The sequence below is a fragment of the Pimephales promelas genome, chromosome 14 (assembly GCF_988280905.1).
Source record: "Pimephales promelas chromosome 14, fPimPro1.hap1.1, whole genome shotgun sequence".
In the NCBI taxonomy this organism is placed as follows: Eukaryota; Metazoa; Chordata; class Actinopteri; order Cypriniformes; family Leuciscidae; genus Pimephales; species Pimephales promelas.
Window position 1 is genome coordinate 11,287,138 of NC_142782.1, and position 288,358 is coordinate 11,575,495.

The following is a 288,358-nucleotide window of genomic DNA, read 5'->3' on the forward strand; positions in this document are numbered from 1 at the left end:
CTGAAAGCGATGAACTTCCACACTCCCACACTTGGAGCGTGAGACTCGCTGGCTGTGGTTGCAACACAGCAGTAATGAAGCAGGTAATGCATGCTTAATGAAGCATAAACGCATTTAAACACAGCTACACAGGAGAGATTAACAGCTTGTATACTCACATTATACACCCACTCCAACATTATTACAGAAACAATCTCTCTAGTTTCCCCTCACACACACACTGACTCCTCAAACACACCTGTGAATAAACCTTCAACTGCTATGATAGTCTCTTGCCATCTGTTCATCTCTGCCCCGCTCTCCTCTTTCTGCAGCTACAGCGCTCACAGACGATTGATCGGGCTGATAATAGACAGGGCAAACGTCCTCAGTAGATTTGTTTAATGTTTTCACTACTATGGGCCTTTGCCTCTTTTATTAGACAGAGATCTTGGAGAGAATGGGGAATCGGGAGTGAAAACAGGTTGCAGGCTAGATTCAAACCTGCATCACTCAGCACTTCATGACTATGCCTTGGGTTAGTTCACCCAAAAATGTGACATTTTCCCATAATTTACTCACTCTCAAGCCATTGTAGGTGTATATGACTTTCCTCTTTCAGCTGAACACAATCAGTGTTTTAAAAAAAATAAATCTCTTCCCAGCTTTGTAATGGCATTGAATAGAGTTTTTGAAGCTCCAAAAAGGCATCCATCCCCATTCTCACCCTCAAGGCGCCTTGGGAAGCATTTTGACTTCAATATCTGACGCTTTAGGCACCCTTTAGCGTCAGTTAGATGACGCCCTAGGATCGCGTGTAACCCTACCCCCACCCCAGTCTAAACCTAACCGCGTCGCCGTAGGATCGCGCCATGTAACTGACGCTAAAGTGCGCCTAAAATGTCAAATATTGAAGCATGGTCAAAGGTGACGCCTTGGGGTGAGAATGCGTTGTCCATCCATCATAAAAGTACGATTCATTTAGGTTGTTACGTGTTTAAAGATGTAAAAGGGGATGATTACATAACATTTATGTGAGACACTGTTGCCGTGTGTGGATGCAGGAAAGACAACCAGAAAACATCATTTAAACGTTAAGGAAACGTTTATTCTCCTGAATGAATGAATTAAACATGTTCACTTAAATTATATAACAAATTCGTTAGAAGAAAAATAAATAAAATACACGAGAGAAAAGAAATTAGGAAAAACAAGAGTGTCGCCAAATTAATGAAATAAGCAAAACATAACTGATAACTAATTTTACGAATACCCACTAAACTAACTGCACAAAAGGAAAATGTAGAAAGAAACCCGAATTCTTCAGCGGAATAACGCCGCCTTAATTAAACTACGCTAAATAAAAACAAAAATACAATAATGGCGGACACTCCACGCATAACTAGCACACGATGATTCCTACCTCCCGTTCTATGATTTCGCAACAGAGAGCTCAATGCTTAAGATGTAATCAGATCAGCTAGGCATCTCTCAATGTCTTAGCAAAACTCAGGTCCAGGCTAAAGCATTTACTCAATCATTAATCATCAATCATAAAGACATAGCGTAAATCGTGATAACGTTTCGACAATGTGCTCAGAACGCGCAAGTTGGATGAGATCTGGCGAGGATCTGACTTCATATCTATGAATGGGCCTTTTAACGCCACAGCAGAGCAGTAGATTGGTTGCGCAGATGGTGACGCCACCCACAATCACGTCATGTACCCGCAAACAGCCAATGTTCGATCACCACCTGAAATCAATGAATGGAGACAGAACAGAAACACACACACAAAAAAAAAACAAACACGTGGAACGTAACAAGGTTAATAAATTCCTTCTGGAGCGAAATAATGTGTTTTGTGAGAAAAATAGCACTATTTATAACTTTATAAACTATAATCACTGGCTATAATCAAGAGAGATTCCAGTTCCGGCGGAAGGGTGACCTCTGACGTAGCTCCTCAGACAGCAACATAGTGTCGGCCAAGATCTGATGGAACGTGTGGAATTCCAACCCGATCTCACGACCTCACTCGTACGAATTAATACGATTTTGCTAAATCGTACATATTTTACGAATTGGCCAATTCGTATGAATTCGTTCGAATGACCTACCCCTTACCCCGCCCCTAAACCTAACCATCACGTGGGTTTAGAAAAATCGTACGAATTAGTACGAGTGAGGTCGTACGAATTAGCCACTTTTTAATCATGCGTCGAATTCGTACGATTTGGTCGTGAGATAGTGTTGGGAATTCACATGTACCGGATCTGATGTGGGCCGGATCTGGGCCGACACTGTTTTTGCCTGATCCTCTACTTTTATATAAAAAATCCTCCTTTGATTTCCAATTCATGACTGGCATTTTGTTTTGCTCTATCCTCTGCACTTCTGCGTTCGTCAGTTCCTCCTACGTCAAACGTCGGATCAGAGATCACGTTTCCGCTGGAACTCGACTCTCTTCGTAACGTGCGTACGGCCTTTGCCGGAAGCCAGTGGTTAAAGTTTATAAAGTTTTAAATATGGATATTTTTTGTACAAAACTCATAACTGAGACAGCGCTGCGGTCAAAGTGACTAATGATTAGTTAATGGCTTCTGATTCTGGCGTCTATCTATACTGATTCCTCTTGATCTTAGTGCCACTTTTGACACTATAGATGACTCTATTTTAATCAACCGCTTAGAGACCATCTTTGGAGTCTCTGATTCTGCATTAGAGTGGTTTAAGTCCTACCTCTCTGGTCACAAGCAGTTTGTTGTGATGGGTGATTGCAAGTCTGAGGTTGGTGTGGTGCACTCTGGCGTTCCCCAGGGATCAGTTTTGGGCCCGTTACTCTTTAGTATTTGCATTTTTTCCATTTGGCCAACTTTTAAGAACATTTGGGCTTAACTTTCACTTTTATGCCGATGACACTCAGATCTATATACATTCAAAACCTGGGGCTCGTTCTTCGTACGTCGCTAACTCAGTTAGCTGGATTTGATTGTTGGCGATTTGCCATGATCTTGGATCGTTTGGTTCTTCGACGCTCATCCTGGACTTGCTGTCATAGCAACAGGTCCGTCAGCTTGAACCTGCTCGCGAGCAGGCTTATTTCATGTAAACAGGATTAGATCGCGGCTGATACGGGAAGTCCTTCAGCGCAGCGCGATAGTGTAGCTTAATTTCTGAGATTTATTTTTGTTTTCTCGTGAAACGATCGTCGTGAGGGTGTCGTTTAAATACATTATTAGTTTGTTGGAAATGCACATTAATGTTCGATTCGATATCGGGCTTCAACAACAGCACAAAATGTTTGCATTGCCCTAAAATTATTTGCGAGTGGCTTCCTTTACACTATTGGAGATGCGGAGAACTTGATAAGCTTTCTGTCGTGCCATTCACAAAGTAGTGCTCTTAGTTTTTTTTTTTTTTTTGCCAACTTAGGGTATATTATAATTTTTAATGAAGATAATGCAATCATGATGACCATGCCGATTATGACTTACAGTCCCTCAGGCTTAACTTACGTGATTGGTGCCATACACTATAGACTACACACATGTTCCCATCAAGGCCTCAATGAAGGGATTTTGTGAGCAGAAAGGGGGCTTATACAGTGCAGCCAAATTACTATTACAATTTTTAATATTCCAGATTTGGAATATTATATCACTTTTTTAAAAAGGCATTTGACTGAGTAAAATCTTTTAGATGGTGTGTGACCATGTTCTATATCACAAATCAGTGTGAAAGCAAAATGGCCAGGATCTGTGCATGACTCAAGAATTTTAAGAGATTCACATTTATGAACATTATTTGAACATGGTAAGGAAAATTATAAATATCAAACTCACGGTATTACATACACTTATGCTGAGAACTGCATTTTTCCATTAAACAGGTGATTACAACAGGATCCTGCATGGAGACAGGTGTTTCATGACCCCATTCCCTGACCCAAACCCCAGACCAGTTACAATGCAGCTCTAGGACAAGGGCACACAATGACATGAGCTTTGGCCAACTAAAGGGAAGATTTCAATGTCTAAAAACCCTGAGGGTTGCACCTGACAGGGCCTGTGACATTGCATGTGCCATATTACACAACACTGCCAACATCAGAAAAAGAAAAGAAAAAAAGTTTAATTAAGCCTAAAATAAAAGACAAGACAAATTTGCAAAACTCTGTTTGCTTAGAGTTTTATTTCAATAGTTCTTTGTAAAGAAAAGCCAGTTATTCAGTCATCTTTTTAATAAAAGATATTATTCAAGGTCAGTAATAGTACTCTGTGTGATTTTACTCTGAAGTTTATTTTGAAGCAACTCTATTTCTAGTGCAATTTTTTCTTAGTCAAGTTCTGTTTCTCCCCCTGATTTTTGTTTTTTCAAAATACTCTATTTTCTGTTGAAGACTCATATAGGGAACAAATGCAACAAATAAAAAGCAAAAGTTGTCTACACTGCCCACCCCTGTATCACTGCTGTGTGCAGACTCTTCTGTAGGCCTTTCTGTACATGTGGACTCCTGTCAGAAATAATAGGTATAGGCACAAGTAGAAATCAATTAAAGACATCAATTAAATTAAAGTACTTCCTCCAAAGGACAGTCATCTGAGAAGTTTTCTTCACTCTCCAGTGCAATGTGATTGATAACTCATGGCAAAATATTTTTTACATTAACATAAGTTTATCAGTTTTTACTTTCACAAGACAAAGCAATTTATCATTACTCAAGATTTAACAGTTGAAATGACTAAACCAGCCAATTTGGATTATAGGTCTACTTCATTTAATGCAGCAACAAATTATTTCACAGTGTACAAAGATAATTAAAATTCATTTCCCAGTAATGAAAGGTGTTGCTGCTACTGGTCCCTGATGTGGGTCTGGAAGAGCTGAACCCAGGGATGCCCTTCACAACAGGGCAATTCACATTCAACCCAAGGGTCAGCTCTTCTGCCAGGGTCAGGAGAATCATTATTTTTTTTTTCTCAGCATTTTTCCTGTTTGCTTTTATAAACAGACAATCATTTATTTAACAGTGCCTTTTTAAAAGAGACTAGTAGGCCTATAAGGCCTAATTATATGCCTAATTACCATTAAGTAGAATATTTTTGTACTTAACTTTCACCATGTCCATTATTATAGTGTGGTGACTCGACATTACAATGAACAAAGTAATTATGAAATTATGAAAATAAAAATAAAATAATAATAAGTTATTAAAACATCTAACATGGCCACCACAAACGCATTTAATTTGTCTTCTAGTTTTGCCAGCACTCTCTCCTGGCTTTTGCACACTTTGAGGTGTTCCTGGCGTTTTAATTAAAGACTGAAATTCGGCATAACCTTGCATTAAAAGCGCTTGCTCTGCTTGGGAGAAAAACTGGGCGTGTTCTTTGGCCATGCTGAACAGCCAATAGCAGCGCTGCTGATCACTGGTTCTGCTATCGATACATGTCCCCTTTTAAACCAACGCGAGAACGCGCAGTTATCTCAGATAACTCAATCCAGCGATACTAATCATAAACAACAGGTGTGTTCGAAGAACCCAATTAGCCGGATCATGATTAGCACGATGATATCATCTTAGATGTCTCATTTGATCTCGGATGTTTTAAGCAACGTACGAAGAACGAGCCCCTGATGTCAATATGCCCTTGTCTAAACAGTGATAAGACTGAAGTAATGCTTATTGGTTCACCTCATCAGTTGCGTAAAGCAGAGTCCCTAACCCTAAGTGTGGGTGGCTCTGCTTTGAAATTACAACTAAACTAAAAAAATCTGGGGGGGGATATTTGACGCCAATTTAACATTTGATCATGTTCGTAACACAGTCAAAACATAATTTTTTCATCTCAGAAACATTGCCAAATTACACTCTTTGTTGACCTTCTCTGTGGGTGAAAAGTTAATCAACACTTTTGTTTTTTCACAAATTGATTTTTGTAACGCTTTGCTGGCTGGGGTTTCTAAAGCTACCCTAAGTAAATGGGCTACATGCACCCATAAGTTCTGCATTTGACGCAAGGACGCTCTTCCGTTTCCGGTTGGGGAGATTAAAGCGGAGGAAAACCAAGGAAAACGGGATTATGGCAGCGTCTTCAAAATTTACTGTCCTCCCGTCTTTGAAACGAAACTTTCATACGTTTAGATGTAATTTTATATATAGTTATGTCTATTTAATATAATTTTAAAAAGAAGCATAAACACAACGAGGGGTGTCTGTCTTGTCTGTTTTAGTGACTAACGTTTCTTTAACCATGGAGTATAAAATTCAATATAAATTCTCGGTATTGCATTGAACTCTACGATCGGCGGAAGTTATCGAGCATCCTCAAACCTTCACCGGAAATACCGCCGTGCATAGAGCCCATAACAGTTGGTACAAAATTCGGCTGCTAGGGTTGACTGGGACCAGTGCAAGGGAGCACATTACACCAATCCTGGAAAAATTGCACTGGCTTCCTGTTAGTTTTCGTATTGATTTTAAAATTCTCATGCTCACCTATAAGGCCTTGAATAACTTGGCCCCTCAGTATTTGTGTGAGCTCTTAACTCCCTACACTCCTACACGTGCTTTACGATCTTCCAACACAGTCTCATGAAGATGCGTATCTATACCACGAGTGTCATTTCTCGTGGCATTTATACGCCAAAAGTGTTTTTTTCGTGTATATGGTACGCACTAAAAAACCCTGGGTTAGGTTTAGGGGGGAGGGGGGTGGGGAGTTCGTGCGTATTATACGCAAAAAAGTGCGTATCATATGTACGCGAAAATCGCGTGCCAAATACACGCAAAAACTGTTTTTGGCGTATAAATGCCACGAGAAATGACATTCGTGCCATAGACACGAACTTTCATGAGATCGGGCTGGATCTTCTGAAGCTGGTCTTTTAACTGTCCAAACAACACGGCTAAAAACTATGGGTGATCAGGCTTTTTCTTCTTTAGCTCCTAAATTGTGGAATTCCCTGCCCTCTGAGATTAGGAATGCAGAATCCCAGAGTTTTTAAATCGTCCCGTAAAACGTACTTTTTAGGGTGGCTTTTATTTGATTCGTGTGATTACTGTGATTGTTTTTATATTGGCCTTCTATTTTATTGCTTGTTTAGTTTTTACTGCCTTGACTGTTGTGTAAAGTGCTTTGAGATGCTACTTTTAAAGGCACTATATAAAATAAAGTTAATTATTATTATTATAACTTCAGAAGGCCTTTGTTAACCCACTGGATTAACCAGGATATTATTTAATATAACTCCAACTGTGTTCATATACACAAGTCATACACCTAGGATGGCTTGAGGGTGAATAAATTAGAGGATCATTTTAATTTTAGGGTGATCTATTCCTTTAATGAGTGGGAAAAACAGCCCAGATACTGCAGGTTTAACTTGCGTAATCTGTACATCGTGAGTTTAACAATTCGGTTAAAGAATATATCCATTTATGAAAATATTGTGTTTTTAAAAATAAATTGGATGTCATACCAAAACAGTGAATATTTGTCTCACTCTCAGGATTAAACCTTCCAGTAAAAAAAAAACTAAACAAAATGAAGGTAAAGAGGATTTCATGAAAATTACAACATGGCGCCCTTTAAGCACACGTGTGAAAAAGTGCAATAAAAGTTGCCCCCACTCTGTGCAAAGTGTGCTAGATGAAAAAGTACAAGTGCCACAGCACAGAGGGGGTGCAGAAAGCAGACTTTTTGATTAATACTCCTCTAAATTAACTGTTTACTCTACAGACTCTTAACATTCCCAGATTATGATAATTTTGTGACAGGCAGAGAGATTGATGTTTGAGAGCTTGTTTTAATTAATGGTTTTGTTTGTCTCCGGAGAATGATTTTTTTTTTTTGTTCTTTTCATGGTTGCTTTTGAACCCTTTTTTAAAAAAGAAGCTTTACAGCGATGTAATGGGACCCCCATGTGTGTTTTGAATAGAAGTGAAAAAGTGTCTACAACGATTATTTCGTGTTTGAAGGAGAGGCTAATCACACATGCCGTCATGTTTGCTTTTTTTACTTTAATGCTGCAGTGTTTATCGCATTTTTATGACTTTTGAAATGATCAAAAACAAAATTTGATTGTTTTTGAGTGTGTGCGTAGCGCAATTGTTAAAATCTCTTATGTATGTGTTTATCGTCGAATGTACCATATTCCCTCAAAGTTTTAAGTAACTTTGTTTGAAATGCACTTAAAGTAACATTATTTCAAATCTTGTTTATGTTCTCATAATCATAATGAAGGCTTCTTATGCCATTTCTTTATTAAAATGCACTTACATATAGATTTCGAGATGAACAAACACATGGTTTAGTCTTTAATCTAAAAGTTACCTTAGATGACTTTTGGTTTGATATTTTTTTAATGCTATGGATCAAAATGGGAGAGTCGCAATAAATTAATCTGTAGCCTATTACTTTTACTCTACACTTTCTTATTGTGACATTATCATTTCAGTTTGTTCCCTTTAAAGCTCACAAACAATGCATTTTGAAAAGTGACTGCAGATTTAAAAATAGGCTACTGAATTATGAAGGAATGTGAAGGACAGAGATGTTGTCGCCTAGATATCTTGAATAATTTTCTTTTAATCGTTAACACATTTGAAGTCGTATTGTGAAACATTACAAAAGTTTATTGTGTGGTGAATGACACTCGAAAATAGCTAATTTCATGCTGAGATGTTCTCTATACTCTGAGAGATGTTGAAGAAAGAACTTTATTTTGTTTTATGTCCTTCTAGGTCATTCCGCAGGAAATACTGACAGACACAGATAAATGGAGAGGTTGCCGAGAAGGCAGGGAGTGAGGAAGAGAGTAAGGGGGGAAAAGTAAAGCTGACAGGAAAACTGTGTGCAGCCATTGCATTATTACCATCTCTAGGACAGGATCGTTTTTCACCACAGATACCCCGATGAGAGCTCTGACAATATCTGGTCTTGATACCCGTCTTAACACTCTCCTAAACACACGCACACACACTCATGTTATGTGAATCTCTCTGCCAGCTCTAGTAATGGTGATACCTAAACACAGGGCCTTTGTCAAAGACATTCAGTAATGTTAGAACCCCGTGGTATCATTGGGCCTGAGGGTCAAGACGACCACCCATTAAACAATTTGAGTGATACATCTTTATTATCGAACAAAAAATGATTTTTTTTTTTTTTTTTTGTGCCAGGAACACATTTTTATTCTGCCTTATAACCTCTCTAAATATGTCATGTTTTGTTTTGTTGTGGTTGTACATTCTCTCTCTGCGGGCCCTCCACAGGTAACGGCTGTTAAACAGTGAATTTCGGCTTCTCCGACCTGCCATCATTATGTAGAATCGCCTAAGGTCCAAACTCCTGCTCGATAACTCATGCCCCGTGCAAATTCCCATGCAAACACAGTCAATGCAAAACACATTTCCTGCTGTCAACAACATCGCTGGCGAGAATCAATCAACCGTTCATCCATTTACACTCTTTGCATACCCTTATGTCAAAGAAAAAAGCGCTCCGAGACTCCGCAGCTCTTCTGAGGCGATCGTTCCGTCGTTCTGAAGAATCCATCAAGCCGCGTTTGATTGATAAGTCTGTCTGCGCGCACAGCAGTACAGCTACAGCAAATGGGGTGGCAAAGCGCGAGCTGACATAATGCAAGTCTGCGCAAGTTTGGGAGACAGACTGAGCACGTCCGTGGGGGGTAAAAGTTTGATGCGACATGCTACAAGACACACAGCACTCGTGATGGCACACACACAAGCTGCCCCCCTGTCCAACCCCTCCACGAACGCGGAGTTCAGCATGTCTTTTGGAAAAGTATTTTAGCTCTTGACGCCATTGTGGATTTTACGTTGGGATTTATTTTCAGATTTCACAAGAGTGTTTTATCAGTTGTGGCGCAGTTGTTTTTGGAATAGACTTTTGATGCATCCAGCTGCTTTACAACATGGACAATTATATAAAATAATAAAAAGTGACGTATATACAGCGCAAACAGTAGAAAGGACTGTATACAGTACAAGTAGGCTACAAGGACGACTATATTACATTTTAATAATCGTTCTATGAGTGCAGTCTTCACCACAACTATAATAACGCCAACACAGAATAGGTTACAAAGGGGAAGCACCTAATGAAAATGTGATTTTCACTAGGTACTTGATTGCAGGAAAAAAAAAATATTTTGAAAAAATATATATTTTTTGGTTCAAAAATCTTATATGAGGTGGATATAAAAATCTCTCTATATATATAAATGTCCTAGTTAATATGTGTTCAAAACAAAAACTTTAGCAAAGTTTGTAGGCTACGATTTTCTGTTTATTTTGAATTTTAATTCATTTTTGTTCAATAAATATACTGTCATTAAAATATAGGCTAGTAATAACTATATAAAATGTATTTTAAAAATACAGAAACAAAATTCTGAAACCATTGGAGATCCCATAATAGTTTAATATAGATTTACAGTAGTAATAATAAATTATATTTTATGATATGATTAATTTCATATTTTTTAATAAGGTTTTATTATAAATATGGTGGTTAGCCTATCTCTTAGGTGGGTCTTGAAAAGTGAATATTTTGGAAAGTTCTATCAAGTTTTTGTGCAATAGTGGTTTAGAGGAAAATAAAATCAAAGGTGTCTTTCACTTTATCCCCCTTGTAATACAGAAACCACAGAATAAAAAAATAAAAAGGTAATTGCGAGATGTAAACTTGCAATTGCGAGTTATAAAGAATTGGGAGATTTAAAGTAATGACGAGTTGGCTATCTCACAATTCTGACTTTACAACTCACACTTGCTAGTTTATATCACTGAATTCTGAGAAAAAAAGTTCGAGTTGTGAGATAAAAAGTCGCAATTACCTTTATTATTTGTTATTCAGTGGTGGAAACAAGCTTCTATAGAATGATGATATCATTGGAATCACTTTCAGAAAATCAGAGCTTGAGCATTTAAAGCGGCAGGCGACAGAACTTCACTGTGCATAAACAGAACGTTATAGGCCTGGGTGTGGATTAGTTATTATCATCTTAAATTCAGCATTTAATGAAAATGCATGCTCTCATTCTTACATTCATTTTTTTTTTAAATCAAAAATGTCATAACTGGATCTTCTACAGACTTATGATGACATAGCCTATGCAGGGCTTCTCCAATCATTCAGACGTTAAACTGCACCCTTAAAGCCCAGACAAATGGAGAGGTTCTCTTAGTTGAGGACACACAATATTCAACAATATTATTGATTTGACTGCGCTCTTTTTGATGAGAACTGAACTGAGCTGGATGATGACATCACTGTTTTTCTGCAGAACTGCTTTATAGATGAAATGAACTCACTTATGTTCTTTAAAACAGAACAACAGAATCAACACTAACACTGACTTCAGCTGATCAATGAAGGTTTAGGCGACTTTTGCAATTCGGATGCACGTTTCAAAGAAACAATGTTAAGTCATATTTCACTCTTAACAGTATATTTATAAACTGTACATCCACACGTTACAATGTGTCATTTCGATTTTGACGTTTTGAACATGGCTTTCCTGCAAAAGCTCTGACAAGTTTACCCTTGTTTTCCAGAGATCCCATAACATCGTGTTCAACTGACATCTGGGCAAGTGCGGCCAGTCTTTCTTGCATCATGGTGGACCGCAGGTATGATTTTATTAGCCACAGGCATGAGATAGAAATATAGAAAAATGAAATTATTGGAAAACATTTCGAATGAAACTAAAACTGCCAGTGGGTGCTGGCAAATCATTGTCTTACCGAGTGAGCCATTGGATCATTCAGTTTAACGATTTGTTTAAAATGGCTGATTCTTTCAGGGACAAAGTAACTAACCATCTTAATAAATTTGAGTCATTACCAACGCTTTCTCACCCCAAGGCGTCACCTTTGACCATGCTTCAATATTTGACGTTTTAGGCGCCCTTTAGCGTCACTTACATGACGCGATAATTTTTTTCAAAACCGCGGATTGATTCAGTAACTAAACATCACTGTGTTGCTCTGAGACACGCAATGGCTCTACACTCTTAGAAGAAAAGGTTCTATATAGAACCTTAAAAGGTTCTATTAGCGTTACGTATTTGGAACCCCTAAAAGGTTGAACCTTTTTAAGGGTTAAATAATAAGAACCCTTTAGGGTTCTTTGGAACCAGAAACAAGGTTCTAAATGGAACCTTTTGCGTTCATTCATTATCATTTGTGTTGTCCTTTCCGGATTAAATATTTCGTATTGACAAACTTCCCTAAAAGACCCTAAAATGCAGCCCATTCTCACCCCCAAGGCGTCACTTAACTGACGCTTTCCTTTAGCGTCAGTTAGATGACGCCGTAGGATCGCGTCATGTGTGACGCTAAAGGGCGCCTAAAACGTCAAATATTGAAGCATGGTCAAAGGTGACGCCTTGGGGTGAGAATGCGTTGATTTATGAATGCATGTGAATGATCACAAAACTCCAGATATAGAGGTTAGAAAACATATATATTTATATCATTTTATTTAGTTAATCAATATCACACGAAGAGTGCCATTTCAGTTTTTTTTCCCTCCAAAAATCAGCATGATTAAAATGTGATATTAAGTTACAACAGTTTAATAAACAATCATTTAATTACAACTACAACATGTTGCAGAATAATGTAAAATATGTATGAATAATAGCCTATAAAGAACCTTTTTGCCAAAAGGGTTCTTTCTTGTCATTATATAACTTTTTTTTAGCATAAAAGGTTCTCTGGAGTTGAGTAAAGAACCCTATGCTTCATATAGAACCCCAATGAACCCCTTTTTTTCTAAGAGCACAGTGGATTTGTTTGAAACTATTTTCGTTGGCAAAATAGAGCAAAAAGAGTCTAAAATCAATATAGGTCAACTATATTACTGTCTTGTTTATTGAACCGTTGTATAAAATCAGCATAGTCTATCACATTTGCAATCATGCTGATATTTGGGAAAACAGCACTATATATCTTTATATTTATACATAATAAAAACAAGAACTCTAAAGGGACATTTGTTGCCCTATATCTTGAATTTTTATTAATTTTGATGCCGTTAATTTTGAGCCCCTATTTTCCAACCCTGGTGTGTGTGCATGGGAGGCTGGGCTCTTTTCAAGAAATGGGTGAAAAAAAAGGGTGAAACTGTCAAAATCCAATCAACAGTTTATAGCCTACATAAAGCCAAGTTCCCACCCTACTTTTTTTCTGGTGCTACTTCTGTTTCATCATGACTTTAATGGTAAAAATTATTGGTGTGAATGGGCCAAACCTCATTATGGAAAATAATGATTCATAAAGTTGGCATTAAATTGAAGTCGCATTGTCCATTCTTTCCGTCTAAGTGAAACTGCTTCTCGAACAAGAAAAAATGTAGGGGGGACTTATGTCCATTGGAAATTAATTTGATCATTGTCGTTTGGTATTGCTGCAATCTCATGTGAGGGACAGGTTTTCAGTAAGCAGAGAAGAAAAGAGATGTCGCTGCAAATGGAAGGGGAAGTTATTTTAAGAAGAGCCTGTTGTTTTTCAATTAGTCTGAAATTCCGCCATGTTTAATTTACAGCATTAGCAGAGAGAGAATTCATTTCTGTAAGCAGAATGATCATTTTAAGTGAAGTACACCCAAATGAATCATAATCTGAATCTAACCAGTCTGAATTACACTGGAATCAAATCTATTCACCCTCCGCAGAAGTTACTATTAAAATGTCAAATAATAAAAAAAATCATACAAGATTAACAATAAAACAATAACTGGCTGTCAAGTTCAGCCGCATGATTTCCCTGATTATCACCACAAGGACTTTGGATTAGATGAAAATTTTCCAGTGAATTTCACCACTTCATTTTGATTTCTATCAGCAAGACACATCTTAATGACAAAGGTCCTTAAAAACAACGCGATCTTAAGGCCAGCGTAATGGATCTCACACTAGGGGCCAGCTGCACACAATGTTACGCCCCCTGTGTGGAGAACCGCCCCCCTGCGTAAAACACATTATTCTTCGGGGGGTATGTGGAAGCGACACGACCCATTCGCCTGTGGGACCCGAGGGAGGAATATGGGCCCCCTCTTCAATCTGAGTCCCTAGGAGGGCCACCCAGCACCTGCTAACCCAGGGCAGTACTCATCAGAAAAGCATTTAGCGCGCTTGCTAACTCCAGGCCATAATTAGGGTGGGTAATTATTTACAGGCAGCACTGGGCAGAACTGGCCTAGCATAAACAAACAGGCGGCTTGGAGACACATGACAAACATCGTTAGCTCTTCGCTCATTTTCGCCCAAACGGCAAAAACACTAGCAGCATGTAGACTCACTCCCGGGGAAAAGAATACCCGAAAACTTCTGGTCTGAAAAGCAATCGTTTCCCAAATAGCTAGCACATTTGAGACACACAAGTAGGCTTATTGTAACATCTGTAATGTGCTACGCACACACACACACAAACACACAGATACACACTCAGACTCACACGCTCATGAATATGATAACGTGTGAAATGACAGATTTATTTGTGTGTGGCTCCAGGGTTTTATCTCTAGCACAGTTCATCAACTCCTCAGCACGAGGACTGCTAACCAACGCAGCGCCTGCACATGCTAATTACTGGACCATGGTTAGCTTCGAACCTCGGATCTGCTCCCATCATAATATGTGCCCTGCTTTTTGCTTTTATGAGATTTTTATCTATCTGTAAGAATGTGGGGAAAAGAGTGAAGGTTTGCGTGAAAGTTTAAATTACTGAGAGTTTCTGCGGTTTATGCTAAAATGCTAATGAGCTAACCGCATTGCCACCAATTTGAATGCGCTCATTTTACATTCAAACTTATTCTGTTTTTCATGTTTAATCGCAATTAACAGATGAAATGAATTTTCATAAAGGTGAATGTTAACTTTATTTCATTAATCTATAATCATTAATCTAGTGGTTCAAGCTCAGGCCAATATGTTGTGAACATTTTCCTCAGACTGGAAGGATGACTGTGTACAAAAAAAAAAAACAATCTTTGGTTAATCACCCCCGTAACACACTGACGCAATAATCGTTCCAAGGACTGTATGGTTATCAATTACACAGTGTGTGCTGTGTACATAGTGATAGTTTGACTGTAACTAATCAGCTACAATGAAAGGATTTCATTGAGTGTTTTAGTAGGCCTGGTTCGTTGTTTCAAAATCGCTGGTTAATTCTATTTGAAAGTGCAACACTATTCACTAAGCTGTTTCTCTTGTGCATATTTAATTTCACATAAGATAGAGAGAAACGAGAGGGGTTGCGAGAGCTCCAGATGGCTCCAAAGCTCCGCAGAGAACTAGGCCTCATTGTTTGATTTTTTTCTTAAGTTTTAATTAGCTGCAAGAACAAGAAAGGAAAAACTTGTATGTTTTCTATAAAGAGTGGGTGACTGACTGTTGTCAAGTAGAATTTGTGTTCTCATTACCAAGTAAAAAGTTAATAGACGGTGAAGATTTGTTCAGTATTGGTTGATTGATACTGGAGATTGTTCATGCTTATTTATTCTATTTTTACTTTTAGATTGCTTTTTATATTCTCGTAACGCTCACTTAAATTTAAAGGGATAGTTCATCAAAAAATAAAAATTCTGTCCTCTTTTACTCACACTCATATCACTCCAAAGCCTTAAAGGAGTAGTTCACTTTAAAAAAAACTTTTGCTGATTATTTACTCACCTCCATGTCATCCAAGATATCCATGTCTTTCTTTTTTCAGTCGAAAATAAATTAAGGTTTTTGATGAAAACATCACAGGATTTTTCGATCGGACAAATTATAACGATCGGTCAAGTGTTATAAGCACAAATGTTCGCCTTGCTCTGTTCGCGACTCGCCTATTCAAACTCGTTCATCAAAATGAACAAATCTTTTTTCGAGTCGAACAGAGCAAGGCGAGCATTTGTGCTTATAACACTTAAACTTTTTTATTTATTTTTGAAATGACTAGTCGTTTCGCTAGATAAGACCCTTGTTCGCCGTCTGGTGTCGTTTAAAGCCATTTGAAGCTGCACTGAAACTCTCATTTGGACCTTGAATCGTTTGGTACCCAATGAAGTCCATTATATGGAATATGCCTTAATTTCCTTCATTTCTTTTGAAAGAAAGAAAGACATGCATATCTTGGATGATATGGGGGGTGAGTAAATTATCAGCAAAAGTTTTTTAAAAGTGAACTACTCCTTTAAGACATTTGGGTAACACTTTATTTGGTGATGTGACGTATAGTTACACATTACATGTATTTACTACAAGTAACTAACCCTAAAGCAAACCCTAACCGTGACTCTCTAGTAAGTTAAAGAGATATGTAGTTAAAGGGTGAATTTTGTCCTTATTTACTCACTCTAAACTCGTCCCAAACCTGTTCTGTTATTTATTTTGAAAACTTTTGACCAGACAGTTTCATAGTAGAAAAAATTACTATGGAGTAGTTCACTTTTGAAAAATGTTTTGCTGATAATTTACTCACCCCCATGTCATCAAAGATGTCCATGTCTTTCTTTCTTCAGTCGAAAAGAAATGAAGGTTTTTGATGAAAACATTGCAGGATTTTTCTCCATATAATGGACGTCAATGGGAACCAAACGGTTCAATGTCCAAAAGAGAGTTTCAGTGCAAACTGTTTAAAGGGCTTTAAACGATTCCAGGCGATGAATAAGGGTCTTATCAAGCGAAACGATCGCTCATTATTTAATAAATAAATAACAAAGTTTAAGTTTAGATAAGACCCTTGTTCACCGTCTGGTGTCATTTAAAGCCATTTGAAAGCAAAGGCAAGGCACTTTTATTTATAAAGCACGCAGCTGCACTGAAGGGTGAATTTTGTCCTAATTTACTCACCCTAAACTCGTCCCAAACCTGTTCTGTTATTTATTTTGAAGACTTTTGACCAGAAAAATTACTAGACTTCCAAAAATTACTATGGAAGTCTATGGGACCAATCAACATTCTTCAAAATATCTTCTTTTTTGTCCAGCTGAAGAAACAAACTCATACAGGTTTGGAAGAATTTGAGGGTGACTACATTTAACTATATGTCACCTTAAAATGAACCATCTTTGGAACACAAATGAAGATGTTTTTAATATTCTCTCATCATTTTATATATTCATTCCATTAAAAAAACAACAGACGTCACATGCACTTTTGAGCTTTCATTTACCATATCTGATGTGCGTTAATCAATGTTTTTTATTTGAATAAATGCCTGTTAAATCATATATTGGGTCTTATAGATTACTTTTACAATATCTTTATGAACTTCTTGAAGCTTGAAAATGTTAATTGTGTGAATAGATTCAATGGATAGACAAAAATGATGAGCGAATATCAAAAAAAATCTTCATTTGTGTTCCAAAGATTAAAAAAAGTTGAATGGGTTTGGAACGACGTGAGGGTGACTATCATGATAGATTTCTTTGTTGTTGTCAAACCCTTAAATCTTTAAAAAAATGTGTCTTTAGCAGATCTCAATTTGGATTTTCTATATTCATACAGATATTTTCATGTTTTGGTGCCTAAATTGACTATATTTTAGTTGATTTTTTTTTAAAATGTGTTTAGACAAAATACTATCAGCAATTTATCAGTTCTCAACATGAAAATATATATCAGCTTATAGCGGTATCAGTGAATCCTACTAAGAAACAAAATACTGTCTCAGCTTAGCGTGTTTTATGGCCTTCTAAAGTACTGCGATCTTGAGACAGACTTCCATGGTTATTGTCACACTTGACTGAGCAAGTATCATTCTGCACAAACACACATGAACACACACACACACATTCATGCACTAATCAAAGCAAGCTTATTTAGTCCTTTGTAAAGCATTTACAGCCTGATCCTAAATGCTGCGCTCGTGGCTTTGTTCTCTTCTCAAACACAATTAGAAGATAATATATAAATATATACATACTGCAAATGACATGCATATGACGGCTTCATTTGAAGCCCGCTCAGGTCATTAGTAACCCAACAGGGCGCTACAGAGCCGCCGGTCCCTTTCTGCCAGTCGACCAGTGGAGATTTATTTGATATTAACTCCCTAATGGCCTAGCTCCTTTTCTGGTAAAATATGCACAAAAAAGTCCAACACGAACACTGCCATTCAGTTGAATGCTTATTTATTCACTAAACGAGGATCTAATGTTCAATGTTCCCTGGACGCTAAGGTAGTTCTGGGGGAGGAAGGCTTCCCCCTACAGCTATATACATCATTTATTTTACACATATCCCGGTATCACACACTGGGCAGCGAGAGGAGAAGAACGACTTTATGAAAATCAGAACAGTGAGTGTTACGGGGGACATTAGGAGTTGGAGGGGGAGAGCTGTGAATGGAAGCGGAAGAGGGGCGAGCGAGAGCATCTTCGCTGGAGAGAGACGATGTCTCTCGCCCGCCACCCACAAGCATAGCGGGGCCGCGCTCGACACCCCTCGGATAGGAAGCGGGCTTTCGCTCACCGTCTCTCTTGAACTCTGAGGCCCTCGCAGCCCCGACAAATGGTCGTTATCGCGCAGTTCTGTTTCCACATGAACTTCTTTAACGCATTAAGAAGGATGTCTATCTTTCGCGCTGTTAAACACATTGTTAATTTAGTTGTGGCGCTCGTGGTCGTGAGGCTGGGGGGAGATTGTGTCGAGTTGTCTCTGTTTTCTTGTGTTTACCCAAGTCTGTTATTCCACATGTATGCTAAGCTACTGACCTGAAATTAAAAACTCTCATCAGCTCTCGTTTGTTTCTCACAACCTGCTAATGCAAACCTTTCCATCCATATCATTGATATCAAATATAGCCTCTACAAAAATAGCCTGAATATAGCCTATTTTTTCTCAAACAATAACCATGTCACCTATAAAGCTCCATTAACCTTGAGTACTATACTGATACTAATTTTGATTATTATTCCAGACAGCAACATAATGTCAGCCCAGATCCGGCCCACATCTGTACATGTGTTTACCAGATGTGGGCCGGATCTGGGCCGTCACTTTGTTGCTGTCTGAGATATTTAGTGTCCTTGCTACACATTACATGTAGTTGCTAGTAATTATTACTATAAATTGTGCATAATCACATGCAACCAACCTTAACCACAAAATGAATGCGCTTTATCTAATCAAAAAATTGTGGCAACAGATTACAAGCAATATTATTCATTCAATTTAACACATTAGAGAATTGAGTAATAATTAATCAAATTTAAAATGAGTTAAACTTTAAAAAAAAAAAACTACACTTAAGTCACCATTATGGTGATCAGTGTTTGTTTTAGGTTTGTTTTAAAATTACGGTTTTCTCCTACAGTGATTCTGCTTGTTAAAATCAGGTGTCTTCAATATTGGCGATATAAAATAAAGAGCTCTTAATAAATATTTTATGTCTGTCTGTTATACAGATGTTTTTGTTTATTTTTTGTGTAAACTTTACTCATCTTAAATGGATAACTTTTAAGGAATAATTTGATTGATTATTACTCAATTCTAATTCTCTTGTTCAATTTAATTAATAATATTGCTTGTAGTCTGTTGCCACAATTTTCTTGATTAGAAAAGCAAATTAATTTTTTCAATAAGTAAATTTTGAATTATTATTAATCAGTACTTAAATGTATAATTACAGTGTAACATGACACCATGAGTGTTTATAATATGAAATAATGCATTATTATTATTATTATTATTATTATTGCTATTATTATTAAAATATTTGTTTTTTATTAAGGGGTTTGATTCACTACATCATATAAAAACAACACAATAAAGTTTTTTTTAATCTCAAATAATAACACAAAATAATAAGCCTGTTCCGCTATAGCTTGAAATAATAGTAATTTATTGCATTTTAATATAATTTATTATATTGTAATATAATGTTGCTTTTTGAAGCTCTATGGCTTCAATGATATATACTGTAATGTAATATATATTATATTATGGTATAGTATATTATTTTATAATAAAATAATATATGAATAATAATATTATTACTAATATATATTTTTAATAATATACTATAGTATAATATTATGTATATCAAATGCTATTATTATTATTATTAATAAAATAATATATTTTTTTTTATCTGCTATAGCTTCAAATATTGGTATTAATATAATATAATTTATCTTAATAGGTTACACTAGGTGTCATTGTTACAATGTAATTATACATTTAAGTATTGAGTAATAATAATTACCAACATGTACTTACTATAGGATTAGGGTACAATTAGGATTTGGTTTAGGGTTAGTTGCATGTAATTATGCATAATTTACTGTTATTACTATGGCAAGTACATGTAACCTTTGTAACAAATATATGATTATTATCATTATTAAAAAAAATCTTTCTTTTTTTACAAGGTTTGATTCACTACACTTCACATACAACATCATAGATTTTTGAAGGTCTGTTGGGAATGAATTACAGCAGGTATGAAAATAGCAGGATTATGTTGATGCAGGTACAAAATAATAGTTAATGAATTGTGGAAGGTAAGGAATGGATTGCTAAAGGTAAGGAATGACTGTAGGGTTGTGTTAGGTATGGGACCACTGACTGTGGGACCCTTTGTGTGTGTGTATGTGTGTGTGTGTGGCGGGTGAGACAGACTCTGCCAACTGCACGATTCACTAAGCTCTCACCAGGGGAGAGAGATAGATAGTTTTAATGTGTATGTGTGAGTGAGAGAGAAGCGAGTGAAAGAGAGAAAAAAATACAAATACAGAAAACCAAAATGTATATTCCATATTAAGTATGTGAATGGGTTTTCTACTCAATTGTGTATGTCGGCCTGATCTGCAGGTAGGAAGATGAATGAGTTTGTCTGTTATAAATATATAGACCAGAGGCAATGGAAAGGAAGGACAATTATCTAAATCTAGCCTACTTCAAGTGCAGCATCTTGAAGATATCGTGAGTTTATGGACAGATAAAGCATATTAAAACCTTGCTTTAGGGTTGATTCTTGAAATATATCTCTTAGCGTTTCACACACAACTTTTGCTTTGAGAACCCAGCATATGCCCTGATGCAATTGATCAAGGATCTATCAACTTTGAAATGCAGCACCATCTTAAAATGAAGACATTAACCAGATCACCTTAACTTATGGGAGGACTTCCTCGTCACACTTAAAGCGATCATATGTTAATCGGCATCAATAAATCATTTGGTGGCCATGAAGTCTTCTTGCTGGTGCCAAAGTCTCATTTCCCAATAGGACCACTCTAATTGATTTAAATGCTTCGTCCTTGCGGCAACGCTATGCTCACTTAGTAAGGGGTCTTTAACATTATTATTATTACCACCGTGATTGCGGGTTTCGACATTTCCCATTGTATTGACGAGAGTCAGAATCTCTCGCCCAAAGCTGAAAAAATAATTATTAGCATCTTGGAACAAACAGACGAAACACCCCCTCGACCCCCCACCCTCGCCTCGCGGCCCAGAGCCGACCCCCTCCTCGCGCGCTCATCTCCCCGTCTCCGTTTTTGCCACGTTCACTCCTTAATTTATGCAAAATTAATTGATATATCTTTTATAATTGATGTGCTGTAAAATTAATGAGTAATTTATGTAATTAGTCAATTAAGGCTAATTCCAGCATATGTTCAATATGCCCAGAAGGTGCACTTTACAAGTTGTTATTTGTCCAGGAGTTGAATGCAGCGAAAACCCGCTCTAATTAATTTCTTATGCATATCAGCGTGTTGTCTACTTAACACCGCGCTTTGTGGGAGCAGGTTTAATATTGATCTAAACAACACGGTGAGGAGGAACACGCGCGCGCTCCCACTGCAGCCGCGCGCAGAGAGGCCTTCCGGTGCCGAGCGCTCTGCATGATTCGCGTGTCAAAGGCGCGTATAAACACACGTTATTCGTCAGCGGTCCGGAGCTAAAGTTGCATTTCAAAAGACATTAAGCCTGGGGGATAATGGCGCCGGGTGTGAAATATGCATGCGCCTCGTTCGCCGGTGACCCTTTAAACTAGAGAAACACCGGAGCTCTTCAGGAACAAAATGAGAAAGATCTGTTGGCTAATTAATTGACACGGTTTTGAATATTCATCGCTAATATAACCACTACGCCTTTAATTATATTGTTGGACATCTCTCTCAGGAAGGTAAATCACTGAAGGCTTAATTAATGTAATGTATTCGCGACCCGCCGGGAACCCGAGTAAGAAGGCGCCTGGTGGGACCGTGCCGTGACACCTGGCCGCACAAGAGCGCCGGAGCTTTTGTTATTCTGTTTACCGGAGTACCTGTTCTCGGGGGCTGTGGGGAAGTGTTTATCCTTGTGAAATACGAGCAAAGAGCAAACAGCTTGACAGGTTGAGTCTGACTCCGCTCAGCTTGGTGAAAAACTGGCGCGCGCTTGGCGCGTGCAAACGCTTGCGCTTTCAGCTTTTGAATGATTGGTTATAAATGTTTTACCTGAAATGACTCAAGAGAAAGGAGTTAAATAGTATATAATAATAGCAACGTTTTTATGCTGTTGTCAAGCTATGACAAGGTTACATTTTATGCACTTAATGGGAAGCAAAATTATGGATATATTTTTAAAAATATATCTTTTATATTTTATTTTATTTTTTTATATTTTATATTTAAATTTGTTTACCCTTTCTCTCTCTGCTATCTCTCTCCACATTTCAGCTACTGGAAAAATTTTATTTTTATTGTGTTATGACAATTTTTTTTTTTTTTTTAACACCGTTTAGCTTCAGGGATGAGAAAAGGCCAAAACTACCAAACACATGTATACAATTTGCTTGTGAGCACAGAAAAAAAAGAAAAAAAAAACCTTTATTTGATAACTTGTGTGTATCAATCTTATAGGCTACAGAACTGTGAAAACTTTTGAAATACTTTAAAAGTTGCCGGACAATGTTGTGCAAACTAACAGTTATTGAACAAAAATATTCATCTCTTTCTGAAGGTATATGTATATAGATTTTATGAATATCATAATAATAATGTTATTTCAACTTGCAATTAAGATTAGGCTACATGGCCTAATTTAAATAGATTAAACTTAACAAACTGAAGTTTGTGCAATCGTAATAAGATATTATGCTGGAGAAAGTGTATGAAGAAAAATGTAAAAAAAAAAAAAAAAAATTCTAAATGAGCATAGACTCTACTGCCTGGTTCGTTTTATGTTAAAACATCTTTAGAACAAATAATAATGAGAAACCCTCCTTGTAAATCCTTGTCTCGTCTATAACAGAAAAAATAAATGAATGGAATTTTCGTGACGTTATATTTCATAATCCTACTGTAATAACACAGGTGGTATAATGTAAGTTTATCCCAATCTCTTCAGCAACTGTGTTATAATGAGACAGAGCACAGTTGCTCACAAAAACACAAATTCCCATGAAGTTCATATACATTAAAATAATGCAGTACAAAACAAACACTGTTAAATGCAAAACAAAACTGAAAGTGTACATAACTGAAAAAAGAAACGATTTAAAAAAATAACATAAATAATATATGTTTCCATTACACAGTTTTTTATTGTCTTTTGTACGTTGAAATTAGCTCAATATTTTATAATATAATATTTGAATTATACATTGAAAACAGTTTGACATTGCAATGACAGCGAACAACACACGTTAAATATTAAAGGCTATTCTTGATTAGCCTAAGTAAACTTCCAAAAAAGTTCGATTTGATAGACTTCGAGACGTTTAGAACAATTCTAATAACTCTCCATAAACAGTATGGATATTTCACATTCACATCATTAGTCTTGCAGTGTGTGTTATCATTATCAGACTCATTAGTGCGCGCGCTGCTCTTTGCCTCTGATTGGTACAGATGAATAGGACTAAACGCATATGAAGTCAGACCCTCCCCCTATTTACCCCTTATTCGTCCTAATGTCAGTGTCATCATAATAAAACGCAACTAGCGGGGGGTCTGGACCTCTGCCATTCTTACAAAAGCGTCGCGGATCTTCTGCGAGTCAAAGCCGAGTGCGCGCATCCTCCGGGAGAACTTCTCGCGCTCAGAGAGGAAGCAGGTGTCGCGCGCGCGTGCGGAGTATCATTCAGAGAGGTAACTTTCAAAACGGTCCCGTTTTCTCTGACACAGCTTTGGCTTTGCCTTAACCCTGTGGATTTTGACTTTTAAACTCTTTCCGTGACTATCGTGTTATAAAGCAGATGTAAACATTCAAAACAAACAGATGAAGTAAATCAAAGCAATAGCATGTTGAATGCCTTTCTATTTTAATTGAAATGGACGATATGCTGGCTCGCTTCTGAGTGTTATTGCACAGTTTTTAAAAAGCCATGCCTCGGCCAGGCAAAAACTCCTACAGTGACCAGAAGCCCCCGTACTCGTACATCTCTCTGACTGCCATGGCCATCCAGAGCTCCTCGGAGAAGATGCTCCCCCTCAGCGACATCTACAAATTCATCATGGACCGCTTCCCGTATTACCGCGAGAACACTCAGCGCTGGCAGAACTCGCTCCGGCACAACCTTTCCTTCAACGACTGCTTCATCAAGATCCCCCGGCGCCCCGACCAACCGGGCAAGGGCAGTTTCTGGGCCTTGCATCCAGACTGTGGAGACATGTTCGAGAACGGCAGCTTCCTCCGCCGCCGCAAGCGTTTCAAGCTCCTGCGGGTGGAGCATTCGGCTTGCAAGAGTGGCCCCGTGCTGCACTCCTACCACTCTCACCATTCCCAGCACCCCTTGCACCAATCCCACCACCATTCAAGCAAGCTGGGCGTGGGACATCCGGAGTACCTGGGCACCATGGGCCGCCTCTCTCACTTCCAGAGCTACACGCTTGGCGGCGGGCAGAGCGGCGGCTTCAAGCACCCGTTCGCCATCGAGAGCCTCATTGGCAGAGACTATAAAGGAGTGATGGCCAGTGGGTTGCCCATCGCGTCGGTCATGCATCACCTCGGCTATCCCGTGCCCGTGGGCGGCATGGTCAACTCCGTGTGGCCGCACGTCGGCATGCTGTCCGAGCCGGTGTCGTCAGACTACCCACCGTTCAGTGTGGCGGTGAAGGGGCTGTACCATCACCACCCGGGAAGCCAGAGCATGCCCGCCGTGCCGGTGCCCATCAAACCCACGCCAACCCTGGGCACGGTCCCGTCCTTGACTGGCATGACGCAGGGAGTAACGCAGCTGTGCCCGAGAAGCGCATCACTGATGGAGAGAGACCCAACAACTCTCGTTGAGGAAAAAAGCGGGTCTCTCCATCATGCTCTCCTGCAGTCCTGAGCCAAAAAAAAAGGACCGGTGGGTACGTAGAGCGTGCTTTTGGGGACGGCTGTGGACTGATTTGAGATGCCAAGCCATTTTCCAGAAGATCTGCACTGTCCTTTTAAAAAGTGTTAAGTAAGCTTTTATGGCTGTGTATTTCAGGCTATAGTTTATGCAGAATGCAGGTTGTCATATGCGGCTCTGCGCTTTTCTGCTTTGTTGAATGATGAGGTATGTGTACATGTTTGAACTTCTTTTAAAAACTGTGTGCTGTACAAAGGACTGTATAAACCGCTATAAGGAAAACCATGTATCTGATGTACATTTTTTTAAACATGTACAAATTGAAGCCTTATAAACATTAAAGATACACAGACTGTAAAATGAATTTAAAAATGTTGTGTTTGCACACGACTACGGCTTGCATGCTTGTGTGACACTGGTAAAAACAGTGTAGAGGATTTCTGTCTGAGAGAGAGAGAGTCGTGAAAAAAACCCAAAGTGAATTTTGCTAAATTATTGTATTTGTGTAAAATAGAAAATACATTTACGTTATAATGTTCTTATGTATTATCATAAATGTTATACATGTAAATATGTGTAGAATATAATCAATTTCAGCATTTGAATTGCACTCGTGGTATTTACTAACACAACATCTTAATTTTTTATGAAAATATAACAATCAAATAGACAGTTATAGTCAACAAAAGCAAGTGTGCTGTTTTCAGGTGGCATATGAGATAAAAAAAAAAAACAGTAGAATTGTTTAAGATTTGTAAATGAAGTATTTTTAGAGTAAAATCATACTTCAATCCAGTTTCTGTGCAGTGGAATGTCTTTTTTTCTGTGACTTTTTCTCATTTAGTTCTCCAAGCTGTATTTACTCTTATATTTATATATCTTGTGTAAAATTAAAGACATATTAGCTACGCATATGTGTAAGGTAGTAGCTAATATATAACATTCTTTAAAATATACTAAAATGAATGTATGTGTGCATTGATTTTGTTTAAAACATGAATAGGAAATAGTTTTTATATTTTTTTAGTATAATATTTATTTGGTGCTTTTACACAATATTGTGTTCTACTTTGTGAATTCTTTCACCAAATCCACATTTTGAATGGTGAATCCTGACAGACAGTTGAACATCCACAAGCATAAAGAGCTTAATAGTAATGGATTCGCTTCCTCGCCATTTTCGAACATTAAGACAATTGTTGCTCCAAGGCACAGAGACGAAAGTGTCTATTTGCCAAACTACAGAAAACATGGTGCCGTCCAGCAGAGAAGCATTTTCCTCATAATCCATCCTGATGTTAGTCCTGTGTTCACATGTCTGATCTTCTTTTGGAGTCAATTCATTCGCTGAGATCAGTTTTTTTTATCCAAATTTGGCCCCCCACAATTGCACTGTAAAATATATGTTATGACAACATATGTTTTAACATTGCTTTAACTCATCGAAATAATTCAAGCCATTTTCAACTTTTTTCTATGGTCGATTTAATATAATTTAAGTTGAAATGACCTTAAAAATTTAAGGCTGCAACTTTTTCACAGTAAAGAATACTTAACCTGATATTAAAAAAGTAAATCGTGTGCAGAAATGTTTGCGCAATATTCCTGCATTTAAAGTATCAAACATTAATCTAAAATGAGAGATTTTTAGAGAACAAAAAGTTAAATTAAGTCGAATTAAAATAGTTTCATGATTTGTAATCACATTTTTTCTTTTCTCAAATCAACTTAGATAATTTATGTAGTTCAGATAACAGAATATTTTGAGTTCCTGATGATTAAACTAATCTTCATTGTATTAACTCAATTTTTCCATTTCAATCAACTTAAAATTTTAAGGAAACCGGGTTACTTGTTTTTTTTTAAGTTAAACCAACAATATATTTTTACAGTGTATGAACTTTCGAGAAGCAAACATTTGTTTTGTGTTCTAGCAAAATTCCATTTCAGTCTGTTCATGTAACCGTGGCCCGTTTTTTGATTGCCTGACACACATTACATTACATTTCGTGAAAATAACATTGATACACTGACCACGAACTAGGATGACCATAGATTTTCTTTGCCGAAAGGTTATTCTATGTGTGTGTGTGAGTGTCTGTGCTTCACATTAAGCGCCGGAGGAGACGGCCCCAGGACTTCAAAAGCAGGCGTTTGATAAAGTTGTTTTGTCCTGCTCGTCTTGACATAAATTTCACCTTTGAAGTTGAGAAGCTGGTCCTCTTCACAACACAAAAGCTGCCAGTTGGGAGGCCATTTAGAGTGTCACTGTTTAGCATGGCAAAGGCTCCTTTATACGTCTTCATACGCGCGCTGCGGCACACACTCGCACCAGGAGTGAGCTGAACCTGCCCTCTGAACAAATAAGATGCACAAGTGGCATCTGATGTGAAAACTACACCCACATCATATCTAGTCAATGAAAATGATCCCATCTTGCGCTTGCTTTCCTCTCTCTTCATTACTCTCTGGATGCATTAGTCTGACAGTTGACATCTGAATTTCTTGGCATCTTAAAAGACATCAAATTCATCTTTTCCCATAAGCAGCAGTGTAAATTTCAAACAAAATGGGACATTTTGCATATGTAAGCGCCTGTTGAAAATCTAATTCAGTGCACAAGAAAATCCTCCCGTTTAAAGCAAATATGTGAACATTTCTTATCGCAATTTTGATTGTGCTGACTTTTTCGATGAAAAAGATATGCAGATTTTTTTTTTTCAACTCTCGAGTCTTTAATATGGATTATATGGAAAGTATGATGAATAGGAATGAGGTCATCGTGAAGTTGCTGGTCTGCGGCTTGTTGAGGAGCAGAATTTGATATGAGGTATTATTGTTAATTACTCTGACTTCAACAGGGGTGGAGGTGACACATTCATGCCCGTCTTAATGACTGCAAAGACCTAGCCTTCATAATGAACCGCTTAATTCATGAAGCTGCCCGGCAACCGCACAGCAACTTAGTACAACTGTATTATTCTTTGTAAATGATAGCCACAAATCAAGTGTGGATTGATAATATTATAATTGATATATTTTCTTAAATTTCTCTTAACACATAATTGAACTGACAGATTCAGTGTTTAATCTGTCTGTCTCTAGAAATCTTTATATTAGGGGATTTGTTTTTACTGCTTTAGTGTGAAGGCTGTTCGTTCACATTTAGACATAGTGATGAACAGATAACACACACCGTTAAATTTACACTGTTTGGAGTCAGGAAGATTACGAATAAATCAGCAAAATATGATCAAAAGTGACAGTAAGCACCAGTGTGGGTAATGTATTACAAGTTACGTAATCAGATTACTTTTTTCAAGTAACAAGTAAAAGTAACAAGTTAGGTTTTCAACAAAATATATAATAAGTTTTTTTTCCCTGTTTATTGACTGACAGCTCTCCTGTCCTCACGTTGAGAGACATTGTAAGTGCAGAGGCGTTGTGTGTAAACATGATGGTTATTGTAGTTCTGCTAATGTGAACATGGATTTCTTCTCACTTGGACAAAAACGGATTCAGTATTCCTCAAAATGAATAAAATCTGTGAAATACAAACTCAGAATATTGCGCAAACCTGCAATCTATAAATATGTTAAAATACACAAATATACTTGATGTATTTAATCTCACAGGTTAGTCAAAAGTATCGTACACTGTAAAAAATGATTTTTTGGTTAAGTAAATACTAGTGAAAAAACCCAATGTAATTTACTTGAAAAAAGTTAGTTCAGGCAAGAATTAAAAAAACTAAGTAAATTCCATATCAGTACTTATTTCAAGCGAGTATAAATGAAAGTGTAATATCAACTCAATAAAATTAAGTAAAAATTACCCAACTTTTCTGATACTGGGGTTCCCATCATGCACTGGACCTTGAATAATTAATGAGGTTCATTTTTCACTGGTTTCCAGCTGTATTTACACTGTTTTATCATTGATTTTTGTTTTCAGTATTAGTAAATTGCCATTTTGTGACATTTCGAGTAAATTTTTTGCTTAAAACGACACATTCAAACACAAAAACGATCCATCAAATGTTACCACCATTGTGTATTGTCTACCAAGTATTGAGGTGTTTGCATTCACATAAGGCTTAAAGTCTGACATGATGTATATATAAATTACTTAGATGATCTAAGTAAAGAACATACTATAAATGACTAATAAAATTCAAGATAATTGTTTTAGTGAAGTGTAATACAAAGGCAAAGGAAATCGGTATTAATCAACCTTTTACAAGCCGAGTTAAAATTACTTATTTTTTGTAAAGTTTACTTAATTCCACATTCCAAGTAAATTTAACTTAAAGATTTCTAATTAAAGCTACTGATAAATATGTTTAGGTTTTTACTTGGCAAATCTTTGTAAATTTACTAGCATTTTCTGAGTGAGATTGTTTAGCAAGGTTTTTTCAAGTAAATCCTACTCCAAATTTTTTTACAGTGTAGGTTACTTTCCATGAAAAGTAACTAAGTAATGCAATTAGTTACTTTGTGAGGGAGTACGCCAATATTGTAACGCATTACTTTTAAAAGTAACTTTCCCCAACATTGGTAAAGTCATTTATAATGTTACAAAATAAATTGACTTTATTCATCAAAGAATCCTGCATTTTTTTTGTATAAAAATATATCATGGTTTCCTTAAAAATATTAAGCGGCACAACTGTTTTTAAAGCATTATAAGAAATGTGCTAGCACCAAATCAGCATATTGGCATATTAACCAGCAGCCATATCACCCTGTAGCCAAGACTGGTTGTCCACTGAAGCCAAGCAGGGCTGAGTCTGGTTAGTACCTGGATGGGAGACCTTCTGAGAAAACCAGGTTGCTGCTGGAAGAGGTGTTAGTGAGGCCAGTTGGGGGCGTTCACCCTGTGGTCTGTGAGGGTCCTAACCCCCCAGTATAGTGACTAGGACATTATACTGTCAAAGAGCACCGTCCTTCAGATCCTTCAGGTCTTGACTGTACGTGATCATTAAAAAATCTTCAGGATGTCCTTCGAAAAAGAGTAGGGTGTAACCCCGGCATCCTGGCCAAATTTGCCCCTTTGTCTCTGTCCATCATGGCCTCCTAATCATCCCCATACTCATTGGCTTCATCACTGTCTCCTCTCCACCAGTAAGCTGGTGTGTGGTGAGCGTTCTGGCGCAATATGGCTGCCGTCGCATCACCCAAGTGGATGCTGCACACTGGTGGTGGTTGAGGAGATTCCCCCCCCTTCCATGTAAAGCGCTTTGAGATACCCAGAAAAGTATATAAATGTTACAAGGATCCTGTGACACTGAAGACTGGAGTAATCCCATGGAAACGTTCTCAGAAGTTTGGCTAATGTTTTGCAAGGTTCTCTCAGAGTTATGAAAAAAATGTTCTTCCAGTAAAATTAATTGAATGTTTGTACTCAGTCTTTAATAACATTTTCTTTAACAAAAACGTTATTTATACATGACAAGTTTTTTTTTTGTTGCACGTTTGTCCATTTTTTACTTACCGCGTTTTAAAAATGTTCAGCATAAAAAAGCTATGCTCCTACAATGTTTGCCAAATCTTAAATTGGAACGTTCCCTTAATATTTTATTAACCTTTGCATAAACACGAAAAAAAAGTTTTTTTTTTAAAAATAAGAACATTTAAAATAATGTTTTCATTACTTAAAGGGTTAGTTCACCCAAAAATGAAAATTCTGTCAGTATTTACTCACCCTCATGTTGTTCCAAACCTCTATGTGTTTATTTGTTCTGCTGAACACAAAGGAAGATATTTGGAAGAATGTTTTAATCAAACAGATCTCATTCCCCATTGACCACCATAGTAGGAAAAAATACATGGTAGTCAATGGGGATTGAGATCCGTTTGATTCAATTTGACATCACAAAATTACTTTTTAAAATATATATTTTTTTCAAATTGTAATAATTCACGATATAACTGTTTTTACTGGGGTTTTTTCCCCTTGTTGAGCATACTCTAAGTGACCTTTCAAAAACAAAACAATCTTACCAATCCCACACTTTTGAATAGTACTTGTTTTAACATTTTTATTTTTGCTAAATCAAACAAATTTCAACGTTTACTTTTATTATATTGACCGTCTTGGCAACTTTTGTCTAATGTCTTCATCCTTTATTTTTGGTTCATTTCAGATAACTTTATTTAGATGTACTTGCTTTTTTATATTTATTTTCATTTTTAGAATGATTATTTTTCATTTTTAAACTAATAAACAGTGAGCGTAATGAATTGACAATGGTGTGTGTTAGGTCGGAATAGATCTGCTACGCTGATGCTGCTTTTATTTCTACTGCTGCTGTTGGTTATTGCTGGATGGTTATTGGTTATTATAAGTACGGGACTTGCTACTGCCAATACATACATGACACACTGCTGTCAGCAAGTAAGACATACTGCTGCTGTACAATATAGAGTGCCTTGTGCGCCAGAGAAACAAGCGCGCAGCCATCTTTAGAATATTGTCTTTGAACTTCCGCTTTTGCGGTCGCTCTGTATATTTCTATGGCATTGCTGCATGTCAAAGAGTAATTCGCTGGTAAAGTGGATTTACTTATTGTAAAGTTAAGGTGGAGGGTTTCTGAATGCGAGCTGCACTGCTAAGGCAAATACTACCGATGTATTTGAAGGTTGAGCACGCAAGCTCATCGGCTACTGATAAAGCAGGAACCAATCAGCTGTGCCCTATTGATAATGATGTGATTACAAGCATAAAGGTTGATGACCTATAGACCATTTCACAAGATGTAAACAAGACAGGTCCAGAAGCACTTCCTGTTTCAGTTTGTAACCGTTTTCTTTATTTCACATGTAAAGAAAACATCTTAAAGATGTTTGTTTAACTTTTTGATTCAGTTTTAAATGTTCTGTTGGTTGTATTTTATCTCAGCTTTTATGTAGTGTTAAAAAACTGAAACAGGAAGTGCTTCTGGACCAGTGTTGTTTACATCTTGTGAAATGGTCTATTTGCCTGTGCAGGCCATAGAGTTTCATGACAGAACATTGTATTTATTGTGTGTTTCCCCCTCAAATTTCAACCATCCCTTAGTTTGAGACATCATTATACAGTATCTGCAACCAACAATATTACTACTAATTTTGTTTTAAAGGGGTCATCGGTTGCAAAATTCACTTTTATATGGTGTTTGCACATAAATGTGTCACAGTATGTGGACACAACCACCATACAATGACAAGAATCTATTCACTCCTTTTTTTAGCCTCAAAAAGTCTAAACACATAATCAAGCCGTTTGGACTTTTTGAACAGTATGATGTCATATTCCTCATGCTCCGCCCACGACCACTGATGGACTGTCCTGTATTAGCATATCTCCGCCCTCTGGCATTTCTATACTGTCCACCAAGGCAACACGTGTCTTGTTTGATACACCCCACAAAAGAGAGGGGTGGGGTGAGCAGTTGCTCATTATCATTTAAAGAGACATGCACCGTGAAAAGAGCTGTTTCAGAGGAGAGGTGATGTTTTACACAACCATTGAGGAATTTTTACCAAAGTATGTTGCAAACTTTACTTGAAGACCCTAAAAGAATCACACATGAGCATCCGATGACCCCTTTAACACAAACTGACATGTTGACCACAATGAAGTAGTAAAAATGACAGGTATTCAGATTTAGAAACTTTCTTCAAGTATCTGGAAGTGATCATCTTAAAGACATTATGCGGTAGTTTCTTGTTCTCCATGCTTTTAATTCATGGCAGCTTTCAGGTGCTGGAGTTCAACGAAATCACATTGATTTGTTTCTTTCAGGGCTGAGCTTCATTACTTGGCATGTGCCTTCTGCCTTTCCCCTTCAACACACCTCGAGCCATAAGTCACCGACTCATAATAAAAAGCTCATCTGCCATGCATTAACAAAAGATGAGTAGAGGTCACCAGAGCTGTAGTGCTGATCACTAAATCTCTCTCTTTCTTAGTGATTCACGAAGAAAAGACAGCCACGTTTGGACTGCCCTCTGGGCTAATTGAAATGGTTGGAGGTTGTCCTTTTAACAAGGATTGTTAGATGCAGCCAAGTCTCGTGTTAATGGTGCTCAATATAGCAGATTGTCTGGGGCTTGACTACTTCCTCTGATTACTTCCATGAATTCTGAAGGCATAGTGTCAGTGTTTTTAAGGCCTTTATGAAGTTTTTAGGTTTTTCACAACTTTCAGCTGTCTTAAAGAACTGTACTGGGGAGACAGGAACTAGTTGTCTCACTACAGTAGCCTAATTTTGAAAAAAAAAATGTTACTACAGTAAATATTTTTAAAAAGGGACATATCATGAAAATCTGACTTTTTCCGTGTGCTATAATCGGGGCAATGGTGCATCTACCAACCCAGAAAACGTGAAAAGTAACAACTTAGTTTTGGTAAAAACCTCTTTCTCTGCAAGCATGTCAAAAAATAAGCCAAATAAGATTTTGCTCCCCTTCTGATGTATAAGGGCATCTTATTATAATATTACCGCCCCTTAATCTATACGTTTCCACCCATGGCGCTGTCATTTGGTTTCGCAAGCGACAACTGTGTAACCACTTCGAACACAATGGCAAATATTGGAGCAAATCATGCACTGTTCTGTCGTCGGCTGCACAGACGAATAACACTATTACCAAAAAATGTCACAGCTGTCTATATATAAAGACCCCTGGGAACTGTCAACGTGTGTAAAAGTTAAACATGGCAGTACATGCAAGTCGATCAGAATGAATCAATGTAACTACAACTAGGACATTGCTTTTTTGCTCTCACCCAAAAAGGGGCAAATTTGACTAACTAAAATAAATCTTGGGGGTATTTTGAGCTGAAATTTCAGATACATTCTGGGGACACCATGTTTTTGACATTTTTTAATGATTTTTTTATTGGTATTGCTTTTTTAATTAATTCATTTTAAAAGTTATTGTTGTTATCAATTCTGTATAGACACGCTCAATAGGCTATATGCACGCATAAGTTCCGCATTTGACGCAAGGATGCTCTTCAGTCTCTGGTTGGGGGGGATTAAAGCGGAGGATAACCGAGAAAAAACGGGATTATGGCAGAGCCTTCAAAATACTGTCCTCCCGTCTTTCAAACGAAACTTTAATACGTTTAGATGTAATTTTATATATAGTTATGTTTATTTAATTTAATTTTAAAAAGAAGCATAAACACAACGAGGGGTGTCTGTTTTATCTGTTTTTGTGACTAACGTTTCTTTAGTATAAGGAGTATAAAATTCAATATAAATTCTCGGTATTACATTGGACTCTACGATCGGCGGAAGTTATCGAGCATCCTTAAACCTTCACCGGAAATACCGCCATGAATACACATTCCATTAAACAACCTATAAAAGGCCTTTAAAATCAATATATATAACGACACACACACACACATTTTGAACAATAACTACTTTAATTAATAAGCAGAAAATTATAAAGCCAAATTATGTATCATTGATAAATCATATTTTGTAGCGTTTAAAACATGCCTAGCCTGACATTTATGAAAAATATCTTTATGCACACAGTTTAACATTTTAGTTAACATCTGCCTTCAATTTTTCACTGACTTTTTGTCTAAATGTTTGTCAGTGTGGTTTTATTCTTTTGATTTAGCAACAGCAAAAATATGATGATTTTATAATTTTGTTACCTTTCACAAAAAAAAGAGAGAATTTAAACTAAATGTTTGAAAACACAAAAACCACCACTAGAAAACATACATTTATGAATTAATTGGACTTTTGTCTCAAAACCTCATAGTTCCTGAGATTATAAACCTTGTGACATGATGACAACCTGCCCCGGTCTCCCTTGACTGCTTGCAGTGTGGTCTTCAAGTTTACCATTTGTAACCAAACGATAAACCTGAAAAAAACTCCTTTGGTACAACAATTATATTTATAAAGTAAATATTTTTTTTCTTTATTTGAAAAAGTACAATTTATTTGTTTCAGTACTTAACAACTATCTGTAGTATATAAACCAATAGAAGTCTATGTGATGTCTCCGTTTAGATAGCTAAGTGAACGTGTTCATGTGTGTGTGTCCATGCGTGCAGTCTCATTTTTGTTCCAGTGTCTGATGAGTGTTCAGAGATGCACACACTGCTCATTTAGAGTTAATTGGCTGTTGACAGCAGTTAAAGGAAAGGTCCTGTGCTGCCTCCCTGCACATTTATCTTTCTATTAGAGCAGGCACTTGGGTTTTTATTGGACCAATTAAGACTCTCTTTCTATCTGCTTAACACTGGCCTTACAACATGTGCACTCCTGCAACGTGTTTGTGTGTGAGAGAGGAAACGAAAGTTCATACACGGTACACCTTTGTAATAATCATCTCAATTAGTCAAACACTTTGGCCTCTGTTAACTGGTTTTCATTCTCCTTCCTGTAAAGATCGCACTCAGAGTGCTTGAGGAAGTCAAAGCTGAGATGTGACACAGAAACCCACACTCGCCCTCTTGTGTTCAGAGATTGTATTCAGTAAATGAATAAGGGCAAATTGTCACATTGATAAAAAGAAAGCCATGAAATAACAAAATACATATTACACACACATATATATATATATATATATATATATATATATTAGTATGTAATGTAATCATTTTCTGACAAAGTATAATAAAAATACTGACATTCAAATCGGGGTCAAACAGGTTCCGAGTGTGACAACATGCCCCACCAAGGTCATTTACACTTTCCGTTTGTTACGAACTAACAATATTATTCAATAAGAGTGGAGTATCCAGATCGGAATCATTCATCGGTGAGTGAATCTATGAATGTGACAGACATCTGATGAATAAACCAGTGTTGTTGTTATCTAAAACGTTTACAAATCTGAAGTTCAAGAAAAATTACTAAAACAGAAACGTTAAAGCTGAATAGAAATAAACAAAAAAAATCTAATAAAAATGACAATAATTAAAGCTAAACATTTAAATTAAAAACAAAAATGAAAGTTGAATATATTTTAAAAAAGTTAACTTCTTATGGAAAATTAATAAAATCTTAATAAAATTAAGAGTTGTTTCTTTATTAAATAAAGATGAGCTACAGTAATGCAGGTAATTTGAGGACAGTTATACAATGACATACAATGAAAATCTTTGTATTGCAGGTGGATTGGAGATCGCGGATCGCCGTCTCGGTGTCCAGCCTCTTCCTCAAGGTGTTGGACGATCTGGGTGAGTCTCACAGTAGGTGGCAAGGAGGGCTGGATCTAGGAAGTCAACCCATGTTCTTCAACCCAGTACTCAAGATACCAAGTCGAATCCAGAATCCGCTGTGGAGGTGAGTGGTCGGGTTTCAACAGGGAGACATGAAGGGTGAATTATGTAGTGCAAAGCTAACTTTAACTGGTAGGTGACTGGGAGGTGATCTGACTGTCACAGTATGGGTTTGTGTTTCCCTGGTTCACCATTAGAGGTCCTCTTCCTCCATGGTGTCACTCACATTAGAAACAGCATTTCCCCACAATCCTTGTCTGTTCTCATCAGTGTTCATTGCACCCAGCTGTCACCCATTATGATTGTTCAGCCCATTCTCATCCCAAGGTGTCATCATGTCATTTTGACCATCCGACGCTTTAGGCACCCTTTGGCGTCAGTTAGATGACGGTATCCGAGTGGTCTAACCTAACACAGTCTCATCCCAAAAAGTCATATAACTGACGTTTTGGGACGTATTTTGACCATACGTCAATATCCGCCTTTTTAGGGCCCCCTTAAACGTCGGTAGATGGCGATCCCGGGCCGTCATACAACTGACGCTTTACCTTTAACGTCAGTTAGGTGACGGGTTAGGTTTAGGGTTAAGTTTAGGTATGGGGTAGAGTTAGGATCCCATAACCTCATCTACCGACGTTTAAGGGGGCCCTAAAAAGGCGAATATTGACGTATGGTCAAAAGACGTCCCAAAACGTCAGTTATATGACGATTTGGGATGAGACCGGGTTGTCTAACCCTAACCCTACCCCAGACCTAAACCTACCCGCGTCATCTAACTGACGCTAAAGTTAACGCCCTAGGATAGCGTCATCTAACTGATGCTTAAGGGTGCCTAAAGCGTCGGATATTGAATGGTCAAAATTGTCAGTTACTGTAGATGATGCCTTGGGAGGAGAATGCTTTGGATTGTTAGTCTGTGTGTATAAGTACCCTGCTTGTTTAGTGTTTGTTAAAGGACAACTCCAGTGCAAAATGAACCTTTGGTCTAATTACACATTGTTACCTAGTCAACCGTTATCTGAGATTTGTTTTCATGATTGCCGAATGTAAATAGTTTTATCTATAAAAACAGTTTAGCCTATAACGCTATTATAACGTTAGTAGATAGGGCATAGAGTAATGACAAATAAAAATCGCTTGTTTTTACCACTAAAAAGGCTCAAAATAGCCCCACACTAACACGGTAGCATAATAAGGGTCCCTACATTCAAACCGAAGCATTGAGAACTTTGTCAGTGTCCATCAGGGGTGGAGGAAGTACTGAATCTCAGTACTTAAGTAAAAGTACAAATAACCACATAAATGTTTACTTTAGTAAAAGTAGAAGTAACACAATGACAACCATACTTAAGTAAAAAGTAAAAAGTACCTGATTTTAAATGTACTTTAAGTATTAAAAGTAAAAGTACTTGCATAACAATTATTCTCGTAATGTCTATTTTCTAATGATTAATAAAACATTTAATTCTAACTCACTCAACCTAATACTCCTATAATGATGTTCAATAATTATGGAAAAAAAATGTTGACAATATTTCTGAAACAAGCTTGCAATTAGGCAAATGGTTATCCTTACTATATGTTAATAACTATGTTTGGCAGTAAACGCAATTAATTTTTGGTGTAATTCTGAACCTCTTGGCTTGCCATAATCCTAACCAAACGTATATTACACACGGTGCGTTTCCTATGCACGTAAAAACAAATAACACACTGCGTGCGAGACCCATTTAGTGTGACCGGGTTGATATATCTATGGCAACCAAACCGTCCAAACGTCACTGGTGAGACAAACGTGCAACAGAAGGACGGTCAGATTACGTTTTGACGGGAAAAACTGATCAGAAAATGTAATGAAAAAGTAACAGAAGTTGTAGAAATGTAGTGGAGTAGAAAGTATAATAATTGCTGCAAAATGTGACGAAGTAAAAGTAAAAAGTATGCACTATTTATTCTATTTAAGTAAAGTAAAAATAGGTGAAAAATGTACTTAAGTAAAGTAACAAAGTATTTGTACTTCGTTACATTCCACCACTGGTGTCCAAACAGTTTAATAAGAAGATATTTTATACACACAGTCAACTTCGCGAAAACAGGAAGAAGCCATCTTTGAAAAATAGTCTCTACCAGTCGATCTACGAACGCCGATCCAAGTGCGCTGGTGAGATGTGAATAAGGTGATAAAATGAGTGTGAACAGTAGGCTACGTGTACATATTGAAGAGAAGAAAATGGTTCGTGTTTGTGTTTCATCCGGAAACAACGGACCATATGAGATTCTGCACAGTTCAGCGCACTTGGATCGGCGTTCGTAGATCGACTGTTTTTTATTTTATTTTATTTTTATTTGTGCTTTGGCAGATACAGGCTTTAACACTAGAAGTGCCAGAATTCCAAAACTACTAGAACGGCCACAGACGGTCATTTTGACCGTTAGATTCAAAACAGTGTTGACGAATAATTTTCGTAATTATTTTCGTCAACCACATTTTTTCAAAGACGAAAACGATATGATAACTAAATAAAAACTAGGTTTGAATGACAAAAACTATGACGAAAATGTTAGATAGTGACGATTTGCGAAGCGGTCAAAGGACTAGCAGAACTAGTGAACAGCCCGTGCAGCAAAAGAAACAGCGCAGGATAGGGCAGCAGAGCTCACCAGGATCATCCGACATGAATGAAACATCTGGATCCGCCGTGTCTGATGATAGCAGCCGTCTCTTTTTCCTTGATTTGGACTCTGACTCTGAATCACTCTCTAATGAGGAGGAAAACTTGCACCCAGGAAACGTCGCTGTCACTTTCCACCTCCGATTGTTCCCCTGCATCCGAATCATCACTCATCAAGTTCTGAAGCATCTCTAGGGCCATGGTTCGAGTCATGTTCCTCCTCATTCGCTCATTTATTTTAGACATTTTACCCTTGCAATATATATATATAGGCTATATAGCCTATAGGTAACGTAAGTATTATAGATAGGCTAACTGTAGTCTGGTTTTATTTGCTTATTTCTGATCAACAACTAATGTAGAAATTATTATATAGCAAACACTGAGGTGACCAGACGGACCTTTCTGTTGGCAGTTGAGAGAGAACACGATCAACCGCGGGATATTTAACAAAAAAATACCGCAAAATTCAGTGCGGTCAATATGACCGTCTATGGCCGAAATAGGTAAATATGTTCATTTTTTTTGTTTTGCCTTACGTTTACGTAACTTAATTTATATGAAAAGCATTTTAAATGAAAATACAGACAATTTTAGGAAAAGTCAGGTACCAACAGGATTTTATTATTTTTTTCAACAAAGTTATTGTAGATATAAAATTCAAAACGGTCAAAATGACCGTTGTGGCCGTTCTAGTGTTAACAGTTGGTGGCCTGAGAGCCTATCGTGATCTGCAGCTACTCAGAACTAAGAATATGGAATAAGTGACAATAAGCATCAAGATATCACAGTTTTTTTGCTAAGGAGATGTTTGTTTAGTCTCTTCTTGAAGGCCTGAATATTCTTTGAGGTGATTTCACCTACTACAGTAGAGGGGAGGCAGTTCCAAGTTGTTACAGCCGAATGAAGAAAGCTCCTTCCCAAGCATTTTGTGTTAGACTAGGGTAATTTTAGTGCGTGACTTGCTCGTGCTCTTCGAGTGGTTCGGCAGACGAGATCTGGTGGGGGTAGCAGAGCTTTGAGATCCTCTGGACAGTTTTCAGTGTGCATTTTGAAAAGCACAGTTTGCTGCAACAGTTCTCCGATGGGTGGTAGAGACTATTTTTTAAAGATGGCTTTTTCCTGTTTTTGCGAAGTTGACTGTATGTATAAAATATCTTCTTATTAAACTGTATAGATGGGTTGTCCTTTAAGGAATCCTTATCTATTATCACACCACGTCTGAGGTCTGTTTCTGTCTACTCATTGTTCTTTGTGTTATGGATTGCTTATATGGATGTTGATCCCTGCCTGGATTGTTTTGTGAGTAACGGATTTCCCTATTAAAAACTTTCTGTGTTCCTTGTGTGGGGATCGTGACACTGACAGGTGATGGTGAAAGGGCCAACGTATCTGGGACTCAATTTCTTGCAGGGCAGGTGCATTTCGATGTCACGGGTAGAGAGCCAAACCTTCTGTCCCTGTTGGATTTATCCCTTTGGTGTTTGGTCTCTCCAGACTTCCTGCAGAAGCTGATATGATACTCTCACTCTCTCGGAACCAATGATCGACTGATGGGACACCACCTTGGGAACAGTGGAGGCTGGTAGCTGAGTTCGCACTTGAAGGGACTGACTTCAGTGATGGTGGCAGGCTGACAAATAGTTCTGCGTGTATTAGGCCCAGCCTAGGAATTGGTTCCAAGAGTTCTGGTGGCCATGCCAAAAGGTTCTTTGGAAGTGCCCAATCTCCTGGATCTTCCTCTCGTCTTGCCCGTTCAACCGAGGATGGTGTAAGAAATTATAGTCTGCTCCGATCCAACTTCCACTCCAAGACATATTGAAATGTTCCTTCACTTAAAAGAGCTTATTTATCATAGAGACAATTCCTTACAACCTCAGTAATATGTAAAAAGTATCACAGAGTCATGGTTATCACCTATAGCGTGGGAGCGACCGCGGGTTTTCGAGAACCATCTTGATTAGGGGGCTTCAAATAGATGTTATCACCTTAAATATTTGGCCATTCTTATTTGAAAGAAGATCAAAGAAGATTGACTTAAGTCAATGAGACCAGAAACTGTCTGGTTAATGATATTCTTCTAAATATCAGAAAATCGTCTAAATACATTGGAAATGTATTGCTGTTCCACAGGGCTGTCAATGGACGTCATGTTCACCGGAAGTGGCTGTACTGGTCGAGGAAGATGACGGAAACATCCTGGGACACAGCTATTGTCTCATTTCAGGACTTCAGGTCCAGGATAAGTCTGGGTCATGTTGCACTAGCCACGGGTGCCCTAGAATACCAGTGGTGGAATTCGCCAGAACCATAAAGGGGATTGACTCACTGTAAAAAAATCAAAAAAAAAATCGTCCAATTTGCAACTAGAAGGCTCCAACTGTCTATCTCTTCATGGTTTCTACAGATGGGTTTTCCAGTTATTGACTGAACTTGGTAATGGGTTTCGGTGTGCCTCTTCTTGAGGTTAAGATGCATGGCAGAGGCTCCCAGAGATGAAGTTTCCTGGCTGACCCAGAGTCGATGAGAGAAAGATACATCAGAGGCTTCAGTGATAATGAGTTGCACATCCTGAAATTATGTTGGTGTGGTCTTGTTGCCGAACTGATGCTCAAAGCAGAGACGAAATCAAGAGGTTTTTCTTTATTTAACACAGATGAACAACATGCAATGCAGGTGAGTATATGCAGACATATATAGTTTGGTGTTGAATAATTGAAAGACAATGACAGTTTTGCTGGCGTGAGGTAACACACATTTCGGGAACTTGGAGACAACAGGTAAGCAAGTCCTATCCTCGGACGAGACCTGGGGATCAGTGCTCTGATAATCGACCTCTGTGATTGGCTGATGGTGGAGCCTGACTGATTTGTGTGACAATACTATACCATTTATAAAAAGAATATATAGCCGCTTTCCGACCAAGTAGTTACAGGAACTTAGTTATAGGAACTGTCCACTTCTAAACAGTTCTAAGAACTACTCCCCCCAAACTCGGTTTTGCTGCTTGCGTTCGCACTGGCCAAGTGGCCATAGGAACTGGTAGGAGGGGTAACGCAAGCACAGCGACGGTCTTTATAGCGTCATGCCGTCATCACTAGACATAGCGCGGCCACATACAACAACAACAACAAACCAGCATGGAGGAGGCTATTGCAATGTTCCTGGTGCCTGTTCTGCCTTGCCGGGACCTAAATAACGGAGAACGAACGGCGGCGTTTAAAGATTATGCTTGAGTTCTGTACAGAGAAACACAGAAGACGAAGGCTCCAGCGCAATATGATATTAAGTAATATGATGGAAGAAGATAAAAGAGCAGAGCACAGGAGGCAAACAAAACGACGGGTAAGTTTAGCTATTATTAGCAATTAGCTTGTTGAATGCGTTATGTTTGTCTTAATCCTCGTTGTAATGTTTTGCAAAAACACACAGCGTATGGCAGACAGCGCGCTACAAGTTCCGTGTTCACAGTGGGCATGATAAGTTGAACCAATCAGCGTAGACCTAGGGAACGGGAACTAAAAAAGTCCTCGCTCTAGACTGGGTACTGAAAGAGTTATAGGAACTACGGTCTGAGGAACGGTAACACTTTATAATAACTACACGCTAATAATCATTAGTTAAGCATGAGTAAACCATTAATTCATTATTCATAAAGCATTAATAGACATTAATAAGCAGTTCATAAATACAGCTATAAAATGCTTTCTTCTTGATTTAAAAGCATATCTATAATTTGTTTAATAATTGTATTTTCATCCTTTATTAATGATCAATTTATCATTTCTAAATGAAGAATTGCATTTTTTATAAACCAGTTATTTAAGAGTTGTCCGTGGTTCATACGATTACTAAGAGCGAGTAAGTAAATGATTAATAAACTATTTAAATGTACATTCATACATCTTATTATTCAGACATATAGTGATGGTTACTTAATGTGTTAATAAATGCTTTATTAACATGTATTAATGCTGTAATTAAGGATTAATTTGGGTAGTTATAAAGCATTTAGTAGTGGTCAGTTAACTATTTTTGTGACCTAATCTAACGTGAGGACTAGTCATGCCTTGTAAAGCATTTTTAAAGGCTGTTAAATATTTCTATGTTCTGTATCACTGCGTTGTGTTTGTTACATTTTACTGTTTAGAAGATTGACGAGTCTTTAAATCGCCTTTATAAATGCTTTACAAAGCATGAATAGTCCTCACTTTAGATTAGCTCACAAAAATAGTTAACTGACCACTAATAAATGCTTTATAACTACCTGTATTTACTACATTTACTTCCACTTTCCAAGTGGTCTTATACGTAAATGACTGACAACTCTTAAACAACTGGTTTGCAAATAATGCTATACTTCATTTAGAAATTATTAATTGATCATTAACAAAGTATGAAAATACAATCATTAAACGCATTATAGATATGCTTATAAATCAAGAAAAAAGCATGTATAGCTATATTTATAAACTGCATATTAATGTCTATAAATGTTTTATAAATGATGAATTAACTGTTTACTCATGCTTAACTAATGATTAGTAGCGTGCAGTTATTATAAAGTGTTACCAAAAAGTCCTCGCTCTAGACTGGGTACTGAAAGAGTTATAGGAACTACGGTCTGAGGAACTAAAAAATCCCCAATTTAGTCCGGTCGGAACACAAGAAAAAAAAGGGTTATAGGAACGTTATTTAAATGTCAGACACTAACACATACAGTAAATACTCAACACAATAAAAAGCAACACAAAGTACTTTTATTTGAGAAATTAAAAAGATGTATTATTTTACAAATAATAATTTCCGACTGGTTGTAAAGGTTATTTTTCGATCTTATAAATTAATAACTGTCAAACACAACTGTCACAGCTCAAAACAAGCATGTAATCACCTAGCATGGTAAAACATAAAGATACAACTGAGCTTTAAAACTATGGAGGCCCTAATGGCACATCATGTTGAAAAAAAAAAAAAAGAATTCTTGGATCATGCGAGCCTTGATAACCAATCACTTTACAACCTTGACATCATTGAATTTCATTCAGAGATGTTTGACAGTCAATCACTGTTTGCGGATACCATAGAAATGAATGAGAAGTGCCGTAAACTGAATCATACCTGTCAAGCAATCTGTGACTTCTCTTATAAAACAGCATTTTGTTCAGTGTAAACTCTATGGAGCGTGTTTCTTTGAGTGTTAGTGTCTCACAGTGGCAGTAGCTGACAGAGAGGTTTGATGACAATTCCCAGCACCACTCCTCTGCCCAATCCTGAGGCCTTGTCCAGCACCTTCAGTCTGAGGGCCAGATCTCCCAGAATGCCCTGCTGCTCCTCTGGTTCCTGAAAGAAGAAGTCTTCATTGAACACAGGGTTGCGGCAGTTCCTGATGATGGCGCTGTGTTGCCTCTGCAGCTTGCCTGGGGTGAGGCTTAGGGTCAAGCTGCAGGTCAAAGGTCGGGGGTCACCAGGATCTCTCAAGCCTTCCACCGAGATTACTCGGATGCGAATTGTCATAGAGCACCTGGCTGCACTGGACCTGAAGGCAGAAATGCGCACTCGGCCTCTCTGAGGAAGAGGAAGCACGTGTTCCTGGTGGAAGCGTTCCTGGCAGTGCAGCATGTCCAATGGGAATTGGATGGGCGGGGCTAGTTTGGTGCAATGGGACGTTTGAATAACTTTAGCATGGTGATGCACTTTTGACATGGACGTTTTGTCAGGTACGGAGTGATCTTTATTTTTCTCATTTTTAGTGGCTTGAATATCTTGCTGAACTGGATCTTCAGACAAAGACTGTTTGCTGGTGAAATCCTCTCTTCTGATTGGTGGAGGAGTGGAATAAGGGGAGGAGTCAGCAGAGGGCGTGTCACTCTCAGTGCTGGCTGCTTTCAGCATTGCTCTACAGGAAGATTTGGGTGTTTTGATGGTCATTCGTTCTAGTGTGTAACTGGTAAACGTCGAATGGAACAAAGACTCTTTGCGACGTGTGTTCGGACTCTCGAATAAACCGTACTCGTAGCATTTCAGCGAATATGGAATGGGTTTGAGTTTGTTCAAGGCTGCTGTAGATTTTTTTAGACTCGCTCTTAGTGGCTGGGAAGTACCGGGTCTTGACAATGATGTTTTTGCTGAGCTGGGAACTTTTTTTTCTTCATTCAGACATTGCACAATTTTTCCTGCGTCTGCCATGAGGGAGTGCTTGGTCAGCTTGGGCGGCAGAAAAAAGTCAGGGATTTTATCAGGCGTGAGGACGTTGCAGTGCAGTTTATTGAGGATGCTGGTCTTGGCTGAAATCTCCTCTTTATGTTTGCTGATGAGATGATTAATCTGCATCGGAAGACTTTCTGCTCCCGCCTGTACTTTCTGAAGGATCCACATTGTGATTGATAATACTAGGGGGGGAAAAAACAGTTTTAAAAAGTTAATACACGTTTAATACAATTTAACATATAACGCACTATACACTACACACTTATATTAAGTTTATTTGGTAACACTTTGGAATACAGTTCTGTCATTAATGAAAAATTACACGGGAAGAAATGAGTAACGCACTATTAACATTCAAGTAACTATTAAAGGAGTTCACTTTAAAAAAAACTTTTGCTGATAATTTACTCACCCCCATGTCATCCAAGATATCCATGTCTTTCTTTCTTAAGGTCGAAAAGAAATTAAGGTTTTGGATGAAAACATTCCAGGATTTTTCTCTATGTAATGGACTTTAATGGGAACTAAACGGTTCATGGTCCAAAAGACGGTTTCAGTGCAGCTTCAAAGGGCTTTAAACGGCACCAGATGATGAATAAGGGTCTTATCAAGCGAAACGATCGCTCATTAAAAAAAAAAAAAAAAAAAGTTTAAGTTTTATAAGCTCAAATGGTCGCCTTGCTCTGTTCTGTGATGAGGGTTCGTGACTCCTGTTTAAACTCGTTCATCAAAATGAACAAATCTTTTCCAGAGTCAACTCGTTCATTTCATTTGTTGAATGAACCAAATGACACGAAAAAAGATTCATTCATTTTGATAAACGAGTTCGAACAGGAGAGTCACAAACCCTCATTATAGAACAGAGCAAGGCGACCATTTGTGCTAATAAAACGTAAAAAAAATAAATAAATAAAAAATGTATGAGCGATCGTTTCACTTGATAAGACCCTTATTCATCGTCTGGTATCGTTAAAAGCCCTTTGAACAGTTTGCACTGAATCTTTTGGACCTTGAACCGTTTGGGTCCCATTGAAGTCCATTATATGGAGAAAATCCTGGAATGTTTTCATCAAAAACCTTCCTTTCTTTTCGACTGAAGAAAGAAAGACATGGATATCTTGGATGACATGGGGGTGAGTAAATTATATAGTTTAAAAAAAAAAGTGAACTACTCCTTTAAGTAACAAGAAACTCTGATTAACGAATCAGTAAGTAATTGCACTCAGTTGAATGCGGTAGTTCACTATTACAATGCTAACCAATAACTATACATCTCAGAGAACTTCTAAGAATTACTACAGGTTCATAATTAACATCAATAATGCATAATGCATATTAATTCTATAAACTGGAGGTAATGGTCATCCTCTAGTAATGACTCAAGTATTACTAAATCCTTCAGAAGGAATTACTAATGATTTGGATCAGTATTATAAAGTTAAAAGCATGACCACTCTATTGACTGAAGTTATTATACTTGTTGAGGTTTTTGTCAGGTTTTAAATAGTAATGACTTGTCACTGCATCTTTAAGAAAGAACTACTAATTATTTTGATTACTCTCTAAAAAATGCTGGGTTGTTTTAACCCAATTTTGAGTCAAATATGGACGATCAGCCATTGGGTTTTTTAAATTACATTTTTAACCCAATGTTTGAGTTTGTTCACATTTGACCCAAAATTGGGTTATAACAACCCAGTATTTTTTTAGAGTGCAGTAAAGTGAATATCATTGTAACACATTAACACACATTGACACACTACTTGCACTATTTGTACTACAAAATGATATAAAATAGGGCATAAATACATGAATAAGGATGCACATAAAAAATATTAATCAACAATATTGTTATAACATTTTACACCAACATGACCATTTCTACAATCCTCATTTGAACAAATATATTTTACCTTGTGCAAATTATAACCAGCTTAACTCATAAAATTGAGCTAAGTTTTGCATTTTCCTTTATAAGTCACACACTAAAACAAATCTAAGAAACATGTACACTCTAAAAAATGCTGGGTTGTTTTAACCCAATTTTGGGTCAAATATGGACAAACCCGAAATGTTGGGTTAAAAATGTAATGTAAAAATTTAACCCAACGGCTGGGTTGGTCCATATTTGACCCAAAGTTGGGTTAAAACAACCCAGCATTTTTTAGAGTGTACCTACTGTAATGTTGGCCAATTTATATTGAGAAAGACTGTATCATTATTTAATACAAGTATTGTTACAGGTGCCCCCATTAGAGTTGAAGGCAATTAACTAAAAAAAAGATTTCTATAAATTCACTGTATCTAAAATAGGAAAGCCTAAAATTATTGAAAAATGGTTATATAGTAGTTTTAATACATGCTATTTCTACTGAATATTTTATGGTACCAATTCTTTTTAACCACTCATTCATTATTTTGATTGCTCTTGACTTATCAGTTGATAAATACAGTATTTATAATACGGTATTTACAGTATTTTAGTAAAAATGTATTACTAAAATAATGAATGCTTTATTTGAATACATTATTTGAATGATAATGTTTTTTTTTTTACTAAAATACTGTATTTATAAACTCATAAGTCAAGAACAATCTTCAACTTGACAATTAAATAAAATAATGGTCATCACTAAAATCAAAACACAATTCTTATTTCATATTATAATCACAATTTACTGTTGCAGTTCTCCTAACTTCACAGTCACAAAGTGACAGCTGTTGTCTGTTGTTCATACAGTTTTTAAATAAAATTTTAACCAACAACGTAGCAATAAAATGCAAGTAGAAGTCAAAATGTAAACGTTACAGTACTTATTAATCTACACTAGCATTCAAAAGTTTTTTAATTAATATTTTAAATATTTTAATTTTTTTTTTAAATAAATAATAAATATTTTCAGCAAGGATTCATTAAATTGATCAAAACTGTGAGTAAAGGCATTTATGACCTTCTATTAATCAAACAATACAGAAACATGTATTGCTTTCCACAAAAATATTAAAACAACTGTTTTCAACATTTATAATAAGAAATGTTTCTTGTCAAATCATCATATTAGAATAATTTCTGAAGGATCATGTGACACTGAGGACTGGAGTAATGATGATGAACATTCAGCTTTACCATCACAGGGATAGCCTAAATTACATTGTCAAATATATTTAAAAAGAAAAACATTTTCATAAACTGTAATGATATTTCAAAAAAATGCAGCCTTAGTGACATAAGAGACTTATTGAGACTTATTCTTGATCTCTAATGCATTAATAATAATTAATGTCAACAAATTATAGTGAGCTGTAACCAAACTGTATTGTGATGATTTTTTTCCCTTACCTGTTTGGATGGTGGAGGAGGTGGTGGAGTTTCTCATCTGTGATTAACTGAATGTGTGAGTTTTAATGTTCGGTTTGGTCTGTTCATCCTCTCTTTCAATGCACAGTGTCCAATCACAGCACATTTAATGTCCTATAAGCCACCTCTCTCTCCTCTGTGTGTAGCATAACAAGAATTGTTTACTTTTAGTCTAAAATCCCCACAACTGGTTTCAGATAAGCTCTCGCACCCACTAACCTACCCCAAAACAGTTATATCACAGAGATCCACACTGTTCTCAGATCCGATGTGGATAATGATTTTCCCCCATAACATTTAAAGGTCAACAGTGGCATCATTTGTGTCACTTCAAAGATTAACCTTTCCTTAGAAAACAGTCTGGTCAGGCTCTGTTCTCTGGTTTAGCCTTCATGTAGAGGTCAGAAGTCCCGCTTCACAGCTGACCCGTTTAGTTTCCTGATTAAAGGTTGACGTCAGGATTTGTGTGGGTTGAATTATCCACAAAATTTGCTTTCTTGTATGCCAGTCTGACTCTAATGAAAATTTCATTTTCAAATTTTTTTATTTGGTTAAATCACTGATTATGTGTTCAGGTGCATCTGAAGATGTGTTTCAAGAACTACCTGTTCTGGCCGTGTGACCAGTGACTCCCAGGAATAGAATGGATGCCAACCAGGAAGAGGCTGGTGACTACTGGAGAGACAGTTGGAAGCTTGGGAAGACAGCACTAGGGGTGGGATGGGTTGGCAGCCCAAACCACATTTTCCGAGAGGAGGAACCCTTTTTTGAAGCTACAGATCGACCCATGGAAGTATACCCCCAGGGGAGCCCGAGAGGGGGGAGAATGAGAACCCCAATCTGACAGACCCAAGGTTACCGACTAATGGGAATGGAGAAACGACAACGGCCGCAGTATGCAGGTGCGGATAAACCTGCAAAAACAGCCGTGGCCTAAAGATCCACCAAGCCAGGATGAAGTGTTTGGAGAACGAACATGTGTCACAGCGCACAGATGTTACATCTGATGAGACGCAGGAGGAGCCGAGCCAGGAAGCACCCCATAGCACTCAGAGCCTCCGTGTGCCACTAACCGTCCCCCAAGTCTTCTGCCCCAGGCAAAGGTGCGAATCAAGTGGCCACAGGCCTGTAAGACGGCAGTCTGGAGGCAGTTCGACGAGGACGTTGACAAGGTGCTTGAAGCAACAGAGAAGGGAGATGTGGATCGAAGGCTGCAGACAATGACGACCATCATCTCCAGCCTAGCGCAGGAGAGGTTCGGTGCCGAGGAGAAGCGATCAACTCCAACCACCTATTCCATGAACCACAGAGCAGCGAAGATCCACAAAATCCGGCAGGAGTTGAAGTCCCTCAAGAAGCAGTACAAGGAAGCCAGTGAGGAGCCCCCACCTGGAGGAGTTGAGAGCTGTCTTGAGGAAAAGGCTGATGACCTTGCGCAGAGCAGAATGGCACAGAAGGCGTCGAAAGGAGAGCTCCAGAAAGAGAGCTTAATTTATTGCCAACCCCTTCGGCTTCACTAAACAGCTCCTGGGACAGAAGCGCGACTGCAAGTTGCTCTGTTCAAAAAAGGAAATTGACCAGCATCTGCACAGCACTTACAGTGACCCTCTCCGGGAGGAAGAGTTGGGCCAGTGCAACATATTATAGATCCACCTCCCCCCACCAAGAGTTTGACAGCAGGGAGCCACTGTTGAAAGAAGTCCAGGAGGTTGTGATCTAGCTCTGCCCCTGGACCAAGTGGAATCCCATACAAGGTCTACAAGAACTTCCCCTTGCTACTCAGGCAACTCTGGAAGATCATTCGAGTCATTTGGAGAAGAGGAAAGGTGGCACAACAGTGGAGATTTGCTGATGGAGTCTGGATCCCCAAGGAGAAAGATTCCAAGAAGATCAATAAGTTCAGAATAATATCATTGCTGAGCGTGGAAGGCAAGATCTTCTTCAGTATAGTAGCAAGGTGTCTAACCAACTTCCTCTTAACTACCAACTATATAGACACATCTGTGCAAAAGGGAGGAATTGTTGGAGTCCCAGGGTGCTTAGAACACACAGGAGTGGTGACTCAGCTTATCCGGGAAGCTCGTGAACACAAGGGAGACCTCACGGTACTGTGGTTAGACCTAGCCAATGCATATTGCTCTATCCCCCACAAGCTGGTCCAAACTACCATGACCAAGCACCATGTGCCACAGCGTATTGCAGAATCTGATCTTGGACTATTACAACCATTTCAGGATGAGAGTCTCTGCAGGAAGTGTGACATCAGATTGGCACAAACTGGAGGGTGGAATAATCACATGCTGCACCATCTCTGTGATCCTATTTGCGGTGGCTATGAACATGATTGTCAAATCGGCAGAGCCTGAGTGTTGGGGGCCCCAAAGCAGAGGAGGGGTCTGCCAACCGCCAATCAGAGCATTTATGGATGACCTGACAGTCACCACAGAGTCAGTGCCAGGAGGCAGGTGGATACTCCAAGGGCTGGAAAAGCTCATCCGGTGGAACCAGCCAAGTCCCGTTCGCTAGTGCTGAAGAAGGGCAAGGTCACAGACAGGTTCCATTTCAGCATCAAAGTAGTAGAGATACCATCACTGTCAGAACAGCCAGTGAAAAGCTTGGGAAAGGTTTTTGACAGTAGCCTCAGAGACTTCACATCAGTCCAGTTAACCGTTCAGGAGCTGGACAGCTGGTTAAGAGCGACAGACCGTTCTGGCCTCCCCGGCAAGTTTAAAGCGTGGATCTACCAACATGGTATACTGCCAAGAATACTCTGGCCGCTACTTGTGTATGAGGTTCCCATATCCACGGTGGAGACCTTGGAACGAAAGGTCAGCAGCGGTCTCAGGAGATGGTTAGGGTTGCCCAGGAGTCTCAGCAACATCGCCCTCTATGGAAACACCACAATGCTCCGGTTGCCTCTGAAATCCCTGGAAGAGGAGTTTAAAGTGACTCGGGCTCGCGAGGTTCTGATGTATAAAGACTCCGACGACCCAAAGGTGGCCCAGGCAGGAGTGCTGGTGAAGTCAGGGAGGAAGTGGAGTGCCCAAACCGCTGTGCTGGATGCACAGGCTTGACTGCAGCACAAAGAGCTTGTGGGAGTTGTGGCCCGAGGCAGAGCAGGCTTGGGGATGTTCCCAACACCTCCTCGACATAAAGAGTTGAAGTGGAAGGAGAAGCACAGGCGAATATATGAAGAGGTCAGAGCTACTATGGAGGAAGGAAGGACGAGCAGAGCTGCTGGAATGGGGCAACAGGGGCCTGGACCAGGTAGGAGCAGGCCATGGACCGCAAGGTCACCTAGACAGAGCTCTGGCAAAGCGAGCCGCACCGCATAGCCTTCCTGATTCGGGCAGTGTACGATGTCCTGCCAAGCCCAGCAAATATTTGTACGTCGGGGAAAGCACACACACCAACTTGCCAATTGTGCCCAGCTCGTGGAACGCTGGAGCACATTTTGAGCTCCTGCCCAACAGCGCTCGGCCAGGGTCGTTACACTTGGCGTCACAACCAGATGCTTGCGAGATGCATGCCTATCGAGGTTGGCTGCAGAGGATTTGTGGGGCGCTCCCTCCACAAAGCCTTTACTGCGCTGGGCATTGCAGGAACAACAAGGAGCAGGGCCATCAATAACACCACCGACGCAGCAGAGAGAGCCTCAAGATGGCCCTGGATCCATAGAGGAGCACCATGGGGGCAAGCGAGTGCTACCTGAACACAAGTCGTGGTCTGATCAGCCGTAGCTGGGTCGCCTGGGAGAGGGTGTCTGATGTTGAAAGACCCGAAACACTAAAGGACCCCAGGTTACATCACTGATGATGTGTTTAGGTGTATCTGAAGATGTGTTTCAAGAACTGGTAACACCATCTTGACATAAACCATAACATCATAACCTGTCAGTGTCTTTGTCATGACAACTTGACATAAAATTAAGTTGAACTGTCATGTGGTTGTCTTTGACATAGGCTGTCATGAGGCCATTATAACTGTGTCATGAATATTTTTCGTGACCTCAACTACAGTTGTACTAAATATAATATGTCATTAAAAAGTTATAATGGCTTCATGACAGCCAATGTCAAAACCAATAAAGACAGGTGGTTTCTTAAGTTTGATAATTAATCTGCTATGCCATGTTTATGACAAGTTGTGTTGTCTTAGTAATGTCAAGTTGTCATGACTGGTTTCCACTGAAGCCAAGCAGGGCTGAGCCTGGTTAATACCTGGATGGGAGACCTCCTGAGAAAACCAGGTTTCTGCTGGAAGAGGTGTTAGTGAGGCCAGTAGGGGGTGCTCACCCTGTAGTCTGTGTGGGTCCTAACGCCCCAGTATAGTGACGGGGACACTATAATGTACTATCATTTAGATGAGATGTTAAACCAAGGTCCTGACTGTCTGTGGTCATTAAAAATCCCATGGTACTTCTCGTAAAGAGTGTGTGTAACCCCAGTGTCCTGGCACATTCCCTCAAATGGCCTCCTAATAATCCCCATCCATTGACTTGGCTCTATCACTCTCTTTCCTCTCCACTTATAGCTGGTGTGTTGTGAGCGCACTGACGTCGTTGTACTGTGGCTGCCGTCTCATCATCCAAGTGGATGCTGCACATTAGTCCTGGCTTAGGAGAGAACCCCTGATATGATTGTAAAGCCCTTTGGGTGTACAGTAGGCCTACATATGAAAGCGCTATATTGCCAATGTAAAAGGGTGTAAACTGAATTTGATCTGGACATTAAGGCACTTTAAGGGTGCACCAATATGGATTAGGCACCTCCTTAGCCTGGCATTGGTTCACCCTCCGCTTATGGGCTCTATGCACGGCGGTATTTCCGGTGAATGTGTAAGGATGCTCGATAACTTCCGCCGATCATAGAGTCCAATGTAATACCGAGAATTTATATTGAATTTTATACTCCATGGTTATACTAAAGAAACGTTAGTCACAAAAATAGATAAAACAGACAACCCTTGTTGTGTTTATGCTTCTTTTTAAAATTATATTAAATAAACATAACTATATTACATCTAAACGTATGTACGTTTCGTTTCAAAGACGGGAGGACAGTAAATTTTGAAGATTCTGCCATAATCCCATTTTCCTCGGTTTTCGTCCGCTTTAATCTCCACAACCGGAAATGGACGAGCATCCTTTCGTCAAATGCGGAACTTATGCGTGCATATAGCCAATTGATCAGCGCTTTAAAGTCCCCGTGTGTGAGTGAGTGGAGGTGGTGCTAATTTGCATTTTCATGGAACCATGTATATTACTCAGCCCATTCTCACTCCCAAAGCATTTGGACATGCTTCAATATCTGACGCTTTAGGCGCCCTTTAGCGTCAGTTAGATGACGCCCTAGGATCGCGTGTACCCTACCCCCACCCCACACCTAAACCTAACCGCGTCCTCTAACTGACGCTTTCCTTTAGCGTCAGTTAGATGACGCCATAGGATTGCGTCATGTAAGTGACGCTAAAGGGCGCCTAAAACGTCAAATATTGAAGCATGGTCAAAGGTGACGCCTTGGGGTGAGAATGCGTTGGTATACTAAATGAGGCAAGGTTTTTTTCAAGAAAAAAACTTTTAAATATGTAATTTGGTGTTCAAAGGTGAGTTTTAAGGGATACAATTATTGACTGCAGGGGGATTTTAATTCTAACAGCCTTTCTACGCAAACTCCGTGAAAATAGGGCAAAACGATACATTTTATAACGTTCCGCTGTTTTTACTGATTGAAATACTGCAGCCGCAGCAGTTGCTGCATGGATCAAAAGTGCCCAAACCTTGCATTTTGTTCACATATTTTTGTGTTTAAGATGGAGATTGACATGCTTGTGCTGTTCTATTTTGTTCTATTCTATTTCTAGTTCTATTTTGCCCGGCCAGGACTCCACGACAGTCATGTGACTGTAAACTATGAATAACAGCAGCAGCAGTGTAGCAGATCTATTCCAAAAATACATTAACATCCATTACCACACCAAACACGAGAGTTGTCATGAGTTGCCAAGAGTTGTCATGACAGAAATGATGTTTATTATTAGTGCACATTGGTTTACATGCCTCACACATACATAGGCCTACGTGTTTAGCTATGATATTTAAATTAATTAAGCAATCAGTAATACCCACCAAACGTGGATATTTTTCCACTTAGAAATGAACATTGTTATTATGTTTTGATTTATACTGTGAAGCTGCTTTGATGATATTGCGAAAAGGGCTATATAAATATACTTGACTTGACTTGACTACGATATCACTCATGATATGATTAGGCCTATTGTAGTTCATTTGGAGGTTGTTTTATTTCTATCTTTGTGAAACTGGATGTAATTTTTTCACAAAATGACATCAAGTCAAAACACATCAATACAGTTTCACACAACCACACATTTGGTTTATATGATTTGATTCCTTTTTAAAAAAAAACATTGTCAGTGACTCGTGTACTATTACCAAAAGGTATTATATTTAGCTGACATTATGATTATTATGGACATATGTCTTTGGGGCAATTATAATGGCAATCGAATACAGTCCTGCAGCACCACTAGGTGGATTTTAATGTTCCTATGTCTTATGAAAACTGAACTGTTTTCAAATTAATAATAAGACTATCTCTGGTAGGGCTGGGGATGTGACTTGGAATTTGCCTGTTTATTGGTAATAACACAAATAATACTTAATAATGAATCCATTTAATATATTCAATGTCCATTTTACATAAAATAGTATTGTAGTTTCTCTGTCATTGTTCCGAGTGAATAGGTTTTCAACCTGTATAGTGGAAGCAGCACAGAGAACATTAAACCTATTACTTGTCTTTAACAAGTGCTTCTCATGATTAACCAAACACATCTGTTTGTGATTAAAAATAAAAAATGTGGTAAAAATATTTTAAAATAAAAATAAAAATATTTTTAACGAGTTCTAGGGCAATTCTGAGCATCGATGCTATATATATATATATATATATATATATATATATATATATATATATAGCCTACACACATTGTTAGATACCTCATTAAAGGTTCTTTTATCCGCCATATCAGGTTCTTTTATCCGCCATATCATAGCCTATTTGCAGATGCGCAGGTGCTAAATTAACAGGATGAAGACAACACATCTTGTAAAGTAACACAACATTAAAAATTACCATAGTGAAAGAAAAAAACCCCACAAAAAGTACCATAGTAAAAACATATTATTACATATTAAAGCACAAAACAACACATTCTCTTTAGTAAAAGGTTAACCCATCTCTTCGGGAATTTAAATCTCGGCGGTTTATTTCTTTTCTTTTCTTTTCTTTTTTCTTTTAAATATCGGCAGTTTCACAATCAGCTCTGCGCAGCTCTGACCGTTCCAACATGGCGGGCTCGTCGACGTGTCTTGAGCAGTCGAATTTTGAATTCTACTTACATATTCTATGCTCTAATCGCCCCCTGGTGGAAAGTATCCGTCTGCCTCATGTAAATCCGTTACTGGTGTGGTCACGGACACGCGTCAGTTTGTACGTCACTCACGACATGCGGATCTTCTGTTTTGCATCCTTTCCGTGACAGTCAGTTCTGCCGGTGTCGGGTAAGCACGATAAATACGCGCCTTCAGCTTGAGAACGAAGCAGCTCCATAAAGCGCCGAGTAAGTGTTTTTTAATAGATACCAGCACACGTGATGCTAGGATGAGCTCGTCTGTGTAAAATGATAGGCAAAAAATTCAGACCATCCGCCTCTGTTCATCCACCAACTAGCTGAAAGCTTAAGCTGCCAGAGATTACCTGCTCATAAAGTCATCTAGTCAAGTGGATCAAGTGTTTCTATTTTTTAACAGCGACACAACATTACAACATGAGGCGTAAGTACTTGTCTTGAGTAATTGTACTTCATAACAAGGCTACTGCTGCTAGTCGAGTACTGTTGAAACTGATTAGTTGTACTCTACGTTTCTAAGAATTGTTTTAACTAATCAAAATTATATTTCGATTATATGGATATATATTTGGTTATATGGATAGTTTCGTCTGTCATATTTAGTTGACAAGCTGACATTAATTTAATCCATTCATTTTACTTTTTTTTTTTAAACAGCCAGTGAATTTAATTTTTGGAAATTATGTGTAATTTATGATGTAATTTAATCAAATTAACTGCATGCATTTTCTAAAAAAATGATTAATAGTGATTAATAGGGTTACTTTGCATAGTTTAGTAACTGTTTGTTTGTGCTTCAAATTTACTTAATTGAAAATCTTAATTGTGTATCTCAGTTTTCTTCAGTTAGTTTCAGACAGTGTTTGTATTATTTAAATACTAGTATAGTATTTTATTTTATTTAATAGTGTAATATTTTCCTTTTTTATTTTATATTTCCGTATAATTATAATTTAAGTATAATTTTGTTATGTGCTTTTGTCGTTTCCATTTTATTAAGTCATTAAAGTTATTTATTTTAGTCAGTTGTCAAGGCAGCATTTCTAAGTTTTGTTCAAGTTTTAAGCAATGTTTAAAAAAATCTAATATTTCTTTTATCTATATATTTAATTTAATATTTTATTTCAACCAAAAATAAATTGTTCTAGGGTACATTAATATTTACACAACGACGATGTAATAAAAATGTAAAAGTTTTTCGCGGTTTTTGTGTCAACTTGATTCATAAGGATCTGTGAAAACAACTGAAAACGCTGTATGCTGTATATCACTTTGTAAAGAAACACTAGGCTACACGCCTATAGACTTAACACGCATGTGCATGATGTCACTGTTCACAAATTCATGTTTTTGTAGTTTACATGGAGACAATAATAACAGTATCGGTTTCAAAAACTTGCACTTTGAATCTCGTTTTTCAAAAGTTTGCTGTCGTGTATGTCATTATGGGGCCACTGGTTTCAGATTACTTGTATATTTTTATTTTTAGCTGGATACTTTCACCTATTAGAGTAAAATTTTGACATTAGATGCATTAGTCTAATTCTCTTCTCTTCTCTTCTCTTCTCTTCTCTTCTCTTCTCTTCTCTTCTCTGTTATGTAAGTGTGTCTCCCACCACTGTACTCGTGAGAGCTCAAATATCTCCTTGTTTGAGATCCGAGTGTAGCTTTTACTGAATGCAGGCCACTTTGTTTGGCTTTGTGATCAACCTGTTGCATTTACTTTGGTGGGTCTGTTTGATTTCGGTTGTACTTGAGTGAACTGTAATCCTTTATCTGTATGTTTTCTTTCCCATTCTCCAGGTTTCTTCATTTCAGAGCTCTGAGGGAAGAGCTGTCATGTTCTCTGAGTCTACAGGGATCTGAAGTTGCAAAGTTGCCAATGTATAATTCATTAAAAGCGAAGTAAATCGCCGCCTCACACACCGAAAGATTTGTTTGCCTCATCCAGTTGTACACTAATGGATATGACAGACTTTATAATGTCACCAGTCTTTTTTATGGACTCATTCCACATCATGCTCTGGAGACTTTGACCCTAAAAGTGCTTGAGAAAGTTGGCTTTTGGGGGTCCACTTCCCTTTCCAATTTATTTATTTTCTTCTTGAAAGAAACTCAAAAAAAATGGGCCCTTTTATTTCTCCTTTTAGTAATCTGCTATGCATGCTGTTGGGCATTTCTTTCACTTTGTGGATCACACTGCTTTTGGTCTTCATCATTGTTCCTGCCATTTTTGGTCTGTCTTTTGGCATCCGTGGACTCTACATGAAGACACTGCTCAAGGTGTTTAAGGTGAGTTGGAAGGTCATCTTGTTCCATTTCAGGATAGTTCACCCAAAAATGACAATTCTGTCATTAATTACATTGACAGCTCCACAACTACCACTTTGACGCTTCAAAAAGTTCATAAAGAGATTTTAAAACTAATCCGTATAAATTGAGCGGTTTAGCCCACATTTTCTGAAGAGACTCGATTGCTGAACAGATTTGATGAACAGATTTCATTTAGCTTTCTAAACATTGATCAGCAAACATAAACAGAAGCTCAACCGAACATGCTTGACACAAAAGAACAAACCTCATTGGTTCTTACAGAAGCTCAAACTTGATGCGTAACACGAGAATTAACCTCATTGGTTCTCGCACATCAAGCGAACATGCTTGAGCTTCCGTTTAACACAACTGAGTTGTGAGTTGATTTATGTTTATATGTGAATAAAAGTCTAAATTCAATCTGTGTATTATAAAAAGCAATCAAGTCTCTTTAGAACATGTAGACTAAACCGCTTATTTCATATGGATCAGCTCTACGATCTCTTTCTGAACTTTTTGTGGAGATAAAGTGGTAGTTGCGTAGCTGTCAAAAGCAAGCGTGCCTCACAAGCCCTCAAAAGTGAAGCCAAAACGTCTTGATCGCCCCCCTGTGACCGGACCTAGTATAGCTCATAACCCGCGCCACCCCATGTTATTCAATGGGACGCGAGACCAACTAAACAATTAAATTACACTTCACATATCCTTGTTACAAAGATAGTTTCTGTCGTTTATTATAGTTTCTATCACGTTGATGTAATTTCAAGTGTTGGTTTTTAAAATAAGTTTGTTTTTAGTTAGTTATGTGATGATAAAATAACGGTGCTCTGACATCATGATTGACAGCTGTGATTGACAGGTTCTCTGTGCGAGGTAGTCACTGAAGCACCAGCGGAATTTTTTTAATAATGTTGATTATGTGGTTAGTAGTTGTATTTACCTTATTTTAACGAGGTTCTGCAACCACCAGACATTGTAGAAAAAAACGAAGCAGACAGAGGCCACTTAATGAAAGTGCGGGGCGTGTGCTTGCGTTTGATTCAGCGAGAATGAGGGCGCGGCCTTGATTTCGCGCCTTTACTTCCTGCTCACGCATGACTGGTCCCGAAACACGCAAGTGCGCAGACTCAAGTCCAAGATGTCAGCGTCATATCGAGACACAGGCGGCTTCAGTTCACTCTGATGGAAAAGAGCGAAGGGGCGTCGTCCATCTTTTTTTACAGTCTATGGTCAAAAGAGGGACATAAAGCTCTCAGATTTCATCAAAAAGATCCTCATTTGTGTCCCGAAGATGAGGGTAATAGGTTTGGAATGTCATGAGGGTGAGTAAATAATGACAGAAATTTCATTGTTGGGTGCACTATCCCTTTAAGAATATTGTTCTTTAGACTTTTTTGTTTTGCATTTGTTAATCAGATACTATAGAGTTGACAGTAAAGTTGGGGTGAGATATCTTTTGTAATATTTGCTAAAGATTACATATAAAAGCGTTATTAAATTATGCAAGTTTTGAAATATCAACTTTCGTCTGAAAACCGATATGATATTACACCTCGATATGATGTATAGCCAGTGCCAAGTAAACGTAAGCAGATGATGAATCTACTCCACAACTACCAAAACAACTTGTCTACACCCAACTCGAGTGGCGTGACCCGGAAAAAGCAAATAGAACCCATTATAATCTGTGATGCAGTCTACACTGGATGCGACAAATTCCAGTTGGTGGGGGGACTTGAAAATATTTTACTCTACAAAAGGGGGGCCTGGCAGAAACAAAGTGCTCTAATGTACATAAATTATAAGGTATATAAAATAATATATTAATATGGTACTACCTTGAGGTACCAACATGAATTTTTTTTAAACGTTCTATTTATGGAGTGCATTTGGTAGTGTGAACTTCTCATGTACTTCCAGTCGGGCTGTTTTCGACTAAGGATTTTCATAGTCGAATCTGATTCGTTAGATTTTGCCGTAGTCGACTGATAGTCGAACCTTTTTTTTAGATAGGTCTAGCAGCTATGTTTTTTGGTAACACTTTAGAATACGGTTCCTTCGTTAATGAATAACTACACAAGAACTAATAAGTAACACAATATTAACAATCTAGTAACTATTATTAACTAACAAGAAACTCTGATTAATGAACCAGTAAGTAATAGTGCACAGATGAAAGTGGTAGTTCACTATTAAGTAATCAATAACTACTATTTTTTAATACTTCCCAGAGAACTACTGAAAAAGTTTATTAACAATCTAGTAACTACTATTAACTAAAAGAAATTCTCATTAACGAATTAGTAAGTAAAAGCTCACAGATGAAAGTGTTACTAGATACTTCTGTGGGAATTACTAATTATTTGGATCCGTATTATAAAGTGAAGATCATTGGAACTAACTAGTAATGACTCAAGTGTTACTAAAGACATTTTCTAAAAGTATACTAAATTTCACCAAAAATCTCAAACGATTGCACAAATCATGACTAGATCATGTAGTAACACTTGAGTAATTACTAGTTAGTTCCAATGATCTTCACTTTATAATACGGATCCAAATAATTAGTAATTCCCACAAAAGTATCTAGCACTTTCATCTGTGAACTACTTACTAATTCGTTAATGAGAATTTCTTTTAGTTAATAGTAGTTACTAGATTATTAATATACTTTTTCAGTAGTTCTCTGGGAAGTATTAAAAAAATAGAAGTTATTGATTACTTAATAGTGAACTACCACTTTCGTCTGTGCGCTATTACTTACTAGTTCGTTAATCAGAGTTTCTTGTTAGTTAATAATAGTTACTAGATTGTTAATATCGTGTTACTCATTAGTTCTTGTGTAGTTATTCATTAACGAAGGAACTGTTTTCTAAAGTGTTACCTGTTTTTTTCTATTTCAAACAAAAGAGATGGACGTATGCGCATTAGGCTATTCGTTCTGTGTTTTTTTTTCTCTAAACAGTTAGGCTATGTTTAGGTAGTATTTTTCATGTTTTTATCACGCAATCATGTTTTTGATGCGGTGGTGAGCTTGTAACTTGTAACTTAACGCTTTAGCCTAAGGGTAGCAGCGGCGCTGCCGAAAATAAAAAGCTGTCACAAAGAACAAATATAGCAAGGAGACATTTTAATTGTTTATTAATAAAGAAGTTGAAGTTGACGATGCTGCGCGATCTTCGCGTAGTGCATGCACCAGAGAGAAATGCACAGTTCATTTCATAAGCAGAGAGCATTACGTTTTCTTTCGTTTTGAATCGTTCTATTTACAAGTAGACATTTCAATATAGCCTATGTTTCAGGTCTGTGGAGTAGACTATACTTATACGCTGAGTGGCGGTAGCTATATTTATAAGACGAGCTCCAGTTCACACACATCGGTGCGTCCGTGTCTTGATTATCAGTAGGCTAGCCTAATTGTCTGCTTTTCCTTCTTATTTATTAAATCCAGACAATTGGTTGATGAAACATTAATTAAAATCAAGAAAAAAATTATAAAAAAAAAAAAAAAACTCACTTTAAAGTCCCCGTGAAATCAAAATTGAACCTATTTACTTTGTTAGCGCATATTACTAGTCTTGTGGTGTACAATTAATCCGTGCAAGTAAAAATATATATAAAAAATGTTTTACCTTGGTAATCTTGAATCAAAATCTGAAAAGTTACTTCCGGTCTGGAACGGTTTCTTTTTCTGATGACGTAGGTTTCACAACTTGGGTGGGGAAACGCTTAACCACTCCCCTCAAACCGTTAGTTTGCTATGAGCGAGAGATGGAGAGGAGGAGCGCTAGAGTAAAACCCTGCCCTCTGTTCAATATTCCGTTTCACTTGGAAATACGTCACAGCACTGGAGAAAAATCGTTTGCAACTTCCGGTTCACGGGGACTTTAAAGAAAGGCTTTGTGCTTTTCTGTTTGAGGTCTGTGAAAGTTTTAAAGCAGTGCTGCTTCAGAGCGCTCGTGTCCGTCGGAGAACTGTCACGTCTGTAACATTGTTTTTTCCTCTGTGAACATGAAAAATAATATTTTATGTTTTGTGGAGAGCCAACGCTTCCTCATCTGATTTGAGCAGTGTAATTCACAGAATTACAAAAAATATATTTTGCCTCCTAAAACTTGAAGATTTTTTGTCACGCATGAATGCTTGTCTATTTCAGGCCAGTGGTGGAGGAAGTACTGAATCTCAGTACTTAAGTAAAAGTACAAATATCCAGATAAATATTTACTAAAAGTAAAGTAGAAGTAACACAATGTAAAAAAAAGTAAAAGTAGAAGTAACACAATGACAACCATACTTAAGTAAAAAGTAAAAAGTGCCTGATTTTAAATGTACTTTAAGTATTAAAAGTAAAAGTACTTGTATAATATATTTTCTTAATGTCTATTTTCTAATGATTAATAAAACATTTAATTCTAACTCATTCATCCTAATACTCCTATAATGATGTTCAATAATTATGGAAAAAAATTGTTGTCACCATTTCTGAAACAAGCTTGCAATTAGGCAATATGCACATCATGCTTATCCTTACTATATGTTAATAACTATGTTTGGCAGTAAACACGATTAATTTATGGTGTAATTCTGAACCTCTTGGCTTGCCATAATCCTAAGCAAACGAATATTACACACAGTGCATTTCCTATGCACGTAAAAACTAATTTTCGCGTATAAATTGCACGATAAACCAAACGCACTGCGTGCGAGACGCATTTAGTGTGACCGGGTTGATATATCTATGGCAACCAAACGTCACTGGTGAGACAAACGTGCAACGGACGGACGGTCAGATTACGTTTTGTCAGGGGAAAAACTGATCAGAAAATGTAACGAAAAAGTAACAGAAGTTGTAGAAATGTAGTGGAGTAGAAAGTATAATAATTGCTGCAAAATGTAACGAAGTAAAAGTAAAAAGTATGCACTATTTATTCTACTTAAGTAAAGTAAAGATACGTGAAAAATTTACTTAAGTAAAGTAACAAATTATTTGTACTTCGTTACATTCCACCACTGTTTCAGGCTAAATATAAAACGCATGTATTTTCCGCACTTTAAGGCGCACTGGATTATAAGGCGCATAAGATAATGCAGTCAAACGTTTGACTGGGTTTGCGTTATGCATCCAGATGTGCTGGCAATGTAGCGAGTGCGTGGCACCGGGGGTGAGGCGTTTATTAGTGTGAGCATGCTGGGGCGGGCACGTAACTTACGTTCGCAGCTAGGGTTGGGAACCGAGAACCGGTTCTTTTCCAGAACCGGTTGTGTTTTTGAAAAAATACCGGAACCGTGCAAAATTCGGTTCAAAAGTTTCGGTTCCGAAAACGGTTCTGATGCCGATGCGATATCATTATGTGGGCGAAGTGCTGGGAGTAGAAGACGCCGTCTTATTCCTAAATGACAAAAACTTCACCACTGAAGTTGCGATTTGCTCTCACACGCGCTGCATTTGTCACACACAGACACACGCACGCTGCGCGCGCCGACCGCCGAGTCACTCTCTAGCCTACATTCAAATCAGTTTGCGCTGAGAGAGAGAGAGAGAGCAGTTGTCGATATGAAACTGCTTTACTATCACACAGTCTCAATATTTATTTGTTTCACATATTCAAATGATTTCCGTTACAGAATTAGTGAGATTATAGTTTGAGTAAACATTGACGGTAGTGGTCAAAACAGATGCAGTCCGTATATTTTTTGTGTTCAGAATTTACAAAATATATACAATGAGCGAGTGCATCTTAATGTTTTTTTTTTTCAAACCGTGTTTCTGTCTTATCTTGAATCACTACGTAAAGTCTGTAATAAGCGTTAATACTCGGACTTGTTTAGACTGGCCGGCGGATCGCAGCTGCTGCGGAGTAGCCCAATGCCTGCGTGACTCGTCATGGACATAAACAGAGAGAAGTAGCTCCGGCAACAATGTTCTTTCGCAAGACGCATGCAGTTCTGTTTATTAACTGCTAGAGCGCCGATTTATCCAGTAATGAAATAAGTAAAGTCTTAATGAATCAATCATTCAAACCGTTTTAAAAAATAATCTGTTCTACACACATATGTGTGTTAAAGCATATTCTACTCCTTCTGAGAGGGTATTCTTCACTGTTGGAGATACAATAAAGGAGAGGTCTAAATTATTATAGAGAATGCAGAATTTTTTAATTTCCTTTATATATATATATTTTTTTTTTTTTGCAAAGATTGCTTAATAATATTTTGAGTTTGTTTACATTACCAGTCTGTTAAACTAATTTGTCAAGTACTATAAGAAATAAACACAAAAAGGATTGTGGATTTTTCTCTTACTAATATTTTTAATTGAATGGGAACCGGAACCGGAACCGGAATCGTTTGGCGGAACCGGAATCGGAACCGGAACCGGAAAATTTCTCACGATTCCCAACCCTATTCGCAGCCTTACTCATATGAGTATTCAATGTGCGGCGGCTCGCTGACAGCAACGGCTGGCTGTTTTGAATGAGACGACCCGGTTACTGTGAACAGGGAGAGCTATGAACATTCTGTGATGCGCGAGCAGCGCCAGGGACAGTGTGTCTGTTCGTGTGTCTGTTAAGAGTGAGCGCTCGTGAGCGGGAGGCACGCATAACCTGATTTATATGAGGTTGAACTGGCTGTGTACTATTCCAGTGTTTCCCAACCCTGTTCCTGGCGGCACACCAACACTGCGTGTATTCTTTCTCTCCCTTATCAAACACACCTGATTCAACCCATCAGCTCATAATCAGATGGGTTAATGAGTTGATGAGTTGAATCAGGCGTGTCTGATTAGGGAGACAAAGAATATGCACAGTGTTGGTGTGCCGCCAGGAACAGGGTTGGGAAACACTGTACTATTCGACTATAACGTTCATAGTCGAATCAGACCTCTACGAATCGAATCGTCGAATCCTCGACTATTAGAAGTCAGCCCTAACTTCCAGAACACAATGATATTTACATTTAATCATTTAGCAGACGTCATTATCCAAAACGGCTTACAAATGAGTAGTGCAATATAAGCAATGAAACTAACAAAAGGGCTGCAATAGGCAAGTAGGGTGACCAGTCCCAGTTACACATACTGTAGCAAGGTTTGTGTGTGTGTGTGTTTTAATAGATTAATAGAATAAATAGTAAGTGATAGTATTAATGGGTTAAGTGTTGATGAAAGAGATGTCTTCAGCAGTTTCTTGAAAATGGCTAAAGACTCAGCAGCATGGTTTGAGTTATGGCTCTTTCAGACTGCACGATTTTCAAAGTAGTCAGGTCGCTGCTCTTTTCACACTGCATGACTATCTTGGCCAGCATTCAGTCACTGCTGTGTTCACACTGGACGATGGATCGGCGACAGAAGGTTTCACACTGCATGACTTTAGAAAAATCGCCGACAGACTCTGTCTAGCACGCTGCACGCAAACTACATTTCACAACAAACACGCGTGAGATATGAAAAGGAAACAACGCGCGACACCACACGTGCAAGACCGGAGTTCTCACGTGAGACTTTTTTTTTCGACCCGGTTGTGGTACAGCTGGTGAAACAGACACGAGTGCTCCTGCCAAATTTCTACTAATTTTTCTTCCATTTATTGTGTCCAAATAGACCGAGAAGAAGCTTTTTTTGTTGAAACAATGCCATATCATGTTGATATGTGATCTATAACTCCTCCCCGAACTCCCTGCTGCTCTGTATCTTGCTCTCTCACTGGCTGCCGGTGATCGCCGATGTAGTTTTCAGTCAAAACACTTTTCACACAGCAGGATTTTGAATCGCCGACAGGTCCAGATATTTAGCATGCCAAATATCTCACGGGCGTCGGCGACTCGTCGGTGATTCTCTCAGTTCGCGTCTTTGTTCATTCACACTGCGTGATTGTCACTCGCGTGAACGAGCGCCGATTTGCCTGTGATTTCGGGCATTTGTCGGCGATTTCTCAAAACCTGTCGGCGAGCCAAAATCGTGGCTAAAATCATGCAGTCTGAACTCGGCATTAGGCATGTCATTCCACCTGCTTGGAACAGTCCAGGTAAATGTCTGAAAATCAGGTTGTGCCTTTTTGAGATGGCACCACAAGGCACCGTTTACTTGCAGAATGCTAGCTTCTGGAGGGAACATTGGTCTGAAGTAGTGAGTTTAAGTTTGGGGTGCAGAGCCAGTGGTTGTTCTGTAGGCAAACATCAGTGCCTTAAATTTGCAACCAGTGCAAGTTTATGAGGTGAGGTGTGACGTGGGCTCTCTTCGGCTCATTAAAGGCCACTCTTGATGCAGAATTCTGGATAAGTTGCAGAGGTTTAGCAGTGCATGCTGGAAGATCTACCAAGAGAGCATGCTGCTTCACTCCAAATGTGGTTGATTTATTTCAACATTACCTCACATCCGTCTGAAGCTGTTATGGAATTGATGTGCAATCTCACTGCGTGTGGCTTTCTTTTTCTGCCTGACACTATGGCTCTTCTGCAAACTACTTACTTCCCACAATCCTTAAATAAACGGGTTCAGTGACGTAGAGAAATGCTTGGGTATTAAAGGGCATGTATTATGTGCCTTTTCACAAGATGTAAAAAGTTTCAAAAGATGTTTCTCTGATGTCCCCAGAGTGTGTATGTGAAGTTTTAGCTCAAAATACCCAACACAATTTCTTTTACAGAATGTTTAAATTGTCACTTTTTATGGCTGAGAAAAACGCATCGTTTTATTGTGTATCCCTTTAAATGCGAATGAGCTGCTGCTGCCGGCACAGAGGGAGGAGCCTCACAAGCTCACACTTCAGTGCCAGGAAAATCTCATCTCACGCAATGATAAACAAACTCTCAGTAGTAAACTTTATATTCTTAAAACTACTGTATTAAATTGCTCGCTCTCCCTTCCATTACTGCAGTGTGCAGTAACGTTAGGCCTATTGCTCCGGAGACTGTAAGCTGGATCACAAACAGTAAAGATCCATCCTTGAGTAACAACGGGAGTAAATGAAGATGGCCATGTTCATTCTTACATCTTATTACAAAACACCTTAAGCCCCGTTCACACTACACGCGACTTTGTCGCTGCAGGTCGCCAGTGGCTGCGCTGGAGGGCGTTCCCCACTACTGGTTGCCTGCCTAGTAATGTTTGTGAGTGACATTCATGGAAGTTACTCTAAGTTAGACAACAAATGCGTTTTATTGCCGCTACAAACAAATATTTTGGAAGGAAAAGTCTAAATATAAATGGAATCAGTACATAAAATGTATAATATTAAAGATGAACAAGAAACAGTGAGTGCTCTTTGCCATCGCAATCGCGGCTATTTAATGGGTTCCCTGAAACCATTCAGTCACGGAGTCAGTATGGGGAACACCACTGTATGTACACAGAGATATATCATATATTATTGGACAATTTCTGACTGCTAAAATTAGCTTCTCGTTCAACTTGCCTCGGTCAGACTCAGCACTGAAGAGTGACGCGCTCCACTGACTTCACTCCTATTGGTTGTCGCTCGCAAAAATCGCTCTTCATTTGCATAAAGTGAAACATTTCTCAACTTTGTCACGCCCCTCCGGTTGCGACCGCGCGTGTTGCCGGAATTCGTAATATATAAGATTCGTCGTCTTTTGGGAGGTGATGGAAACTACAGTCGTTAGCAGGATCACTCTGATTTCGTTTTCGGCTTATGTTCAAAACCTCTATGTTCAAAACAATCACGTTTAAGTCACTGAATTAGTTTAGTCCGGTTATACATACAACCGCGAACAGCACATGTTGTCCCTGAGCTCCGTAACGACATCTCTCATAAAGATTTGCGTCTTTAAATTGTAAAATAATTCTCAGAAAAACAGCTAGCCTCTTCGCTAACTAACACACACATTGGAATGCTACTTCCGCAGCCTCACCGGAAGTTTCAACCACTTTATTTTTTACAGGAGCGCCCCTTGGAAACTTGTGGATACCTATTCAGTCTATGGGCGCATGTTTCTTTACAAAGTGTCATCGCCAACTACTGGCCTGGCGTGCATAAAGCGTTTTTAGTCATTTTCACGGATCTGTGTGATCGGGGATCGTTTTGACAATATTATCGTCTATGCAAAAAAAAACGCGAAAGAAAAACTTTTCCGTTTTTAGCACATCATTGTTGTTGAAACAAACGTACCCTTAGGATTGGAAAGTTTTATTGTCCCTTGAGCACCAGGAACAACATTGACAATTTTTTGTGATGTGTACATTCTGTCCTTAACCTTAAAGTATTGCATATTAGAAGAATCCCTGGTTTAAAATATGACATTGAAGCATTGATGTTCAAGCAAAACCTGTGGTAAATTTTGTAAGATATCAATACCAGCCTTCAGTGTTTACTGATTCTTAGTGCAAGTCAGTTGTGTGTATTGTGTGCTCCACATGCCTGAATTAACATGCTGACATTATTCCTCCTCCCACAGCTTTTCAATAAAGTGCTTGTTGTTCCTTGGGAGAACATTCATTGTGTGTGTGTGTATGTGTGTGTGTGTCTGTGCTGCAGTCCACCTCAATGTGTTTTCAAATCACGAAATAGGCAGTTTTATTTTAAGGGCCATTATGATGTTATCCACAGAGGAAGTATAACTGATTTATTTTGCGGTTTATTACTTATTAATGACTGATCTGCTATATTACATATTATATTTCCCCCCAGAATTAGATTTTCATGTATGATCAGAGAGTTAATATGAATATAAATATTTTAAATAATAGATGTATTTGTATACAATTAAATATTTAGATCACCCCTAATTCTTTACTAATTAAGATCATTCTTAACTAAAAAGTATGTAGCAGTGATAACATTAAATTGAGTTTGTTTTTCCTTTTTTTTTCTCCAGTGGGCCACCGTGAGGATGGAAAGAGGAGCCAAGGAAAAAAACCATCTTCTGTACAAGCCTTACAGTCTTAATAGTAAGTAAACACTGTACAATTACACCTATGGGAAATATCTATTGTTCCTGTTTGCTCATGTGCTTGTTAATCTGAGTGACATTGCTTGTTTCGGTGTGTCTCCTGTGCTTGGTTGTTCTCACAGGACATGGTTGTTTTTGTCAGTTGACCAATCCGCAGAAAGATCGGGCAACAATGAATTGCGGTCACACTATTTGTGTCCAATTTGCTTGTGTTTGGATTTGCTTGAGATCATTATACGTTATATGTCATTATATAATGTTTTTTTTTAGATTCAAAGATTTTATTTATTTACAAATTATTATGGAAATACAGTTAAAGACCCAAGAACCAGACATGATTAATTAAGACCAGGAATTAAAAGTGCAGTCAATTTAAGACAAGAGACAGAATTATAATAAATTAAAGAAAAGTTTTACTGAAGATATTTTGTAGTTTCATCAAGCGGAAGTCAGCTTCAAGACTCACAAGGTGTCCATAGGCCGCCCTGTTACAGTTACAAAGATCACAGCCATTATACCCTTCACCAAAGTCTAAGCTACGTCATTGCTTCAGGTTGAGTGATTCTGATTGGCTAAGAAATAGATAAACATAGTTCTCAGCTTCTTCAAGGTTGGATTTGGTCGGGCTCTAACTTTAAACAGGAGATTGTTCCCAAAACATCAAGATAACATGTTCTTTCTCTCAATGAGAGGGGGCTTTAATAGAGCATCACAGTCCGCCCACAGCCCGAGAGAGTGCTGGTGCCGGAAGTAAATTTCCCATTCATTTCTCCCATTGACATTTTGTAAAATCCATATCTAAAGAGTATTAGAGCATGTCTGAGGATAACCAGCTACGGCTGAACTCATAAGCATACAACATATCATTTCGAGTGAAAAAACTAAGAGAAAATCCAAAAAAAGTTAAAGGTACAAGCCTGTAGGTACAAGCCTCAAGGAACTACTCCTCCCATAAACCACCGTGACTCACTGAAGTCTTCTAAAAGCCACCGTGAAAGAGCCTTTTGAGCGACTTCCAAATCTGACGACGGCCGCGTGAACTTTTTCCTCCAGTGAATTTATATAGTGAATGTGCAGGGAAACTCCTTTTCCTCGATTTACTGAAGCTTATGCACATGCTAAAACATTGAGCATCAGGCTCGCTCATTGGCTGTGTTGCGGCTACTGTATATCCAATGGTGCGGGGTCGTCTCTGAGGTGCGACCAATGAACTTAGCCCTACGTCATTACGCAATCTTCAGTCTTCACGTACCTTCGCGGGGTTTTAGACACGTGACACGACTTCCACCAATCAGATGCTTCACTGTGGGATTGTGGGATTGTTCAGGATTGTGGGTAATGAAGTACTTATCCAATACATCGCGAATAAAAGGGATTTATCTTAAAACAAGGTTAGTGCCCCATGAACTTTTGGCATTTATATGAGCATATACAATCGCTTAGTACAGCCGTAGCTGGTTTTAAGTCTACCATGTATGGTTACGTTTTTATGGCTTATATCCCAAATGTCAATGGAGAAATTGTATTGAATTTTTACTTCTGGCACCGGCTGTGGGCGGGACTGTGATGCTCTATATAGAACAATGGGCCAGACCCTCAGTCAGTTCTCAGATATTTAATACGGACATTAAAGTATACATGAAAAGAACATTTTAGTAATCACACTGGTAACTTCTATAACAAACTAAAATCTCATAAGCTTAGAGAAGTCATTCAACTCATTTGATATTTAAAGGGACATTAAGAATTACTCCCATCTGGCGGTGAAATTGTATATTGCATTCAAACGAATTGTGTTCTCCAGCGTGTCGCGTTTTCAAATGCGTGTGGCATCTACGGTAGCCGTTATGTACCAAAAAGCTTTGACAGGATGTCTGCTAATAGCACTTTGTTGAGTTTTTCTTCGGGTGAACAAGTTTGTTATTTCAAACAAACTTCAAATTGACACAACGAAGAAACGAATGTTACAGTATGAAGTAATGAGTGACTATTATAATTAGTAGTTCTGCCTTGTTTACTCGTTATATTTTTTTGAAGTACGTGCATTGTTAGATATTATCATCAGATGATTCAACAGTAGGGAGAGGAAGAAGTAGAGGAAGGGGACAGAGAGGCAGTGGATCAGTGGGATCTAGGCGAGGCGGTGGACGACGAGTAAGAGGAGGAGAGCGAGAGTCAATACAACGACAACAAAGAAGCCCGGCAGCTACAAGAGACGATCTTGATAGAATTGAAAGTTTCCAAAGGCAGAGAAGAGAAGCGACTCATCATAGAGCCTGTTTAACTTTTATCTGTAAATGTTCTTCTTGAATTGAAAAAAAGCTTGTAATTAAGACTGTAACATTGACTTACCTGTCGAGGAGAAAGCAGGCAACTTCAGCGTCTCTTTTGAATTCTTTCTCCTGCATTAGCTCTTTCCACCGGGAAAAAGCAATCCTGACATTAACTCGTGTTTTTTGTATCCTCCGGTCACATTTCGTTTTACGATAATTTTTGGTCCGTTTTGGCAAAGAGGATTTCTTATCCAGTGCCTCGGCATAGGTATGGTCCGCCATTAAAGGAGAATGAACCTTTGGTCTAATATAAAACATCGGTACCTACTTAACTGTTCTCTGGGATTTGTTTTCATGATAATCAAATGTAAAGAGTTTAATCTCTAAAAACGGTTTAGTTTATAACGCTAGTATATGGGGGCATTTATTAAGTAAAAAGAAATCGCTAGTTAATACCAATAAAAATACCAATAAAAAATAAAAAATGGCTATTTTGAGCCATGTTAGTGATTTCTTTTTACTTATTATATGCCCCCATATACTAGCGTTATACGCTAAACAGTTTTAGAGATAAAACTTTACATTCGATTATCATTCGAGAATGGTCGACAAAGTACCAATGTGTTCATTTTGCGCCGGAGTTATCCTTTAACAATAAAAGTGACAAGCGCCTCTCACTGCTCTGCTCCTCCGTTTCTGCTGCTTTCAGTTACGTGACGCTGGCTCTGAACGAAAACGTTGTGGAAACGCGTTGGCATACTTTTTGTCCCTCTCTGCTATCATAGTTTTTCAAGATGGCGAAACTACATGGAAGCCTCCATAGATTTACCCGTCCCATGTATATAAATATAATCAATTCTTCGTTTACGTGGATAAATCTGATAATTGGCAGAGGTATTTGTACACCATTGGGGGCATATTTATAAATAAATATATTGATTTTAGATTATAAATGACCTAAAAAGTTACTTATAGTCCCTTTTAAAGGAAAAATATAGATGTACTGTATACCTTGATAACAATCACTCATTAGATATACATCGAAGCAGCTGTGAATTCCAGAATCCACTCTCTTCAAAATGTATTTATTTACTCTCTACGCTCTGACGTTATGTGCTCTGTTATACAATGTCCTGAATTTTGCTCTTCACAAAGACACTATGTTTGCATTGTCATTTTCTCTCAGGCATTATCGCTAAAGAACCTACATCACTGGAAGATGAGCTCAAAGAGATTCGGCGTAACGGGAGCAGTCGAGAGTTGGATGCTTCCGCCTCCACCACCACAGGCCCCGCCCCTTCCTCGTCAGAGTTTGAAATGTCAGACACCTTCTACTTTTGCCGCCGTGGCATTGAAAGCATCGTAGATGATGAGGTTACCAAATGTTTCTCGGCAGAAGAACTTGAGTCGTGGAACCTGTTGACCAGGAGCAACTATAACTTCCAGCACATTAGCACCAGACTGACAGTGCTGTGGGGTTTTGGCGTCATCATCCGTTATGGGTTCCTGTTGCCCCTCAGGTGAGCAAGAAGAAAGATGGGACTCTATAAAAATCTAAAATTCAGGCTGCTGATGCTAATTATTATATTCTTTTTATTGCTGATATTATAATTCTATGGTGTTTTGTCTAACTAAAATAAACATACCAGATTAATCACCAAATTCAAGTAATTTTTGCATCACTTCGTTTTAATGTACAGCATGAAAAATGGATTACCAAACATTACTTTTGACAATGTTATGAAATGACAAATATAAATATCCAATATTGGCAGGTATGTACCCAATCACTCATTTTGATAATACTAATGGATGTGATACCAATATATTGTAAAATAATGGATGTGATACAAATATATACCTAGTAAAATAATACAAAAAAAACTTATTTATTTAATTTTTAATCAAAAGTGAAAATTAGCGAGAAGAATTCTAAAATAAATAATAAAATGAGGCCAATGCAAACAACAAAGAAGTACTAAAATGGTTGAGATACTGCTGTATTACCATTGTTTTTGACGCATGTACCATGCTAATATTATCTTGCCTGAAGTACATTGGTGTGTAAAGTAAAACCATGGTATAAAACTAATTATTATTTTATTGCCCTGACTGAGCGCTGACTGCCACAGTATTTTTAGACAGTATGAATACCAAAAAACTATTCAAATTAGAAACGGCTGCTTCATGAAGAAAAGAGCAGAGGGCACTGCTGTTACTCTCATTTACATGTCTATGGAAAATACATAAAAGGTATATGGTATAGGTGGGTACATTATTAACTACTTTTTGAGGTCCACTGTATGTAATATAGCAAAACAAAAATATATCTGCAGCACTTGTGCTTTTTTAATGGCTTTGTAGAGTGCTGTCAGAATGTATATTAAATATTAGGTTTGGTTGGCTGATGTGACATCATTCTAATCGGTCCATTCTGAGACATTTGCTCTGCTTTGGCACACAAGTCTGAATTTAGTGTCTTAAAATACAGGCTAATTCTGCTGCCCCTCAGGGCCATATGGAGCTTCTGTTGGATTAATGTCAGTCAGGGCAATGGCCTTAACCCACATCCCGTAATAGAAACACTTCACCATCTTGTGTGCACATTTGAGATGAGGAAGAGTGCCTGATATCTGAGCTCTGTTTAATCAGATGTGCCCACCTGGGTTTTGTGCGATTAATTGCACAACTGCATCCATTAGGTCAAAGTTATGTTGTGCATGTGCTCCTGGAGTTATGATCATATAACTAACTAATGTGAATAGGTGTATTCGACCTGTGACAAATTCCAGTAGATTGGGTATTGTTTGAAAATGAATCAATAGCCGCGTTTCCACTGCCGGGCCAGGGCCGGGCCGTGCTAGTGCGTGCCAGGGCCAGTCGCGTTTCCACTGTCACTTCCGGGGCTTGATCGGGGCTTCCTCAGGGCCAACGGCCAGGATTTCTGGCCCATCGAATACCTTGGGCCAGAGGGGGCCAAGCTCGGGCTAGAGGCGTGCTCAAAGTAAAAGGCGGAGTTTATCGGTGTTATGGAACTTTATGATCTGAAGCAAGATGCACATAGGGGTGTCCATGTTTAACCGATTAACCGATAAAACTGTAGGCCTATGCCAAATGCTGCGCAAAAATATATAGGCTATACATATCGACGAATTTTCAGATATTTGTTTGATTTTTTTGCCCCTTGAACATTTAAAATATTTGACAAATTAATATGAAAAAAATATATATTTTACTGGTTTTCTGAGGCCAAATTAGAACCTGGAAATGATATTTTCCCCGCAGTGCTGAATGAGAAGAGCCGTAACCACAGCCTACAGAAAGGGGATTATAGGTGATTTATAGGCTATAATAAATGTGTCTGATAATAAAATAATATAAAATAACGAGGCATTAATTGTTTATTAATAAACTATTGTTTTCTAAATGATTTTCGGCTAAAAACATATCTCTATCTCCGGATGCACATTTAGAGAGAAATTAATTAGCTACATAATTACATAGTCAGAAGATATTGGCTTTCGATTCGAATTTGTTCGTTTTAAATTGGACATTTAAAGCTTTAATCTACTGTAGACTAAAGCTTTAAATCTCCAATTTAAAACGAACAAATTCGAATGCGGTGGCTGTTTCAGGTCTCGCGCTTCAGTTCACGGAGATCATGAAGCGCGCCTTGATTAATTGTTAAAGCACAACGTTTTCTTGTTATTGTGAGTTTACGCAAATAAATGTATTTGCGAATAATGTATTATTATTTTCTGTATGACCAGAAATGAAAGAGTATTTTAAGTTGTTTCCACTGAAAGAAATGCAATGAAACTGCAAGTGTTCACATGGGCGTCTCGCAGCCATCAGTGCGTGCTCCACACACACTGGATATGCGCTGATATTCGTCAAAAAAAATATTGTGTTTATTTGTGCTCTGTTCCTTTTTTGGATAAAGGCGTCTTCTACATATGCAGCCTAATAAAATGTTACAATAATGATGATGATGGTTATTATTATTATTATTATTTGCAGACACGGAGTTTTTGTGAAATGAAATGGACGTTTTGCTTATTTTCAATTGGCAATTTCAGTTTGAAGGGTGATGGAAATGCGGCTTTAACTGCTCCGTACTTGCCGCGTTTTATTTCTATAAATTAATTTTGTTTCAAATGGGGTCCAATCAGTTATTAAAGGTGTTAAATTAACTCTGTATCTCGAGGTTGCGGCGCGCACACTATGCACCGAGTATTAACCGATGGGCCTCGGTTAACGGTTAATGAATAACTTGAAAACGTGCCCGCAGCCCTACTTGTTATATCGCGCAAAAAATCGCTGCTTGAAATAGAGAATCGCCTGTACTGGTCTCGTGACACTATTGCAGCCACTGCGGCAGGTGAGTTAATATACATACTATCTTCCTAATTTAAAAAATAAATTAATTCATAATACCCGCTGAAATGGATTGGGTTTTATGACGTTTGATCCAGAAAGGCGTGTTAGGGGTGGGGTCTGGGGCAGCGCTGTGGGGCTACTGGCCGGGCAGTGGAAACGCAAGCCCGGTGCTTGAGGCCCGAGGCCACTAGCTCGGCTCGGCTCGCTGTTAGCTCTGGCCCAGCCCTAGCCCGGCAGTGGAAACGCGGCTATTGCTATATGCTAATGCTATCGGTATATGCGCGCTTGTTTGAGCACACAGCTGAAACGCGCGCTAGTATTGAATTCTTTGGGCTTAAACGGTCCAATTCACGCACACTTATGTTTCGAAATGTCCCTCTTTTCAAGTATCCTCACACACACAATCTTTATGCATTAAGTGAACAATTGCGAAAGAATGCGCATATCAGTATATTAGATCTGCGCATTCGGTCTTAAAGTGGCAGCAGTCACTGATTGCACATTTGATTAATGTTAATGTCTCATCACTCGGGTCTTTACTGAATTACTTTTGTCACTTTAAAGGCACACTGCGGAACATTTTGGCCACCAGATGGTGCTCGACATGTAACTTTCACGTCTAACGTTAGCGTCATTAGAGGCCACAAGCTTCGCAGCACTGTCACAAATTAAAGTCATCAAACAGTCAACCGGTCAGCCTCCCGTGTCTTTAGATTGTGTGTGCTTTAGTGTTTGAGGTGGGCAGCCTTGCCTCGCTCGATTCCCTTATAGCAGTCGACCGAGAGAGAAGAGCCCCGTGGAGCTTATCGTGTCTGTGAGTGAATGTGGGCGCGGGACAGCGGGCACACAGCGGACACATTCGCTGCACTGAAAACACTGTCGGCCAGAGCTGACTGTAACGTTATGTGTGTTGGTTTGTTTTTACAGAAACCGTGGGACATGTGGTGTGTCACATGAGTGTTTGTGGGTACTACGCAGTCGTGGGCACGTTCACTACATTTAATGTAACGGTGTATTTGACATGAGTCGATTTTATTAGTGCGAGCACTGAGCTGTGACCCTGCACTGAGCTGTGTTTTTAGAAATGAACACTGGGCTGTGGGCATTTTATTACACTCATAACACCATCGGCTGTGGCCGGAATACCAGAATACTACACTGCTTATATGAATTTATCTGGGTTACCTTGGAAACGGCATTTGTGTGAAGGAAAGCGTCCGGATCGGTCGAGCACCCCTCCTCCTCCTTTAGCTCACGCCAGCGAAAGCTAGACCAATGTGTTAATCCTCGACCTGGCTTTTAATTTGTCACTCTCCCCTTTTCTTTTTTTGGTTTCCTCTGATAAAACCGTTGCCTTCTTCCTTGTAGCTGTTGTTCAGGCATGACGAAAACATACAGACGGCAGTCAAACGCGAGTTGAGCACTAACGTCAGAATCTGAGGAAGTTGTGGGGTGGTGGGGGAAGTGACGTATGCCGTAAAGCGGTCGAATTTTGTAGTTCTTTTTGTGCTCGGGTTCCTACCCGAAACCCGAAGTTACAAAGTGTTAGTAAAAGTGATACAGACACCTTCAGGATACGGTAGAAGTGTCATTCAACCTATTGTAAGTCGATCTACCATCTCAATGGGTTTTGGTAATATATTATAAAGGTTGAAGAGTTCCACAGTGTGGCTTTAATAAGAATATATAATATCATGTATGTTTGATTTACACCGTGAAGACAATGTTGTTTACTATACTTAAATACAATTATAAATACAATGTAGTAGCCTTTTTCTATAATCCTAAACATAGAAAAATATGTTTTATTCTACATGGAGCGTGTTATACCAGAGAAATGCAAAAAGGTTTAAAGGGGTCGTGAACTGGCTTTTTAAATTTTATTATATTGTTGTCTAAGGTCAACTTATGAAGTTCGCTTGGTTTTTGCATTCAAAAACATCAAAATGAATAAGTAATAGGCTATTTTCTACCCTAGTTTTAAGCCTATCTGAAAAACCCTCGGTTTTTATGGGTGTCTCGCACTGAAGACTTGGAAATAAACGCCCACTGCTGCGAGTGGATAACAGTTTTGCATATTATAATGAGTTTCAACTCACCCGTCAGTGTTCTGAAAACGTCCAATGTTGTAAAATGGCAACCAGAATGATTCGCGCATACATGTTCGACCCAGAGTCCGTGTGTTGCACCATTCCTGGCAGATCCACTATAGACGGCACAGCACCGTTCTTTAATCTTAATCGGTCTGCAAATCCAGTCTTGTTTACAAAACAATCCTCAATGAAATGAAGCGAACAGATGGACAATGTTTTACCTCATCAGCTGGAACGTCATTAAAAATAAAGTTTATCCATGCAGTCTTATAGGAATCCAGAGGAAGCTTATGCAGCGACCGTCTTCTTCCACAACCACAATATTTCGTATTGCTCGGTAGCTCGATCTGGTTTGTCATCACGAGGTAGGAATCTATGTTATTTAGCTATGCGTGTAATGCACAAATTTTTATTTATGCGTGTAATCGGTGGGCGGGGCTAAACCGGCCGTGTTGAAGTAGGCGTTGATCTTCTTCTGCGGGGGTGGTGTTTATCCTCTTTGACGTCATAGTTCCCCACTTTGAAAAACGAGTCGTTTACAGAGTCTGGTGTCAATAAAAGCTTTTATTGGACTAACAAGGATGTTTTCAGTTCTGAAACTTACAGGATATTCTTATATGATGACCTCTTAGATGTCAAAAGCTCGAGGGAAATTTGATTTCTCAGTTCATCACCCCTTTAAAGGGCAAATTGTGTAATGTTTGTTCCAATGTTTGAGTTGAAATGTCTTGTTTTTTGGTTTATCAGGGTAACTTTAGCAATCACTGGAATAAGCTTATTGGTTGTCTTCACCACCATTATTGGTCATCTGCCCAATGGAAGGTGAGAAACTTGATTTTAAATTTAAAAAAGGATTTTTTAGTGCTTAGACTAGTGCTGAACCAATCTGTGAGACCAATAAGTTGTCGGATATTTTGAAGTTAGTTATAAGTTTGTTCAGGAGTGTGATTTAACATGGATGTTAACGCGTCCCTGTGTGTGTTTGCAGGTTGAAAAATGTTCTCAGTGAAACAGTGCACCTGATGTGTTACCGTATCTGTGTGAGAGCGCTGACTGCTATCATCACATACCATCACAGGTAAAACGCCACAGATCATACGCATGCTTTCTGGAAATCTCCAACCATCAGGAGCCTTGGCATTATTGGTCAATGTACAATCGCAAGGTCACATGTTTGCAATCACACACAATCATGTACAATCAAACAAACATGCACAATAATACACTCACCATCACACCTGAAATCACCCTATGAAATCCATTTTATTTTTTCCCAAATTTAGTTTTTTCCGTTTTAATTTTTGGGAATTTGTTTTATTTTATTTAATTTTTTTGCCTTTGACTGTTATTTTAGTCGTAAAAAGATTGTGCTTTTAAAGTTAATGATTAAATTGTATACAAATAAAATAGGAATGACCTTTAATTTATTGATGTAACAGACATTTACTCAGTAGCCTTTTCAGGACAAATACTGCATGATGCAACATAACACTGCACTCTTCAACTAACAACAAAATATGGTTATGAGCTTAAATAAATTATAGAAAATTATATATATAAGTTTAAATGAAGTCATGTCTCTCTCTCGCCCAGTGTCGCTCACAGAGTTCGCCACGCTTTTGTCCAGTGTGGCGCTTCATCGTCCGACGCGGTGTGCAAGGAGTTGTGTGTGTGTAGCCTATGCGAGAGAGACGGAGGGAGAGCGGGGAAAGGAAATAGAACTGAAAGAATACGCTGTGTGTTTTAAATAGCGTTAAAAAAAATGAATGAAACCCAATATGTGGCGGCCGGTGTTGATTTTGTGGCCGCGAATTAGTTTTTGTGTGGGAAACACTGCATAAAAGTCACATGCGAACTGCTCGGCACTGAGGGCTTGTAACGTTGAGTTTCATAAAGCACAAGTTCTGTATTTTACAATTAAAGCCCTGTTTTAAGATCGTTTCTGATGAAATAGAATGGTTAAGATTGTTTTTTAGACAGATGCTGCTGTCACGAGAATTTTCAGTTTCTGTGGCAGCACCCCCACACCTCTACAATGGTAGCATAGGTGAACAATCCTTCATAAAAACGCATAAAACTTTAGTTTACAAAGACTTGAAACTCACCGAGTGTTCACTGATATGCTCACACAAAAATCGCTGCAAAGGACGCTTAAAATAAAAGACTTTATTGTCTTATCTGAATGAGTAGTCAGGAAGATTTTCACATAGTTTTGGAGCAAATACTCTAGTCTAGGCTATGTGATACATGTCAGAGCATGTCAGAACACCTCCAGGACCCATAAAACAGCTCAGACCCCTAAGGGATAAATATGAAGAATCTTTGTTAGGCTTTGGGATTAAAGTGACCAAGCCCTGACTTCATGGAGTTAATTCACCTTTTTTTACACAATCTTTGAAAACTTCCAAAACAAGCTTTTTTATGTCTTGGTAAAAGACATATAAAATTACATATAAAATTTCCTATAAAATTCAAAAGGCAGTCCATCTGGACCAGGGCTTTTATTGAGGGGGGCTTTCTGGATAATTATATCCAGCTCTTCCATAGTCAAATCCATCTCACAAGACGACCGATTTCCATCTCTTATAATAGGTGTGAATGCTTGAACCCTCTCAAAAAAAAAAAAAAATCTTTCAGCAAACTGAGGTTTAAATGAAGAAGAATAAAGCTGTGAATAAAAATTGTAAACAAAATTAGAAACTCTAGCTTTTTCTGTGACCAAATTGCCCTCAATATTTAGAGAAAATATTTTCTTAGACTTCCCTCTTTTCTTTTCTAAATTAAAAAAAAGCTGAATTTTTTTCTTTGAATTCTAGCCACTTTTGATCTAATAAAGGCACCTAAAATTTGATTCATTTAATTTAATATAGAGGTATAATTTAAAGATTTTGCCTTTGCTAACAATATTACTAAATAGAATAGAGAATTTTCTACACTCATATTGAAACATTTCCCACTTAGAAGATATTGAAGCACCAGGTTTTGCTTTAAATTGTTCAATTATGCTCTTAATACCTAAATAATAAGAGGGAATCTGTTGTAGAGAAAAATTTAGTTTCCAGTATCCAGGGTTTCTGTGAAAACCAGTACCAGAATCAGATAAAATAAGCATGATCTGTGAGGGGAGCAGGACAGATTCTTCCAACGTTTATGTCATCGAGCCAAAACTTTTTTGCTTGCTTAACCGTTCCGTACAGCCTGTAACGTTTACAGACGTATGAAACTTAAATAGCAACTGTGTTTTGGAGGATGATCAGATATTTCACAATCTCACAAAAATCACATGCACACAGTTTCTCTCGCAATCAGACTAACTATCACTCAGCCTACAAGACACACTCACACAGAAACAATTAACCCTTTCAGAACTTCTTTCTCAAACACACACAAATACACACTCTCACCATTGCAATGAATCTGTCAATCACACACACATGCTCACAATCAGACACCCATAATCAAACACTCTCCATACATCACACTCATACTATCACAGTCATATACTGTAATTAGATGCACACAAACACTCAGAGGGTCGTAATAAGGGGCTGTTTACACAACACCGTTTTCAACTAAAAGCATACAACTTTGTAGCCGTTTTGGGTGCTTGCACTTTGAAACCCGTTTTCGGAAGTTTGCAATTTCAAGTTTTTGAAAACGTTCTCCATGTAAATAACAAAATTTTGTAAATAACAAAAAAAAAAAGTGTGATCGTTTTGACAATGATGTCGTCTGTATGCGGAAAACTCAAAGGAAAAACTGCTCCGTTTTAAGCATATCGTTGTCGTGTAAACATACCCTCAAACACACAGAAAATACAAGCGCCCGATCTCACAAATACTCAAAATCACATGCTCACAATTATTGTTGCAGTCAGACACTATCAATCAGCCTATAACACACACACACACTCGCACACAGACATGATTAACCATTTCAGAACTTCTTTCTCAAATACACACACATACACACATTTACCATAGCATAACGTACTTGCACATACTTGCATAGACACACACACACACACTAGCACATGCTCATTATCACTCTCACAATCAGATATTCACAATCAAACACTCAATAAATTGCACACACACACACTCACAATCAGAAGCTCACCATCTCTCTCACACACACACACACTTACAATCACATGCTAACAATCATTCTCACTATCAGACATTAACAATCAAACAAATACACCTATATTCACAATCACACAAACACTCACGACCACACAGATGCACACTCGAAATCTGACGCTTACAAACACTCATACACAATCACAATCAAACACTTAAAATCATTTCCACAGTCAGACGCATGCATCCCACTTATACTCTCTCAACCAGGCACTCACAATCACACAAACACACATACATTCGTGCTCCGAATTAATGGCACCAATGGTAAATATGATGAAAACTGGCTGTAAAAAATAATTCTGGATTGTTTATCCTTTTGATCTTCCATTCAAAACATTGGCAAAATTCTAACCTTTCATTGAAGCAAAAGAATTGAAAGTGGGGGTAAATCACACTATGAAATAAATGTTTTTCTCCAAAACACTCTGGCCATAATTATTGGCACCAACCTCAGATCTGTAAACTTTTGCCAAGATAACTGCTCTGAGTCTTCTCCTATAATGCCTGATGAGTTTGGAGAACACCTGACCAGAGATCAGAGACCATTCCTCCATACAGACTCTCTCCAGATCCTGCAGATTCCCAGATCCATGTTGGTGCTTCATCTCTTCAGTTCACTCCACTCATCAGGTCAGGGTCTGGGACGGTCATGGCAGAAGCTTCATTTTGTGCTCCGTAACTAATTTTTGTGTTGATTTTTTAGATCGTTGTCCTGATGGAAGATCCAACCACGGCCCATTATAAGATTTCTAGCAGAAGGCGTCAGGTTTTTATTTTTTATCTTTTTGTATTTGATAGAATCCATAATACCATGTATCTGAACAAGATGTCCAGGACCTCCAGCAAATAAATAGGCCCACAACATATAAGATCCAGCGGTATATTTAACCGTAGGCATGGGGTACTCTTCATCCCTGTTTGCACCAAACACATCTTGTGTTTGCTGCCAAAAAGCCCCTTTTTTAGTTTCATCTGACCACAGAACCCTGTGCCGTTTGAAGATCCAGTCGTGTCTGACACCTGAATATACTAGAGTTTGTTTTTGGAGGAGCGAGGAGCATTTTTCTTGAAACCCTCTCAAACAACATGTGGGGATGTAGGGGTTGTCTGATATTTTTTTTTTTTAGGTTTTCTGACCCCAAGACTCAACCAATCTCTGCAATTCTCCATCTGTGATCCTTGAAGAGTCTTTGGACACTCAAACTTTCATCCTCACCGTCCATTAAAGGACAACTCCGGCGCAAAATGAACCTTTAGTCTAATTACACATTGTTACCTAGTCAACCGTTATCTGAGATTTGTTTTCATGATTGCCGAATGTAAATAGTTTTATCTCTAAAAACAGTTTAGCCTATAACGCTAGTATAATGCTAGTATATAGGGCATAGAGTAATGACAAATAAAAATCGCTTGTTATTACCACTAACAAGGCTCAAAATAGCCCCACAGTTACACGACAGCATAACAAGGGTCCCTACATTCAAACCGAAGCATTGAGAACTTTGTCAGTGTCCATACAGTTTAATAAGAAGATTTTTATACACACAGTCAACTTCGCGAATACAGGAAGAAGCCATCTTGGAAAAATAGTCTCTACCAGACAGTCGATCTACGAACGCCGATCCAAGTGCGGTGGTGAGATGTGAATAAGGTGATAAGCTGAGCGCGAACAGTAGGCTACGTGTACATATTGAAGACAAGTAAACGGTTTGTGTTTGTGTTTCTTCTGGAAACAACTGAACATATGAGATTCTGCTCAGTTCAGCGCACATGGATCGGCGTTCGTAGATCGACTGGTAGAGACTATTTTTCAAAGATGGCTTCTTCCTGTATTCGCGAAGTTGACTGTGTGTATAAAATATCTTCTTATTAAACTGTATGGACACTGACAAAGTTCTCAATGCTTCGGTTTGAATGTAGGGACCCTTGTTATGCTGTCGTGTTGGTGTGGGGCTATTTTGAGATTTATTAGTGGTAATAACAAGAGATTTTCATTTGTCATAACTCTATGCCCTATATACTAGCATTATACTAGCTTTATTGGCTAAACTGTTTTTAGAGATAAAACTATTTACATTCGGCAATCATGAAAACAAATCTCAGATAACGGTTGACTAGGTAGCAATGTGTAATTAGACCAAAGGTTCATTTTGTGCCGGAGTTGTCCTTTAAGGCAAAATAGACACACGTCCTCTTCCTGGCAGAATCATAACATCTTTAGTTGATTATAACTTCTTAATTATTGTCCTGATTGTCAAAATGGGGATTTTCAATTCTTTAGCTATTTTCTTACATCCACTTTCTATTTTGTGAAGCTCAACAATCTTTTGATGCACATCATAACCATGTTCTTTGGTTTTATTCATTGTGATGGATGATTCAGGGAATTTGACCTTTGTGCTTCCTCATATTTAGACTCCTTGAAACAAGAAGTAATCAACCTGATGTGCTTAAAAAATTCAATATTAATGGGAATGTACTTCAGAGATATTTTTCTCATAAAAAATTCTAGGGGTGCCAATAATTATGGCCAGAGTGTTTTGGAGAAAAACATTTATTTCATAGTGTCATTTACCCCCACTTTCAATTATTTAGCTTCAATGAAAGGTTATAATTTTGCCAATTTTTTGAATGGAAGATCAAAAGGATAAACAATGCAGAATTATTTTTTACAGCCAGTTTTCATCATATTTACTAGGGGTGCCATTAATTCTGAGCACGACTGTATGCTCACAATCATTCACTCTAACAATCACTCAATCACACACATGCTTACAATGCTACAACACCCTCACAATCCTGCACTCAAATGACACTCCCAATCGCACACCTAGTCATACATGCTAAATAACATGCTCACACTTCTCTCTGAACTTTTTCAAACTTGTCTGACTATCCTCCTTGGGACATGTTTTCCAAGGAAACAATTTTGAGGATGTTCCATTCACACTTTTTCAGTTAATGAGAAATGGTTCTTGAGAATGTTACCTCATCCATCATGTTCTGTATATGGTCCAGATTTCGATGTTATCTGACACAAACAGCGTGGGGTCAGAGTTCATGACACATGAATGTAACAGTGAGTTAGCAGGGGCTTTGTGTCTTGATTCATCTGATTTTGAACTTCTCCAGTGCTCATTATCTCAGCCTGTCACTCCTGTCTCCTGTACGAGATCACGTGTGGTATTTTCAGGTCACTGACCTCCTGTGCATTCTTTCTCTCTCTTCTCTGCCTCCTAAAATGTGATAAGAATAAAGAGTGTTCTTTCTCTGAGGACCTCTCCCTTGACCAGTCAAACTGGTTCCTTCAATATAAGGATGCTACTAAACTATTGGCTGCCAACACAAACTTATAACCTGTTTACCTTACCACCAACAATGCTCTCCATGTTTCTCATGTAACTATTTACTCTCTCTGCCCACAATCTCCTTTCTGGAACAGTGAAAATAAACCCAAGAATGGAGGCATCTGTGTTGCCAACCACACTTCACCCATAGATGTCATTATACTGGCCAGTGATGGATGCTATGCAATGGTGAGTGTGTGTGTGTATTCATATATGTATTTGAGAATGAATGTCAGAAGTTAAATAAATTGTGTTTCTGTGTGTGTTAAAGGTGGGTCAGATCCATGGGGGGCTGATGGGGCTCATTCAGAGGTCTATGGTGAAAGCTTGTCCACACATTTGGTTTGAGCGCTTAGAAGCCAAAGATCGCCATCTAGTGGCTAAAAGGTAACTCAGAATTGTCTCATTTCTTTGGATTTTGAACATAAGTGCTGTGGCCAGTTGCATAAACTGCTCAGACAAGTCTTGTTTTTTTTTCTTCAAGGCCGGTCATAACTTTTTACAAAGTCAGCTACACAAAGTAAGACCCCTTGGTTAAAGGGGACATGAATCGAGAAATCTTTTTGTTTTGACAAATCTTTTGAAAAATGGTAATTGTACTATACATCCTGTAAGTTTCAGAACTCAAAACTTCCTTGTTTTAATGTGCCAAGTTATCTTGTAATCCTAACATTAAGAAAGCTTGGATTTTTTTTTTAATGAAGTTCCAGATTGTGTCAGTAAGACACTGTTCGTTTATTAACTTCGTTTTACTGCAGATTCCTTTTTTAAACAAGACACAGTTAGACGCAGGCTTTTCAGAGAGATTGAAAATAAATGGATTGGATATGTCCGTAATGTTGCAATACTCAAGTGTTTTCACCATGTGTCACTATTGCTTTGTCTGATACAGATCGTTTGATGGATCAAGTATTTATACTGTAACACCGCAGTCCAACTGAACAGTTGTGATAGTTGTGATTCGCTGTTCTGACATGGAAGAAAACATGTTAGAGAACGCTTTTGTTATTGTTCTGATCTAAGCCATTTACTGTAATTCTGACTAAAAGTTTTGGTGAGCAACATTTGTTTTGTCATCAGTAAGACATAACAACACTGTTCATTTTATTTAAAACAACACTTCAAATGACAATATAACTTATTCAGTTTATCGAAAAGGATGAACTATGAATAGCCTTTAAGAACTACAGTGTGACAAACAACGGGACATTCATTCATAATTCTATTTACCCGAAGTCATCCTTTTAACTTTTAAGTCTTGCTTGTGGCAAATAGAGTTTATGTAATAATATGCATAAATGTTTCACATGGTTGGCAGATGTTTGAACTATTTAACAATATATTTTTTAAAATCTTAAGTTTTCAAAACAATTCCACACATGTAATGACAGGGACGTTTGAAATATTTTAATATGCAAAACTGTTAACCACTCATAGCAGTGGTGTTTACTTCTAAGTCTTGAATGTGGCATATCTATCACAACTTGAGTGTTCGAAAGAGAGGGTCCAACAGGAAAAACAAACAAACAAAAAAAACAGGTTTTGTATTTAGGAATACTAAACGTAATTTAGTAATCCTACTAAATTAGGATGTTTTTTGATGACCCCTTTAAATGACCCAGAGGCTAAACATTATACTACTTTTTTTTTCTTTCAAAAATCATATATCTGTTTATTATGATAACATATTGTCTTTAAATATAATTTTGTTGTTTTTTGTTTTTTACATATGTTTTGGTGATTACCGGTATTTTATTTGCCTCTAGTTTCTTGAATTGTACTATTTTAATTGAAAATAAGCATTTTTTTTAGATTGTTTCACAAAAAATACCAATTCTAGTGAAAACATTTATAATAAATCATGCATTCATTCAGTGTCTCGTGGACCCCTATGGAAAAAAAAAAATACATTTTATGAAAACTGCCACTAGAGGAGAGGGCTTAAAGTTTCTCTTTGGATATTTTATATAAAGTAACTAAACTGGAATATGGGAACAAAACTCCAATTTGAAACTGAATTTAGCTTTTTATGCCTTTATATATTTAGACATTTGAAAATAAATATTTTGTACAAAATAAAAGTAAATTACTTTTATTATGTATTTTTTTATGTGTGAGTGGTGTACAGCTGTGTGTTTGTGGGTGTGTTCAGGGATGTTCGTGTGTATGGTGGGGGTATGGGGTCAAATCGACCCATGAGGGAAGGAGATGTTACTATTTTCATTACAACCACAAAAACTCCTTAAATCCAGTCACTTGTTTTTGTGTATTCCCATTTCAAATTTAAAAGTTGAAAGCAAACTCTTGGATCACTCAGATGAGCTCCTGATTCTTAAAAATCAACAAAATGACCCAAGGAGAGGAGTAGGGTTAATAGTGGTTAAGTTTATGCAACTGGTCCCTGGATGATTCTTCTAAAAATGCAAATTAACAATAGTAGTTCGTATATCACACTGAAACTGGTTCTTAAACACTCTCACTTGTTGTTGTCATTAATCAAATGCATTTTATTTCAGGTTGAGTGATCATGTAAAAGACAAAAGCAAACTGCCTATCCTCATATTCCCTGAAGGTAAGCTGAACTCATTCTCAGAGGATTATTGATGTGAAAGGGAAACTAGGGGAGACTACCCCTTTTTTTTGTACATACACTACCATTCAAAGCTTTAGGGTTGGCAAGATTGTATGCTTAAGATGTATGTTATTCTTTTATTATGTTATTTATTTGATTAAAAAAATACCCTTAGAAATTATAGTTAAATAACATATATTATAGCAATTCAAAATAGCTTTTTTGTTTATATATATGTATGTATATATACAATTTTATTTTTTATATTTTTTTTTAAATATACATATTTGTTCAACTTTACTAACCCAAAACCTTTGAATGATAGTGTATATTATGTTAAATTCAAATGTGTCTTAACTTCACAGCAGGAAACAAATACTGGACATCCAAAATTCTAAATTATTGTTTGTTGAACTTTTCTTACAAAGTGAACTGGGGCCAGTGGCATAAACATAGCCATAATGCTGTGTTAATACTGTGTCTTAATAACTTGTTGGACCAACTGGAAATTAGTTAGAGCTAATCAGTCTTACTTTTCAGATTTAAAATTAGACCAATCTACCATCTTTTTGTGTCGGGTATGTTTATGCAACCGGCCTTGATCACTCTTGATTTTTTTCAGGCAGAGAAAGAATGTGATGGAAAAACATTACAATTGCCCAGTTACAGTTTCTCTTCTAATAAGGGTTTTCCATATGTAAGCTTATTGTGACTGCCATCACAAGTGACCTGGTTGTTTCTGTGGTCTTCTGTTTGTTTCCTGTGTTCATTATATAATTTGTGTCCAGGTACCTGCATTAATAACACATCAGTGATGATGTTCAAGAAAGGAAGCTTTGAAATTGGCTCAACTGTCTACCCCGTCGCCATAAAGGTCAGAAAATACCACTTCTCTAATGGAGATTTCTGGTTAGGGATGTGAACAGACCTTGATCCTTAAAGGGATAGTTCACTTTGAAATTAATTTTTGGTATGTTTTAGCTTACCTCAAGGACATCCAAGATGTAGGTGTCTTTGCTTCCGCAGTAGTTTCAATTTTTGATATTTTTAGGTCAAACCGTTCTTGTCTATCAGTCATATAATGCAGTTTTAGGGGGTCCACGTCAAAAAGCGTGCTCAGAGAAGTCAAAATTAAACATGATTTAATGACTCGTAAATGTAAGTACACATTGATGGCCTAAGACACGAAACGAGCGGTTTGTGTGAGAAAACGAACAGTTTTTATATTGTTTTTACCTCTTTTAACCACATCCACGTCCATGTGATCTGAGGGCGAGGGCACTTTGGTCTGCGCGAGCGAGCGCTGGAAAGCGCCGGAAGAGATCTAAAAATGGTTGTGAAAAAATTTCAACATTGTCTTTTGATATATCGAAATCGTCTTCCATTACGTTTAGATCTTCACAGTGAAAGGTAACACTTACGAAATCTCTGTGTAAATAATGAGTGACGTACACACAAAAGAGACCACTTCTGGTGTGGGGCTGCACGATTATGACAAAAATCATAATTGTCGATTATTGCCTTGAAATTACAATTGCGATTATTAATTAAGATTATCACAATTTACATTGAATGATGTTTTGAACAGCTTTATGCCATTGTTCGAAGTGACTGCATGCAAATTGTTATATCAAAATAAAACGGCTGAAAACTCCTGAAAAACTTTTGATGCTTTTCTATGGTTTAAAGTAACACTAAGTAACTTTTCCTCTTCGGTCGCCCTACTGGTTGGAAACAAAATTGTCCATTGCCGCTGTCGTAAATAGTTTAGCCTACCGTCGCACGCACACTCACTGTTTATCCAGCACCGGCTTTAGAATGAGCGATGTCCACAGAGTATGTTACATGATTTCATGAAAGGATGATGTATTGCGACATCAGAAACGAAGAAAAACGAAATAATGACTATTATAGTGCTTGATGTAAAGCAGTCGAATTTTGTAGTTCTTTTTGTGGTCGGGTTCCTACCCGAACCCCGAAGTTACATAGTGCCAGTAAAAGTGATACAGACCCCGTCAGGCAACGGCAGAAGTCCCTTTCACCCTGTCACGACTTGATGAACCACTGATAAGATTTTGGAAACATTATTTTAAGTAAACAATGTTAGATAGTGTTGCTTTAATGCTAATTATAATTATAATGTTACGCTAACTAAAATTAAAACAATGGGGGAAAAAACCCTTAAGATAAGCTGTAAAAAAAACACATTTTAAGCACACAGAATAATGTAAGTGGACTTTTTTATAATTGTGCCTTTGAACGATTACATAATTGTGGCATCCATAATTGTAATCGCGATTACAAATTCGATTAATTGTGCAGCCCTATTCTGGTGCTTGCGCAGGCCGTGCCCTCAGATCACTTGGATGTGGCTGTGGTGACAAGAGGTAAGAACGATATAAATACTGTTCGTTTTCTCACAAAAACCGCTCGTTTCGTGTCTTAGGCCATCAATGTGTACTTACTTTTACGAGTCATTAAATCATGTTTAATTTTGACTTCTCTGTGCATGTTCTTTTAGTAGATCTGTATAGACTTCCATTATATGACTGACAGACACAAACGGTTTGACCGAAAAATGTCAAAATTGAAACTACTGTGGAAACAAAGACACCTACATCTTGGATGCCCTTGAGGTAAGCCAAAACATACCAAAAATTAATTTCTAAGTGAACTATCCCTTTAAATTTTAAACTTTGGTGGATAGCTCCTCCTGTGTTTGTTCAGGGTTTTACTGCATTGATAATATTTTGGCTGCCGTATAAACATGGCACATTTCAAAATTTCACAAGTTTATTCTTCCTTAAAATAAACGTGTGGATAGTGTTGTCAAAGGTACCGACTTGGGTATTTTAAAATAAAAAAAATGCCTTTTCCGTCTAGCATTTTGAGCGGTGTTGAGCAGATTCTTAAACACTTCTGACTGGCCATTGTGTTCTGGCTCTCAACATATATGTCTGTGATTGGCTTCAATGATCAACGCTTCCAAAACATGTTGTAAATAGACATAGTTGACGCTCTTCACCGAACGCTTACACAGGTACACACAGCGTTTGAAAGCAGGCGTCTATCAGTGGGTCTCTAATATATCCGCTGATAGATGCCTGCTTTCAAACACAGGATTGACAACTGTATTTATTTCTTAGATTAAATCTGGTATGTCACATGACCTGTGCAATACGTCTTCTGTAAATGCTAAATAATTGATCTACCACTTTTTTATGTAATGTGTACATTATGTAATGTAATGTGTTTTTAAATGTAAAATCACTATAAGCATTTCGTTTTATGATCTGTCCTCACAGTGTTTTTTTTATTTAATGAAAAAAAAATAGTTTCTTTGCATTTATTTTAGATTTATTGTCAGTACTGGGCTCTCAGTTCTCATGGGACTGCATACACAGTTCACAGTACCCATGTGAACTGAGAGTGTTGGTGACCCTGTTCATTCGCCACCACTGAAAACCTTTTTTGACCTAGGAAAAACCATGTTGTGCTATGATCGTAAACGATACCTTAATTATACACACGGTAGTCTGAGACCACTAAGTTAGATAAATAGATGCTTTATAAATAGATGCTTTATTAATCCTTCTCAGGAAATTAGATTTGTTACAAATTGCAGCAACCACGTTCAGTCCTCGCACACAGACAACATCACTCTATCTGCTTAACTACGTTCATAAAACAAGACTTTCACTAAAGAATTTTACTATACCTTGTAATATATGAACTAAAACATGCTATACCTTATAATGATAATGTTAAAAACAAATACACAAACAAAATTAACTAAAGCATACAACCCCTATTTTAATAATACTAAGAATATAGGTAAAACATATTACAAATAAATGAATAAATATAAATTAGACTCAGTTATTAGTTATTTTTCATTCTACATTAGTTAAATTAGTTAAAGTTTAATAAGTTAAACTAAAAAATTACCACACATTTTTGATAGCAGCAGTCAAGCAGCATGAATTCCACAAGTTTGTGTGAAACCTGATGATCATGTATCAAAATAAAGAACAAAGAACATATTGTGGAAATGTAACCTTTTGAATAAAGGAATTCACATGATTCACTAATTTGCTTATCAAATCTGTGACCTACAAATACAGCATAATCTTGTTTCTGCTCAAAATCTTTAAAGGAAGATATATTCATTATTGTGGAATTTTAAGTCACGTTTTTTTAATTTCACATTCTATCTTTCACTGATCATTTACATAGGCAAATATGCCCAATGCCCATTCATGTGCCTTTTACACTTGAAGCATACTGTACTGTATATATTTATTATTCCAAACTTAAAGATTTTTTTCAAGTAGGAGTAATGTTCTGTCTAGAGAAATGCCTGAACTGAGCAGAATGAATGAATTTGTGTTTTTAAAGGGATACTTCACTTTGAAATTAATTTTTGATATGTTTTAGCTTACCAAGATGTAGGTGTCTTTGTTTCCACAGTATTTTCAATTTTGACATTTTTCGGTCAAACCGTTGTTGTCTGTCAGTCATACACCGGAGGCTAAGGGGGTCCACCAAAAAGCATGCACAGAGAAGTCAAAATTAAACATGATTTAATGACTCATAAATGTAAGTACACATTGATGGCCTAAGACACGAAACGAGCGGTTTGTGTGAGAAAACAAACAGTATTTATATCGTTTTTAACTCGTGTGAACTAAGTGATCTGAATCAGTTGTGCAATGTCCAACTTCACAGATTTCGGAAGTTTTACCTTTTACTAAACATATTTAGATGTACCTAAATCGCCTTCCATTGCGGTTTCCCGTATATCTAAATATGTTTTGTGAAAGGTAAAACTTCCGAAATCTCTGTATAAACAAAGAGTGACGTAGGCGCACAAGCGATCACTTCCAGCGCATGCGCAGACCGAAGTGCCTGTGCCGTCAGATCATTTTGTCATGGTATGATTACATATGATTACAAGAGGTAAAAACGATATAAATACTGTTTGTTTTCTCACACAAACCACTCGTTTCGTGTCTTAGGCCATCAATGTGTACTTACATTTACGAGTCATTAAATCATGTTTCATTTTGACTTCTCTGTGCATGCTTTTTGGTGGACCCCCTTAGCCTCCAGTGTATGACTGATAGACAACAACGGTTTGACTGAAAAATGTCAAAATTGAAAATACTGTGGAAACAAAGACGCCTACATCTTGGATCCCCTTGAGATAAGCTGAAACATATCAAAAATGAATTTCAAAGTGAACTATCCCTTTAATGCTGTAGCTGGTAGACTGGAATATTTCACTCTCTTGTTTTGATCTGTGAAGTTGCTTTCAAAGGTTCCTCCTCGTTTACATCCTCTCGTACTTTTTATGAGCTTTTATGGTAAGAAAAGTGATGAAGAGCAGACGATTAGGGATGTTGATGTCCTAATCAGTATTTGTTAATAATAACTTTACTAAAGCAAGATAACCCTAAACCCAAAAGAGTGTCTGGATGGAGCAAGCTGTTCGTAAATCTGGCTCTAAGACTTGTTTTCAGAGAAAAGATCTTGAATTATTTTTGTTTTGTATTAGCTTGCAGGAATATGTATTTAAAGCAAAAAATGTACCTATATTTTTTTTTAAAAGTCACATTCAAAATAGATTTTTTTTATTTTATTAGTGTGTGTGTGTTTTGTTGTTTTACCTTATTAGTGTTTTTTTAAGCATAAATATCACTTAATTTCCCCATTAAAACAGTTTAAAAGTTTGTAGAGCATGGCACTAACAACAGCAAGGAGTTTGATTTGTATACAAATGTATAAAATATTGTATATAAAAATGATACTTATACTACGGATCGTTGGGAAATGTTCTAAGGTGTGCAATTATTTTCTGGGAAACGCACGGCTAAAGTAGTTCCAGGCAGGTCTTGACCGTATTACATGCCCATATCACTTTGCCAAATGACTTCAGTTATTTTAAAGGTCCTTGCAGCCTAAAACTAGTCACACCAGACTCTTGTAGATTTAATTTGTACAGAGAGTCTGGCCTCGCTCCATTGACAAGCGTTAAAGGGTTAATTCACCCAAAGATGAAAATTCTATCAGTATTTACTCACCCTCATGTTGTTCCAACCCCGAAAGACCTTCGTTCATCTTCGGAACACAAATTAAGATATTTTTGATGAAATCTGAGAGCAGGATCCCTCCATAGGCTTCTAAGGGACTGAAACTTGCCAGCCCCGAAAAGTTATTTAAAACATCGATGAAATAGTCCAAGTGACTACAGTGGCTCAATCTTAACTTTTATCAAGCGACGAGAACACTTTTTGAGCGCAAAAACAAACAAAAATAACGACTTTATTTCAACTATTCATTTCCTTCTCTGTGGGCCTCTAGTCAGTTAACGTAGTGTGATAGCGTAGGGCTACGACACACGTAGGCTCACTATTGGCCGACGCTGGTCATGTGTGTGATGCGTGTGACGTACAACAACAGATGCTTACGCTGTTGCACTAGTGAACTCACTCGAGGCCCACAGAGAAGGAAATTAATAGTTGAATAAAGTCGTTATTTTTTATTTTTATTTTTTTTGCGCAAAAAGTATTCTCGTTGTTTGATAAACTTAAGATTGAGCCACTGTAGTCACTTGGACTATTTTAACGATTTTTTTAATAACTTTTCCAGGAACAAGTTTCAATCCCTTAAGAAGCCTATGGAGAAGTGATCCAGCTCTCAGATTTCATCAAAAATATCTAATATTCGTGTTCCGAAGATGAACGAAGGTCTTACGAGGTTGGAACAACATGAGGGTGTGTAAAAACTCGCAGAATTTTCATTTTAGGGTGAACTAACCCTTTAACTTCCTTGTTGGCCGGTAGTTTGTCGAAGTTTAAAGCTATTGGATCTGCCCAGAGTCACTTTGGATCTGCCATAACCAATTGCTGACGTTTGGTTGTAATGTATGTCGACTCAAACCACTCAAACTAGCACACAACATCAACGTCATCGTTCTCAGCCACTAACCACTCCGGTAAAAAAATACCGGAGAAAACCAAAGAATACACCACAATCCCATACGTAGTACTGAAGGAGAATGAAGATTGAGCAGAAGAACGTAGGAGGGCGAAGCCAGGCTAGCCTAAAACAGCAAAAGAACCAAAAACCCACAATGACGCACACCAAGCAAATAAATATAGTAAACAATAAAATAAAAACATCACATTTTCCCATGTTTTTTGCCACATTACATTTTATTATGTGTGGAAACACATACAGTCGCACTCTCTCCACTCAAACGCACACGCATATATGGACACACACAGAAACGTGTTGCCAACATCGCTCTGACGATTTTATTAATAAAATAGTTTAACTACTTAAAAGCTACATGACATTTCTCACTAACGATGTAATAATGCTGTTCTTGAAGCAGATATACTTAGTTTCACTATTAGTAGAGACGCTGCTGCTGAACACTGTTGAGAGATGCACAGACTCGGGTAACTGTTTTAGTTTGCTATCAATGGCTTGAGATTTTGTTACTAGCTCTAAAATTATGTTTTGGTGTTAGCAACGGAGGCATGGGATGAGATGCCTAAGAAATTAGTCCTACACACAACAAGAACGTTTTTAGGACAAAAACCTGACAAATTTCTTGAAATACATCATTTGAACAATGTCTTGAGGTGTGGTAATCGTAGCATAAGCAGAATAATTGACTCAGATCAGTTGAATTATTAGAAAATAATGCACACCCAAGGTGTAAAGGCCACACGTAATTCATCGGCCCATTGTCAGTTATTCCTTAAAGGGAAAGTTCACTTTGAAATCAATTTTTGATATGTTTTAGCTTACCTCAAGGGCATCCAAGATGTTGGTGTCTTTGTTTCCACAGTATTTTCAATTTTGACATTTTTCGGTCAAACTGTTCTTGTCTGTTAGTCATATAATGCAGGTATGGGGGTCCACGTCAAAGAGCATGCACACAGAAGTCAAAATTAAACATGATTAATTGACTCGTAAATGTAAGTACACACTGATGGCCTAAGACACGAAACGAGCGGTTTGTGTGAGAAAACAAACAGTATTTATATCGTTTTTACCTCGTGTTAACAGCCGTCGAACTGATCTGAATCAGATGTCCAACTGAATCGAACTGAACCGTCTCCAGACGTTACGCCGCAAGTGATCTCTCGAGCGTCTACGTCACGCATTGTTTACACGGAGATTTCGGAAGTTTTACCTTTCACTAAACATATTTAGATATAGATATATTTAAATATGTTTAGTGAAAGGTAAACCTTCCGAAATCTCAGTGTAAACAATGCGTAATGTAGATGCACGAGAGGTCACTTCCGGCGTAACGTCTGGAGACGGTTCAGTTCGGTTCAGTTGGACATCTGATTCAGATTACTTCGACGGCGAATTTAATTTCAAAGTGAAATATCCCTTTAAATAAAACATATTTGTAACAAGCGGAAACATTTCACAATGAAAGGAAAACCTAATTTGGGAAATATAATGTGAAAACAAGTGCTATTGTCTGCAGTTTGTTGTCTTGTATAGATTTTATCTTGTTTTGGGAATGTTTAGATATGTTTGCTAAAAAAAAATCATTATGAAATTATGTTTTTATCTTTCATCAGCATTGTGATGGGTATTGCACTGTGTTTTATTTGTGTCTTTTGTGTTTTTGCAGTATGACCCTCGGTTTGGGGACGCCTTCTGGAACAGCAGTAAGTTTGGGATGGTGAATTATTTGCTCAGAATGATGAGTAGCTGGGCCATCGTCTGCAGCGTGTGGTATCTGCCTCCGATGAGCCGCCAGGTAAGGCCGGCATGCTCTTCATCTCTATGGATGCAGGAAAATCTCTGTGGTATGAATGCCCCATTTTTGCATTGGTCCATTTAATACACAAATCAAGCACAAATGAGCCTGAGTGGGATTGGACAGCCTGTCTGAAGTTTTGTCCACCCACCTCAGATTGGAAATAGGCATTTGTTTTTGCATGTGGGCATGCAAATAAACAAATAGACCATTGTTTTTAATGCACATGTAGGCTCTCGGCTCTCAAAAAAAATGGAAATTGTCACCATAGGTAAATCATTGGGCTAATTTGTTCCGCCTCACCTTGAATGTTGGAGAAGTTCTCTGGAAAATCACTGGAATAATGTTGAAACCCTTCCTTGGTCTACTTATTGCTTCTATAATGTGTTTTCAAAACGTGTTTTTGGTTCATTGCAGTTTTAATTAGAAAATCCTCAATTTGCACTTGGTTTGTCTTAAAGCATATTAAAAACACCACATAGACATGCAGTATAAACAATATTAAAAGCTGTATTTTCACCACAGAGGGACTTTTAAAGATTAAAGTTCATGGCAAATAAAGTTATTTTCCTTTAAAACAAACAATCGATTCCAATTCCAGTCTCGCTTCCTGTTACATGTATATGTAACAATGTAACAAATTTGCTCTTCATTGGCTGCCTGTGAACAACGTCTACTTTGACCCACCCTCAAACACTGTAGTTTTAGCTGAGGCCTGGAAAAGTTTGGTTTGTATGGTCTAAATGTCTAGAAGACGCTGTTTTCTGCGCTGCGAATCCCATTTGCATGCATTTTAGAACGATGAGGACTCACACTGTAATTGATATGAAAAAACATTGTGATTGCTTGTGTCACTGTGTATTAAGCGTTGAGGAAGAAATTCAGATATGATAATAGTTTAATTTCTGACATGTGCTGTAAGCGATAGACCAATCACAACAGACTAGATCGTTTGACCAATCAGAGAGGAGTTTAGAGAGACTGAATTTTTACACAAACTGTTTTCAGACTCTATAAGAAATATCATTATGTGTCATGTATACTATGAGAAAATTGAAAGTGTTTTTTGACCTTGGATGTATGTAAACCTACTGTAGGAGACAAAAAAAAAATGGGAACCTGTAAAATAGCATAATGGGGCAAAGCAAAATTACTGTTCTTTTAGATAAACCTGATATTAAAGGGATAGTTCCCCAATTAAAAAAAAAAAATGTAACACACTTACAATTTTTGTTTGTGTCTGTTTGTTTATGAAAGTCATACACATCAGGGATGACATGAGGGTGAGTAAATGATGAGAGAATTTTGGGTGAACTATCCCTTTAATTGAATGTGCTGAAAATAATTGTAACAAGTATGAAAAATGCATTTCAAACTCTTAAAGCTCAAGATCAAGGTTTTTGTCAAAGTCTGTTTTGTCTCCCTCAGGAAGATGAGGATGCCGTGCAGTTTGCTAACAGAGTAAAGGCAGCCATTGCCAGACAGGGTGGTCTGGTGGACCTGCTGTGGTAAGTCGGACTCAGCTATGTTAAGGCCAAAGAGAAGTTATACAAATACTAATATAAGCCGTAGATAGTCTTAAACCATAAAATGTCTGGTCTTTGCTGGTTTAAGCTGGTCTCATAGCCTGACAAAACCAGCTACCAGATCAGTGGACAGACTAAAACCCAAAGTACACTTCCGTAGATGTCCACGCCAAAGTCCATTTCACTCGGCGGCCATCTTTGAAACGCCTCTCGGGCATGCAAGTGCAGCTCCTATCTCTTTGAATGGGAAAACATCAAATTCTCAAAAAATGTTCGCTAAGCTTACGATTAAGTTTCATATTTGAAATCACCAATGAAATCTCTAAACAACTGTCTCATAAAATTTGTTTCTAAACGCTCAAATCATGACAGAAAAATGTCAAATTTAAGGCTGGATCAAGCTAATGCGTCTGACTTTCTATAGGAACTAGAGCTTCTAACGGCAGCTGCAGTGACCCGATGACTTTGCCAATCAGCGATCGGCTCTTATTTAGAAGGCGGGACTTATTCCGCCATATTGAGCATTGCACTTTTCCCCATTCAAAACATTATGGGTGACACATCTTGTGTTATTGTGTCCGCATGCAGTCCAATTTTTGTCCACACGGACAACAGCACATGTGCGAGTGATTGCGTGATGATAAAGTTATCTAGATAAATGCACTAGATAGTGCACATGCTCCGAACGTGTCTTTCCACGCTTGAGGAGTATACTTTGAAAGGCTTGCACTCTCAACTTTTCACGAGACAAAGTGGAACGCGGAAAATATAGTATAACCGGGGCTTGAGAGCCCAGGAAACCAGTTTAGCCATATTCAATTCAATTCACATTTGTACAGTGGTGGAGGAAGTACTGAATCTCAGTACTTAAGTAAAAGTACAAATATCCAGATAAATAATTACTTTAGTAAAAGTAGAAGTAACACAATGACAACCATACTTAAGTAAAAAGTAAAAAGTACCTGATTTAAAATGTACTTTAAGTATTAAAAGTAAAAGTACTTGCATAACAATTTATTCTCATAATGTCTATTTTCTAATGATTAATAAAACATTTAATTCTAACTCATTCAACTTAATACTCCTATAATGATGCTCAATAATGATGGAAAAAAAAATTGTTGTCACCATTTATGAAACAAGCTTGCAATTATGCAATATAGCTACACATCATGCTTATCCTTACTATATGTTAATAACTATGTTTGGCAGTAAATGCAATTATGTATGGTGTTATTCTGAACCTTGGCTGCCATAATCCTAACCAAACGTATATTACACAAAGTGCGTTTCCTATGCATGTAAAAACAAATTTTCGCATATAAATTGCACGATAAACACACTGCGTGCAAGACGCATTTAGTTGATGTATCTATGGCAACCAAACGTCACTGGTGAGACAAACATGCAATGAACGGACGGTCAAATTACATTTTGGCAGGGGAAAAACTGATCAGAAAATGTAAGAAGTTGTAGAAATGTAATGGAGTAGAAAGTATAATAATTGCTGCAAAATGCAACGAAGTAAAAGTAAAAAGTATGCACTATTTATTTTACTTAAGTAAAGTAAAGATACGTGAAAAATTTACTTAAGTAAAGTAACAAAGTATTTGTACTTCGTTACATTCCACCACTGCATTTGTATAGCGCTTTTCACAATACACATCATTTCAAAGCAGCTTTACAGAAAATGCAAGACGGGTGTATTCACACCTGCCTTGTTTGGTTCGATTGAATCGAACTCTAGTTCGTTTGCCCCCTTGGTGCGGACCTTTTGGGCAGGTGTGAATACAGCAATCGAACTCGGGTGCGGACCAAACAACCGAACCGAGACCCAGCTGAAGAGGTGGTCTCGGTACGGTTCCAAACGAACTCTGGTACGGCTCGTTTACGGTGTGAACATAAACCGGCCCAATTGCAAGAAAGCACTGCGTCGAAAGAGAATATTGCGCGTCTTTCTGCGCGTCGTGTGTGAATGTCTAATCGCGCAAAGATGCAAAAAAAAATCATTTGCAGTTCATAAAGCATTTGCAGTTCACCACCTTTTGGTGGTGGTTGACGAGTTTCCCCCTTAAAGTGAGTGCCGAGAAAAATTCTATATATAAATGTAATGAATTATTATTATTATTAATGTAAGGATAGTTACAATACAAGGATGATGATGCGTTAATTTACGTTAAACTGGACAAACTTAATCGCAAGCGTTAACATTGACAGCACTTGTTAGTACACAATAAGAATCTCATTATTTGAATGAGTGAACATAGCCCCTCTCTATGAATGAAAACTTTATACCTTCTCCGTCTTTTGTGCAGTGCCACTTGTAACGCAAAGTTGAGATGTTGCCCAGAAATAAAAAAAAACAGTAGATGGTCGAATGAAAAGATGCACGAGAGACGAGAGTTTCCCTGCGTTTATAGAGCCACTCAAACGTTACACTCGTCGTCTTCTCAAAATCCGAATTACAACTTCGTATAGATGACATTGTATCATATGATACTCATTAGTTTCTTCATATTGCGTTTGTACAGAATTAACACAAAATTAGTAAAAGAACAAATATTGCAGTATTAAATATATGGAAATATTATCTCCATGCTGAGCCTTTTTTGCACTTCCTGATTTCCCTTGAGAATCCTTGTCCAATGAATGGACGACCTTAGCACACGTGTGGTTTGGTTTACAAATTTTGGTTCACTTGCAAAAAGAGCAGTGTGAAAGCGAACCGTACCAAAAAAAAAAAATATATATATTATTTGGTCCGGACCAAAGCAAGTGAACTATCGGACTTTCCTGGTGTGAATACACCCTAAGTCTAAGTTACGTATTTCAGAAACCTATATACAAAGTCACAGTTAGCGTGATTGAGCGCAATGAGCTAATTGAAGTAACGAATAAATACTTGTTTGTTAACAAATGATTATGACATTTAGAAAAATGTAGCATTGGTGCATGTTGATTCAGATGGTTTTCTCAGCTAAATGTCATTTTAGTTGAAACTGGGTTTGTGTTTTTCTTTAGGGATGGTGGTTTGAAACGAGGGAAAGTGAAAGACGCTTTTAAAGAGGAGCAGCAAAAAATCTACAGCAAGATTTTGGTTGGGACGCAAGCGGACCGCAGTCGTTCATGAGGAGAGGATGATGATTCAGGTGAGGACCTGGAGGGCAAGAGACGGTTCAGAGACCCGGAACAGCGGCGTTATGGATTTGTTTCGCTTCAAATCACAAGAGCTGTCCTTGTTTAATTATTCCTTTTTGTGAAAAGGATCAAAGCTTGTCAGGTCGTGATCAAAACACTCCACGAGATGCGTTTTAATGCGTAGTGTCCCTTTGACCGAAGCCAGAGTACCGCGTTTCAGTCTATAGTGGCCGGGTGGCTCACGAGGAGTCATAAGGATGCAATGTGATCGTTTAATGGTCTCTTTCTCTCTTTTTTCTCTTATTATCATTTACTCTTAATGTATCATTAGGATGCAATAAACTATTAAATCTGATGGCCATGAATGGTTCAAGGAAACGCCTCATCAGGCCGCACGTAGGTGTCCGAGAGTTTTCCGTTATGCACTTCCATCTGTACTTCTGCTGCGCAAGTCACTTTAATCCTGCCTTTTAACTGGAGAAAACAGCAGAAATATGCATGGCAAACCTGTAATTTAATTTGTTGATTACGTTTATACTAACCTTTGCAGATATGAAATCTACATTGACCTTTTAAAATACCTCCATGCAAACAATCAAGCCAATCAATGTGTGAAGGGTTTGAGAAGATATTGTTAGAGATTTTTTTTTTTCTTTCTTGTCCTTTGTGTGCCAGATGCCGAAGTTTTTGCCGTTTCCATTGACATATGGAAGTCAAACCTTAAGAGTCTTAATGATATTGGCCATGTTACAGCCAATTGAAAACTCTATGAACTTTTCATGTTTCATTTTCAAATTCAGATTGAAAACATTATTTGTGATGTTTAAACAACACTATGCTGTACGCATGTTTCCTAAAGGATTTATTTTTTATTTTCAGATCAAGCAACCCTAAAATTGGGACAACTTGTTAAGGAATAACAAGACTATTTTAACATATTTTAGCACAACAAAGCTCAGTAACGCTGTTGCAAGTTTGGATCTATAACATTGCTTTCAAAAAGTGCACACACAACAGTTATTGGATCTCTTCTCATGTGAAATAATCTGATCTGATTCAGTAAGTTATGCGACTGATTCAGATCATGACTCTGATGACTCATCAGACGATCAGACGAAAACAATGTTGCACTAATTGACCACAATTTTATCAGTGTGATTTGTTTTCTTTTTCTTTCTGTTTAGACCAATGTGTTAAAAAGGCAGACATGATTAATGAACATGTAAAGTGATAGAAGGAACAATATTTCCATGTTTTCACCAAATACGAGTGTTCAGAGATGAGACCTATGCTGCATCCCAGTTTGCCTACGGTACTTATACTACTCCTTAAAAGTATGCGCTCTTTTTGTGAAGAAAAAGTACATACTTTTGACTGTGTAGCAAGCAGACAAGCTTTGTGAAATACTATCACCTCATTAAATTGTGTCTTTTAACAATGTCAATGTCACTTTATTTATAAAGCACTATTTAAAACAACAAGTGTTTACCAATGTGGTGTACATAGCATAAACATAAACTCAATGAAATACAGGTAAAACAAATAACAGACAATAAAACAGATAACATGACACTGTATCATCGATTAAAAGCTATTTCAAACAAATGCGTTTAACAGTCACTTTGTCGCATAGTTACGAGCATCTTATCACTGCAAACTGGCCTGCCAATTAATACTGTACATTTTCATTTCCTACCGTATCGGAGAGAAAACAAGTAGCATGTTGATCTCTGGGTATTTCATGTGGAGAAACTAATATTTTTGCATAATGATGGGTTTAGAAGTTATAAAGGTTTTTGTTGCAGATGAAAGATAACACGGATAACATTAAATACAATTTTTTATCAGGTTAAATGGTGATGGTTAGTCTTCCAAGCCCCTTCATCTAAACCTCTGTAATTAACCGTTGGATGTGCACATCCACCATGTTTGTAGTTTTTTAACACTTGGTGTTTGTAGTTCTGAACTGAATTCTTCTCCAAAGCGGTTGTGGGCAATATTAGCCGTTAGAGTGTGCACGGATCCACACTTCGAAAATATACCAGAAATTTTAGATCTTCTGGGGACTTGTGGCATGCTCTTTTTAAAGGACTAGTTCACTTTTAAAAAAAACTTTTGCTGATAATTTACTCACCCCCATGTCATCCAAGATGTCCATGTCATTCTTTCTTCAGTCGAAAACAAATTAAGGTTTTTGATGAAAACATTCCAGGATTTTTCTCCATATAATGCACTTCAATGGTAACCAAATGGTTCAAGGTCCAAAAGACAGTTTATATGAATAAGGGATGAATAAGGGTCTTATCTAGCGAAACAATCGCTCATTTAAAAAAAAAAAAAGTTTCAGTTTTATACGCACAAATGGTCGTCTTGCTCTGTTCTGTGATGCGCATTCGTGACTCTCCTGTTCGAACTCGTTTATCAAAATGAACAATTTTTTTTTTCGTGACATTTGGTTCATTCAACGAACGAAATGAACGAGTTGACTCGGGAAAAGATTCGTTCATTTTTATAAATGAGTTCGAACAGGAGAGTAACAAACGCGCATCACAGAACAGAGCAAGGCGAGCATTTGAGCTTATAAAACTTTGCTAGATAAGACCCTTATTCATCACCTGGAATCGTTTAAAGCCCTTTGAACAGTTTGCAGTTTGCACTGAAACTGTCTTTTGGATCTTGAACCGTTTGGTTCCCATTGAAGTCCATTATATGGAGAAAAATCCTGGAATGTTTTCATCAAAATCCTTAATTTCTTTTCGACTGAAGAAAGAATGGCATGGATATCTTGGATGACATGGGGGTGAGTAAATTATCAGCAAAAATTTTTTTTTAAAGTGAACTACTCCTTTAATATACTATGCTTTGGGACACACTTATTCTAATCTCACATAATATTTAGGATTGATTTGGGAGGCAGAGCCACTTCCGGTTTTCTTTTGTGCTTTTAACAGTCTTTTTGTGAACGCCACTAAGTCATAGTTTTATGAAACAACAGTGGCTTTGGGCATGTGTTACCTAAAGTGCAAATCTTATTGTTTGGCCAATTTTATTTTCAGTGCAGTGGAAATGAGATTGAGAAAAGTGTTGGATTTACAGCATGCTAATGTTTGTGTTGTTAAAATTAAAATATTTATTGTGCCGAATAATATATAGAATAGAACATTAAGGCCTTAACTCAGCCAAGAAATTGCCATGTTGTTGCAAAAAAAAAATAAAAAAAAATCTTGGCAAAATACTGTGCAGGGGAAAACACTGTATGCAACTACTATCTAGCTCTAAAACTAAAACACTAAAGGGCTCATAAGTAGTTTCACAACGTGAGCCCTTTTTTGCTCTGTAAAAAGAAAACATACCACGCAGGTCTTATTTCAGGACTATGTTTGGTTTCAACCACTGACAAAACAAGATGTTGCTTGTTTAGCTTATTGTGGTAAAGCTTGAGTGACATGAGGCACATGTGTAAAGTGGTTACTTGGTCACTTCAGCTTTTTGGCTTCTAGTGAATATGATTAGTTTGTATTGGATGATATCTCATTCTCAAAAATCACTCAAGCTGTGAATTTCTGAATATTAACCTTCATTTGGACGTGTGCAGCCATCTTGCACCAACCTAGATGGTTATTATTAGTGGGATTTCTCATTCAACCATCATCATAATAATCATGTCATTAGTCGTTTGTAAGAGCAGCATGTCTCGCAGAGCCTGGATATTAGCTCAAAGAGGCATGTACAGTACAGATTTGATTCAGGAAAGTGTGACATGTATTTAAAGAAAATTACCCCTCATCCACAAGCTCGAAAGTGGAATTGAATTGGCCCCGTGTTGTGTTACTCCACTAATTACGTCTTTAAAGACAAGTCTGCATGTAATAAAGTTGGATTGAGGATAATTAAAGCTTTAGGTCTCTACTGTGATCTGAAATGGTACGACCGCATACCAGTGTGCGAAACAATTCAGCTGCTGGGCTCGATATGTGGGAATGACTCTTTTCTCTACACTTTTACACCAGTTACTGAGCGCATATAAATGGCTCTGTGGAAACGTAGAGAGAGTTAGTGTAAACATGTCAAGGATCGTACTATATACAGCTGCTCATGTTTCCTGGTGTAGTTCTCGGCTTTATGTGGAGGTTCAACTGGAGATTTCATTGAAGCCATTGATAATATAGACCATTTCACAAGACGTAAACAACACTGGTCCAGAAGCACTTCCTGTTTCAGTTTGTAACTGGGTTCTTTATGTCACATGTAAAGAAAACATCTTAAAGATGTTTGTTTAACTTTTTGATTCAGTTTTAAATGTTCTGTTGGTTGTATTTTATCCCAGCTTTTATGTAGTATTAAAAAACTGAAACAGGAAGTGCTTCTGGACCAGTGTTGTTTACATCTTGTGAAATGGTCTATAGGACTTATTCCAATTCACTGACGTTGTGCTTGTATTTTCTCATCTATTTTTACAATTCATCTGTTTAGTATCCTTCTGGGATCCAGCAATTCAGTGTACTCTTTCAAACTTAAAACAGGCTTTTCTGAGAAACAAAACGTTGGCTGTTTCGGCTTGACAACTTCCTTTCATCGTTTTTAGATCAACATCTGCTTCTGCAAAACAACGATTGTATTGAAATGACTGTATTTAAAAAAAAGTAGCAGTTGTACAGTATTGTTTTGTATTGGTTTTTGAAATAATTCTATGCTAACTATAGCCACATTTATTACAATTAGGGCTGGGCAGTGATTAATCATGATTAATCGCATCCAAAATAAAAGTTTGTGTTTACATAATATATGTGTGTGTGCATGTATATACTTTATATATATTTATACATAATTAATATTATATATAAATATTTGATATATTGATAACACATTTGTATGTGTGTATTTATATATACAAAGTAATTATACACACTACACACACATATATTATGTAAACACAAACTTTTATTTTGGATGCGATAAATCGCGATTAATCGTTGCCCAGCACAGTAATATTGTGAAAGATAGTATTTGTTTTAAATAACTATCGCAAAAAGTTATTTATTCAGATTTTATTCAAAGCTTTATTTTTAGCAGCCATTACTCCAGTCAGTGTCTAGAGTCACATGATCATTAAGAAATTTTCTTGAGCAACAAATCAGCATATTACATTGATATTTCATTATTATAAATGTTGAAAACAGTCGTGCTGCTTAATATAATTTTAACATTTCAAATGTCTTTACTTTTAGGTTTAATCAATTGAATGCATCCCCACTATCATCCTCAAGTGATAAGTGTATTATGTGTTCATTATTATTTATAGTTTAGTGATTTGTTTTTGTAAGTTATCAACCAATGGGGAGACATTACAGGTCAACATTCTCATTGATTTAGCTTTTTTTTTTGTATTGAAAGTTCTAAAACATTTATTAATATTAACTTGCTTTTATTTTTTAAATAGAAATAGATCCTTATGTCCACTACGAAAGAACAATAACGTTTTATGTTTCAAACATGTAATTGGAGGATTTAAAACATGACTCTCTCATGAGGATTTGTATCATTTACTGTGTCTATGACATTTTCTTTGATATTTTAGTAAGCAATGCTACTTTAATGCACAGTAGACACTACAACAATCATAATATCCTTTAGCTTATTCAATCCTACAAGAAGAAAGTGTGAGATTTGTACATTTTCATTACATTAGAGTAATGTCACCATCCACATTAGGTGAGTGTGTGTGTTGATGGATCGCATAACAATGTCATAACAATGTCGCCAGTGATTTGACTGCTGCCACGCTCTAAAACAGCACCTGCCAATACATCCACCTGTTTGTCACTGTTCGTTAAAAATGTTCTATAGTGATAGAGTCATGTACAACTATATATAATATGTCATACAAGAAAATAAAAAAACTTCAACACCGCATTCTGTCAGTTTCATGTTTATGGCGAGAAGCATTTCTAGTATCCTTTGCTTTTTGTGGCTCACCCATAGAAAGCCTGTCCTGGGCCTGCTGACTCTGAGTAGTGATCGATCATGAAGGATTCGTTCATTTTGAACAAATCTTTAAAGGGTTACTTCAACCAAAAATGAAAATTCTGTCAGTATTTACTCACCCTCATGTTGTTCCAAACCTCTATGTATTTATTTGTTCTGCTGAACACAAAGGAAGATATTTGGAAAAATGTTTTAATCAAACAGATCTCAATCCCCATTGACTACCATAGTATGTATTTTTCCTACTATGGTAGTCAATGGGGAATGAGATCTGTTTGATTAAAACATTCTTCCAAATATCTTCCTTTGTGTTCAGCAGAACAAATAAACACATAGAGGTTTGGAACAACATGAGGGGGGGTAAATACTGACAGAATTTTCATTTTTGGGTGAACTAACCCTTTAATATGTTGTCTCAGAGAGTGATTTATTCATTTTGCGAAGATCCCAAAGATTCTGTACAGGAAACAGAAATGATTAGTTCACCTCCCATGCCTTTGGGTCTGAGTCATTCGTTCTTTGTGACAGCCGTATTGGATTTGGAAATGAGTTAATAATTCCCATGCAATCTTCCTTACAAGCAAGTTTTTGTTTTTTACTCTTAACAGTTACGTGATGCATCTCTGGTCTAAAATTGCTTACACTTTATAATGTTTTGAATTTCTGAACTAATCATTTCTGTTTCCTGTACAGATTGCAAAGCTTGAGGCGTCGGGACTGTGACTTGACAAAAGAGCGAATGACTCGGATAGGGAGGTGAGGTGAACGAACAAGCCTAGACCCAGCTAAGCAAAGAATGAATCATTGCTGTTTCTCGTCATTTGGCTATGGCTTTACGTAAGTTGATGTGTTAGGGAATTTGGCTATAACCACGTAAAATTTATATTCTGCTGAAATGAACAAAATGACTTCATTTTGCTGAACGAGACTCAAAGATCCGAGTCAGTAAAATGATCCGAACGTCCCATCGCTACTGCGGTGGGGGAGCAGGCTGTAAAAACAAATGGAGAACTGGACATTGGTTTTAGGCTCTAAATTGACGTATTACTAGAGAACCAGAGGGACAAGTTGTTCTGCCAGAGTCCTTTCACTTAACATGAATTATAAACATCCATTCAGCCTGCCGTTGCTGGGCTGGAGTCTGACCTGAGAAACAGAGAATTTCCTTCTTGGTGACATTTCACTTGAAGAGTGCCAACTCTTAGGTAACAATCCTGTAGACCAAGAGGGGATACAATGACTTCGCCTAGCCAAAGAGCTGATGGATAGATCGCAACACACACACACACACAAACTGAAGTAAACCGTATGCTTATTGTTTTTACATGTTGGGGACAGAGGATTAGATTTAGATATTAACAGATCTTTAAAAATAGCCAATAGTTTTCATCTGGTGAATGTCACTCTTGCATTATGGGATGAGTTCCAGAACTCCAAATCAGTTTTGGTGTAACATTTCTAAATGACAAACTGACTCCAATTAAGTGTCTGCCAGGACACACTGAGCATGTGAACATGTGCGTCAGTTTCTACACAACTGTCTTACCTTTACCAGCTCTGAATCCATCAAAATAACTAGATTATGAACTGATGTTTTCATTTATCTAATTTGTTGTACTCCAACAGCACAGATGCAGAATAGAAACTATTTACACCCGTCTTTGCTGCTAGTGCATGTGATTTTTTTTTACACAATATATGAATACCAGGAATATTAAACAATAACACATATTATAATTTGCTTTCAATTGCGTTCTGTTGTTTGAACTCCACATAAGTTTGTGGAAAACCTGATTATCAAGTTCTCCAGCCTGATGTGAGAGGAGTTCACATGATTCATGTTACAAAATGATTTATTGGATTAGTGACGTAAAATCTCCACATACTGTATATATATATATATATATATATATATATATATATATGTATAAATGTGTGTTTCATTTCATCATCTCATTAATGCAATTATCTAATCAACCAATCACATGGCAGTTGCTTCAATGCATTTAGGGGTGTGGTCCTGGTTAATCTCCTGAACTCCAAACTAAATGTCAGAATGGGAAAGAAAGGTGATTTAAGCAATTTTGAGGGTGGAATGGTTGTTGGTGCCAGATGGGCCGGTCTGAGTATTTCACAATCTGCTCAGTTACTGGGATTTTCACGCACAACCATTTCTAGGGTTTACAAAGAATGGTGTGAAAAGGGAAAAACATCCAGTATGCAGCAGTACTGTGGGCGAAAATGTGTTTTTGATGCTAGAGGTCAGAGGAGAATGGGCCGACTGATTCAAGTTGATAGAAGAGCAACTTTGACTGAAATAACCACTCGTTACAACCGAGGTATGCAGCAAAGCATTTGTGAAGCCACAACACGCACAAACTTGAGGCGGATGGGTTATAACAGCAGAAGACCCCAACGGGTACCACTCATATCCACTACAAATAGGAAAAAGAGGCTACAATTTGCAAGAGCTCACCAAAATTGGACAGTTTGAAGACTGGAAAAATGTTCCCTGGTCTGATGAGTCTCGATTTCTGTTGAGACATTCAGATGGTCAATAGTGACAAATCGTACCAGCGTACTTTGAGGTGAAAATGTTTACCTTTGTACTTTGTACTGGGATTATTATACATTATGGGGACAAAATATCCACACAAGGATTGCAATATCTGAAATCGTTGTCCTTGTGGGAACAAGGAAAACAGCTTAATGTTTAGTAAATATATATATAATGTTTTTTTTTTGTTTTGTTTTTTTAACTTGTTAAGTTTTTTGAAAATGTAAAAATGCAGAAAGTTTTCTGTGATGGGTAGGTTTACAGTATAAAAATCATTGTCTTTGGAAATGCCCCATAAAACATAAGAACACAACATGTGTGTGTATATTTGAGCATATTATACAAATTGTATGCAACACTGTTTGTGTCCGTGACCTGACTGACAAATTCAGCAAGTACAGAAGGCCTATATACCTCGCTTCAGTCAGGTCTGAATGACACACGGAAACTTTGACGCTTTGTACAGTAGCTCACAGTACTACATGTGTAGGGCGGAGCTTCGCATGCAACATAACATTGACAGCGCAACTAGTTTGGTTTAGTCTGAAACTGCAGGAGCTACAGATGCTTCGACGCAGGGTTAATTCAGCTTAAGAACCTAGTCCGATTACCATGAAGACAGGAGGAGAAATCCCTCCGTGTCCACCGCTGAGCAACTGAAGAAGAGAAACGCCGTGAATGTGAATGTTTCCTCATGACAGCAGGAGTAACGTTAGAGATGCGAGCGTTGCTCTCGTGGGCTCTGTCTTCAGGGCGAGATAGCTAGACTTTTATAATCTTATCTTTAAGCCGTTTGTTATTCCTCCAATAAAGACCTGCGAGTGGGATTTCCGTCGTAAGATTAGACTTTTCTCCAGCTTGCTTCTTATCATGGAGACGTACACGGACGTCTTACTAGTCACTGCAAACGTTGGATCACTGTTTGACAATGTAAGTCGCCTGTTTACATTCCTTATTTTCCAGGTGGAGTATTACTCAACATCATAAATGAGTTAACGCGTAACGTTACGCAACCAATTATTTTTACTTTTATTTAAACACGTCTCTTTGCAACTGCACGCACTTGACTCCTGCTGTTCAACGCTATCTGTGTTTGCTTAGGTAACTTACTCTTAAAAACAGACGTTATATGAATATAGGTAGGCCAAATCACCCTCCTGGATAGCTGCGTTTTAAAAGGCTCCGAATGCGCTATATTTAAGTCTGTATAACTCAATATTAAGGGACTGTTAACAAGGGACGCCGCCATGCGTCATTCTGCGCTTTTTATTTTATTTTTTAATGTAAACACTGTATCTTTGACAGTTTCATTTTCAGCTTTGTGCGTCTCGTTTTAAGTCGCCGTATCTAGTTAAAAGAATTTCAACTTTTAAAACGCTTCTCGGGACGCCAGCGTTTTTATTAGCACTGCGTCTCGCTGTTTTTGAACGCAAGAACGCGTCCTGCGCGAGTGGCTCCGACGCTTCTCTCTCATCAGTGATAGACCTGGACTTTCTCATGCGGCTCCTCGATATCGCAGGGACTGCTGTGAACACACTTCAGGTTTTCTTCGCTCCACTGGGCCTTTAGCACACAAGTCCCCAGTCTAGAGTGATATCCTCTCCCATTCACTGTGTGCTGTCTGACAGCACCTCCCCACAGGTCTCTAACGACCTATCACACAGCGCGCGACCGGCCCTTGTGTGTGTTCAAATAAAACAGGAAACTGACAGCCTGTTGTTGTGATATGATTCAAAGCGTTACCGCGAAACTGAGGAGTTTAGCTGTTGCAACATCAGACTACTACAACAAACTCTGGCCTGCAATTATGAACTAGAATAAGACGGGAGAATGTTTGTCTACTGAAGAGAAAAAGATACGTGGGCTTTTATAATAAAGCGTGAAAAGTAGGCCTAAAGTTGGCATTACTGCGTGTGAATAAAAATGCAAAGTTGTTTTTATATTCTTTAAAACTGGAAGACCCATCCAATGTTATTAATAGTTTCACTAGTACTTATTCAAGTGATTTTTATGTGATGATTTAAAGTCACCATGAAATCAAAAAAAAAAAATGTTTATGTACTGTGTGTGTGGAATGTTGCAGTATTTATTACACATCATATTTTGTGTATAAGTAATGTGTTCTCATAATTTTTAAAGACCCACCATGGTGAAAATCTCATTTTTAATGTTGTTTATTTGTCTATGTGTTGTAATACAGTGTTTTAAGACAAACCACATGCAAATTCATCAGTCAACTGTCCAAAGGCTGTTTCAAAAACGTGGTTTGAAATCAAGTAGGTTTCTGCAGGAGAATAGGAGTTACCAGATCAGTAGACGAGGCCAAAAACAGAGCGGCGTTTTCGATCGCGTCACCTGATTTGTCCACATCACAGTGAGGGTTTAGGGGTGGGGTCGGGTTGGGTGAAGGGCATCATTTTCATTTGATGATTTATAAACACCTACCAGTTTGGAAACACCCAATTTTGTTCCACGAAATCGCCCTTGTCCTCTACGTCACAAATATGTTGTTACCAATTCCGTCAACATATGGCTGGGCTTTAGCATATCATTTACTATGCTAGTATGAAGCAGAGGAGTGTCAAAAGAAGTCAGGTCCTAGTACATTTAATGTTGATATTTTTGTTTTGTACGTTTGTTAATATGCCGGGTGAATTATGTATATGATATTACAATGTAATGACGAACTATGCCTTTCTCCACTGACGTGCTAAGTTGTTCAAAGCGTTTCTAAGGATACTGATTTTTAGAAGGCAGACTGAAATGGCGGGTAACACTTTATTTGAAGGGGTGTGCATAAGACTGACATGACACTGTCATAAACATGACATAACACCTGTCATGAACATGAAGGAGTCTTTATGAATGTTTACATTAAGTGTCATTCGGTAAATTATGACACTTTTAATGCAAAGTTGTCATTGTTTAAAATGTCTTCGTTATGACAACTTGACATTAACAAAGACAAAAAATGCCTTTGTTATGACAACTTGACATTAACCAAGAAATCATAACCTGTCACAAATATGACATAACAGGTCTAATTATCAAACTTATAGAAGTTATTTAGCTTTGTGTTAACTTTACCCTGTCATATGTTATGGTTGGTTTTAACTTTGGTTGTCATGACACCAATATAATTGTGTGACATGAATATTTTACTTGTCCTCAAGTAAAGTGGAAAACATTGTACTAGTTATAAAGGTGTCATTAAGGGTTATTACACTGTCAAATGCTTTAACAACAGTGTCATTAATATTTCCCCTTACCTCAAGTAAAGTAGAACATGTTGGACTAGTTATAATTTCTTGGTTAATGTCAAGTTGTCATAACAAAGACATTTCTGTCTTTGTTAATGTCAAGTTGTCATAATCAAGACATTTCTGTCTTTGTTAATATCAAGTTGTCATAATCAAGACATTTTTGTCTTGGTTAATGTCAAGTTGTCATAACAAAGACATTTTAAACAATGTCAACTTTGCATTAAAAGTGTCATAATTTACCGAATGACACTTAATGACAACGGTCATAAACATTCGTAAAGACTCCTTCATGTTCATGACAGGTGTTATGTCATGTTTATGACAGTGTCATGTCAGTCTTATGCACACCCCTTCAAATAAAGTGTTACCATCAAGGTTCTACTTCTTCTGAATCAGTTTCTGGTTCAAACATAAAATTGGCTGCTGTATAACCCAGTATTTCCACGTGCCATCGTGTAGCTTTTACTACAGTAAAGTTGATCGAGTGGATCAGGTATTCTGGGCTTGTGTGAATGAGCAGAGGCGGGGCTAATTTGTAAATTCATGGGTTAAACGAAGCAGTTGTAGAGTTACATTAATCCTATTTTAATGCATGAAGAAATTATTTTCACAAATGATCAAAGATGAGTTTTAAGGGATAGCATTATTGACTGCAGTAGGACTTTAAAAAAAAAAAGACATCTCTTCTCTTCTCTGATAGGGGTTTTCAATGTGAGGAAGAATAACCTGTCACTCATGAGATGGCAGTAGTAAACCACAACCATCCAATCAATTCTCGATAGACAAAAACAAGTCCCAACCTGCAGTTTTTCTTGTTCACAATGTCTCAATTATTGGGAAGAAAAGACTGACAACTTATGTGTTATTCCAATATCTCTCTTCTCTCCGATCACGGTCTTGCCTAAACTGTTCTCTCTAATAAAGGACAAAAATGTTGCTTGATAATATTAGTATAAAAATGAATTGTAGATAGTTTTAAAGAATAAAGGTCAAAGCCTGACACAGTGTGCTCAGTCGACTAGGCAAACCATGATAACTTAAAACTTGAAAATCTCCATAAGTGATGGTGGACAGTGGATATTTTGGCGAAAAAAACAATGGTTAAAAAGACTGTATAAGTTTAATGCCAGCACCAGGTGATATCATATTATGCTAACTTCAACCATAGACAGTAGACAAGTCTCACATGCAACAGTAAGACACTTTTAACTCTTTCACCAGCACCGCAGCATTTTTGATCATTTTCACAAAACACTATAAATAGCAACATTTTAAACAAAATACTTGTTTTTGTCAAAGACCGGGTCAGATTCAGAACGATAGATTGTGTCCATCAACACTCCCAAAGCTTCACAGGGGTATACCTCATCCTGTGTTGACATTTCATTCAGTAGCATTTGGCAGTTTTAATTTATATGCTTTTTAATGTTTTACGTCAAGTGCTTTTTACAATACAGATTGTATCAAAGCAGCTTCACAGTGATAACATGAAAATAATACTACACAGATCAAAAATATTGTTAAATATTAAATCTCCAACTTAAAAGTCCCCAACTAAGCAAGCCAAAAGCCAAGGCAACAGTGGCAAGGAATCAAAACTCCATCAGGTGATTGAATGGAGAAAAAACCTTGGGAGAACCCAGGCTCAGTCGGGAGCCAGTTCTCATCTGGCCAACGAAGGAACAGTGATTACAAAACAAATTGGATCGAAACATTAAGAGTATTTGTCCAATTCCATCTGTTTGTAAGTCGAAGTAATCACGCCGGTCTGGAAACGAGTTGTTGAGGATCAGTGCCGATGAGGCCGGCACTTAAGGATGAGTCGGGATGGGTCCAGGCGCAGGTCCACGATGGAGGGTCCCTCGGGATAAACAGAGGGTCCCTCGGGATAAACAGAGAAACTAATATTAGTGTAGGTGCCATCCTTCTTATGATGTACCAAGTACATCAGGATTTACGAGACGTGTTCCCGGTTCCGGCTGATCTAAACTATGCAGCCTAATTAAAAATTTGTATTTGTTATACAACCTGGACCTGGACCCATCCCGACTAATTACAAATTTGTATTTGTTATATGATCTTGTTCGCTTACATGTGCGTAAGCAATGCTTTTTTCCCTTGTTTTTGGATCTTGAGATACTATACTATTTCAGAAGATTTGTAATGGCATCCCCCCACCATATAACAGTGAAAACATGGATTGCTGTAAACTTATGTCAAGTGTGGTAAAAGAGTTAAACTGGACTGAACTTTTAGCTCAATTTCTTCAACAAGTTTTTAACGTAAGTAGTTTGTCCAAGCGCTAAAGGCATGATTGATACCATGTCAAATCATGAGGCTTGATGAGGTGAAGGATTCGTCTACTTTTCGAAATAGTTAGATTTACAGATGTTAAAACTGGATAGAAAACTAATGCCCACGGTCCGTTGGCTGAACGTCTGATGCATATGGCACACTTATCTAGAAACGCTTCAGGAGTTTCAAAGTCATCATCTGATTGGTTGAATTCAACAGGATGTCAGGGAGACGTGTGTGTTGCGTTTATTTAAAGCTACACTGTGTGATTTTTACCCCCATCAAGCGGTGAAAATGTATATGACCATCCAGTGAATATTAGTTTCTGTTCCTCTCAATTCCAATTTCGTTTTAACTCCTACGGTGGCCAATGTAGTCCAAGATTAACATGGCATTCAGTTCGACCTCGTCCATGAGTGTTAACTCAAACGTAAACGCGAAAGGCGAAGCTTGAATTAACGGATAGCTTGAATTATTCAGTTCCTTCTGCTGTCTGTCTGAACTGTCTGAAGGTCCAACAACCCCCTATATCCATTGTTGCTTTATGTTTGTTGTTTAGGTGTTTTGTGTTTAGAAATGTAAATCTAGTTAAAATCTTGCTATAGAGATAATTTTGCCTCAAACTATATGTGTTCAGCCCAGTCTTTCTGGAGTTTTGTTTTAGTTGTATTTGTTAGAGCATTGATTGGCTTCATTGTGTGTATGGACTATGGAGGACTGAGGCTGCAAGTGGAAATTTGGCCCCGTACCCAGTTTCCTCAGGCCATGTTTGGCTGAGAAAAAGCACATGTCACAGCCCATTGTGACTGTAAACAGATGAATATCTTTTCCCAAAGTACTTCAACCTTTCGTCGCTTCTTTTTTTGAATAGGTCAGTAGAAATGTTGTAGCATACTTCCAAAAATGGTTACATTTTTCTTATCCAGAAGGGTTTACCAGACCTTTTAAGTTTTCAAGATCCTTGAGTTTGGTGTATTTAGCTGGGATTCATCATGTCTAATGAGGTGATAACATTAAGTGGAAGGGTGTATCGCACAGAAAATGCTTAATGTCAGCATTTCCTTAAAGCATTGAGCCAACAGTAAGTAGAGACAATTGGTGCTAATGGTTTCTATGATCCACTTAGACTGAGGGATTGAAACTTGACGGGCCAGAAAGTCATAAGAAAATGTTTAAATATTCCATGTGACTACAGTGGCTCAACTATAAGTTTATCAAGCGACGAGAATACTTTTTGTGAAAAAAAACAAACAAAAATAATGGCTTTATTCGACTATTCCTTTTCTTCCTTGTAGGCCTGAGACGAGAGTTCAAGAGATTTCCAAGACGCATGCGCGAGAACTGCGATCTTTTTTTACTCCGTCTTGTTCAGTTCTCGCGCATGCGTCGCGGAAATCTCTTGAACTCTCGTCTCAGGCCTACAAGGAAGAAAAGGAATAGTCGAATAAAGTCGTTATTTTTGTTTGTTTTTTCGCACAAAAAGTATTCGCGTCCCTTGATTAACTTATACTTGAGCCACTGTAATCACGTGGAATATTTAAACATTTTCTTCAATGACTTTCTGGGCCGTCAAGTTTCGATCCCTTAGGCAGCCTATGTAGCAGTGATCCACCTCTCAAATTTAATCAAAAATATCTTCACTTGTGTCCCGAAGATGAACGAAGGTCTTACGGGGTTGCTACAGCATGGGGGTGTCACCACCCTTGGACTGTCTGTGTTTTGATTCATCACGTGGTCCCCTCGTCTGAGTTCTCCGCCCTCATCTGTTTCCATGGACACTAATCACCTCCCGCACAGCTGACTGTCATTTGTTAATCATCTTCACTGTGTATTTAAGTTCCTGCCTGTCTTCACTCCCTTGTCCGGTATTGTTTGTGGTTTACACGCTGTCTTCCTGTCTGCCTGTTCCTGAACCTCCGATCATTAAAGTTATATGTTGATTCTACTCTCCTCGTCGTCTTCCTTGGACTCCCTCGTGACAGAATACCGGACCAAAACCTCAAGATGAACATCGATTTCATCAATCTCGCCGAACTATCATTAGATTTTGTTTCGTTTTCCAGAGACTTTGTTTCACTTGCACTCTCCAGTCCCCTAGATGACGAAACCCTGAAGACCCTGTTCTGGATCGGGGCCACCTACCACCAGCACGTCGACCTCCCAGACACCTCCAACCTGGACTGGAAGGAGGCCGTTTCCCGGTGTCTGGAGAGCGTCGACGCCCGATCCAGAACACTGCCAGACCCAGAGCCGGAATTACCACCCTTGACCGCGGAGATCTCGTGCGTGCCCCCCGCAGACGGAGAGCTACCACCCGCCGCGACGCGTCAACCAGTGCCCGAGACGAAGAGGACAGAGTTGACCCTCGCCCCGGAGGAGGAGCTCCAACAGGAGTCTGACCAGGGGTGTGAGTCCACTACATCTGCGGACGAGGGGACTAATTTCCTGGAACTGGAGGACTGGCTGATGAAACCCAGGACACTGGATATCGTTCCCGCCCTATCCCACCCGTCATCGGCATCTATTTCATATTTTCAACCATCCTGTGATGACTTCTGTCCTGCCGTCTGTCTGATTCACTCCATCCCATCACCGTTCCCAGTCAGTCCTCCAGCCTCGCCGCTGCTGGATGTGCGCAGCCCTGCACCATCTCCGTGGGGAGTCCCCGACGTCGAGCGGCAGGTCAGCCCACCATCTGCAGCGCCGGTGTTCGAGGATCCCACGGCTTCGCCTCCAGCCTCGGTCCTCGGCACTCCATCTCGGTCAGTCGACCTGCCGGCTCCGTCTTGGCTCCTCCCACCTGCGCCTCCGCCGGAGACCCTCAAGACATCGGCTGCAGCGGGTTCCCTCGTCCTGCCGGCTTCCCCTTGGTCAGTCGTCACTCTGCCTGCGCCACGGACTTGCGGTCAGTCTGCTACGCTTGATCCCTCCACCTCTTCGGCTTCAGCGGGCTCCTCCTTCCCTGTGGTGTCTCCTCTGTCCTCCCTCACTCCACCTCCACCTCAGCTCTCGGGCACTCTGGCTACGGCTCCAGCGCTCGTCGCCGCGACGTCGCCGGGGTCTCCTATACCGGTGACGTCGCTGGAGTCCACCGGCTCTCCGTCTACGCCGAGAGATCCTGCCACCGAGTCTCCGTCGGTCATCCCCCAGCTACCGTCAGTCCCCTCGCCATCTGGTTTCTTCCCTCCGTCTTCTCTGCCATCGGCTGTCGGTACTGGGAGGCTCTGGGTCTGCGCCACCGCGCCATCCCCATCAAGGCCGCCAGGGAATCGTCATCGTCCCCTCACCGTTCCGTCACTCCAGCCTCTCGTCTGTGATTCACCATCGTCTCGTCCTTCACCTGAACCTCCCCCGGCTCCCCCTCCGTCATTTTGCCACGGCGCGAGGTCGCGCCTTGCCGGAGGGGGGCGATCGGTCACCACCCTTGGACTATCTGTGTTTTGATTCATCACGTGGTCCCCTCGTCTGAGTTCTCCGCCCTCATCTGTTTCCATGGACACTAATCACCTCCCGCACAGCTGACTGTCATTTGTTAATCATCTTCACTGTGTATTTAAGTTCCTGCCTGTCTTCACTCCCTTGTCCGGTATTGTTTGTGGTTTACACGCTGTCTTCCTGTCTGCCTGTTCCTGAACCTCCGATCATTAAAGTTATATGTTGATTCTACTCTCCTCGTCGTCTTTCTTGGACTCCCTCGTGACAGGGGGTGAGTAATTAATAACTTAATTTTCATTTTTGGGTAAACTAACCCTTTAAGGACTCTATAGCGTGTTTTCATAAACTATCTTGTATTTCTTGTGCTGTCATTGCTGAGCAACAGTTTGCAGAGGATCTTGCCAAACTAGTTAAAGTAAATACACTTATGGCAAATTACTTGAATTACAACAATTTCGTTTTTGCATATTTAAGTGAAAGTCCCTGTAAAGTCAAAATTAAGTATGTGTTCTGAGTTTGTCACACCACAGAAAAATGTGTAATTAGCCACCCAGCCAAATTTGAATGATAAAAAAAGCCGGTAAGTACTTAAAATAAGCTATCAAAATCATGAAAAAAATGAGCAGATTCTCTGCTCTCAAACGCTGGGGGCGTGTCCGCTGGCTGCGCTGAAACCACGCCCATTCACGGGAAAGCTGTTGACGGTGATATTAGCTGATTAGCTTTTGGAGACGGTAGGATGAACACTGAGGCGGGAGATCGTCGTTTCGGCCCCGTTCACCAGTAACAGCGGATTATCAGTGAATCCAAGTTGTCTCTGAGGAAAGTTTATAAAATGATCCAGTGTAAAACGAGCACTACAGAGGCGGGTGTTGGCGGTGATCCTCAGGTCTTCATCAAGGTATAGGCTCTCTAAAAACCTCTTCTTGATGTGATCGTTTTTAAGGGAATTTAAATGAAGATACCGATCTGTTTTGTACATGATCGCATCCAGGTAGTAGCCCATGCATGTCTGTGTCGAAGGCATAGCTAGCTAGAAAACTGTAGGCTCAGCTGTAGTAACTAATAGTACTGACAGTCATTAGCGATTGAGCGGTGAATCCGAATGTGTTCGGGGAGTGTGTGTGGAGAGAGGGAGATGCGTCATGAAATAGGGGGGTGTCCAGCAGCTCATGGGTTCCAGTGCGTCACGGAGCCCGGTTTTAGCCCCGCCCAATTATGGTGAAAAACTGTTTAACGGTCTAACTCCACATTTCAGTACTTCACAGTTCACAGACTTTGTAATATGTTTTAGCAATACATATGTAACATTTATAATGTGTTTAGAACTTTTTTGTAGAATTGCCTTTACTGGGACTTGAAGTATATTTCTGGCGAAAAACTCTTGTCAATGCCCTTTTGTTATGCAATGAGTGTTTCAGCAATGAGTGATCGTTTTTTTTTTAAAACTGATGGCTTCTTTTTGGAGAGTTGAACGTGTACGTATATCAGATACAATCTTACATTTATGCAGCCTGTGATGGAATAACCGAATGCATATATGTGCAACTATATCTGATGAACTCTTTATCAACGCTTCATCAGAGCTGGTTAAACCTTTCTTGTCTCTCTGTCATTGTCCCATATAGATACTGCATTTAAAAGTATGCTTATTCAATGAAATTAGTTCTATGCTATTTTAAGTCAATCGTAAGGAGCAGGCAACAGGAAATGATGCATTGTAAATTTAGGAAATCCTCTTGAGAGTTGAAATGAAGGAAGTTTCCATTGGCCTCCCCACCCTTTCAAATTCAGTGGAACTTCGAAAACAAAGATAGTGAACGACGGTCCATAAAAGGCCTTTATAAGATCAAAGTAACATTGTAAATTGCATCAGATGCAATTCTATTCTGGGCCCTGTCAAATTCACTACACGCAGGGTCTGCTGTTTCCATCCATTCTTCACGGCTGTGCAGTCAAATTCTCGTGACCTGGTTTCACTGCATGCTTGACAGCCTGAGGAAGGGAGTGGTCTATGTTGACTTTTTTTTAGTGGTCATTGCATCAAAGAGACACAAAAGGAAATGAAACTGCAATATGTTAAGCAGTAGCCTATGCTTTAGACAACCCGCAGACAGACTGGCAGTGGTCTGCCCTCTATCACGGTTCTCTAATGAACTTTGAAAATTCCTGTGCCTTACTATTCTGATTCTGTGTTGAGTTCTGCTTCAGGAATCTCAGACTTGTGGTTATCATATAGCAGGGGCACATATCTGTGACACTGATAAAACTGGTCTGTTTTGTAGCAACCAGTGTTATTAGGAAGTAGATACAGATATATTTAAATATGTTGTGTAACATTTAGTCATCTGTGGCTGATGTTTGTTTTAAAAAAAAAATAAATAAAAAAAATTACTAAATCCATGAGCTGTGGCGTGAACGAATTACAAATACTCGTGTTACTGTTGTTAAGTGGGGAGGTTTTATTATCAGAAATTGTACTTTTTAAGTAGAAAATGGGTCAAGCCCAAAATGGGTAAACTTTAAATAGTCTTAAAGGAGTAGTTCACTTAAAAAAAAAAAAAACTTTGCTGATCATTTACTCAACTCCATGTCATCCAAGATGTCCATGTCTTTCTTTCTTCATTCGAAAAGAAATTAAGGTTTTTGATGAAAACATTCCAGGATTTTTCTCCATATGATGCACTTCAGTGGGAACCAAATGGTTCAAGGTCAAAAAGACACTTTCAGTGCAAACTGCAAACTGTTCAAAGGGCTTTAAACGATTCCAGACCATGAATAAGGGTCTTATCAAGCGAAACGATCGCTCATTTAAAAAAACAACAATGTTTAAGTTTTATAAGCTCAAATGCTTGCTTGGCTCTCCTGTTCGAACTCATTCGAATGAAACTAAAAGAAACGTCTCGGTTACAGGGAACGGAGACGTGTCGTCGGGGAGTTTCCTGACGAATTGGGCTCCCTATTCTTCAGGGAACTCCCCGACGACACGTTGGAGTTCCCAGGACGAAAGGGAACCTTAATTTCTTTTCAACTGAAGAAAGAATGACATGGATATCTTGGATGACATGGGGGTGAGTAAATTATCAGCAAAAGTTTTTTTTTTTTTAAAAAAAAACTACTCCTTTAACCACAAATTATTGGTCAGGAAATAAGCCAAATTTAAGCAAATGCACTTCTTAAAAAGCCATTGCTCTCTCAGAAAAACATCAAAGACAATTTTTTTTGGCAGAATATGGGAAGTTTGATTCTGAGTGGTTCTAAAGAGTTGTGTGGAGTGATGAATCACAATGAAACGCGAGTTTATGCTCCAGTGTTATCGGAAGTCTAGTGAGAAATGTAATAATAAATGCACCTCCACCACAGTGAATTATGGAGGAAGAGGTTCATTGGGAGCATTTTTGGCTGCTGGTATTGGTGAGCTACTTCACTGTGAAAATCATTTACAATCGAGTACAAGGGAATAGTGCATAATGGCTTGCTTCCCACAACTGAAAAGTTATCTAAAGAGGAATGATCGGATGCTATTTTTCAACAAGACAATGCTCCTGCCAAAATGCAAAGGCAACCAAGAAGTAGCTTGACCATAAATCAGGATCATGATCAGAGTCCAGATTTGAATCCTATTGTAATTTGGTCTCGCAATAAATTTAAACTAACTTGGAGACATTTTTCAACTACTTGTGAACTGGTTGAAGGCACTATGTTAAGTTATTGTATATACAGTATAGATAAATTGATAGTACTTTATGTACTGTATTTATGTAATTCTTGCTTTATTTCCAGGCAAGGGACCATTAAAAGACGACTAAATATTTAGCCATTTTTGTCTTGGCCCATTTCTTGTTTTATTTTTATTTTCATCCATCAATGTGATAACCGATCTTGTGGCTTCAATCGAGATCAGCTTCTTCCTCTAATTTGAAGTATGATGTTAAGGTAAATTTCAGATTCCTGCTTACTAAATGACTGTAGATAAGCGTATATAAGTCCTCCAAGTGCCATGTTCAAAATGCGGTAAATTCCCACACCCATTTATTTACTTCAGCCACCTTTTTCCTATGCCCCATTATGCTTTGCGTGAATTATGGGAGTAACTTCCATTAAACTATAAACAAAAATGTGTACATTGTACAATGAAGTGACATATTCTACACACCCTTCAACCATCAAACGTTAAAAGTAAATTTAATAGTGTAAAAGCATTAACAAATTACTACAGCAGACAATGAATAACCCCAAAAAAGCATGCTATTTCATTACGGACGTGTTAAATATCACTTTAGTAATATTTGTCTGTATTATGTTACTAATGTTGGCTTAATCAAAAATGTTCATTGAGTGATAATATTTCATAGGGGATCATCACGCTGATACGTAGGACTTCCGGATTCAGTGAACTTTGTGCACTGCCACTTCCGTTGAATGACCGATCTCGCTGGCGAACTGATGACGGACAACACTAAGTTTATTTATAAGGCATCCCTGGTAAATTATCAAGCTGATTCACTAAAGTGCTGGCAGCAAACAAACATGCTACCTTTTTTTATTTTAAAGTTTTAATCCAGTTCTTCCTGATACTCAATTCAGTCGGGAATCCATGAAAACTTACGTAGGGTTGGCGTTGTTGGTTAGATTTGCAAAGTGGAACAGAGCAGTGACATATATAGCCTTCGTCTCAGGCATTGTTGAACTGCGTCGGAAGTGGACATGCACAAAGTTGACAAATCCCGGCCATGAAGCCCGGAAGCGTGATAATCCCCTATTATCACTTAATGAACAAATACTGTTGTTGCTTTAGAAATTCCCTGCTAATAGGGATTAATAGGGATAATTAAATGATCCAGTTAGGTAAAAAGGGGAGAGAATGATATTTTAAAGCATCTGTGTAAAAGCAAACCTGGAAAGAGACGTGAGGATTTTGGGAGAAACCGAGAGATTCTTAGTGCATTCCAGTGAATCATTCATGGGATATTTCGTACAGTAAACCAGGAGAGCAGTTCTATTAAATACAAAGAGAAAATAATGATGAGGAAAAGAATGCAGATGACTGAAGAGAGCTCATGCCACAGATATGCTTGTGATACCAGATCACATTAAATATCATATACCAAGAATTACATTTTTCTGACATCTGAAAATAAATCTTGGGAACAGCGTTAAAAACACATTTGAACTACAGATCCCTAATTTCATCCATTTTCAGAAGGCCAAACAAAGGGTTTACACAGCGTCTCCACGTCATGAAGACAACAATTAATTCACCGAAGGCTCATCTTTTTTCTTTTCAAATGCCTTTGGCCGGGCATTATAATAATATTTCATATGTGGACTTCAATCGAGGTGTTTTAGGCAGGTCAGGATCAGTGTTCTCTGTTTGATAGATTAAATTCTTTTGTGGGAGACTATGAGCTTTTTAACTTTGCTGATATTATACATGCACAAACAGATATATTACGCACTAAAGGAAAAGTAAAACACTACTTAACACTACTTTGTACAAAGTACAATGTTTAAAAGTGTACTTTGAAATGTCGAATTAAAAGTTTTATGTTGAAGTGTTTTCAACTTTTCCTTTAAATGTTTGAAAGAACACTTATTTTAAAAGTTTTAAGTTCTTATTATTTTTACTGTAGTGTGTTATTCAATGTTACATTTATTATCATATCACATACGTAAAAAAGCAAGTTGAGCTAATTAGATTTCAGTTCAATTTAAACTGTAATAAATGATTTTTCATAATTGATAGAATAATTTAGTAATTAAGTGTACAAAAACATGATTGTGGTGAGCAGGACGAGGCCGAGGGCCACGTGAAAGCGGCGGCGTGATTAATGATGAGCGACACCTGTGAGACGCACCGGTCTCTCACAGAGGAGCGGAGGCATAAAGGAGGAGCGACAACAGTGAAGAGGGAGAGAAAGGCCTGTTCCTTTCTCCCTCCTTACTGTCGTTGCTCCTCCTTTATGCCTCCGCTCCTCAATTACCCCTTTTCCACTGAAAAAAGAACTGGTTCGGAACTGGTGCTGGTTCAAAGTTGGTTCGGAGTTGGTTGAACTTGCGAACCCGTTCAGAACCTGTTTGTTTTTCCACTGACTAGAGCGCCCAGGGAACGTCGTTGTTACGTCACTGTGCACGTCGCTAGAAACTAGAGCCAGACCGATATATCGGCCGACCGATATTATCGGCCGATATTAGGCATTTTCCAAACTATCGGTATCGGCAGTTATAATGGCCGATAAATGAATATTTAAAAAATAAAATAAAAACGGACGAAACACGCTTGAACCATGTCATGAGTGTTGGAGTTGAATAGTTTGTCCACCAGAGGGCACTCTACACAGTCCCTGTTTAGTTGGCAACACTCGCGGAGTTGGTCACGATACATACATTGCTTGAATAACAATTAAAAGAACATCCCCATCAGTTCTCTTAACTCAAATAAGCATGACAGAATTTGTGACTATCATGTCCAGTTTAAAAAATAAATAAATAAAATATCGGCCGATATATCGGTATATCGGATTTTAAAACCAATATTTGTAAGAATTTGTAAATATTTGTAAAATGTGTATCGGTATCGGCATTCAAAATCCTTTATCGGTCGGGCTCTACTAGAAACGCTTGCAAGTACATTGCTTTGGGATTATCTCTAACTCCTGTACCAAGAAAACTTTAAAAACTATTGAAATATGTAAGTCTTTTAATCTTTTCGTTTGATATGTAATCTTTTCTGATAAGTTATGTACCCCTGTAATTGTGTCTTTTTTCTTTCCATTTATTTGTTCTATATCGTGACTGTTTTCTTCTTTGCTTATGTTTCAAATAAAATAAATAAATAAATAAAAACGCTTGCGCGTTTCTGCAGGTTCTCCTGGCTTTGCGATGGTCAGAAAATATGTTTAGAACACATCTAAACCCGCCCCAGCCCCCGACGTAAACATGACGTGCTAAAAGAACGGTTCTAGTCCAGCAAAGAGTTGGTGCCGCTTTGGAACCAGTTCTCCTGGCTGAGAACCGGCTCTTTGGCCGTCGAAACACAAAGAACTGGTTCGCGCGCAGGCACCGGCTCTGAACCGGCTCTCAAAATGCTTTGGTGGAAAAGGGGCTTGTGAGAGATACGAAACCGGTGCGTCTCACAGGTGTTGCTCATCATGTCGCACCTCGTGCCGTTCTCTCACAGCCATCGGCCTCGTCCTGTTTGCCACTATGACATTCACAGTTAAACAAGTATGTTAAAGTCTACTTCTTTTTCACAGCTGTGTGTTTGAAATGTCTGAATTGCTACAAAATATCACATGTCTGAAATATGTTATTGAACCTAGTTCTCAATATCAGCTCCCTCCTGAACCCATTTCATGTTTTAGAGCTATAGGGCCTAATTCCTTTACCTACTCTCCTAAATGCAAGGCATTTCTGCTATGCATGATTTGCAAGAATCTTTATGAAAACTCATTTCATCTGAAAGACAATGGGCCCTATCTTGCACCCGGCGCAAATGACTGTACACAAAATCGTTCCTATTTTGCACCCGCGCAAAGCGTACTTTTCTCTCCACAGATGCACGTCGGTAAACTAGGAAATGAACTTGCGCTCCCTGGGCGGTTCGCCACAAAAAGGAGGCATGTTTTGGCACCATTACAATAGCACATTCCTTAGTGCTATTTTGCAGTTCCAGAAAACAATTCCACCACTGACCAGAAAAAAAACCTGGTTTAAAGTCAGTGGCGTGTTGCGCGTTGTTCATAATGCTATTTTAAGCACGCATTTTTGGCCATAATGTAGCGGGTGCACAACGCGCATACACTTTGATTCTCTCATCAACGAGGATGCAGCAGTTTTTATTTTTGCAAATCATACATTATAACAAGGAAATATATTAACACATGAGGGAAATTATTGTGATGTCCATGAAGATATTATATAAGAAATTAAGACCTAAATCTAGCTTACACATTTACCCAATTTTTTAAGGCTAACTGATGTAATGACGGATCAGACCTGTTTGCCCAATAATGGCAAGACACAACCAGGGAAAAAAAAATCTGAAGAATGTGAAATCATCTGGTAAATCTGCCATTATAATAACAATTTGCTATGCAACATGCGCATCTGCTGTTTAAGGATATGTTGGATGACGGTCTGATTTCGCCCAAACCACTCCTAGGAATAATGAAGCTATTTCAGACCAACCGCTTTAAACTTGTGTCGGGTGCAAGAGTCATTTATTCTGCCAGTAAAATAGCAACAGCGCCCAAGACCCACAACACCCACAAAGTTTCTTTGATACTTTCGTTTTAGATCGTTAAATTAGGGCCCTCTATCTAATAGGTATTTTGAAATAGACCACAGTCTGGATAAATCAAATAATATAAGCAGAGGTTGAGGCTTACCCCTATTTAGATTGGTCTAACAACACTCTGTTGTTCTAAATGGAAAACCCCATTATTAGCCTCTACATTCTATGTATACATGACTAATGCCAATGTGTTAGTCAGAGCTCTAAAACTTCAGATGAACAGTATGTTAATCCATTACTAACCCGAGTGTAGACTTGATGTGTTATGGACTTAACGTAAACGTTAACGTAATCTACTAGATTTAATAATTTCAGAGTAAGTCGGAATAAATCCAAATCAGTTTATATCTCAATTACATAAACAATTCAAAGATAATGCTCTGGAATTATGAATAAAAGATGCATTCCTGACAAAAATAGTATACATAATTCAGTGTCTGAAAGACTTTCTCAACATTTATTTAAATACCTAGACCAAGACAAAACATCCCCCCATTGTGGTGCATGAACTTACAAAAGGAATTTGCATTGACTATGGTAATAGACCTTGGGGGTTTGCACCTTGTCAGGGAACTGAATGTAGTTTGGATGAAGGACTCTGGGAAAGGGGCGCATCCACCATAGTAAACAAAGTATCTCTTAACTCTTGAAATCTTTATTACCTTTTGGTTAACTTCTGTCGAGATGAGACCATTGTACCAGTCACACTGAGACATTTTAAATGATACCAAACGGGACTGTTAATTCATTTGCATTGACATAGAACATTTTTATAATTTATATAAGAGAAGAATGTGTAAAATTAGGAAGTGGCGGAGAAGTAACAAATGTGGGAGGACAGGAGGGAAAGTAGATTTCTTGCAACTTCACGGGTGTGTTAACACTATTAACACTTAGTGCTGCATTTGATACAATTGACCATAAAATTATTTAAAATAGACTTGAATATGACGTTGACATTAGTGGAATTGCATTAGCATGGTTTAAATAATACTTATCTGACCGTTATCAGTTTGTTGCATTAAATTAAGAGATGTCTTATCGATGAAAAGTTCAGTACTGCATACCACAAGGCTCAGTATTAGGACCGCTGCTGTTCACTCTTAGGAGATATCATTAGGAAACATGGAATTAGTTTTCACTGTTATGATGATGATACTCAGCTCTATATTTCTTCACGCCCCAACGAAACGCTGCAATTCACACTAGTAATTTCCTCTCACTTAATTCTGAGAAAAAAAAAAACAGATTCTAATTATTGGACAAAAACACTTAATGGCTGTTCTGTCAAGTCTTCGTTGTCATTTAAGAACCTGGGTGTGCTCTTTGATATCAATTGTTCATTTAAAAAAAGTCACGTGTCTAGTATCTGTAAAAACACATTTTGCCATCTTAAAAATATATCTAAATTAAAACAAATCTAATATCTAATGAACAAACTACAGATGGTCCAGAATGCAGCAGCTACTTTAAAAATATTGCTGATTACTTACAAAGCTCTTAATGGTTTAACTCCCCAGTACTTGAGCGAGCCCTTAACTCATTATAGTCCTTCATGTCTATTGCGATTTCAAAATTCCGGCCAGTTAATAATACCTAGAATATCAAAATCGACTTATGGCGGTAGATCCTTTTCCTATTTAGCACCAAAACTTTGGAACAGTCTTCCTAACATAACATTGTCCGGGAAGCCGAAACACTCTATCAGTTCAAATCTAGACTAAAAACACATCTCTTTGACCTAGCATACACATAACACATTATGGACTTCTATAATTCAATGTTAGGCTGCATAGACTAGGTCCGTCGGAACCAGGAACACTTCCCGTAAATCCTGATGTACTTGTTGTTACATCATAAGGAGGATGGCGTCTATGCTAATATTAGTCTATCTGTCTATTCTGAGGTTTAACGCAGTCCACCGGATCCAGGCCGTATCCAGATCTGACGAAGGACACAACGGCAATGCAGTCCTAAAGTGTCACTAGTCCCTCCCTGTGAAGGCCTCATTCCCTTTACCTCTGTCTGTACAGATAAATTTTTTTTGGGATAATTCCGTTTTAGGTGGCTATGCAGAAGCGATACAATTTTTTGTGTTATACATTTTTCAAGGATTCTACCTTGGAACCTGTTTAATGGTTTGCATCGTTCTCGAGCCACCAAGCACTGTTTTGTGCAAATGAGCGGCCGGATTGTATTAAGGGTTTACCGTTAGAAGTGTTAGCGGCCCCTAAGTTCATAACCAATGATCGTTGTGACGGAAGTGAATCAATTAAAACTAACTAGCAGGACAATAACTTTATATTTTTGCTGCTGTAAAGCCAATTACTTTAATTGTCAATATGTTACTTTTATTGTTAAAATCGCTATATATAATATAAGGTGACTAAGGGGTTATCAAGACAAATACCTGTATGTGTTTGTGTTGTCAATATATCAGGAGATCAACATATCTGAGGTTGTGTTTCTCTTAAAAGGCCATTCACATAGGTTTATTTTTCTAAAAAAAAAAAAAAAAGTTTAACACTGTGCTTTTATAAAAACATTTGCTCTGTTTGTTTGTGCATCTCAACCAGGTCCATATGTTTTTTTAATTCAAGCTAATCTCTTTCACTTTATAATTACATGCTTAGTTACAGTATTGTCTTAAAATTGAGCCTGCAGCATATTGTTTATGATATTGAAACAGTACCTTTACTTTTCATAGATTGATGTCTAAAGGATCGGACTTAATCGTATTTGAAACCTGCTTCTCAAAGCCTTCAGATAAAAGAACGGTTTATTTTTTTAACAACATTTTCCACCAGTACACACGCACACACTCACTCACTTTAAAACGGTTTTTGCTTTCAGTTCTTAAATTATTCATGCAGTTTTTTAAATGTTCATGTTTTTCTTTGTTCAAAATCTTGCCGTTTCCTTGCTAACACACAATCTAGCTTCATTCTTAAATGCAGCTGCATATACGTCATCATGTTTATACTATTATATTTGTTATTATATGCATTTGTTCTTGTCCAGTTTGGTAAAGGTGTTAGAGTAACTCAGTAATCTAATGAGAGGGATGTATTGTACTTTCACCCCATGGATGGATGTCAACATTCAGACTCTAGTCTTAATGATATATCGCTTCACAGCTGCTTTATTGTTTTATTATCATTTAAAATTCAGCTGTGAAATACAAAGTAAATGTGCAAAGTGCATAACACACCTCAAGTCTATCTGTATGTCTGTCTAGAGAACTAAAATAACACTTGTTATTACTGGACTGGTTTGAGAAAGAACTTCAGTGACACCTTTACCTGTAATGGCACAATCAAAGCGCTCAAACTTAATATCTCTGAATTGAGATCCATTATTACCCAGTAAATGTAATCCACAATGCAGTTCAAAGCTTAAAGCAGTGGCTATTACCTGACTATGTTATTAGTATTATTAAAGTGCCCTAACAGGGAAATCTGGTTCTTTTTTTCACAGGTGGGTGAAATTGAAGGAGACTGGCTGCGAGAGTTCTTCACGGTGAGTTTGATGCTTTTCACGTGTCTCTCATTCAAACACTCACATCTGAGGTTGCTCTATAGTAGAAAAACTAAACAACACAAGGTTCTTCTTTTTTTATCCTTTTTTTATTCCATTTCTTCGTCTAAGCTCCCCATCTGTTCAAACCTGCTATAAACACACACACACATTTGCAGAGTGAACTTTACTCGGCCACTGTAAACCTAAAGGTGTTTGTCTCATTTATACAACCTGTCTTTGGAACACCATTAAATCATGTTATGTTATATCTGCTGTCACGTTGTGAGCAAAACGAAGTTGAATCACAGATTTAATGATTTCCCTGCTGGAAAATCTCGGCATCTAACGCATGTAAAATCTGTTACCTTGTATTTGAATTGTCTGTGGTTGTCTTTTTGCCTGGTGACATTATTTGTGCAACTTCATCAAAGATAGCAATAAAGTTTGCTATCTTTGGAAGTTGCTTTTAAAATATACCTGGCTCAAAATGATATATTTATATGTATTTTTCTATAAAAATGTACAAAAAAAAAATACATGTTGGAATGTGCCACACAAACTATTAAGATCAGACTGACATGAACACAACAATTTTGACTATCTCCAAATCTAGTCTACTTACTCTAATGGTTAGTCTTTCTGGGGACTGGAGTTATATTATCTATTCTACATCTATGTGACTGGAGAAGTTACAGTACAGTGCTAGCTACAGTGTTTGGTATTTTCATTAAAAAAACAACACGTCATTATATTATTCTTATGATTTGATCCCTTTAATGAATTCAGTGATTCAACAGCTGATAAACACAATAGGGAATTTATTGCATGTCTAATGTAAATCTTATCATCTTAGACGGTCCACATGTACAAGCCACGCTTCGTCGCCCTGCACTTTCAGGAAGTTGGTGGAAAGGACTATATGATGAACATGGGCCATGCAGAGAACTTTTTCTGGTGAGGATATGGCAGATTGTGCTATAAATGAGTCACCTTATTAAAAAGTACTGTGGCAGTATCGTCAGAATCAGAACAGACCACTGATTGATTACCGTGTTTATATACCATGGTATTTTACATGGTTTTCTGATGTATTGTTGTGTGTCCAGAAATAATGTGATGGTAGCATTATTTTTTCAGTCCTTTTTGAATGATGTGATAGCAGTGTATTTAACAGATTACAAAAGATTTATTGTTTCTATTTTGATATGCTAGAATTATATTGTTTTCATCCCTTCCTTTCTTCTGATTATAGGACCATAGAGTCCAGCTCTGAGATGGCAGACTTCGACAGAGTGTGTGTCTATGTAGACAGTCATTTCAAGGCTGTGGACAGCTTCACGGTGAGTGTGGCAGTTGTTGCATTATCTGGTATTTTCACTTTGTTTCCCTGGTGATTTAGTTCAAGGGAAGCACATTTAACTGTCATGCACGTTACGCGTACTTAAAATGTGTTGTCTTTTGCAACATCAATGCTGTGGTTGGTTTGTATGTCCACTAGATAGAGCTATACATCCATTTTTGGATTGTCCTTCCAATACTCACCTTCCTGTGATTCTAGTGCTATTCTTACCTACACTCACAGCAGTGCTTTAAAATCAAAGCAATAGTCCACTTAAAATATAAATTCTGTCATAATTTATTAATGGCATTATAAACCAAATTCATATACATACAAAAAAATTGTGGATGTGTTTCCTGGCTGCTATTCACTTTAATGAAAGTGAATAAGGACAGGAGGCTTTCAAGGTGCAAAATTAAAAAAAACAAACAAAAAAAAAAACATTAAAAGTAATCGTCTCTGGTTACGTATGTAACCTTAGTTCCCTGAAGGGAACGAGACGCTGCGTGTAAACGCCGTGGGAACGCCTCTGCGTGACGAGTCATGAAGCACGTATGAAATCTGTCCAATGGCGAGACGGAACGTCATAGGCGGGGTGACGTATCGACCAGGAAACTATAAAGCATCCCCGAAACACAAGCGCAACAGCTTCTGATAGGACTGAAGCAAGCGCTCACGGGCATGCTGGGAGTATGGCATAGACACGCAGCGTCTCGTTCCCTTCAGGGAACTAAGGTTACATACGTAACCAGAGACGTTCCCATTCAGGGAACTTCGAGCTGCGTGTAAACGCCGTGGGAACGCTAATACCAACGCCGCCATGCGAGCAGGTGTCCGTTGTATGAATATCAGAGTGCACATTCTGACGAAAGCATCTGAGCCCCAGGGGTGGAGCTGAAGTCCAGATGGTAAAACTTCACAAATGTGTGAGGTGAAGACCATCCTGCCGCCTCACAGATGTCACACAAGGGAACTCCTGATAAAAATGCCTTAGAGGCAGCCATACTCCGGGTTGAATGAGCCCGGACAGCCAAGGGAGAAGGCTGACCAGAGGACTCATAAGCAAGTGAAATGGCCTCAACCACCCACTTACTCATTCTCTGCTTAGACGCCGCAGAACCTCTATTAGGAGGCCCAAAGCAGACAAATAATTGTTCTGATTCCCTCCACAGGGCAGCTCTGTGGACATATGCGTCTAAGGCCCTCACCGGGCAGAGCAGATTTAGTTTCTCCTGGTCTGGTGTCCGAAACGGAGGAGGACAGAAGGCCTGTAGCACTATAGGTTTGACAACCGTAGTTGGAACCTTCGGAACATACCCCGGTCTAGGGAGGATGAAAGCCTTCGCCATACCGGGAGCAAATTCCAAGCACGAGGGGGAAACCGACAGCGCCTGAATATCTCCAATCCTCTTTAGGGAAGAGATGGCTAGGAGAAAGATGGTTTTGAGAGTAAGAAACTTCTCAGGCACCTCATCAATGGGCTCGAAAGGGGCTAAACAGAGCCCCTCCAACACAACCGCTAGATCCCAGGTCGGTACCCTCGTACGCACTACCGGCCTCAGCCTCAGGATACCACGAAGGAAACGGGTTACCAGGGGATGTCTCCCAAGAGAAGCTCCACTCAAAGGGACATGGTAAGCGGATAGGGCCGCCACGTACACCTTTAGTGTGGAGTACGATAACCCTGTGGAGAAGCGTTCCTGAAGGAATTCCAGCACTGCCGGCAACGGGCAGTTAACTGGATCCAACTGTCGCTCTCCACACCAAGAGGTGAACAGTTTCCACCTCGAGGCATACAACTTCCTCGTGGATGGGGCTCTGGACTGGAGGATGGTCTCCACGACCTCAGTCGAGAGACCTGAATCTATGAGCTGGGCCCCCTCAGAGGCCAAGCCCACAACCTCCACAGTTCCGGACGGGGGTGGAGTATCCCCCCGTCCGCTTGAGACAGAAGGTCCCTCCTGACCGGAATCTCCAGAGGAGGACCCTCGAGAAGGGAAATCAGGTCCGCAAACCATACCCTGGTTGGCCAACGGGGGGCCACCAGAAGTACACTGGCCCCCTCCTGGCGAATCCTTTCCAGAACCCCTGGGAGCAGAGCAATCGGGGGAAAAGCGTACAGGGGTGCCCTCGGCCACTCCTGTACCAACGCATCCAGCCCCAATGGAGCTGGAGGACTCAGGGAAAACCACAGCGGGCAGTGTGAGTTCTCCCTGGACGCAAAGAGGTCCACTTCGGCCCGACCGAAGTGTCTCCAAAGGAGCTCCACCACCTCGGGGTGAAGTCTCCACTCCCCGGGCCTCGGCCCCTGCCTCGACAGGATGTCCGCTCCCCGATTTAAGTATCCTGGGATATAAATCGCTCTCAGCGACCGAAGTTTCCCCTGGGACCACAACAGGATCTGGCGCGCCAGCTTGTACAATGGACGTGAGCGCAGACCCCCCTGGTGGTTTATGTAAGAGACCACAGACATGTTGTCTGACCGGACAAGAACATGATGATCTCTGAGGTCTGGGAGAAAGTGTTTCAAAGCCTGAAACACCGCCATCATCTCTAGACAATTTATATGCCATCGGAGATGATGGTCTTGCCACAGCCCGCGGGCCGAGCGACCACTCATGATCGCTCCCCAGCCCGTGAGAGAGGCATCCGTCGTCACCGTAACCCGGCGACACGGGGCTCCCAGCGCAGGTCCCAGGGACAGGAACCAAGGTTCTTTCCACATAGCCAGGGCACGGAGACCACGTCGCGTGACCTTGATCTTGCGGAGCGGGTTTCCCCTCGGGGAGAACCCCTTGGTCCTGAGCCACCACTGTAGTGGTCTCATGTACAGCAGGCCGCACGGTAACACGTTGGATGCTGCTGCCATCAGACCCAGAATTCTCTGGAATTCCTTTACAGTGAGTGACTGGCCTAGCTTCACTTGCGTGACAGTCGAGATAATCGAGGCTATACGAGCCGGCGACAGACGTGCCTGCATCGTCGTCGAATCCCATACCACGCCTAGAAAAGTGGTCCGCTGAACTGGCGAAAGCACACTCTTCTTGGCGTTGAGTCTCAACCCCAACCTTCTGATGTGGGCGAGGACGGCATCTCGATGCCGAATCGCCTGATGCTCTGATTGAGCCAGAATCAACCAATCGTCGATGTAATTTAAAATGCGAATGCCCTGGAGACGCAGCGGAGCCAAGGCCGCGTCCATGCATTTCGTGTAGGTTCGAGGAGATAACGCTAGGCCGAATGGAAGGACCCGATATTGGTACGCTTCGCCCCCAAAAGCGAACCTCAGGAACTTCCGATGTTGCGGAAGGATGGAGATATGGAAGTACGCGTCTTTTAGGTCTATCGTGACAAACCAGTCCTCGGACCTGATCTGTGACACGATCTGCTTGAGAGTCAGCATTTTGAACTTGAGCTTCCCTACTGACCGATTTAAGAGGCGCAGGTCTAAAATCGGACGCAGCCCCCCATCCTTCTTCGGAACAATGAAGTACCGGCTGTAATACCCCAGCTCTCTGTCGGGAGGAAGAACTCGTTCTATCGCCCCCTTTATTAGCAGAGCTTTCACTTCTTGTTCCATAACCAGAGCCTGCTCGGGGGTCACCACTGTGGGCAAAACCCCCCGAAAACGAGGTGGACGCGACCTGAACTGGATCGCGTACCCGCGTTCGATAGTCTGCAGGACCCAACGAGATATATTTGGAAGACTTCCCCATTCTACCAGAAATTCTACTAAGGGTACCAGCCTCTCGAGACTGGCCTCTGGAGTAGTTTTTAAAACAGAAACAGCGCCCTGTGACCGCGCACAGGCAGGGTTCAACGACCGTTCTGTATCGCTCCTCGGAGCAAACGAGCGTCCCTCGGGAAATCGCTCGCTGGGACCGTCTGCACCCCCCATTACAGGCAGGGTTGGCAGAACGAACCCCTGAGGGCACCGAGAGAGAGCGGGCGCCGGATTCAGCGGCGAACACCTCTGTCTCACGGTGGGGACCACCCTCAGTAGCCTGACACCAGTGGCGTCAGGACTTCTTCGACGAAGCCTTCCTGGCGACAATAACCGTCCTCAGATCGGTTCTATCCCGGGAAGACCTCGCCTGAGAACGCCGCGTCTCAGCCCAGTTTTGCTGGGGAGGAGCCCGAGACGCGACGCTCTTCTTCTGCTGCGCCCTATGCCTTGAGGAACCCGACGGGCGGGGCTGCTCTCGCCCAGCAGCCCCCGAAGGATGAGTACGGACGGGGAGACATTTCTGGAGCGCCGCTGCCTGCTTTTTTCCCTCTTGGAATCTCTCAATCACTGCGTTCACAGAACCACCAAAAAGACCTTCGGTCGACAGCGGCGCATCCAGGAGAAAAGCTTTATCTTTCTCCTTCATATTAGCCAGATTTAGCCATAAATGCCTCTCCGTGGCCACCAGGGCTGCCATAGAGCGGCCGACTGATCTGGCCGTCTCCTTGGTGGCACGGAGAGAAATATCTGCCGCCTGACGCAGCTCATTAATCACGTCAGTGCTGACGACCTCCCCCTCGCTCATATCCTTCAGCAGATCTGCTTGATACGCCTGGAGGATGGCCATCGTATGCAAGCAAGATGCTGCCTGTCCCGCCGCTGAATAAGCTTTGCCCACCAAAACCGAAGTATTTCTGAGTGGCTTGGTGGGCAACGCCGGTGTTTTAAAAGACGATGCCGTCTCAGGAGAAAGATGGCTCGCCAAAACTTCCTCCATCCTCGGCATCGCCCCATAACCGTGTCCCCTAGACCCAGCAATATTAGCGTACATAGAGGTCTGTTGTGTCAAAATTCTAGCTGACACTGGTTTGTTCCACGATCTACACACCTCGGTGTGTAGATCGGGAAAAAAGGGCAAACACCGGCGTGGAGGTAGTGAGTGTGATTTTAAAAATCTCTCATCCATTTTACTTTTTACTCTTGACTCTTGTTTTTCAACTGGCCATTCAATGGTTAATTTTTCCACAGCCCGAGTCAAAACCTCCATCAGCTCTACATTCGCGGGAGACTGGGATGGCGAGTCCCCGATCTCCACTGAGTCCATAGACTCTGCATCCACACTTTCAACATCCAGCTCCTCAGAACTGGATAATTGAAGTGATGGCGCCTCAGCCCGGGCAGGAGAAACCGCAACGCGGACCCCCGCAGCGAGAACTGAGGCACTGGATCTACCAGGTAAGGGCAGAGAAAGGGCGGGGCCCGTCTCAATCCCCGCTGATAGATCCATCTGCGAACCCCACGACGCAAGCCTTCGCTGTGCCTCGGCAGCAGCGGGACCCGAGCCGCGGGGAGCGCGCACCGAACCACTCTCCTCGAAGAGTGCCCGGCGGGAGCGAAGTGTCTTCATGGACAGACACTCGCAGTGCTCACAGCCGGCCCCCTCGAGAGCCGACTGAGCATGCTGCACTCCCAAACAAACAACACACAGATCGTGTGTATCCCCACCCGTGATGAAGCGAGGGCAGGGATGAACACACTTTCTGAAATTCTGCTGTTGTTTGCTCGCCATATTTCCAATATATATATATATACAATATCAGACAGACAGACAATATTCATACATAGAGCGCTTGTGAAGACTCAGAAGCTGTTGCGCTTGTGTTTCGGGGATGCTTTATAGTTTCCTGGTCGATACGTCACCCCGCCTATGACGTTCCGTCTCGCCATTGGACAGATTTCATACGTGCTTCATGACTCGTCACGCAGAGGCGTTCCCACGGCGTTTACACGCAGCTCGAAGTTCCCTGAATGGGAACTATCCGCCTTATGTTTAATGTAACAGCAGCTTTGGCCTTTTAAGTTGATTGTGCAAAGCTTCCATTGTTATCTGCTTCCATTATGCTGCTGGATATTGCAAGATTGTATTTGTTATCATATAATTTTAATGTATTTTCGCAAACATAAAACCACATAGTGCAAATAGTTGTACTGTTTACTGCACTTTGTTTTTATTTTAGATATTTATCTGTAGTGGCTAATGAATTCACAGAAAATAGCTTACTTGCGTGTTGCATAAGAATAAATAAATAGTATTCTGAAGCCATCCATTAGTTTTTTATTTTGTTAGGAACAGAATGATATTATATTTTGTTTTTAACTGGTGGTGTCATCACCATTGTAGGGGTGGTGATGGCGCAGTGGATAAGACACATGCCTATGGTGTGAGAGACCCGGGTTTGAATCCACTGTGAGACACCAATGTGTCCCTAAGCAAGACACTTAACCCCTAGTTGCTCCAGAGGCGTGCGACCTCTGACACATACAGCAATTGTAAGTGGCTTTGGATAAAAGCATCAGCTAAAATTAATAAATGTAAATGTAACTGAAAATTGTAACTGATTAATGTCACACAGTAAGTTGTTATTGACTGTGACCAGATCATTGATTCAGTAGGTTGGAACTCAATAACAAGATCAGTCCGATTTCTGAAAAAAAATCTGATTCATAATTTTAACACCCTTGAATTTATTTTAACTGTTCAGAGTACTACAACAGGTTTAAAAAGTTATTAAAAATTGAATATACTATGGAAGCTTGTTTCCGCCACTGAATAAAAAAAGGGAAAAAATAATTGCGACTTTTTATCTCACGATTGCAAGATATGAAGTCAGAATTGTGAGATATAAAGTCACAATTGCGTGTTAAAAAGTCAGAATTGTGAGATATAAAGTCACAATTGTGAGATATAAAGTCACAATTGCGTGTTATAAAGTCAGAATTGTGAGATATAAAGTCAGAATTGTGAGATATAAAGTCACAATTGCGTGTTATAAAGTCAGAATTGTGAGATATAAAGTCAGAATTGCGTGATATAAAGATGCAATTCTGAGAAAAAATGTCTGAAGTGTGACTTTACATCTCGCAATTCTGACTTTATAACACATAATTGCGAGTTTATGTCGAAATTCTGACATCTTTTCTCAGAATTGAGAGATATTAACTTGCAATTGCGAATTATCAAGCCAATTCTAAGAGGGGAAAAAAGACTAACTTTTTCCCCCCTCAGAATAGTTTAAATCTCACAATTCTGACTTTATTTCATGCATTTCTGACTTTATAAGTTAACACGCAATTGTGACTTTATATCATGCAATTCTGACTTTATATCTCTCAATTGTGACTTTATAACAAGCAATTGCGACTTTATATCACGGAATTCTGACTTTATATCTCATAATTGTGACTTTATATCATGCATTCTGACTTTATATCACGCAATTCTGACGTTATATCTCACAATTCTGACTTTACATCTTGCAGCTACTATCTAAAAACAGTGAAGGACCAAAGATAGAGCCCAGGGGCACCCCTTTCATTACTCAAAAGTAACCGTAATATCTGTGAAAAGAGAAGTTGCTGGTGTTTGGCAGGGTATTAACCCTCAGCCCACCCAGGTGAGAGGTGCTGTCTGTGTGTTTGTACACAATGTGTTTGGTCTGTACCTTGATGGACTGGGTTAATGTGCGGGAGTGGCCAGGCAGCAGACCGAGTCAATACGTTTAACTCCAGATTAAAACTATTGATTAGGCCCCTCTCATCTGAACATGATAAATAAACTGAATGTGTACGTGAGTGAGTGAGTGTGTATTTGTTTTGTTGATGTAGGATTGTTAGTAGCAGAGTTTTTCTGTACGTGGGCCCTTTGCCACACCTGCTTCAGTTTTTGTTCCCAAATTATACATATACAAATGTTAAGTGCACAAATCATTTTTGTCAAAAAAATGGTTCATCACAATGCACCCACAGCCCCACACACACATTCACACTTAAAGAGAAATCAGCACACTTGCAGCTTTACACCTATCTTCATCAATCAGGCCAGTGCAGGGTTTAATAAAAATGTATTGACTTAAAAGTGATTTTTTTATCTAAACACCATTTGTACGATGTGTGCCAGACGCTCTCTGCATTTACACACACACTCTCTTCCCAGTCAAGCGATGATTCACAACCCTCAGAAAACTAATTACAAATCAATACAGATGATGTGAGACAAATGAGAATGAAGGTGGGTGTTAACACAGCCAATGGCTGTGTGTGTGTGAGTTCATGGACTGCAATGAGGACCTTCATTATAAAAACCTGCAAAATTTTAGCAAGATTAGATTTTTTTTGCCAACACACAATTATTTGTTTATCAAACAGACCCAAATTTTCCCATGGCCCAGTAGTATTTCAAATACACTCAATCCTTGTCAACAGTTTTTAATGAAACTTTACAGCAATACAATATATTGGCTTTTAGTTCTTTAGCCTTAGAGTGTTAAAGAATTCGGTTGTCTTTGTTGATGGCCAACAAAACAAATACACTACTGATCAAACGTTCTGTGGTTTGCAGTAGAAGTCTCTTATAATATAACACTCTCAACAGACAAATCCCAAAAATGGTTAATCCAGTCTGCGCCATTTCCCAGTCCAATTTCCCATCTTTCTCCCCAATAATTTCTGGCCCCTGCCGGAGCTGTTGTGCTTGAGTAGCACATGTGCCTGTTGTAATGTCCAGTCTCTCAAGACTGGTCATCTGGAAAGCACTGTCATATTAAAAAAGTATAATTTCTCTCACAAGATTTATTTATTTCTCCTGGGATGGATATTTTGAAGAAAACCTGACTGTGTGTGTGTGTGTGTGTGTTTACGGTGTGGTGTGCTTCATGTCAAAACGTCCCTCAATGGCAGGTCATTTTTCTCTGCCATCCATGCGGCTTGTGTTTGGCCAACAGGAGGGCCCCGTGTTTAATCCCTGTGTGATTGTTTTAATTTTCTGTCCGTATTGATCTCTGCGGAGCTGGATTGATGTGCGCTCACCAGAGCAAGCAGCTAGTACATTAAATTCATTCAGCGTGCTGTCAGAAAACGCATGGAGTGTGCGTGTGTGAGGTTTGCGAGTAGAGTATTTGTGTGGGCATATCTAGGTGTTTTTTGGGGTACCAAAACTATGGGCAAGTTTATGATTGGATAGTTTTGTTTTACAGACAGAAGGAAATCGACTGTAACGGAGTCTTGAAAGTCAGGGTTTAATGATTATGATGCGAGCACATCATCAACATCATCTAAAATCAAAGCAGCTCTTCAGACATTGGAGATCTCCATTAACCCCTTTTTGTGCATGACTTTAAGCTGTCAGGTCATTAGCCCTGTATCCACTCGGGATATTATTAGGGCTTCGATTAGAAGATCACACAACATAATGTATGATTGTTTGCTTGACTGATTTATTTATTTGATTTTAGGCTCTGGGAAGCATGTATTTCATCCACAAGTCACTGAAAAATATCCAACAATATGACTTCAATGGTAAGAATTTTATTTCGATTAATGTAAGTATTTATACTACTTAATATTATGGTTGAATTTCACAAAACCTGTCAAGAACAAGTCCTGGTTATATTGCAAAATCCCGATCACTGGGTATTTTGCAATAATGACTAGTTGATTGTGCATCATCTTGCTTATTAGCAAATAAATCAATAAATAAACAAAGTATTTTAGCAGTTATGGAGTGGTCAGTTGGTCATACATTGTTACCTGTGGATGAGCTGCGATTTATTCTGAAATTTTTGAACGCTGAATGCCAAGCATTGACTGAATTTGGCATTCAAGAGAGCTGTATAATAGAAAATTATATTTTTCTTTTTTTAGGACCATTAAGATTTTTGCATTGTGACATTATTTTCATGACATCTAAGTACATCACAAACATGTAAATTGTTGTAATATAATATAAAATATGTATATAAGAAAAAAAAATTATATTTTCTAAATTGTATCCATATGGTATGCATACATAAAGTAAATAAAACATGCTTTAATTTATGCTCATAAAAAAAAAAACATTGTATTAAAGCGATAGTTCACTCAATAATGAAAATTCTGTCTGTATTTACTCACCCTCATGTTGTTCCAACCCCGTAAGACCTTCGTTCATCTTCAGAACACAAATGAAGATATTTTCGAATAAATTTTCGGCTTCTACAGGGATTGAAACTTGCCAGCCCCGAAAAGTTATTAAAGACATCGTTAAAATTGTCCAAGTGACTTCAGTGGCTCAATCCTAAGTTTATCAAGCGACGAGAATACTTTTTGTGCGCAAAAAACTTTATTTCAACTATTCACTTCCTTCTCTGTGGGCCTCTAGTCAGTTAGCGTAGCGTGATAGCGTAGAGCTACATCACACGTAGGCTCACTATTGGCCGACGCTGGTCATGTGTGTGATGCGTGTGACGTATAACAGATCATACTCTGTTAAACTAGTAACCTGACTCGAGGCCCAGATAGAAGGAAATGAATATTTGAAGTAAAGTCGTTATTTTTATTTTTATTTTGCACACAAAAAGTATTCTCGTCACTTAATAAACTTAGGATTGAGCCACTGTAGTCACTTGAACTATTTTAACGATGTCTTTAATAACTTTTTGGAGCTGGCAAGTTTCAGTCCCTGAAGAAGCTTATGGACTAGTATGCAGGAGCGATTTCATCAAAAATATCTTAATTTGTGTTCCGAAGATGAACGAAGGTCTTACGGGGTTGGAACAACATGAGGGTGAGTAAATACTGACAGAATTTTCATTTTTGGGTGAACTATCCCTTTAACTGACAGAACTACAGTCACAAAAAAATGAAAAAATGTGAATGAATAAAGTGAAGTAAAACCATAAAGATGCTTTACATTTAAAAAGAATTCAAAAGTTAAAAGTTCAGGTGAATACGTATGCTGTGTCCCAATTCGCCTACTTATACTACTACCTAAAAGAATGTACTCTTTTTGTGAAGAAAAACTACATACTTTTGAGTGTGTAGTAAAAGAGTAGGCAAGCTTTGGGACATACTAATTCATCATCTTTAACGGACAGTTCTGTCTCGTGCATCCAGTGTTGTAGTACTCGAGACTCGGACTCGGTCTCGAGACCATATTTTAATGGCCTTGGTCTTGTCATGGACTCGTGTCCATTTGGACTCGGAATTGACTCGTACTCGAACATTTTTTTTTTAGGACTCGGAATTATTCCCGAGTCCGCTCGAGTTCAATAAAAAATATTTTTCATGATTAATAATGTATGTTAATAAAATATTTCTTTAAATTGATTGACACGCCCAGTGATTGGCGATTTTCTAGTGCGCAACTGCACATGACAAATTGTAATAAAATTACTTTTAACACCACCTACTATGTGGCCTTTTTACCCTAAACTGATCCTATTTTTTAAACTCTAAGTAAATTTAGTAAAAAAAAAAAGGATTTCTTTAAAGGGTTAGTTCACCCAAAAATGAAAATTAAGTCATTAATTACTCACCCCCATGCTGTACCAACCCCGTAAGACCTTCGTTCGTCTTCGGAACACAAATGAAGATATTTTTGATTAAATTTGAGAGCTGTCTCACTACCACATTGGCTCCTAAGGGACTGCCTTAGATTTCCACGACGCATGCGCGAGATTTGCGATCTGCTTACACTACTTCAGATCGCAATTCTCGCGCATGCGTCGTGGAAATCTAAGGAAGTCTCGTTTCTGGCCTACAAGGAAGAAAAGAAATAGTCGAATAAACTCGTTATTTTTGTTTGTTTTTTCGCACAAAAAGTATTCGCGTCGCTTGATAAACATATAGTTGAGCCACGGTAGTCACTTGGGATATTTAAACATTTTCTTCATTGACTTTCTGGGCCGTCAAGAGGCAGTCCCTTAGGAGCCAATGTGGTAGTTATACAGCTTTCAAATTTAATCAAAAATATCTTCATCTGTGTTCCGAAGACGAACGAAGGTCTTACGGGGTTGGTACAGCATGGGGGTGAGTAATTAATGACTTAATTTTCATTTTTGGGTGAACTTACCCTTTAAGTAAATAAAAGTAAATTAGGTAATCAACCCTCACTGGTCTCGGTCTCGACTCGGACTCGACCGTCTCTGGTCTCGGACTCGACTCTCTATGGACTCGGTCTTGACTCGGACTCGACTCTCTCTGGTCTCTGTGTCGACTCGGACTCGAGTGAGGTGGTCTCGACTACAACACTGCGTGCATCCTAAACCTCCCTGTCATCTCGTCACAGTTAAAATCGTCCATTTAATCGAATTTAATTTCTTACCGTTTCGGAGAGAAATGTTGTCGCACGTTCACCTGCCAATCGTGGGTCTTTCATACGTAGGGGTGGTGATGGCGCAGTGGATAAGACGCATGCCTTTGGTGTAAGAGACCCGGTTCGAATCATCAATGTGTCCCTGAGCAAGACACTTAACCCCTAGTTGCTCCAGAGGCGTGCGATCTCTGACATATCAATTGTAAGTCGCTTTGGATAAAAGCGTCAGCTGAATGAATAAATGTTATTTCATGCGGAGACTCTCAGAATGTGTTTGCAATTTGAATGTAATGAAGCATTTAAAAGTTAATGGCTAAACGTATCTTTACAAAAGTTCACCAAGCTTCTGCAGATGCAATATAATAATGTAGCCAACGTTGAAGTAATACATTTTCGTCTGGTTAGATACTGATAATTAATCACTTAAAGCCCTTTATCTAAACCTCTCTACATAACCGCTGGACTCGCGCGTCCTCCATGTCTGTAGTCTTTTTACTCGTTTTTGTAGTTCTAACCGAATCCTTGTGGGTAATGGCTTGTGAAAGCGCAATGGTTTGTGGGCAATATCACCTGTTAGAGTGTGCATCGATCTGCACTTCGGATTCTGACCAGATATAGTAGGCCACCCGGGTCTCTTTGGAACACTCATACTACGATTTGGGACGTACTAATACTATTTTCGAATACTTTTTAGGACGGATAGTATGCGAATTGGGATGCAGCAATAGAGTTGAGGAAAAGTGTTGCTTCTCAAAATGTTTTATTCAATATTAAAGATTAGAGGATTCAAGATTCAAGGTTTTGTGGAAATTGTGTAATGAAGTGAGTTAAAGGGTACAATGATTTTCCTAATTTGTACAAAAAAATTACATTTGTGGAATTCACTCAAGCTTACTGGTGGAATATTTACTCCTATTAGCAGAGAGATGAATTTCCAACCGAACACAACAGAAATGAATGTTCTCCGTTGACTCGTTTGGTTAGTGTCTCTGATAGAACAGGATTTAACCTCGTGAGCTTTTTTTTCTCGAACCTTCATCTGTTCTAGTCACAGCATCTCATGAATAAGCTCTCAAGGAGAGGACTAATAGAAGAGCCATTAAGATCAGTGGACCAATGAATGTGGTGCCCTATCAAATCAGTGTCTCATAGATCCTGCTCTCACAGCCTACAGCTGCACGACAACTCCAACATTAGTATATTGATTTTGCATTTGCATGTTTTTCTAACAATATGTCTTGTTTGTTTATTCCTCCTCCTTGTAGTGAAGGAGTTTAAAGCTGTCTCAGGCCATAACAAGTACGTGGGCTCCCTGGAAGGAGTGACTACCATGGAAAAAGAGAAATTCCCCAAGAACTTTTGGCCTGATGTAAGTGTGCGTGTAGTGTTTTTTATTTTTTATATATAATTGTGGTGAATTTCTCTTAGCTGTGTCACACACTTGTGGTTTGATTACATTTTTAGGGATGCACCAGTTTATAATTTACTCACTCTTATACTGGTTAACACTAGAAGTGCCAGAATTCCAAAACTACTAGAACGGCCACAGACGGTCATTTTGACCGTTAGATTCAAAACAGTGTTGATGAATAATTTTCATAATTATTTTTGTCAACCACATTTTTTCAAAGACGAAAACGAGACGATAACTAAATAAAAACTAGGTTTGAATGACAAAAACTATGACGAAAATGTTAGATAGTGACGATATGCGAAGCGGTCAATAGGCTAATAATAGGACTAGCAGAACTAGTGAACAGCCCATGAAGCAAAACAAACAGCGCAGGACAGGGCAGCAGAGCTCACCAGGATCATCCGACATGAAGGGAACATCTGGATCCGCCGTGTCTGATGATAGCAGCCGTCTCTTTTTCCGATGTGGACTCTGACTCTGAATCACTCTCTGATGAGGAGGAAATGTTAACTTGCACCCAGGAAACGTCGCTGTCACTTTCCACCTCCGATTGTTCCCCTGCATCCCAATCATCACTCGTCAAGTTCTGAAGCATCTCCAGGGACATGTTTCGAGTCATGTTCCTCCTCATTCGCTCATTCATTTTAGACATTTTAGCCTTGCAGTATATAGCCCATAGTTAACGTAAGTATAGATAACTGTAGTCCGGTTTTATTTGCTTATTTCTGATCAACAACTAATGTAGAAATTATTATATAGCAAACACTGCTACAGAGGTGACTGGACGGACCATTCTGTTGACAGTTGAGAGAGAACACGATCAACCGCGGGATATTTAACAAAAAAATACCGCAAAATTCAGTGCGGTCAATATGACCGTCTATGGCCGAAATAGGTAAATATGTTCATTTTTTTTGTTTTGCCTTACGTTTACGTAATTTCATTTATATGAAAAGCATTTTAAATGAAAATACAGACAATTTTAGGAAAAGTCAGGTACCAGCAGGATTTTATTATTTTTTTCAACAAAGTTATTGTAGATATAAAATTCAAAACGGTCAAAATGACCGTTGTGGCCGTTCTAGTGTTAAATGCATTTGTTACATAAACCTTGAAATACACAGAAACTGGAAGCAGAACAAACTATCATAAATTGATTAAACATTTCATTAATTCATTAAATATATTCATGTCTGTAATATTGTGGAATATGATTTTGACTTATCTTCCCATCATGCTGTATAAATGGACCACATTTTTTGTAGTTGTCACAATTTTAATGAATGCTACATATTTTATAATGAGAGGGAAATCATACAGTAACAAGGTTGTATGCAAAATCTAAATGTTTGGTCATTTAAATGAAAGTTAAATATTTAACATGCAGTTATTACTAAAATATTTAAATGTTAAATGTATCTATTATGTTTATATTTAATACTGTCATTGACTTGATCATTGATTACTCAAACTCTGTCTATAAAAATATATGGATGCCTCCTTCTATTATGCATATGTGTGTGTGTGCATTTGATTACAGTTCAAGTGGTCCAGAAAAGGCTACATGAGGACACGATGGATCATTCACAACCAGTATGTTTTCACTCACACTCTTCTTCACCTTTTGAGATTTCCCTCAGAATTTTCTTAACAGCCTATCCTGTAAGTGTTTTTTGGCTTCACTTTGTGTTAGCTGTGTGTTAGTGGAATAGTATGTCATCAGAAGTGCATTAATAGCAGACACATGACAGAAGTATAATAGAGTAGTACAGGAACCTGAAGACTGAGTGATAAATGAATGGAGTCTGTGAACTCCATCCTATCAGCTAATGTCCCACATCAGTCACAGATACCCCCATATAATATATTGTGTTTATCTGTGTGTGTGTGTGTGTGTGTGTGCAGGGGTTTAGACCTGGTGAATGTTCACCTGTTTCACGACGCCTCCAACCTCATAGCCTGCAACGCTAGTCCATCAGTGTATTCGGCAAACCGCAAGAAAGCTCTCAGATATGTCATCAACAGGTATGTGCTCCTGAATTATGTGTGTAAATACATTTAAGTAATACAAATGTCAACTGATGCAAAGACAACATTGAAATTGGAATTAAATAACACACATTTAGTGCACGTTACATTCATTACATTCAAATATCCCATAATTTACTCACCGTCAAGCCATACTAGGTTTATATGACTTTCTTCTTTCAGCCAAACACAATTGGAGTTATAAAAATATATATCCTGGCTCTTACTAGCTTTATAATCAGAGAGTGAATCATACCCTAGATTTTGGAGGCCAAAAAAGCACATTCATTCATTATAAAAGTAATCCATATTGCTCCAGGGGGTTAATAAAGGCCATCTGAAGCGAAGCAATGCGTAATTGTAAGAAAAATATAATCACTGGCGTCCGATGGCGGCCATTCGCGAGTCTAGTTCCGGTGGAAGAGTAACCTCTGACCTGACGTATAATAATAGAAACGAGTCCAGGTCAACATTATTTCTAGTTAATTTTCTCTCAAACACAGAATTGCATCAGTTAAATGCTGATGTTGTCCTTGAGCAGAGAAGACATTGAGTTGTAATGTGGTTTGTGGTCCCATATCAAACTTTTTCGCTTCTCTCGCAGGTTAGAAGATAACAGCTACAGTCCCCTTCCCTTCTTCCTGTTTGGGGATTTCAATTTCCGCCTCGACACACTCAGTCTAGTACAGGTAAATCTGAGCGATATATTCCACACACACCAAAGAGACCATACACACATACATTATGTAAAGATTAATATGTGTATTTGTTTGTGTTCAGAACCTCTCCATGTCAGCTGATGTCCAGACGGTAAAAAAAGACAGTAGCAACGAGGTAGAAAAAATCATTTGTGAAGAGAAAGACAATGACCACCAGGTGATTTATTCATTATTAAAGCTGTTTTGATGAAAAGAGATATTGAATTAGGTATATTATATGCTGATTACTTAATCAAATTAACCACAGACATTTGCATATATCAATTATTTCTGAGGAAAGCCTACAGATTAAGATTCAGTCATTCAGTAGACATTGCAAAGTTAACTTGAGTCTGTCTGAGGTAAATTTACGGACTGTTTACACATTCCATTAATTGCTGTTTTTTTGTACATTTTAACAATTTTATTTTTAATTGATCAAGGATGCATTAAATTGAGCGAAATTGACAGAAATCCTCAGTAACCATTTAAATGTCTTTTCTGTTTCAAATAAATTCTGACAGATAAATTAAATAAGACTAGAAGATATTACATTTTTAATTTTTTTATTAAATAAATTCAGTCTTTGTGAGCATATTCATTTTTATTTTAAAACATAACACAATCTTACTGACCAAAACCTTTTGAATGGTTGTGTATGAATCATTTTTTGGCCATTGTGACCATTATTAATTTACTTAGTATTATATATATATATTAGGGCTGTCAAACGATTAATCGCGATTAATCGCATCCAAAATAAAAGTTTGTTTTTACATAATATATGTGGGTGCACTGTGTATAATTATTTTGTAAATATATAAATACACACACGCATGCATATTTAAGAAAAAAATATTATTTATATATAAAATATTTAAATGTATATATAATATAAATTATATACATCTATATACAGTATATACTATATAAAATAGTTCTTAAATATATACAAGCATGTGTCTATTTATAAATATATAAAATAATCATACACAATGCACCCACATATATTATGTAGACACAAACTTTTATTTTGGATGCGATTAATCGCGATTAATCGTTTGACAGCCCTAATATATATATATATATATATATAAAATCTTAATTCACCAAAATGCAGAATTACAGAGCCACCACCAAATCTGCCGAGACGCTTGCTTTCCTGAGGTTTTGTAAACATAGATGTTAAAGGATCTGACTTAGCATCCAAGAGATGATTAATTTTTTCTTTTTGTGTGTGCTCAGACATATCCAGTACACTGTCCAGCCAGATTTATGGTTCTTGGACGGTTGATATTGACTTCTTGCCAGTCCTGAAAATGCGAGCTTGCATTTAGATCACTCCTGCAGACCTGTGCTTCATTTTTTTTTGTGCCAGCAAAGTTGGAGTTACTCTCCGTTCTTTGCTAGTTTTTTATGCCCGGCATTAACCTCTGTCCTTCTCTTTTCACCTTTGTCTTTACTCTTTGTCTTTCCTTGTGTTTATTTTTTCTTTACTCATGTTTTGTTCCTTTTCTTTCTTTTCAATACTTCATTCTTTTTTTTCTGTCCTTCTTTTTTATTACTCCATCACTAGGTTCTCCTTCACATAGAGACCAAGTTATTTGCTTACTTGCACCAGGCGGTGTTCAGAGAAAACAACGGAAAAGAGGTCTGAAATTTGTTTTAAGAAATTAGACATTGATTATGATTGAATCATAAGAGTGTATCACTAGAAATGAGTTATGTCTTTCAGCTGCTGAAGTATGATAAGGAGATCTCGGAGTTCCACGACGTCATCACAGAGGAGGATATCTGCTTTCCTCCCAGGTGAGCAACTTTAAAAAGTCTTGTCAAACACCTGAGAATGTAAAGTGCACAATATTAAATAGTGCACAATATTCCAACGGTACAAATCAAATGTAATATCAGATTCTGGCCTGATATAGAAAAAAGTATATAATTAAAAATATATTTTTTTAGAATAATAATAGCTGTACTTTTCATGGACCAATCAAATCTGAATGAACACTGTAAAATCACGTTCTACATCACATCATTTCCTGATTAATATTTTATTATTATTTTACAGAAATACATTACTTTTGAATAATATCATTCAAAAGTTTGGGTCGGCAAGATTTTATGAATTTTTTTTTGGAAGAAATTAATACTTTTATTTAACAAGGACACATTAAATTGATCAAAAGTGACATTTATAATGTTAGAAAATCTAAACATTTCTTATTCATCAATAACTTTTGAATTCATCAAATAATCCTGAATTTTTTCCACAAAAAAAATATTAAGCAGCACAACTGTTTTCAACATTGATAAAAATAAGGAATGTTTCTTGAGCTCCAGATCACCATGTTATAATCATTTCTGAAGGATCTTGAGACACTAAAGACCAGTATTTTGGAAAAAATACTTTTAAAAAGAATGTGTTACAATATTGTGAGTTTCTAATTGCATTACTTAGTTGCGTTTTTATGGAAAATAATGCATTGCATTACTATTTCTCACCTGGGCTGAACTAAACAACAAACTGAACAAAAGTTCAATTTTTGGCAAATGCAAAGGCCCTTTCACACCAAATGACTTGAGAGATGACCCAGGAGAAGAAAGTTCAACATTCTCACTTCAGAAAAAAAAAAAAAGAAACACAAATGTGATGTTTAACTAAAGTCATGTTTGCTTATGTGTATGGTTGAATTGGACCATCGAAGGTCAACAGCACAGACGCTGGTTAATAAAGTGAGATTAAATGATTAAATAGTATATTATTCAACATTTTAATTATTGCATTTCACAGTTTTTATTCAGAGTCAGTCAACAAAGCGGGAAAACAAATATATTAAAGTATCATTTTTTTTTTTATTATTATAATAGTATTTCACAGTTTTGACTGTATTTTTGATCAAATGAATGGTCAACATAAGAAAAGAAATAATCTTCCCTGGGCCCCAAACTTTTGAACGCCAGTGTGTCATTGTGACATTACAGTAGTTGAATATGTTGTGGGTCAATTTTACCATTTAATTTTTTTTAAATAACAGTTAACTTATGATTTTTTTTTCTCAACGTGGCTGCAAAGTGAGGGGTTAAATAATGAATTGTAATTGTCAAAACAGTGTAATGTTCATGTCTGAGTTCTGCTTGCATTTTAATGTTTCAGTTACCCATACAGTGAAGACTACACTAAACCTACACAGTACATGAACACACGATGCCCGGCATGGTGTGACCGCATCCTAATGTCCCACACCGCGGGTGACATCATTCAACGGGTACGTATTACTTTTATTGTGGTCTTAATGAAGTTTTTTTCTTCTTCTTTTCTTACATATTCTTTTACACCATAACTAAATATGCTCATCTGTACCACAAATCCACGTGTTAAATCAATCATCATCTGGTACCAAAGTATATGCAATATGCATGTTTGAGATGATGATGAACAGCGACTGGTTTATTGTTTGTTGTCTGCAGAGGGAAGGGAGTGAGAGTGGGGTTGTTTATAACACACTGGGCTCCAACATCTGCATGGGAGACCACAAGGTGATCAGATCTCTCAAACATCCCATCCAAATCCAAATATTTCAACAAATGCTGATGGATGAATCAATTACTCAAATGACTATTTTATTGGTTATGTTTTATGTCTTTTCTCCAGCCTGTTTTCCTGTTTTTTCCACTGAAGACAATTGCACATTGACACTAGGAGAGTCAAAGGGTGAGGATTTTCAGGGTTTTTTTTTCTCCTAATATATTATTATAATATGAACTGGTACAGGTATAATGTAAAGAAATACAATAAAACTATATTGGCATTTAATTGAACTCTATTTTTTATATATAATTTCTTGAATTACATCAAATTGTGTAAAAAAGTCACCAACAGAATTAACTTTATTTGTTATGTTGAAGAATAACTGCAGTATGACTCGAATTTCAACTAAAACTATATTAAATTGCATAGTTGTAATGTTTTAATAATTATTATGCTTCTAATTTTATATTATGCATCTTAATATTCATTGAGTAAATATGGAATGTTTGTACTTGTACACATATATTCGTCACACAAGTGAAATAAATAACAAAGACAAAATGGTGATTAAATTGGTTTTGACTACAATATTAGAGCTACAATATTCCTAATTTAAATAATAGGGGGGTGAGGCCTGGTTGATTAGTGTTTTGAACCTCTTAGTTATGGTAAGGGCGTGACATTTCCAAAACACGTTGACCAATCACAACACACTGGTCCAATCAGAGCACATTGTGTTTTTTTAAAAAGGAGGGGCTTTATATAAACCAGATCTAAACAGAGCATTGCTGGCAGTCTGGGAAGAGAGTTGCTGCGACAATGTAAAATATGTGAAAAAATAATGTTTTTGAACATTCAAACATGAAATCCCACCAGACCCCAAAAACAAAATCAAGACTTTCAACATCTTGATGTTGAAAAAAGGTTTATGTCCACGTTATTTGTCAACCACCCAAGTACACCTCTCCCAATTCCAGACTGAGTCGCAGAATGTCCGTCAGTCCACTTAAGCGTTCTGTTCTGATCTTCCCCGAGGAGCCGTTAGCAGCCCCTCGGCCCTCATTTACTGTGACGCCGAGCCGAGATGATGGAAGACGGGTCCCGCTGCTCGTCTCCTGATCTATGTCTGTTGGATTCCCTGGCTCTCAAGCCTACGCTAAGCAATTCCACCGCACTGGACCATAAACGCACCAGTGTTCATTAATTACAGATACACAGAACACAGATCTATCCTGCATTGTTGTCCCATATTGGCATTTTTAGGGCGGTGATTTTGTTTTGCTGGCAGTTTTATGTGTGTTCTATAGGTTACGCTTGTCTATTGTTTAGATGGGTTTACAACTGCAGCTGGTCTGTCGTTTAATCTCCAAATAGACTTAAATTATGGACATTGGGATTCTTTGGTCCTTAAATTGAAGAATTGGGGTGTAGTGGATTGTGGAGGGTTTTTGTTTTTGTTTTGTTTAATATTATGTGTAAGACAGTACAATGTACATTTGTAAAACATTTCAGTTTGTGAAAAACTGAAACAAAGAAGTTGGTGTAAACATTTTTTGTACATTCAGTACAGTACTGTACTCAATACCAAACAATACAAAACTCTGCACAGATTGTGAAACCGTACAGACAGATAATAGAATAGCCGGCAAAGCATTGATTTTGTATTTTCAGTCATCAGATTCATTTACATTGTGACTGTGTATCAGATGTAATCCATGGGTGTCAGTTTGGTTTGAAATGTGCTGGGGACAGAGACTTATTCGGAAGGGCATTTTCAAAAGTGCTGGGTACAATGATGCATTCATTATTTTTCTCTTTCGAGTAGGTCATGTTTTGAAAGACGATGTCCTGTAGCTTCCTGATGTACATAAATAAAAATGAGCACAAAGATGTGATGTCCGACCAAAAATGTGTTGGTAGTTTGGGTGGAATTGGTCATACAATGAGAACTATGTTGTTAGTATAGTGAGTAATATATACGCCTTTTCTTGTAAATGTACAAAGATGGTCCAGTGGTAGAATTCTTGCCTAGAGTGTCGAGACTTGGAAGGTTCGGGGTTGTAATCCGCACTCGTATAGTTTTTTTTTTCCCCCTCATCAAAACCAATTATGTTTATCCGTGGTTGAATTGATATAATGTTTATCAGTGGTTATATGATTTGATGAGGGAAATATATATATATAATTATATATATATATATATATATATATATACGAGAGCGGATTAGAACCCATGAGAAACAGGGACACGTTTGTGAGAAATTTTTTTTTTTGATTTCACCGGAACGGATTGAAGCGCGTTTCCGAGCAAAGACAACACATTTCAGTGCTAGATCGCCTGTTATTTAACAAACAAATGAAACGAATGCTGTTAACTGGATATGTTTTATTTGTATTGGTACATCTGTGCCGCGAGATGTTTCAAAAGTGGTGGACAAAATCGACCCTGGCAAAAAGTGGTGGGGACATGTCCCACCCGTCCCCCCCGTAAATGACGCCTATGATGTAATCCACTCTGTCGATGTCTGGTGTGGGCCAAATGGCCCATTCAGATGTACGGCCCACAGAAACTGATAGGTGTGAATGACAAAGAATCAGCATTGTTCAGTGTGGATTAGCAAGTTAGATTAGAACAGGTTTCTATTGTTTGTAGCCCATCATGTATAAAGTTTTGTCTCACAGACAGAACTTTGGGTTAAGATTGTTGAAGGGCGACATGCTAACACCGCTGCTGAAGGAATGCTACACTACAAACCTTCAATAAATTCTTCACCCCACAACAACTGGTCAAGCTTAACACAAAGCATGGCAAATTTTAGGACCCCCTCGAAAACGAGATGTTGCATCTCAAGGGGTTTATCTTAATCAAATAAATTTACCAATTTACCAATTTTTTTACATAGCATATATGTAAAGATTGTGCTTAATACTCATTGGTAATAGAAAAAAGATTTACATTGGTATAATGAGAAGAGAGAATTAAAAAATGCAAACATAAACGGCGTCGGCCATTAAGAACAAATGAATAAGAAAGATAAAAGAACAGTTTTATTTAAAATCTAAAATGGAATGAAATACAGTACAATAAAAATTTTCAAAAGACAAAATTACACATTCATAATTTCACAGCTTTCTGTTTGATTCCAACGCTATCTCACAACCAATTCGTACGAGTAATTAAAAAGTGGCTAATTTGTACTAATTCATATGACCTCACTCGTATGAATTCGTACGATTTGTCTAAACCCACGTGATGGGTAGCTTTAGGGGCGGGGTCAGGGGTAGGTCATTCGTACGAATTCATACGAATTGACGAATTCGTAAAATATGTACGATTTAGCAAAAATCATACTAATTTGAATGAGTGAGGTTGTACGAATTGTTACGAATTAGCCACCTCGTAAAATTCGTACGAATTCCCATGAGATCGGGTTGTTAATTCTTGTACATTCATAAACCCAATATCATTCTTTCTATTTACACTGTTTACATTTTTTCTACAATTACTAAAAATAATGACAACACATTTCCACCAGATGAACAAAACCATAGAATGGTTTTATCAAGATAAAGATTTCAGGTTAAAATTATTTCAATATGCAATGGGAAGTGTACGTCTTAAAGGGATACTCCACCGTTTTTTTTCATAATAAACTATGTTATTCCCTTAAATAAGACGAGTTGATGCATACCTCTGTCGTCTCAGTGCGTGCACTCAATCGCTCTGGCGCGCGAGACACTTTGATTGCACTAAACTAGCCCAGTTCATTCAATATGGGCCAAGCAGAGAAGCGACCACACACATCCACGTTTTCCCTATTTAAATACAGTTACACGAGTAGTGTAACTCGACCTAGGACGGTGACACAAAATAAAACGTTGCGCTGGAATACCACAGCAAGCAATTGGGAGCACTTCGACTCGCCACAGTAAAATCACTTTACACGCTTAGAAAAGCGCAACGTTTTATTTTGTGTCACCGTCCTAGGTCGAGTTACACTGCTCGAGTAACTTTAGTTAAATAGGGAAAACGTGGAGGTGTTTGGTCGCTTCTCTGCTTGGCCCATATTGAATGAACTGGGCTAGTTAAGTGCGTTCAAAGTGTCTCGCGCACTAGAGCGATTGACTGCACACTGAGACGACAGATGTATGTATCAACTCGTCTTAGTTAAGGGAATAACATAGTTTAATATGAAAAACGGGGGTGTATCCCTTTAAGATAAGTAACTGGTCACATACCATTTTTTGAATCACCCTTTTCCTTCAGTAAATCCAAAAATAATTCATGTCAAATACCCATAAACCATCATTTACAAAGTTGTCATGTGCAAATTTAATATGTTTTCATAAATAAGTTTTAAATTAACACTCTTTCTCTCTTTATCAGGACTTCCTGTGTTGCTGACGTGTTCCTAGAGGTTTTTCTGTGGTCATCTCTTCCGATCATACCAGGGCTCTACAACAAGTACACACTCACTCTCACACACATCGAGACAATGAGAAAACCCCTACAGGACCCCCTGAAATCTCCTGGCAAATTAAAGTGGGCACACAATGTAAAGGACAAGAACTGTTCATTTTCTGAAATGTTCTCTTAGTTTTACTTTCATCATAATGCACATTTAAAAAAGACTTCAGGTTTGTTCATTAAGCATGACATTCAGAAATTTCTGAACAACGAAAAATAGGACAAAATCAAAAAGGACCAAGAGAAAGAGCACAGAGACTTCTCAAAGCTCTCAACTCCTGACTTTTCACAAACAACTAAGCATAGGACTTTGCATAGAGTGGGAATTACAACTCCATTCGTTTGCTTTTACTCATTGTATGCGAGTATGCTGAAAATAAGCACACCGTATCCAAACGCAAGCTGCTGCGATGCACAAGCTGTGGCTGTTTGACTCCTGAATCTCTTTCATCATCCGTGTGCATGCGTGTCGAGTAAAGTGCAGCTTTCAGCTAGTTGCTTTTCAGTTCTTATACTTCCTGCATGTGTGAGTGTGGAATCATAATGGTGTGTTTTTGCATTTACACTCGCCTCAGCACTTATGGCTGTCAGCGTGTTCTTCAGCTTCAGTCATTGTCTCTGCGGGGTTGTTAGTCAAGACTCTCGGATCAATAGAATATGTACAGGACGGCAAGGGACAAGTTATAAAGCCATTAGCACTTGTGAATTATGGAAATCCCACCCAGAGTGCCCTGGCCTGGAAGCCCCCAGACTTTTAATTAGAGCACTAGTGCAATGTGGAATGCTAATGTGGAGCATAGCGTTCGGAGATCTATTTGTTGTTTTATTTGCGTTGGATCTTGGGTATTTCGTATAGTTTAGTTTAACCGCTCTATATAGGTTTTCATTGGTGTTTGTCCAGCATTAAATGTCTTTAAAACTAGTTGTAATTACCACGTTTCATATCGTAGGATTCTGTGTGGTAAATTACCTTATGTGTTGCTTCATGTAATGACATTAAATTGTAAATACGTAGGGCAACGTTACTGTTATTGAATCAATTTGTTTGTCCATCTGGGGATGTTTGGAGTCACTGATGCTCAGAAATGTATTAAAGGAGTAGTTCACTTTTAAAAAAACGTTTGCTGATAATTTACTCGCCCCCTTTCCATACAAGATGTCCACGTCTTTCTTTCTTCAGTCGAAAACAAATTAAGGTTTTCGATGAAAACATTCCAGGATTTTCTCCATATAGTGGACTTCAATGGGAACCAAACGGTTAAAGGTCCAAATGAGAGTTTCAGTGCAGCTTCAAAGGGCTTTAAACGACACCATACGATGAATAATGGTACGTTCACGCCGGACGCGACTAGTGCGTCAGGCGCGAATGATTTCAATGTTAAGTCAATGCAAAGATCCTGCTGCGCGAATGAGGCGTAGAACGCTGCGCGGAAGACGCGCCAATTTATACTTCGGGTGCGCGCAGTAGGTACGGCGTAGCATACGCAGAGACGCGTCTCATACCGCATACCCTTCGCCGTAGCCTGACGCGCACCTCCTCAAAAATGTAACTACACGTCGCGACGACGCAGGCCGCAAGATCGGTGATTGGTCGGCTAGGTAGCATCACATTTCCTCCTACACATTTCTGCACGTACCTTCTCACGAATTTCCACGCGTACCATCTCCTCCGACCTCTTCTCTCATTTCTGCCTTTCAGTTTTATTAATTTCACTAAAATTAACTTTTTTTCCACCTCAATATGCTCCAACTCCAACATGATCCGCTCTCTTTCAGGCTTGTATTAACCTAGCCGCAACTCAAGGAATCTAAACAGTGGAACATTAAAACCCTCCGCCGCCAACTAGCGTTTCGGAGCAGTACTGCAGAGCAACCAAGACCTGAACACAGAAGTATAAATGCTCACAAAGGTGTCGCCTACGTGCGTAGCCAACGCCGTACACTACGGCGTACCCTCGACGCAGAAGTATAAATTGGCCTTCATTCGCACATCAAGTTCAAGCGAATGGCGCGAATTGAGCGTCTGGCGCATTAAGCGCATTACGCACGTATGATTTAGTTAGTACTATTTGTGCATTCACGCGTTTGACGCGAATTCGCGTCTGCCGCCCGAGTTGAAAAATCTGAACTTTGGCGTCAATTCGCGCCGCGTTAACCAATCAGGAGCTCAGAAGCTTGCTCATGTGGTGAAGTATCTGGATGCTTCAATAAATTATTTTGTAATATGACTAAATGTATGGTGGGATTATGCACAACTAAGCAAATATTTTATCACTTAAAACTTTATTTCTATATACGAGACATGTTCATTTTGTATTGACAGTTATTCATTCCATATCTAGATTATATGAAATAGTATTATGATGTAAAGACAACCAACATGTGCATAAGTTCGTGTCTGGAGATGAAAGAGAGAAAAAAAAATCACAGGACAGGTTAATAACTTTTGAAGGCTGACTCTATTTATCATCAAAACAAAATTAAATGACTGCTAGATTAGATGGATGAGGGCGAGGGTGATCCTCGCTCCAATACGGGTCATCAAACTGGGCGTGTGACAGGCGGAAGTACCGCTGACAGCGGCCGTCATCCAAACGGTTCACCTCCGAAGCGTCCGGTGGACACAAATACGGTGACGATGATCCCCACGCCGCTGTTCTAGCTCTCCAGAGCAAATACAGAGCAGTGACTCTCTCGATGAATGCTCGTCGACATAAAAAAATGGCCGCCAACGGATTTCGATTCTGACGCGTGTCACGCGCGTAAACTTCGCTTCAAACTTTTGTTTTTACACGCGTCAGTTTCACTCTTGACACGCGAATTAACACAAAGTGGTCAAGCGTCAAACTAGGCGCGAATTTGACGCGCTATTCGCGTCTGGTGTGAATGCAGCAAGGGTCTTATCTAGGACCCTTCGAGTCATGACTCGAAAAAAGTCATGATGAACGAGTTTGAACTGAACAGAGCAAGGCGAACATTTGTGCTTATAAAACTTAAACTTTTGTATTTATTTTTTTAAATGACAGATGGTTTCGCTTGATAAGACCATTATTCATCTTCTGGTGTCGTTTGAAGCCCTTTGAAGCTGCACTGAAACTGCCTTTAGGACCTTGAACCGTTTGGTTCCCATTGAAGTGCATTATATGGAGAAAATCCTGGAATGTTTTCATTAAAAAGCTTAATTTCTTTTCGACTGAAGAAAGAAAGACATGGACATCTTGGATGACATGGGGGTGAGTAAATAATCAGCAAAAGTTTTTTTAAAAATGAACTACTCCTTTAATAACCAAACCGACAATATGCAAGATTTACGTTGACACACTTTTATAGTAAAATATTCCTTTAAATGTCCTCAGCAACATTTCAAACCCAAATCAAACAAACAATCTGAATCTTTACAAGGGATTATATCCAGATATGACAGGGCTGTGATTTCTTAGCCAAACCTGAATTTATTGATTAAATCAATATGATCTGAACACCCCCCACGCATAATTTAGGTGTGAGGGTTAAATCGTACAGCCCACCTGTCAATAATGGACTTGTTGAAGTTGATTCATGGTATGGTCAACATAATTTACTGTTCTCTGGGGCTTCGCTTCAAACCGTGGTTCAATAGGAGGCCACGGAGTCGCTGTAGGAATGGCATAGGTGTCGTTTAGCATTTGAGATTTTACAGATAAACACAAACACTACAGTCTCTTGAGATTTATGTGCACTGTTATTAGCATGCTAAGTTACACGTGTATGTAGCCATTCATGTTTGCACTGGTTTTGGGGAAGTATTTTACTTAGCAGTGGTGTGAGCATTCATAGTCCGTAATAAAAGGGATCTTTTTTTCATAGCAATTGTGAAATCAGTCACATTGCTTATTGTATGTTAACCTTTACTGTAAGTTATTTATACTTTCTGTGTCTCTGACTTAAACAATGTTTTTAGCATGGATTAGCATGTCTCGATTTTGCAGAGTTAGACGCTTTCCTGGGTGAACATATTTTGTTGATCCTGGAAAAAACATTTCTGATCATATCCCTCTACCCCTAAACATAACCCTAACCCTATCCATAAGTTATCTCTAAAATCTGAGGGAAATAATCTGTGAATTACACTGATGTAGAACCACCTAACCATGAGTGCAAGCCTAACATTGATATAAACTGCAAACTTGTCCTTCAAATCTTATTGGTTAGAATGTTGTTCTACTTTTGATCCAGGAACATGTTGTACTTGGTGAAATCAGGTTCTGCCATGGAGCCACCCTAGAAATATGACAAATATACTGTAATATACAGTGTCTGTTGAAAAGTTTAAGATAAATTGTGACTGCTGGGCCAGGACGAAACTTGTCAATAGGATCAGAACATTTGCCATTATGAAATTATAGATTGTTCGGAGTAAACAAAAGGAAAGTTCACCATTTACTCACCCTCGAGTTGTTCTAAACTTATTGTGTGTGTTTCTTTGTTCTGTTGAACACAAAAGCAGATATTGTATTTTTCACACTGTGGAAGTCATTGGGGATCAGCAACTGTTTGGTTACCCACATTTTTCAAAATATCTTCTTGTATGTTCAACAGAAAAAGAAAAAAAAACTCATATTGGTGACAGAATTTTTATTTTGGGCAAACTGTCCCTTTAAACAGTCATATTCATACCTAAAAACTGCAGGAGAAAAAAAAGACTGTTGACTTTCTTGTGATTGAAGATGTACATGATGCTTGATAATGTGCCAAATATAGTTTTTTCCTTCTTTTTTTCATTTTATGATTTCAGACAGACCTTGTGTTTGGCAGATCGGTTGTAACAGATTTAAGATCCAGTAAAACAGTAGCAGTGCATTTAGTGTACCTAATGTGCTGTCGAATGTTAGACTGTCTAAAGACCCTCTTACTGTACTATACATTCTTCAACACCAATGAATGTTTTTCTCAAATATGGTATGTCTTATTTCCTAATAAAATGTATATATTCCTCAACTGATCAGATTAACTGTGTGTTTTTTTAGCCTAATAGATACATATAACCGAATATTTAAATTGGGTAAATAAATAAATAAATAGATAGATAGAAAAATGTGAATTGCAATTGAATATATGAACACATACACTAATGTTCAAAACTTTGGGGTTGGTACGTCTCTTATGCTTACCAAGGCATTTATTTGTTAATAAATACAGTATTTTTTTTTTTTTAACAAAATGAACTGCAATTTGAAATAACTTTTCGTTTTAATCTATTTTAAAGTATAATTATCTTTGACGGCAAAGTTGAATTTTCAGCAGCCATTAACCCAAGTCTTCCTTTTATTAATAATAAACATATTAGGCCAGTTTCACAGACCAGGCTTAAGCTAGCCCTGGACTAAAATGCAAGTTGAGCTGTTTTAACTGAAAGAAACTTGCTCTGATATAGACTTGGCTCATTGCCTTGACTTCGGCAGTGTTTGCGCATGGCAACTTGGTGACAACTAAAGGAGTAGTTCACTTTTAAAAAACCTTTTGCTGATAATTTACTCACCCCCATGTCATCCAAGATATCCTAGTCGAAAAGAAATTAAGGTTTTTGATGAAAACATTCCAGGATTTTTCTCCGTATAATGGACTTCATTGGGAACCAAACGGTTCAAGGTCCAAAAGACTTAAGTTTCAGTGCAGCTTCAAAGGGCTTTAAACGATTCCAGATAATGAATAAGGGTATTATCAAGCGAAACGATCGGTCATATAAAAAAAACAAAATAACAAAGTTTAAGTTTTATAAGCTCAAATGGTCACCTTGCTCTGTTCTGTGATGCCCGTTCGTGACTCTCCTGTTCAAACTCGTTCATCAAAATGAAAGATTCTTTTTTCGAGTCAGTTGGTTGATTCAATGAACAAAATGAACGGATTGACTCAGAAAAAGATTTGTTCATTTTGATGAACGAGTTCAAACAGGAGAGTCTCGAGTGCGCATCACAGAACAGAGCAAGGCGACCATTTGAGCTTATAAAACTTAAATTTTGTTGTTGTTTTTTTTTAAATGAGCGATCATTTCGCTTGATAAGACCCTTATTCATCGTCTGGTGTCATTTAAAGCCCTTTGAAGCTGCACTGAAACTGTCTTTTGGACTTTGAACTGTTTGGTTCCCAATGAAGTCCATTATATGGAGAAAAAAAATATTTTTAACTGAAGAAACAAAGAATGACATGGATATCTTGGATGACATGGGGGTGAATAAATTATCAGAAAAGGTTTTTTTTTTTTTTTAAGTGAATATTTATTTACTACACTAGTAATTTCTCACTAGAAATCAAAAGTGGGGAAAAGAACGTACATTTACACACACTGACCATCAACTGCAATTTTCAGATGCCATATTTATGTTTTAAGCTGTCACAGAATGCACAGTATTGTTGGATATCAAAGGCAGCGATGGATACAAAAAATCCATTAGAGAGAGTCAGGATGTGACACGATCATTGGATTCAGATGCGTCTTGTTGACTTCCTTTGCTGCCTGCGGAGGCAGCACTGTTCAGCTTTCGGACGCAGCCGTTGAGTTTTTCCATATTTTAAATATTGCAACTGGTGCTAAAATTAGAATCACTAAGAAGATCCATTGATGCCTGTTCGGTCAATTGTTTCACAATAATTGATCAATCCAGAGTCATTGTCATTATAGACCCTTTAATTGAGGTGTTCAGTTAAGACATCCATAACAAGCAGATGCTAAACAAGACGTACACAGACTCCCACCATCTGCTCTCTCATTTAGATTAAAGGATCTGAGATCTGACTAATGCTTCCCTGTAGACAACTGGTCTCAAAGGAGCCATTAGGTAAATGACATTCATCAAACTGACAATGACCACTTAATATCCAGTCACTGCTTATTTGCTGTAGAATTATCAGAATAAGTTTTACATTTACTGACAGTTCCAACTGCCTTTTTTCCCCAACAGGTTAGACTCAGGCATTAACTTAAAATGTAACTTAATATTCTCAAGATTTTATTCCTTTCATAATGTTCACTATCTAGCATGCTGAAACGTTTTTGTTTGACCTCTTTAAAACGTTACAAGATTGAACAGATTTTCAAAACAACAGGACAAACTCAACATTCAAAACAGCAATTTATTGTGCATTTTCTTCATGATTAATTTACAGATCATATACATTAGATTATATGCATTTTAGATGTGAAACATTTGAGTGTTATTCATGGTTTCATTTATTTATTATTGGGGTTATTATCTATACCCTGTCTTCAAGAGTTTTTAAAAATCAATAGTATCTCTACAGTGCTTGTATTGCATTATGGAAAACATGCTGTCTGTCTTATTACTAAACATCCCCGCTTGAACTTGACCTGATTTATGGACTGAGAGGGTTGCAGTTGCAGGAGGTTAACTCCACTGGCAGAACATGAAATGCGTGTAACTTTTGGAAGAAAGGGAAGAATGTAAATATGCAGTGCCGTAATGATATAAAGAGAGTGAGAATACAATTAATTCGTTATTGATTTATGTATCCTATTGCATTTGACCATATCTGCTTATTATCCCTGTTTCATGAGCATTTATAATGCATTTTGTCTCTGAATAAATTCTAGCAATATTCAATACAGAACTCAACGACAACTGGGTACACTGTGAAAGTGATCAGTTGACTTAACTTAAAAAAGTGAAGAAACCCGTTGCCATAAAATTAAGTAGATAAACTTCATGCGTAATTGAAAAAAAAGTTATGGGAACTTGACATTTTTAATTTCAATTACGCATTAATTTTATTTACTTAATTTTATGGCAACGGGTTTCCTCACTTTTTTAAGTTAAGTCAACTGACCACTTTTTACAGTGTAACACTTTCTTTGAAGCTTTTATAATGCAACATAAATGTATTCTTAATGCCTTAAAATGGATTCCTAAGGCCTTATAAATTTTGTCAATTGTATGTTCTCGTAAATAATTGTCAGTCACAGTAGCCTATAATAAATTCTAACGGTTTATTCATGGCTATATATTTAGATAGGCCTAATACATTGTATTATAACAAAGTAATCAATAACAATGGCTTGTGTTAAATCAAATGAATAGCCATGAATAGTTCAAAATTAAAATGATTAAAATAATTTGTTATACAAAGTATTAACAGGCCTAGCTGTCACAAGAAAGATCCATATCCCAATAACTATAGCCTAATCTTTTTATTCAAAAGTCCACAAATGTGTTTCCCCCCCCAATACAATACATTTACACAATGAATTAATTCGGCAACACACTGCACATTTAGTCTTTTTTTACATGTTATTTTGCCATAGTTTTATAGACCTATCATCATTGTTTTACTATTTAAATTTGTGCCGTTGAAATGCCAAAGGCTGTTTAATAGCATCCATTTTGATCACCCCTTTTTGTCCCTTGGCAAAACAAATGGTGGTCATAATTTTCGTAGAAAGTGTTGTCGAGAACGGTTATATATTACTGTGTATTCGTATAATTTGAGAACCCTTGTTTTTGGGAGTGTATGAAAATGCGTGTTTGTTCGTAAGTTTGTGTAATGAGACAGCGGCCTGTTGAACGTGCCTTCGCCTTCAGAGATGATGCGGTCCCAGGCGCAGGACTGAGAAAGCTCTGCGGTGTTTTCGCAGCAGCTGTCGGATCTTCTCGTCGTCCGTGTCGGGGTCCAGTGGTTTGTTGTACTCCTCGTCCTCCACTTCGTTCTCTGAGCCGTCTCCTGCACTCTCCACCCGCGAGGGCTGTGTGGAGCTGGGCTCCGTCGCGCTCTTCTTCCGCCATTTAGTGCGCCGGTTCTGGAACCACACCTGAGAGGAATCACATTACCGCGTCACATACGGTAAGGTGCTGTTAAAACTCGTTACAAATAAATGAACTCACACGACAAACCTTTGAAAATGTCAGTTAGACAGAATATACTTTTGCTTCTCAACAATTTTACCAACTTGAATCCCCAACCAATGAGTAGGCAGGCCTATAGGCTATTTTATTTTGAATAACGCAGGAATGCAGAACTATTATTGTTGTTTTAACTTTTCTTTTCATTTTTAAAGTAACCTGGTTGTTTATTGAAATTAAAAATGGGAGTTAATATACTAAAATGATTGAGATTGTTTCATCAACAGAAACTCCATATCTGAACCAAATTTAAGGGATAGTTATAACTAACCCCAAAATGAATATTTTGTCATCATTTAGGCTTTTACCCTCATGTTGTTCCAAAATTGGATATGTTTCTCTCTTCTGTTAAACACAAAATAAGATATTTTGAAGAATGTTGGTCACCATTGCCAAAGCCATTGATTTTTATAGTATTTTAAGTCAATGACTAATTGGCAACCATCATCCTTTTGATTACTAGCATTCTTCAAAATATCTTATTTTGTGTTCAACAGAATAGAGAAACTCCTACAATAGGTTTTTTTCATTTTTGGGTGAACTATCCCTTTAATTATCAAAGTTGATTTGACAAAAGAAAAAAAGTTGTGATAAGTCATGAAAATATTTTTTACAACGTTAACTTACTTTAACTTGTGACTCAGTCATTCCTAGTGAGTATGCCAGTCTGGCTCTCTCTGGTCCGGCCAGGTACTTGGTCTGTTCGAATGTTTTCTCCAGAGCGAAGATCTGATGCCCACTGAAAGTGGGTCTTGTGTGTTTCTTTTTCCCCGCCGTCTCAGTGTGATGCCCACCATCTAAAGAGAAACACAAGATTGTGTATCCCAACTAAACCTGCATGTGCTGATACATTTGATATGACTTCACTTCTCTTTTATTTAACCTTGTGATTTAAAAGCATGAATTGGGCAAATGGAATTTTAAATGACCAATTTTTTATTTTATGTTAGAAACATTCATATTAATTACAACTGAAACTAGGAGATCTTGGAATAAATAGAAATAAAAGAATATCTGCAGTATTAGAAAATGCTTTACTTCTCATAGTCAACAAATGTCAATGAAAATGTCAAATGTTTGATAGAATTATGTTATAATGTTTATTATATTTTATAAACATAATTATTTAAATATATTTAATATAATTTTCATATGGATTTATATATACATATTTTTACAGTTTAAAATGATAAGCCACTACAATTATTTTTATCTTGTTTTTTTTATATATTTTCCACAACCTTTCATTCAAATTGAATTTATATCATATACTGTCAATATTACATACAAGGATAATATCACACTGATTTGTTAAATCATTGAAAAAATATTTCCACTTAAATAATTTTTTTTTCATTAAAATATAAATTTTTATATTTTGTTTACTGAAAAAAGTCATTTGAAAATTTGTCCACAACCTTCACTTAAATATAATTTGCATTGTGTGTACAGTCAATTTTATATACAGTGACAATATCACACTGATTTGTTAAATCTTGTAACATTTCCACTGAAATGTTAAAATATTCATTTGAATTAATAACTGGACTAATATTCAACCTGATCACATCAAGTCAAGTCCTTATACAGTCTAATTGGGAGTTTTAAAATTAATAAAATAATATTTTTCTGTATCCAAACAATTGACATAAATCTACTAAATAGTAAAGAAGGTAAATTAGTATTAGTAAATGTCACATTGTTCACGTAATACTCTTTCAAATGAACTGGAAGTGCATCTTGCACAGACTTACTGTTGGCACACTGCTGTCTCGCTCCTCTCCACTCGTACCCTCCGTCCACCCAGCAGCTGCTGCCTTTGCCCTTCATACCCGAACACTCAACACCCGCTTTAGGGAAAGCGCTCAGTCCCGATGGGGCGTAATCCCGATTATAATACACCCCTGGACTGGGCACAGCTGTCCCAAAGCCACCCATGGCGGGGTACCCGGACAACAGCGCAGGGGCTCCCGGGCCGCCCATCAAGGATCGACTCAGGATGTCACTGATGCCATGCGGAGTGCCAGCCTGGAGCTGAGCGTTGATATTGGTGGGGTTGAGCTTGTAGAAAGAGTTGGGAATGGAGTACTGGCACACCGGGGCCTTGATGTCTGAGGGGAACTGGTTCAAGCTGTTGTTGAATAGGAAAGACCCTGAAATATTGGACTCCATGGAAACTAGTGTGCGCTCTTCTTCTGTTTCCAGTGACGAGGATGATGATGATGATGATGATTCCAGGCTGATTCTTACCAAGGTCCTGACATCCAGTAGTCCGGAGGGTTCTGATTTAATAATCTGGAGTATTTCCAGCGCTCAGTGTGGTCCTCACATCACACCAGGTTCAAAATGTGTGAAAGGTCAGGTCAGAGTCTGTTTTTATTTCCTCTCCTCAACTCTTTTAACTAGTCCATAATGGATGCTGGAACCCCAAAGTGAACACCCAGCGCCACTCTCCGTTGCACAGACAAATGTCCCACTGGCTCTCTGGTTGCAGGTCATAAATAAGATGTACCTTACACAGTCCAACATAATGATGGACAGGATTGGAATGCCCTGTCTTGATTGGTTAACCGCTCAACGTGCCTGATCTCTTCATTGGTCTGTTTTCGCAGTGGGACAGCCTTTGATTGGTTGTCAACAGATTAATAGTTTTTTAAAAAGTCAGGGTGAGAATAAGTAGCTTTTTAATGGGGCGTCTGCCGTGGCTGTGGAGGGGCAGCTAGGAAGCGTAACACAAGGAAATGGGATTTTTGTCATCTTCGATGGTCATTGGGAATATATTTGACACAGTAATTTTCTTCATAATGATTGTGGCATTGTGGAAGATGAATAAGACGTTTGGTGACTATGTCTGACATATTTCTTTTTCTTACTAATTTCAGCTGCAAAATCTTCCCCTCTCTACTTTTGACGTAATTCATCAAAATATTTGCATCTAAATTGTATTTCTAGAGCAATTTATAATTTTAGTCAAAAGTATCAAAGTACTTTTGATTTTTATGTAGTCTACAACTGGAAAAATGGAAAAAGTCACATGTTGAATGTGTTTATTCAAAGATGTAATGCAATTGCAAGATGCAGTTCAACAAGCGCATTTTCTTAAGGTAATGAGAAATAACAAAATGTGTTATATAATGAAATAAGTGTAAAGAATCTTCAGCAATGACACCCATTTTCTGAGAGCAAAAGTTAAATGGTCATTCTGACCATAAACTAGCCCTTGTCCTTGACTTTCTGGTCTTAGACTGTTTGATATTCTGTCCAGCTCAAAAGAGTATTACAATTACAGTTTGCGCTGAGCTATTGATTGTGTAGGTGCATGCATAAATTCTTAAATTTCTTGACACAAGCATTCACAAGTTGTGTAGTGCCAGTGGTAGTTTCTGAGGTATAAAAAGGTGTTTGTATATATATATATAGTATATACACACAAACACCTTTTTTAATATATAAATAGTCAAGTCAAGTATATTTATATAGTGCTTTCACAATATAGATTGCATCAAAGTATCAATCAAAACATAATAACAATGTTAGTTTCTTAGTGAATAAACATACACATTTGTTATAGCTGATCTAGGATATTACTGATTGGTTAATTATTTGAATATCCCCAACTGAGCAAGCCAAAGGCAACAGTGGCAAGGAACCGAAAAACTCCATCATGTGGCCTAATGGTGTGCTAAAATCAGGTGAAGTAATGGAGAAAAAAAGTATTTTTTCCCCCCACACCATTACACACACACATACAAATATATATATATATAGATATATATAGATATATATACTTGTATATATACAGTATATAGAGAGAGAGAGACATATATATATATATATATACACACACACACACACACTCATCTAAAGGATTATTAGGAACACCTGTTCAATTTCTCATTAGTGCAATTATCTAATCAACCAATCACATGGCAGTTGCTTCAATGCATTTAGGGGTGTGGTCCTGGTCAAGACAATCTCCTGAACTCCAAACTGAATATCAGAATGGGAAAGAAAGAAGATTTAAACAATTTTGAGCGTGGCATGGTTGTTGGTGCCAGACGGGCCGGTCTGAGTGTTTCACAATCTGCTCAGTTACTGATATTTTCACGCAGAACCATTTCTAGGGTTTATAAAGAATAGTGTGAAAAGAGAAAAACATCAAGTATGCGGCAGTCCTGTGGGCGAAAATGCCTTGTAGATGCTAGAGGTCAGAGGAGAATGGGCCGACTGATTCAAGCTGATAGAAGAGCAACTTTGACTGAAATAACCACTCGTTACAACCGAGGTGTGCAGCAAAGCGTTTGTGAAGCCACAACACGCACAACCTTGAGGCGGATGGGCTACAACAGCAGAAGACCCCACCAGGTACCACTCATCTCCACTACAAATAGGCAAAAGAGGCTACCATTTGCAAGAGCTCACCAAAATTGGACAGTTCAAGACTGGAAAAATGTTGCCTGGTCTGATGAGTCTCGATTTCTGTTGAGACATTCAGATGGTAGAGTCAGAATTTGGCGTAAACAGAATGAGAACATGGATCCGTCATGCCTTGTTATCACTGTGCAGGCTGGTGGTGGTGTAATGCAGCCCGTTCTCATTTTGACCATGCATCACATCCAACGCACATGGCACCCTTTAGCGTCAATATGAGACGCGCCTACTAGTGGTCTAACCCTAACCCTACCCCAGACCGAAACCTACCCGCGTCATCCAACTGACGCTAAAGGTTGCCATGTGTGTCGGATTTAGATGCATGGTCAAAAGTGTCAGTTAGATTACGCCCTATAGGATGAGAATGCGTTGTGTAATGGTGTGGGGGATGTTTTCTTGGCACACTTTAGGTCCCTTAGTACCAATTGGGCATCTTTTAAATGCCACAGCCTACCTGCGCATTGTTTCTGACCATGTCCATCCCTTTATGCCCACTATGTACCCATCCTCTGATGACTACTTCCAGCAGGATAATGCACCATGTCACAAAGCTTGAATCATTTCAAATTGGTTTCTTGAACATGACAATGAGTTCACTGTAAAAAAAATGGCCCCCACAGTAACAAGATCTCGACCCAATAGAGCATCTTTGGGATGTGGTGGAACAGGAGCTTCATGCCCTGGATGTGCATCCCACAAATCTCCATCAACTGCAAGATGCTTTCCTATCAATATGGGCCAACATTTCTAAAGAATGCTTTCAGCACCTTCTTGAATCACTGCCATGTAGAATTAAGGCAGTTCTGTGGGCGAAAGGGGGTCAAACACAGTATTAGTATGGTATTCCTAATAATCCTTTTGGTGAGTGTGTGTGTGTATATATATATATATATATATATATATATATATGAAGAGTTCAGATGCAAAAGCCTCTAAATGCCATTTGAAATGTTCTTCTTTAATGATGATTTTTATCAAACTTGTATATTTAAGTTCAGTAATTTCACTTAAATAACAATTATATATATATATATATATATATATACTGTATATAAGAAAAAATAGTTACAATAATAAGAAGAAAAAGAAAAGAAGGGGAAAAGAAGGAAGGAAGAAAGCAAGAATGGAAATAACAAAGGAAGGAAGGAGAAAGAAATGTAAAAGGAAGGAGAAGGAAATAAAGGAGATAAGGAATGAGAAAGAAATGAAGATAGAAAGAAGTAAAGAGAAAGAAAATAAGGAAGAAAGAAAGGAAATAATGAAGGAGAAAGAAAGAAAGCAAGCAAGAAAGAACGAAAGAAAGAAAGAAAGGTAAAATATGTTAGTTTTAATTAAATAAACCCCTAAGACAAAAAAAAAGTATTTTTTTTTTTGTCACCAACTCACAGTTTCGTCACCGTATATTTTTGTATGCCGGGATTTCAATACATTCATTTAAAAACCTCTTCAATGCAAAATCCCCTCTCTGGATGTCATTGTTTGGGCTGGTGAACTCGTTTTGCTCTGTAGAGGGCGATAGATGACAGTCAACAATCTCCACATAGAGACCTATTGACAATCTCTAGTGCTGGAAGCATATCATCAAACAATCAGTACATTTATAAAGTAATGTGTCCTCATATCAATATGGCCAATATGTGCATACACACTTTGTTACTGTACTGTTTCATCACTCGAAAATATAAAGCTGACTCTAGCTCAGGGTCAGTGCTTTAAAAACGATGGCAATCTGTGATCAGCAGGAGAATTAAACTTGTCTCAACTTGAGCTTGGCTTTGTATTAAGACACAAGTACAAAGAGATTTAATAGAAAACATCAATTAATGCACTGAGAACTGACACGAACAAACAACAGATGACTGTATTTTTATTAACTAACATGGATTAATAAATAAAAACTACTAACTACTATAATGTATTGTTCATTGTTAGTTAATACATTATAATGTTAACCAATTAAACCTATTGTAAAGTGTTATATGTTGTTATTAACTTAAGAGAAAAGGCGGTAACGCTTTAGATTATAGCCCGGAAAGTACTGTGTAATGAAGAGGAATTTACAGTGTAACTTTCTGTAATTATAGTGTACCTATAAAGTACTTAGATGTTAGTATAAGGGTACAACATGTAGAGTTTGGGGAATAAAGGGGTAACAACCTGGAGAAATAAAATATATATATATATATATATATATATATATATATATACTGTAAATGTACTTATTCTCCTATTATGTTCCATGTTTCAATGGAAGAAAAGCTAAGACTATTGCAATTTTTTTAAATATACTGGCAAATATATCTGGTTTCATGTGGTTACAGGGTAGGCTAAGTGGTGCTTGTTTAATAAAGGTTTCCAAGTCAGTGATATAAGATTGTTTGAATGTATTTTTATTGTACTTGCCCTGTAACTACATGGAACAAGAGGGTAACTGTAACGTCAACACAGTCTCATGAAAGTGCATATCTATACCACGATTGTCATTTCTTGTGGCATTTATACACCAAAAATGGTTTCTGCGTGCATATGCTACGCACTGAAAACCCCCTGGGTAGGTTTAGGGGGAAGGGGGGTGAGGAGTTCGTACTTATTATACGCCAAAAAGTGCGTATCATATGCATGCGAAAAACGCGTACCATATACACGCAAAAACTAGTTTTGGTGTATAAATGGCACGAGAAATGACATTCGTGCTATAGATACAAACTTTCATGAGATCGGGCTCGTAACGTTGGGTCAGGAATGAATCAGAATGTGAATCCAGTCGCAAGCACTATATTAACTAAACAAACCGGTCATCCAGTGTAAATGACAAACAAAGAAACTCAGACCAGGAACATGGAACTCAGCTACAGCATAGCATTCTCATCCTAGGGCGTCATCTAACTGACACTTTTGACCATGCGTCAAAATCCGATGCACATTAGCGTCATTTAGATGATGCGGGTAGGTTTAGGTCTGGGGTAGGGTTAGGGTTAGACCACTAGAAGGCGCGTCTCATATTGACGCTAAAGGGTGCCATGTGCGTCGGATGTTGACGCATGTTCAAAAGTGTCAGTTAGATGACGCCTTGGCATAGGCAACAATGACCGACAAACAACAACTGAAGAACAGAGGCATAAATACACAGGCAACAAGATAACAAGGGGGCGTGGCTAATCAGAAACAACAATGATCAGACAATTAACAAGACACATGGCAAACAGGGAATCACATGACAGACAAGAACTAAGAAATAAGACACAACCCACACATGAAAGCAACAAACACCACTTTAATTTACAGCCCACAATGTCACGCTTTCCCTGTAACATGAAACAAGAGTTATACAAGAGTATCTTTCCCCAATATTTGAGCAAAAGTTGCAATAGTTTTGTTTTCAGTAAACTTTTGTTAAAATGTATTACTTCAAAAAATGCATAGATATGTACCCTGTAATTTTTAAAAAGCCTATACAGTATTTAGTGGTTCACCGGGAGACACATCCCCCTCCTCCTCACCTGAGATAGACTGGAAACTTTTGCAATGCTATGTGTGAACAAAATGTAACTATTTATGTTTGGTGTCCTTTAAAGTGTCACAGTGCGCCTGGTAAAATGGTCTCATTCTCCCAACGATAATGAAAAGCTAAAAGAAGTTATGAAACATGAGAAAAGTGATGTGTCCCTATAATAGCCTCATTCAAACAGACCTTGTGTGAGCCCCTGATTATAATTATAATGACAGACACCACCATTTGATGAGAATTGTATTATCTTGGTTTATAAGGAAAAGGAGCTGAAAGCTGAAAGGTTCGGGGAGTCTGTAGGTTGACTGCCTGCACAATCGCTGTGTGTAACTCTATTGACAGGTAATAATTTCTACAAACTCTGTGATTTCAGAATCATTGTTATGAAATGCTTAACTGACGATTTCATCCTTTTGAATTGGATTTTGAATTATTGCTTCATTACCTGATCAATAAATTGTAAATGTTTGATTTTATTCTGAGGTACTCTGAAAGACTGTTTTTTTTCCTAGATTATCGGATTCGTAGCCCGTTCTCATCCCAAGGCGTCATCTAACTGATGCTTTAGGCACCCTTTAGCGTCAGTTAGATGACAGGAACAGGAAACAGGGATTAAATCCAAGAGCAGTTTTATTTAAAGGGTAATCCAAAATCGTAAACCAGTCCAAGCAAGGGTCAAAATCCAAAGGCAATCCAACATATACAGGAAAACAAAAACAAGAATCAATGAAAACAGGACCTCAGAAGTGGCGTAATAATTGAAAGGACTCCATGGTACACACTGAAACAGACAGGGTATACACAGGGAATGACAATGATAATGGGGAATTGGCAGAGTGCAATGATCAGTGATGAGTGCAATGATAAAACAAGGATCGTGGGAAATGTAGTTCATGAAGTGAATGACACCATGGGAAAGGAGGGTCATCTAGTGGACACCTGGGGAACACAAACCCAACACTGTGACATTAGTGGTCTAACCCTAACCCTACCCCAGACCTAAACCTACACGTGTCATCTATCTGACGCTTCAGATAGGATAGCGTCATTTAACTGACGCTAAAGGGTGCCTAAAGCATCGGATGTTGAAGCATGGTCAAAAGTGTCAGTTGACGCCTTGGGATGAGAATGCGTTGTATATTTCCACATCTTTCGCATCAGACTTAGCGAGGGCTAGTAATATCCGATACCATTTTACGTGTACTTGAACGTGGGGGACAAGACATTTCTGACTACAATCAGCAAACGCTGTTTTAATCAACCTAAATCGGGTGTGTCCATATCCACTGTTTTAAGTCAGATATCAGATAACGTGTTTGGTTCCGACCCATAGACAGTAAAAGAAATGGACACAGCGACCCCATTGATTTCAACGGAGAAGCCTGAAGCCCGATTATTGCACTTCCTGTCTGATGTCTGAGCGACTGTGCAGGCTCAAACTGAGCGTGACGACAGTCTGGCAGTTGAAAATCTTCTAGTAGCTGTGCCAAGACAAATGTGAATCACCTAATTCCTCAAAAATGTTGTTGAAATATTTTGTCCCGTTACGTTTATGGACTCTATTAATGGGCTTCTACCATGACTTTGTGCCTTCATGTCCTGCCGATTGCTTTATAGACAGTAAAAGATTGCCTGCAAGCTTTTCCTCCTTTCTATATGGTAATGTCTCTACTGTGCGACAGAAAGTCCTGTGGTTATGACGCAATCTTTAGCCTATTTTTTACAAAAACAGCTTCTATGGGGCCGTAACGTAAGATACAAAGTAATGGAGCATTTTATACATTGTTGTGTTTCTTTAGAAATAAATAATGGACAAATGAAGTCTTTGGACACCTCAGATGTAAAGTTATTTGCTCAGATGTAAAGTATATTCGCCAAAATAAATGAGAGTCAATGGGATGCTACAATGGCGGCTCCCACGAGGCTTCAACTTTGTTCCGTCCACGGGTTTGACCTAAAGTTATTTTAAGAAATGGTAAGTTGATAAACGATTATCTTTCATGGTGGTCAATCGCCCCTACTGAAGTAACACATTGATTTAATTTCTAGAGGAGGCGTTCGAGGGGACTTCTACATATATCATGGATTGTACGTGTGAATACGTCAGATCTCAGACCCTGTCCACACTACTGCGTTTTCGTTTAAAAACGGAGACCTTTTGCCACATTTGCACCTCCCGTCCAGACTAAAACGGAAAAAACGAAGACCTAAAACGGAGAAGTTTAGAAACGCTGCAGCTCCGTTTTGCGTTTTGAATCTCCGGAGGGTGTTTTAATGTAGACCGACGGGATAAAACGAGGAGTTTAGAAACGATGACGCAGGGGCTGACGCTCGGCTCTATGATTGTGTGTTATCAGTCATGACGTGGCTTTCCCTGATTCGTCAATCACTGTTTACACCGGCACGTGCATGTCCGTTGGTGAATGGTCACGTGATCCGCGTTTTCAGTCGTTTTAATGTGGACGGAGATCATTTCTAATACGCAGATAAAACGCTGGTGTGGACGGAGATCGTATTCGTTTTAATTCTCCGTTTTTAAACAAAAAAGCAGTAGTGTGGACGGGGCCTCAGATGTTTAGTCAAATTACCTCTGAATTGGTTATTGGAACTGACAGGAGTGTGTCGTGCGGCCTTGAGAGAAGGACTGCAGAGCGATATAGTTTCCTGAGAGCAGATAAACTAAAATCAGTGTTGAAAAGAATAACATTCGCTAACGTTTAATGATGCACGGATATCATTAAAACGTATTAATTTTATGGAGTCAGATGAATTAACGAGTCAATATATATGAGAAAATATATGTTGTGTTGCGTGAAAGGAAAGGCGAGAAATATGCAGAGTAACCTTCTTCCGCTGATTGGACGCCGCATTTGGACCAATCGAGCCGGACTTTACAATTTCAAAAAGGTGTATAGTTCTTGTTAAATTGCTCCCAAATATAAGATTGTTTTATCATAATAATAGAATACGTACCCCTTAGTTCTATACTTACAGTATAAATATTTTTATGTTACCCCTTTATTCCACAAACTTTTGTTCCCTTAATAATAATTCAACACATTTATATAGCGCTTTTCTCAGCAATCAAAGAGCTTTACATAGAGAGGGGAATCTCCTCAACCACCACCAGTGTGCAGCATCCACTTGGTTGATGCGACGGCAGCCACAGTGCGCCAGAACGCTCACCACACACCAGCTTACTGGTGGAGAGGAGACAGTGATGAAGCCAATCAGCATATGGGGATGATTAGGAGGCCATTGGGCAAATTAGGCCAGCATGCCAGGGTTACACCCCTACTCTTTCGAAAAACATCCTGGGATTTTTAATGACCATGGAGAGTCAGGACCTTGGTTTAACATCTCATCCGAAAGACGATGCTCTTTGACAGTATAGTGTCTCCATTACTATACTGGGGGGTTAGGACCCACATAGACCACAGAGTGAGAGCACCCCCTACTGGCCTCACTAACACCTCTTCCATCAGCAACCTGGTTTTCTCAGAAGGTCTCCCATCCAGGTACTAACCAGACTCAGCCCTGCTTAGCTTCAGTGGACAACCAGTCTTGGCTACAGGGTGATATGGCTGGTGGCAAATTATACTTATATTGTAGGCTATAAAGTCATGTCATATGTCCACTGAAATTTACCGAAGGTTACGCTGTAAAATCACTTTAATTATGCAGTACTTTCCGGGCTGTAATCTAAAGCGTTACCGCCTCTAAATGTCACATATGTAAAAAAATGAGATATTGATATTGAGTGAATGCTCTCCGCACATTGTGTAGCCTACACTCATCCCTTCACACTCACTAAATCCCAGCCTCAGCCCCTTCAGAAACGCCTGTACTTTAGAAACCTATGGAGCCTGATAAAAATAAAAGAAAAACGTTAGACGGACTTGGAGGCTTTTGCATCTGAAGTCTTTTTATCCTTCATGTTTCACGTGTTCCCTATCGTAGTCACTTCGAGTTACGTCAGAAGTGACGGAGATTGGGGGTTTCGCATAGAAAGCCAATCCTCTTCGAGTATTAAAACACGAGCCAATGGCATGCAATGCCTTGGGGCTGCGGAAATTTGCATAGCGTACTCCGCCCTACTCCGTGAGTATAAAAGGAGGAAGTGAACGCAACCGCAGTATGTTTTCGCTTCGGAGCCAAGAGAACCTCTTCACTCCTGAAAGCACTGTTCAAGACTCTTCGAGACGAGCGTCCTCTTCAGTGTTGGTGTGACGGCGGTACCCAGCGAGATTCTGCATCGCCTGCGATCTGAGCAGTGGTCTGCCAGACTTTGCGCTTCTCCCTGGTCGCTTCAGCGCTGAAAGAGTGAATTTCCTCCTCTCATTGAAAGAGCTGCACGCGCACGTCTTTTTAAAGACGGTTCGCCCGTGCTCTTCTGGGTGTGATTGATTTCTGTCGTCATCTGATGGTCACGATCGCTGCTTTGTATGCCTGGGCATTTCAGCATGCAGCAGCAGCGTTCGTGGATGACTCATTTTCCTTCTGTGGGAACATGACCATCTCTACACTGAGGTCGAGACTCAATGATCTCACTTGAGTGAGAGTCCCGGTCCCCCCCGCTCGATCGGTTGACCCGGGGACCTGGTGATTTTACGGTGATGGTGTGGGACAAAGCCCCGACGATTCCTCGGGCCACACCTCCCGCCTCAGTGCGAGAGCCAGCGAGCGTTAGTTCGATTCAGTCGGTTGCTTCCTCGGTGGCACCGGCTGCTTCGGGCAGCGCTCCAGATGATGATGCGATGTCGATCACAGCATCACTAGGCGGGCTTGACTCCTCGGGAAGTGAGGATGCGGCCGCGTTGCCTCCCTCGGGAGCGTCAGCGCCGCCGTGTCTGATCCCGCGATGATGGCCGTGCTATCTCGGGCGTCCGTGAGCATCGGGTGGGGGTGGAACTCCGCCCCTCCCCGATCTCTCGCGGCTGAATAATTGGTTTTTGGGTAACGCTGCCGCCTTACGGCCACGGCCAACCCCAATTTCCTTTTTTCCCCGAGTTGCATGCGGAACTGACACGCACTAAAAAATAAATAAATAAATAAAAAGTAAATAAATAAATAAAAAAGCGTGCTTAGTTCCCCGCCCTTCCTCCCCTCGGCGATGCGGCTGTCTGTGGGTACGCTGGGGCTCCCCCGGTCAACCGGCGGTTGCTCTCAGATGCCCCTCCAAAGCCTATGGGTTCTCGTCGTCTATGGCGGCGCGATTCTGTAGAGCGGCGGGACAGGCAGCCTCCGCCCTGCATATGATGAGCACCTACAAAGCTAGCTGCTCAGGAATGTGCACGAGGAGGTGACGGACCAAGCGAGCTGCGAGCCTGTCGCCTACCTTGTCCTTAAACGGGTCACGGAGGCGGTCGCTCGCTCCCTTGGTCAGGTGATGCCCACCGCTGTGGTCCAGGAGCATCATAATGTTCGGCGGTGCGGTCCAGGACTTTGCCCAGCACTTCTCGACCGCCTAGGAGCAGACGAAGGCGGTTTCTCTGCCCCGACGGCCAGCTGCTGCCTCCAACCAGCCGTCGGCTCGGACGCCTCCGCCAGCTCGCCGCCGAGGACGCCCCCCTGCGGCTCCCTTCCCTCCCACGCGGCCTCAGCAGCAGCCTTCAGCCGGTTCGCGTCGCGGAGGAGGCCACAGGTAAGCGTCCCAAGAAAAGAGCCCCCCCTCAGGCCGCGTGCCCCGCTAGATGCCAGGCGAAGCGATGTTCCTGAGGCGGGCCGCTCAGTGATAGTGTCATGGTTTTTCTCAGGAGGCGGTGGCAGGGCCCCTCCTTCCCCGGTGGAGGGCCGGTGGAGAATCTTTTGTTCTAGCTAGCTCCCTGAGCTGGTTGAGGAAAAGCTGACACTGTCATTGAGCACACAGACTGGAATGAGCGCGCACGACGTCCAGTGCGTCGCCCCGTTCATTCCTCTCTGTCTCGGAGGGCGCGGAAGGGTGCGTGTGTCGTCCCCGGGCTACGCCAATCCCTTCCCCCTCTGTCGCCAGACCCCCGGCAGAACAGACCCCCGTGGAACGCTCTGCCTTCCCTGGTCTCTTCTGTCGGGGAGCGGGTTTCGACGGTGCATCCGGACGGGGTAACTCCTGCACGCATGCCGGTCGACCCGCCTCGCTGCCCCTCCGGGGGGACGTCTGTGGTTCGCATGACCCCGTTGGCTCACTTCCTGGAAGCCTGGCTAGCGCTTCCCGGGGTTCCCGCTGGGTCATCAGAACGATCGGATTCGGCTACGCGATTCAGTTCGCACGGTCTCTTCCCCGCTTCAGGGGAGTTCGCTCCACGATGGTTGGTGGCAATGCCCCAGTCTTGAGAGCGGAGATTGCGGCCCTGCTGGCGAAGGGTGCAATCGAGACGGTCCCTCCAGCCGAGGTGAGGTCCGGGCTTTACAGCCCCTACTTCATTGTCCCCAAGAAAGACCGGTGGGTTACGACCGATCCTGGACCTGCGCATTTTGAACCGTTCTCTCCATCGACTACCGTTCAAAATGCTCACGGCCAAACGCATTTTCGAATGTGTTCGGTATCAGGATTGGTTTGCAGCGATCGACCTGAAGGACGCGTACTTCCATGTCTCCATTCTCCCTCGACACAGACCGTTTCTTCGGTTTGCCTTCGAGGGCCAGGCATACCAGTACGCCGTTCTCCCATTCGGGTTAGCTCTGTCCCCTCGCGTCTTCACGAAGATCGTCGAGGCAGCCCTTGTTCCCCTTCGCGAACACGGGGTTCGCATCCTGAACTATCTCGACGACTGGCTGTTACTAGCACACTCTCGAGCTCAGGTTTGCGAACACAGAGACCTGGTGCTACGGCACCTAGCCCGTCTGGGCCTTCGGGTCAACCGGGAAAAGAGCAAACTTTGCCCCGTGCAGAGGATCTCTTTTCTCGGCATGGAGATAGACTCGGTCGCCATGTCCGCGCAGCTCACGAACGAGCGCGCGCACTCACTGCTGGCTTGTCTTCGACAGTTCGAGGGCAAGAGTGCGGTTCCACTGAAACTATTTCAGAGGCTCCTGGGGCATATGGCATCCGCGGCCGCGGCAACGCCGCTCGGTTTGCTTCATATGAGACCGCTTCAGCTGTGGCTTCGCGATCGAGTCCCGAGGTGGGCATGGCATCGCGGCTCGCTCCGAGTTCCAGTGACTCCGACGTGCCGCCGATCCTTCTTCCCGTGGTTGAACCTCAGCTTTTTACGGACAGGGTCCCTATTCAGCGAGTTTCCAGGCATCTCGTTGTCTCCACGGATGCGTCTACCACGGGTTGGGGTGCCATGTGCAATGGGCATGCAGCCGCCGGTTCCTGGACAGGAGCCCAGCGCCTCATGCACATCAATTGCCTCGAGCTGTTGGCAGTACGGCTCGCCCGGCACCGCTTCCGAGCGTGCTCTAGGGCCAGCATGTGCTTGTCCGCTCAGACAACACTACGGCAGTAGCGTACATCAACCACCAGGGGGGGTCTACGCTCGCGCCGGTTGTCGCAGCTCGCCCGCCACCTCTTGATATGGAGTCAGAAGCACCTGAGGTCCCTTCGTGCAGTTACATTCCTGGAGACCGGAACCGGGCAGCCGCGAGCTGTCCCGGGCCCGTCCCATCTCCGGCGAATGGCGACTCCATCCCCAGTCGGTCCAGCTGATTTGGGACCAGTTCGGGGAGGCACAGTTAGACCTGTTCGCCTCTCGGGACTCGTCCCACTGCGCCCAGTTATTCTCTGACCCGCGGCTCTCTCGGCTCGGATGCGCTGGCGCACAGCTGGCCACGGGGCCCACGCAAGTGTGCGTTCCCCCAGTGAGCCTCCTTGCACGGGTGTTGTGCAAGATCAAGGAGGACGAGGAGCAGGTCTTGCTGGTAGCCCCCTACTGGCCCACCAAGACGTGGTTCTCCGAACTCTTGCTCCTCGCGACAGCACCTCCTTGGCCTATTCCTCTGAGACCGGACCTACTCTCTCAGAGACGGGGCACTCTGTGGCACCCTCGTCCCGATCTTGGAGGCGGCACGTGTGGCTCCAGGACGGGACGAGGCAGGTTTGAGTTCGCTGCCACCTGCGGTGGCGGCAACCATCACTTCCGCAAGAGCGTCGTCCACGTGACACCTTTATGCGTTGAAGTGAAACCTCTTCGTCAATTGGTGTTCTTCTCGCTGAGAAGACCCCCGGAGATGTTCGATCGGAGTCATGCTTCCTTCCTGCAAGAGGGGTTGGAGCGCAGGCTGTCGCCCTCCACCCTTTGGATTATGTCGCGGCCATTGCCGCGTCTCATGATGCAGTGAAAGGTAAGTCTATGGGAAGCATGACCTGGTCATCAGGTTCCTGAGGGGAGTGAGGGGGCTAAATCCGCCTCCCTCCCCTCCTGCCCTCTGGGGACCTCTCAGTAGACCTGGGTGCTCTGCAGAGGCCTCCCCTGGAGCCTTTGCAGTCGGTAGAGTTTTTGCCCTGTCCTATGTGACAGCACTCCTGATTGCATTGGTATCCATCAGGAGAGTAAGGGACCTGCACGCACTCTCTGTTGACGAAGTGTGCCTGGAGTTCGGGCCGGCTTACTCTCACGTATTCCTGAGACCCCGGCCTGGATATATGCCCAAGGTTCCTACCACTCCCCTCCGGGACCTGGTGGTGAACCTGCAAGCGCTGCCCCTGGAGGAGGCAGACCCAGCCTTGGCACTGCTCTGTCCGGTACGTGCTCTCCGCACCTATGTCGACAGAACGCAGTGTTTCAGGACCTCAGACCAGCTCTTTGTCTGTCATGGGGGGAGCCAGAAGGGAAGGGCTCTCTCAAAGCAACGGCTGTCCCACTGGATAGTGGATGCCATTGCTTTGTCTTACCAGCAGCAAGGCCTTCCGTGCCCCCTTGGTGTGACGGCCCATTCCACTCGGAGTGTAGCCTCCTCTTGGGCTTTAGCGCACGGCGCCTCGCTAACAGACATCTGCAGAGCTGCAGGCTGGGCGACACCCAACACCTTCGCCAGATTCTATAATCTGCGAATTGAGCCGGTATCCTCTCACGTACTCGTTTCGGCCAGTTCTGGATCCGCTCAGGTGTCTTCGCTTGCTCGCCACTCCACTCCCCGGACTGGATAAGTGCGATATTTCCTCAGTTCTTCCATTGAAGTCTTGAGTCCTCCAGCACCGACGATGCGGGCACCACTGCGTTGCTCTGGATGCTAGCTAGGTGCCTCCATGCGCACGGTTCCCCATGGTAACCGTCTCATGTGTATTATCCACTGTAAGCCTCTCTGAGCATGTGTCTTCCCTTGGCAAGCCATCTGCCACCCCTGGAGTTTAAATCAGTAGCCACCTGCGGTTGGTACTCCAGTGTTCCATGTGCGTTCCTATGTGGCCATATGTGTATTCTTAAGTCCTCCCTTCGGTAGGCAGCTGGTAGCATGTCCCCTTCGGGATATGTTTCCCAGTGTACTTTGGTAATCCTGTGTCAAAGTCGGATCCCCAAAAAAAAAAAAAAAAAAAAAAAAAGAGGTAAGGCTCGGGGGTTCAGTCTTTCGCAGGGCACTGGAAGACAGCTTGAAGATGGCGTGATGGCACAGACCCCCAATCTCCGTCACTTCTGACGTAACTCGAAGTGACTACGATAGGGAACGTCTCGGTTACGTATGTAACCCTCGTTCCCTGAGTAGGGAACGGAGACGTTACGTCTCCCTGCCACTTCTGCTGTATCGCTGGGTAGAGGCCGAGTTCAGTCTTGGCTCCTCAGCGAAGACATACTGCGGTTGCGTTCACTTCCTCCTTTTATACTCACGGAGTAGGGCGGAGTACGCTATGCAAATTTCCGCAGCCCCAAGGCATTGCATGCCATTGGCTCGTGTTTTAATACTCGAAGAGGATTGGCTTTCTATGCGAAACCCCCAATCTCCGTCACTTCTGACGTAACGTCTCCGTTCCCTACTCAGGGAACGAGGGTTACATACGTAACCGAGACGTTTTCCTTCTACCTTCAGGTTTCAGTTGCTACCGTCATGTTTCACGTCTTCTTTCATCTGATCAGGGTTTCTTAATCTGTTCATCAAGGCTCTCTGAGGGTATTTATAGTTTTGGAAAGTTCTGTTTGGAAATGATTCTGCAGAATGGATTGAAATAGAGAAGTGGATATAACTGTTTTCTGCAGTCAGTGACTGCGACAAGTGACTACTGCATACTGCACAATACCAACAACTCACGACCAATTTGTACAAATTCGTAAAGGTGGCTAATTCGTATGAATTCACACGATTTGTCTAAACCCACGTGAAGGGTAGGTTTAGGGGCGGGGTCAGGAGTAGGTAATTCTTACGAATTCATTCGAATTTGGTAACTCGTAAAATATGTACGAATTAGCAAAAATTTGTACGAGTGAGTTAAAGATTGTAACTGATCACCGCGACACCTGGTTCATCCGTCAAGGTAGAAATTGAAGGTCATTGCACACGTGTCGCTTGCTATATATTTTAACAAATGTATTAGGTCATCTGTGTGTCCATTTATTTTGAAAGGTCAAATACAACAAGGCAAGTGTGTTTGTGTGCTAATCTGTAATCTCCTAAAGTCACGCAGCAATTATTAATTTATTTGAAATAGATATACCTGCTGTGTTTACAGACACTTTAAAGAACACTTTACAATAATAGTAAATGAATGTACTGAAACTGAGCTAATGATGAGTTAAGACATGTTCTAATCAGGAACTAACCTTAAACTACGACATGAGTCATATGAATTCCTGCATTAATATATACCATCTTAACCACACATTAGCCTACATGCTTGTTAATAAATGCATTAATTAACATTTCGGGGTAAACTAAATCAAACATGTTCTAGATCAGAAGAAAGATGTAGCCTACTAAAAGGGGGAAAATGTAAATTTGTTCATAAATTTCACTCACTAGATGTCCTGCAATGTTTATATTTAACTTTACTCATTGAACACACAATAATGCATTCACAATTAAAAAAAAATTAATCTCATTCTGCTCAAGAGTGAAATACTGACACTAACATATTCATTAACAGATGCCATTTTCAAAGTTAAAATCAGTGTTAGCACAGATGATGGTTATTTATGTGGTTATTTTATGGATTGATTTACTCTCTTTATATCATAATGCAGTTTGATGTTAGTCAGTTAGGGTTCTTGCTCTTCTTTTGGGCCACAAAATATGTGGATTTTCTAGAGCAAGTTTGATTTAGTTTACCCCGAAATGTTAATTAATGCATATATAAACCAGCATAACCTGTAGTTAAGATGCAGGAATTCATATGACTCATGTTGTAGTTAATGTTAGTTCCTCATTAGAACATGTCTTAACTCATCATTAGTTCAGAGTAAAGTAATTATTAATTAAGGTATTATATGATTATTCATGTACTATAAAGTGTTACCCAGATCTCTAACCCTCTTGGCATGCAGGTTTCTTCATTATTTACTCGTTTAGTTTCCGCATGTTTTTACAGGCCACTGCATTGCTTCACAGAATGATAAAAGATGAAACATGAGATTATGAAAGAAAGATGCGATTAAAAAGAAAACATTCTACAGAACTTGCGCTAAAGAACGTAAATGGGTTAGTTTCACATTTCAGATTTTATTTTGTTGATTAGCCTAATTATTTGATTTGAGTTTTTAATGTTTAATATTTTCATTATTGTTTCTGGCAATTAATATTATTGTGTTAAGTGCTTGATTCATGAATGTTGATGATGTCTAAAGATTAAAAACCAAACACATGACAAAACAAAAATGCATTTTTAGAGGTCATGTTTAGGAGTTATACTTTTGCTTTCGTTATGACAGTATCTTGTTGCTTCATACTTGTTTATGAAGAAAAGGAAAGTGGGATGGTCCTAATCCCTGGATTTTCCAGGTTGTGATTTCAAAGAAATGTTTTGCTGAAAAAGGGAAACTCATGTTACTCATGTAATATCATGTTACAGCATGATATTTTGGTCATATCTCATATAAATAATTTATATTACATGGATATTCAAACCCACCTGAACTGTCATACTAGAAAAAAAGAAAAAAGAAAAAAAAAACGTATTTTGCGTTGGCATTCTAGATTAAAATTATATTTCAAATGATGGGAAATCCCTGCATTAAAGGAGTAGTTAGATCACTTAAAAAAAATAAAATAAAAAAACTTTTGCTGATAATTTACTCACCCCCACGTCATCCAAGATGTCCATGTCATTCTTTCTTCAGTCGAAAAGAAATTAAGGTTTTTGATGAAAACATTCCAGGATTTTTCTCCATATAATGCACTTTACCGGGCATCAAACAGTTCAAGGTCCAAAAGGCAGTTTCAGTGCAAACCGTAAACTGTTGAAAGTGCTTTAAATGATTCCAGACGATGAATAAGCGTCTTATCAAGCGAAACGATCGCTCATTTAAAAAAATAAATAAATAAAAATAACAACGTTTATGTTTTATAAACTCAAATGCTCGCCTTGTTCTGCGTGACTCTCCTGTTCAAACTCTCGACTCCTGTTGAATCAAAATGAACTAATCTTTTTTCGTGTCATTTGGTTCATTCAACGAATGAATTGATCATAAAACTTATAAAACTTAAACTTTTTTTTTTTAAATGAGCGATCGTTTCGCTTGATAAGACCCTTATTCAACGTCTGGAATCAATCAAAGCCCTTTCAACAGTTTGCGGTTTGCATTGAAACTGTCTTTTGGACCTTGAACCATTTGGTTTCCGATGAAGTCCATTATATGGAGAAAAATCCTGGAATGTTTTCATTAAAAACCTTAATTTCTTTTCGACTGAAGAAAGAAAGACATGGACATCTTGGATGACATGGTGGTGAGTAAATTATCAGCAAAAGTTTTTTTTTAAAGTGAACTACTCCTTTAATCTCAGCATCAGATTCATATTTCTAGATTGAAACCCTAAACATCATTAAGAGTAATACAGTGTTAGATGTTTGTTTTCTTATAAACCTGTCATGAAACTATTCGTCTTGTTTCACCAGAATTTCAATGAGCCAAATGACAATTTAAACGTTCTAGCTTGGATTATAAGTAGGCCTTTTTAAAATTAAAATAAACTCCCTGGATTTTAGATTAGATTAATTAAATTAGATAACATGAACTAACAATGAAAAAATACTGGTAAAGCATTTATTAATCTTAGTGTTCATTTATTAGATCAATTAGATATTAACATTAGTTAATAGACCTCCGTAAATATGAACTTTTAACTAATGTCAACAAAGATTAATAAACTGTTACAAACATATGGCTTATTGTTAGCTAATGCATTAAATTGATGAGAAATAAAACGAATTGTCATCTGTGTCAGTGTTTAAATTACAGGATGTATATTCAGGAGTTAATTGTGATCTCAACACGTTTTTATGAGATTAACCTTTCAACTCCACCTAATTTCTCAAACATTACTAAGCAGTTGAAACAGACAAAATGACACTTTATTTGAATCGGGAGTTGCCTAACATCCAGTTTAGAAGAAAAGTTGTACTCTAATTACAAAACTAATTAACACTCTAAAAAATGCTGTGTTGTTTTAACCCAAATTTGGGTAAAATATGGACAAACCCACATGTTGGGTTAAAAAAAGTAATTAAAAAAAATTAAAGTGAGAGGTAAAATTTTTATCCCAACATTTGGGTTTGTCCATATTTGACCCACATTTGGGTTAAAACAACCCAGCATTGTTTAGAGTGTACAAACAGTAAGTACTTTCCCTTATTGTGCTTCACCTATAAGCCCGTCCCCTTCTTCTTTTCTTTTCTTTTCTTCATTCATCCAGTGCAACTAGTAAAACAGGCTTCATATTCTGTGGTACTCCCAACGACTTAGACAGTAAAAGTGGTCACAAATAGTTTTTTTGGTATAGTTTATCATCTTGAACATCAGGACCTTTTCATGAGGCAAAGACAAACCAACAATGAGTGAGTATAACTGGTGAAAATACATAAATTGCTTCTAGGTTCATTGGTTTGTCAGTCTGACAGATTCATTTGTATTATTTTAGGGCACGATCGCATGTGTGGCAGTCGATGTCTGGGTCCGATGACTTTCAATCTGGACATGACAGGTCAATATGTGTCCCTTAGCCAAGAAGGGAGACTCGCATCCAGAGACTCATCCACCTTTTTGAATGGTTTGGCGTTTCTAAGCCGCACAGTAAAGGTAGACGAAAAGCTGTGTGTATGTATTGAGGACTGCACTTCGTCATGGGATGGAGCTCTCCGTGTGGGTTTCACCAACATCTGCCCACAAAGAAACAATATACCACCTGCCTCTATACCAGACCTCAGGGACGCACAGGGATACTGCGTTGTGCCGGTGCCAGAGCACTTGTGTAGGAGAGGTGTGGAGCTTCAGTTTTGGATGAACTATGCAGGCATGGTTATTATCCAAGAGAAAGGTGGGGAGAAATATTACCTCAAAACAAAAGGACTGAACCTGAATCATCCACTATGGGTTTTCATTGATTTGTACGGGAGCACAAGTGCCGTCCGCCTTCTGGGTAAGTACTTAATGAGGAAAAGACTTTTCTTAGCAGTTCGGTCAGAACTCACTATAAAATCTTTTGTAAAAATGTACTGTAGGCTCAAGGAGGGGGAGCCGAACGTCATGCCCGGTTTGTCCCGTTGATGGCGGCATCGACTGGTTGACGAGACAGTTTGAGAGACAAATGTCGGAGGAAGAGCATAGTGATAACCATAAAACAGGTGAAAAGATCATACACTGTAAAAAATAAAACCGTAATTTTTACGGTAAAAAAACGGCAGCTGTGATTGCCAGAACTTTACCGTTAAAGATACGGTAGGAACGTTAATGGTTTTACAGACTTAACTTAAAATTTACAGTAATAGACCATTTTTAATTTTCTGATAAAATGTTGATTTACCGACCTTTTGAAAATTGATATCTGTTTTGTACAATTGTAATACACTGACAACCATCAATCATCACAGTAATGATAAGAGTCACATGAGCATTAGAAGGTTAACACTAATATAAAGAAGCTGCACAGTGTCATTCACACAAACATTAAACACCATCATGGTAACACACATGAAATTTTAAAAATGCAATAAACATTAATTTAACAACATTAAATGTAACATAAAACCCTAATGCACATAACTGATTAGAAAAAAAAACAAGAAAACTCTGAGGAACTTAGTTATTTTAACAAAAATACATAAAATGTGAAGTGTCACAAAGAGAATTGTGGGAATGTCAATTTACGTTTTTCGCTGTAAATTATACAATGAGTTGTTCTTTTCCACTTTCATAACTGTAAATTTAAAGGTATTTTACAGTGAAATTATATCACAGTTATTTACCGTATATAGTACGGAAACTTTCTGTTAACCAATTAACAGTTTTGCACTGTAGCATGTTTACATTTTACCGTTAAAATCATGATTATTTTTTACAGTAGTTTTAGAAGCCAGTGTACTGATTCCATTGCCTTTTTTATCCTGCTTAGACACCAGACCAGTCCAGAAAACATCATCAAACTGGAAACCAAGTCTCTTCCTTGTACAGTTTGCCAACCAGACGACAGTCCCAAGCACCAGAGAACGTTCAGATCTCACAAGAGCTGGATTAGGTACATTATCTGGCTACTTTCAGCGTGAAGGGATAGTTCACCCAAAAATGAAAATTTTGTCATTACTTACTCATCCTCAAGTTGTTCCAAACCTGTATGAGTTTCTTCTGTTGAAGATGTTTTGAAGAATGTTGGCTACTGTCAACTGCCTGCTTACCAACATTCTTTCAAATATTTTCTTTTGTGTTCAACAGAAGAAAGGAACTCATACAGGTTTGGAACAACATGCGGGTGAGTAAATGTTGACAGAACTTTCGTTTTTTTGGGTGAACTATCCTTTTAAAAACATCGCCAATTCTCATTGTGCACATAACATTTACAGCTAACACCTGCTTGAAACATTAAGAATCTTACAAAATGTCCTATGTGATGCTTTCTAGGCATACCTGTTGAGAGGAGGAGTCAGGAGTCAAGAGGAGTGAATCTTAACTGGACTTGGAGAGAGCTGAATTGCTTCATTTGCTCCAGATATCCATTGGTCAATCTGGATTCGATTGGTTTCCATTTCGCAAAGGCTGATAAACGTGGAAGACTTCGCAGATTACATGCAGACACTCTGAAGAAAATAAAAAAGGAGCTTGGCGATGGCGAACTTTATATAATTCCTGAGACGGACATTGTTTTAAATGAGGTATGGTAGGAAATTGTTATTTATTTATTCATTTATTCAGTTCTAAAATACTGTAATAACTAAGTGCCACTAAGGTCAATGTTTAAGCACTGGAGTTCTTTGAAGGCACTTTTATTTTGCTATTTAACAATTACGTTTCAGTACTGTAAAATTAAACTAGGCTACTAATTTTTCCACAGATGACTGCGGACACACTATCGTCAGACATGAATCCAAATGCTTTCTACCCATCATGCTCTCTTCCACCTGCTCTTGCACATCAAAGGGACCGGCGGACTTCAACCAACAGTTATCTTTCAGATTCAAGCCGAAACTCTTCAATGGTAATTATCTTTATTTCGACACACACAGCGAACATACATTGACATCACAGAAGGGCAGCATAAGGTAGCATTCACATCTCTTCAACAGGAGGACATGGACGTTAGCTCTTTGCTCAGAGAGTTTCAGCACATGCATCTCAGTGCCAGTGGACAAATTTCAGTATTGGTTTCTCGTAAGAATTTGCTGCAGAGTGCTAAAGATGTGCTTTCCAACTGCAATTTCTCTTGGACCAAAACACCAATCGTGACATTTGTTGGTGAGCAAGCTCTCGACTGTGGAGGTCCACGGAGAGAGTTTTTTAGGTACGCCACTTTGGATTTGGATTCATTAAAGAGTAGAAAACTCATTCTTACACAGGAAACATGCACTAGGTTACAGTTTTGTTTGACTTTGACATGAATGGCATCTCGTTTCATCTTTACCCTTGCCTCAGGATCCTGATGATGGAGGTGCAAAGCTCACTGGGGATCTTTGAGGGACCGTCTGGACACTTGTTCTTCACCTATGACCAGATGTCCTTGGAGGAACACAAGTATGAGTTGGCAGGGAAGCTGATTGCGTGGTCTGTGGCTCATGGCGGACCAGGACTCAAGGCTTTTGACCCTTGTCTGTACCAGCTGATGTGCACCCAAGAATGTCAACTGGTAGACTTTGACTGGCACCTGATACCAGATGCTGACATTCAGGACAAACTGAAAAAGGTTTCTATCCCTTTCTCCATCAATCTGCTCCTTCTTAAACTACAAGATCTCTAACCATTTTATCTTGCGTTCAGATTTTGTCATGTAGAACGACGAAAGACCTCCATAGGCTTCAGAGAGAGCATGGCGACTGGATCTGTGACTGTGGATTCCCTGGAATATACAGACCTGAAATTTCCATCCAAGATGTACCAAAGATTTACTCCTATGCAGTTCGACATTACATATATCTTAGGTATGAATCTATGTTAAAATTTGATAACTCATATAATAACAGCCCATTCTCACCCCCAAGGCGTCACTTAACTGACGCCTTGGGAAGCATTTGGACATGCTTCAATATCTGACGCTTTAGGCGCCCTTTAGCGTCAGTTAGATGACGCCGTAGGATCGCGTCATGTAAGTGACAAAAAGGGCGCCTAAAACGTCAAATATTGAAGCATGGTCAAAGGTGAGGCCTTGGGGTGAGAATGCGTTGATAATAAACATTACTTCTTGCTTTTATCAAATTAAAGGGCTTTTTACACTGAGCGTGATTAAGTGACACGAATGTATGTCGAAAGGACACTCTTGAATCGGAACAATAGATCCTTATGGGACTATTCACCCCCGGCACGATCAATCGTAACATGATGACTAAAAAAATTAAGCGTCAACAATGAAACGAGCCATCCAATTAGATTTGAGCTTACCTGAGCCACAGTGGTGGCGCTGTTTAGAAAACCTGCGTTAACGCTGAAGAAAAGTAAGAAAATAGAATGGATGTTGAGTTCTTATATCATTGGTGTCTGAGAACAGATTTATTCTTACATCCTCTTTATGCAGATTACAGACATTTGTATTACTTTCCCACAGAATTATGCGACCTGAAGGGCTTTTAAAAGCATACAAAATTCTTAGTCAGCGCCAGTGCGCCACCCATCGTTCAGGCGTGAATTATCTGAATGCATTCAATCGTTTCATGTACCAGTGTGAAAGCTCTGTTCATAGCCAATTTGCTAAACTTTATTGCGGCGCATTCAGGCCCTATCCACACAGAGACGCGTTAAGCTGTATACGTTCAAATTTTTGGTCGTATTGGCGTTTCGTCTAGATCGTACGGATCCAGCGTTTTGGGACACTGAAACCGGTATATTTTTGAAACTGGGTCCCAGGGTGGATACATCTGAAAAGGACACCCTTGTGTTTTCGTGTGTACGGAAAATTTGCGTATTTTTGTGGAAAGATGATGTCATCACCCCACGTGTCGACTAGTCAGACTGTTAACAACAGCAACAACTGCCGAACTGCTTGTATAATAATAATAATATAATATAATTTGGCAGAAACTAGCCTCTTGTATTCCTTAATTTATTATTTACTTAAATGTATTTTAATTTAATTTATTTATTTAGGCCTGTACTTTCTTTCGTATGCTTTGGAGCTGGTCTGTAGTTCGATTAAGACATTTCGTATTTTGTAGGGATGGGGAACTGGAGCTCGTCTCATAAAAAACCCGAAAACCGAAATATATAGAAAGCTTGAAATGTCCACATTTAAACAACATCGAACAACAATTCAAAACGAAAAGAAACAGAAAACTCTCTCTTATAGCCTAATCTGTATGAAGTGCATTAGCCTACTCCATAGGCACGTTCACAATACTGCAAAGTAGCGAATCAGCATCGTCAGCTTCATCTTTTCAGTCAAGAATGACACAGAAAACACTAGGTTATTAATAAACAATCAAAATGTCTACATTTGACACATTTGTTATTTTGCTGGTTCTTTGAGGCGCTAACTAATCGATTATCGTGACTCCCTGTTTTGTACCAGGCAATTTATGGTTCTTCAATAAAGTTCTTGGTGAAAAAAAGAAAAGAAGCAACTGTGCCTAATATTATTGCATAGTCTATTATTTTACTGTCTAGTAGCCTACAGCGTGGAAGGTTTTATGCCATGCTCTAAGTCTTCTTCTCGCTTTTTTAGTGCATCTCTATAGGAGAATTACAGCGCCATATACTGGTCTGGGATGTATACATCGTTTTGAGTCGGTTTCAGTGGTTTCGTGTGTAAGCAGATATTTTTCGAGACGTTGCCGTGTTTACGGACATTTTTATTACGAACATCGGATAGGGAAAGCACTGGCTTCGTGGGGATGTGGCCTCAATGTGAAAGAGCCTTTACCCTCATTTACACAGCAGTTAGTTCCGGCCCTCTAATGTGATTGGTCGTTCCAAGAGCACTGTTTAGTATATTTATACAAATAATTATCTAATAATATTTGTGGTGTGATACTGCGCAAATATAAGAATAGTCGTTTAACAGTCTCTGCTAATTTTCACAGAACATCAAATATGATTCTCCAGTTTACAAAGGGACTGAATGCTTATGGACAGTTCTGGGATATGGTAAGAACTCACTGGGTTGAGTTTCTGCCCATCTTTACCAACATGCATGAGCCCCTTTCCAGAAGCACATTCACAGCCCTGTTCCAAATCCACTGGAGTAAAGTAGGAACCAAGAAGAGGGCGGCTGAGGAGGAGACTTTACATTACTGGGAACTGGTGCTTCAGATGATTGAGGGTGAGTTTCCTAGTCAGCAAATGAACTGTGAAATAAACTGTGTAATTGCATACTTGAGCTTGTAATTGGCAATTTGTCAAGACTTGAGCTTGTCATTTTTCCCTAAACAGATCAAAAAGCTCCACAAAATGAGTTGCATTTTGAGGAGATTTTGGCCTTCGTAACTGGAGCGGATGAAGTCCCACCTCTTGGGTTCCCCCATAAGCCCAGCATTCATTTCTACCAGCCAGAGGAGCGTGGATGCCGTCTGCCATATGCTAACACATGCATAATGGGGTTGTTCCTGCCCAGGGTGGTAAAAGATAAAGTGGAACTTTACAGAATGCTTCTGAGAGCAATCCAAGAATCAGCTGAATTTGGGAGGACATAAAAGGAAATGGAAAAAATGGAAATATTTACATCCCAAATATATATTACTATTTTCAAGCTACTATTCCATTGCTTGAAATAAAGCGCTTATGTACAGTTATTTGTATATGCTGTATATTTTTTACATTTACATTTATTTTACAGCGCTGTTCCGATGTACTGTAATTACAATAACTAGGTAATAACTAACTAGGGACTAACTCTGAACCTAGTGCTACTGCTAATGCTAAACGTACTGCTAAACTACTGCTAAACCTAACCTTAACCCTTATTACCTTATATATATTTTTATTATATTTATATGTATATATGTATTATATATGTATTCACTTCGGCTTTACACTGTAAGTACATAATTTAAAATAAAGTGCAACTCAAATGTCAGTCATGCTTTGAGTATTTATTTCTCTGATTTCGTGGGGAGGAGGACTGCCAATAAACATCAGCAATTCAGTGAATCAAATGTGATTTCATACAATGGCGATTAGGAACTATAGGTCTATGAAAAAAATTTTAAGTAGAGTAAAACAATGTCTCGACAAATTGCAGAAATCCTACACAAGTCAACACATATTCCTCTTTAAATAGACCCTTTTCAGTTGGTAAACATGGTGACGTTTTTTGTAGGCGGAGCTTATTTGGCATCAGCGAAAGCCAAGCCCCCCCATGTGGTCTTGATCTGTCAGCTGTGAAAGATCAGGGGCGGATAGGCTGTAGTAGGCTAACTGACTCCTCACAAAAACCATTGCCACCCCAGAATTATTATAAAATATAAATTTATATGCAGTGTTTCCGCTTAAATGTGGACTTCAAAACAGATTAATGTTTGGCTACAATGTAATTTCGCACGTGACCACTCTGTCGCCGTCAACATCTGCTGGACTGGTGCAGCCTGCACAAGGTAAAAAATATCTGCGTTCACGCGCATTTCCTCCCAGTTAAAATAATACCCATTTGATCCATAACAACAGTCCATTACTGTAGTATCCTCAAACAGTACTGTCTATGTGGTGGTTGGTTTCAGTGAACCAAGTTGTCCATTGCAGACTCCTCCTCCAAACCGTGACCGCAGCTGCTCAGAAGTGCCAAGCCCACTGTGGCTGTTGGAAAAATACTGGATACGTTGCAAACTATTTAGGTACTCCCACCGTTTCCACCCTTTCACTACTCACATGATAAAAGTCAAACAAATAAGATCAACTGTCTTGTGATTTCCTTGAAATGCCCAGTGATATCATCTTTTGAGCTCGTTGTAAACATGTTCCTCAGTTAAACCCAATATTGAATAAATACTCACTCCTGACTTGTCATTAAGGAATTGATTCAAACGTGCAGTTTTAAAAAAATTAAATAAATTAGCTAAGTTGAATTAAAAAATATTGTTTAGAATAGCCTACTAAAATACATTCTGAAAATGTAAAAAGAGAGCCATAATATTGAATAAAGATTTAGGAGGGCAACTAAAAGAGTCAGGGACCAACTGACATGGTCAGGTGTGTGTTTCCCACAAGCATCGTTAGCCAACGGTCGCAAGCAAATTCCGTTGAATGATTGTGTTCAACGATGTAATGATGGAACTTGCGACTATGGCTTCAGGGAACGCACCCACACACGTGTCATTAGCCTATAATTTCCAACAGGATGGAAATTCCCAGACTGTTACAGGTGATGAATTCTGAATCAGTTCACTTTCATCATGGGCTCCATATAGCGGGAGTCCCATAATTTAAGTAGACTTATTATTATTATTATTATTATTATTAATAAAATATTATGATATTTTATTTGCAGGGAATACTGACAGCTTGAGAAACTGTTGCAGTTCTGTTTGATAAAAACAAGGTCATAATACGGAATATAGGAAATATGGAAATAAGGAAAAAGGAAACAAATTGAACAAGGCTTACAAGTCTATTTAAGAATTTTATCATTTGAGAAGATTTGAGAATGTTTCTCTTCAACCTGTATGATATTTTATTCCAGGTTGAACTTCATCAAAAACTGTTATGGCAGGAAAGAAGGATGTTGGACCTATACAGACCTCATCTACAAAGTACATCAAGTGTGATAAAACAATAGCAGTTGACTGTTCAAAAATCAGAAGTCATATTAATATGCCAACTGCATAATACTAAATACCCCCCCCCCCCCTCACACACACACACACCCTAAGTTTTACTTTAATACTGTATCTATGAAGTTTATCTTAAGATAAGCTTCACACCATAAACTGTGATGAACTAAATGAACTATGAATTCAACTATTATGAATAGCATATTGTATTTATGGACAATATCAATACATTCGTTATTTTAAAAACATAGCTCACTTTCTCTACGAAAACTTTATTGCATTATTATGGCTGTCAATTAAATTATAAATGCTGTCAACAAAACTACTGTGGATTAATGGATGTGTTCTTAAGTTAATGATAAACTTATCATTAGATCATCCAGTAGTTTTATTGACAGCTGTACCCTTGACTTGAAGTGAGCAAGTCAGTTCAGTTCACAATGTGCTAAATCAGAAATGTTTTTAGGGAAATTATAGATGTGGTCAAAAGAAAGTGTTTTTCACAGAGCGTCTCTATAACACGCATCGTGTATTGTTGTGTAATTTATACACGAAAATTAGTTTTTATATTTTTTATATATTCAAATTTATATATATTTTTTATATTATATTTTATATAGCATATGAAACACAGTTTTTCACATGCAGTTGATACTAATTGTAATACACACGCACCCCACACCACTATCTACCCAAATGTATAATACACACGCACCCCACACCGCTACTAAACCAACCAATGCGTATCATATGCACATAAAAACTCACTTTAGTGTATAAATTACACAACGATACACATGCGTGCTATAAAGACGCATTTAGTGTGATCGTGTTGCTCGTGCAAACAGAGTATAATGTCAAGAAGTAATGTGAAATGTGTGTGTTTCATATGGTAACAAAGTGTGATTTTTGAACAGAAGTGTATAGTTTTTACAAGAGTGTTTAATATTGCAAATGATCTGTGGCTTTGTTAATTGTGTGCAGTGTTTTGAAAATCGTGCTTAAACAGCCCAAAAAACTGTAACAGGGAACTGTTGTAGCCAAAGGCTGCAAGGATTTGATCCCATTCAAGAGAATCAATGATGTCAGATTTATGTGCATAACTGTATTTGGTTTTATGCATGTTAGAAAAGGCCGGGTGTAGCTAAAATAAGCTTTTGGTATCTACACGGCCAGGTAATTTATGTGTGGAGGTTTAAATGTGCCTGCCTGAGGAAATTGACTCCCCAAGATGATTCCTATGTGCATTGACCAAGACTGAAAATGGCAATTGTAGAGGGTAAAAAAACACTAAGTAGAAAGGTGTGTCATTAACCCTTACAAACTAGAAGAAACAACACGCTTGTGTAACTTGGATCCGTGCATTATGGTCTTAAAGTGACAGCAGCCTAAAATGTCTGCAGCAGTCTGTGTTTTTAATGTTATTCAAACAACAAAAGACAATGAAAAAAAATCACTCTCTGCTATTGACTAAAAAACTTTAGTAACTTTAATATGGATTAATCTGTAAATTACTCATACCATGAAGACTATCCAGTATTATTTATTTTGTATTTGATTGCTTTATTTAGTGTCTACCTGAAAACTACTGTTAATTGTCTTTAATAATGGTTTACATTTATATAGGCCCCATCCACACTACAGCATTTTTGTTTAAAACCTGAGACCTTTTGCTACGTTTGCACCTCCCGTCCAGACGAAAACGGAAAAAAAGAAGCCCTAAAACGGAGAAGGTTAGAATCGTTGCAGCTCTGTTTTGCGTTTTGAATCTCCGGAGGGTGTTTTGACCGACGGGATAAAACGGGGAGTTTAGAAACGCTCGGCTCTATGATTGGGTGTTATCAGTCATGACGTGGCCTTCCCTGATTCGTCAGCCACTGTATCCACCAGCACATGCATGCCTAGTGTTGGTGAATGGTCACGTGATCCGCATTTTCAGTCGTTTTAATGTGGATGGAGATAATTTCTAATACGCAGATAAAACGCTGTGTGGACGGAGATCGTATTCGTTTTAATTCTCCCTTTTTAAACGAAAAAGCAGTAGTGTGGACAGGGCCTTAGTTGAGTTAGGGTCGGTTTAGATGTACTATTGAAAGTGTGTGAATTTTCACTGCAGTTTTGGGTGTCTTAACAGCCTGTTTTTGCCAAAACAGTTTCATGGCCGGTAAAAAACATTTATGGCCGGTCAATTTTCTTAAAGGATTAGTTCACTTTTGAAAAAACTTTAGCTGATAAATTACTCACCCCCATGTCATCCAAGATGTCCATGTCTTTCTTTCCTCAGTCAAAAAAGAAAATAAGGTTTTTGATGAAAACATTCCAGGATTTTTCTCCTTATAATGGACTTCAATGGGAACCAGGTTCAACCGAGGTTCAAACGACAGTTAATAACAGTTTCAGATGCAGCTTCAAATGTCTTTAAACGACACCAGACGATGAATAAGGGTCTTATCATGCGAAACGATCGGTTATTTCAAAGCTTATTCCAAAAATGTAACTTTTTCTAAGCACAAATGCTAGCCTTGTAATATATTGTGAGGCGCGTTTGCAACGTCACGTAATACGTAATTACGTTCAAAAGGTCACGGGCGACGTAGCCGGAAGTACAGAATCAAAATCGTCCGACATCGTTGTTTTACCTTTTGATTCCTTTTTTGTAAACGGCGTTTGAGTTAGTTTTCACGTTCAACCTATGCGTTCAACTTGTAAACACACTGACTCTGTACTTCTGGCTACGTCGCCCGTGACCTTTTGAACGTAATTACGTATTACGTGACGTTGCAAACGCGCCTCACAGAATGGAGAAAGGCTAGCATTTGTCCTTAGAAAAGTTACATTTTTGGAATAAGCTTTGAAGTTTCGCATGACAAGACCCTTATTCATCGCCTGGTGTCGTTTAAAGACATTTGAAGCTGCATCTGAAACTGTTATTAACTGTCGTTTGGACCTCGGTTGGACCTGGTTCCCATGGAAGTCCATTATAAGGAGAAAAATCCTGGAATGTTTTCATCAAAAACCTAAATTTCTTTTCGACTGAGGAAAGAAAGACATGGACATCTTGGATGACATGGGGGTGAGTAAATTATCAGCAAAAGTTTTTTCAAAAGTGAACTAATCCTTTAAGTCACCATGCAGCCATTGGCAGGTGTGGTATATAAACACAGTACATAAATAGAAGAGCGCAAAACATTATGACCACCCATATAATATGTGTAGCACCTTCTGCTAAAACAGCTCCACCCCCCCGAGGTGTCGACTTTAGACCCTGTGGTGTCTTAAATATAGTAAACACTCAAAATGAAAGTGAAATTCTACTGTATTTTATAAACATGTTGTTGACTGCTTTGCAAAGCTCTTGAACTTTAAACCAGAGCAAAACACGTGCTAAAGTGGCATTGATTCAGGAATTATTCCTACTTTTAGAAAACAAATTTTGAGGTATACTTCTTGTCCAGTGTATTTGTTAATTTCTGCATTCACAGTCAAGAAATTACAAAAGTTCATTGAATTGCAAAAAGACAAAAATGAAACACAAAAAGAAATGAGTGAAAGTAAACAAGTCAGCAACACATCTATCTATTCCCATTTCAGTTGTATGCGACTCTTAGTCATTCAATGGCCATTTCTTGCCATATGTGAGAGACTGATGAGTGTTAATGCAATGATTTTTCCAGGTAATTCCCCCGATCATCCCCATTACAACCCCCTAGTTAATAACCAATAACGCAAACTGTACTGGGGGGGCCAGTTAATGATGATGACACTGATTGTCCAAATTGTGGAATCACCTTTTTCTTACCCTAATCTGGCAACGTATCTCCGGGGATACAGACGTTTCAAAATGTGGCACATAACAGCCTGAACAATATACTGTATACCTTAATTTTCTTTTTCAGCATCTTGAGACAATGTTCATAATTAATTTATTTATTATATTTATTTAACAGGGACAGTGTATGGCATGCAGCCATACCAGAATTAGCTACAAGCTAAATTTCATCTGTAGTCCCTGGGCAGGAAAGGAAAACATACAACCAACAATCCAGCAACACACATAAAACCATAAAACATCATCATACAAGCTTCATGGAACAATTGACAATCAACAGACACATATATACCATAAAAACATCACACAAATCGCCTCTCATACAACAAGTTTCACATGATCAATGGGTACATGATTGTATAGATTTTAACCATAATTTCACTTTATATTTGAAACAATTGAATGTACTAATGTCTCTAAACTCCTTTGGGACTAAATTCCAGTGTTTAGAGGCACTGATAGAGAAGGCTGATCTGCCAAACTCATATTAGCAGTTGTATTGCAAAAGTAAGATTAATATGAAACTACTTTCCGCAAAGTCAGAATGTTCAGCTCCATGCATGGGCGGACATATTGGTTTTAGGCCCGACTGACAAAATACCCACAGAAATTTTTTAAATTCATGTGAACCAAATACTCAGAACTGACTCAACCATGAGAATAACAAGAGTATTGGATGAAAGTTCTTTCTCAGGCCTCCTCCATGCCTGTTTAATAGCATGCTATGGTCACTGTTATGACTATAGATAGCATACAGGAAATCATGCTTTTTATCAGTGTGCATAGAACGTGATTATCAATTATCATCACCACAATATTTAGGTTTCTTTATGACTTGTCAAGTTAGGTGTGGCTCCACACCTTACACACAGACACACGTGAGATGAATGAATGATTGAAGGACTAACTGATAAGCTGTCATATAGTAACCTTGACTCAAACACTCTAAAGTGAAAGTGAATTATGACTGTGCTCTGAATATGCTGATGACTTCTTTGCAAAGATCTTTGGCTTTAAGCCCACCAAAGAGTAAAATCCAAATTAAATTGCCCTTGATCCATGCAGTACATTTGAGGAAACTGCCTGAATTATATACACAAATGGCTCATTGAAATGGCTGGATGGCAAAAGTGAACAATTTACACTAATTTATCAAATTATGCATTTAAACATAAAATTAATCAAATGTGAGTTGTTATGTGTGGAGAAAACAGACCAATAAATACCACTTTATAGTATGCATTTCCAATCATGTGGTATAATTCCTCTTCTTCTTTGATGTTTTGTGGCAGTTGGCAAACCAGCTTTCGGTGCAAATTCCACCATGCACCTGCTATTGACTTTGAAGGAAAACTACTAAACAAAAAAATGTAAAAGAGAGAAAAGGAAAGAAAAAAGGAAACAACAAACATGTACATCTTAAATACACCCTGTACATTAATTCTGTGTCTTTGAGATATTTACATTCAGTATTAAACTTCTATTACTTATGAGCAGGTATTAAAAATGAAATAACTGTCCTTGTTTGATTTATTCTGAACAAACGTTGCAAAATATCTAATGATCTGATGATTTCCCACTCTTTGAAAAACACATTCTCATCCCAAGACATCATCTAACTGACGCTTTTGACCATACGTCAACATCCTACGTTTTAGGGTACCCTTTAGCGTCAGTTAGATGACGCAGGTAGGTTTAGGTCTGGGGTAGGGTTAGGATTAGATAGCATCTAACTGACATTAAAGGGTACCCTAAAACGTCGGATGGTGATGTATGGTCAAAAGCGGCAGTTAGATAACGTCTGCTTTAATACAGAATTGTATCGCTTCGGCGTAGCCAGGATTATCCCGACAACGATTATCTGTACAGAGGTAAAGGGAAGGAGGCCTTCAAAGGGAGGGACTAGTTGACACTTCAGGACTGCGTTGTCGTCTTGTCCAGACACAGGTCCTTCATCAGATCTGGACACGGCCTGGATCCGGCGGACTGATATTATTGGATTCGCTTGGGACACTTTTCTCCGTTATCTCAATGGTGAAACATTTATGACAACAAAACAGTTTTATCAATCAACACACACAAGAAATAAGGGTTTAATCTTAGCAGAGAGATTACAGGCTCTTGGGTGGAAGAGATCAAAATACCTGAAGTGGTCGTGTTCAGACCCTTTTGCAGCATTTTCACGTTTTAAACAGTTCAAGGCCAGACAGTGGCGGTTCTACTCTGAATTACACCCAGGGCGAGACCCCCTTCGAGCCATCACATACCGTTCATTTGAAAAACACAGTTAATAGAATCCAGTTATTTTGCCAGTTTAATCTAACTTTAAAGAGAGGAAGTAACCATTAGCGCATTGGTTATTGCCTTAAATTATATGCATGGCACACTTTTAGTTATGGCTTGTTAAACAATATTTGTCACGAAATAGAGTTTTTAAAAGTAGAAGGGTCTGAGAGATATTTAGTAACACAATACTTATCTCTTATCTCTTAAATAATTTTGAACAGCTCTCATATTAAACACTATCCAAACTGTTATAGACCTAAAATAGCTTTTGTAGCCCTATGTCACTCTTAAAATGTTAGAATGTTAGAAAATAGAAAATTGTACTTTGCATATAGGCTACTGTAAAATGACAAAGTTAATCATTATGTAAATTATTTTCATTTCATGAATATAGTGACCAACATGATCACATACACAAAAAGCCTAATACACAATCAATTCACCAAGTTAATAACATTAAAGATTTTTTTAAAGGAGTGTCTTTTATCTTACCTTGAAATGTAACGAATTTGCATGTTTTTTTAGTGAAAAAATTAAAAATATTAGACGGATTATTAGTATTACACAGTCTAATAATGACTATACCGCCACTACAAGCACCAAGGCAAAACTTGGTTATGTCTCATTTTAATGTAATCAACCAAAAATTTCTAGAAGAAATAGTTAGACACCTTAAATCTTCCACGTGCTGTCTAGACATACTGCCTTCAGACTTTTTTAAAACAATTTTTAGCTCTGTAGTAACAGATGTGCTGCAAATAGTTAATAGTTGGTTGCAATCGGGCATTTTTCCAACGTCCTTGAAAACCGCTGCCATTAAGCCAATATTAAAAAAGAGAACAATGGATGCTTCGATTATGAATAACTATAGACCTATTTCTAATCTCTCTTTTATAGCCAAGATTATTGAAAAAGCTGTGTTTACCCAACTAAATGAGTTTGTGACATTAAGTGGTCTTTTAGATACATATCAGTCAGGTTTTCGACCTCAACATAGTACTGAAACAGCACTAATCAAAGTTTTAAATGATATACGGCTGAATACTGACTCTGATAAAATAACAGTTTTGGTTCTATTAGATCTCAGTGCAGCATTTGACACTGTTGATCATAGAATTCTTATAGATAGGCTGGAAAACTGGGTAGGAGTCTCCGGAATAGTCCTTGATTGGTTCAGATCTTACCTGAATGGTCGGAGCTACTTTGTTAAGATCGGAAATTCTGAATCTGATAGGGTGCCCATGACATGCGGAGTGCCTCAGGGATCAGTTCTTGGACCGCTATTATTTAATCTCTATATGTTACCTTTAGGCCAGATTATACAGAATAATGACATTAATTACCATAGTTACGCCGATGACACTCAAATATATATGGCTTTTGATTCAGATGACAATAGTTCAATAGACGCCTTATGTCACTGCATAGAACAAATAAAAACCTGGATGAATCTAAATTTTTTACAACTAAACCAAGATAAAACCGAGGTTATTGTGTTTGGTAACAAAAATAAAAGAATAAGCATTATTAAAGAATTAGATTCTCGTGCCTTTAAAGTTAGGGATCAAGTGCGTAATCTTGGTGTTATGATAGACTCAGATCTTACATTTAATAGTCATATCAGAGCGGTCACCAAAACAGCATTCTATCATTTGAAAAATATTTCTAGAATTAAAGGATCGGTGCCTCAAAAAGACCTAGAAAGGCTTATCCACGCTTTTATTTCTAGTAGGGTGGACTACTGTAATGGCTTATTAACTGGACTTCCGAAGAAGACTGTAAAACAGCTGCAGCTTGTTCAGAACGCTGCCGCTAGATTATTAACTGGGACCAAGAGAATAGAGCACATCACTCCAGTTCTAAAAACTTTGCATTGGCTCCCAATTAACTATAGAATAGTCTTTAAAGTGATGCTTTTAGTCTATAAAGCACTGAATTGTTTAGGCCCTGAGTACATTTCCGAAATGTTTAAAAAATATAAACCTAACAGGACTCTTAGATCAATACACTCGGGTCAGTTAGTGGAGCACAGAGTTAGAACAAAATATGGAGAAGCTGCGTTTAGCATCTCTGCTGTATACACGACTGGAACAAACTACCGCAAGATATTAGACGTGCCTCGAATGTATTGATTTTTAAAATCTAAGTTGAAAACTTTTCTTTTCTCACAAGCTTATGACTGAGATCTTAAAATTAGCTATACTGTGTAGTTTTAAATTTGTCTATTTATTTTTTATTAAATCTTTATTATCTTTTTTGTGCATGTTTTGTATCTGGTATTTTTTCATGATGTTTTTACTTTCTGTAAAGCACATTGAAGTACTTTGATGGAGTGAATTGTGCTATATAAATAAACTTGTTGTTGTTGTTGTTACCTACTAAACTTAAAAAAAGGTTAACACAAAAAGAGATTTTATAAAAATATATACCTCATATTTCAGCATTCAATCATCTCTATTAAAAAGAATGAGTCAATAAAGATACATTCCTGACATTTATAATGCACAGTAGCTTATCTTTTATTATTAATAGTAAAATTCGGACCGATTTGCCCATGGCTGCCGTTGCTATACAACCATGCACTGGGCTCTCCACAATGACAAAGAAGTTTTAGTAGCTAATGTATTTCCACCACAGAAAAACGCTTGCTGAAGCTCTGCTAAAAGATTTCTTTATGGAGAAGAGAAAAAAATTGTTTGGGTGCACGAGCACTCCCATACTGAAAAGTTTATGAGCGCGCGCCTTCCCGTGCGCCTAATCGGCTATTTGAAATAACGGCCTCGAGCGCGCAAAAGACGCGATACGTGAACTAATCAAGAGACCCCCTTGACATTGCTTATGTGCACGGCACCTTCTCAGCAATTAGGGGCGCCATTGCCAATAATTGAATCGAAATGGTAAAAAAATAGAAAACCTTCGAGGCACAGAGGATTTTTTTAACTGCTTGTGCCGCCCCCCATGTGACATGAAGAAATGCCGCCCCGTGCGACTGCCCGGTTCGCCCGTGCCTAGAACCGCTACTGAGGCCAGACAAGTAGTTTGTTGAGGGTTGCTTTTTTTAGGGAAGGACTACCTACTGTACATGACTGCGCACATATATTCAAATGCGCATATGCGCATTTGAATATATGTGCGCAGTCAATGAACTCTTAATACGCATGTGCACGCCATCAGCATTCTCATAGTTTCACATTTTTAAAAGTTTGCGTAGTGAGAACTTTTAAGAGGTTTCTGTTAAAAAGATGTTGTCTAAGTTGCCCCTACACTGTTACCTTACCCGTTTTTTTACAGTAAAATACTGTAAAAATGCACTAAAACTCAAGTTAACTAAAAAATACAACTTATTAGTTTTAGTGCATTTTTACAGTAAATTACTGGCAACAGTGTTGTAAAAATGCACTAAAACTAATAAGTATTTTACTGTAAAAAACCTGGTAAGGTCTAACAGTGTAGGTTAACAACTAATGATCATTGCGACAGAAGTGAATCAATTAAAACAAACTTTAGGTGGAAAATAACTTTATTCTAGAGCTGTCATAAAGCCAAAACAATCTTTGTTGCTTTGATTTCCTATTATCACTGTAAAGCAGCTTTGGAACAATCTACATTGTTAAAAGCGTTGTATGCGTTGACTTGACTTGACAATACAGTAAAACTGCATATTTTAGAGTGAGCTTTTATTGTGGCCATGCATACCTGTGAAATGATCATGCTGTCTAATCAGAATTTTGATATGCCACACCTGTGAGATGGATGGATTATCTCGGCAAAGGAGAAGTGCTCACTAACACAGATTTAGACAGATTTGTCAAGCAGGGTCAAGCAGGTTGTGCTTCTTCTCTTTTTATCTCGCTGTCAGAAGACGGTTTCCCACGGATTTGTGGAAAGTTTTGATAAGATTTCGGGAAGATTCTGGACAAAAAGTGTTTTAAAATGTTTCATCAGACGTTTTTTTTTTCTTTTTTTTTCGGTTTCTAAGTTGGGTGTGTACATCACCAAATCTAACTTTATTAACATATCAGCAACTCCTAGAAACTGTTAGCTAGTCTTATTTAATATTTTTTAATACTTATATAATCTTTAATGTTTTTAATACTTATATGATATTTAATACAGTGTTACAACTAAACCGCCAAGTGTACAATGATAATAAAATGAAAACAGGGAGCCACATAACTTTTCAGGTTTGAGTATTTATTTATATATTTATTTTGCCACATTTAACTTTGTTGGACTTTCACAAACAATGTTGGAATTTACATTTTTTTCATTTGTTTGCACTGATCACTTGATTATGTATTAAAAAGCCCTTTTCATGCAATATACCCTTCAAAATGTGATTTTGAGCTTGTTTATTATTATTAATAATAATAATTGCGCATGCTGCTGCCACACACAAATATAATTCAATAGCAATTACAATATTTGATGATTTTATTTATTTATTTATTGGAAAACTGTGGAGCCCTTTCATATATCTAAACAGGTGAACAAACAATATCAAACTATACAGATAACATTGTACTGAATTATGTTACACACAAGTACAACTAACCCCTCTATCTGTTACAATTAACCACAAAGAAAGTTTTGGCTTCTGACTTCTGTCACTTTCAGTGTAACTGTGCGAAAATGGTAGGTCCTAGAAAAAAACTTGCATTTGTAGCAGAGATGTATGGAAGCTTGTTTCTGCCACTGAATAAAAATAAATAAATAAATAATTGCGATTTTTATCTCACATTTGCGAGAAATGAAGTCAGAATTGTGAGAAATAATGTCGCTTTTGTGAGAAAAAAAGACAGAATTAAGACTTTTTCTCTCACAATTGCGAGTTTACATCTCGCAATTCTGACTTTATAGCCTAACACATAGCTAATTGCGAGTTTATATCTCGAAATTCTGACATCTTTTTCATAATTATACAGAATGGCCACTCAGGTGAGAAAGACAGATCGTGGAGTCGATGCCAGTGTTTTAAAAAGAGCAGCTGAGTAAGTTAGGAAAGGTAAGTCAGTCAGGACAGTGGCAAAAGTCAGTGGCAAAAATCCCATGGAATCTGGGATATGTCTGGTTTACTTTGTGGACTCTCCATTGATGTAATGGTTTTTAAACTGCACAATCTGTATATTCTATCCTCTTACACTAACTCTACCCCTAAACCTACCCATCACAGGAAACATTCTGCATTTTAACATTTAAAATAATAATAATTCTGCATGATTTATAAGCGTGTTTACCCATTGGGACTCACTTTAGGTCCCCACAGTGACACAAGTCCAAATGAGTTTGTAATCAGGTTTAAGTCCCCACTGGGATAGAAAAACACGACCACACACACACACACACAAACATATGAATGAGCACATAAAGACATGCACACACAAACGCACACTTGTGCATGCACAAACCATAGACTGTCACAAACACACAAAATATGCATATACACTCTCCAAATTCACACATATTTTATTGTTGCAGCCATTAATTTAAAATAAAAATGTTGTTGTGGCATATGACTTGGAGTACCCTTAGTTGTTGTGCATTTTGTCTACCTGTTACAAATGACCCCAGTATGTGTTAACCTACCCCAGTGGTGGGGTAGGTTGTAACAAAAGACCACCTTGTATTCATGATCATCTCACAAAGTCTGTGATATTTTTGAAGAAATTTAAATTGTTGCAATTTGTAGTAGACAAAAATGGGTACTTTGCCTAAAAGTTTTAGACGTTTAGCTAAAAAAAAAAAGAGGTAGTTTTAGGTCATGAGAAAAAAAAAAGGTACAAAAGCTGTCACTGGGGCGGTACCTTTTCAAAAAGGTACACTTTTGTACCTAAAGGGTGCATATTGGTACCATAATTGTACAAATATGTACCATGAAGGTACCAATATGCACCCATAGGTAAGTGTACTTTTTTGAAAAGGTCCCGCCCCAGTGACAGCTTTCGTACCTTTTTTTTTTCTGAGAGTGATCCCCAGTCTCTCAATTGCGACTTCAGGCCATAAGGGAAACTTTTTTCCCCCTCAGAATAGTTTATCTCACAAGTCTGACTTTACAACACGCAATTTCGACTTTATATCATGCATTTCTGGGCTTATAAAACGCAATTGCGACTTTATATCAATCAATTCCGACTTTTATATCTCGCAATTGCGACTCAATATCACGCAATTCTGACTTTATATCTGCAATTTTGACTTTATATCTCGCAATTCTGATTTTATAACACGCAATTGCGACTTTATATCACGCAATTCTAACTTTTTGTTTTTCATTCTGTGGCGAAAAGAAGCTTCCGTAAGTTGCTTGTGTAAAAAAAAAAGATTAATAACTTTTTTTTTTTTAAATAATTGAGCCAAACCTAAAAGGTGTTAGGCTATGTCTGGTGTTTATAATTTATACTCACTAGAAGTTGAAAGTTGGCATTGGCCAACTGAAAGACAGTCATTGGCCATTGGAATAGCCATGGAGGTGTTACCGGCAACAGTAGGGCAAACAGCACAGGTACTAAATCCAATTTGATGAGCCTCTTTATTCGCTTTCCAAGATTTATACACTCCTGTTCCCCCAGTAAAGCTGTAAAATTTAGTCAAATTATGACTAAAAATCCAAATTATGTTATGCATTACTATTAGACAAAATAAATAAACCCAAATACTTTAATTTGCATACCAGTTAATACGTACAAAAAACGAATAGATGACTAAATATACCTAAAAGTTACCGAGCAGTTATTGCCTTCATCAATTCGTCATTCTCAAAGGAAACTTTCCAAAGCTCCGCCCCTAGTCCCTCCATCCAATAGTATCCCCCTGTTTAGGTGCAAACCAAAACACATGCAGTTAGAAAGCAACAAATGCCCCATGCACTAAGATATAGAAACTAATATAGCCAATACAGAAGATACCAAGAGCTGCTTAAGAAAACAGGATGGCAGAGAAAAAGAAAGGTAAGAAGATGACACTAGAACCAAATTGTAACTTTTCAACTAGGCTATATCACTTAATGAAAAAGCAATATGTCAAGCTTATAGTTCTGTTGGTATTTTTTTTTTAATTAGCATCTCTCTAAATGTGAATTATTTATTTTCGTTTTAAAAACGTTAACCAGCCAATTAATTTACAGTCATTCATACAATAAACGTTGTCAATAAATAAATCGATTATTAATTATATTAGTAATATGCGTCAGTAATATGAAATTATTATTTACCGTGAAAAATTATTACCATGAAATTATTTATTTAACATTGGAGAATCCGAGTTCGATAATAATATGCGTAATGTAATGCTTGAAACAAAACTTTTTCAAAACAGTGATTTTGACAGTTTACAGCCCCTGGTGGCTGTAAAGCGCTATTGCCGCCAGGAAGTTGAACAGCCGGGAACGACTAAGTTTGCGAATCGGTTCTTTTGAACAGAACAAAGAACCAATTAAATGCGAGTGATTTAGCCTATATATTGCTTTTTTAAGGTTCAATAAGGGTGTTTATTTTAATTTCACTTCAGGTTGCTTAAGACATGATTGTTAATTAGAATCTTAATATAATTTGCAGTCACTGTACATTAAACAATACTGAACTTAGATTTAATCTCTTTGCGAAGAGAGTGTGTGGTGTGTGCTATAAATCAAGCTGTCGTCGTCCTAAATGGTGATTGGGACATTTTTTTTTTTTTTTTTTGCCATTGGGATTACTAGGAAAATATTCCAAATCGACCCTAATTCACCATATATTTCAAAAAAAAATTCTCGGTTAAGAAACGCTCGTCCGATCTTTGGACGAGTCGTTCGAACCGCTTTTCCCAACCGGTTGATTCTGTTCAAAAGATTGATTCGCAAATATGACGTACTACTGTATGCTATGGCTAGGCTACTGGAAAGTCCCGCGAAAACACAAGTTGCAAAAAGGACAGAAGCATATCCGAACTGTCCACAATACACTCACTTAGGTATGAATTTCAAATGACAAACTCTTTATTTCTTTTCCAGAGAAAGTGAAGTGTGTGTGTCACGCGCACGGGAGCCTGAGAGCGATTTGTTTCCACTCAGAAGTGAAGGGTCCTCTGATAACACTGAGTGACGGGGGTCATCGCGTGACCAGGGACGGTTCGTCATTCTGTCACGGGGTGACGTTCAGCGGGCGACAGGTGAAGATACAGGAGAAAGTGCGCCTGAGAGTCGAGCACTGCGTGCGGCGTTGGCACGGAGCACTGCGGGTCGGATTTACTCATGTTTTGCCCCATCAGACAACTTTACCCTCTCTGGCCATCCCAGACTTGACCCACTCTCCACTGTTCGCGGCGGTGGTGGTTCCCGAGGGCATTTGTCGCCCTGGCTCAGAGATTCAGTTCTGGTTGAAGAAAAACGGCTGTCTTCGCATCCGGACTTCTGATGGCAGAACACACACAGAGCAAACCTCTCTGAACACCAAGTGGCCCGTATGGGCGATGGTGGACGTCTATGGACAGACCACGTCAGTGATGATGCTTGGTGAGGTTTACGATGTCTCATATGTGTGTTAGTGCATACAAAAGTTATTTTGTTGTGGTTGAAAAAAGCAGACTTTTGTTCTATATTTCTGGAATTACTGTGGTATACCACATCATCGCACCGCCATAATACTTCTCTGTTAGAAAGAGCCAGGTTTTATTTTATTTTATTTATTTTTTTTAATTTTAGATGCCAAGGAGTTACGTTTCTGCCAAATATGATCGGCAAGAATGGGTCCACCCTTCTTAAAATGTGGTGGCATGCTATTTATGAAACCCATTTAAACAGTTTGCTAGCAAAAAAAAAAAAATATATATTCTAAATTAAATTATTGGGTTGTATATTGTAATTATAAAGAAAATTGTGAAAAAATAATCTACAAATATTTATTATTTAAGGCGCATCATATTTTAGTTTAACAAAGGAAGAACAAAATAATCACAATTCATATCTTGATTTTTGACTGGTCTTTAGAAAGATTAATATATTAAATGAATAATATTAAAGATATAATAATTATTAGAATTGTTAATAATAGCGATATATACACTAGTATCATACGTGTTAAGTTTGACCGCTCTAAAAATACATTTAGTAAAATCTTATTTTTCTTTCAAGAGTTCACAGAACCCTTGCGGTGCCGAGGCTTAAGCAAACCAGGGACATATTATTTTTTTCCCCTGCCTAACAGTGTGTATGGTCTGTTTATCTGCATTATAGGTTCCAAAAAGAGATGTTGCATCTTCACCAGGAGGTCCTGTCCTGCTCTCACACACATCCAACACACTGAAGATAAAGAAATAAAAAGAAAGAAGGAACAAACGAGCACGCTGGAGCAGAGAAACCCTTATCTTGTCAACACAGGTAAGAATCACATAAGTGCATGACAGTCATTGTATGGTCGAGACGAGTACATGTAGTTTCAGCTCCTAATATCTTCTCTTTCCCCCCTCAGATCATGAAACACCTGACTGTGAGGAATGTGTAGTGTGTTACAGTGATGTGGCAAACATTCGTTTGAGCTGCGGTCATAAATGTGTTTGTACTCCATGCAGCATGAGGGTTTACATGACGTTTGGGACCTGTCCTCTGTGCCGTTGTCCCATGCGTTCCTTCAAACCATATGAGTAGTTTTCATCCCATTTAAACTGGTGGCCATATGGCCTGTTTGTTGAATGTATTTTGGACAATTCATTTCATTTCAGAATTGCTTTAATGTACAAAACTATCATTGCACTGTGCAAATGTTTTGTTTTTTTATCCTCCTAGTTGCACTACTTCTCATTTGTAAATTATTTTACATTCTGATTATTTATTGATTATAATATACTGTATTTGTGAAAATATCAGATTACATTCTTAATCTATGTAAATGTGTATGTAATATGATTTGAGTATGTATGTATTGTAAATATGTATTTATGTAATATGATTTAAATATATATGTATGTATTGTAAATATGTATTTATGTAATATGAACAATGTTTTTAATGTTGTATTAAATGCCTTTTACGTAAACAGTTTGTAGGACTGACTTTTTATGCTCATTTATTCGTCACCTCAAAGCTTAATGTCTTGCACTACTTGAACATTTCCGCCAGGTGTCAGTATTGTGAAGGAAAACAAAAACTCCCAACAACAGAAGAAACAGACAAAAATTTGATTAGGCATTATTCTAATCCTAATTCTTAACGACGCTCATGTTCAACATTTAATATGTAAGGCTCAGTTCTGCAGAAGAAGTCTACATTTAAAAGGGGGTAAGCTTTTTCCTTTAAAATAGTAGTTGGAAATAGTCAGGAAGGGTGGGGAAGAGGAATTACGGATTTGGGCGTGAGAAATGCAGTGTGTGCTAATAGAACGTGCTATATTTGGTTTCGTTTGTTTGCGTGTTTGCTGGCTGTTATATATTAGAGAGTCTAGAAGTTAACATTATAGTTTTCTTTTAATTTGAATGAATATGAAGGAATGCTGAATAAATGAGGATGAAACTGGTTTTTATGACACAAATCTTGTCAACATTGTGATGCATAACATTTCAACCAATCAAAATACGGTAGTAGCGGGGATAGTTGACATAGTGAAGTTTAAACAAGGTCTATAAGTTTTCGACTTCTTATTTGCAAAAGTGTTATTTGACAAACGTGTGTTTCTATAGTTATTCATTGTTTCCCGACATCTAGTTCAAAACGCTCTTAAGTTATAATAATATTTGTGAATCATGTCCTTCGAGTTAAAATTCCTAACATCCTATTTTCCTATATTCCCATTTTCTTTTAGCTGGTAGGTTAAAACGGAACTCAATAAAAATCTGTATATACCTGAAAAATTTAATTGAGGTAAGAAATATAACCAAATTTATATAATTTAACTAATTATATCTTGCTTATGTAGGACATGTTCACAATTTTTAAGTGTCCGTAATGGTTTTAGAATCTGTATTTTGAACTTAGGCTATATAATATTTATATATATATATTTTAAATATTTGCATTAACGAACAGGTGTTCCATTAATGTTGCCGGTGTGTGATATATATATATATATATATATATATATATATATATATATATATATACATAGATGAGACAAAACATTATGACCACCTACCTAATATGCTGTTTGTGCACTACCCACCTGCTGCTGCTAAAACATTTCCTTCAAATCCTGTAGGTTGCGATGTGCAGCCGCTGTGGATCGAACTTGGTCCAGCACATCCCACAGATGCTTAACTGGATTGAGATCTGGGGAATTTGGAGGTAACATCTTGAATCTTCATCATGTTCCTCAAACCATTCCTGAACAATGTGTGCAGTGTGGCAGGGGGCATTATCCCGCTGAAAGAGGCCACTTCCACCAGGGAACACCATTGTCATGACGGGGTGTATCTGGTCTGGAACAATGTTTAGGTAGGTGGCATGTGTTACATCCACATGAACGGCCGGACCTAGGGTTTCCGAGCGGAACATTGACCCGAGCATCACACTCCCTCCATCGGCTTGTCATCGTCCCAAAGTGCATCCTGGTGCCATCACTTCTCCAGGTAAATGGAAGGGCCACATACATGGCCCTCCACGTGATTTAAAAGAAAATGGGACTCATTGGACCACATGACCTTCCTCCACTGCTCCAAGTTGCAGTTCTGATGGTCATTGTAGGCACTTTTGATGGTGGACAGGGACCATAATGGACATTCTAATTGGTCTGTGATTTGTGCCACAGTAGACCTTCTGTTGGCTCGGACCAGACAGGATTGCCTTCATTGTCCTTATGCATCGATGAGCCTTGGGGGCCCAACACCCTGTCACCGGTTTGTGGTTTGTCCCTCCTCAGACCGAGAGCAACCCACAAGCCTTGCCATTTCAGAGATACTTTGACCCAATCGCCTTGCCATAACAATTCGGCCCTTGTCAAATTTGCTCACATCTTTATTTCTGCCACTTTCTCCTGCATTCAACGCATTGGTTTCGAGAACTGATTGTTTGTTTAGCATCTACCCAGAAATTGAAGTGAGCCTGTTGTTAGGAGGTGATCAACCATATTCGTTGACCTGTGACTGGTCATAATATTTTGGCTCTTCGATTGTTATAACAATTTGTTACCTTGGAATATTTTTGTGTTTCCATTTTTACTGCGCAAGAATATCAGAAAAATCTTAAAAAATAGGTTGTTTAATGGCCATTTTGTCATTGTGACAATTTACAGTACATAGTGTCACAACAACATGCCCCGTAACTGGAAAATGTCTTTGCTAAACTAAAATATTAGCACATGTTCAATGAACTATGTTTTTTTTTTTTACTGGGCAATAATAGCAGAAGTGTTCAATAGCTTTTTTGAAGCCAAGATTCTTTCAGGTCAAGAAATGCAGTTGTGACAAAAGTGTTACGGTCCGTCCTGCTACTTCCTCTGTTGGGTACATCAGATCATAAGAATGAATCTGAAATTCACAGACGTTCATTAGTACAGTGGCCTTAAATGAAGTGAAATATTTACTTAATTCTAATGGAAATCTTTTGTACTTTTTCTTTTATAGAGTGGTGCAGGTATGAAGCAGGAAGACTAATTCATTCGCTGCTGATTCCTTTGAGATTTTCCAATTGGGTTTTATAATGTCTTTTTTAAATGTATGAGTAAAATAAAGCCTGCGGTAAACATAACTTGTCGATACCTTGACGTTTTGTTCTACAACACACGGCACGCTGCACGGCACGCACTCACTACCCAATCTGTATTATATGTTTACTTATTAAAAAAAAAGAAAGTTTTCAAAAATGCATCAAAATTGTGTTTTCACTATGGCTGTGTGTAAATTTACATTGTAGAACAAGATGTTTATGTTTACCACAGGCTTTATTTTACATAACAAACGAAAAAAAAAAAACCATTATGAAACCCCAAAGGAAAATCTCAAAGGAGTCAACGGTCAATCAGTCTTCTGGGTTCTGATGTCATACATGCACCCCTCTATAACTTGTTCCAATTGACTTCTGCGCTGGGCATTGGGTCCAATGAATTGGTTATTAGCATTAAATTACAGATACAGTAACACCCCAGAAATCTAATTATACGAGTGGGAAATTCATAAAAAAATAAGGGGGAGGAGAATGGCGTAGTGCGTAGGATCAGGATGTGACCTTTGGTTGTTGATCACGTTGTCTGACTGTTAAATATTTATTTTGGATGGCAGAACAGAGCTTGAGAAAGAAGAAAGGAAGTGAGGGAGGGCTTACTAAGCCATTGAGTCAAAGCCGAGTGGGGGGATCGAGATTGTCTCTGAGTGAACTGAAGATTGCACTCAAAGGCTTGATGAAGAAAGCAAACATCCTCATCATCAGCAGACGTTCATCACGGTTGGTGTACTTGGCTCATTACAAAACTGTACCTCCAGTGTTTTTGGCCTGAATGTCTACAAATGGTCAATATATACTGTAAACTACCATTCAAAAGTATAAATAGTTGCAGTAATTTCCCATCTTGAATGTTGTGAGATATCAGAGACATTAGGAAAGGAGGGTGGTTTAGGTAATAGGGATGAATGATCTCATCCACGTCAAACCACCTTTACCTGAAATAAGACTGAGATAAAGGGTTCTTCAGTAGTGTGTTACGTTACAGTAATTTAAATGAGTCACTGTGTGTAAGAATTAGTTTCCAAAGAATTATTTCATACAAGTTCTCAGAATAAAAAGCAAAGCTGTCATTGATTTACAGTTTATGCTCAATTTTACTGTTAACCTCAGCTCTATGCTCATTTTTACAAAACTAGCTCCTCAAAAGAGGTCTGTTTTAACATCACCATATTAGAGCCAGACCGATATATCGGCAGGCCGATATTAGGCATTTTCCACTCTATCGGCAGTTATAATGGCCGATAAATGAATATTTAAAAAATAAAATAAACACGAACGAAACACGCTTGAACCATGTCATGAGTGTTGGAGTTGTATAGTTTGTCCACCAGAGGGCACTCTACACTGTCCCTGTTGGCAACACTCGTTGGGTTGGTCACGATACATACATTGCTTGAATAACAATTAAAAGAACATCCCCATCAGTTCTCTTAACTCAAATAAGCATGACAAAATTTGACTATCGTGTCCAGTTTTGGTGCTGTTAAATAAGCCGAGAGTGAAGCGGAATTAGCTAGTAATAGTTACGTAACGTTGTTACAGTGTAGTTGACTGACTGTCCTTTTAACTTTTGACAATGTGACTGAAGTATTTCTTTAATAGCGTGTGACAGTTATAACAATGAGACGTATCATCTCTCCTCGGCCTGTTATATTGAAAATGTATGTTTTACAATTTGCAGTATGACGTAATCCATTGCTAAATTATGGCTCATCAAAGACTTGCAAACCACAAAGCTAGCTAATGCCACTATCATCAGTCTGCTCTGTTGTGACAATAAAAGAAACAAGTTTCTTTTTTAAATGCATTATCATATTTTAATTAAAACTTATAATTAACTACAAATAGCTAATGTTAAGGAAATCTGTTAATGTTTTGTTGCGCGTTTCTGAATTGTTTTTTTTTAAATATCGGCCGATATATCGGAATATCGGATTTTAAAACCAAAAAATATTTGTATCGGTATCGGCCTTCAAAATCCTTTATCAGTCGGGCTCTACACCATATGGTAATTACTCATGTATATCAGTGCTGGTTTAAACAGTATTACTAGTGTTTTTTTTCGTTTTTTTTCATAACCGAATGGAATTGTTCAACAACAACAAAAAAAAAAAAACTGTCGTTGTTTACCTGATAAGCAAATGAATAACACTGAAATTTAAGATATTTACTGATAATCTTCCAACTGCGAATGGATTATTGAGTCTAGTGATTTTTACACAATTCAATGAAAAGATCTGACTCATACATGAATTGAACATTGCCACTTCAAAGAAAGCATGTCAAGATGTTCTCTTTATGCAGTCCTAGACATTCATTTGAAATGTGTTTTTTAGGTTGATGTTGGTAATATAGAGTGCCGGTCAGCCCAGTAGTTTTAGTATCCTCTAATTTAATGGATACATGTGGTCACTAAACCTCATTGCCCGTGGAAGTAGTTAGAAAGCATGTTGTGGGGCTGAACGAGGACGACATCGTGATGTTTTTTGATTCTTTCATTTCATGGGCACATCTTCAATGCAATAGACATTTATTAGTATTACACAGGCACTGAAATAAAGGACACCCCAAGGCTGTGTTCGGGTGAATGACAGAAAATACATGAAGGCATGAGATAATAGCATATCAGAGAGAGAGAGAGAGAGAAAGTGATCATCTGTCCTCAAGTGAACAATGAGCTGATGTATTTGCAGATCAAACATGCCGTCTGTGTGTGTGGGAAGGGAAATGCACTCATTTGTTCTTTTGATTTTAACACACAAGAGGGTGTTTCTCCTCAGCCTGCATGGGACTTTCTATTATTTCCAGCTGTGTGTGTGTGTGTGTGTGTGTGTGTGTATATGTATGTGAGTATGGGATGGAAACTATTACAGAGCTTTGGACTCGTTAGGCACGGAGAGTTTCATGTATGAACACACACACACATACACACACAACGCACACACACAAAGGCTGAGTCACAGAATCGGAGTAAATTGCAAACGCCCTCCCAGCAAAAACAGAGCTGGCTGTAATCTGTTCCCTCTCTCCGCTTCTTTCTGTGCTACTCATTCCAGGGAAACATCTCCTCACGGTAAATACGCCTCTTTCAGTTCTCTTCAAACTTCATGACTCTCTTTTACTGTATGCTTCTGTTCTGTCTTGAAGTAAATATTAAGGTGATTTTGAACATCACTACCTATAATCTTTTCTGTCACTCGCTTCTTTGCTGCAACATTTGTGGAGACACGCATGCTTGACGGTTTACACCCAGGGAGTGAAATTCACACCCACCAGCCATCAAATGGTGTTACGTTGTGTGAATTGGTTGGGAATTTCGCTTGGTAGCCTGTAAGACATCTTATTCTGCTAAAGTGATCAATACTAATGTTGACCAAAAACAGATCCACTTGGTCACCGACAGTGTGAGTGCAAAGAGAACATAGTTGTAATAATGTGCTGTCAGAGGAATAGGTGCTGTCCCATGAGAAGCTGTTCAGCCTGATCTGCTAGATTCCTGTCAGACTGTGTTTCCTGTCATACTCCTTCCCGTTTGACAGGTTGACAACGGTCATTTATTCATACAGTAGATACAGTTGGCAAGGATGCCTGGTCCACTACATGGGGAAAACAAATGTACTCATTTAAGGAATAATGACCAGATATTTTCAATATTTCTGTTTTAAAAATAACAGTTTTTCTGTTTGTATGTCAACATTTTTTGCTTATGTGACACCAGTCCATGTCTCCACTGAATGTGCAAAGTCTGTGTCTATTGAAGCATTAAATTCAAGTCATTGACGTTCGCCTTGGCACTGCTCCCACTTACCTAAACTCACTACTTCAGACTTATGTGCCATCCAGAAACTTGCACTCTGCTAGCGCACAAAAAGAGGCACAAAATCTCTTTCTTGGACCTTTACCATGACTGTTCCCTGTTGGAATGATCTGCCTAACTCAACCAGAGCTTCTGAGCCAGTAGCCACTTTCAAGAAACTGAAGACGTATCTTTTTCGACAGCACTTGATCCTGTAATACTAACATTTACTCTTTTCTAAATTTAACTGGGAGGGGTCAGAGCACTTACGTTTGTTGTCCTACTGTTAGTTGAACTGCTTCTATTGTTCTCATTTGTGGATAAAAGCGTCTGCTAAATGAATGAATGTAAATCAGATGGATGTGGTATCTGGAGCGTTGTCTGTTGCTGTTGTCGTTTCATAGATTTAAAGCTGCTTGAATTTGATTGGTATATTGCACATTTTATGCACAGTAGCCACTCCTTGTTCCAGAACATTCAAATGTTGAGTTCACAAACTCAGCAATCAATCAATTTTTATTGAGTGTTATATATCAGCAGTGCGGTCTGAGACTTGTCAAGAGTAAATATTTACCATCGTGGTGAACTTAGTTTCCTCTTACGCAACACTGAGTCATGCCATCATGCTGTCATTTAGCAGTGGTTTGCTGCCATTCACAGTATCTCTTAAGCCCTTGGTTATATTTTGTCAGTATTGGTGCAACATGTTTACTCTATAATTTAGTGTAGATGTAGTTGACAAATCATAGCCATTTCAGAGTGTGGTTTCATTACAGAGAAGGATTTGTGCTTGTTTGGGGAGTAGGGGTTGACAACCTTTTTTAGGCCAAGTACTATCAGAGACAGAGCAGAAGATCCCGTTATATTATATAAAATATATTGTATAAGTCTGTTATAATGTGTAATACTATAGTAATGCAATTACTGTTAAAAAACTTGAAATGGTTAAGATAATGTAATGTAAAAGTAATGTATTTGAAAGAAGAATCTTATCTTCTTTGATCAAAGATACAGTAAATAAAACAGTAATGTTGTGAAATATTATTAGAACTTAAAATATTATTACAACTTTTTTTTATTTGAATATATATATGAAAATATGTTTTATTTGTGTAATTGTCGCACAGCTGAATTTGCTCATTTGGTGCTCAAGAATTATTATTTTTTTACTATCATTAATGTCGAAAACGGTTGTGCTGCTTAATGTTTTGAGTGGAAACCATGATGCAGTTTTTTTCCAGGATTCTTTTGATGTATTTGAAATATAAATCTTTTGTAATATTATAAATATCTCTGCTGACACTTTTAATCAATTTAAAGCATCCTTGCTGAATAAAAGTATTTATTTAAAAATCGTACCGACCCCAAGCTTTTGAACGGTAGTGTACATTTAAACTTTTATTAGTATTATCAGTATTGATCTACAAACCCATGCACTATACAATTACGTTTTTCTTGATACAATTTAAATGTAAGAGGGAACTTTAGCATTGTAAAGTATTGTGCTTTTTTTTGCTTTCTTTCTCTATATGAGGTTTTGTGCAGAACTGAAAAATATGGTAGATTGTTTATCAGGTTATGATGAGGTTTCTTTCGGTCCAGTGATCACCATACTGGCAGACACAAATATCTGCTCGCTGCAGGAGACCGGCCATTAATAACATGCCTATCGTTTATTAAGCCCTTTCTCCTCTCCTCTATAGTTCATTACTCACTCTTCTCTGCCCTCTTAATGGTTTATTTCTCTTTCCTCAGTCTCACGCTGAACTTTCGTTCCAGTATAAGACCTCTGTATTCTCCTCTCCTTTCCTCTCGTCTGGTCTCACCTCATGCATTCTCCTGTTTAAACTGTCAGTTGTGAAATGTATTTTCTTCTCTCCTCCGCTATTTTGCAATAGTCTGAGTTCTGTACACACACACACACACACACTGTAAGACTATACCATTTAAGACTGGTTTGCCCTACTGAGCCAAACCAATGAATTATTAAGAACGAGCTGGCTTCCCAAGATCCAGTGGAAAATAGCCAGCAATGGAAAATGCCACACATGCATAAATGAGTTCAGGTAATCAAGAATTCACTCTTTAAAATGCATAAAAAAACCACACACAGAACTAAGGCAGTTGTGGCCGATACATTTTATTATCGTTTTGTTGCTTTTTATGATGGTGGTGTGGCTCAGTGGTTAAAGACCCTATTGCTGGTTTGAACTCCACAAGGGGGGATTGAAGAACAATCACCGTGGTGCTCTTGAAACTTCAAGTTCCTCCACTGAGACTTCACATCAATGCATACGATAAATGACTACTTATGAATGATGAGATGATTATGATAAAAAGATGATAAAAACAATTCAGCGCTGCATCAGAAAGTTGACGCTATAGGAACACTTCTGTCTGACCTACGCTATCTCACGACCAATTCATACGAATTCGTACGAGTGATTCAAAAGTGGCTAATTCGTAATAATTCACACGACCTCATACGAATTTGTACGCTTTGTCTAAACCCACGTGACGGTTATGTTTAGGGGCGGGGTCAGGGGTTGGTCATTCGTACGAATTCATACGAATTGGCTAATTCGTAAAATATGTACTATTTAGCAAAATCGTACCAATTCGTACGAGTGAGGTCGTACGAATTGTTATGAATTAGCCACCTCATAAAATTCGTACGAATTCCCGTGAGATCGGGTTGGTCTGACTGTATCTGAAACACATGTGAAATCACTCCAATCTCTTTGGCGAGACATCGTCCCGTGACGGATGATGGTGCATCGTTGAAGCTATAAAGTATTGGATGAAGTAAATCGCTCTCTGGTATGCAGGAAGTTATGTCTCGTTCCCTTCTAACCAAGACATTTCCTTTTGAAGGAACTCAGCGCTGCATCAGAATGTTGACGCTAAGGTAATGTTCATACCCACTTCGTCATACTGAACATATGCCAGTCCAAGTTTTAACTCATAATAGCCGCTTTCCAACCAAGTAGTTACAGGAACTTAGTTATAGGAACTGTCCACTTCTAAACAGTTCTAAGAACTACTCTCCCCCAAACTCGGTTTTGCTGCTTGCGTTCGCACTGGCCAAGTGGCCATAGGAACTGGTAGGAGGGGTAACGCAAGCACGGCGACGGTCTTTATAGCGTCATCACTAGACGTAGTGCGGCCACATACAACAACAACAAACCAGCATGGAGGAGGCTATTGCAATGTTCCTGTTCTGCCTTGCCGGGACCTTAATAGCGGAGAACGAACGGCGGCGTTTAAAGATTATGCTTGAGTTCTGTACAGAGAAACACAGAAGACGAAGGCTCCAGCGTAATATGATATTAAGTAATATGATGGAAGAAGATAAAAGAGCAGAGCACAGGAGGCAAAAAAAAAAACGACGGGTAAGTTTAACTATTATTAGCAATTAGCTTGTTGAATGCGTTATGTTTGTCTTAATCCTCGTTGTAATGTTTTGCAAAAACACACAGCGTATGGAAGACGGCACGCTACAAGTTCCGTGTTCACAGTGGGCATGGCTTATAAGACTTATAATGACTTATAGACCTAGGGAACGGGAACTAAAAAAGTCCTTGCTCTAGACTAGGTACTGAAAGAGTTATAGAAACTACGGTCTGAGGAACTAAAAAATCCCCAATTTAGTCCGGTCGGAACACGAGAAAAAAGGGTTATAGGAACGTTAGGTTCTAGGAACTGCAAAAGTCCCTCCGGTCGGAAAGCGGCTAGTGAGCACAAACGTAAGTCACAAGCATTTGAGATCCTGCCATGGACTCTATACCCTGGCTATATAATCTGATGAAGGCATGTGGAGAGGACCAGCCTACCTCATCACAAACTTGAGTGAACCAAATCAGACCAACAATTCACTTCATATTCACGCCACTGAGAGGAGCAGTGGATGTAACAATTACGTGCAAAGCAAATAGCCTCTCTTGGTCCTCCCTCTGAAAAGGAGGAGGACAAAAAGCCTGCAAAACAATAGTGTGCTACATTTTTCAACATGACATCATGACTTTGCGTAAACATATATGCCACTTTCGCGCCAGGTGGCGTGTTATCTCTACGCATTTTGAGCTATCCGCGTGTATCCGCGTGTATGCGTATATGTCTACGCCATTAACGTCCGCGTCATTCCGCGTGTCCGAACACGCAGTCAAATCCCCAGTCATAAATGCCATTAACCCCAGTGACGGTTAAGTTTAGGGATGGGGTTGAGGTAAGTCATATCTTTTTCTTTCCTAGGATGGTAAGGGAACAGTCATAAATGCCATTAACCCCAGTGATGGTTAGGTTTAGGGACGGGGTTGAGGTAAGTCATATATTTATATAACGTTAAGTCAACGGCGTTCATAAACGCGCTGAAAGGCGATTATGCGTCTTGATAGCACGTCAAAAATGGAAATACGAATTGGCGTGTCATACACACGCTACTTCATGAGATCAGTCTGACATTTTTAGGCACTTTAGGCACATAACCTAGCCTGGATGCCAGCAGTCTGGACTCGATCCATTGACGATAATTATGATCAGTTAAAAAATGGTCGGGCCATTCAAATTGCCAGGGCAGGCTTTATGCGATGATGGAGAGATGATCTGCAGGTGCGTAATCATCACATCATCAGAAAGAGCCCTGGATTTGAACTGGTTTACAACAAAGATGACTGTCTGTTTTAGAAGAAATCGACAACGCATTAATTTTAAAAGACGAACAGAGAACTGCAATAAAGGCATTTGTCGATCGTCAAGATGTGTTTGCCGTCCTTCCTACAGGATTCGGCAAAAGCTTAATTTATCAGCTGGCTCCTATGGCCGCTAAGAAGATGGGACACAATGAAAACCCAGTTGTCATGGAAGACCAAGTAAAAGAAGCAACCGAAATGAGCATGACAGCGATGCAACTCGTGACGTGTACGCCATCGCTGCATCAAACAATGGTGACGCTTTGTTATACTACTTGCGCACCATACACATACTGGTAGTCACTGTCTCTTTCGTCGTCTCTCCATTTATTAAAATCAGTCAATTCACGCTCCAACCGTGTTATAAAGTTGAGACAGGTCTGACAAATGCGAGCAGATTTGTTGTCTTTATTGTCGAGATCTAATCCTAAACGGAGAACTTGTTCGTATATACATTCACATTTTCTATTTCGTTCAAAAATGTTTTTCGAGTTTGCAAGTACTCCGCGAATCCTTAAATTATTTTTGCAACATTGGCAAAGCTCGTTAACACTAATTTTTCTTTTAAATACTTTTTCCAGAGTGCGTGCAGCTCAGTTCTGTTGACGACTACGAGTCGCTCAACATACACCGCGTACTGCGTTGCACTGATAGGTCTATCCAATTGAGTGCAGAGTTGTTGTTTTTTTTCCTGGTTCGATTAAGACACGCCTCATAATCAAAGCCCTATGGAGAAGTATCAGACTCATATTCCGAATAGGATATTAGGCTACACACAACCCGGTCTAGGGTAGAGAAAAGCTTTTAGAGCAAACTCTAGGCAGCAGGACGCAACAGACAGGGACTGCAGATCTCCTAACCTTTTCAGTGAATTAATTGCAAGTAAGAATGTCGTATTAAGAGGAGTCAGACATTTCTCTGGAGCTGTCTAAGGCTCAAATGGTGCCATAGACAAATGCTCCAAGGTTGAAACTCTTGAATGACTCCACTTCATACAGTTTCCTCATGGAGGGGAAGTAGAGGGCTGTCGAGTTTAGAATGGTCTCAACAAGCTTGGTTGAGAGACCAGAGTTCAAGATTTGATCCCATCAGGGGCAGTCTTCAGTCAGTCAGGGGTTATAAATGATGCCCATATTCTGTTTTTAAAATAAATACTTGTTAATAATAATGATGACAATTTTCTGTAAGCCAAACAGTAGGCTAATTGTTTACCGATTTGAACTGTATTGCAGAAAGATTGATGCCATTTATATAAGTTTTTGTATTGACTTACTGGTTTTGACTTACTTTAAAGTAATATAGGGATGACACTTTTGAAGGGCATAGAAAGAAGGACATACACCATTAGAACAACACCAGGGTGAGTAAATTATGACTTAAATTTATTTTTAGTCTCGTAAATTAGTCTCGTAAATTAAATCATGAGTACTTTGTACATGTGATAATCCACAATTACCCTCAGTATCTTTTAGCACAGTTCCTAAGAAGATGACACGACATGTTCAATGTCTGAGTAGTCATTTATATAATGATAAGGTTAACATCTATAAAAAAAATATGTTTCTTGAGAACCATATCAGTATATTTGAATGAGGATCATGTGACACTGAAGACTGGAATAATGGCTACTGAAAATTCAGCTTTTCCATTACAGGAATTAATTACATATTAAAGTAGAATATATTATTTTGAATTGTAATATTATTTCACATTATTACTGTTTTTACTGCATTTGATCAAATAAATTGCAACTATGGTGTGCATACAGTAAGTACACATTGAACGCAAACATGCTGTGTGAAATACATTTCAGTGTAGGCCTGCTTTTTTCTAAGTTAGGTTTTCCCGCAGTTTGAGACCATTCCACTAAATCTTACACTTTCTTGAAGTAAGAATTGGAGATGTTTCTCAATTCAAGCCCTCTTCCTCAGTTTATTTGTCAATTATCTGTAAAATTCTCAAGCATAAATTCACTTTTCACTTAGTCACTTCTGTCCTCTGGTTGGCCATGTATGGCCAGACACACATAAGCAGTAGAAAAACAGTGGGGTGGGAGCACAGGAAGGACAGAACAGAACGAAATGAGAGGAGAAACGTCAGGAGGTGGATGTGGTTTGGTCTTTGAATTCTCCAGTCTTTAACCCCGTGCTGTGAAATATCACCTTATGGCCACAAAAGGCTGACTGCCTATTCAAATGCTCTTTAGTGAAGGCAGCCAAAAGTGAGCCAGGCCTCTGCACACAGTCTGTATGTTACCATAGCAACCCTTGTCAACCAGGAAGTCCAGTAGTGGTGGAGTGAGAGAGAGAGCGAGAGATCGAGAGCATGTGTGTGTCAGTATGTGAGAGGGACTTAACAGAGGTTAAGTAGACGGGAGCAAAAACCAGTGAGGGAGAGAGAGAAAGAACTGACCTTAAAGCAGAAAAGAGCAGGCTACTTCTACAAAGCAGACCAACCAGCACGTATAGGGAATTGTGTGTGTCGTCCTGGGAAATCTGTGCGTGTCACACACACATACACACCCACACAAACCGGTGAGTTGATTTTTTCCATCTGACAGCCATCAGCCTGTTAGCGTGAGTACTGTAAAACACAGTAAAATGATAATGTAAACCAACTCATTTATTCATGCAGTTCTTTTTGGCCCAGTTTGCAGGGTTGTGTTGAACTGGTAGACCGCTTTTCTTCTGAAGTTGATTCTTAACTCTCTTTGAAGGATTAAGGGTCTTGGGTGGGAGTTTTCAAAGCGAGCATAAATACTGCAGAAAAGCCAAAATCTGTAGTCCTGTAGGGTGTTCTGCGTTTACAACGATATTTCTATGTATATGTTGAAAGTAATTTGTTTTCAAGTGGCTGGACCTCATGAAGACAGTTGTTTTTGCTGTAATGAATTTGCCTGTTTAGCAGTGGTGTGATTTGATTGACATTTGATTCTTGTAGTTTGACCTCAAATTCATTCTGTTCATCTACAGAGTTTGTTGTCTTTACTTTAAAATGAAATACTTTTGTACATTCATTCTGTTTGATGTCATGATTTAATGTTATTAAATCATGCAAAAATGTATTGCTATTGATTTATCTAATATTGAAAGACTGGATGATACGGATAAACCATTAAAAATGTGTTATTTAAAAATCTATTTTCTATAAATTAAACACAAAAAACTAAAATTTTGATGAAATTTTGCATCACAATAACCTATTATAATGTAGAGAAACATGGATTATCATTCTGAGATCTTCTCAAGATTACATTTAACAGTATATTTTAATTATCAGTGTTTTAAAGATTAATTTTAAGATTGGCATGAAATGGAAACTGTCTATTTTCTAAATGCATTCTATTGATCTGTGAGCGATTCACGATTCATGTTTAAATATATATATATATATATATATATATATATATATATATATATATATATATTCATAATATCTAATCAATATATATATATATATATATATATATATATATATATATATATATATATATATATATGTGAAGAGTTCAGATGCAAAAGCCTCTAAATGCCATTTGAAATTTTCTTCTTTAATGATGATTTTTATCAAACTTGTATATTTAAGTTCAGTAATTTCACTTAAATAACAATTAATAGGTAACTATCATTGCCATTTAAGTGAAATCAATGAACTTAAATATACAAGCTTGATAAAAATTATCATTCTAGAAGAAAATTTCAAATGGCACTTAGAGGCTTTTGCATCTGAACTCTTCATTATATATATTAAATTACGTATTCAATATATATAAATTATAAAAAATTATAAAATGTCGATCTTCCGGTGAAATGAAAGACTTAATAAACCCTTCTCCTTTCTTATTTCAACCAGACTTAAACCTCACTTTCATATTTGTCAACATCCAATCAAGTCCCTGCTCTAAATCTTCTTTTTCTCTTTCTATAACCTGTTACTTGGATGTAAATCCAATCCAGAAGAAAAGATCTGTCACTACTTCTGTTACATTACAACTTTAAGTGAGCAAATAAGATGACCAAAAAACGTAACATAAATGTAAAAAAGGGGGAAATGATAATGTACAATATCAACTGATATTGATAAATAAAAACAAAAAACAAAACAAAATATCAGATAACCGACATACTGTATTGGAGGTTTTAGAGATATATATTATAAAACATCAAGATATTCTAATATTAAGACTGAAATACATATAGCAAGACTGCTTTTCTCAACCATATTCCCATAGTTTTATCCTAGTTAAAGATATTTTCCCATGTGTGCTCCTCTAGTCAGTGACTGACAGCTTAATCTCCTGCATTATGCAATATGTCCTGCATTTCTATACGTCTATCTGGGTGTTTCTCACCATTGCAAGGCAAATGAGCGCAAACTTCAGTGTCAGCTCCATTAGTGCGTGTTCCAGTGACAAAAGCATGGAGGGAAGGGTCTCCTTTCTCACCTCTGAACCCGTCAGGTCCATGAGAACGACCTAAGCAACACACACTGATCTCTCGGAGAATATTCTCACATTGTATGTGTGCGCGTGAGCGAGTGTGTGCACGTGTGCTTTACATAAGCATGACAATCTGTGAGGACCCTCATAGTATGGGGCATTTCCCAGCCTTTGATCTTCAAATACATAAGGGTACAAAAAATGCCATTTTTTTTAATGGAGAGACGTCGTGCTGATTTGAATCATGTTCAATGGGTCCAAACAGGGGTTTCACAGTCTCCACACTTTGGTGTAGTTGATTTTGGATGGTGCACAGAGTCCATGTGGAGGAGCCCATTTTGACTCACCGCTATCAAATTGTTTGTGGGATCCATCCCTCCCGAGTCGAGCGATGGACGACCATACATGGTGATCAGGTGGACCTGCTGCTGATTAATGTGTGTATCGTGTAATAACAGGAGATTGTAAACAGACGCACAGCAAAGCCTTGTATGGTGTCCACTTGCATTCATCAAGAAGTCAAGAGCAACAGACCTGTGGAAGAAAGAGAGCTGAAAAGTTAGCAATGGTGAAACATATGAGGGGGACGTTTGCTTTGTTATGCTGTTTTTGTTATTTTTAATTTTAGAATACTTTCTCTTATTTCAACATGCAGAGACCATATGAAGAGTTCAGATGCAAAAGCCTCTAAATGCCATTTGAAATTTTCTTCTAGAATGGTCATTTTTATCAAGCTTGTATATTTAAGTTCAGTGATTTCACTTAAATGGCAATTAATCGGTAATCTTCATTGCAATTTAAGTGAAATTACTGAACTTAAATATACAAGCTTGATAAAAATGATAATTTTAGAAGAAAATTTCTAGTTCTAGTGAAAAAAAATGCATCATGGCTTAACATAGCTGGAATGCAACTCTACACCCTTGCTTCATTTAGCATAGGCGGAAACATGAATATGCTAATTAGCCCAGCCTCCACTCACGCCAGCTCACAGATTCACTTGGCCAACTTACTAAGGTAAACACTGCACAATGGTATCACTCTTTACAACGTCGGACACATAAACGGGAATTAATATTAGTCTTTTCATCAAACAGCTAATAATGTGTTGCTAATGTGACACAAACTACTGTATGTTGAACAACTCAGAATGTCAGTGCATGAAGGCATATACTGTAGTTCATCATAACATTGTAATATACATCATACACCCGCTATATTGCTAAATCCACCCGATTTTTCATATCAACAAAAAATATACGGGGATAATCTGGCATCTCTCAAGACTCCCCTGGTAGTTCGCTGTTAATGTTATGCTAAATCCCGCCGGTACATTGACGTGATTGGTTACAAGGAAGTTTGTGATGTCAGAAACACCAGCGATTTCAAACCGTGTTTTTGAGACTGTCTTTTTTTCACTGCAGTTTTATGGTGAAAATATTCAGGAATGGTGTTGACTTATGAATTTGCACATGTTTTGTCTTAAAAGGATACTCCACTTTTTTTGAAAAATAGGCTCATTTTACCACTCCCCCAGAGTTAACCAGTTGAGTTTTACCGTTTTCGGATCTATTCAGCCGATTTTCTGATATTTAGAAGAATATCAGTAACCAGACAGCTTCTGGTCTCATTGACTTCCATAGTAGGGAAAAAATATACTATGGAAGTCAATGAGACCAGAAAGTCTCTCTGGGGGAGTGGTAAAATGAGCCTATTTCCCAAAAAAGTGGAGTATCCCTTTAAAGGAGCAGGACATCAGTTCTGACGACGGATCGCTTCCCAGATCGACACTATCTAACATTTTCATCTAGTGTTTATTCGTTGACTAAAATGTCAATAGATTTTTGTCATAGTTTTTGTAATTCAAAACTAGGTTTTATTTAGTTATCGTCTCGTTTTCATCTGTGAAAAAATCGTTGGCGAATAATTTTCATCATCATCTTCGTCAACGAAATTAACACTGCAGTGCAGGTGAAGTTTCTTAGATTCCTGTTATTGACCTTTACATGTCCTACATCTCCGTCTCCGTCTTTACAAAAGCCAATGTGTGTTTCACACACTGGTCATTTCTCGCTCGTCGGCTTCTCCTTTGTCATTCGCCATGCTATGTATGTTGTCTTTGCGCTGCTGCTGGTGCGTGGCGATAACGTCACAGATAGGCCGACTGAATCGAGTAACGTTTAACGCCTGCATCATTAAAACTAAAGTTCTAAGAAAAAAACATCCATATAAAGTCTGACGTGCTTAAAATTCAATGCGTTATTTCCTAGTATCGATACAATCGATTGATTAACTTTTAAAATGATTTTAGATCGATATATGCCGTCCTGAAGGCCAACTAGCAGAGCACAGATTGATGTAGTTGGATCATATGAATATAAATCGATACATCCGATGTAGTAGATGAATTTTTACACCCCTAGTAAAAACCTACACATAGCCCCTTTAAAGCACAATACCTCTACATAGACATATAAACAACATTAAAAACTTGATTTTCACCAGAGGGGGACTTTATCTTCTTACAATATCCTTCATCTGTGGCATGGGTTGTCTTCATTTCGTTAGGGACTGTTTGTTGGACATGTCTGTGTTATCTAAACATTGTTTGCTTGAGCATCCAAACAGCCTAGCACAGCAACAGCTTGGCCAATGAAGTGTTTGAGGTGGGGCAATCTGTTTTTTCAACCAATGGCAGAAGTGGGGAGTTTCCAAAAAAACAACAATTACAAATCATTATTTTTAGAATTATGTTATGCACTGAAATAACACTTTTCCACTTTAAGTATGTGTCTTCAGAATTTGTCTCTGTCTGATTTCATTGCAAGTAATTCATGTATTTTGTATTAATCCTCATCTATAGTTCATTGTCTGATAAAATCTGAATGAGTCACTTCAATCTTTTGCTACTTTGTTTATCAAATGAAGGTAAATGTTATAGAGATAAAAGAGAGTAGACAGACAAAGCATACGAGGCGAGATTGAGCCAACAGATTCAACATCATGACTAGGTCATAGGGGTGGGCGATATGGAAAAAATATCATATCACGATTTTTTTAGGAAAATCACGATCACGATTTTTTATCACGATTCTTTTTCAAGTTGGTTTTAATATTTTGCAAGTGGCTGTTCATTACAGCCAAACTAATGTCCTTATGTTAAAAACAAAGCCTTAGGTATCAACATAAAAAAGAAAGGCATACATTTAGGCCAGTGGCGAAGATAAAAATCTTTGTCATTATTTTCTTTGTTATTAAAAAAATAAGACAAGATAAACATTACACAAATTAATATTCAAATTAAATAAATAGTGCTTTATTTTTCAGATGCAGTATTTAGCAGTAGCATTGAAGAAAGTAATTAAATTAAACAAATATGAAATTAAAACACTACAGAGACTTCACTGAATGAATTGATTCTTATTAAAGCTACTATTAAAGTTCTCAGTCAAGTGAGTGATTTTCTCCTTGTGTTTTTTTTTTCTTTTACTAAAGAGATAGTTCCCTCAAAATGAAAATGGTCTTAATTTACTCTCTCAAGATGTTTTAAACCTGAATAAGTTTCTTTCTTTTGTTGAAAATAAAAGTTATTTTGAATAATGTGGGTAACCAAACAGTTGCTGGTCCCCCTATAGTTTTTGGTTCTCTCCTGTAAGTTAATGGGGACCAGCAACTGTTTGGTTACCCACATTAAAAAAAATCGTCTTTTGTGTTCAGCACAAGAAAGAAATTAATACAGGTTTGTAACAACATTAGAGTGAGTAAATAATGACAGATTTTTTTTTTTTTTTGGTGAACTATCCCTTTAAGGACATGCGGCAGTACTATTTATTCCTGTCGCTTTTAGACCAGCACGGGACGTGTTTAATATAGACGCATATTACACCAGATATTCTCTCAAATGTTTTCTTTCACTTTAGACATAGCCTGTTTATGTAAACATTGTGTGTATATATACATAATAAGACTCGAAAGATAACTTAGTCCAGTATTCAGGCGCTGTTTGACAGGCTTCTAGTGATTGTCGTGGGTATATGCGCTCAGGAAAGCGCACGTTAGAACAGCGCATCAGCGCGTGAATTAAATGTTTAACCGGCAAGGCTTATGCAAATAACGAACTTTTGTGAATGGACTTTATGCCCAGCTGCACTACTTCCTGAACTTCAGCCAGCTCCTTGTTTCCTGTCTGCCATTATTGGCCAAATTGATTAATTCAGGTGTACCTGACCTCAGTAGTCATGGCAACAATAATCAGACACACCTGAATTAATCAATTTGGCCAATAATGGCAGACAGGAAACAAGGAGCTGTAGTAGTGGAAGTAGTGCAGCTGGGCATAAAGCCAATTGCAGTGTCCCGTACCTGTTCATTAACGTGTGATGTGTAGGCTACGTTGCGTTGTACAGTTGAGACGGGGCGCCAGAACTGAACTGATAGAATGCACTGTAACACGATACTACGATATTTCTTCAAAAGCAGATCGTGGAGACATTTTAATCGTCCACGATTAAAAATCGTCATATCGCACACCCCTACTAGATCATATAATTTAATCGAATCTGAGTGGACGATATGAGTGAGATCTTGGGTAAAATCAATGGCACGTCAATGGTGAATTAATTGTGAGATCAAACTGAACACGTCGAAGCCAAAACTTTAGTCCCCAATCCTTGCTTGAAACGGATGAGATTGAACGACAACAACAAACTACTGGAGGCGCAACAACATTAAATGGCCATGTTGCAGAGTGGTTAAGATTTACTCATGACTTTGTGGCTCATGACTTTGGGAAAGAAATAGCATAAAAAAATGGAGAAAGATTAAAGGGTTAGTTCACCCAAAAATGAAAATTCTGTCAGTATTTACTCACCCTCGTGTTGTTTCAACCCCGTAAGACCTTCGTTCATCTTTGGAACACAAATTAAGATATTTAAAGGAACACTCCGACTTTTTGGGACTTTAGCCTATTCACCTTACCCCCCAGAGGTAGATAAGTCCATACATACCTTTTTCATCTCCGTGCGTGCTATAAGTCTGTTTGACGCACCCACCGCTAGCCTAGCTTAGCACAAAGACTGGATGTGAATGGTTGCAGCTTTCATACTAATCCAAATGAGTGGCAAAATAACGCAAACGTTTTCCTATTTACATGTTGTGATTTGTATAGTCACAGAATGTACAAATAACAAAGTCAAATGAGACACAGACATCTTTTAACCGTATAAAACCTGGGAACTATTCTCTGAAGGCGAAGCACTGCTACTTTGACGGAGTGATAACCGCATCACCTGAGACACGCCGTGGTGAGGAGCGGAGAGTTCGCTCAGTGTTTGGGTAACAGAGTCAGCAATTTATAAATAGTAAAAGCGTAGTTTACAGTCATGGGTTTTCGCTCTATTGTAAATAGCTGCGACTGTAAACAGGGGAGGTAACCATGTTTCACAGAATTCCAACTAAAAACGCTGACTGGATGAAGAAATGGCTAACTTACTCTGGATATTTATTCAAACACACCTAAATTATTATCAAGTGACATTATGTTTGCTCGGTACATTTCAATCGACGACTATTTTGAAAAAATGGAATTTGCCACACGGACCATAATGTGCTGAAGGATACGGCCATCGATAGCACAGACAGGACAAGTGGATCACCTGCGGCTGAGGTAAGTGTTCCGTTATGTTTTTAGATGACCTACTGTAACAGTGCCATTAGCCAGATCTAATGTAACGTTAGTGACACTATTATATGATTAGGGTATGAATATGTTTTTATCTTGATGCGGTGCGGACGCGCTTGGGAAAAAAACGAGCGCGTTCACCGCGTTGAACTTGCACCCTGCGCGCGGCGCGCCTAGTAGCCTAAATTTGAAATAACCATGGAAATAACGAACTTGAGCGTGCAAAAGGGTACGATAGGCTGTGAGTTCATTGTGCAAAAACATTTGCTATTACTTTCCCCTTATTCTATCCTATAGTAATGCAATTATACTGTATATTATATACTGTTGAATACATTTGGTTCAGCTAATAAATTGCATTTAAAATATATTGATTCCTGTAATAATAATTATTTATTCATGTGATATTTATAAATCTGGGTGCATTTTTGGTTGGAAATCAATGAAACATGGTACTGTATTACCTGGTCTCCCCTGTTTATTGTCACAGCTCATACAATAAAGCAAACACCCATGATAAACTAGCTTTTCTATCTAACGTTAGTAATTGCTGACTCTTTACTCCAACACTGAGCGAACTCTCTGCTCCTCGTCGCGGTGCGTCTCAGGTGATTGTTATCACTCTGCCCAAGTAGCAGTGCTTCGCCTTCAGAATTATTTATACGGTTAAAAGATGTCTGTGTCTCATATGGCCTTGATATTTGCACACTCTGTGAATATACAAACCACAATGTGTAAATAGAAAAATGTTTGCGTTATTTTGTCACTCATTTCGATTAGTATGAAAGCTGCAACCATTCACATCCAGTCTTTGTGCTAAGCTAGGCTAGCGGTGGGTGCGTCAAACAGACTTATAGCACGCACGGAGATGAAAAAGGTATGTATGGACTTATCTAACTCTGGGGGATAAGGTGAATAGGCTAAAGTCCCAAAAAGTCGGAGTGTTCCTTTAAGATATTAAGATCGCTCCTGCATACAGTCCATAGGCTTCTTGAGGGACTGGCTCTTGCTGTCCTCGAAAAGTCATTAAAGACATCGTTAAAATAGTCCAAGTGACTACAGGGGCTCAATCTTAAGTTTATCAAACGACGAGAACACTTTTGTGCGCAAAAAAACAACAAAAATAACGACTTTATTTCAACTATCACTTCCTTCTCCATGAGCCTGTAAGTCAGTTAACGTAGTGTGATTGCGTAGAGCTACGTCACACGTAGGCTCACTATTGGCTGACGCTGGTCATGTGTGTGTGATGCGTGTGACGTACAATAACAGAAGCTTACGCTATTAAACTAGTAACCTGACTCGCGCAGAGGGAGAAATAAACGAATAGTTGAAATAAAGTCGTTATTTTTGTTGTTTTTTTTGCGCACAAAAGTGTTCTCGTCGTTTGATAAACTTAAGATTGAGCCCCTGTAGTCACTTGGACTATTTTAACGATGTCTTTAATGACTTTTCGAGGACAGCAAGAGCCAGTCCCTCAAGAAGCCTATGGACTGTATGCAGGAGCGATCTTAATATCTTAAATATCTTAATTTGTGTTCCGAAGATGAACGAAGGTCTTACGGGGTTGGAACAACATGAGGGTGAGTAAATACTGACAGAATTTTCATTTTTGGGTGAACTAACCCTTTAAACTTTCTAGTGTGTGTGTTTGTGCACACCATTAAACTGAAGTGTTGAAAGCATTTCCGTCAAACCTTATATGGTTTGGGCTTTAGAAACAAAGGCAAGAAATAAGGTTTTATTAATATAGTCGTATGTCTTTGTATTCTGTAAAGTGGCCACCAAAAACGATTTGAATACTAAATAACATGTATGAATGTGTTGCATAATATTACCTGCAAATTCTTTCAGAGCTCTCTATAGTGTTTTCTTATAAATAATGCAAAGACAGTGATAGATTTGTGTATTCTGAGCATCCAGATAGTGTTCGGGGTAACGGGGTTACTGAACATAGGATGTAGTTGTGTATAGTATAAAATATTAATTATATAATAGATGTGAATCTAGAGTAAATGTGTACACCGAATTGAAAGGCACAGTTAATTACTCACCATACTACATACTGTATCTGATATATTTATATAAACTACATGATTGAAAAGTCATTTTCCCCACTGCAACAAACAAACCCGCCCACGCTCAGGACATTTTCCAGATGCCGTTGTGAAAATAAATGGAGATGCAGGGTAGAGTTCATTTGATCACTCGCTGGGGAATGGTGTGCAAGCGCTCTTATTTGGACAGTTGGGATTCACAAAAATGGCCAAAAATGTACTGAGCTGAGAGACAGTTCTTAGTTAAGCAACATTGTAATTTCATGCCGACTATAAACTGTCGTTAAACACATGGTTCCAATGACTCGCATTAATCCAGTGAGTCTGTTAATGATTGAATAGACACATTTAAAGGCTCTGAAGAAGTAATAAATGTCTGCAAACCCATTTCCAATAAGAACAATAAGGTGTGGTCAGCCAGTTTAATTCTTGAATCAAATCTATTTTTAGTGTGCATTACCCCCACATGTAAGTCATTTCCAGTAAGGGGTTTTCTCACACCAAAGAAACAACTTGCTAATGTTATCAAGGTCAACCGGACAAATTTGACAAGTTTTTCCTCTGCATTTTGACATAGAAACAATGAAATCTTGTCAGTACGGTTCTATCTTCGGCTTGTCTATTATGGCTTTTGATGAAAAGGCTCTGTGCATAAATTAAACTTGTCCTGAAAAGCAGAATGTTTAGCCTCAAACTGACCTGTGCCTTTTTTGACCTTTGAACTTTGGACAATGATGTAAAGATCCAAACTGCTGTCATCAAGACAAATGAATCATCGTTCCATTGCCTCACTGATAATAAAGCCAGTGGCTTGCATGTTCAGCATGCTTCACTGCAATATAAGCACTTTAAGTTTTAGTTTAAATGTACATTCTTAAGTGGCCTTTTTATTTAATTAATATTATATTATCTGCTGTCAGCATGATTGAGGCAGCAAAGAGGAAAATAAATACATTCAATATTTTCTTTAATAAAATAAACTCAAAATAACACTTCTCAGGGTAACATAAAACCAAAACACGATACACAACTGAGACAAAGGCTGTGTCCGAATTCGCCCCCTATACCCTTAAATAGGACTCTATTATAGGGGGACAGCCATTTGTAGTGGTGTGCGAAATAGTGGACTTTAATGAGTAACTCATTTAATCTCACAATGCACCGCAATAACGATGGTACAACCAATGTACGCTCAACGGCTAGAGAATACCCATAATGCACTGTGAGAATTAGACTAATAACGTCTGACCAGGAGCTGGCGCTCGCAGCTGAATCATCCATTTTCCATTTTCCGCTGGTCCAATGTGGCTACAGCGTAATATTGTTCAGGCAAAAATTCCTTTTTAACTGATTATTAAATTGTTTAATTAAGGTTTATACATAGTTTCCATGGCAGAGTTCAATAAAAATCTTTTCATTACTACTGGATCTGCCAGTTTGCTACTGTACGTTTCAAAAGATTACTAAACAGAAAGCGCAAACTATGCAACAGTGGCGGCACGCTCTGTATTCACTCACTCGTTTTCACCCTCTAGATAAGATAAGACCACTAGATAAGACCCTATTCCTTATTTGAAGCACTTCAAAGCCCTTTGAAACTGCATTGATTTGGACTTCAACAATTTGGTTACCATTGAAGTCCATTGTGTGGAGAAAAATTGAAATGTTTTCCTCAAAAAACTTAATGTATTTTCCTCTGAAGAAAGAAAGACATGAACATTTTGGATGGATGAGTAAATTATTCTGGAAATTTTCATTTTGAGGTGAACTAAAACTTTAAGTATTATGTATTTACATTGAAATATAAGTACAATGTTCTGATTGTGTTCAGGTTGTATTGTAAAACACTTTTGCTCCTATTGAGGTGTGATACAGGTAAGGTTAGGGACAGGTGTAGTGGTATGGGTCGGTTTACTTTTTACTTATACTTTTCTACAAATGGATATTTATGTTTAGATATATAGATAGCTGGAAAACAAAATAAAAATTAATATGAAGATTTCTTTAAGGATCAGACCCTTTTGTTTGCCACTTAAATTTAAAGTATTTTCAGATATTCTGGTTCTTTGAAACAAGTACTGTAGCTTCAAACAAGCAGGCCTTGATCACCACACGAATTACAGATTGTCTTTATCTTATCAAATGCAATCATGTGTAAATGTGCTTGTGCATGCTAAAACAAACTCTCACATCACAGCTGGCAGGAGCACTAGCAGTCATTATCTTTGAGGAAAGATGTGTCTCCTACAAATTGCCATGATGTCTAGAATGAATTGATTAATAAACACTTATAATTTAAGTACACCAACAGGTGGTCAAAAAGCATCTGTAAAAAACGCATCATACCCGGTGTAAAACATGTGACTCGGTATTATGTTCACATGTGTTTACTGTAAGTCAGTGGATCTGCTGAGTATTTGGGTGGAGCTCATTCATAAATGTTTCATGGTTTACTCCCTCATATCAGAGACTTGAACTATGAATATACCAGGACACTGGTGACGTTGCCTTTAAAGGATGATTTCAACCAGAATTTACTCATCCTCATGTTGTTACAAGGTTTCTATCTCCAAAAAAGGAGAAATTTACTTCAACATGGAGCTTAATGAATGGGGACCAAAGCCTTAAAAGCTTAAAAAAAGGCCCCAAAAGCATCATGAATATGGCCCAGATGACTCATGCACTGTATTCCGTATAGTTTTGCATAATAATCTTCTCTTCCAATGTGCTGTTAAATTTGAAAAGATCCGACTTAAAAGAATTTGTTCATGTCATCTGATGTCGCTATTTATCCCAGAGATCATATTCCATCAGAAGATTTGATATAAAGCGCATAAGCCATATGATCTACTTTTATGGCCATTTTGAAGCTTGACGGCCCCCATCCTCATTTACATTTAATATCATGAAAAAAAGAAGGCCTCCAGGATTTCCTTCATAAATTCGCTTTTTGTGTTTCACGGAAGAAAGAAATTCATATGCTTTGGAACGAAATGTGGATTAGTAAATGATGACCTAACTATCCCTATAAAGTTTCCTGTGGAAAACATGATTTCACTTTTCTACCTATTTCCTAAAAGTCCCACTGAGTTTGAGCATGTGGACAGTTTTCAATGCTATTTAAAAAGAAAGGCCATAAAAGAAAGATGTAATACGATTGGGTTTTCAATAGTTTTCTCTCAAATAAAACCACCTGAAGGCTAATGTAACACAGGGAGCGTTCCAGACATGATGTCATTGGGAGAATGTGCTCTAGAATTGACTACAGACGGGAGGATGTGAACGGATACTGTTCTGTCAGAGCTTGTCATGGGTCACACTATAAACATCATGAATTTGTTGCTTAAAGGAGTAGTTCACTTAAAAAAAAAACTTTTGCTGATAATTTACTCACCCCCATGTCATCCAAGATGTCCATGTCATTCTTTCTTCAGTCGAAAAGAAATTAAGGTTTTTGATGAAAACATTCCAGCATTTTTCTCCATATAATGGATTTCAGTGGGAACCAAACGGTTCAAGGTCCAAAAGACAGTTTCAGTGCAAACTGCAAACTGTTCAAAGGCTTTAAACGATTTCAGACGATAAATAAGGGTCTTATCAAGCGAAACGATCGCTCATTAAAAAAACAAATAACAAAGTTTAAGTTTTATAAGCTCAAATGGTCGCCTTGCTCTGTTCTGTGATGCACATTCATGACTCTCCTGTTCGAACTCTTATCAAAATGAAAGAATCTTTTTTTCATGTCATTTGGTTCATTCAACAAACGAAATGAACGAGTTGACTCGGGAAAAGATTCGTACATTTTGATGAACGAGTTTGAATAGGAGAGTCACGAACGCGCATCACACCCTAACCCTAACAGAGCAAGGTGACCATTTGAGCTTATAAAACTTAAACTGTGTCATTATTTTTGTTAATGAGCGATCATTTCGATTGATAAGACCCTTATTCATCGTCTGAAATCGTTTAAAGCCATTTGAACACTTTGCAGTTTGCACTGAAATGGTCTTTTGGACCTTGAACCGTTTGGCTCCCATTGAAGTCCATTATATGGAGAAAAATCCTGGAATGTTTTCATCAAAAACCTTAATTTCTTTTCGACTGAAGAAAGAATGACATGGATATCTTGGATGACATGGGGGTGAGTAAATTATCCGCAAAAGTTTTTTTTAAAAGTGAACTACTCCTTTAAAGAGCCCCTATAATAGCATTTGAAATGTTCCTTTTTTTGTTTTGGGAGTTCCCAAAAACAGTTTAACGTGCATGCAAGGATAAAAAACACTTTATTTGTCTTATGATATGCATTTATTTTTTACCCGATTTGCTCAACGACTCCCAAATGATTTGTTCGACGATTCATTTTCCCAAACACCTCCTTTGAGTGACACGAATCTGCGGCGATTGGTCAAATGACCCAGTTGTCAGTTGTTCTTGGTAAACCGTAGGCAGAGACTGTCGGCAACGGAACGCCCATAACCAGGATTATAGCTTGTCAAGTGTTGAAAATTGTATATAGTGTTTGAACAAACGTGTCAGAAAAAGTGCACTTTCCACACGGTCCCTTACTCGCGTCTCCGTCAAGAGCGAGCTTTCCCGGCAAAACTCACATTGCGGCGGCACACAACACAATATAACTATATGGTGCATACTACAGAAAACATAACAGCAAACATTATTAATAATACTTACAGATTGTGATTCGGAGGAGGACGAACCTGATCCATATACACTGGATAATGAGCCCTCCTTCGGGAACAACCGGCTTGCAAATCCACATTTGAATTCATTTATGTTTATGTTTTTGAATGATTCGCCATTAAAATGATGAGAACACCAGGTTCGGGCTCAAACTCTAACCACTGATTCTTCACATGCTCGTCCCTGCGCAATGAAAACAAGTGGATAAACAGTCTTTGCAATGTAGAACACAGCGTCTTCTCGACATGACGCTATTCAGCTGAAGTTTTTGAATGTGTTCTTCAAGTTTACACCTCCGTCTGCGCACGCAGTTGTTGGGAGCGGCCAATGAGCTAATGTTTTGTATCTACGTCACGACGAAACAGCTAATGACTTGTTTCAAAAACACTTCATTTCATAGACTCAGAGTCGACTCTCACTTTTGAAAGAGAATAACTGAAGAGTTCAGATGCAAAAGCCTCCCCAGACAGCAAACTGACATTGAATCAACGTGGAAACGACGTCTCTCATGACATTGAAACAACGTTGATTTGCTCATCGAATTAACGTTGAACCAACGTCAGACGCGGCATTCTTCAAAGCAAAATGAAATCGAAAATTGGTTTGCTTTCATAACGTTGAAACAACGCGTTGATTTCAAGTTGATTTTCCGTTAGTTTTGAAAGAATGACGCATCTGACGTTGGTTCAACGTTAATTCGATGAGCAAAACAATGTCAGATCAACGTTGTTTCGATGTCATATTTCCACGTTGATTCAATGTCAGTTTGCTATCTGGGTCTAAATGCCATTTGAAATTTTCTTCTAAAATGACCATTTTTATCAAGCTTGTATATTTAAGTTCAGTAATTTCACTTAAATGACAATTAATAGGTAATCTTCATTGCCATTTAAGTGAAATTACTGAACTTAAATATACAAGCTTGATAAAAATGATCATTTTAGAAGAAAATTTCAAATGGCACTTAGAGGCTTTTGCATCTGAACTCTTTTTTATATACGGTGCACTTTCAGATATAAATCTTTGCAGGATGTTTTCATTCCCTTAGAGCTATATTCCACACTACATGAACAGTCATTTTCAAAAATCCATGATAGGGGCTCTTTAATATAGTATAACACAGTGTAGATGAATCAATATAACATTGCATTGCAGACTATCTCATTGATGAAAACGAATTAGAATGCAATTATACAATGAATGGAGTTTGTGCTTCATAAGGCTTTATTAAAAACCGTCTGACTAAAGCAACACACGCCTGCATGATTTATCATCAACATGTGCAAGTGATTTGACCGCAGTAATGAACTTACTGACCCCTGCAGTCTACCAGACATTCATTAAGCAGACTTTGTGTCCTAATCAAACTTGTTTCTCCTCACAGATGGTATGCATGTTCGCTGCTTGGAGCAAAAGGACGTAATGCTTAATAATGTTGGTGCCGGAACTCTTAGTGGATCGTAAAAAGCAGAACCCCGATTAAATGTTAATGATTTTTCATTAACGTGTCACAGATTTCCTGCATGTCTCTTCCTATAAAGCAAGATGAAACGCAGATACAAACTAAATTAAGAGCAGACTAACAGTGTTTTGACATTTTAGATTGCTCTTTTCCCATGAAACAGGCCAAACTTTAACCTCACAGCCCAAAAGAGGTAGTTACTCACGGTTCTTTTTTTCTTCCGAACACAAAAGAAGATATTTTGAAGAACGGTTCAGCTGTTTTTGTACATTTAATGATAGTCGTTAAAGTCCATTGCATAATTGGACCCCATTGACTTTCATTGGGTGGACAAAAAGGAGACATTCTTTTTGTTATTCTTCTTTTGTGTCCCACGGTTTTGGAACGAAATTAGGGTGAGTAAAAGATGAGTGGATTTCCTTTAATTGGACATTCACTGACTGTCTGATGCATATTGCACAAGCTTTCTATAATCAAAAGCTCTATTGTAATGTACAGATGTACAGTCTTCCTGAAAGTCAGGATGCACTGGTGTTTATGTTGAAGCACTTTACTGTGTATTGCAATATGACGGTCCCTTCATGTCTAAGTGGACGATTGTCATTTTTTAAAATCTATTTTCTCTATCTAACCTTGATTAAGGTTTTAAAGACTTTGATTGCCCCAACTTTGTTTAGATCATCCCTAGTAAATATTGTGCAGGCGACAAACACATAGTGCGAAGTGGAGCTTCAAAGACGTTCTCAGATCATTTCTCAGAGGATAGGCCAGTGGTCCCGTCTTGTGCCAGTGACCTCAGACTTGTGGGAAGCGTGTGTGATGTCATTGCCAAGTTTACAGAGTCCTCCACTGGGACATTCCTCATCCCACTTCTCCACATCATCCCAATACCTCCCCCTTTTTCAGTCCGTACTGGCTGTTCCAAGCAAGAACAACTCAGAAGTGTGATTTATACAGATATACACCACTGTTCAAAAGTTCAGGGTGAATAATTTATTTTAAAGAAATTAATGAAGTATGTATTATTTTGATCATTATCGATATTGATAATGACAAAAGATTTCTATTTCAAATAAAATAGAATAAGTTCAATTCATCACACCTGCCTTGTTTGGTTCGATTGAATCGAACTCTAGTTCGTTTCCCCCCTTGGTGCGGACCTTTTGGGCAGGTGTGAATACAGCAATCGAACTCGGGTGTGGACCAAACAACCAAACCGAGACCCAGCTAAAGAGGTGCCTTGCGTCCCAATTTGCTTACTTATACTACGCCCTAAAAGTATGTACTCTTTTTGTTAAGAAAAAGTGCATACTTTTGAGTGTGTAGCAAAAGAGTAGGCAAGCTTTTGGACATACTAATTCATCATCTTTAACGGACATCTCTGTTGCGTGCATCCAGTCACCGTAAACTGAACTGTAAATCATCTCGTCACAGATAAAATCCATTCAATCTAATTTAATTTCTTACCGTTTCGGAGAGAAATGTTGTTGCACGTTCATCTGCCAGTCGTGGGTCTTTCATGCAGAGACTCTCCGAATGTGTTTGCAGTTTGAATGTAATGATGCATTTAAAAGTTAATGGCTAAACGTATCTTTACAAAATTTCACAATGCTTATGCGGATGCAATATAATGTGGACGACATTGAATAAATAACCGCCGGACTCTCGCGTCCTCCATTTCTGTAGTTTTTTAACACTTTTCAATCCTGAATGTAGTTCAACCGAATCCTCGTTCGATGCGCAATGGTTTGTGGGCAATATCAGCTGTTAGAGTGTGCATCGATCTGCACTTCGGATTCTGACCTGATATAGTAGACCATCCGGGTCTGTTTGGAACACTCATTTCAACATACTACGATTTGGGACGCACTAATTCTATTTTCGAATACTATTTAGGACGGATAATATGCGAATTGGGACGCAGCTGTGGTCTCGGTACGGTTCCAAACGAACTCTGGTACGGTTCGTTTATGGTGTGAACATGAACCGACCAAATTGCAAGAAAGCACTGCGCCTTTGAGTTAACAGGCTTCCGTAGTCGAGTTGCGTTATGGGAAAGTGATCTGTTGTAGCCTATTACATTCTCTATGAATGAAAACTTTATACCTTATCCATCTTCTGCCCAGTGCCACTTTCAGCATGCCATGGTAGGCGCACATGAGAGCATGTTCTCTCCGCCGGACGCGTCTTGCAGCAAATCGTCGATTCGTCGTCTTCTCAAAATCCGAATTACAACATCGTATAGATGAGATTGTATCATGATACTCATTAGTTTCTTCATATTGCATTTGTACAGAATAACACAAAATTATTAAAAGAACAAATATTGCAGTATTGATTTCCCTACTTGAGAATCCTTGTCCAATGAATGGACGACCTTAGCACACGTGGTTTTATTTACAAATTTTGGTTCACTTGCAAAAAGAGCAGTGAAAGCGAACCGTACCAAAAAATAAAAATACCTAAAAAATTATTTGGTCCGGACCAAAGCAAGCGAACTATCGGACTTTCGAGCTCGTTCTCATCCTTTGGCGTCATATAGGTGACGCCATATGACATTTTGTCGAAATACTACGCATGTGGTACCCTTTAGCGTCAATATAACACGCAGATATAATATACCCCAGACCTAAACCTACCCATAACAGTCCGTGTTATATTGACGCTAAAGGGTGCCATGTGCGTACTATTTCGACGAAATGTCATATGGCGTCACCTATATGACGCCAAAGGATGAGAATGTGTTGGACTTTCCTGGTGTGACTACACCCTTTGTGAATAAAATATTTGTTCTTCTTTTATAAAATCGTACCAACCCCAAAGTTTCGATCGGTAGTGTAAAGTACAAGTACAAGTAGCTCTGATCTACTGAACTGATATCTAAAATCTGATTTTTTTTTCAATAATGATGATGAATATTGTGGGAAAGCTAGTCCCAGATCAGTGATTTAGATATACTTCTAATGTATGCTTACACCTTACACAATCCAGCACAGTTTGTCCCAGATGAAAACAAAGGATAAATCAGGCCTGTTAGTCTAGAATCAGAAGAATGTAGCATTTATGCATTGCAGATGCTTTTTGTAATCTGAAAAAATTGCTTGGAGCGTAAAAACAAACAACTTTAATGCTCAACGTGTTCTTTGGAGGAATCCGAACATATTTTACCAACGGATATCTGAGAGACATGACCGTATTAGGTTGTGTTTCGGGAGTCCTCGAACTATTCCAGAGAGAATGTTGTCGGGTGATGTGCTCTCTCTCTCTCTCTCTCTCTCTCACACACATACACACACACTCAGAGTGCTCATTTAGGTAATAATGGTCTAAAGAGCCAACAGCATTGTTGTATACAGTCTTTTCACTCGCATGTCAAGGTGTAAAGTAAACTGTTTTGATCTAAAGACTTTGTTCACATTTACTTACCTTTAATTTACTAGTCAGTAAGTTTACGTAACAACTATTTGACTTATTGGCCTTCAGGAAGCCCGCATAATTAGTCTGATTGTGGGTTTACCTGAACATGATCGGTTGTTTGTCTTGAGGGAAGCTTGTTAGACACGGTATGGTGTTAAGAAACAGTTAACCTTCCAAAAACGCATCTCCATGGAGGCCCTCAATTTTAAGTCTTAAAATAATTGAGTTGTTCACTACCATTCAAAAGTTTTGAGTCTTTTTTTTTTTTTGGTGAAAGAAATTCTTTTAAAAGAATACTTTTATTCAACAAGGATGGATTTAATTGATCAAAAGTGATAGTAAAGACATATATTTGTCATATTATTTGAAATATTATTTATATATATATATATATAAATGACCCCAAACTTTTGAATGTTAGGGGTTTAGACTGCAAACTAAACAAACAATTAAAATTTTTAATTTTTTTATTTTAATTAAAATTTAAACAAACAATTAAAATTAAAACGTAAAAAAACAAAACTGTAAAAAAAAAAAAAACTGTAAATACATTTGAACTCAATAATGACCACCATGACCCATCCCTAGTTTAGTGTGGTATTATGTGCAGGATGTAGTTCACTGACAGGTTCACATGTATACACATGTATAATTACACACACACACCCACATATACACAAATCTCTTTGTTTCCTTCATACATGTGGAGACATACAGTACAGTGCAATAAATCAACACTCCTTAAATCTCTGTTGGGCCGTTTCTGAATTGGCTATTGAGTGTCATGATTCTTTCTTTTATCTTGACTAAATAACTCTTGATAAATGACTTCCCAAAGCACGCCAGTCTGCAACAAAAGCTTTTCATATTTTTAAAAACAGGCAAAAGGTTGGGCGTCCTCATCTTTATTCTAAAACGTGCTGTATGAATGAATGGCCTTAGTGTTTAATTCAATGAACTGAAATATTTGACCCTGTTACAAACTGAATTAAATTGACTGCTAAAGAGAATGAACATTTTGACATGTCAAATACAGCTGTGATTCTTGCGTGTGTCACATGACTTAATGAAAGGAAAATGGACACACTGTTATACACGGTATTTGGCGTCTGTGATGCTAATTTATTTAATTTTTTTTTCCAAATATTTTTGTAATGTTTTATGTCCACCCTCACATTCCAAACCCACTTTCCTTTTACTGTGTAGTTTAGCAGAATGCCTTGGCTGCTTCTTTTCTATGCAATGAAAGTGAATGATGGATGCAGTGAAACTCAACAAATGCTTTAGAAAAGTCTTCTGAAGTCATATGATAGCTGTGTGTGAGAAAATATAACTGTTTGCTGAGCGTCATACAGGTTTGAGAAATATGAAATGGGAAGTTGCAAAATGGCAAAACTTGCGTATACCCCCAGAAACCTACTGTTCATTTGAAAAGCATTTGCATTCCCTTGCAAAAATATAACACTGGAGACATTGTGATTGGAGGAATTTTGCTGCAATGCTTTTTTTTTTTTTTTTTTTTTTTGCATTTCCTGAGAAAATTTGTGCTCACTCCAATAATCTTTGCGTTCACTCGCAAAACTTTGAGTTGGCTCACAAAACTTTTGCTTTCAAATAAATAATGCATTGTTCCGAGAAAAGGTGATGGTATCCTCCTAAAGGGATATTGTGATATAAATGTTATTTTTATTTCAATGCTTTTGCTTTCTCTCAGAAAAGTTTAGTGTTCCCCCAAGAAACTTTGCATTCGCAAAGAACTCAAAAGGTTTGCAAGTGAACGCAAAGTTTCTTGGGGGGAACACAAAACATTTGAGAGAGAAAAGCATTCCCTAGTGAAAAATAAATATACCAAACTGTATTTGAAATACATTTATTTTATGAAATGTATACTACTAATATATTTACATATTTATGTACTTATAAATACCCTGAAATAGTACATTTGGTATACTATACGAGTATACTAATATACTTAAAGTCTACTAGAACAACTAATTTTGTGTTTAATGCACTTTAGTTATGCAAAATTAGTAATGCCGAGGTCCAAAGATACTTAAGTACATTTGATTTTGCTATTGCAAGCATTCTTTAGGTACACTTTAAATATCTTGCATTTAAAGACCGATATTATACAGTGATCATACTACTAATTGTGATATTAAAACACATTATATTAAGAAATGTGCATTGTGCAATAAAGAAGAACTCCAAAAAAGTTTAATTATAATGTTTACATGAGTAAGTCTCAAGCAAAATTGTCAGTAAAAATGTTAAAGGATTGTATATTTAGTATAAAGTAAAAGTATTTTAAATACAATTTGTATAGACTTTTTTTCACAGGGGTTGACTTTTTATTTTTTTGCTGGGTTATTTCAACCCAAATTTGGGTCAAATATGGACAATCCCAAATGTTGATTTAAAAATGTAATTAAAAAATGTACAGTTCAAAGCTGAGTTTATAAAATTTTTAATTACATTTTTAACCCAACATTTGGGTTTGTCCATATTTCCCCCATTTTTGGATTAAAACAACCCAGCATTGTTTAGTTATTTTTCCTCCCATCTCATATTTTTTTCCACCACCATGAACCTTTAGGGGTTCTGTATGATGGAAGTAAAATGAGACTGAAGGAAAACGTTAGTTTAACGTAAAGTTTGTTGGGGGAATGCAAAGGTTTTGTTTGAAAACGAAAAGTGATTGCAAAGTTTCTTTGAGTAAAGACGTATTGGAAGAAAATATGTTATTTGAGGGAAAGCAACACTTTCACGACCACATGCAAAGGCAGTGCAATATCTTTTTCTTTTCAATCAGATGAAATAAATGACAATGTAATTTTTGAGTGAACTCTTTCTTTCATTTAATGTATTTCACTTATATCCCAGATTTCACTATCATTAATTGATACACGACATACATAACTAATTAATAAGCCGCGCCACTCATGCAAATAAACACACCCCCATTGTAGGACCCTCACATACTGAGAGATCATTGTGAAGCAGTCATACATAAACCCATGCTCAATCATTGTTTTCTCTGTTATGTAATGGAGCCCATTCAAGACTGGTGAGTCATCCGGGCAAGAGAACGAGAGACCAAGAGAGAGAAAGAGAATAACCCAACATATAATCCCCTGTGTGAAAAGCCCAGTGTTCATAGCAGTGGATACAACATTCTGGAAACTGACGACAATCATTATGGTCTCCTGTTCATAGTTAATCATCTCACATGGAAAACACATCTCTAGGTTTAGGGTTTTGCTCTCAGAGCGGGAAACATTGATGTCAAATGGAAAGCTAAAGTCATATGAAATATGACAACTCACCGGTTGCCATGATAACCACTTTTTTTGTGGTTTATAAACACCACTTTTTGTAGAGCAGCACATTTTCTTATTTGAACTCATTTTGCTTGTTTAAAAATGTTTGGTTCACTTGTTTGTGAAGATTTTTGCCCCAGTTATTTTGATGGGTCTTCTCGTTGTGGTTTTCACACGGTTATGGCTTGTTGGAAAGTTTGACCCCTGGTCATTGTTTAGTTATTCAATTGCCACAGCAACAGGGCAGGAATGTCCACATCATTGGTTTCAAAGTCCTAGGATTTTGGTAGTTGTTTCTGATTTTTCACAATAATTATTCTTAGACAAAGAATACTAAAAAAGTGTTGAAGCAGTGAAGCAAACTTTAAGAAGTCCACGCCACAGATTGAGGTTGAATGGTTGTACATTGAGCACAGAGTGTGAATATACAACGCATTCTCACCCCAAGGCGTCACCTTTGACCATGCTTCAATATTTGACGTTTTAGGCGCCCTTTAGCGTCACTTACATGACGCGATCCTACGGCGTCATCTAACTGACGCTAAAGGAAAGCGTCAGTTAGAGGACGCGGTTAGGTTTAGGTGTGGGGTGGGGGTAGGGTACACGCGATCCTAGGGCGTCATTTAACTGACGCTAAAGGGCGCCTAAAGCGTCAGATATCGAAGCATGTCCAAATGCTTCCCAAGGCGTCAGTTAGGTGACGCCTTGGGAGTGAGAATGGGCTGGAATATAACAAAGTCATCACAAAAAGCTTCCGTCCAACCAAATGCCCGAGCTCTTTAAAGCAGGGTGGATTTATTCATCAGCTGGAAAAAAAAAATGTTTTGAAAGTGATTACCACATATCATTTCACAGTGCCATTTCATTTTTTTATAGTTATGGTTGTGGTGTAGACTCTCAGACACAATCCTTTATTTTTAGAGCTATTCTTTATCGTTCATCCTTGGTGTCAATGGGCCTTAAAGGGGTCATGAACTGGCTTTTTTAAATTGTATTATATTGTTGTGAGGTCAACTTATGACGTTCGCTTGGTTTTTGCATTCAAAAACATCAAAATGAATAAGTAATAGGCTATTTTCTACCCTAGTTTTAAGCCGGTTTTTATGGGCGTCTCGCACTGAAGACTTGGAAATAAACGCTGCGAGTAGATAACAGTTTTGCATATTATAATGAGTTTCAACTCACCCGTCGGTGTTCTGAAAACGTCCAATGTTGTAAAATGGCAACCGGAATGATTCGCGCATACATGTTCGACCCAGAGTCCGTGTGTTGCACCATTTCTGGCAGATCCACTATAGATGGCACACCACCGTTCTTTACTCTTAATCGGTCTGCAAATCCAGTCTTGTTTACAAAACAATCCTCAATGAAATGAAGCGAACAGACGGACAATGTTTTACCTCATCAGCTGGAACGTCATTAAAAATAAAGTTTAACCATGCAGTCCTGTTGGAATCCAGAGGATTTCAGTTCTGAAACTTACAGGATATTTTTATAATATGATGACCTCTTAGATGTCAAAAGCTCAAGGAAAATTTGATTTCTGAGTTCATCACCCCTTTAAGAGTGCAAACATTATTTTCATTGAACGCAATCAATGCGTGTGGTGGTGAGAGAGAAACATACTGTAAATGTAAAGCACTTATGGTAGGGTGGTGATGGCTCATTGGAAAGGCACATGCCTTTGGTGTGAGAGACCCGGGTTCGAATCCACTGTGAGACACCAATGTGTCCCTGAGCAAGACACTTAACCCCTAGTTGCTCCAGAGCGACCTCTGACATATACATACAGCAATTGTAAGTCGCTTTGGATAAAAGCATCAGCTAAATGAATAAATGTAACTCCTCTGTTGCTCAAAACGATGAATAGCACATATCAAACTTCAGTGTCTCATTACAGCTGGTTTTGGTTCTGCAACTGGTTATTTAGGAACATTTCATTCTATTTTAAATTCGAAAAAGTCCAAATCATTAAAATAAGTAAATGAAATAAAACACAAATTCATAAATAACATAAACATAGGATAAATTCATTTAACAGTGCCCCAGTTTTTTGACTATTATTTCATTGGCAAGTTTAAGTTGGGCTTTACATAAAAATTCCGATCTTAATTTCTTTTTTAATCAACTTTATTAAAAACCCTGCAGTGGGGTTTGTGTTTTCTCATGGCAACAATGTTTTGACAATGAAGGGCTCTGATAAAGAGCTTTTCAAAATATATTTGAATTCAATTCAATTTCATTTAATTCGAAAATTACCCTAAATGTTGTTGTAAATCGCTTATTTAAATCAAATATGATGATTTATTACTGAATATTTTCCCTCCTTAAATGTGTGTGTTAACATGTCTGGCTGCATTGTCATGGAATGACTATTTTAATGCAGTGTGATGTACTGTGTGTGTTTTTTTTTTAGGCGGCAAGTCTAAGATCTGTGAGATTACTGGCTAGAATCCCTGCTGATGACATGCAGTCTCAGGTAAGACAAACGTTCAAAGCATCTGTTGAAATTCAAAGCTTGTTCTCTGCATTTCTCTAACTTATGTTAATGTGAAGTACTTTGCACTTGTACCTACTTATGATCCTTGGCAGCTCCTGGGCCGTTCGGCATCACCTCGAAAGATGCCCTGGAAACACAGAAAGAAAGAAACGTTACAAACAACCCATTACACAATGACAGGAGGAGAGAAAGAGAGAGCTATTTATGGACTAGACTTGGATTTCCATGAAAAAGCCCCAGTCCCTGTTCCCCCAGCTCACAAAGGCATCTCCATGATTTAACAATATACAGTTTCACCATCTGTGAGAACACGGGGATCTTCCCATGACCCCTAGAGTTCAAACAGAGAACAGGAGCATTATTCAGGTCACAGAGAGAGAGCAGAAAGTGAGGTATGGTGGGGTTCGTGTCAAGAGGGAGAGGAAAGAAGGTCAGGCAGACATTTGGGAATGCAAAACATATCCAGAAATGATAACCTAACCTGCTGCTATCACCACTCTGGTGAACTCATCAGGACCGTGTTTCCCTAGAATCATTCCTTAGCAGTGTTGGGAGTAACGCATTACAAAAGTAATAAATTACAGTAACATATTACTTTTTGCTGTAACGCAGTAGTGTAAGGCATTACTAATCAATTTTCAGTAATATTTTACTCGTTACATGTTCAGTGAGGCTTGTATTACAGTTGTATTACAGTGTATTGTCTGCTTTTACTTCTTAAAGGCAACAGACTATGTGAAAGTTTTAAAGCAGTCTTTTAGTGCCAGTTCAGAGCGGTCGCGTCTGTAACATTGTTTTTTCCTCATGAATGCGAACACGAAAACTAAAATAAAATGAATATTTTAAGTTCTATGGAGACTGCAGAGCCAACCCTTCCTCATCCGATTTGTGCAGTGTAATTAACAGAATTACAAAAAATATATTTTACCTCCTATTTTTTTGTCACGCATGAATGTGTGTCTTTTCCCTAATATTAAAAATAAAACATAGACTGATACTGTATTTGTCTAATGTCTGGAGTCCTTTAAGGAAATAGCCTATATACGTTTCAATACATGTATTTTCTGAGAATTTTTATTTCAAGTTTTGACTGCAAATGTCATCATGTCCATAATGCTGGACTTCCCCAATTTTAAATAATTTATCCTCAACTAGTTTTGTGGTGTAGGTCTACGTATTTTATAATGTTAACTTCAAATAATACTAATAGCCTAATTTAAAGATAAGGCAGCATTGGATCTGGACGGTAAGGAGAATAACGCTGGAGTTGGAAGAGGTGTGTCGCGATTCTGTAGGTTCGTTGATCTGAGTCGTGTGGCGAATCGCGATTTCGGTTTCATATTGCTTATCGTTACAGCCCAAAAGTTAAGTTCTACTTAGTTATTTTGGTGAAAGTAACTCAAAAGTAATACATGAGTAATGTAACGCATTACAATTCTAAGACAGTAATATTGTAAGGTAATGAATTACTTTTAAATAACAGTAACAAGTAATACCTAATGTATTACAGTTTGGAAGTAACTTGCACAACACTGTTCCTTAGTGAGGTTGAATGAGGGACCCACTTAAACAGGGTATTATAATGCCACTGACCACAAAGGGCCAATTTTTCTGTGGAACATGGTAATTTTGATACTTAAATAGGGTAACAAACTGACTGGAGGGGTGATATCATCATTGCTAAAGCTTGGACAAAATCTCAAAGCCCTTCTAATTGGTCACATGAAAAACATAACAATAAATATGACATAACACAATATATGACATAGCACATAGCACAACGTGTACCAATGCTACATTTTTCTATATATCCTAATCATTTGTTAACAAACCCGTATTCATTTCTTCATTGTTTCTGCCTTAAATTTATACATTGTTAAATTAATACATCATTAGCTAACTGTCTGATTTGTAGATGTACATTTCTGAAATGCATAACTAACAGATCACTCTGAATTGTAATGTGGACATGCATGCATTTTCTGGAAAGCTGCACTATACAAATACATGTGAATTAAATTGAATAACATAACATAACATATAGCATAGCCTAACAACATAGCCTAGCATATCATAGCATACTAATTATTTGGATCCGTATTATAAAGTGAAGATCATTGGAACTAACTAGTAATGACTCAAGTGTTACTACATGATCTAGTCATGATGTGTGCAACCGTTTGAGATTTTTGGTGAACTTTAGTATACTTTTAGAAAATGTCTTTAGTAACACTTGAGTCATTACTAGTTAGTTCCAATGATCTTCACTTTATAATACGAATCCAAATAATTAGTAATTCCCACAGAAGTATCTAGTAAAACTTTCATCTGTGAGCTCTTACTTACTAATTCGTTAATAAGAGTTTCTTTTAGTTAATAGTAGTTACTAGATTATTAATAAACTTTTTCAGTAGTTCTCTGGGAAGTTTAAAAAAAATAGTAGTTATTGATTAGTTAATAGTGAACTACCACTTTCGTCTGTGCGCTATTATTACTAGTTCATTAATCAGAGTTTCTTGTTAGTTAATAATAGTTACTAGTTTGTTTATATTGTGTTACTCATTAGTTCTTGTGTAGTTATTCATTAACGAAGGAACCGTATTCTAAAGTGTTACCCAACATAGCATAGTATAGCATAACAACATAGCATAGCATAGCATAACAACATAGTATAGCATAGCATAGCTCAGTGGTTCATGTAGGTTGTCTACAAACCAGAAGGTTGGTGGTTCAATCCTGTCAAGGTGTGTCAAGGTGTCCATGAGCAAGAAACCTATCCCCAGCTGCTATAGCTGGATGGCGCCTTGTATGGCTGACACAATACAAGTGAAGTGTGTGAGTGAGTGAATGGGTGAATGTGAGGCAAATGTAAAGCGCTTTGGTGGCCATTGGGTCTGTGAAAGCGTTAGCATAGTCAATAGTAGTGATGCACAGAAACGGCTGATACAATTTTAAAAAGTACTTCTTACAGAAAAAAATATACTATAAAATAGTATACTGAACTGAATGAAATGCTTTCAGACACTTAGGGTGCTTCACACTTGTAGTTCAGTCCCCTTGGTTGGTTCTTTTGATCTAGACCAAAAAAGGAGGAGATACATTTAGTCTTTTTAGTTCGCTTAGCGTTCACATTGTCATTGTTGAAAACCAAACCTAAAAATTCAAAACATACAAGCAAAAACAAAAGGCTTTTATTTTGCGACTGAACATCCAAAACAATGCTGTGTGCTGGGCTAAATGCCCTTGTTCTTTGTGCATATATGTGATGATATTTTTTTTTACAAGCTGAGAACTCATAAAGTGAAACCCAGTTGTGCTTGAGCATTCTGTCCTCTTAGGGTTGCGTCTGGTTTTGATTCGTTTAGAGGTCTTTGGTCCATGCTGCGTTCATATTTCATTCAAAACCGTACCATAGTTCGTTTGGAAGTGGACTGAGACAAAGCTTTTGGATGGAAGGTTTGAATGGCAGTGTTCACACTTAGGCTATTCAAATGAACTACACTAACAGAGCAATCGTGCCAGAGTTCGCTGTGCTTGAACCAAAAGTCTGAACACACCCTTAATTGCATGTTTTTTATGTTAAAATTAAAATGAATTATGGTTTAAAATGTTACCAATACAATTAGTTCAAGTAAAGCTTGCTTCTTTGATCCATTCAGGATAGGATTTAAGTACATATTTATATGTAATTTCATAATTACTCCCATTGTCTTTGAAATATGGTTAAAGTGTACTGCCAGGCATTAAAATATACTTTAATGTTATTTCTTTTGAAACTTGTATGTCATGTATTTCAATATTTAATTAAATTCATTTGTAATGATTAAGTAATTTAGTACATTTAAAATACTTTAAATGTAATTTTGAATAACACTTATGATCTATTATAATCTAATTATAATTTAGCCAACACATCAAAATAAGTGTGCTTTAAAGCATGACAAAGGATTATTAAAGCGTTAAAGATTTAAAGTGTACTTCAAAATAAAACTGTTCGTTTTATACAATTAAGTGCACTTATTTTTCCACAAGTGTAGTCAATAGAGGAATAAACATTTAGCCCAGAGAATGGTGTAGTTACAGTGTCTACCAGTAACATCTGAAGCTAACCAGCTAAACCTTCACTTCATGTTTTTGTTGTATGCATTATTCATCATTTCACGGAAACTGTGATTCTGGGTCATTTAAAACCTCTGTTTTTCTCTCAGAAAAGTGTGGAGGTGTATGATCATCTAAATGGCTCGCGGATCATCTTCTCAGATGAGGCTCTTCCCATCAGTGGATCAAGACAGCACTTCATGACTCCGGATATGAGCCAGGAAGTAGTTGTAATCTCTCCTGGACTTCCTACGCCTCCGTTAAGCCCGTTCCACCACAGTTCAGCCTCTACGTCTTCACATCAGGCAAGAGCATATCCGTAACACATTACTGTTGCACACATTCTTACATATGTGTGTTTGGAACTTCACTATTCATATACACTCGGATCCAAAGGTCTGAGATGTATTGAAAATCTGGGATTCTAAATCTAACTTATATATATATATATATATATATATATATATATATATTAATCAAAATGTATTTTGAAAAAGTAAATATCTGACGTTGATCATATTGGGCTTATAGATGTTCTAATTTCCATGGAAGCACAAAATGCTCAAGAGAACATGATTATTATAGGTTTTACACAAACTTGTGGAGTTCATGCAGCTTTAGAGCTGTTGTCATTCAAGCAAAAAGGAGACATACCAAAATAATAATAATACTTTCTTACATTTCAACTTTGTTTCAACTTTATTTTCAACTCTATTCAGTTAAAAAACATTTTGTTGATTGAAATCAGATATAAATAAAAGATGGAAAAATTCAACTTAAATCTCAAATGAAAATGAATAAAATAGTAATAAAATAATAATATAAATATTATAAAAAAGGAATAAAAATGACAACGCACATGACAAAATTGTACTAAAATTAAAAACTGAAAATATAAAAAATTAAAGCAATTTAAAGTAGCAATAAATACTATAATAATAAATAAATAATACAAACAAAAAAAATCACTGCTTTGAGCACTGACTTTGACTGAAGGTTTTTAGGAACATCATTTGTATTGTTCTGCCCCCTTGTGGAATTCATTAAAAAATGACTCATACAGAATTCATCCGTTTTACAGTTTTAAAGCATTTCTTTGCACATGTCACTTGGATTGATATTTTATAATGTATTTTATAAATATTTTATAATTCAGACATTTATATATACAATTTAAGTGTCCAAATGTGTTATGATGTTAAGTTTTAATGATTTAATGTTTTCCTATTTACTTGGATTCTCTTTAATTCTCTGCTAATTCACTGTGATTGTAATATATCCCCGACTGTGAATTAATGTTTCATCAGGTCGCAGAGGTCAATGGAGGTGGATTCCCGTCACACAGTTTCGGATCCTACTATGGAACGACTCAGACAAATAGTAAATAATCCATGACTCAATCTGTCATATTAAGTGCATAACTTGACTGAATTAAATTAGTATTATGTGCATCTTATCTGTGGTGATAAGTAAATATAGAAAATTAGAAATTAAATAGGTACTATGCAATTCCATATGTGTTTAATTCATCATCTCTCGTCCCTTTTAGTTGGATTATCCAATGGGGGAATACAGAGTGGAGGTTCTGCCACATTGCCCAGGACTTCTGCATCCCGAGAGGAGCGCTTAATAAAGTTCTCTGGAATCGGTCCTGTAGATGAGACGGGCATGCCAATCGCATCCCGATCTGTGAGTCCCTACTCTCTCTGAACCACTGCAATCCCAGAATGCATTCATGCTTCACACCTTCAGTGAGCTGGAAATTATGCCCATTTTATCCTGTTGGCTGTATAAACCAATCGTGCATGCATACTAGTTATCACATCACAAAACTGTGTAAGATAATCTGGTAATCTTTATCCGTAGGTGTAGATATAGAACATCTCTTGTATATTGTTTATTTTTAACCCATTAGCAAATAGTTTGTCTTTTTTAAAATAAAAATCTTACTGACAAGACATATTTAAGATATTAAATATTATATAATAAAAATTCAAGATATATTTTCTGAAGATGAATGGTCAGTTTTTACTCACCCGCATGTTGTTTGAACCCTGTAAGACCTTCGTTCATTTTCAGAACACAAATTAAGATATTTTTGATTAAATCTGAGAGCTGTCTCACTACTCCATTGGCGTCTAAGGGACTGAAACTTGCCGGCCCCGAAAAGTTATTAAAGACATCGTTAAAATAGTCCAAGTGACTAGAATGGCTCAATCTTATAAGAGAACTCTGGCGTAATCAACCTTATTAAAGGTGGAATACCTAAGATTTTATGGCGCTAGAGGGCGCTACATTCAAAACAACAACAACGGCTTTGCTTGATGACGCTGTGGAGGAACGCGGAATGATGGGAACTGTTGTTTTCAACTCCACCGTGGATAAATCAGTCAGACGGGAATCGAAAATTAGTTGTCATGGATGAGGTAAAGCTCGATTTCTATAAATGTTGCGTTTAATGACATGCTTGTTTTTCATTAAACTGAAATAACCGCAAGAAAAGTCAGGTTTAAAAGTAAATTAGTTATCACAGATGTTACTGTACGAGTCACTGGACGAAGTGACTTATTTTTGTCTCAAATCGTTGCTAATGGATCCTGACTTCGCCCTATGCTGCAATATGCATTTAGTTTTGCATTCATTTACAGAAATCAGCTGCTTGAATGACAATAGCTGATGTTATTAGATTTTTCAGGTGAGATTCTCAATTCATTCAGTTAACGGATGCTCTGAGGTAAAGTTTTCAGAATGCAGACTCAGCAACGATTGTATAACTGTACAGTACAATAACATAGAAAAGACATTATCTTCCTTTCATGTCATTAAACATAACAATATTGCTGGCCATACACTGATGAGAAAGTGCGCGTCCCGTGTGCGATACCTGGAGTTGTCCTAGACGTGGCGTTTCTCGTCCGGTGTGCGACCCCCTTTACAGCCAAGAGTTCACATTCTGAGAATAAATGAAAAGAATAATTGTGCTCCATTCCATAACAAATGCGCGAAACAAGCTTACGTTTGTTGCTTGATAGACGCTAACGCACAACTACAACTACCGCATTTGTCCAGGACTACACGATTGACTGGCGACTCCCAGCTCACCCCTGCTCGTTTCCTTGGTTAAAATCTAAATTTTCTCACGATTTAAACATTGTTTGAAACATTTGAAATATTGTAAGTTATCATCTTAACTAAATATATAACACTGGCCTTGTGATTTTGGGATATTTTAATGCAAAAATCTTAGGTATTCCACCTTTAAACGGTCTGTACACTCACAAAGTTCTCAATGCTTTTTTGACAAGACATATTTAAGATATTAAATATTATATAATAAAAATTCAATATATATTTTCTGAAGATGAATGGTAATATTTTATGCAGTTGTGCTTCTTAAAGGGGCTATATGTAGAATTCAAAAGACTTTGTTATAGTGACACCGGTGGCTGTTGAGTGAACTGCAGACAGCAAATTATTGCTCGTGCACGTGTACAAGAGACTGAACACAATTTAGTGTCCCAATATACTCACAGAGAAGTTCCTTTTCTTTCTTTGCTGAAGTAAAAAAAAATTGGAAATACATTTGCAGCACTATACTGTTAACAAACATCAAGACGTCATCCATGCTGCTGAGAACGACGTTTAGATGAATATGTAACGTAAATATGTGCTGCAGCTTTCCTCTCAATAACAAAATAAATGCACAGCGGAGAGAAAACAGCAGTTTAGAAAGCATCCGATCATAGTGTTTGCATGTTTGCACCAGCTCTGCAGTTCACTGGAATCACAAATGAGGTAATTGACCCTTCGCTAAGCCACGCCCGAAAACCGCCACTGGCCAATCATGTCTTAGCAACCGTAACTATGCGCGGGAGGTCTGGCAAGCTTTCGAACGAGGGAACATGCTGAAGCATTGTGCGTATGGATTGTGCAAATCTGATACCGGTATACTAAAAGTTTGGACGGGGGAGAGGAATTATTTTCCTTCCAGAAAATCTAAAAGCCAAGGGGAGAAATGATTGGCGTGATCTAGCGTCTATGTGCGAGACCCATTCACAACTACTGGTAAATGTCGACATGCTTAACAAAAACACCCATTGCTTGGAAATATTGACGGTTCTTTGGTCATAATGATAACGTAAAATAAGACGATTAAAGAGACAAGACAAAGGCTCATTGACATACTTTAAAATATATTTCAGCATTTTGTTAATCGACGTCCTACTAACGTTACCCCCAGGGTTCTCAAGTCTCACGCATTGGCCGTGAGACACACTCATTTCGACTGGTTCACACGCTCACACGCCACACTGTGTATTTCTCACGCTGAAAAGGCAATGCCAACCAAGTTGTCCTGGCTGAAAGCTTTCTAACGTTGTATACGAGGCGCAGGCAAACAAAGTGAAGTTTCCTGCCGCCAGCGCGTATCTCCGCCAGATTGCGTTCGTTACTAGGCAGCATATATGCGCGCTGCGTGCACCACTGATCTATACATGACATGTCATTCAGTAGCGCGAACACACGGAAATGGACGGAACGTCCTCGGTATCCTAGGTAACCAACAACATCGCGCGAACACATGTGTCGTGATGGAGAAGAAGGTAAGTTGGAAGAAGCTCGTCTAACATTTTTGGGCTAGAACATTTAATATGTAGCCCATCGTACATTATTATTGATGCAGTCAAAAACTCTACAACTACTTTGCAACCAGGCTCAGTTTGGCTATCTTACGTTATCTGAAACTAAGAGAAATGTTAGTGGGTATGGAAAGGAATGAAGATTTACTGATTTTATTTTAAATTATATTATACTGTAATATTAATAGTCTTTCTAGTTACATTAAGGATGTATTACAGCAGATTGCTCTGGGTAATATTTAATCATTGTCATAATGTTGCATTTGTATTTTTCAAAGATGTCAGGAAAAAAGCAGAAAGATATTTTGTCATTTTGGGCACCAAAGGGTAAGCCCCCTAAAAAGGTTGCCAGATTAGAGGAGGATGGAAGAGGTGGTGCACTCTAATCTGTCCATTTGTTCTCAATGTCCCACCACACAATAAATCATTCGTCTAGATAGAAGACGCATTCAAAAATCAAAATGCAATTTTTAAAGATTTGTTTGAAACTGTTTGGAGCAATTTGTTATATTTTTGGTTAGCTATATTTGTAATACTGCATTAAAGAGTATTTGATGTGATGAATTGCTCTGTCATTTATCAGATTTACTAATTGTTATAATTTTAATTTGTTCTGGTTAATTATGAACAATGGGTAAAATTGGGGGCGGGGATGGGTGGGGCGGGGCTTCATTATGGCTCCTCCCCTAACCGTGTGTGATCTCACTCCAAGCTTTTGCTCAAACTTGAGAACCCTGGTTACCCCTTACTAAGTAACTTAACCCAATCCGATCGCGGCTCTCCCGGTATTAGTGTTATTCCACAAGATTTATTGATAAGCTGTTCGATTTATAATTTTTACGATTATTTTCACATACCCTGCTGTGTATGAACACAGCTGTTCCTCAATTTGTGTTTCCCATTTGAACGGTCAGCGTGAGGCGCTGCTGCTTGCGCTGGGACTATAACGTTAGGCTTTAACTTTAATTTTTAAGAAATTATTCTCTAATCGGTTGCATATAATGTCGTGAATATATCCCTCAAATGCATACTGTAGTCCCTTTTGTCTTGCTCTCTCAGATATTTCACTTGTTCGCCGAAAATTACTAATTATCTCATTGAAATGTCTGACAGCGGGTGCATCCACACTATAATAGATGGGCCAGCCGCGAAAGCTTGACAGGCATAGCAACAGTAACTAGGGAGGGCGGGGCTTAGCGAAGGGTCAATTCAAATGATAGTTTGATTATAACTTAACTAAATTTGAGACCATAGACTATATAGATCCGGCTTCCCTTTTCTTTGCATGACACTTTCATATTAGCCTAAGCCAGCGCGGTCTCATCCCAAGGCATCATTTACTGACGCTTTTGACATTTCGTCTACATCCAACGCACATGGCACCCTTTAGCGTCAGAAGGCGCCTCCTAGTAACCCTACCCCAGAACTAAACCTACCCATACTCTGTGCGTGTTATATTGATGCTAAAGTGTGCCATGTGCGTTGGATTTAGACGAAATGTCAAAAGCGTCACTATATGATGCCCTAGGATGAGAATGCGTTTCCTAAGCCTACAGTACAGTATCTTTCGACATTATCCTGAAGATTGATAATAACATTGACAATAAGCATTCGCTTCATGTGTCCGAAGAACTATGAGGCTCTCAAGAGCGTGTGTAATCACCTCCTTATGATTTTCCCGGCAAAAATGTCCCGAGTTCTACACATGTAAATCAGTCTGGCATTTCTAGACAACCTAAGACATCGGGGAAGGTCTCGTCTTTTTAAAGTTGTCATTAATACGTGAAAATTTGTGCATATAGGCACTTTAAATTCAAAAATTTCGTTTAAAAAACAATAGAACGTTGTTAAAATAAATGCATATGTTGCACTTCTTTGTGTATTCTTTATTTTAATATTCAAGTATTTGATTTTTAGAGCTTTATTTGAATGCATTGTTGAGCTTTTTTATTTCCGATAGCAATATTTTACTTGCTAACAATACAAAAATATGAATAACAAATATTTTGTACAGAGTTTATGCCATTTATATGTTTTATTTTGAACAATGCATTTTTTTTTGTTGTCTTTCCCATCTCTTTCACCAGAGCGTAAACAAGCCTAAGGACTGGTATAAGAGCATGTTCAAACAAATCCACAAGAGACCAGAGGGTATGTGCTCTCTCTCTCTCTCTCTCTCAGAAACAACGAGGAAATTCCTCTCTGTTATTGTCCGTCACATTTTACATGGTCCAGAAAGAATAAAGCCAAACTCTGGCTTAGAAATTTTATACCTCATTTCTTGAACATTGTTAAACCTTTCACCACATATGGAACTCAATGAGAAAGTGCACAATCAACCCCTTTGAAAGTGGAACCAGATATGCTTTACTGAGCATGATGGGATTTAGGATACACCACACTGTGCCTCTCCTTCATCATTTAACATTCTGAGTTTAGATACCGATTTTAAACTCTTAAAAATGTCAAGAGCACAAACCAAAATAGTAAATTACAAATAAAACTGGTTTTCGGACAACAGCATAAGAACGTTGCTGAAAAAGAGTGTTGCTGTAACACACTCACGCTGAAATTTATACAGTGCTGTACCACTAATTACTGTTACAAAACTTCACCAAAACCCTCTAGGACACTTGGCCTGAGTCCTGAGGTAGATTTAATGTTCACAGGTTTGCTGTTGCAGTTTAATAACTGGAAAAGCACTTGGTGTGGTTGAGTAATTATGAATGTGTAACACAGCTTTCTCAAAGTATTTCCATAGACATATTGTTTGACTCAGACTTATTGAGCTTATAGAGAGAAAGAAGTTTAGAGCAGGTTGTCATGTGATGAGCTTGTGGTATCTGGTCTTTAAATAGTACAGTAAGTAGTTCATTTAAATGATATTTTATTACACAGACAATCTGCCTTGTTGTGATTGTGGTATAGCTCATGGATTGCTCTGTGCTAACCAGTCACTGCACCACATCAAACCTTAGATATTGATATTATTATTTTAGCTAATAACTATACAGATGCAGGCAAATATATGAAGTTTAGATAAAACAGATAAAACATGTTTTCTTCGTTTAATGCATTTAGTTGATTATAGGGATATATTGATTTGGCATTCATTATGATAATTATGGCATGTTTCTTCCTTTTTTTCCAATATTTTGTTGTTATGGCCAATAACTGATACACAATTATATTAAAATTCTAATCAATCTATGTTACCAGTAAAAAGTTTAAGGTTGAGGAGGTTTTATAATGTTTTTGAAAAAGATAAAAGTCTTTTCTGTTCACCAAGCTTAAGAGATTTTATTTGATATAATGCATGTATTGTTTAATGCTGCATTTATTTAATCAAAAATACAGTAAAACTAGAATGTTGTTAAATATTACTCAATTAAAACTGTTTTCTATTTTATTTTATTTATTTTTAGTTAGTTATATATATGAAGAGTTCAGATGCAAAAGCCTCTAAATGCCATTTGAAATTTTCTTCTTTAATGATGATTTTTATCAAACATATATATTTAAGTTCAGTAATTTCACTGAAATAACAATTAATAGGTAATTATCATTGCCATTTAAGTGAAATACTGAACTTAAATATACAAGCTTGATAAAAATGATCATTCTAGAAGAAAATTTCAAATGGCACTTAGAGGCTTTTGCATCTGAACTCTTCATATATATATATATAATTTAAAAATAAAAGTTATTCCTGTGATGTTCATTTTTATTCATTAATCTTCAGTGTGATCCTTCAGAAATCATTTTAATATGCTGATTTGGTGCTCAAAAACATTTCTTATTAATGTTTTTATTTTTGTATTTTTTTCAGGATTATTTGTTCAATAGAAAGTTCAAAATAAACAGCATTTATTTGAATTTTATAAATTATAAATACTCAATTTTGATACATTTTCAGTGTCCTTTTTAAACATGTTGCATGTACTAACTATAGTAATAACAGTAGATTATGCATAATTAATTAAATAAAATATATTTAAATATATTTAAAATATAAATAATTAAATAAAGTGTACCCCAAAAATCTTACTGAACCCAATGTTTTTAATAGTAGTGAATTCAATTCTATACTATTTTGGCTAAATAAATGGTAAATAAAAGTTTAAAACTAAAGATTACATTGATATTAAATCAGTAGTGTTTTGTAAAGATTCATATTTATTGTTAAATGACAGCAACGCTAACTTAAATGTAGAAATAGGAAAAATTAGCCTTTACTATTTAATATCAAAAATAATATAGGCCTAATATAATACTACTACATTTCAAAAATTCAAATATCGGCTCATAACTAGTTTACTTTCTTCTAATTTCATTTTGTATGTTTTTACCCCTGTAGAGCCTGAGCTTGACTGGAGAGAAAGTAAGTTGTATTTAATATGGAAACATTCTCCTTATTTCCTGGGAGAATCCTGAATTGTGTTGCAGTGTTTTACACCAGTTTGTGTTAAATGAAAATGTTAAACCATTCAGTTTGATGTATTCGGATAAAGACAGTATTCTCAAACTGAATAAAAGTGTGAAACATCTATAAGCTCTCATTGATATCCATTTTTTTAATGCCTGCAGGGAAGCTGTCATCATCATCGCCTCCCCCAGATTCTGCCCAGCGGGACGGGCACTCAGACCCCTTCACTCTCACCCCTCACGGAGCCCTGCCTGACTGGTGAGGGAGAGAGAGAGAGAGAGAGAGAGAGAGTTACAGAGACACTGGGCAGGTTAGAATCTGTTGCTGCAAGAACCAACAATGATTGTGTGCGTGTATGGTGTTTTGTTACAGGGCTGATCTGGGCGATACAGGGAAGCACCCAGAACCAAAGAGTATTTTTGACTTTGAGCCTGGAAAGGGAGAAGCGGTAGAAGATCGGAATAAGGTAAGAAACAGCAGTCATCCACCATAACCTGAGCATTAATACAGTTTAACAAGAAATATTGTCATTTAAACATGCAAAAAAACATGTATAAATGACAATAAAGGGGGTTGTCTGTGTATTATAATGATTTGTAGGAAAAAGCATCCTGATTTTTTTAGTTTGCCAGTTCATCCAAAGCATTATTGTGTCTGTTGAATGCCTTTTTGTTACTGTCCGTTGGCATTTGTGAGTGGGTTTGACTGAACGCTAGAAAGGGTGAGAAGGTGCTGGGGAAAGTACAGTAGTTGTGACTGTCTTGCTGCGCAGAATCCGGGTGAGGAGATGATGACAGCCTTCCCAAAGGCATTCAAAACAGACAAACTGTATCAATTGGCCCTTTCGAGAAGCAATCCTGGTATATTACCGTAAAAATGACCAGAATTTCTTTCCCGGTAAATACATGCGCTGTTCACACAAGCCTTGTCTTGTTACAGGTACGACACATTAAAGTAACACAGAAGCAGCGTTAGAGTTAATTAGGTACTTAAGTGATTCATTGAGTGATGATTGTTTGATTATTGAAGACACCTGATGTATGAGCAGAATCACACAATTAAAGTTGCATATTTATTGGGCTTACAGTATGCATAAAGCACTGGATCTCCATAACAGAGCTATCCATGTGTTCCTCCTGCACAAAAATATATCGATTTTTTGTTTATTCCTCAAAATGGATAATCACAATAAATCAAGTCTTTATACTGTACAATACATATTGTTTCAAAGCAAACAGTGACAATGATTCAATGACGCAAACAGAGTTCATTTCGGTCTAAAAGAAAATAGTGTCATTAAATGATTCATTTCTGTTGTAAATATCATCAATTATTAAATTAGTTAATTTAATATATAAAGCAGTTCTGCATAAAAACAGTGATGTCTTCCAGCTGACCGTTATAAATGTACAATATATAACTCCTTTTTTAATGTCAGGATAATATAACACTATATCCAGTTATAGTCATTTGTTACTGTAAACTAATGACCTTTTTAGTTTTAGTGTAGTGATGTACATTTGAAATATCTCGACTTCAGTCTTGATTACATTCACTCTCAAAACTTTTCACCGAGGCCTAAAAAGACGTGTCATTCGGGGGCCAGGAGAGAATTGGGATTATTAAATTCTCAGATTAAGATGTTTGTCAGGAATCCTGATTGTTTATGACTGACTTTATGTCTGGCTTTGTGTGAATAAGAGAATAAAAGAATCTATTGTTTCATCTCCAGTTGTGGCGCTGTGTGAAGGAGGACTGTCTTGTGATTCGTATTAAACCTGTTAACCGCTTGTGTGATTTAAAAGCTCCAAGTGCTGTTTTCCCACATTTGCCTTAATGTGACAGCTATCATCTCTTCCACTAAAGGCAGCTTTGCTTTGTTAAAGTGCCCCTGTGCTGAAAATCCAACAATTTTTACATGTATATGTGGTGTTTTTTATATGCTTTAAGACAAACCATGTGCAAATTCACAATTCAGCACCATTGCCAAGGATTTTCTCCTTAAAGGAGTAGTTCACTTTAAAAAAAAAAAAAAAAAACTTTTGCTGATAATTTACTCACCCCCATGTCATCCAAGATGTCCATGTCTTTCTTTCTTCAGTCGAAAAGAAATTAAGGTTTTTGATGAAAACATTCCAGGATTTTTCTCCATATAATGGACTTCAGTGGGAACCAAACGGTTCAAGGTCCAAAAGACACTTTCAGTACAAACTGCAAACTGTTCAAAGGGCTTTAAACGATTCCAGACGATGAATAAGGGTCTTATCAAGCGAAACATTCGCTCATTAAAAAAATCGCCCTTGCTCTGTACTGTGATGAGCGTTCGGTACTCTCCTGTTCAAACTCGTTCATCAAAATGAACAAATCTTTTTTCGAGTCATTTGGTTCATGAACAAAATGACTCGAAAAAAGATTAGTTCATTTTGATGAACGAGTTCAAACAGGGGAAATGACCGATCTTAATTTTTGAAATGACAGATCGTTTTGCTAGTTAAGGCTCTTATTCAACACATTCTCATCCCAAGTCGTCATCTAACTGACAACTGTCAACATCCGACGTTTTAGGGTACCCTTTAACGTCAGTTAGGTGACGATCCTAGGGCGTCATCTAACTGACTCTTTACCTTTAGCTGGGGTTGGGTTAGGATTAGATAGCGTCATCTAACTGACGTTAAAGGGTACCCTAAAACATCGGATATTGACGTATGGTCAAAAGCGTCAGTCAGATGACGTCTTAGGATGAGAACGGGCTGCCTTATTCATCGTCTGGTGTCTAGTAAAGCCCTTTGAAGCTGCACTGAAACAGTCATTTGGACTTTAAACCGTTTGGCACCCAATGAAGTCCATTATATGGAGAAAATCCTGGAATGTTTTCATCAAAAACCTTAATTTCTTTTCGACTGAAGAAAGAAAGACATGGACATCTTTGATGACAAGGGGGTGAGTAAATTATCAGGAAAAGTTTTTTTTTAAAAGTGAACTACTCTTTTAAGACCAAAAACCAAAAACAGTCTCAAAAACGCATTTAAAATCGAAAACTACCATGTAACCAATCATGTCAAGGTGTTATGGTAAATGGATCACTGAGCTGGTGTGAGTGAGTGAAGGCGGGGCTAATTTACATATTCATTGAACTGCATATTCTAAATGAGGCAAGTTTTTTTTTTTTATATGTCACTTTGATGATCAAATATTCGTTTTGAAGGATACTATTGACTACAGGGGGACTTTAAAATATTTGAAAGATGCATTGCTTATCATGTCTTACGGTGTTCTGGATGGCTTTTGTAAGGTTGTTAGCTGCCATTCAATTCTGCTCTTCTGGGAACAATTAAATTAGTCTAAATGTGGCTTAATTACATTGTATGATGTTGTAGTCTCAGTTGGTATTTGATTTGTTTTTAGTCTCTGAGGTCTGCTTCACAGCTGCCTTTATATTACACCCCGGGTAAACCTCAACCCAGATCTCCATCTATAGAGGTGAGTGTCTGCACTTCTACATCAGACATCAATCTGAATGCATCTCGCCTTTTTATTATTATATTAATTACAAAGCTATTACAAATAAATGTAATATTGTTAATATGGTCATTTTTAGAAGGTACATTTGTTATAATATACATAAATGCCCATCATTTTCTGATTTATTTTAAAGAGAATATATTGATGCTATTGGACTATTCCTGTGTACTCAGCATAATCTGAATAAACGAAGGCTATTCCTTTTCCATTCTCTTCTGCAAGTACTGGAGACGCTCTTTATCGCCAAATACCTTGTGATTTTTATACTATCAAAGTTCAACTACCATGAAATCGCATGCACTCCCAGATTACATTTAGATTTCTGGGTTACACCAATAGTTTTACATAAAATATAAATACCAATAGTTTTACATAAAAATGCATATGCCGTGTGTGAGCTGGTTGTCATGCTGTTGTCCAGGCGACACTGGTGTCGGAGCTGAACCGCTTTGAGGCAGAGCTGGACTCAGACATTCGTGGTCTGGAGAGGAAACTGTCACAGAAGCAGCAGCGGCGAGGCAGGGGTGAGGTACTGACTCTCTTTTCTACACATTTATAATTCTAAAAAGTACAGCCAAACAATTTTCCTGTCATTCCAATTGAAATTTCAGTTCAACTTCTTGTGGTTTGTGGCCTGTTCAATTCAATACAAAACAAACACCCTTTCTCAAAGGTTTAGAGAGCGAGCATCAAAGACAAACAGACACTCCAGTTAGATAAAACATGGAGATCATTTGAGATGTTGTATTTGGCGTATAAGTCTTTTGGACTTCCAGTCAGACTTTAGTCATCCATTATGACCTCACCGATTTCTTAAAAATTCCTGTACCCTTCAGACAAGGTATTAGTCTTAATCTCGTACTTGTTGTGCCAAAAAAAGAAAAAAAAGAAAGTCAAATGCTTTCTCTGTTTCTGGCCACTGCTGTTACCTTCCTGCCAGCGTGCTTCAGGTCGCTGGATGTGGGCCCTACTTTGACAGCTGTGCATGCTGATCCTCTCTATCACTTCCTGTCATGCTGAACAGACAAAGTCTGCAGCCGCCCACCGCTGATCTTGCCTTTGAATCACGCCAGCCTGCACAATGTCTGCTCATTAAATCCCAGGCGTGTTTATTTGATCCTTTTCTTGCCGTGACTCTCTTTCTGTGATTCTTAAAGGGACCGTTCACCCAAAAAGGAAAATTCTGCCATCAACTTTCCTTCATTTCTTTCCACACACACACACACAATTAAAAAATTAGTGCTGGGCAACGATTAATCACATCCAAAATAAAAGTTTGTGTTACATAATATAAGTTTGTACTGTGTACTTTGTATATATAAATATGCAAACGAACACGTTCATGTCTATATTTAAGAAAAAATTGTTATTTGTATATAAAATATTTATATTTGGGCTGGGCAACGGTTAATTGAGATTAATCACATCCAAAATAAAAGTTTGTTTACATAATATATGTAACTGTGTGTGTACTGTCTATAATTATTTTGTATATAAAAATTCACACACGTGCATGTATATATTTAAGAAAAATGGGTTATTAATATATAAAATATTAATATTTCTATTTCTATTTCTATATATTAAATAATTCTTAAATTCTAAAAAATGTAAGAATTTAAAATATTTTACACATAATATGTGTGTATAATTATTTTGCACATATAAATACACATACATGCATTTATATATTTAAGAAAAATAGGTTATTAATATATAAAATATATTTCTATTTCTATATATTAAATATTTCTTTAATATATACATGCATGTATGTGTATTTATATATGCAAAATAACTACACACACATATTATGTAAACAAAAAACTTTTATTTTGGATGTGATTAATCGCGATTAATCATTGCTCAGCCCTAATTTATATATAATATACATTATGTATGAAAATAAACATACAGTATATGTTTCTTAAATATATACATGCATATGTGTATATTTATATTATGCAAAATAATTATACACAGTGCACACACATACATTATGTAAAGACAAACTTTAAAAATAAAGCACTAATAAAAATACATAAAAAATTAACAAAGACATATATTAGACAATATTAATAGACTTCTCTATATCATACAATACACATTAAAAATACAAAAATAACAAAATAATAAATCCATAGATTTTATGTGAAAAAAAAACAGATTGATATTTAAATAAAATTTAAACAATTTAATCTAAAATGAGCTTTTGGCTCAACGAATTCTGCACCTTTAATTGTTGAAGGCTTTATGACTCCCCATGTGCTTGTGAATTACAAACTGTGGAAATCTTAGCTGATGACCTCACATCACCAGTTCCATCTGATTTAGATTTACAATAGAGGTCTGCACAGGCTTTAAACTGAAACTCTGAGCTTTTATCCCCACCCCACCTGACCTGTACGGTTACATTTTAAGCTGGAACCCGAAGTCCTTTGCTCACAGCAAATACCTTTTTATAATACCGCTGTATTTTAGGATTGCATGCAACGATCAGTAAACAAATACATGTAAACAAACACAGTTTCATCAAGACACAGTGGCCCCCTCAGCAGTCAAATAAATACAGTATATCTATCTATTTACACACACACACACACACAAATATATATATATATATATATAATATTTATATATATATTGATAGATAGATAGACAGATAGATAGAGTTTTTCTTTTGTCACAAACCCGAACCCGAAGCTATTTATGAAACTTTAAACCGAACCCAGACATCTAATTTACAATTGCAAACTAAATGTATGGAGTGTAGGACCCAGGGGAGAAGTGTAGCTCTCTGTTCAGGAATGGTCACCGCCTCTTGAGATTGCTTTCGAGCTGCTCCCAAATACTCCTGTTGAACTGTGTCTTTAGGAGAGTTCATGTGTCTTAGAGGTGAATGAAATAGTGATTTCTATTTTCAGGGAGCTAAAACCAACACAGCAGCCACAAGAACAGAAGAGAACAGACAAGAAAACAGGTAAGTGTCTGGGTTTACTTATACTTTGGGGAAAATCTGATCTGAAAAGTCAGGGAAATATAACAAAACCTCATACATAAACTTTTTTAATTAAAAAAAAAAACTCTTAGGATTCAGTCTTAGTGTATAGTAATAGTGCAGTTTCATATGCTATATAGCCATAAATGGATTTGAAGTCATGTAAATATTAGTAATGTTTGAAGTAATATAATATAATATAATATAATATAATATAATATAATATAATATAATATAATATAATATAATTATCCTGCATCATAATTTCTCTGTATATGTCTTATATGTACCATTATATCACAATATTATGTGAACAGGTGGGATGAAGTTGTTCAATCTTTTTAAGCCCAGAATTACAAGTTTCGTGTTTGGAATGTTTTGTAGAAATACTATCTAATAATGGGGTCGGTCTGTCTAATTAATTCTAATACAGTGTGACAAATGCAGCAGATTTCCCCGTTGTTTCCCTGTTTCACTCTCTTATTAAGGTCATATGACATGCCCGGCCTGTCTCCTCGTCTGATTGGTTAATTGTTGACTCTTTGGCCGTCTGCCCACATACCCGACCCCATGCTGAGTTCTTTGTGTGCCTGTACATGTGTTTGTGCATTTGCCAGAGTCTGTGGCATTCAAATTGAGGATGTCTCAGTCTTTAATCACATGCTTGACCTTGTTCGTCCTGTTAATAAAGTGGTACAGTATTAGTGCTTAAACTGTATTAGACACAGTTTTTCTGCCCGCATCGCTGCTCCACATTCAGTTACCCCCCTCTTTATGTGCATTGACACAGCAGAGCTATAAAAGGCAAAGTTAGGTCCCTCCAGGCCTATACTTCAGATGTTCATGCCCATTCTGACACCTTAAGGTTCAGTATTTGCTCGCCAGGGGCCCATATCTCACTGGATCTGACACATTCTTGAGTTCTCCCTCTGTTTTTCTGTGGCATGTTGATGTTTTCTGCCCCCTTCAGCCCCCTGCTGACTACCTCCCCACCCTCAAAATGCCATAAATGCTACAAAAAGGATACAGAATGAGGACAGTTTTACAGCTTCCCTCTTTCTGGAATGATTATCAACCCTGGGGCTGAAAACCTGTTAACTGGTTGTTGTGTTCAAGAATTGTTATGCTGCCATTTCAACAACATATTTTTTTGATATAACGCATTATACAGTTCATTCTCAAACATTCATCGCCACTAGAGAAATAAAATCAGTAGAAATATGGTTAAAAGGGCACATTTATTTGAGCAAACATGTTGTTTATGTTTAAAATGAGTCAAACTATTTGTGATACATGGGATAAAAAGACATAATTCAAGAGATATTTTATATACACAGTGTTTTTTTTTCTTGCACCATGTCCGTATTATATTTTAAAGATGTTCAGAGCAGCATAAACCTCTATCATTAGTTACATCTCTCAGGTCTGTCACATATTCATAAATATTCCCATAATTCAAACTGGATCCTCATAGCTGAGACAGACCATCTGTTGTGTTTTATGGAATTCTTCCTGTCTTCCTTGAGTCTCCTATGTAACTAAGAGGAAGGATTTTTCAAAGCTCATGAGACTGAGATCAGTTGTTCATTTGTGTATCAGTGTTGTCTCCATTATTCATTTAAAATAGCTTAAATTGTTTGGTCTTGAGAGTTTTTGATGACAAATGTAGGAGTTCATCTTCATGTTCATCTCGATTGCAGATTTTGGTGTCTTGCATGGCAAATTCCTGAGATTTTTGATTTCTTTCCTTGGGTAAAACCTGAGGAAACTCTAGAAAAGTCTCTAAGTGATCCCCATTTAATCTCTACTGTTGACGCAAAACCCCTGAGACATGGAAGAGGTCTTAATCTTGTTCTTACTAATAACCAATAATTGTTTTTAAAGGGATAGTTCACTTTGAAATTAATTTTTGATATGTTTTAGCTTACCTCAAGGCCATCCAAGATGTAGGTGTCTTTGTTTCCGCAGTATTTTCACTTTTGATATTTTTAGGTCAAACCCTTCTTGTCTGTCAGTCATATAATGGAGATGTATGGGGTCCACCTCAAAGAGCATGCACACAGAAGTCCAACAAACCGCTCGTTTCGTGTCTTAGGCCATCAATGTGTACTTGCATTTACGAGTCATTAAATCATGTTTAATTTGGACTTCTCTGTGCATGCTCTTTGAGGTGGACCCCATATACCTCCATTATATGACTGACAGACAAGAACGGTTTGACCTAAAAATAGCAAAATTGAAAATTCTGTGGAAACAAAGACCCTTGAGGTAAGCTAAAACATACAAAAAATTAATTTCAGAGTGAACTATCCCTTTAAGGAATGATGCCAGTGTATTAGATGTGAACTTTCACCTCACTGTTTTTGACTTCAGTGTTCTTCATTTATATGGTATAGATGTGTCACATGATAATATTGTTTTTCTTTTCCAGCTATCCCATAATCCCCTGCTCAGCTGCAAAGCAGGGCACAACAGCAAGCTTCATGCATGCTGATGGTAAGATACAGTCATCTTCCTATCCCCTCCTGTCCTCTATTTCCCATTTCCTTGAACGTCTTACCAATCTTCTCCTCTCATTCCCCAAGGCACAATTTGCACAATTAATACAAAGTAAACACGTTTCTGTGAAATGAGGAAAACAAATGAAGTCAATCACTATTCATCAGGACAGGAAATGTGTAACAAGGAGCAGGATGGAGGTCTTGATTGCAGATTAGATTTTTTTCCAGTTGTTTTTCCTGGAGATTAATGCAGAAAGAGTTGGCCACTCTAAACACATTAAAGGCCCATGAAATGGTCTTTAGCAAAAGTTAATTTTGATGAAAAAGAAGTCCCTCATGATCTTCCTCTGAGTCCGCACTTTCAGGGATGTAATGGCGCTTTGACTGTTGTGGAGCTCAAAAGTGATCATCCAGGACTTGTATCAGCCGCACATACTTCATATGATCATTAGATTCTTCACCCTGCGGGACATATAAGTGCTTAAAGTTGAAAAAGCAACCAATAATTGCAAACAAACATGGATAATAGACACAATTCTGCTGTTGATTTTGGTATATTATGGGCTGATATCTGTTCTATTCTCTCTACAGGTCGCACATCCTCAGACATGGATTTCCCACCTAAGAAAGAAGAGAGAAAGGTACAGCATTTGATCTTTTTCCTTGAAGTTTGGATGGAAAGTACATATTTGACACAGACTTTGAGAAAGAATGCCTGTTTTTTTTTTTTTCTACACAGATGAAAGCAGCCCGAGCCAAATTTAGTTTCCAAGCACAGTCACCGAAGTAAGTAGAAACAAAAGACACAACACAGATTCCATTATTCATTATTAGTTTCAGAAGTGAAGGTTACGGGGAAGTTGGAAATGCTACTAAAAATAAAATTAAATAAAGTTCTCTGATTTGTTATTCTGTATTATTAATTTGATACGTTTTTACCACATTTATAATCACACACCCTATCGTCCCCCATCCATAGGGAGCTGACCATACAAAAAGGTGATATCGTGTACATACACCGACAGGTGGATGCCAACTGGTATGATGGAGAGCATCATGGGAGAGTGGGAATCTTTCCCACCAGCTATGTGGAGGTTTGTCAAGTCACCTTTATTTATATAGTGCTTTATACAGTACAGACTATTTCAAACCAGCTTTACATGGGATAAACAGGAAAACAATGATCAATGATGTAAAGCAGCTCGAAAAAGACAATAGCATACCTGTCAACACTCTCGTTTTTCCCGGGTTTCTCCCGTTGTTTAGCCCTATTGCCTGGACCCCTCCCGGTTTGTTATTTTTACTCGTGTTTGTTAGTGTACTCGTTACTCAAAGCTACATTGTGTGATTTTTACCCCCATCTAGTGGTGAAAAGGTATATGACCATTAGGGTTGGGTATCGTTTGAATTTGAACGATTCTGATTCCGATTCCGATTCCTTGTTTCGATTCCGGTCCCTAACGATTCTCAATTCCGATTCTTTTAAGAGGCAGGGTCAAAAAAAGTTTAGCTAACCTTGCTAACCAACGGTCTTTCTGAAGGAAATAATCCTTTCTGAAGGAAATAAATACTCCTTTTATCACAAATTTTGCATTTTGCCAAGATTTCGTTATTTTTAGAAAAGTGAAGCCACACTTTGGACCGCCGACGTAAGCTACTCATGTTCGACTCGCGCGGTTATGCCAACACTTCCGGTAGACGCTTCTTCGTTGGTGTTGTTCAGCGGTTTCTTCTTCCGATCGGCGGACTGTGAATATCGAAACTAGGAATCAAAATTTTAACTTTTGAACGATTCCGGGAAAAACGAATAGTTAGTCCCGGTTCCAATCGATTCTCGATACCCAACCCTAATGACCATCCAGTGAATATTAGTTTCTGTTCCTCTCAATTCCGATTTCGTTTTAGCTCATACGGTGGCCAATGTAGTCCAAGATTAACATGGCCTCCAGTTCGACCTCATCCATGAGTGTTAACTGAAACGCAAACGCGAAAGGCGAAGCTTGAATTAACGGGTATGTCCCTCTTTGGCAAATGTACTTTCAAGATGGATGGGCAACATGGCGACCGACATTAGAACCCCTTACCCGTATGTATTTTCAATGGCATATTATACACTCACGAGAATACTTTATTACTTGAACAAAGTAAATATACATTAATGAGCACATATATTTTTTGAAATAACTAAGTGTTTTTAGTAGGGCTGTGCAAAAGTTAATTGCGATTAATCGCATCCAAAATAAAAGTCTGTGCTTACATAATATATTTGTATGTGCTGTATATAATTATTTTGTATATATAAATACCAATGCATGCATGTATATACTGTATTTAAGAATTATTTGCGCTTAAATTCTGAAAATCTTAAAATCTATATTATATAAATATATAATTTATATATGAATTTTCACACATTTTCTTAAATATATACATGCATGTGTGTGTATTTATATATATATATACAAAATAATTATATACAGCACAAACAAATATATTATGTAAACACAGACTTTTATTTTGGATGCGATTAATCGCAATTAATTTTTGCACAGCCCTAGTTTTTAGCTAAGAATAAACTAAAAGAGTTACACAGTGTAGCTTTATTAAACAAAATAAGATAAAAATTAGCATCAAACAGGAATTACCCACACACATGGGCTGTTCGCATAGACCGTAAAAGGGGTGTTCTAGGCACAAGGCACTTACAATACAATACTGTCGACAGTTCAAAAAGGGGCCACACCTCTTTCAAATCTCCCGGATTTTGAAAACCAAATGTTGACGGGTATGCAATAGTGTCATTTTTCAGATGAAGTCAGAATTGATTCAGTTCAGTTTAATCACTGTGTAAAGTTCACACATTCATCATCCAGTTCAAGTTTACTTCACTTTCGACAGTGTCAGTGCAGTCAAATCAGTGTCCATGAGTATGCAAATGCAACTCTGCATCTCGTCATCTTTTGTCTTAACATATCTTTTCTTTCCAGATTATTCCTCCAACGGAGAAGCCAACTCCAATAAAGTCCCCTACCATCCAGGTGTTGGAGTATGGAGAGGCTGTTGCCCTGTTTAACTTCAATGCCGACCTGCCTGTGGAACTGTCCTTCAGAAAGGTGCCATAAACATCACAGACTCTACCATACACTACAACTAATTTATTATGCACAGTTCATTATCATGAAATATTTTACTGCAGACTAATTTTCTGGGTTCTTAAGTGAGCCGTGGAAACCTTATTAAAGGATTAGTTCACTTTTGAAAAAACTTTTGCTGATAATTTACTCACCCCCATGTCATCCAAGATGTCCATGTCTTTCTTTCCTCAGTTGAAAAGAAATAAAGGTTTTTGATGAAAAAATTCCAGGATTTTTCTCCATATAATGGACTTGCATGGGAACCAGACGGTACAAGGTCCAAACGACAGTTAATAACAGTTTCAGATGCAGCTTCAAATGTCTTTAAACGACACCAGACGATGAATAAGGGTCTTATCATGCGAAACGATCGGTTATTTCAAAACTTATTCCAAAAATGTAACTTTTCTAAGGACAAATGCTAGCCTTGCTCTATTCTGTGAGGCGCGTTTGTAACGTCACGTAATACGTAATTACGTTCAAAAGGTCACGGGCGACGTAGCCAGAAGTACAGAGTCAGAGTGTTTACAAGTTGAACGCATAGGTTGAACGTGAAAACTAACTCAAACGCCGTTTACAAAAAAGGAATTAAAAGGTAAAACAACGATGTCGGACGATTTTGATTCTGTACTTTCGGCTACGTCGCCCGTGACATTTTGAACGTAATTACGTATTACGTGACGTTACAAACGCGCCTCACAGAATAGAGCAAGGCTAGCATTTGTCCTTAGAAAAGTTACATTTTTGGAATAAGTTTTGAAATAACCGATCGTTTCGCATGATAAGACCCTTATTCATCATCTGGTGTCGTTTAAAGACATTTGAAGCTGCATCTGAAACTGTTATTAACAGTTAATTAATTACAGTAAAATACTGTGTTCTCTGTATAATTACAGAGAAAAATCCTGGAATGTTTTCATCAAAAACCTTAATTTCTTTAAGACATGGACATCTTGGATGACATGGGGGTGAGTAAATTATCAGCAAAAGTTTTTTCAAAAGTGAACCAATCCTTTAATAGCATTTGCAGCTGGTTTGAAATGCATAAACATTTTGTGACCTGTCATTGCCTTTAATCATACTCTTGTGTTCACTTATCTCTTATCATCTCTTATCTTATCATGAACAAATCTGTATTTGAATCAACTGTAATTAACTTGAATTACTGCAATGAATCAAAATTCCCATTGCTAGATGTTAAAGGGATAGTTTGCCCTGTCCGTGCAGGTTTGGAGACATGAGGGTGAGTAAATGGTGACAATTTTCATTACAGTGAATATCCCTTTTAGGCAGTGGTTCTTAACCCTCTGGTGCTCTTCACGTGTCGGACAAAAATGGCAGAATTTTTTTTCCCAATGAAATGAATCTACTATATTTTAGTATATTTTAGTTCAATAATATATTTTATTTTAATATTTTGTATTTTTAGGGGATTTTGTGGTACTAAATTATATTTATGCTGTATTTATAATCCATTTATACACTTTTTTTATCAACCTGAACTGTCGTAAATCTTGATCGCTTTAAAGCACAGACTTGAGTTTGATCTCTTTTTAAAAGACGACACTTGACAAATTATTGCTGGCGAAAAATAGTTTAATAATGTGAACTTTGATGTTTATTATAAAAATATAAATATACACAAAAATGCTATTTTCAATTTTTAAATGAAATATAATATATATAAATTTTATATATATTTTCAAAAACACATTTTACTCTAAATCTGTAGAGAAAATCAAAGCAATAAATCTAAACAAGTTTTTTTTTTTTTTCCAAATTTGATATCTCAAAAAATCTGTAAGATTTTGTTCGCGGCAGAACCAAAAGAACCTTCTCTAGATGAAATTCGTCTCCCATTCATTTTCAATGAAAACGTTTTTGACTGCAAGCAGTTCAGGTGTGACTATTTTTTTCAGGACGATTTACCATTTGAAATATGTCCATGATTTTTTTTTTTGTGTTCACATTGCAAAAAAAAAAAAAAAAAAAAAAAGCATAACATATTTCTTTCTTTTATTAACACCCTCAACCAGTGTTTTTTCTTTGAAGAACCAGGATTCCCAGTGTCTTGAAAACCTTAATGAAATAGCCTAATAATTAGCCTGATATATATATAACATCAATCAAATTTAAATATTCAAATCCCTTTGCAGTAAATCATGAACAGATTGGGGAGCCTTGGAGTCAAGAAGGCTGAGAACCACTGCTTTAAGGCTTAAGTTTGGGGTAATGAATCTTAATCATGTCGTGTTCATACATGTAAATCAAGTCTTTGTGATCGACTTCCAGCCCTAACTAGCACAGCTATGTACAGAAAATGGTTGCTTGGAACAATTATAGTCAATTATTGTGAATTATACAGTTTCACTATTGTACACAAATATCCAACCACAGAATGCTGCAAATGGCCAATCAGAGTCAAGTATTCCAAAGAACAGCTTTAACAGCTTTCTTTCTTCTCTCTTGTTCTGTTCGGTCTCTCAGGGCGAGATTATCTCAATCGTCAGGCGTGTTGATGATCACTGGCTGGAGGGTCGTATCTCTGGCACCACCCGAAGTGGAATCTTCCCCATCAGCTACGTCCAGGTCAACAAAATGCCTCGCACTAAAAGCAGTGATGACTTTCCATCTTCTCCCACTCCCACACCAGAGCCCCTGAGTCCCGGCCGGCCACAGCACTCCCCCCTGTCTCCCCTGTCACGCTCCCCCGAACCCCAGCTTTCACCTCACAAACACTCCAGCCAATCACGCTCCCCTCTGTCACACGCACAGCCCATCTCCCCAAAACCATCAAACCACTTTTTGTTCTCGCCTGGCCCCACTTCACCCAGCAACAACTGGACGGGATTGCAGCACTCTCACAACCCACTGGAAAAGGACAGCAGATCACCTGTGTCACCCTCCAATCATGTGCTGACACCTCCGCAGGGCCCGGGACTGCCAGCGAACGCCGGCACAATGCCAGCGCACCCTCCATACACCACACAGGTTTGTGCAGAGAAACAATACTATAGTATTTATATGTATGGACTTCAGTGTCAGCCAGGCTGATGTTTTGGTAACACTTTACAATAAGGTTCATTAGTTAACAGTAGTACTGTAGTATTAATTTCAACATACTTATACATTATTAAAATCAAAGGTTGTATTTGTTAACATTAGTAAACGAACAATGAACAGCTGTATTTTAACATTAACAAAGATTAACTAATAAAGTAACACATGTATTGCTCATTGTTAGTTCATGTTAGTTAATACATTAACTAATGCTAACTAATTAACCGTATTGTGAAGTGTTACCGATGTTTTTTTTTTTTTTTTTTGGGGGGGGGGGGGGGATATTTTGTATTGTGGTAAATAATGTGGCCAATGTACAATGATCAAAAGTGTCAGTAAAGACACTTAGACCCCGTTTACACCTGGTATTAAAATGCGATCTGTATCCAGATAAGTTATCCGGATAATAAAAAACGCATGTTAATGCAAGGTGTAAACGCGTTGTGATCGGATCGTGATCGGATCTGCCTGACCACATCTGGAGGTAGTCTGGCTCGCATTGCGTCCGGATCTTTACTAGGTGTAAACGCAATCTGGTTGTTGAAACCACATATGTATATTTTACTCCTCCCAAAAATGCTACAAAAATAAACGAGTGAGAGCGTGTTATATAGGCTATATGTCATGTTATAGCCTAGTCAGATGCGACACGCGACACGCATCACCGCAGATGAGCAGCTGAGCGTCTATTCAACGTGCAAACATCGCAAATAAAAGTGAAAGTAAGTCACAGACGCAGTTAACACATCTTCAAGTAAAGAAACGGAATGATCTTACCAGGCCTGTTGCCACTCTCTCTTATTGATGTCTCTGATTTGGAAATTAGCTGATGATCAATAAAATGCCGCTCAGATCTGTTGCTTTTGGTGGCGTGCAATCCAATAAATCTGCATATAACGCAGGAGGTGAAGATCGGATTTATATCCGTTTTGCAAAAACACATTTATGTGGCCAGGTGTAAATGGAATCAGTACTTATTATCCGGATAACTTATCTGGATACAGATCGCATTTTAATACCAGGTGTAAACGGGGTCTAAGTTACATCAAAAAGTCCTAAAAAGTTATTAATCTAATAAAAAATATTAAAGGTGCTGTAAGCATTTTCTGAGAAACACTGTTGAGACATGAAATTGACACCCAAACAAACCCCTCCCTTCATTTCTCCGCTCACAAAATAACAAACACAACACACGCAACGACTAACATCAGACATCTCACGCGAATACGCTGTGATTCAACAACAACTAAAGCATATCTCGCTTCTGTGAAACAGCAAATTAACCAATAGCTGTTTCTCAAGTCCAAGAAAGCAAAGAACGGACTTGTGTTCTCTTGGATACGTAGGCAACCTTGAAAGAACGAACTTGGAAGGACGCGTGGACACAGAACGCATCTTTGTGAGGATTGAGATGCGATCTTGCTGCTCAAATTACCGTCCCAGCAGATTATAAGTAGCAGTTAATGCACAATACACATACTGTAACATCACAAACAAGTGTCATAACCTAATAAAACATTTATTTCATATTACTATAGTCAGGCATTGTTTGCATATAATTTGATATCTTTTTTATTTTTATTTTACCATGTGTGTTTATGAAAATAAGTAGTCTATATGTGTATGTATTGTCAGATTCTTTTTTTATTATGCCAATAAAACTACTGCAGACTTTCTTCAGGTTATCACTTTATTAAAATTGAGCAAAACAAACAGACAAATTTACTTTCACGAGCCATCACGAGTTTGCGAGCTTGCAATGTCAATGGGGAATCACTTAAGTGAGAACAAGTTTAAAGCGTACAGGCTTCCGTACTTAGCCCGCCCGCTGCGTTCTTCTGGATTTCGAATGGTTCGATTAGTGTATTCGATGCATCCTCGATATCAAGAACACATCCGGGCACTTTCATGCGTCCTCTACTTGGGTTCTTGACAGATGATGAGGAGATAGTATGAGAACGCATAATTAGAAACAGCTATCGAGCAGAAACAAAGCAACCTTTCTGCTCTCTAATGTCACTCCAGCGCTGGAAAGCTTTTCCAATATTAAAAGAGTAGTTCACTTTTGCAAAAACTTTTCCTGATAATTTACTCAGCCCCATGTCATCCAAAATATCCATGTCTTTCTTTCTTCAGTCGAAAAGAAATTACGGTTTTTGATGAAAACATTCCAGCATTTTTCTCTATATAATGCACATATAAAAGACAGTTTCAGTGCAAACTGCAAACTGTTCAAAGGGCTTTAAAGGACACCAGACGATGAATAAGGGTCTTATCAGGCAAAACAATCGCTCATTTAAAAAATAAATAACAAAGTTTAAGTTTTATAAGCTCAAATGGTCGCCTTGCTTTGTTCTGTGATGCGCGTTCATTGACTCTCCTGCTCGAACTCGTCCATCAAAATGAACAAATCTTTTTCCTTATCAATTCATTTGTTTCGTTCGATGAATGAACCAAATGACTCAGAAAAAGATTCACAGAGCAAGGCGACCATTTGAGCTTATAAAACTTGTTATTTATTTATTAAATGAGCGATTGTTTCGCTTGATAAGACCCTTATTCATTGTCTGGAATCGTTTAAAGCCCATTGAACAGTTTGCAGTTTGTACTGAAACTGTCTTTTTGACCTTGAACCGTTTGGTTCCCACTGAAGTGCATTATATGGAGAAAAATGCTGGAATGTTTTCATCAAAAACCTTAATTTCTTTTTGACTGAAGAAAGAAAGACATGGACATGCATTACATGGGGGTGAGTAAATTATCAGCAAAAGTTTTTTTCAAAAGTGAACTACTCCTTTAGCTCTTTCTATATTCCTCTGACATTTTCTTCTTAGGTAATATCTGAGCCATCTCTCTTTCCACAAATATCCCGCTCTCTCCCTTTCTCTCCATCATCAGCAGATATTTTTTTTTTGCAGCACACACAAAACAAATACTTAGCAAATAGTCACAAAATGGTTTGTTTGGGTGTTGATTTACAGTGTTTCTCTGCAATCACTCACTGCACCTTTAAGCAGCACAATTTGCTAGATTTTCACACTTTTTCGCAAAATATAATGTGGATTTCATAGCATTTTTGCTTTCCACAACAATGTGTAAGGTGAAGGACTCTTGTAGTATCCCTTAATTACAAAAACATGATTCCTGTCTTCCACTGAGACTGGTCACATCTGTTTGTTCAATTCTCAGCCGATGTTCACATTATTTTATGCCTAATCCTGATCTCAAGGTTTAGAATTACGGCGAGTGACAGAATAAAATGCAATCATGTCCCAGAAATTTTACTACATCCAAACAGTTAACAGGAAATTAGAGTTTGTAAGAAAAAAAATAAGAAACTTGTGTTGTTTATGTAAAGTTCTTTGACATTAATTGGGTATTTGGGCTTATTTTTCCATTGCAGATTGTAAAAAGATAAAGTCCCCTGTAGTCAATAATTGTCTTAAAACTCATTTTGATCACCAAAATGACACGTTTTATTTGAAAAAAAAAATCTTCATGCCTTAAAATAGCTTGAATGTAACACCCTTGCCTCATTTAGTATACGCAGGTCTATGAATTAGCAAATTAGCCCCGCCTCCACTCACTCTCACCAGCTCAGAGATCCACTCCCTGACGATCACATGCTGTCGTGATTGATTACATGGTAGTTTGTGAAGTCAGAACACCAGCGATTTCAAACCCTGTCTTTGGTTCACTGCAGTTATAAGGAGGAAATCAGTAATGGTGTTGACTTATGAAGTTGCACATAGTCTGTCTTAAAGCATATTAAAAACATCAAGTAGACATATAAACTATATTAAACGCTTGATTTTCACCACAGGGGCACTTTTTGGATAGCCTACTTCTTTTTTGCCATTAAACTTTTGACATTTGACTGCTTTTGATATATTGATAGGTGCATTAAAGCTGACACATACTGTATGATTTGAAAAGTTTTGTGATGGAAAGTTTTATTGATATTTTTGTACTCATTAAATGATGTACTATTAGGCTATATAAACTTATTTGTAATATTATGGAAATCAGGGCTATATTGGAATATTTTATTCTGTTTTTAGTTTCTGTTTCTCTGCTCCAGTCAGCTTATTGATTATCTCCTCGTTTTTTTTCTATGATTACGTATAATTATCACCTGTCAATTATTGTTCATCTTGTGGTTTCCCTGGATATCGCCTGTATTTATTACTTGGAATAAAGACTTTGTTTGTTAGCTCTGTGTCATCGCCGCACGTGCTGCATGACATTATCAATTACAGGCTGTATAATAATACAATAATAAAGAAATGTTTCTTAACCATCTAATCAGCATATTAGATGGAAAGATCCATCTAATCCATCTTTTCCATCACAGGAATAAAAATTTTTTTTTTTAGAATATATTAAAATAGAAAACAGATATTTTATAGTAAAACAAAACTAAATTTTAACAATGATTTTTAGGATGGGACCAGAACACAATCTCCACAGCCCAACGCACAGGTTAAGATTCCCTCCACGTCACGGTCTCCTGTGAACAAGGGTTATTCACGACAACTGTGAGTACATTATTCACTACTTCTGACCTAATTCGAGCAGACATAGATATATAATTTACATTTATTCGTTTTATGATTGATTAAAGAGACAATTAAGTCAATTTCCTTGTTATTTACTCACCACCGTTGTGAAAGAAAGGGCATGACTTTACTTGAAGGGGGGGTGAATAAGACTAACATGACACCTTCATAATCATGACATATGTTATGAATATGAAAGAAGCTTTATGCATGTTTGTGACAGCTTTCATTAAGTGTCATTCGCTCAGTTATGACATTTGTAATGCAAATATGACATTGTTTGAGATGTCTTTGTTATGACACCTTGACATAAACCAATACATCATAACCTGTCAGTGTCTTTGTCATGACAACTTGACACTACTAAGACAACACAACCTGTCATAGCAGTTAAGAAATCCCCTTGCTTTATTGGTTAACATTACATTAAACTGTCAGGTGGTTGGTTTTGACATTGGCTGTCATGAAGCCATTATAACTTTTTAATGACAAATTCAAAACCACTGTAGTTGAGGTCATGAAAATATTTGACAGTTATAATGGCCTCATGTCAAAGCCAACAACATGACAGTTTAACTTAATTTTATGTCAAGTCATCATGACAAAGACACTGACAGGTTATGATGTATTGGTTTATGTCAAGTTGTCATAACAAAGACATCTCAAACAATGTCATTTTTGCATTCAAAATGTCATTATTGAGTGAAAGACACTTAATGACAGTTGTCATAAACATGCATAAAGTCTCCTTCATACGTATGTCATGTTATGGTTATGAAGGTGTCATGTCAGTCTTCTGCACACCCCTTCAAGTAAAGTGCTACCAAAGAAAGTCATAAGGTTTGCTGAGTAAAACATGACAGGATGTTAATTTCTGGGCCAACCGTTCCTTCAAATATGTGCAAAAACTGTACACAAATCCAACTATCATTCTTTTTCATTCACTCTTTCTCTTTGCATTCAGGTATAAAGCGGTTTACAACTATAACCCCCAGAATAAAGACGAGCTGGAGTTGAGAGAAGGAGACCTGGTTCAGGTTATAGAGAAGTGCGATGACGGCTGGTTTGTAGGTAATCGCCCTTTTAGAAAACTCTACTTACACTGTTAGCATAAAGTCTCTTCACTTTACAGCTTATTGTGGACACTGTTTTACAGGTAAAGAGACTAATCATAGTTTCTAGGGATGCATGATACATTTGTATCATATCAACTATTGCTTAGTTATATATTGATAGTTATATATTGATTATAATTTTGCAATGCCTAAATTGACTTCTAGCATTTTAAACTATTGATATTATTTTTGTGTTGTAGAAGAGAGTCGGTGCTTTTTAATCTGAGATTGACAATAATAGAATATTATACAGTACACTCTTAGAAGAAAAGGTTCTATATAGAACGCTACGTATTTGGAACCCCTAAAATGCAATGAGTGTGAATGATCCCAAAATTCAAGATATGGGGGTTAAAAAAATGTCATTAATCAATATCACACGAAGAGTGCCATTTCAGTTTTTATCCTCCAAAAATCAGCATGATTAAAATGTGATATTAAGTTACAACAGTTTAATAAACAATAATTTGATTACAACTCCAAAATGTTACAGAATAATGTAATATATGAATGAATAATAGCCTTTAAAGAACCTTTGTGCCAAAAGTGTTCTTTCTTGTCATTATTGAACCTTTTTTTTTTAGCATAAAATGTCCTTTGGAGTTGAGTAAAGAACCCTATGCTACTGTACATATATAGAACCCTTTTTTCTAAGAGTGTACTGTATTATATGAAGAATATAAATTTATGTGTCAGATTTTACAGTCCAAAGTTATTACAAACACTACCATTCAAAAGTTTGGGGTCAGTAAGACTGTAATATTTTTGCTCTCTTATGCTTACTAAGGCTGCTTGATTTGATTAAAAGTCACATGATCTTAAAATCATTCTAATATGCTGATTTGGTGCATTTCTAATAATTATCAATGCTGAGCAGTTGTGCTGCTTAATATGCTCATGGAACCGTGATACAATATTCCATGACTCTTTGATGAATATAAAGTTCAAAAGAACAGCATTTATTTAAAATATATATTTTTTTGTAACATTATGGGCTCTATCATACACCCAGTGCAGTGCAGCACCAAGAACGATGCAAGTGTTTTTTGCTAGTTTCAGCATGACGACGCTGTTATCATTTTCACATCCTGCGCAACGTTGTTTAAATAGCAAATGCATTTTCGCCCATTTATGCTCCCATGGGCGTGCTGGTCTGAAAACGAGGTGTGTTCAGGCTCATCGTTGGCACATTGCTAATTTGAGGAAACTGAAATAGACTGCATCACTGACAAACTGAAACCTGGTCTAAAGACATACATAAAGATATGGTGGAATCCGGCTTGTCCTGTAGATGGTCAGCTTCTGCACGAGCAGATCCGTTTGCGCTCTGTAAACTCGTTCAGTCTATCCACTATCAAATTCTGTAAATAGCGAATCCACCAAGACACACCCAGTACTCATTAAAGGGATACTTCACCCAAAGATGAAAATTCTGTCATCATTTACTCACCCTCAAGTTGTTGCAACCCTGTATGAGTTTCTTTCTTCTGCAGAACACAAAGGAAGATATTTTGAAGAACGATTGAATCTTTGGCACCATTGACTTCCATAGTAGCCTATTTATTTATTTATTTTTACTATGGAAGTCAATGGTGCCAAACAACTGTTTGGTTCCAATCGTTCTTCAAAATATCTTCCTTTGTTTTCAGCAGAAGAAAGAAACTCATACAGGTTTGCAGCAACTTCAGGGTGAGTAAATGATTTTTGGGTGGAGTATCCCTTTAAGAGAATAGGGACAATTCTTTTAGACCATGCGCCGGGCGTGCTGACCTTAGATATGTATATAAAGGCTAGATATGTCGTCCACGCTGCTGGCCAATGGAGTTCGACGTCTGCACCTGGCGGCCATCTTGTCACAGGTAGCTCGCTCACTCATAACATTGTGTTAATGGTACATGTACTTTTTAAACGACCATAACTTGCTAAATTTTCTACCGATTTTCAAACGGTTTGTTTTGTTATAAACATCAGAGATGTAGTTATGCCACTGCGTATACTTATGAATAAAAAGTGTATAAATAAATAATCATCCAGATAATTATAGCCACGTTAATAACGTTTGTAAGAAACCAAACCGTTCGTAAATCCGTCATGATTTCAACGAGATAAGAGTATTTGTGTTCGTGCTGACCACTCATCTTACATCGGCTTGTCTGTGACAAGATGGCCGCCGGTGATGACGATGGAAACTCCGCCGTAACACATCTAGCCTTTATTTTTATATCTATGGTGCTGACCATTTTTCCCGTCAAGCAAAAGTGGATTCGGATACGCCCTAAATGCACTTGCGCCGTGAGCTTTAGACCATGTGCTTAGCTCCCTTTAAATGACATTTACTGTCACTTTTGTTTAATTTACTGCTTGCTTGACTGTTTCTCATAACAACAAAAGAAAATCTGAACCTAAATTTTTGAATGGTAGTGTATATATTGTTTCATATAATAACACAGCGGAATATACAGTTTTACTCATAAACAGCATGTTACAAAACTGAAATATGGATATTTTCAAGACTGTACTGCCCTCTATTGGCCGATTGTTACAGTAACTACAGTAATTTTTGTGTGTGTGTGTGTGTTAAGAGCAGTAGTTATTTGTGCCATCTGTTTTCTTGCTTAAATGACTCTTATTTTCTCTTCTTGTCAGGTACGTCTGAAAGGACCCAAGCTTTTGGAACATTCCCTGGCAACTATGTGGCACCAGTTTAGGAGCTTCCACCAATTCTTCCTGGCAGATTCTATTTCACTGACACTACAGGCTCAACCACTAATCAATGCAATATACATTCTGTCTGTATGGTCACTGTACACTATATACAAAACTACTGCCCCTCTTCACACACAAATGTATTCTTACAAATTCTTCCTTCACATCATCCACCAAGCATGTGCACTCCTCACCTTATTACTATGGCGCCCATGTTCCCATAGTAACTCCTACTGATGTTGGACACAGATGGGTTTGTCACAGTATGATCACTCACGTGTGTATTTGTGATGAATCCACACTGCATTATGCTTTAATTGTCATTACATTCATTTATAACCCCCCTGACACTATTGACATTATCTTAGCTGACTTTCTCAATTTTAACGTCTTTGTAAAGTTAACCTCCATTTTGGTTTCAGATTTGCTATGAACACTACATATCCTGAGGATCTGGATCTAAGACATGGTTAAAAAAAAACTCTTCTTTTTTATATTACGATCATCACAGTTGTCATTTACTTGCTGGCTTAGCTGCCCGCCACATCATATTATAACAGCCGCAATCTTTGCAATCATTATCAAGTGTCTGTAAACGCTTAATGCAGTTGCCTCCAATTTTTTAAAACTGGTTCACGTTTATTGTGCAACAAACCCAGTATATGCAACATTATTTTAAGCTTTATGACAGGGAAAGTGTTGAGGCAGTGCTGTTTCAAACTCTTTTGTATGAATAAGTCTCCTGTTCAGAGAAAAATCAGTTCTAGGTTCCATCCAAACTAGATTAAACATGGTTTCTGACTATATAAACTATTTAAATCCATAGGCCTATCTAAAACCATATTCAGTTGAACATACATTAATGCAAAAGGGCCCACACCAAGGACGAAAACTATAAAGATAACGATACAGATAGTTCTGTCCCTTTAAATGCTCGAGCTTGTTTCAGCATGATGGATTCTGATTGTGTCAATGTTTTTATAATTTATCAGCTGGATAAAACCGTTCTGAAAGTGATGCCAATGATATTATTTCTCTGCTGTTATCATTATATCTTTGGTTTGAACTCTGCTATTCTTTAAATGAGTTCGATTTTTACGACTATATCGTCATCTTTATGGTTATCATCATTGGCGTTAATATAGAGTTA

General features: G+C 38.1%; 8 protein-coding genes, 2 long non-coding RNA genes and 1 pseudogene across 17 annotated transcripts in view; 9 read left to right on the plus strand and 2 right to left on the minus strand.

Moving 5' to 3' along the window:
- The first annotated feature begins 23,949 nt into the window (after positions 1 to 23,949).
- Positions 23,950 to 26,074, plus strand: foxb2 (forkhead box B2). Its single transcript, XM_039669737.2, has one exon. It carries the CDS (start codon positions 24,326 to 24,328, stop codon positions 25,271 to 25,273), a length of 948 nt encoding a protein of 315 aa, XP_039525671.2. The 5' UTR covers positions 23,950 to 24,325; the 3' UTR covers positions 25,274 to 26,074.
- Positions 26,075 to 43,936: 17,862 nt separating this feature from the next.
- Positions 43,937 to 48,969, minus strand: LOC120477760 (C2 calcium-dependent domain-containing protein 4C). The gene is made up of 2 exons (XM_039669603.2): positions 48,743 to 48,969; positions 43,937 to 45,584 (listed from the first exon to the last, which is right to left on the minus strand). The coding sequence occupies exons 1-2, from the start codon at positions 48,777 to 48,779 to the stop codon at positions 44,401 to 44,403; spliced, it is 1,221 nt and encodes a 406-aa protein (XP_039525537.2). The 5' UTR covers positions 48,780 to 48,969; the 3' UTR covers positions 43,937 to 44,400.
- Positions 48,970 to 49,403: 434 nt separating this feature from the next.
- On the plus strand, positions 49,404 to 52,472 carry LOC120469509 (uncharacterized; annotated as a pseudogene).
- A 3,781-nt stretch (positions 52,473 to 56,253) lies between these two features.
- Positions 56,254 to 109,321, plus strand: LOC120486635 (glycerol-3-phosphate acyltransferase 4). 6 transcript variants are annotated; one of them, XM_039682814.2, is made up of 14 exons: positions 56,280 to 56,618; positions 57,998 to 58,486; positions 69,341 to 69,413; positions 72,875 to 73,208; positions 78,909 to 78,983; positions 79,150 to 79,239; positions 85,749 to 85,842; positions 85,925 to 86,040; positions 88,170 to 88,225; positions 89,014 to 89,099; positions 96,891 to 97,019; positions 98,448 to 98,527; positions 101,567 to 101,694; positions 108,362 to 109,321. In XM_039682814.2, the coding sequence occupies exons 2-13, from the start codon at positions 58,319 to 58,321 to the stop codon at positions 101,673 to 101,675; spliced, it is 1,410 nt and encodes a 469-aa protein (XP_039538748.2). In that variant the 5' UTR covers positions 56,280 to 56,618; positions 57,998 to 58,318; the 3' UTR covers positions 101,676 to 101,694; positions 108,362 to 109,321. The 6 variants fall into 6 exon arrangements, with proteins under 6 accessions (XP_039538742.2, XP_039538738.2, XP_039538748.2 ...); XM_039682811.2 differs by lacking the exon at positions 108,362 to 109,321 and adding an exon at positions 102,563 to 103,122; XM_039682808.2 differs by lacking the exon at positions 108,362 to 109,321 and having other exon boundaries at positions 56,254 to 56,345; positions 101,567 to 103,122.
- Positions 109,322 to 110,722: 1,401 nt separating this feature from the next.
- On the plus strand, positions 110,723 to 157,769 carry inpp5l (inositol polyphosphate-5-phosphatase L). 2 transcript variants are annotated; one of them, XM_089119399.1, is made up of 16 exons: positions 110,723 to 111,155; positions 130,992 to 131,033; positions 131,887 to 131,987; positions 132,286 to 132,373; positions 141,610 to 141,673; positions 145,715 to 145,824; positions 147,404 to 147,456; positions 147,769 to 147,888; positions 148,496 to 148,580; positions 148,672 to 148,767; positions 150,166 to 150,240; positions 150,325 to 150,398; positions 151,747 to 151,858; positions 152,061 to 152,129; positions 152,245 to 152,304; positions 156,509 to 157,769. In XM_089119399.1, exons 1-15 carry the CDS (start codon positions 111,096 to 111,098, stop codon positions 152,284 to 152,286), a joined length of 1,191 nt encoding a protein of 396 aa, XP_088975525.1. In that variant the 5' UTR covers positions 110,723 to 111,095; the 3' UTR covers positions 152,287 to 152,304; positions 156,509 to 157,769. The 2 variants fall into 2 exon arrangements, with proteins under 2 accessions (XP_088975525.1, XP_039538716.1); XM_039682782.2 differs by having other exon boundaries at positions 110,725 to 111,155; positions 145,715 to 145,818; positions 156,509 to 157,768.
- A 6,664-nt stretch (positions 157,770 to 164,433) lies between these two features.
- nkx6-3 (NK6 homeobox 3) lies at positions 164,434 to 167,752 on the minus strand. Its single transcript, XM_039669507.2, has 3 exons — positions 167,235 to 167,752; positions 166,108 to 166,277; positions 164,434 to 165,389 (listed from the first exon to the last, which is right to left on the minus strand). The coding sequence occupies exons 1-3, from the start codon at positions 167,650 to 167,652 to the stop codon at positions 165,159 to 165,161; spliced, it is 819 nt and encodes a 272-aa protein (XP_039525441.1). The 5' UTR covers positions 167,653 to 167,752; the 3' UTR covers positions 164,434 to 165,158.
- Positions 167,753 to 187,038: 19,286 nt separating this feature from the next.
- Positions 187,039 to 193,969, plus strand: LOC120486622 (uncharacterized). The gene is made up of 11 exons (XM_039682770.2): positions 187,039 to 187,319; positions 187,403 to 187,900; positions 187,983 to 188,105; positions 188,873 to 188,995; positions 189,376 to 189,626; positions 189,806 to 189,949; positions 190,038 to 190,252; positions 190,384 to 190,651; positions 190,726 to 190,886; positions 192,978 to 193,216; positions 193,327 to 193,969. Exons 1-11 carry the CDS (start codon positions 187,316 to 187,318, stop codon positions 193,584 to 193,586), a joined length of 2,286 nt encoding a protein of 761 aa, XP_039538704.2. The 5' UTR covers positions 187,039 to 187,315; the 3' UTR covers positions 193,587 to 193,969.
- A 305-nt stretch (positions 193,970 to 194,274) lies between these two features.
- Positions 194,275 to 197,259, plus strand: LOC120486613 (uncharacterized). Of its 2 annotated transcripts, none has more exons than XR_005624217.2 (3): positions 194,275 to 194,486; positions 194,610 to 194,723; positions 195,569 to 197,259. It is a non-coding gene; the product is annotated as an uncharacterized LOC120486613 (long non-coding RNA). The 2 variants fall into 2 exon arrangements; XR_005624216.2 differs by having other exon boundaries at positions 194,632 to 194,723.
- An 11,351-nt stretch (positions 197,260 to 208,610) lies between these two features.
- Positions 208,611 to 211,778, plus strand: LOC120486604 (E3 ubiquitin-protein ligase NEURL3). The gene is made up of 4 exons (XM_039682746.2): positions 208,611 to 208,721; positions 209,762 to 210,262; positions 210,983 to 211,126; positions 211,218 to 211,778. Exons 1-4 carry the CDS (start codon positions 208,703 to 208,705, stop codon positions 211,391 to 211,393), a joined length of 840 nt encoding a protein of 279 aa, XP_039538680.2. The 5' UTR covers positions 208,611 to 208,702; the 3' UTR covers positions 211,394 to 211,778.
- A 144-nt stretch (positions 211,779 to 211,922) lies between these two features.
- LOC148973678 (uncharacterized) lies at positions 211,923 to 255,938 on the plus strand. Its single transcript, XR_016146473.1, has 6 exons — positions 211,923 to 212,023; positions 212,937 to 213,172; positions 214,954 to 215,116; positions 250,369 to 250,431; positions 254,661 to 254,855; positions 255,858 to 255,938. It is a non-coding gene; the product is annotated as an uncharacterized LOC148973678 (long non-coding RNA).
- A 165-nt stretch (positions 255,939 to 256,103) lies between these two features.
- The window catches only part of LOC120486574 (vinexin), a 32,591-nt gene continuing 336 nt past the window's right edge, over positions 256,104 to 288,358 (plus strand). Inside the window, exons 1-17 of the mRNA XM_039682689.2 lie at positions 256,104 to 256,239; positions 261,275 to 261,338; positions 263,545 to 263,568; positions 263,775 to 263,871; positions 263,986 to 264,079; positions 267,019 to 267,093; positions 267,557 to 267,664; positions 270,060 to 270,115; positions 272,565 to 272,629; positions 273,226 to 273,275; positions 273,374 to 273,420; positions 273,614 to 273,728; positions 275,622 to 275,747; positions 278,256 to 278,759; positions 283,272 to 283,366; positions 284,352 to 284,458; positions 287,149 to 288,358. The exon at positions 287,149 to 288,358 is cut by the window's right edge and continues 336 nt beyond it. Coding sequence (XP_039538623.2) covers positions 256,219 to 256,239; positions 261,275 to 261,338; positions 263,545 to 263,568; positions 263,775 to 263,871; positions 263,986 to 264,079; positions 267,019 to 267,093; positions 267,557 to 267,664; positions 270,060 to 270,115; positions 272,565 to 272,629; positions 273,226 to 273,275; positions 273,374 to 273,420; positions 273,614 to 273,728; positions 275,622 to 275,747; positions 278,256 to 278,759; positions 283,272 to 283,366; positions 284,352 to 284,458; positions 287,149 to 287,210 — 1,710 coding nt within the window. The 5' untranslated portion in view covers positions 256,104 to 256,218 and the 3' untranslated portion in view covers positions 287,211 to 288,358. The remainder of the gene's footprint in view (positions 256,240 to 261,274; positions 261,339 to 263,544; positions 263,569 to 263,774; positions 263,872 to 263,985; positions 264,080 to 267,018; positions 267,094 to 267,556; positions 267,665 to 270,059; positions 270,116 to 272,564; positions 272,630 to 273,225; positions 273,276 to 273,373; positions 273,421 to 273,613; positions 273,729 to 275,621; positions 275,748 to 278,255; positions 278,760 to 283,271; positions 283,367 to 284,351; positions 284,459 to 287,148) is intronic.

What these genes read in the sequence shown, in the direction of transcription:
- foxb2 (XM_039669737.2), top strand. Translation starts at nt 24,326, where the DNA reads ATGCCTCGGCCAGGCAAAAACTCCTACAGTGACCAGAAGCCCCCGTAC.
- LOC120477760 (XM_039669603.2), bottom strand. Translation starts at nt 48,779, where the DNA reads ATGAGAAACTCCACCACCTCCTCCACCATCCAAACAG. An exon ending in CTCCTCCACCATCCAAACAG is followed by an intron (nt 45,585 to 48,742) that starts GTAAGGGAAAAA and finishes TTCCCCCCCTAG; the next exon opens with TATTATCAATCACAATGTGG.
- LOC120486635 (XM_039682808.2), top strand. Translation starts at nt 58,319, where the DNA reads ATGGGCCCTTTTATTTCTCCTTTTAGTAATCTGCTATGCATGCTGTTG. An exon ending in GGGTTCCTGTTGCCCCTCAG is followed by an intron (nt 73,209 to 78,908) that starts GTGAGCAAGAAG and finishes TTGGTTTATCAG; the next exon opens with GGTAACTTTAGCAATCACTG. An exon ending in TGCCTCCGATGAGCCGCCAG is followed by an intron (nt 97,020 to 98,447) that starts GTAAGGCCGGCA and finishes TGTCTCCCTCAG; the next exon opens with GAAGATGAGGATGCCGTGCA.
- inpp5l (XM_089119399.1), top strand. Translation starts at nt 111,096, where the DNA reads ATGGAGACGTACACGGACGTCTTACTAGTCACTGCAAACGTTGGATCA. An exon ending in AGAAAGACAATGACCACCAG is followed by an intron (nt 148,768 to 150,165) that starts GTGATTTATTCA and finishes CTCCATCACTAG; the next exon opens with GTTCTCCTTCACATAGAGAC. An exon ending in GATATCTGCTTTCCTCCCAG is followed by an intron (nt 150,399 to 151,746) that starts GTGAGCAACTTT and finishes TTAATGTTTCAG; the next exon opens with TTACCCATACAGTGAAGACT.
- nkx6-3 (XM_039669507.2), bottom strand. Translation starts at nt 167,652, where the DNA reads ATGGAGTCCAATATTTCAGGGTCTTTCCTATTCAACAACAGCTTGAAC. An exon ending in GAGACAGCAGTGTGCCAACA is followed by an intron (nt 166,278 to 167,234) that starts GTAAGTCTGTGC and finishes GTTTCTCTTTAG; the next exon opens with ATGGTGGGCATCACACTGAG. An exon ending in TGACTGAGTCACAAGTTAAA is followed by an intron (nt 165,390 to 166,107) that starts GTAAGTTAACGT and finishes GATTCCTCTCAG; the next exon opens with GTGTGGTTCCAGAACCGGCG.
- LOC120486622 (XM_039682770.2), top strand. An exon ending in CAAGCCGAAACTCTTCAATG is followed by an intron (nt 189,950 to 190,037) that starts GTAATTATCTTT and finishes TCTCTTCAACAG; the next exon opens with GAGGACATGGACGTTAGCTC. An exon ending in GGTGCTTCAGATGATTGAGG is followed by an intron (nt 193,217 to 193,326) that starts GTGAGTTTCCTA and finishes TTCCCTAAACAG; the next exon opens with ATCAAAAAGCTCCACAAAAT.
- LOC120486604 (XM_039682746.2), top strand. An exon ending in CACGTCAGTGATGATGCTTG is followed by an intron (nt 210,263 to 210,982) that starts GTGAGGTTTACG and finishes TCTGCATTATAG; the next exon opens with GTTCCAAAAAGAGATGTTGC. An exon ending in CCCTTATCTTGTCAACACAG is followed by an intron (nt 211,127 to 211,217) that starts GTAAGAATCACA and finishes TTCCCCCCTCAG; the next exon opens with ATCATGAAACACCTGACTGT.